Source organism: Agelaius phoeniceus, chromosome 1 (assembly GCF_051311805.1).
Source record: "Agelaius phoeniceus isolate bAgePho1 chromosome 1, bAgePho1.hap1, whole genome shotgun sequence".
Taxonomy (NCBI): domain Eukaryota; kingdom Metazoa; phylum Chordata; class Aves; order Passeriformes; family Icteridae; genus Agelaius; species Agelaius phoeniceus.
In genome coordinates this window covers 144,728,417-145,016,774 of record NC_135265.1, presented here as the reverse complement: position 1 = coordinate 145,016,774, position 288,358 = coordinate 144,728,417, and the positions used below count along the sequence as shown (strand labels likewise).

Sequence of the window (288,358 nt, the reverse complement as noted above, 5' to 3'; positions counted from 1 at the left end):
TGGAGACATGCATCTTACCCCTGTCCACCCAGGCCCTGCAGCTCTCTCTCTCCTGGTTCTCTCTCAGCTACACACTGCAGTTCCCTGCTCAGCTTACAGCCTGCTTTGAGCCCCACCCTAAGCACATAATCTCCCTGTAAGCTGTGTCCTGAGCTGCAGTGTTCACCTTATGGTACAACACTGGACAGACAAAGTGGCCACTGGGCCTTACCTGGCCACTGGGCCTTACCAGGCCACTGAAAGTGGTCTCTCATGACAAAGCAAATTGAGCTGGGTCCCAAGAGGTCCAGAGCTTGAACCACTGGCCTCTACATGTGCACACACATTCATATTTTTATGAGACAAAATCTTTTTATTTTAACTCTTCTTCAGCACATGCCTCTAGGTAAAAGTGAGCATTCCCACCAAATGCTGACCTAATAAAAGATGTGGTCCCTGATTGAGTAACTTTGCAGAAAGAAGAAATTCATAAAATCACATAGTGCTCACTTTGGCCCAAATTTTTTGTGTTTTGTCAGTCATTTACTATTCAGTTCTCCCACTGAAGCCAGTGAACTAGAAAAGAACATGCTCTCCATGAGTACCTAGGCTACATTTAACCAAGGACAGACAAAATAGAAGAGGGGGGAATATACATATTTTCCAAATGGTTTGAATGAACATAGACCTGAAAAGGCTGGGATGGATGCATTTATGTGGATACTGATCCACCAGGCTTATCCACACTATATTGATTGCCAGAATTTTGAGCCAGCAGAGGAGAAATGCATTGATCTGCTGAAAAGTGGCTGGAGCCTGTGTATCATGCTGAATATCTGCACACGGAATCATAACCTAATTTGGGTCTGAGCCCAGCTCCAGGATGCTTTTCAGGTGCATTTCATCCAAGAAGGGCTTGTACAAATATACACCTGGTAGGATACTCTATTTTTGTCTGTGCCTTTGCTTAGCTGTACAGAACGTGCTTGGCTGATGCAAAACCTGCTGAAAACTCTGCCCAGGGTAAAGTAATGATCCTGCAGCAGACGTTTCCCTTTTTCCCTTTGTTTTCTGTATCCTCTCCACTTTTTATTTGGGCTATGCCCATCCCCCCTTTCTCCTCAATGAGGTAATGTTTATCTGAATTTGTTTGCACTTTAGTATCAGATGATGACCCTCTCTCCTTCACATCATCAGCTGACTCTGCCTGTGATGCCAAGTGACACAATGGGTGACAGCAGAGCAGTTACCAACAGTTGCATCAGAAAAGGCATGTGACACCTGCTCTCAGGAATTAAAAAAAGAGTGAGCTCACACTGAAGGTGACTCAGCAACGCTTATTTGCTGCTTGTTATAAAACAGACAGGCACATTTTGATCAGCCCTACAGCCCTTTACTGTAAGAGGATTTGAAGAATCTTTACATGAGCCAAATGACAGAAGCAACCTCAGCTTATACAGACTCAGGGTATTTCTGTCTGCACATTTTTATAACCTTATGCTAGATGAGACTTGCAGTTGCACTCCCTGATGAGTAAGAATCTGAAAGAGCATGAAACAGCTGAATCATTATTCATCTTCCCACTTAAAGAATATAGAGAACAGGTGGGAAGGAGGAGGCTGCTGAAGGCCAGCTACACATTTCTATTCCAAATAGAACACTGTTATCCAGTTGCTTGAGACTTGAGAAGTAAACATAGGCAATGGATTTTTTTTTTTTTTACATTTTTTCTTATCTTGATACAACCAAATGAAGAAATCATGTCAGTGATTGCTTCATGTACAGCATATACACTCCTGCACTTCACAAAGTTTGCATAAATAAAAATTATATGAGCTGACACTGTACTTTATCCAAGCTAGACCTTTACATTATATAAATTCAGCCCTGAAGAGAAGAACTCAGGGATATTGGTGGATGAAAAATTGGACATGAGCCAGCAATGTGCACCTGCAGCCCAGGAAGACAATCCTATCCTGGGCTGCCTCTTCAGCAGTGTGGGCAGCAGATCGAGGGAGGTGACTCTGCCCCCTGCTCTGCTGAGACTCCACCTGCAGTGTCACATCCAGCTCTGGGGCTCCCAACACAAGAAGGACATGGACCTGCTGGAGCAAGAGCAGAGGAGGACCATGAAGGTGATCAAAGAGCTGGAGCACCTCTCCTATGAAGACAGGCTGAGAAGGTTTGGGTTCAGTCTGGAGAAGTGCAGGTTCTGGGGAAACCTCAGAGCACTTTCCAGTACCTAAAGGCAGCTTCTAAGAAAGACAGGGGCAGACTTTTTAGTGGGGCCTACAAAACAAGGGGCAACAATTTTAAACTGAGAGACTAGATTTAGATTTCATATAAGGAAGAAATATTTTACAATGAGGGTGGTCAGACACTGGAAAAAGTTGCCCAAAGAAGCAGTGGATGCCCTACCCCAGGAAGGCTGCATGGAGCTTTGGGCAGCCTACTGTAACAGAAGGTGTCACTGTCCATGGCAAGAGAATAGAACCAGATGATCTTTAAAGATCTCTTCCAACACAAACCTTTTCTTTTGATTCATAGTTTCTATGATTGTTATCCTTTATATTAATCCTTTATCTGATCTCACTGGGGACTGTTCTACCATTGGTGCAACACAGAGTCCAGATTGAAGTGTCTCTTCTGATCACAGGGGTTGTCACCCTCATTCCTGCCTCTCACAGAATGGGGAAGACCATGGCACGTTGCTTAATCACAATAGTTGAAGGCTGACATCTTAACTGGATCAAAAGTGTGGGAAGACTGCCTCATACACTGTCTCCAAGTACTATCCACCTTCTTAAGGATGAGACAGCACTAAATTTGTCTCATTTTAGTCTTAATACAGAAGAAATGCATATTACCCTCCTACCTTATTCTTTACTATGACTTACACCTTTTTATGCTTCATTGTCCAAATTAAAAAAAAACAAGCATGAATTAGAACTAATTGAAGTCTCAACTTCTGCTGCTGTAGCCTAGTGCTATAGGTTAATAATAGCTGAGCTCTCAGAAAAGCCCTTAAAGCTTCTAAAATACCCCTACCCTTACACATTAACCAGACAAAAATGAAATGACAAGGCAAGACAAAAAATTTCCAAGGCTCCTCATATCTCCATGACTAATGTCACTGCTGTTGTAGAAAGATCAGGGGGAAAGTGAATAAAAAATATAAATTATATTTATGCCTTTCATCCATGTCTTGTTTGTTTTCTCTTTATCGTGCATTGTATTAATGAGGAGGATAATCGTTATTTAATATCCTCTTCCAAAAAAGGCACTCAACCAAAGCATATGAGGGCTTGAAATAATTAGGATGATATAATTGGGTACATTATAGAGGGCATGAAATTAACTGTAGTTAAATTAACTCTTCTTTCTCACATGAGCATAAAGGAGAATTGCCGAGGACACATCTTTTTCATACTAATTGGAAGCAGAGTCATGTAGTATTTTATCTGCCTGAGTTTTAACTCTGAATCACAGGTGTGCTTGTACATTCTTCTGTTGAACACTACCTCTAATTGTGGTCAGCCTTTGTTTAAATCTCCTGGACTCTCTTCTGCCTATAGGCAATACTGAAATTAAAGCTTGCTGCATAGTGGTATAATCCCATTTAGGTCAACAACTAAATCAGAATCTTTCAAGAACATTTAAATGTGTCAATGATTCATTAGGCCAGGACTAGAGCAACATTCCTGTTTCATGAGATGGAGCATTAGTGACCTTTTTCACAGTAGAAACACTGGTATTTGATCTCCTGTTAATTCTCTCCCCATGGACCTGCTGGGCCACCCTGGGGTGTGTCTGAGCCTGGTTCCCCTCGATGGGCCTGATTCTGGCCCCAGTTCCAGGCTGGTGCTCTGGTGGGCTCAGCCTGTCTCCAGCCCCTTGGACATGCCCAGTGCCTGGGGCTGCCCTTGCCTGCCCTGCTCCCTGGCCAGCCCTGCAGGTACCACAGCCCCTGCTGCACCTTGACAACTCCCATCTGCCCAAGCACAAATCTTCCTTGAAAGCCAAAGCCATGCAAATATGCTTATGACAGTACAGTTCTGTTCCTTCCAGAAGCCACATTTTAATATCTTGCTGTTAAGAGGCTCATTCCAGCCAAGGAATAGAAATGCAGCTGCTGCAAAAAAATTACAAATTTAAGTTGAATTATTTTCAGCCGAAAAAGAAAATGGAATAACAGGGAAAATAGTTGAAGGCTCCTGTCAAATTTTCAGAATTAAATGTTTTGGTTTTTTTATTTCAAAGAGACATTTCTCACTAAAACTTTTTTTTATCATTATTTTTTTATTTTTAAAACTTTTCCTTTCAAGACTTGACTAATTGATGACTCTTCTCCCTAAAAGTAACAGGGATAATTCTCAGAGATGCCTGTGCCAGGATCCATGTGTAGGTGTAGCTTTACAACTTTTTTTTGGATGGGAAAGCAGAGATAGGCTAAGCTCATAACAATCCCACAGAGGCCTGAAAGAGCTCTAGGAGTTTGGGAAAGCCCTGCTTATGGAACTAATACTCACAAAATGACAACTTCAACTGTTCTTTTGTACTTTTTTACCCTGTGAAATTTCAAACCATTGAAACATTATTTTTATTAGTGTAAAGGGATACAGCTGGTCTAAACATAGGTTAACATCAGAAGTGAAAATTTAAAATGTAAAAGTGAAGACTTATTTGCTGTGCAGATAGGGAGCTGGAAACAGCTGTTTTGTATGAAAGCACTCATTACCTCACTTGTAATTAGTATCATTGAGAACAACATGCTGTGGTTGTCCAGGAAGACTCAAAACATAAGCCAGAGTGAGTACTTGAAATCCATCCACCCTGGACCCATCCCTTTCCCAAGAGGAATTTAACACTAAGAAATAGAGTGGTGGTTTGTAAACAAGCAGAAATGCCTTCAGTGAGGAAACAGTCAATGTGGGGGAAGCCCAGAGTGTTCCACCCTGATGTGATGCCAATTTTCACCCTATTAAGTGAAACGGTGTTGTTGTTGGATATGAGGATGAGAACCAGGTGACCTAGTCTTGTGCTCTTCACCAACCCAGATGATTGTTTCATTCATACACATATTTCAGAAAAGAAAGGTAGAGGTGCCATTGACTCTCTCCACCCTCTGCTACCCTCCTTCCTCCTGGATAGCACCAGCATCCTACAAGATATGGTAATGTGCAGCCTTTCTTCCTCTCCCTCTCTCATTTAAAGTCAAATTGTTTTCTCATTCTCTGAACTTCTGTTCCTCCTTTTCCTTCTTATTGAAGATGTATGTTCCTGGTGATCTTAGTCAGCCATGGTACTGCAGAGGTGTCTGAAAACTCTATTCAAGGTCCTTTCTCCCCAGTCTCACTTCTAAAAATGGTCTGAAACCAACCAACATATTAGCCAAATAATCAACCAATATTAGTGAAAATAACTCAGATGAGAAGAAAAAATTAAAGAAATCTGGACCAGATGTTCAAATAACAAAGTCTAGATTACAAGAGAAGGGTACACACAGAAAGTAAAAGACAACAGTAAAACACATTCATTTCCAAAGGTGAAACTTCACTGAGTCAATCTGCATTCTAAGTCATTTGAATGTCGAGGGTTTTACTGTAATTTTTTTTTCCAATGAATAATGCAGGATGTAACAACAGATTTTCAGATGGTGTAAATTGGTGTCAGTCTCCCCAAGACAATGGAGAAACCAATGGCTGTCATCAACTCAAAACCTGCTGCTCATTTTGAAAGGGGCTGCAACTGTGTGTGCCTGGAGCTCACTGAGGGTTTCAGTCAGGCTGGCTCAAGTCAGCCTCCTATGCTCAGGTTTTGGGATGTGGAAAAAGCAGCTGACTTAAAAGTGCTTGGCAAAGTCAGAAAAGAGGCAAATGAGAAGTAGAATGAATGGGAAGCATTAGGAAAAGGGAGCAGGGGCAGGAGTTAAAGGTGGAGCATGGCAATTGTTGGAGTTAACACAAGAATTTGAAGAAACACAGAGGAAATCCTTTAAGGAGAAGAAATGAAAGGACAAAATTAGAAACCTGGGCATCCATCAAAAGTAGCAGCACTGAATGCATGAGGAGGGGAGAAAGGGGGGAGGGAAACTTGAGCAATTCGTCAGCTTCCAGCTGTTTTTCAAAATTGTAGTTTTGCAAAGGTGTATTAGTATGCAGCACTGCAAAGGGATGACAACAGGTAATGTTTGGCCCATCTGCTACTTTTCTTCCCTGCCTTTTAAGAAGATACACTGTAACTTACCTGACACAGATGACATGAAACGTGCTTCCTTTTTTGTTGGGTTTGTTGCTTTTTTTTAAAAGGGTAAATTAGAGGAAAAGGGGGTATATTATTATAACTCAGCCTCAGATGCTGAGGAAGATGATATCAAGCATCTCCCACCAGTCCTTGTTAGCTGCCTGCAGTAGCAGTGTGAATGCTATAAATATTTCAGGTTTTCTCCCCTCTGGAATGAAGCTCTGATTCCTTTACATCTTGAAGGTATTCCCCATTTCCTTTTTCTAAGCCAAAACCTTCAACATGCATGGAAGTGTCTGGCAGTGGTAGATCTGAGACATATATGGCAGCATTATGGTTTGTTGTCAACTGGGGACACAGAAATCAAAATAAAATTTCAGTATTTCAGTCCCTCCCAAGACATAAGACTGGGGATATGTTAGGCAGCTGAAAATAACCTACATCATCACAAATACACATGCACAAATCTATTTTACAATGTCTGAGCACAAAATCACTTGAAAGCTTTTAACATCTCCCCCAAGACTATACAATGTTAGATTTGATGATCCATAGGTTATCTAAATATAATAATATCTTCTAAAAGTCAGAGATCTACACTATGCAAACAGAAAGCTGCAGAGTGTCTCCAACAATAAGATTGATGCCATGCTGACTTTTCTTTTTGCACAACCCTGGCCTGGGTATGAAGATCATCACCTCTTGTGACTCTCTTTGCATTCACTTGATTTAGGCAAGAGCCCCTGAAAATCAAAAGGTATTTGAGTCTATAGATCAAAATGTTTTCCTCTTTAATGTGCTTGAACATTTTTTAGGATCATTTTTATCATGCTCACAGATGGCAGAAAAGATTTTTCTTTATTCTGCACAGTGACCCTTTAGAATGAATCCAAATGAAAGGCAAAATGATGAATTGCAATGTGAAGAGGTAAGTAATCCCAGTATATGGCTTTAACATGTTTCATTTGTCTGTAAGAAAAGTACCCATCAGTCCTAGTAGATCTAAATTCTTCTGCAGAACTGTCCTTCTTTTCATATTTAAATCTCAGAATGTGTTAGAGCCATCATCATCATTTTCCAGGAAGAGAACATAAAGCACAGGACTATGAAAGGAGAAAAGTAAAGTTATCTGGAGAAGACAGAACCACCGAAAAAGAGATACTTGAATCTTGGTTCAGCACCTGTAACATTTAGCATCGTGGAAAGAGTCTACAGGTAACATGATATAATATATTGATTATAATCACTCATATTCCAACACCAAACCTGAAAATGAAATTATGTTTTGCTGGAAAGCTATCACTGTTGACAAACAAAACTATTATGAGTCACAAATAATTTGATTGCTGGAAGATGAATGGACACCAACTGTTCATGGGCTAGAGAAGCTCCATGACTTTGCAATGACGTAGGGGGAAAAGCACTGGCAGATTGGAGTCCCCACCTCACCCGTACTGAGCAGGTACATTGATGTCTGATTGAAAGGCAGATTGAAACCCTTCTCTTTTCTCCCAAGAATGGTTGTTAAAATAGTCATTTACAAGTTGTAGTAGTTTTTTGCAATTGAAACAGCACCACCAATTTTCTGGTCTTGAAAGTTTATAGAGCTGATGCAGAGCTCCACAGGCAGTTTCTTGCCCTTTCCAACATGCACTAACACACCTCGTGTTTATGTGTTATCCTGTTTCAGGACAGTGTTGATGTTTGCAGCAGCCAGGAAGGGCATGGCCAGGGCCTGGAGGTTATTCCACACCACCTCACCTCATTTTCCAGGAGTGGGGGAAGGGTCCCTTCCAGGTCAGGCCAGGGTAGTGTGCTGGTAATCAGGTATTATTGGGCTTCTTTGGCAAAGTGGTGAGCATATCAATCCCTTACCTCTCTTGTATGCATTTGTTTTTAATATTGTTGCTGTCAGATTAATATTGTTGCTACCAGAAAACTGTTTGTTTTCTTATCTTATTGATGTTTCCAGTAAATTGTTCTTATCACAACCTGTGGTCCTTAACTTTTGTGCCTCCAATTCTGTTCTCCACCCCACCACAGGAGAGGGGGAGGAGGGAGTGAGCAAGCAGTGCATGGTTTGGAGTGGTTTCAGGAGGAACACTAAATTGGAGAACACCATTCCCAAACTACAGCACCTATAAAGGTATCTAAAAGTTTTTTGCTGAGTCCATGGGCTGAACTCATCCACTCTGGAAAAACCAGGCCAGTTCTCAAGATTAAAAACCACACAATGCACACAATCCAGTACATAGGCACTAAGTCACCAAGAACTACCAAAACACAAAACAACACATAATAATTATAATATAATCCTGGGGGAAAACCCTGTTAATTTATAGTAATCCTATTAAATTCACTATTAACTAACTGTATAAGACATAATAGGACATACATATCTTAAGTACCTTTTATGTCCCTGAAATGGATCAATTAATTTTCAGACCCTTACCACAGACATCAAGAGAAGGCATCCCAAACTCAAAGTCCAAATAAAAGATCCAAGAGAGAAGGAAAGAAACTCAAATACTTTGATTTGTATTTTGAAAATTGTTTGAGGTTCCCAGGCTTCATGACAATTTAAGAGGAAGTCACATTCCCATAGAACTAAAAGCATCCATGGACAGCTTTCCATAGATGGTGAAGTGATGTGTTACATATACATTTATTTTTCATGGAAGTTGAAAGCACATTCATCTAAGTAATTTCTGTTATATTCTCTGACAGCTTTTGAAAATTGCCAGGCTAGTTTTTTGTATTTGATCTCTCAACATTATTGGAGGTTGTATAAACAGGAAGCAATGTATAGCTTCAGCATCAATTAAGATAATTCTAAACAAACACACTGTCACAGTGCTGTCAGCTCCCTGTGGTGGGCATGTTCATGGACTAGGATCACATTGCAAATCCACTTCCAGTGGAAATGGCAGTCCTGGTGTTCCCCTACTTATCTGCAGCTCTGGCTACATTAGTAGCCCAGGCACATCCACACCATGGAGTTAAATACAGCACAGTGTGGTTCATGAAGATTAATCGTTGTTACATTACCTGGGGATGGTGGGAAGAGGAGTTGAGCCATGTGGATGCTGTTCTGCTTGCCCTTAGGGCCAGAGAACAGGACTTGACCTGCTTTATTTAACAGTAGCCTGCAGCTCTTATTCTGCTACCAATCACCACAGGATGGACCACATAAAGCAGATGGGCAGAGGCCAAACCATGCTGAGCTTCAGGAACTCTCTGGGCCTACCTGGGTTTATCAGTGTGTGTTCAATAATGAACAGGAAAGGGAAATCAGGTTGGGATGGAAGTTGGTGGTCATTAATCCAACATCATAAAGTGGCACATTTATTAAAAATGCATGGTTTTTAATTCCCTTCAAGAAGTAAGTTGCATGGACACTCTGAGGATTGATCTCCCAAACAAAAATGTATAAATTGAGTATCAAAAGACATGGGGAGGCAGACTCCATTACATTACTGTACAGAGACTACAAACCCTTCTCTAGACATTAATTCCTTCCATTGTTTCAGACAAGAAATAACTTCAATATTTCAACTCTGAAACTGGTAGGAAGTTTCTCACAGCATTCAATGAGCTTTTGATGAGACAATTCTTCTAGCTGTTCAGGTCCTGTACATTTACTATGTCTGCAAGTGTGTAACATTGGCTTCTCATACATCTCTGGAGGAGAAGTATCTTTCCTGGCATTAATTCTAAATGTCAGACTAAGGCTCTTTATGCCTTCCCCCACTAGGCCCTTACAAATTGGTTGTATATGATTATATCAATAATTTCCACAGCACAGGTCTCAACAACATTCTGCAGGGGGACTTCATAAGTGATTGCTTTCCAAGAAAATCATGAGGCCTTCCAATCTAAATAGATGACTGGAAAAGAGCTCCACTTACTCTATGTGGGTGCTTCCCAAAAGACTTGGGTGGACAGGAAGAGACAGAGTGTGATTTCTCCCAGTCATAAATCTTGTGCAGACAGGATTTTTCTTTCATACCTCCTGCAATGAGCAGTCTGGAAAGGCACAAAGGACTGTCTTGTAAGCAAGAAACTGCAGAGATGCTCCAACTGCCCAGATTTGCACTCCTGCCTTCTGTGATGAGGGCCAGCTCACTAGGGTGCAGATGTGTTATATGTGTTCATTGCACACAGGCACATGAGTAAAGACATTTCCTGAAATGCTTTTATCCAGGGAGGCAAAGGTAATACTTCAGCCTACCTTAGAATAGAAACTTCAAAGCAGGAAGATTTCTAAGCAGTTTCTATTGTCTGTTTTCCCTCAACCTACTGAGTCAACCTCCACTACAAGAGAGGAACAAAGTGTGCAACCATGTCACAGTGAAAGAGAGCTTGAAAATACTCTCCAGAAGGAAATATTTTCTTTCCTTCCCTAGAAGTACTTTTATAGATTCATGGTACTTGATGATTAAAAATGATGCAACATGTCAGATGTGGATATGTCTGTATAGTGTATTACCCAAGAGACACACAAAAGGTATTCCTACACTCTGAGCCTACCAGAAGCCATTCAAACCTGGTTATCCAAGCTCTGGGCCTTGCCTAATCCACTTTTCCAGGAGTGGAAATATCCAGGAGAATAAACCAGCTCAGGTCCAGCACTGATATAATTGTGTGTATCCAGCTTTTGGTTGCTCTACTTAGAGCACAGGCAAAACTAACTTAACTCTGCTCACTGTGTACCATGTATCCCTGCCCACAACAGGGCCATTTGTTGAATACAGAAAATGTTTAGACCAGGGTAAAGAATGTTTTCACTTATAGGAGATATAAAAAAAGACTGTTTCAAAGTTTAGTTGAATTTTTTTTCTAGTAGTGACACATCCTTCAGGAAAAACAATACAGTGACAAAACCCTATTTTTTTTCTGTTCTGTGTTCCTTACACCATAAAATGTGTCACTAATTGAAAATGGAAATTAAAAAAGGTGATTAAATTTCTAATGTCTTTAACCTAGCTTTGGGAAAAGTCAGGATTTCAAGAGCAATTGCTTTGAAGATTGCCCTTAGAGTGTGGTTTAAGACTTCTTGAATAAGTGTGTGTGGGCATGCATGAGCAGCTTTCTGAGTAACTGTTTAGCAGGATGTAGAATACAGATATGTTGGGAGTTAATTTGGCAAGTAGAGACTGTGCACTAAGTGTCCCAATGGGTGAAGAGTGGAATAGAGAGTTAACACTCCATTGCAGCCTCATATTTTCCTTCCAAAAGCCACGTACATCATCTGGAAAGAGTCTGTATACACCTGTGGTCAAACATAAGCTTGTTGCAGCTTGAAACTTATGTGGAATTCAGAGCTCATCTGCTCAGTCTAATATCTCATCTCTAGTTCTTTCTTAAGTGTTTCATGATAATCTCATAGTATAAGTATATATTACTGGACTTGAAGAGTGCTTCAGAACAAATACCGATTTCATTTAAATTTGATGTTTCTGTTTATTTTTTAGCTGCTTGAAAACAACATCAAAAATGTAGGACAGTTAGAAACTGAAGGAAAAAGGCTCTGGTATGAATAGCCTAGATATAAAATAGTAGATTGATAAATCCAGCCAGGGATAAGAGAGTTCACCTCTGAAGCACTGGACTAAATACCGGGCAATCTGTGTTTGTTTTTCCTGGCTTCCAGTGAAAACTTAAGCAGCAGTCACTTGAATCAAGAACTTACCAACACAAACATGTCTGCATGCATGCTTACATGATTACTATCTTTGAATTCAGTAGACAGGCATGGGAATTAACTGTTTGCTGGATCAGCACCTTCACTACTGTGGTTTACACCTTACCCACGTTTCACTACTACTGTAGAAATAAAGGCAGCATATTGCCCTACAGACACAAAATAAAAATATGTCATCTGTGACAAAGGCATTAAGCACAGACTGTAGTTAAATTGCTGATTTGCTAGTTTCTGCCATTTAAATTAAGATGCAAAATTTTCCCAACTTTTCTCCCTGATTATATGCTATCTCTGTTTTGCTCTGTGTGAAGAACAGAAACCCACACTGTTTACCTTGTGCAGCTTCTTCATGAACACATGATCTTGGTTTTGTAGGCAGTATCACAGCAGTTCCCAAGGGAATGTTTGTACGCATAATAGTATTTATCTATAATCCCCATAGCATTTTTTTATCAGATCAATGCTGAGCATTTCCATAAGATCTCTAGTATAACATGATCAATATCATTACATAGTTCTATGTAAGGAAGACTTTTTTTTCTTTAGATTAAATGAAAAAGCATTTTTGCATTCTGAACCATGTAATCGTGTTACAATGAGAAGAAATTTATGCATCAAAATCCCATTACTGTGACTGAGAGGAACACAAATAAATGCTCATGTATCAATCATTACTGTAATTGTTATTATTATTCAGGCTGATTTATAGAGGACTATTTCTTTTATGTAGGAACTTAATAATCAATCAGATTTGCCAGCCAAATAAAAGGACTCCAGGCTCAGTGAGTGTAGAGGTTAGTAGACAAATTCTCCTACCATGGAAATGAAAAGATATGGTACTGGAATGTTTTCTTACAAGTGGTTGACATAGTGTTTTAACCATGGACTGAATCCTATGGTGTCTGTTTATTATTTATAAATATCTTAAAGCTCCCAAACCCATACAGATTTGGGCTGCCAGAGACAAGAGTGTAAGACTGCTTAGCATTTGAGATATGAAAAGCTTCAATGGAAATATATAGATCACGACAAAAATAATTCTTTATCTCTTTTAGCAAATGGTAAAAAACCCAAGGTTTTTGAGGTAGGACAAGAAATTCAACCTACTTCAATCACTACCTTAACTACTTCCCAATTCTGATTTCTGTAAAAAGGAGATTAACAAAATTTGGTCTTGTATATTAAAATATGCTGAAGATTAAGAGAATTATCAGATATGAAGGTATATTCCCACAAAGAATAGAAGTGAATGCATGATGCTGTCTGTATTCACCAGCATCATTGTAATTATTGCAATGAACTTGACACAAAATGGACTTCTGTGAATACACAGGATAAAAAAAAAGTACTATGATATATAACCAGAAAAAAAAAAATTAAATAGCATCTGCTCCAAATCTTGGTATTGATTTTCTAGTAGTTCCATTAACATGATACTTCACATAAACACTCTACCACTCTGAACATTTTGGGAGTGTAAATAATTTTACCACTGTAATCCTGGTTGACAAATCTCACATGTTTCTTGTATGGCCATGAGTCAGTACATCTCAATCAAAGTCGTTGTGTATTTTGACAAGGGAGGCTCTTAGACACAGCACATCTTCCTTGTGTTTACTGCCACCACATTCTGAAACATGATAATAGCCATTTGAATCAATCCTGGTTGCAGGCGTGGGGCATGAACCACAGCATTCCTTCATGGTGCCACACAGTTCCTGATATACATCAACAATCCATATCTGAACATGGGCACAGCTGTTTTGAAGAAGGACATAATTGATTGCCTTGTTCTATCGTAGCTGTGAAACCTTGAAATTCTTTTTTACACTCTAGATTTCTTTCACCTGGTGGCACAATAAAATTGATACAATCTGCGTTTGAGAGTTATAAAGGCCTAGAGAATATGAATATGAAGAGCAAAAGGAAAGACGAATCTCAGGACCGGGAATCAGATAAGACATGTTTTCTTAACACTACCAGTGACTTCATGCCTGACTGCAAAGAAAGCTTGGTCTAGTGAAATGAGAACAGAAACAGTCTGCTCCACCTGCATGTCAGAGATTTTCAGGTGAAGACAATCTCAGCACCACTGAAGGCAGCAGGTAGTCTGAAAAGTCATTTTGTCTACTAAATAAATCTCAAGAATTATCTGAACAAAAAACATTCTTCTAAAGCAGCAAAATTCCTTGCTTTAAACCAATTAAAGTCCATAGGATTATTCCAAGTGAAATAGGCTCTGGCCTTTGTCTTCAGATAGGTAGTTGTAAATAAATGGTAGGTAATTTCTGAATGAACAAAAACCAGAAAACCTTGGAGACTAAGGCCTGGACTTATAGACAAACTTGTTCCCTGCCAAGAGCTAAGGCATGACTCCCAGCAGCCAGTGCTGTCCCATAACAGGCTGCCCACAGAAGCTGTGGCTGCCCCATCCCTGGAAGTGTTCAGGGCCAGGTTGGATGGGGCACTGAGCAACCTGGTCTAGTGGAAGATGTCCCTGCCCATGGCAGGAGGCTGGAACTGGATGATCTTTAAGATCTCTCCCAACCCACCCATTCTGTGATTCTCTGGTAACATCATGAAACATGACTTTCACCATTCCTAGGCATCAGTCCTTTTGGGTGAAGTGATACAAATTTGAAGCTGCCTTTCATGTTTACACATTTACTGCGATTATTTTCTCACTACCACAGTCACTGAATCTGCTCAGTTTTATGTAAAATGCATGAATCTTTCTCTTCCAAAGCTGAACGAGAAATGTCTGTTTATCCTGGTGGTTAGGACAGGCATAGAAAATTTCAGATAGTTCAAACTGAGCACAGGAAGGATTTTAAAATGGAGCCTATATCTCAGACAGGCAGTCTTACAACTGGACACTGGAATATGACCTGGGCTATAATTCCAATGCCACTTATCAAATCAATGAGCTTGGGAAAATGAGGGATCATGATTCAGGACTCCTTTACCAACAGGTTCCCCTTCTGTAGCTCCATCCTTTTTTGCAGAGCTCTAACAGGAGGGATCCAAAATGACCTTATTCCAATGCTCCCCTGGCAAGTCAATACAACCAGCTTGAGCCCTGGCAAGGTGATCCTGCCCACACCATCTGCCACAACCTGGATGGATTTCCCACGAGGAAAATAGGCAAAGGGCAGAGGACAACAGCATCCCTGCCCCTCCATTCCCTCTTCTCAAAGGGGCACAACAGCTGCTGGGATTCCCACTGCTGCTGCAGGTGGGTGACAGCTGTCAGAGGAGCCCCTGATGGGTTACTCATCTCCAGGGACTGGGAAGGAGTCTGAGTTTCAGTCTTCACAACTCTGAATTGACAGCTGAGTTCAGGGAGGAATAGGAAACTCCACTGTTCAGCCCATGATGCTGCCAGTGAACTGAGGTTTTGGCAGCTGGGGAACTAAGACCAAAAAAATGGAAACACTGATTGATTTTAGGTGTTTCAGAGGTTAGGTAGTACTGGAAAGAAGGCTGTCAGAATTGTTCTCCTGGATTTAAGCATTTAATCTTGCAATGTGAATCTCAGTCTGTAACCTCCTTTTTGTTTCTTTTTTTCTTTTATAATACAAAAATTCACAAAATTACTGGTTACAAGGAAAGTAACACCACATTAGATTTTTGGTTTTAGTTGTCAGAAAATCTTTACCTGAAATACAGTTGAATCCACTTAAATCAATACATGTGAAGAGAATACACCTATTAAAATCAGAAGGTAATTACAAGTATAACTCAACTTTACAAAAGGAACAAAATCTCTAGAAGAATTTTAGTTTAAGTCAATAATAATGATGATGATAATAGCCATAATAAACTCTTCTGAGCTAATAATTCTTAATAGCAAAAAAAAATTAAAATATACTTTCAGTGAACAAAGGTTAAGCACTCAGCCAATTTTAAATGTGTTCTCAATGGTTCGAAATCAATGTGTACCTTCAGGCAGATATTGTATATAAACATACATAAAAGCAATGACTAACACATTATAACTTGAAAGTGCCCAGTAGGTGTGTCTTATCTACAATGTTATCCTACTGCAAAATAACAGGCATAATTTGTTGACTAGGCATTGACTGTTGAGCAGCAGAATTTCTCAACAGAGAGGTGTCAAACAAGGTTCAAACCCTGAAGGCTCTGAACAAAAAAATTGCCACCGAAGTCAGCATGAAAAGATGCTGGAGGGGGATGGTTCTATCTCCAACCTCTGTGTACACATGAAAATACTGAACTTCCTCCACTGCCTCCCAGTAACACTGGACTCGATGACATTTCTCCTTCCCTGCTTTCAAAGCTTTCCACAGTATTACTGTCCTTTTCATCAGTACACAGAGTCAGCTTCCTGAGAGGGAAAGTCTCTGAAGGACAAGAAAGGTAAATTTTCTCTCAGGAACAAGAGAAAGGCAGGAGAACTGCTTAGACACTGGGAGATCCCAGGACTTCTCCTCAAATGCAGTCCAGACTTGCAGCTCTCTCTGAATAACATGAATAAAATCTTAGGGGAACTGTCCTGAGTTATTTCAACTATATAGTCTGAATGAGAACCATCCTAGGAAGGAGGGATATCAGATGTTTGCATCTCTTCTGTCTAACAGCTTCCTATTCCTGCCATGAATAGAAAGAAAAATTTCCCTCCTTGTCTTCAGAGAGATTACAAACTGTCTGGTTTAATTGCTGCAGACACACTCATTTGCAGTTGAAGCTGCAGGAGCCCACAGATGGCTGTGGACCTGCTAAGTTGAACTGGGTTGTAGTGGTGGGACAAATGGTTTCAGAACAGGAAGGGCAGGCAGGGGAGAAACACAATGTCTGAAAATAAGGAGAAATTCCCATCTTACTTAAGAAAGTAGGATTTTTCTGTGAGGGAAATGGAGGCTTGAGAGTAGCAGTACTGTTTCTGAAGTGGAGGAAATGTTAGTGGTGCTTTAACAGCTCTCTCACTTGACTGACTCATGATCATGGGTCATTTCTTACATCAGTGAATAAATTGGACTCTAAAGCTCATAGTGCCTCTGGAAAAAGAATTATCATGGGAGCTCCTGCTACTACTCCTGAGGCCACATCTAACAAGTTTTTTAAATGGTGATGGCTCTTTCCTACAGAAAATGGATTTAAGTGTTAATCTTCTTGTTTTCTTGTCCTTTAAAATCATTCTTTACAAATCACCAAAAAAAAAAAAAAAACCACAAAAAATTTCCCCAAATACCTCTTCTGGCCTTAATTTTCCATCATTAAATCCAATTTTATAGGCAACAAGATGTTATTCAACTAAGTACTTAAAATACTTAGGCAATCAAATAAGGCAAGTTCTTCATTAGTAGCACTGAGACCAGTTATAAAATTTTATTCTATATCTGCAGTTGCTGGCATGTGATGTTATAAAAATTCAACGAAGACATCTTCAAGACTACTGCTGAAGCAGTTAAGTGAGTAAAGAAGTTGCAACCACTAAAAAATATCAGAGTAGTGAAATATACCTATCACTAGAGCATATGAAGAAGCCTGCCTAAGTAGATAGGAAGTAAAGAAGTAAATGCCCATTATACTGGCATCTGCTAGTCAGGTAGGTCCATGAGATACAGAAAATATAAAAGACATGGTGGCTGACAGCAATACTCCCAGTCAGACACAGCTGGACAGAAATTCTCTCCAAGAGTGGTGCCTTATGTGGCTTTCAATGGGATAAGCTAGCAAGAACATCTGACTAACTTGTCAGGTGCCAAATTCACAACTGGTGTGAAAGTGGAGAAAATTACATTCCCTTCTTCTGCCTTGTACCTTTGTATCACCAGTCAATCTCCTGTGGGCCTGCTGACACCTACTCCATCACTGCACAAGGCAGCATAAATGGGTGCAATTTAAATATCAAGGCTTCAAGAAGGGGTGTAGGCAGAAGCAGGCTGGAAACATCTCTGTCATCTGTGGTCTCACAAATTATCTGCTGTCTTCTCAAGATAGAAGTCATGTTTATTTTGCACTTCCCTGTGCAGCAATAGAGTAGGGGTGAGGGAATTTTAAGAGCTAGACCATTAGGAAGTCAGAAGTCAGATGAAATTCATCAAACTTACACTCACCTCTCTTTCTTTGCTGGGAGAGGATCTAACTTTCCACACTTTCAGCACTGGGAACTTGGAAAGCATACAGCTAACTAGGCACTGGGGAGAGCAAAGGTATTTTGATTTGTTTATAAAAACTGTCAAGCACCACCCACACTCTGTCCTCAAGTGACCCAAATATATTCTTCTGCCTGAAGATGAAGCGTTGAGATATCTACCAGCACACAGAGTGCAAAGTGTGTTTTATGCTCTAGCAGGATAGATGAGCAACCAGCACGGAATAACAATAATAAACACACTAGCCATAATAAAACTCTTGAAGTCCTTTTCTCCTGAATAGGAATAAGCCTTGTTTAACATTCTAAAATATTTGCACCATGGGGCTTGGGTTTCCATTTTTTTGATTTTTTTTTTCCCAGGCTTATTTTGGCTAAGATTCAAAGCAGAAGAGCCAAAATTATACAATACACAAATACAAAAGTGTAGCAGTGAGCTAAATATAGATAAAAACATTAAACAAACAGATGGGCTGGTCTTTAGGCATTTCTAGATATGTAGATATTTCTATTCAGTGTATTTGTAGCACAACTTTGCACAAGGCTGTGTGCCTATTGTAGAGAAAATATTCAAAGCATTGGTTCTACTTCATTGTTTCAAAAAAAACATGTAGTGGAAATTCTAATTCTTTTGTTGTTTTTTGCATCTCTGATCTGTACCTTTTTTTTCCTCATTGTTCCACGAGAGCAACCTTGTCTTCTGTCTGACTGAAAACAGTACAAGAGTTAAATGAGCCTCCTGAGAACCAAAAGATATATAGTAGGAAACAAAAAAAACCCAAAGAAGCAGGAGCTGGAAACCATGTTCAGGCCTGTGTGACAGTATTTTCCATTCTACAGTCACAACAGAGGCAAGGTGAGACCAGGTGATAACAGCATTAAAAGAGCTGCCTGAAACAGCGAACAAGGGAAAACATATGCGGGCATCAAATTCCATGAAAAAAAAAAAAGTCTACTGCCTTTGCTGGCCAAAAGTCAATTGGGAACAATTGGGAACATTTTGTTGGAGCTTGCCAAAATGCTGAGCAAATGCTGCACCAGAAAAGTAAACAGTTTACAGAGCACTGGCAGACCAGAACTGAGGAAGGGAACTTAGTAAGTACAGAGAAAAGCAGGTCACAGAGCAGTGATTAATGGGTGCAGGAATTTCAAATACAATCATACACCTGCACAGCACAGCCTGGAAAGATGGATTGCCAAATGGCCTGTGAAAAATTAGAGCAGGGGAAATATGTTTCAATGTGAAGCATATATTATAATGGAGGAGAAAGTGAATTCTGAATTTTACACAATCTTAACTTCAGAGGGTGCAAAGAAAGGGGACTGCTCTTCAAGGGGACAAAAGAGTTATCAGCAACTTACAAACACTCTCATTGGTCACTGGGATCCTGGCTTGGCTTTTACTTCTCTTCCAATGGTCTCTACTTCCCAACTGCCTACTTTGTGAATGATGAAAAATCCCTAACTTAAATTCTTGGTAACAATAATTTAATAACAAGAATGGGTAAAGGTTAAGTTGCACATGGAAGATTGATGGATTTTTCTTCTGATTTGGCTGGAAAACTAATTTTTAAAGCTACTCAAGGCATGGGTTGCATGTCACCCTATAAATAGCTTTGCCCTTATTTAAATTCTAAGGCAACTTAAGCTAATAAACCTTACTGTTAATTAGAACTCTACAATGATAGACACGACATTTCAGATGGGCCTCTAACCAAATTTAACAGCTTATTCCATGGCACGGGTAAAGAGATTTGAAAGAGGATATCCACATGGTAGTCTTATTTTTCCAAGAGAACTAAGACAATTAGAAATAGTCCACAAGGCTTTGAGAAAATGCAGTACTACCTGTATTTTTTGGTGATAAAGAAGTTCTGCGGTCTTGGACAACAGTACACACCATGCTCATCCTATTCAAAGGCAATTGGACTAAAGCCAGAGCACATCAAACCTGACTCTTGATGTCAAGCATTAAATTCAGAATCTCAGCTTTTTTTTTTTTTTTGCCTAATGAAAACCTCTCCGTCATTTATTTGTAGCCATTATAGTCACAAAGAAAATTAATGAAGCTGTAATTGAAAAAAATATGCCTGCAAAGATCAGGAGGCATCTAAAATTACACTCCTGGGAGGTGTGAACATCTGCTTTTAATTCTGCAACCTGTTGATGTTGTGAGCAGCAATAATACAAAAGCACCTTGTGTTTCTATGTGTGTGCACGTAAGAAGGTAAAGGAAAGGTAAAGGCTGAAATCTTTTATCACTAAAGGAAGCCCTTACCTCTGCAGACAAAGTAGAATGGAAAAACATCTCAGTGGCTAAGGGAAGATAATTAGACCTCCTTTCACACAAGGCAAAGTAGAGTGCATAAGAAACATTTGGGCTTGAGCAAGAAGCAGCCAGCTGTGGACTTACCCAGAGCCCTGACTTGCCTTAGTGTGAGTCTGTGTGTGCAAACTATTTGGTCTATATTTGAAAGGGGTTTAAGTAATTTATAAGCCTCTATGAGCTCCCTCCACCTGCCTAGATGTCTCGTGATGAGAACACAGAAAAATCCCAGATTTTTTTTCTCATCTAGACATCTTAAACATGTTGTCTCAGATAGCTGACAAGTGTATGGACCACATTTTCCCAACAAGACCACCAGTGTGACACCAGTTGCTTTTCCTGTTCCCCTAAAAGCCATCAGAAAAGGGATGTGAGCCAACTCTTCTTCTTGGTCCCAGAGCCATGGCAGGCAAGACCCTGATGGTGCTTTCTTGGCTGTTGCTTCCCCTTGTCAGGTACCTGCTCATGGCAGCCTTGGAGACTCCTGATCCCTTTCTGCCACTAGCCAGGAGCAGCATGACTCATTATTGACAGCACCACTCATGTTCCTTCCTTCCCAACAAGCTCAATTAATAAGGCACCAACTTTCAGCTTTCTTTCCTGAGCAGGGATCCAGACCAAAGACCTGTGAAGTTTGTAGCCCCTGAAGGCCAAAGGCATTCCCATGCTCTGTGTTTAGGGAGAACAGATACTGCATAGAAGAAGGGTAAGGCGAACAGAGAAATGGAGCCAAAGGAGCTCAACAACTCAGAAAATTTAATTTCCCTACACATTTAAATTGGTAAATGTGGGCAGCCAAGACTGAAAAGTTTGCTTTGTGCATTTAGAAGAATTTAATGTTCCATTTTGCCGGTTGTGCAGACAGAGACACATGCAATATTTCCTACAGGGTTTGTTTGGCTTTTTTTCTTTTTTTCATTCTTTAACAATCCATTTTACAGGGCAATTTCAAGAGATGGCTGTGAGCATGCCAGAGAGGTGCTATATCAAAACAAAGTACACCTGATTAATTATCTAACAAGGGAGATGTTTGCACAGCCAGTACCATTCATTTTTCATGTGACAACGCAGGCTTTAAGTGCTAGCAACCACTAAACCAACACTGCCAGAAGGATGTAGTTGCCATCCACACAATCTTTCCTTTCTGTCTCACACACATGAGTGTTCTGCCAGGGATGTCCCAAGTTCCACCCCTAATATCTCCTTTGTATCTGTTTCAGTGACTTGTGAGCCATTTCAAATAAAGATGTAGATTTTAAAAATGTCATTAAATTGTGGTTCAAGAAGATTTAGTAAAAACATTTTAAAATATTGCTAAATTATTACATTAGGGAACAAATTCCCCTTTCTCTCATCTTCATCAGATTCACTCTCCACTAATGAATACAAAGAATGAATCTCTAAGGAATTTATATTTGAGTTTTAAAGGAGGTTCAACATTTGGATTTGGCTATAACTTCAATTTCCTTTCATGAATATTTTATTTAAATCCTGTATTAATCACAGAGTCACAAAGATAGCCTGCCTTCTGCTTCTGCTTGCTCTCATTGTCTGTCACAGAAGCACTTTCTCTCAACCTTAAATATCACTAATTAAAAATTTCCCTGAAGCCAACTGATACCTGTGTGATTAATGGGCTGGCTAATAAATAAAATGCACCATGCTACTTTAAGACCATTGTACCATAAAAGCATAGAAAGTGTGCCAGTGGCCTCATCATCTTGAAATATGTTTATTAAAGCAACAACACAGAAGTCCTAAGGGTCCTGAATTGCTCCACATCATTAATAACCAGATAAAGCATACACTGAGAAACCTACTTCAGTTCATTATTCCAAGCAAGGAAACTATGAAAACAAGGGGGAAAGAAATCAGAAGAGTGAAGAGAAGCACAGGGCTTGTTTCTCAGATGAATAAACCGCCATCTCATCCTTGGTGTAAGTGTGAACAACAGTGAAGGACTGGATGTTGCTGGGATAAAGCCTTTCACTCCCAGATTTCAGTTTCAAATGCACTCCAGGTTGCTGAACACAGTGCCCATCTGATGGGTCTTGTTTGTGTTAAACAGTCTAGGCAGCAGTTTGAGACAGCTTGAGGCTCATATCCAAAACCAGGGCAGCTTCTGTAGAGAGGGTCATGGGGCCTCAGCTACAGCTTCATCTGTGCTTAGGGAAAATCTCTTTCAGTGAAAGGAGCTCAGAGCAGGTGACTGCACCAATATCAGTTTAGTCTGAAGTGGTGCACAGATGCTTCCCCCAACAGAGGTAATATCCACCTTATGGTAATAAATAGGGCAACATTGACAGATCAGCTTGGGTTAGTCTACAACATGTCAATAAGATCTACTCAGGAGCAGCTCAGAGAGAAGAGATGCAGCCCTTAACACTCCCTCTGCCACCCTGATGTGCTAAGCCCAGTGTAATGTAACTCTCAGGCAGGCTGACCCAACCACCTTACAGGGCAGGCAGAGGTGGCAGAACCAGGTCACATCTCCTGTCTAGAATTTTCTGTGCATTTCAGTACAGAGAGAAGCAGTGGGTGAAGCCAGATGGAAACACACACTCTCTGAAAGAGAGGAGAGCTCTGTTATGAACTAAAGCTCGATATAGCTGACCCATACTGCAACAGTGGAAGGTCGAGAGTCTGTGAGAAATAATGGGCATCAACCCTTGCATCTCACCAGCCTCCAAGGCAAGCAGCCAGGCCTTGTTCTATCACATTCAAGAGCACTTTCCCTGGTCAATCTGATATCAGTTTGCCTCCATAACCCCAGTGCTTAGCACTCTGGATCCAATGCTGAAATTACATTTATTCATGCACAGTGTTCCTTTCCTCTCTGCCATTTCTTTCACAATAAGCACTGATTAATTAGTAGGTTCCTCTCTCTTTGTTTAGCCTAGGCCTCTCCCAAGAGCTGCTAAACTCACTAATATACACCACAAAAACACACCTTATTACAGATCCATCGGAAAGCCACCAAAATCCTCTATGCCTTTCTCACCAAGGATACATTCAGCTTTTTTCCTTCACTCAGGGTTAGGAAGCGAGTTAGGCAAGGAATGGTCTGAGTGTCACATTCTGCTCTGTGGTTTGGCACTGATTAGTCAACAAAAAGAAGAGAATCTGGAGCCGACTCTGCTCTTTAAATAGAATTCTCTCCCTCTGCCATGGTTTCAACTGAGCACAACAGCCAGCTAAGTATGTATTGAAATAATTCAGCATTTCAGAATCCAAAAAAGCAGTTTCCATCATAACTGCCATTTTTAACCAAAAAAATCCTTGTGGACATCAACAGTAGCAAGACAGGTATCAGGTAGTATCAGCAGTCATTCCTGGTTGTCTGTAGCCATTGAAGTGAAGGTCACTTTCTTCACAACAGCAAAATCAGGGTCATCAATCCATACACACACATATGACATGCCAGCCTAATATCAGCACCAAAACCAGACATTCTCCCTGCTTGTGTCAATGAAATGGACCCCATGACCACTCTTCATTGAATACAATTCACTGTCTTACCCCTGGTTTCCTCTGATCCCTTGAAATATTTTTGTTTTCAAATATTAAGTCTGTTAGTGAGGTCAAAGTGAGTAGCCAAATTCATCCATGACTACTTAAACTCACAGTGAGCTGGCTTAAGTACTACACAAATAAAATTGGCAAATAAAATTGGCCTTAAATTAGGTTTAGACACCCAAGGCCTGGGATATCTCTCCAAGGTCCCTGTCATGTAATCATCTGTATCTGAGGCAGCTCTCTGGGTGCCTCCTGTAGCCAGTGGAGACCAAACCAGCAGACCCACTGGTCTTGGGGAGAAATACTTCTCACTGAATGGAAATGACATCTTTTGGCTAAAACAAACACAGTTCTCCACTGGCTGACTCAGACTCTGCTCTGAGATGACTGAAGTGAGCTGTTCAGTTGTAGATACCTGTGTTCTCAAAACAAACATCAACAAATCCTGCCCCAGAGTATTTACTTATTTAATTTATATAGCTGTTCCACTGAAATGACCAGCAATAATCACAGTCAAGCTCATAGATCAACAAGTTATTTAGAATCTAGCATGTTTACTCCATCTAAAGCTGATCAAAACCATAGTAAAAATAACTCCCACCTGTTTGCACTTGTGTAGGAGGCCTCTGGTTGCATATAAACCACATGCATCTTTACTGACCTCATCTTGGATACGTCACCAAGACTTCCAACATCAGCCACATACACACATAATTCACCAGCCTGACACACATAATTGCATGAGACGCATCTGTAAATACAAGTCATTTATTCTGCATAAACATAAGTTTCAGCTGAAGCCCACTTGATATTCATGCAGCAGATTTACATCCTCCCAGTGGTTCGTGTGGAGCTAATAATATAATGATATAATACACCTGCATGTTGGGACAGCTGTAGTTAAATGAGGCAGAGGTTTTCCTCAGCTCCTCAGAGTGGTTTAGGTGATATTAGCTTCACAAGAGGGAAAAGAGGAAATGTTATATATGTGTTGCCATAATCTGGGCCCTCCTCAGAGGATTTTGAGTTTGCAGTGGAAAAAATATGTTTTAAAAATTGCACAGTAAAAAAAGCAATAAGAATTTATTTGTACCTGCTTTGAAAATAAATTTTAAAACAGCTGTATGAAACTAAGAGTGTCAAATCAGAAAAGACTTTGGCAAAAACTGAAGTTGTGAAAGGAGTCATAGGATGCTTAAGAGTCCCTTTAGCATTTTCATTGGAAATATAGAAAGCAATCTGGAGCAGCAACAGAGCACATTTCGGAAATGCTTTATATCATCCTCACAAAAATAGTTTACTACATATCTGCCTGTTTTCTTCTACATGATAGCAACATAAACTTCCAGCTACCGAAAAGGCTTGCATAAAAAAGGAATACAGTAGCCAAGGTAAAATCATGCAGTCTAAATTATTTTGTCTTCTTACTGATGCACTTTAGGGTGCAAAATATTAGGAAACATTCTTAAACTTATATGTTCTAAGACTATTTAAAATCAAACAACAACAAAAAAAAACCTAGAGCAACAACTTCAGGGACCAAGTTGCAGAAAATACTGACTGTTAGAGGAATGTATGCCTGTGGCATTACATCAATTTTAAGCTTCACCTTTGCCAAAAATTTAGTTCCAGGACAACTGAAATACTGCAGGAAATCTCATCAACTTTTGATGTTTAGTTTGCAGAACAGGAAAAAAATTTAATAAAACAAGCTTTGTGATGCTTGAAAATAATATTTTAATGTCATAATTAATATTATACATTTTTAATAAGCTAAAACCCAAATAAATTATTTTGGTATTTTTTTAACCCATCTCAGTACAGCTGGAATTTGACAGGAGTTACCTCCGGAGACAATGCTGATTTTATTCTGGTCTCCAAATCAAAATGTAACCAGAGCTCACCACCTCAGACATATTTCTGCTCTTTTCTCATCTCAGTTCCCAATACTCAAATATCAGAATCTGTTCCACTTTGCAGAATATAATGGCATACACTTTGATCTTCACTGTTGCACAAGACAACTGCTACTACCTTGCCTGTGTTTTAACTTAAAAATCCTCTAGAAGGTGAAAATCATCAGAGTCATCACTGATACATCTATGCAATAACAGAAGCCTCAATGCTGTGTGGTTTCAGAATGTGCCTTAGTCCATCCAGATGATAGAATTAGAATAGGTATGAGATATGAGTAAAATTTACATGTTTAAGATTTATTCTGAGAATCATTGTTGCCAAATCCCACTCTTTATGTTGCTGCTCCATTGCTTATAGGAATTACAGGGGGGAAATGCATTTTTGATGCTGCCAAGAGAAGTGATCCCTTCACTTTCTGACATACAATGGTTGCACAAAATACCTCAGATTGCATTTAACCAACAAATGACATCATAAACTTGAATCAGACACTGCTGGGAGCACAGCATTTTTTTCTTATGATCCCTCAATATGAGTTGCTAAACAGAAACATTTGTGTTGGAGTCACATTGTGGCTTTTGTAATACTCAAGACTTTGGAGCAAGTCAGTGAAAAGCTATTCATGCACATTGTGTCTGGCTCACTATTCCACAAAGTATTTTAGCCCTAATCCACAGACTAATATTCCTGCAGTTTCTGAAATAGAAATCTCCCAATCCTGGCATCTGAGGAACTACTGCATTCAGATGACAAAACTGAGTTTGTTTTCATTTTTTTGTGTAAAGTGTAAATTTCTTTGTGAATTTCTCAAGATATTTGTTGTAGATCATGGAGGAAATAAATTTTCTGCAAAAATATTAGTTAGTTTAATTCTTTATCTTTTTTCTCTCTCCAAGCTTTTAGTTCAGATGAAATAAAGACCTTTTAAGGGTACTATATATAAGTCCAAAGGAACCACCCTCAGACATGACTATGAGCAGAAACAAGAATTTTAACACCATTTTTACTCATTATAAAACACTTCTGGATGAGCTTGGTTCAGTCTTCGCTGTTGAAAGTGGGAGAATTCATTCAAATAATTGCAATAGTACAATTGCAATAATTAAATCAGGTTTCTAGATTTGTGCTGATCTCCTCTCATGGAGCAGTGGGATTCTCCAGCACAGAGGTGATACAAACAGCTGGCACAGAGGAGAAAAGGAAATAACATGTCTTAGTAGTGGATTGTCTCTATAATCCAGGGGATCTAGTGCAACCACGAATAAGGTAAACCCTAGTTAAAATCCTTAATCTAATAAATAAGGGTTTTACACAAAAGGGAAACAATTTTAATTGAAAAGACAGAAAGACCAAATCCAGAGAAGCTAGAATTGGAAATCTGAGTGCCAACAACCTACACCCCTGAAGAACATGTACTGGACTAATGATTTTTCATGGCAAGATCATCCTTCAGCCTATATCTCCCACTTGCCTTTCTTTAACTCCTGGAATATTATCATGAACCTGAGAGGCTTTCTCTAACAAATTGATATTATGACATTTCCCAGTAGAAGCCTAATTTGTCAGATAATATTGAGCAAACTCTAGTTAGCTGAAAATGTGTCACATGTGGCTGGATTCAGCAGCTGCCATTTATGACGTGGTGCCAACAGCACTCAAACAATGAGTAGAGGATTGCAGGTCTGACTGATCATTTCTCTGGCCAGCATCATAAGCCCCTTTGCTCACTGCACAGCTACTCAGACATGAGACAAGTGGCCAGAGTTGACTTCTAACCACCCCTGCTACTTTTTCCATCCCTGTGCAGCATATTGTGGTGCAAGGGAAGAGCCTTGAACAGGAAGATTGTAAAACAATGACGTTGTGGATAATTCCTGAGTCTTCTCCACATCCAGACAATCCATAGATGAATGCAGAGCAGATGACCAAGTGACCTACATTTATTGCTCTTTCCAGTTGAAGTTAATTGAAGGTTTTCAATCAGATATCTGTATCTGGAAATTCTTTACATTCCTGTATAGAACATTAGCCCTCCCCTGAACAGCAGAGGAGGATTCTGTGTCTGGTCTCTGGAGTACATGTAGGCTCCACATTTTCCCCTGGATATTCCCACTGAGGAGCTGACTGGACTTTACCACAGCTGCTTTCTGACCTGCAAAGTCACACTCATTCACATCATATCCAGGGTACAAATTGAGGAGAAATACACACATACATCTCTGTGCACTTGTGTCTTGTTCTAATCAGGCATCAAACCCACTATATATATAAAATATTTCAATATGGCTATTTCTTCTGTCACTGCCAGCACTTATATTGCTATTTGGATGTAATTGCCAGTACAATTGCCTGTGCTCTTCAGCCTGATTTACAGCAGCCAATAAGAAAGCTGAGAAGAGAGGAGATGCTGAGATACTACAGCAGGATGTCAGAGCAGAGAACTATCAATGCTATCTCTCAGACATAAAGCTAAAGGAATCAGCTGGTACTGGAATACTCTTGCATTGTGTTGCATTTTGAAAACAAAAGTTTAAAAAAATAGAATAAAAGATTTTTTTTTCTTCCCTAGAGGGTTTATAATCTATAGAGACAAACTGATGTTATCCAAATTTATGGATCAGGAAACTTGAGTTATAATTGTCATGAAACTAATTCACTAGCTTTAGCAAAGGAAGGAGAGAAAAGAGAAAACTAAAAGCAATGTATTTCAAGAGGGCAGACTTCAATAAACACTGTAAATTGGTGGGTGAGATCTCCTCGGAAACAAGTTGAAGTGACAAAAGAGTCCAGAAGAGTTGGCAATTCTTTAAAGAAATGACAGTGAGAGCACAATCAGAAGCCATGCCAACATGAAGGAAGGATAGGAAGTGTAATCAGAAAACAATTTGGCTAAACCATGAGTTCTTCAATGACCTGGAGCTAAATAAAATGTACAGGAAGTGAAAACTACACTGAAATACTAAAGACAAATGTGAATGAATGACATAAATATGTGGGGGAAAATTCAGAAAGGCAAAGGTACAAAAAGAGAGGAAATCTGCAAAGGAAGCAAAAAGCTTTCTGTAAGCACATTTGCAGTAAAAAGAACTCTGAGGGAAAACAGTGGCTTACTGCTCAAAGGAGAGAACAAACTCTTGCCAGATGAGTCCCAGAAAAGTGAAATATTTGGCACCTTTTCTATTTCAGCCCTCGCTGGAAAGGTTAACTATGACTAGACAGTTGATAAAACCAAAGGGCAGCAACTCAGGTTGCAGCAGAGGAAGATCAGATTAAAGAATTCTTAGGGTTCCAATTGCCAGTTCAGTGGGGCATTAGGACATTTATGCCAAGATACTTAAAGAACTTAAGAACTTGAAGAACAGGCAGAAACAATCTCACAGGCATTAGCAAATCTCTTGGAGCATTCATGCAAGATCTGTAGGGTCAGAAAAGTGAAGAAGTGCCAGCAGATCACCTATCTGTAGGAAGGAATAAGGGAGGAGACAGGGAATTACCAGACTGACAGTCTAACTTGATTCCTGGAAAAGTACTGGAACAAATAATCCAGTTTTTTCTAAGTACTTAGGCAGTAACAAGGAGAGAAGTAGCAGCCAACATGTATTTGTCAAGAAGAAATAATGTCAAACCCACCTAATTCCACTCTAAAACAGAGTAACAATCCTCGTGGGTAGAGGAGGAAAAGAAAATGTCATACATCTTGGCTTTACTGTGGCTTTTGACACTGTTTCACATAATATTCTCACAGGTAAGCTAAGAAAACCTGGTCAAGATTAAGCTACAGAGAAAAGGCATGCTAAGACAGCTGGAAATCTGAATTTTAAGAGTACTTTATTGATGATTTGGTGTCAAAATGGTAGGATTATACCAGGTGAAAATCTCAGTGTTCTGTCCTATGTCTGGAAAAGTTCAGTATTTTTATGAATAATTAAGAAAAAGGGATAATAATGTGTTTAGTACATTTACAGATAAAATCAAGCTCAGGCAGACAGCCTGTAAACACACTAAATGATAGAACAGGAATCAGAAAAATTGTGGCAGGTTAGAGAGGTAGTGAGGAAAAATGAGGCCCAATTCAACAGGAACAAATGAAATGTATTCACATAGGTGAGAACAACAATTGATTCAAATACAGGACAAAGAACTGTTGTAGAGATAAAGTAATTAGGGAATCACAAACAATATAAATCAACAATGTTCCATTGTTTTGGAAAAGACAAACATGACACTGGTGTGTACAAGTAAAAATGAGACCTGAAAGATCCTCCTGCCCTACTCAGCCCTGCAAGGCTTCATCCAGCTTCAGGAAGGACTGGCCAGGCAGCAAGAATGCAATGTGGAGAAAAATGTGACCCAGGAGGAAAGAACTGGGATTCCCTCGGAATAGGGCAAGTTGGAGAGGAGACATGGAAACATTCATTAAGTGCTTGAGAAGAAAAAGGAATAAGCTCTTCTTATATGCTGAGGCCAGGATGAAACACATGGATTTTAATCGTTGCAAGAAATCCAACATTAAAAAATTAATTTGACAGACATTTGCCAGAAGTTGTTTAGGTAGAGATGATCATAACATTGAATAGACAGATAGCCTAAAAGGCTTCAAAATGTTCCTTTTATCCATCTATTCTTTTCATGGCACACTGTAGATTTTAGGGACACAGGTCACGGATGATTAACCAAAGTTCACAAGGGCATCTAAAATCAAGCAGAAAATTGAAAGCTGACCTTAACAACACCAGTTCAACAGTCTTTACCTCAGAATATCTTTCCTCTCACTTCCTCTGCCTCAATAAATAGATTGTACATCTAAAGTGTGCAATAAATGGCACATTAAAATTTTTTTCACTTAGCAAAGAAAATAGCATCCGCGTTGATTTTTTCATTTCTAGTTTTGCTGCGTCTCTTATGATAATATGAGTAAAAGAAAGGTGATATCAAAGCACAGTTGTCTGGTGGAAAATATATTGCAGATACACAAATATGCCATTAGACTTCTGCATATTTAATCTGCTGATTAAAGGTCACCAATAAAAAGCCTTTTGACACAGCCCCCAAAAAAGCTCAGCTCCCTCATATAGCACATGTCAGTGCAGAACAGAGAAATGACACATCCAGTTTATTATATCACATTTACAATTTAGAATGGATTATTAGTGACAATATTTCTTTTACAGAAATAGCAGATGCCATCTTTTTTTATTAGAAATGCTGTGAATAATAATTAATAGCCTCCTTTGCTGTTAATAATATACTCATACCCAGTAAATATTGGCTAAATAATTAAGTAAAGAGGTTTTTTTTCTTTCCAATCCCCAAGCAATTTGCTTAATTTGATAAATTTTAATTGGAACAGTGAAGACTTGGTTAATATTTAAAAAACAAACAGTTAATCATGTTCTTTGCACTGCCTGTATCAGCTCCATCAGAAGCACCATGCTGTTCTAGAGGGACAGGCAAACCAGAATTGAGGCACCAGAGATACCAAATGCTATCTTTGAAAAATGGACTCTTTTAAAACACATAAGTGCTTTCCTCTTTCTGGAATGCACTGGGACCTAAAATACTCTCAAATCCCAGCCCATTTCTTGAGTGTATTCTTGGCATATATATTCTCTGAAAGTTGTGGGAATTGAATATCCAACTGTTTAGATGCCTTTGTCAGTTCCACTGTGTATTAAAATAACTGTAATAACTGCTGATTAGGCCTCAAGTGGATAAAGGAAATCACATACAGAATGCCATACATATACATAATATCCTTACGTGCTTCCTGCACAGTTTAGTATTCTCCTACACTTTTAATCTAAAGTACTTCAGTTTTAATCTGGAATAGGAGTTATCAGTAGCACACATAAATCATTTTCTACAAACAATGGTGGCAGGGAAAGGTGTTTTCAGTCCTCTGCAGGTCTGTCAAAATATTTGTAGAAGTAATTCACACTTGCAGTAATCAAACCTATGAACATTTTGCAATTCACTTCAAATAAAATCTCTATAAATGAAAGACCAATTTCTACCCTCATTTATTTTTTTCCCTTGATCAAGGTGATTTCAGGCAGTAGGTTGTATGAAACACTAAGACTAAACCTAGTTCATTGTTATGAACTCCATGGGTTTTAACGATTACCTGAGCTTTGAACACTTTGGTCCCATTAAAGGTAAGAAAAACTCACTGCTTAAAATCCTGGATGACTTTGAAATTTGTAGCCAGCTCGTCTGAATTCTGCTGAGGACCTGGCTCCGTGTATGTTCATGCAAATCCTATTAAAGTCGGTGAAAGTCGCAAGCATGTCTCTGGGGCAGAGTGGGACCCCCTGCTATCTAGTCAGTGCAAATTAACAGCTGGGAGTGGAAGGAATGTAAAAAAGCAAAATCTCTTCACAGGGCCACATTGATATGCAAGGGATTTGCTTGTCAGGACGAGATGCGTGATATGAAGTGAATGTTTATTGCACGCTGCAGGGAGCATCCAATAGTAGCCAAAAGGAGATATCTACAGTAGATCTGGATCGGAAGCTGTCTTAAAGCCAAGGCAGAGTGAAAAGCCTTTTGATAGAGAATACCTTTGTGATCCTACTTATTCCTTGTTAGAGGAAAAAACAATTGCCAGAATTTGCAAATTGAGGAAATAGTGAATCCTGATATTTTGCCATCGCTTGTAACAACTATTTTGCAGTAATTTAAAGCATGCTTATCTATAGGTGTGGGTGGATGCAAAAAACTCCATAAATTCCAGCAATGTTCCCATAGGAACTCTGGGAGAGGGGAAAAAATTTTCAGAAGTGATGTGGACTTAAATCTGATAAGTCAGGTAAACTGTCATGGCCCCTGGCCACAAACACCAGTTTGACTGATACAGACATTCCCCTCCTCTTACAGAGGGACTAAAATTCCTTTGTTCACCTGATTCCTGGAAGAACACAGTAAGGACTTTTTATCTGTGCTGTGTTTAGAGGGGCCTATTAGAGTCTTTCTCCTAGAAATAGGGAGCAGGACATTATTTCCTCTTCCAACAAGAACCACAGGTGTCTACCCAACCCCTGCTTCCTTCTGTTCTGCTGCTGATCTGCATCCACGTGTGGTACAAAAACAAAGCTGCTGCTTGCTGCTGTGAATGCTACTGAACCCCCTCCCTCTGAGGGGGACCACTCCAAGGGCACCAGGTGCTTGCTCAGGGATGAAGACACCAATTACAGATTAGCTAAGGATCCTTTGCCACAGTTCCTTTCTTCACAGCACGCAACCATTCCGATGACCAACACTGCTCCAAAAGCTTTTTCTGGAGTCATCTATAGTACTTGGTTGGAATTCAAATGCTTTGAGTCATTAAGTTAGTTACATATTTTGGTAAGTTACACACGTTACTGCACAAATCACGTCTGCAATACTAACACGAATGATAATTTGAATGATCCCCTGCAGATCAAGAGTTACTTTCCAAAAGAAATTTGCAAATTACATTTTCTAATGGCCACATCAGGGAATTTTGAACTATGTTCATGAACCATTTGTGAATAGAAAATGGGGAGCTTCATCAAACAAATCACTCCTTTTGAGTTATTGCCATGCTCTTGCTGGTAGCAGTACTACATCGAAAAGCAGCACCCACACACTTCCCAGCTTGCCCAGTAGATAGCACAAACAAAAGCCTGTGGGAAAAGTGCAAATAAACACAACTGAGACAAAATAAACTGTCACACGCAGCACAGGTGATGGACATAGAAGCTGAGGATTCTGAAGCTCTTTCTCCAGAGCTGGTCCAGGATGAGGTTGACTGTCAGGTCCTGCTGTGCTGCAGGACCCCCAGCTCCAACTGACAAGTGGGAATGGCTCCACACTGTCCAGCAGCAGAGGTGACACAGCCAGCTGTTCTCACTGCCCAGATGGCTGGGAGGTGGCAGCTGATTATCAACCAGCATGTAACCACCCGTTTCTAACATGGCATTTTGAAGTGAGATGTCACACTTTGTTTCAGGACCTCCCCTATGCAGCAGACCAGCCATGAGGAGATGGTGCTGCTGAGCACTGTGGCCTCACTGGTCATCTGGTTTGCCAGCACTAGTCAGAAATCACAGTGCTCTGATGCAGAACAATTTCAGTGGATCCAGATTTGTGGCCTTAAAGAGTGAGATGTGCATCATCACATATGCTACACAGTATCAAATGAAGGCAGGGCTTGATTAGAAACCAATTAGAAAACTCATAAGGTCACTAAAAAATGTCTGCAAAACCATTCAGAAATGAATGCATGGGCAGATGTGAAGTGCTGTGTGTGGGCAGCCCAGAATCAGATGCTTTGTGCTTGCCAGCCCTGCAGCCCTGAGTCCTGTTGGCTGAAGCCTACCTGTTCAAGTGCAATTGTCTGCTAACACCAACAGGAATTAAAGGAAATACCTACCCAAATGCCACTAAGGATCAGGACATACAGGCTGTGGTTTGCTCCCAACTCCAGTAAGGAAAACAGAGGATTTGTCTCCTCTAAGTGCTCTTTCTCTTCTTCCAGACTGAAAATTCAATTTTTTCCAGAAAATGCTGGGGTTATACCAGTATATATTATCAACCCAGATTTAATACTAATTATTTCTTTGCAACTGAGCACCTGCATTTGGGCTTCTTCCTTCCAATAATGCTGGCACTAATGCTGGCTAACCTGTCTTTGCAGTCCACCTCAGTTTGGATGTGTGTTTGCAAAGGTAGAGCAGGGTGATAGAAACCTCAAGCATCAGCATGACTTTTTCCCCTGATCTCAATAGCAGGTTTGACTTGGAAAGCAGAACTTGCCAGAAGATGCTGACCACCAGCACCATCTTTTTTCCACTTTCCTTTGGCACTAAGTTCAAAGTGAAACTTAGCAAGAAATTGCAGCTGTGTCCTTTGAGCCCTGTGACTCAGCACCAGCACGACAGCCTCACACATGAGGAAATATGTATGCAAAAAATACTTTCTAGGAGGCTTCTGCCTAATGCTGGGAAGCACTGATGCACTCTGGCTCCAGGGAGAGGTAAAAGGTTGATTGCCACCCACTCAATAACCATTTCCTTCTGCGTGATCGATGGAGCAGCACCAGAGCCCTGTCTGGTGACAGGTGCCCGTTAGCGATTGGAGCCAGAGGATGGGAATGGCTCTGTGATAGATGCTCATGGAGAGGGAAGCAGTAAAGAGCATGGCAGCAGTAAAAGGGATGCAATAGGCTTCCTGCTCAATGGGAAGCAGGCAGTAGGATAACGGGAGGAACATTGATTGAATCGGAACACTTCTTTACACTTGGAGCCCTGACTGCAGCACTCTCATCACACCGTGTAAAGTTTCTTCCAGTGCATGCTTGGTGACATCTTGACACACTGATTTTAGCAATGCTTGCTCTGTAATCCCCAGGGGAAGATATCTGAGCCCTGAACAGTGTTTTTGAGTAATATCTTCCAACTAAACCCATTTTCCACTTCCCTCCCTGCCAAGGTCATTGAGTTTCTGATATCAAAAGCAAAAGCTTTACAGGAAAGGTGAGTGGAAATAGAAATGAAGGCTTGGGCTGCTCCTTTGGGGCAGCAGCTGGCACAGCTCAGCCTGTGCAGTTTGCAGGCAGCATCAGCTAACATCAGGCTAAAGCTTTCCCATGTCGGCAGAGCAGGGGCACGGCAGGGAGCCAGGCTTTCCTGAGAGACACAGCCTGCCTTTGTTTGCTCTGGGGATTGCACAGCGAGACAATATTCACACAGGGCTGCAAGCTAAAGCCCTGCTGCTCCTAGATCTACAGGGGAGACTGGGGCAGCAGCCCTAATGAGATGGAGTTATTGGTGGCAGGGCAAGGGGCTGGGTGTGGGACGTGCCTGTCCCCACCCTGGCTGCCACCCACTGGAGTGGGACAGTGAGGAAAGCTCTCCTCTTGTCCTGGGTGAAGGACCTGCCTCTCCTCCCACCACTGAGGAGTTAGAAGGTGACAGAGCTCCTCAAGCAAGAATATTCAGGTGCTTATAAGATCTTTCCTTTCCCTGCATCAATTAAGATATTTTCTTGAAGTAGCTCTTTAAATATCATAGAATGATTCAGGGTCAAAAGGACCTTAAAGGCCACCAAGTTACAACCCCTGTTCTGTGAGCAGGGACAGCACAATATCCCCCCCATCCCAGCCTGTGATGCTGTTCCACAAACCTACGTGTCCCCAGAGGCACAGCCAGGCTGCCTGCAGGAACAGAGCCCCACACACATACCTACATGCAGGTCCATGGGCACGGGGTGACTGCAGAAGTTAATCAGCTTCAAAGCATGCGACACCGTAATCAGAGGTTCACATCAGGACAAGGAAAGAACAGCGGGGCCTTGCATGCACAAATAAATGACCTTTGAGTCCTGTGTTCTCTGTGCATTCAGACACAGACCAGACTCTGTTCCCAACACCTCGGTGCAGGCACGTTCCCCTGGAGGAACACTCAGGGTGAGGGCACCTGGGCCCCTCTGGCATCAAAGCCAGCCAACTTCAGCTCCTTCCAGGGCAGCGGGTGCAATTTTATGGCTCATCTCTTATTATGTCACGCCCTCCACAAAGTGTGAAGAGCTGGGTTTTGGTGCTTATCCGTAGCATGTTCACAGGGGAAGGAAACACCGCAATAGTTTGCTTTTACACATATTTCATCAAGCCATCAGACAGCAGAAACAGCTAGGAAAGAGGAAACCACCTGAATTTTGTATAGGACCACACCATGAAGATCTCGAGGTAATAAACTGTTCCACAAGCATGCAGAAAATCAGAAACAATTGTGAAACAACCAAATAAAATAAACTACCCCTCCATCTGTAAATATCTGGGGAGATTTTGTCCAAACTAAGGCACAAATTTCCTCCATGCAAAAATATGATAAAATACATGCACAGATTAATCCCCATCACTCACATATAATAATATAAATGTGATAATGTAAAGGATGGGATAATGTGAAGGCACTGACTAATGCACATGTAAAACACAAAAAATATATGCCTTATTGCACTCATAAGTTGAATTTTTCACATGAACTGCTCAAATATTTTTGTACATCTGCTAAACTGCTTTGGGAGTAACATGAGAGTACACTATGCCTAATAACTGAAGGAAAACTTTGAAGCTTCATCTTCCAGATTTTTACTCAAGGAAGTATTACTCATTAAACTTGGGCATTTTTTACCTTTTCCAGAGAAGCTGTTACAATACTTCCCATTTTAATCAATCCAAAAGGAAAAAAATCCTAACCTCTCTGAAAAGAACATCTTTGCATCAATCACAAAAAACTTTGTTTAAACTGAAATTTTTTTTTTGCATTATCTCCCCCCTTTCAGAGTTCTTTTCAGGGTTAATTTCTAAACAGAAACTCCACATTCAACTGAAAAGTCAAAATGTTTGCAATAGATAACTCCTAGAAAAAAAATGTTGCACTACTTAAAGGAAATCCTTTCTGCTTGATTTCATAAATTTGACTCAAGTTGTTAAACTGTTTTATTCTGAACAATTTTTCTCCTGTTTCCATGAAGGAAAATTGTTCATGGACATTTACCAATGACCATCTTTCATAACTGTAAAACTTAGCAGTATATGGAAGTAAAGGAATGGACCCAACCCAAACACACTAAATAATTGGATGTGTTGTCTAACTCTGCAGTGATTCAGGATCTCATCAAAACGGATTTCTGAGCACAGTTTGCAACAACTACCTTCACTGCCAGTGCCAAATCCTTCCAGCGAGGAATATATATAAAAATAAATTTTAATTATACATACTTGCATACTTGCAGGTGCATTTTTTTGTGGGATTTTAAATAATTACTTTGTTTCCTTTAAAATACATTTGAAAGAAAACTGTATTTTGATTACCAATGTAATATGTACTCCCCCAGGCTTATAGAATATATCTAAATATATCATGTTTTACTGCATGTCTTAAATAAACTGAATCTGCTGTAAGCAGATAGTTTTGAAGATTTTTTTTAATTATTATTGATACTTTTGAAAAATTCAGAAGACATTGAGATATTAAGGGAATATCAGAAAGTTTAACTGCATAGATTTTTTTTCCTACTTAAGGGGTTTTCTTCAAAAGCCTGGGACATGTTACATTGCCTGGCTGAACTGAGAGCATATTTTCCTGATCTTCACACACTATCACCCAAACCTGGGAGTGGAGGACTGCAAAGGACACAACAGCTTCAGCTAGGAGCTTTGGGACTGGTGGGCTGTAGTGGGATACAACCAGCAGCCCTATTGTGGGAGCCCTGGGCCAGCCTGGACATTGCAAACCAAGGCACAGAGCCAAACAGCCCAGTGACTGTCTTGTTTCTGTCTAACACAGAGAGCTGAGGCAAGGAGAAAGGAGGGGGAAAAAAAGAGAAAAAAATGTTAGAAATATTTATTTGAAGTTACATTATCATTCTTCTTTATGAACAGAATCCACTAAAATTGCAGAAGAAAAAGGAAAATATTTTTTTTCTGCAGAATAACCTTAAGCCCAGAGGCCAGGCCATTGGCTGGTATAAAGATCCACATCAGCTTTGCTGGAGCCCAGGTGATTTATTTCAGGGTCCTGCTCCTCACTGGGTACACTGAGACCACAACAACCCAGGGCTGTACCTGCACCCTCCACCCTCCCAGCCTGTCTTCCATCATGTCACAAAAGCCCCATAAAACCTGGGTTTTGCAAACACCACCACCCTGGGCCAGTCACGGGCAGGAGATAGGGCACTCCTTTCCCCCAGGGTCACGGCCTTCGAGATCCTGCCTCTCACTTCTAAAAAGTCATAAAATGAAGACATTCATTGAAGTATCCCAGGCCCTGCCTGGGAAGGAAGATTCAGAGCCTGCCTCTGGGATGCATCCACCCCCAAAATTAGCTCTTGGAAACAGCTCAGGCACATTGGCAACCTGTGCTTAAAGGACTTTGTCAGAAGAGGGCAATGGGAAAGTGCACAGCCCTGGAAAAACTCTTCCTGTGTGATTCTGGCCATCTCTTTGCAAGAAAGCTGAATTTACAAGGGAAATAGATGCAGAGGAAGCTACTGAACTGACTGGAGAGATAGAGAGACCATTTAATCAGAGGAGACAAGGTGTACAAGCTTTGTTTAGCTTCACTGGACAGAGGCTGACCCATAATATGTTTGCTGTATCTAAATATCCCACACTGATAAGCTCCATGGAAGAATTACTCAAGCAATGGGATGATTGTTGGCTTAATAAAAGAAGCAAGCTGCCTGTGAATACCCTTAAGGGAGAATAGGGGTTCTCTAACCATCAAGTTTTTGGCAACTTTACAAAAGCTATGAGATTTTTCCTAGTAAGTTGTGGAAATTTGTTACTTGAGCAGAGAGAGAGAAATATTTATTTGAAGTTACAATATCACTCAGCGACCTTCCCATCCACCCCCTCTAGACCTACATCATACAAAAACCAAACCAAATTCTGTCACAGATTTAATAGGGCTCTCTCTGAAATGCCAATCCTATGAACATGTACATGTGGACTGATCATGTTGGGTCTTTAAATGATTTACCACAATTTTACAGACCAGATATGGCCTTAAAGTAAATGAATGTGTAAATTGTTTCTTCAGGAGCAGGACTCCAGACCTGGGCACGCAGATCTCTGTGTGCAGAATAAACTGTGGTGGCTGCAGATACAGTTTATTAATCAATTATCTCTGTTTATTGGAGAGCAGGATCTTCCTGCAGCTGCTAAACCAAATGACATGCAATGACAATTATGTAAACTTTCATGGAACTCCAAAAAAGCTATCAGCAGTTTCCTGGCTGTTATTTTTGAGCTGATCTAATCTGACATATGGTGATTGCTTGAGTCATTTGATAGTGTAGAGAGCTAAGTAAACCCCTCTGCAAACACCCATAAAAAGTGGCCCTGCAGTTTTTGCTCCTTTTGGAAACCCAGAAGCACATTGCTACAAAGAGTCAAACACGAGGAAGGATGAAATCTTATAGCAGACCTTGACCTTGGGTGCATCAAACCTTTTTAAAACAAAAATACTTTTTCAGGTAAACAGCCTACTTTTATAAAAGGAATCAGCCTTTGGCAGAAGAGCATGACCCTTCATCAGAAAGTGCAAAATCTAACAGACAAAAAGTTTCCATCCTAACATAGGAATTTTGTCAACAGTACACTTGTTAAAAAAGCTCAGTTTTTAGCTGTTGAAGATCAAAACATTTCAGCTGACTTTTCAGTGAAAAAGTGACCCTTCTTCACTAGTGACCCTTCTTCAAGTGCTGGAAATTTATTCTTCAAATAAATTTCATCCAGACATCTTCCAGGGCCATATTTTTATTTCTGTCTTAACTGGACTTCCGTTTCTTACTTTAGGTTATGCCATTTAATCCTCTAAGAACTGTTTAATCCCATAAATCAGCCATCTATTCATGTAAAACCCCTAACTTCTACATTTCAGAAAAGGATTGCATATCCAGATCTGTTTCTTAAATATCCTGGAAACACAAACCAAGAGAAAACCTGTCCCAGAACATCAGTTCTGCAGCTGATACCTACAGAATGAAACTGAGATTAGCCTAAAAAATTTGTATTAGCTAATGCTGAACTGCATATATTGCTTACTGGTAATGCTACATCTAAGTTTAGTAGAAAGAATATGCTTTTAGAAATCTGAAGTACACAGAAATGTTGTGCCACAGTGATGCAGCAGCTCCTGGACAGACCTGAACTCATCCTGCTTCACTTCCTTCAGCATCTTAAAAATTCTCTGTGTTTAGATGCAATTCCTTGCACACACAAAAGCAATACTGGTTAAATTTTCTGTTATTGGCTTACAAGCCATTGAGCCCACTCAGAATTATAAGGGAAGGTGCTGAGATGTGAAGGCATTTGGTTCCACCAGCAGCTGTAGCTGCTGACTGTGTCCTGTAGCAGTTGGCACATGGTAAAAAGTGAGGAGAAGGAAATGGCCAAACCAAAGAGCAGAGAAATGGACACTGCTGTGAAGCTGATTTCGTGCCTGCAGCTCAAGCAGCAGAGAATATCAAATGTCAGAAGGAAGCTTATCCTCTAAAGCTTTTCAGCCCCATTTTGCACAACAAAGAGATCTGGCTAGTTCAGATAAGGGGTGGATGAACATCCCAACTTTCAGTTGCTTATTTATCTGCAGCACTCCACCCTTCACGAAACATCTCCTTTCCTAGAATGATTCAAGTCCCTTGATTAAAATATTGTGGCACATTACCAGAACACCTCTCAGTCCACTGTGCTTTGTCTGTCCCACCCCCAGAGAACGATCACAAAACCTGGTTCTGTCCTCCCAAGTTAGCAAAACTCCCACCAGCCTCAGTGGCACCAGGACTAGGCCTGGGTACATATTTTCTATCCATGCACAGGTTGTCTTATCCAGTCATTCTCAACATGGGAGGATATTCACACACACACACACACACACACACACACACACACACACACACCTTTCTTAAATGAAGTTTTTGTTTGCACAGCTGTGCTAACACCTTACATAGAAGATACTTTTATTCTGGAACAGCCACTTGTCACAGTAATTGAGAAGAGTGTGTATCAATGGGCCCCATGAAGGAAAGAAAGGACAATCTTGTCAAGGCACAGATCTTCCCTTCCGTTTGAAAGTCCTCAGTCAAGTTCTTGCTTCTCTCCTCCTGTGTGTTCAACCAGTTTTAATTTGCTGATTTAGGAGACCCTGCTTGATCAAAGAGCAAATCCCTGTATAGCCAGTGTGAGTCCCTAAAGAGCAAGCTCATTCTTCTTAGGTGTCTTCTACTAATCCACTGGAAGTGCTTCCTAGGCTTTCCTCAATGATCCACATGAAAAATCTTTTCTGCTCACTAGCCTTGAAGAGACCTTCCCAAAAAACAACCCTGACTTAGTGACATGTTATTTATCCATCCTCTCCACCACAGATGAAGCTGCTCTCAGGAGGGCCAAGCTGCCAAACTGTTGCTCAAGTCTCAGTACACTAATATTACTGTTCTGTACATGGCTAAAAATACAGAGAGGGCACAAGTTCAAATGCATATCCAAATGTGGTTGTGTTTTCTCTACTAAACTACAAATTAGTATCCTTAGGTGAAAAATTCTTCCCAGATTTACCCCATCATCTGTCACCCTGACGGTGGCAGACCCTTACTAACTCACCTTCTCTTCTCATCTGGATCTGGCTCCTGCCAGGTCCCAACACTGTTAAAGAGCTCTCATTTATTTTCACTTCTAAGTGAATTAGTTAATAGTTTCTTACCACATTTTCACATCTTTGGACATTTCACATTAACATACCATTTTAGAGTCTATTTCTATGTTTTTCACTTGGCTGTTATCCAACCAATTTAGCTTAAATAATAATTTAGTTTTATTTTTCCACATGCAAATCAATTTATTGTATTACTTGTTTGTAAGATGCTACACATTACTAAGTTTCATTCTATGACATCAGCACAGTTAAACTTCTCACCTAGTTTGTCTCTCTCACAATTCCAATTAATCTTCTAATGAACTAAGATTTAACCAGATAGATAAGCATGATTAGAAATGTGTATTCATTTTTTAGCAAGGCCAGATTGCACAGCTGCAATAGAACACATTGTTCTGTACACTGCAGTAGAAAACTACATGACTCCAGGAATTTCAGACATTAACTGGCATTTTCCTAAGACTGATAATTATCACAGCATGCAACATAGAGAATTCCCCTAGACATTGTCTGCAGATAATCTACCACTGTGGATCTTTGCACAACCTTAAACCTGACCTGAATATGATTCCCTGTTTTCTCTACATTCACATATACAAACCTGTCATTTCAGCAGTTTGCAACTGATCAATTAATAGGTCACTCAGACTGTGATGTAGTCAAATATTAACATGAGATCAGAGTTACCTCCTCCTGTCACAGCAAAACCTTTGCAGCAGTGACTTAAATGGGTGACAAAAAATTAACCAGCCCTGCTGGCATCTCTATGAGTGAACATCCCACTCTCAAATGGTAAAAATTCACTCACCCTCTGGCATAACACAGCATCAATCTGTCACATATTAGGGCTTTCCCCTCCATGCTATTAACATACCTCAGACTCATAAAAACACCAGTAATTAACAGGCTTGTTGTGGAAAGAGAAACAGCTTACTCAGCCCTTGTCTGTATATGGAATTATTTCTATACAATGAGAACAATCCTTTTCTTGAACCTGTGTTCATTCTAAGCTTACTTTGCACAAAGAGGCAGAACTGTGAATGTAGATTCTTTCCCTCAGAGACTGGACTTTGAGAAGATTTGCTCTGATTTCTTCCCCTCAAGCCAGATTGATTTAAGCTCCAATATTGCTGGTTTTCAGGAAGCCAAACTGTTCTGAGTCTGGACCTAGTCCAATTAAAAAAAATAATAATTGAAGCTGTAGGTCATGGTTTATGCTGCAAAACTGGTGCCAGTGATTTCGTGGCAGATAGTCACACATCTGAGTCAGATCTAAACAAATGTGGCTAGATCATGGCAGAAGGGCTCAGAACCACCAGAAGTGCTGTCTTTTAGATTAATCATAAAAGCAAAGTTCAATCCTTGCCTCTGCAGGTACATTAAAGCTAGTCCCTCTGTGTGCTCTTTGTTGGTTACTAACTGTAATGCTCTTCATAAATCTCAGCCTGGTGAAAAATGCTGGATTCCCCAAAAGCCATTGGAAGGATAAAGGTATTTTTTGTTTCCTAGGAACCTGCAGCCCAGCTGTTCTCTGCTTTTTGTGGGCCTTTTTTCCCCAAAGAAAGAGAGATTTCTTTTTATTATAGAGTAAAATTTCCTCTCAAAAAATTTCTCAGGTTTTTCATCTCTCTTTATCACTTGTTTCTTGTGGAAAAACTTAGCATACCACTGTCTGGAAAAAAAGCCACCAACTTTCTTGCTCATGAAAGCTCGGTATCTAAAAGTCTATGAATCATTTTAATAAAAAGAAAAAGTACTTTCCAAAGAAGTCACCAGGAAAAGAAAAAAATCAACTACTTGTGTCTGTGGAGGGACTAAGGCCACCTTTCACCTCACAGACTTTCCAGAACTACTCCAAGTTTCTTCCTCAGTTCACCATTTTCATTGCAGATGCAGCTGTGGGACATCAGACCTGGTGTTTCAAATCCTTTTGAACTGATATAGATACCATTTCCTGCTGATATAGATATCTTTTTTAAGCTGATGCAGGCAAAATGGGCTTCAAAATGCCCATTGGAGCTTACCGACCCTCCTGCAGTCCTCTTGTTCATTGTGAAATTATTGCTTTTCGTGGAAGTGGTGGAAATTTAGAGACAAAAAGCCAAAAAAGGTAGAAAGAATGTGGCAATGCTGCTGGATGAGAATGGGGAGTACTTACTTTCTCTGGAGGCTACAACATCTTTACAACCAGACCTGTGAACACAAAGGGCAGCTTGGTTCAGTCATTCTTTCAATGCGAGTTGATAAACCCAAGTCCACAACAACATGCCTCCCCAGAGAAACCCCAAAGTCATCTTCCCAAAGCCTTCTAGCTTCCAGGGCCATGTACAAAGTCAGTAATCATGGCTGTGACAGACAGAGCATGTAATGAATGATAGAAATTAGCCAGAATGCATAAAGGACACAACAACACCCTCCCAGCTCAGCATTTGCCCAGTGAGTGCGGCCATCAGGAGGCAAGAGCAAAGACAGCAAACCAAGTTGTACAGCTCCCTTCCCTATTCCCCACTCCATGGTATCAATGGAAGGCAAACTGGGCACAAGGGCCAGAAGGGAGTTGCAAACAGATTCTTCTAACTCATTTCCAGCCCCATCCAGGAGTGCATGAACACAAATGAAGAGCCTTGTGTAACATCTCGATGGCTGTGGAAGATGGCAGAAAGGAGCAAGGCTTGGTGACCACTAATTTTTCATGTTGCAGGCAGGGAATGCAGAGTGCAGCTCAGATAATCATGGTAAAAACTACTTTAAGAAACTTTGAGAAAGTCATGATGCCAGATTTCAACCTAGGAAGTAAACAGGTATATAAGAACAAAGAGAAGATGCCATGATTTAGTACATGGTAAGGAAAGACATCCTGGGTTCTCTGTGGAGACATGCCTGTGGAGATAATCTCCAGCCATCCTGAATGATAATAAACCACATGCAGAAGTGGTCTCTGCACATCATTAATTACTGAGGAGAGTTTGCAAAAGATGCTGCACTTGGGTACTCAGGCCAGTCTCCATTCATGGTGGAAATAAAAAACTACTTGCTCTGTTACAGTATTCAGCTGGGTGGCAGCTGGCCTTGGGGTAATGATGAAAACCTCTCTCACCCTGGCAACAAATTCACTTTCTTAAAGTGACTATGCAGCTCTAAAACAGCAAGGTTGGAAAAGAAATTTTTTTAAAGTAAGGAAAGGTCAAAACCCTTTCAGGATTATTCACTTTTTTGAATTACAACATTCTTATTCCCATAATCCCAGTCCAACAATTGTCCAATCCTCTCCTCTTTGTAAATTAAATCCCATGAAGAAAACTTTTTCCTTTTCATCATAAAAACATAGGTATGTAAAAGTCCTGACCCTATGAATTAGGGGTCAATTATTATTTCTAAATGTGTGCTTACAGACAGGCAAGTAGACGCTGGACAGACCCCAAAAGGCTGTGGATTGTGTTCTGGCTGCCTATTACAGTGATTAAGTAGGTGATTCATTGCCTAGCATTTAGTACTGCCAGACTGTGCCTTTCTATGCAATAAAGAGGGAGAAAGAGCTTCAACATCAAAGTCAGGCACTCACAGTCAGCCATCTGCCTAACACTTTGACTTATGTCCCTTTATTGTGCATGGATCAGGGTCTGTGGTGCTGTAGTCTGATCTCCTACCAAACACCAACACTGTTCTAGGTGCTTGGGTTCATACTATGGGCCCTGCATGACAATAAAATCACCCTTATCTAAGCTTGGCCAAGCATAGAAAGTCATTTCAAAATATGTGAAGGAAAGATGGCAATGCTTCATTGGGATTTTTAGGTTTCATGGCACAGGCAGTGGGCTGCCAGCCCTGCCAGCCCACAGCAATGTGTGGCACTCCTCATTCTCCCACATGGACTGACCTCAAGGTGCTTTGCTTCAGTGAGTGAATGTTATTGACCCCTTTTTTGGAGAAAACAGAAATGTCGTAATGTCACCAAGATTTTGCAGTGAGAGTCAAACCCAAATGGTTGCTCCCCAGAGTCCTGCCTAACACCATGAGGAAGAATTGTAAACTGGCCTGCTACCAGCCTCTGAAGCAACATTTGGAGCCAAGACTACACCTCCAACCTCCACCCAGCTCAGTGCAGTAGCAGCAGCAGTTAACACATCCCCTGCCATGTAAGCAGGGCTGTCAGAGGCACAGGTCTTCTGTGATCCTCTGGGTTCAGACAAGGCATTAACCCTGGAACAGAAGCAGCAGGTGGAGGTGCTTGCCAGAGCCAAGGTGTTTGGCAAAGCCACTCATCCCTTGGGAGTTGGAGTGCATTGTTTCCTGAACAAGCCCGGCCGTGTTTGCTCACTCAATTGTACAGCTGCAGGTTTGCTTCCAGCTCTCTCTGCTGTCACAGACTGCGTAAGACCTGCCAGGCTTCACAAACCAGACATGAGACCTGCGTGCTTGGCTCCTGTCTCTGCCCTGGTACGTCAGGCAGGGATGGGGCAGTGCTACAGGTGACACCAGCAGAGCCACTGTGGTGCAAAAAAAGCTTTCATGCATCACTGGGGACGTAAGTGGCACAGCCAAATAGTGGCAACACACTGTGTGTGTGTCTCAGGATCATTCCTGCACACTTGATTCAGATTTCCTATTGCTAAGATCCAGATGAGGCCATGCTCTGGCAGTAGGAAGGGATGTAGCTGTCAGGAACAGTTACAGAAAATAGGGGTAGGCTCTGGGGATGAGGGGGCCATGGTGGCTTGACTCACTCTTGTGCAGCAGAGCCTCTGCATAAGACATCCCTGCATGCAGCCACTCCTGCCAGTGTGAAATGACAACTCTGTGCAATGTCTGGGCAACTCATTGAGCAGCTACTTGTGAAGTCCTTTCAAAGAACCAGTCGTTTTCAAGTGACTTGATCAGCTTCATACCTGAAGCTGAAATATTCACATAGCTGAATACTCCACTCAGCTGAGTATCTAGTTTGTGGCTTGCTTGTGTGGACAATATCTAGGAAATATTGTTACAACAATAATTTATTTATTCCTATTTTCTGATTTGGAAACTTTGAGCCAGACCTGGCTTTATTTTCTTTTTTCTCTTGTGAAAACACACAGCCAGTCAAATAATTGGTCATGTTCACACAACTCTGTGTTCTGCTGCTGTGTTTATTTGAGAATCACACATGCACACATACTTGAGGGAGATAAAATCACTCTGGCTGAGAGGCTTTATCTTGCCTATCTGTTCCTCAAATAGGTCCATTTGACTTGGAAAGGAAGAGGATAATTTGATTCCTAACAGAAAATGTCCTCCTTTGATCTGATGTTTTTGCAGTTAGCCATTCCCCAATAGATCTTTTCTGTGTGATGTTTTCCTTTTGTTTTCTTTCATTCCTGTCTTATTTTACAATAACATATTTGAGAGAACCCACCCTTCTCCCAGGGAAACATCATATCTAACCCCCTCACAGTCAAGCATAACTAAAATTCACAGCACTGCCTCCTACACCACCCTGCATCTTTAGAAGGTAAAACACTATCTGCCTGTGCTTGCATTTAAGCCAGCAGATGTTAGCATTACTACATTTCAAAGGACCCAAATCAATCCACTTCCTTCATTGTCCCCCTCTCGCAAAAACCTAGACAGAGAAGCCTGAGGCTTTGTAGTTTTTGAAGTGCTCTAATCTGGACAGATCTTACCATTGCTGTCATAATTGATTAAGCTGTTGCCAGCTTTCCCTGCATCTCCAGAGAGCTGTCATGGTTCACATTCATCAGGGCATGCTCCAAAGTTCACACACTTCCACAAGGCACAGCTCAGTGAGAGTCGGACATCATTGGAATAATAATACTTTGCACTTGCATCTCACCTTTCATCACAGGCACAGCACAAACACTGGGAGTCCATTTCTGCTACCCTTTGTCACACCCTGTGATACTCTATAGCAACCCTCTCTCCATCTCTAAAAATGATCCATGGAGCTGTTTGCAGAGCAAGATGCACCAAGGACAAGTGAATATTTACCAAAGTTTCATGATGCTTTTTGAGAGAACAGTGTTAGTCCTGTTCTAAACTAATGGAAAAACTGCATGGCTTGCACTGGTCTCCAAAGGGAGAGCTGTCCCTCAGACCAGGCTTGCTGGTCTCCCAAACTGGGTACCGCAAAGGTTGCCTCTGGCAGGATCAGAGTATTCCCACATGGGATTTTGTGAGTCATAAACGTAGGCTTTTTCTGCTTGCAGACAGACAGTGGAGGAGCCATGCAGATGGGTGTGGATGTACTTGGGAACACACTAATGCTAAAAACATTTACAGGTGAGTTGGAGCATCTTCTTTCAGTCCTCCATGAGCTTTACCAAAGAGGCTGCAGATGACTCATTGTGGAAGTTAAAGCACAGTGTTCCCAAATTCCTGCTCAGTGTCTAGTCACTACAAATTCTCATTTTTTGCAAGCCCATGGAATTCATTAGCTATTTATTTATTTATTTATTTCCTTACTTACTGACTTCAACAAAAGCACATATTAAATGTAGTTTAATAATATCCTAAAATGTTAATTATCTATGTTCCAAACAAATAGGATATTCATCCAATCTGTCTGCACAATCACAGATTAGTGGATACATAATTTTTATAAGTATATTTAATGTATCTCTTCCAATTTCTGGTATGCTTCTTTACATGTTAACTTTACACTCCTACTTATCTGTTCCTTCCTTTTCTTCGGACCAGACTTAAACAGTGAGAAGACACTACATTACTAAAATAAAATAGCTCACTAAAGAAAGGGCAAGCTCACTTGGAAAACCAGGAGCCATCTCTACTCCAACCAGCTGGAGTTTCTCCCACATCTACAGCCATTAAAGTTATGAAATGTTTGGATGTTTTACTAATTCCATTAAGAACCAGAAAGGCTGTTCCCACCATGACCAGAAAATGAAACAGCAGCAATCACACGGGAAAATTCTCAACTTTTCAGACTCAGCAGTTTTATTAGTGCAAATACCCTCCACACAACCAGACATTTGCCACTTCCTTACTCTGGACCCTAACTCACCTGGGGTGGCTAAGCTGGTGCTACCAACCTTCTTCTCCAGCCCATTTCACCTGCAAGAAGGAATGGCCCACTGATGAGGATTTTGACCAAGGATTCTAACACGTTTGTTGGTTTTTTCCTCTCTTTCTTTTGTGGTTTTCCTGAGCAACTTTGGGCAAGTTGTTAATTCTATCTGTGTCTCAGTTCCCAGATATGAAATGGAAATAATAGCACTTGAATACTGCAAAATGGCATTAAGAAAGTTAATTTTGATGCATCTGGTATATGATGCTAATAAAAATCTTGGAAACACCATTTCCCAGGTTCCATCGCTAGCCTTGGTCTAATTCTTTCCTAGGACTTGTCTAACAGCAGCAAATGCTGATGTGACAAGCATGGGATATATTTGTGGTGTTGTGTATGCTTTTTTCTTAATCACTCAGCTCCTGGATTCATGTGATTCTTCATAATCTCAGTCCCCATTAAAATAAAGCCTAAAGGTTCATAGTCAGGAAATTGGAGCGTAAGGGGGTGGGAAAGAAAAGAAATGAATGCCAAAAAGCATGAATGCAAAAGGGGAGCACCTGGAACAGCCCAATATTAATTATTTTAAAAGTATCAAGATTTCTAAGCTGATAGAGGTTTAATTAAGGATTAAAAAGAAAAAAAAAAATTGTAAGTGCAGAGCTGACAATACCAAGGTTTGTTCTTCCTGTTTCTTCCCCTTCAGGTGCTGTTGCAGTAAAGATCAGATCAGCACAATTCGCTCCAATTCACCAGCACAGGCACCTAAATTACAACCCCAGCACCACCCGAGCCTTTGAGAAAGTGAGACAGAGCTCCTGCTGTTTTGAAGCCAGCTCACACGGCGGCTGTCTCGCTGGCTGGGCAGCAATGTGATGAGTGTATTAGCATTTAGCAAAGGTGTGTAAAGTCCTGGTCCCTGCCTCGAGGAGCTGACAGCATTGCAATACAGAGGGACAAGAACAGGAAGCCACATAAAAAGAAAAAATAATTAAGCAGACATGTTAGTTATGTATTCTTGCAACCACATCAAGCCTGGTCACTAGGGAGGAAAGGATTGTGCCCTTGGATGCAATTCCCACTGCTGAAGCCGGGCCCTGGCAGTCACAAGCAGCTCGGCACAGACGGGCACGGCTTCCCGGCAGCCAGTCCAGGGCCAGCCCACCTTCCCACACCGGGCTGCAGGAATGCAGCACTCTGCCCCAGCCAGGGTTAGCTGGGAGCCACACATGTAATTAAAGCACTGGCTGGCTCAGCCAGTGAAAGCAGGCATGAGCTACACCATCTGCTAACATCTCCAAACCTTGTCATTAAAAATTCCTCACTGCAGCCGGTGCCAAATGGGATGGGTAAAGCCTGTGGGTCCCAGGCAGCAGGGGACCCAGGGCAGCACCAGGGCCCTGGTGCTCCCATCACAAACCTCCTTCTTCCTACAGCAGCCTTATTCCTGGCACAGCTGCACAGACCTCAGCCTGTCCTAGACCCCTGCACCCCAGAAGTGCTGAGGTCCCCCTGTCCCACCCAAGGCTGGGGTGACCTGTGTGTAGTCCCAGCCCAAAAGAAGGGACAGCTGTGCCTGGCCTGGGCCTCATCAGAGAAGGGTTGCTTTTTATTCCTAGAAAGCTGTAACATTCCCAGGCAATCACACAAAGGAAAGAAAATCTTCTTAAGAGCCGAGGAGGAAAGTCAGACATGCCAGATTGTTGAGGGACTTGCTCAAGGTCACACTGCAAGTCACTGCTGGAGCTGGACTGAGACATGAGCACCCCCAGTCCCCTGGCTGTACTGTGACCTCCCTTAGAACAACTCAGACCAAGGCAAGTCAGGATAAGAAAATGATCCGACTAAGGAAATTTTCTCTAATATTAGGAATACCAGCACCTCCAGACAATGATTCTGGTTGTGAGAACCTGTTCCTAAAACTGTACAGAAAGCAATTTTTCCTTGATTGCTTGGTGGAGTTGATAATTAACAGCACTCCAGCTTCTTTGGGCATTTCAAGTCCAAAATAGCAAATTTCACAGTTTAAGTCTATTCATAGAGGCACAAGGGCAATATAACCTGATCTTATGTATCAGAATTGGTCTCTGTCTCTCAGGTATTTAGCATTCCTCTGCAGAATCCCATCATGATGCCTTGTGGAGCACTGCACATCCTGCTCTCCCTCTGTATACTTTATTCCTTTCCTAAAGAGAAAAAGTAAATGGGCCAGATCTGCAGCTGACGTAAATCAGCATCTCCCTCCTGAAGTCAATGGAGCTACACCAGCGGGCACTAGCTAAAGATCTGGCCCAGTGAGTTTAGTGCCACGAGGTTATGAATCATTGTTATTATGTGGCGCTGCATGTAATTGCCTGATCCCTTCTCCCCATCTCCCCAAGGGGTCCGGAGCAGCTCTCCCTCTAATGCTGCCAGCAGCAGGGGGAGAAGAGAGTGTAATGTTCAATTATCTTTTGCATGTTTTTCCAATAGTAAATCACAGCAGGGGATGTGACCCCCTGCTAATTGGAAGTCATGTCCTGTGGGGTTCTCTTCTTCCCTTTTGCTCCAATGTGTATCTATTTGTATTAAATACTGATAAATGGCACAAGTGCAGAGAGGTGGTAGATTTTTGTGTAGTTGTGGGTCTAATGACGATTTTTCTCACAGGCCTGGGTTTTTCTCTAGTTTCAAAAATGTTCAATCATGTTTATGCCAGGTTTTAGTGTACAAGGCTAAAGCTGATGGAAATTCCTTCAGCCAAACCTGACTTAAGTCAACTGAGTGCTCCCTGTGTTACAGGAGGATAGTGTTTCTTTCACTACCGTCTACCACAAGGTCTGAAATCCCTCCATGGATGCTTTGTGTTTCAGAAAGGGCAAAATTCAGAGATGGTAATGCAGGAGACAGGAAGTGTTTCTGTGTAGCTCATCAGCAAGCCAGTTTAAGTTTTCAAAGGGATTTAATCCGGGCGAAATTCAACCCCTGGTCAATGAAGCACTTACATTCCTTCCAAAGCTCAGCAATAAGGCGTAGGCACCAAGGGGTGAGATGGACAGGCAGAGATTTCCTGGGGGGAGTGTGCAGGCTGTGACACCCCTCCAGCAGTGCAGGGTGATGTGTGTGCTCTCTGTGTCACCCCAGCCTGGCACAGCACACCCCCCTCTGTTTCAGAGCAGGGTCTCCAGAACTCCTGGTGCTGTGGGGCTGCTGCTTCAGGCACTGAGCACTGCCCTCCCTGTGCTCCCCTCATGCCTTGGCTCTGTTACTCAGGCTTTTATAGCCTGGTCAGCCCATGGGACACAAGTACCTGACCAACCTGTTCTGCATCATGTCCCCAGCGCTGGGCTGGCTGCTCTGGAAAGAGCACTGGACCATAACCCTGCATGACCTGCCAGCAGCATTACCACCAACCTCTTCCTCCACCCAGCTCCAACATATCAGATATGCTCTCATCCCATAAACCAACCCAGCCCTGTCTCATGCATGGAAGGATGATACCTGAGAAGCCTGTTACATCACAATACTCTGAGACACAATTACACACCTTTGAAATGTACCCAGCACCTATTGCATCATGAGAGATGTACCAAGAATATGATTAGAGAAGGATAAAAGGTGTTTCTTTAATAACGCATTAGCCAACATGTTTAATGAATGTATTTTAAATGCCAGCTATAGACAGAACAAGGTGTATTTCAACACGCATTTGCTGATCAAGGGAAATGTCAGGAGGAAGTCTAAAGGGAGCAAATGAACTTAGCAAACTGGGGAATCTAGCCCACAGAGAATTCAGTGGGAATTAGGGCCCTAATTCAGCAAAGTATTTAAAGACAGATTTTTAAAGATACCTAAGGTGTTAAACATTCAAACACTTTTAAAAATCTCATCCACTAATATGTAATGATCTCTAAATCTGTGTTCAGATCCATCCCTATTCATTCAGCAAAGTAAGCAGTACTAAAATGCTCTGCTGAATCAGGACCTAAATCAAATTCAACAGGCTAATCCAGAAATTATCTAAATCCTATACAAGCTACTAAAGGACAATTCACACCCCCCCCCCACCCCCCACCCCCATTTTCTGTTTCTGGAACCCTCTTGTGAAACCACTTCTCAATATTTTGTTAAATTCAGTGGGTTAGATGGACAAAAAATCCATAGTTAAGTAATCATTTTGTGTCAAATTCTGTCAGGCCTTCTAAGAAGACTAGAGGTTTGAATTTCAAAGAGCAGAATCAATAATCAACCACTGTACAACAATTTGGGATTTACAACACAGAAGCATACACATGACACATAAAAATTATGCTCTATAAGCATCTCTTCTCCCATTTCATATCTGATTAGGAATACAAGTTGCTGCTGCTTCTCAAAACTAACCCAAAGGGAATCTTAGAGGAAAAGGAAGTGAGAGGAAGATCAAGTACCACAGGGATGGCACTGTGTAAGAGTACAAATCAAATCTAGTGAGTCGTACCCTGGCAGGGAATTGGGGAAAGTCAGGGGCTTGAATATTTGTCTTATTTGGCTGGGCAGAGAGTGAAGAAGTCTCAGCATCAGAATTCCCCCACTGCAACTGGCTGGTCATAAGAAAAGTTTAAAAACACATTTTAAGAGGGAGCAGAAGGGATTGATAAGGTGAAGAGACCTTTGACACTCTTTAGTTCTTCACCCCTGCAGTGAAAGCAAAAGCAATCTTGGTGATATCTTGAGAGAGTGAGATGATCAGATACTGGTGATACTATTTTAAAATATCTCCAGAGAAGTAGCTGACGACCCACACTGCAGTGCAAATCTGATAAGCAATGAGTACTGAGCAAAGCTTCAAATACCAGAGTTTGAAGTGTAATGAGCTTCTTTTCACCCCAAGGATTCTCTGCCCACATCTGCAGAGCATGAAATGCCCTGACTGCTGGTCATGCTCCACGAGGACGGTGGCTTTGTCAGGTCCTCAATCCGCTCTCGTCTGAAGGCATGCACATGTAGGCAGCTGCTGCAGCAGGAAGGTGCGATGGTGTGATGGCATCCTGTCCCCCTGACACCTCTGCAGCATCAAGGAGTGACAAGCTCCACCACTGCCCTGCTTCCCCTCCTTGCAGCTCCCACCCTGCACTGGCAAGTGTTACCCTCAAAGCTGAGAACATTTATTTCAACATGGGCAGTACAGGAAATGTTTTAGTCTGCTCTGCAAAAATAACCACTTGGCAAGTAGGAGCCCCCTCATGTTTGTCAATAGCCCCAGAGGTGCTACTCTCAGTATGCACAAGTGTAAGAAATGAGGCTACACATCTTTTACTCACGTTACTGTGATGGGGAAGGTTTGAGGAGTAATGGGGTTTTTGGTGAAAATAGTAGCTCTTTCACAAAGGCATTTTAAGCTACATTTTTACTTCAAATCATCATATGCTTTGGGCCCATCCTGAGATACAAAGATCAAGCACAGCTATTCGATTACATGTGTGAAAGCACCATCTTCCCGAACAAAATTGCGCTGCTAAATCTAACCTGCAGTGCTGTGAATTATGCTGACCAATCCACTCACCAGGCAGCAGAGAGTTGTTGATGTGATTGTGTTTTTGCTGCTGCTGGCTTCACAGTGAATGAGAGTGAGTGATATTGGTGGTACAACTGATATTACAAAACATTTTAGGCTGAGGCTCACTAAGCAGCAGCAACACCATGAGATACTGTTGAAATGTCATTGCTTTTACCAAAAAACAATGTTTCTGTCCAGAAGTTCTGGTTATTTCCCTTCACGAAAAGTCACCCACAGTCAGCCCTGCAATGGGCTGGAGTGGGGAGCAGGGAAAGTTGGACATGCTGTAGGATCAGTAACCTGCTGATGGGCAGGGCTTCAGTCCACTCAAATGCACCAGGAAAAAGGTTATTATTTACAACTTCTTTGAGAGTATATCTTAGACCAGAAAACTTCACCCTTGCTCTCTAGCTTTTCTCAACAGCCAGGCAAAATCAGGCAGGCATCACCTGAGATTTTCATCACACTTCTCATCAGATTCCCAGCCACCACAGCAAAGGTCCAGAGTGTTTTTGTGGCCTCATTCTATATTCATATGTGGAATTCTGTGGATGCCAGTACAAAATTCTAATTTTTAATGTAAATTTTACTGTGCAGGCAGCAAAGTGTGATTTTTGTCCACACTCATGCTCAAGAAATCTCTTATGGCTTAACTGCCATGCAGTGACAAGAAACCCAAAGAAGTGGAGACTGCCAGTGACCTTCCTACCATCTCCAGACATGCTGTGTGCAGCTTGATCTGGACTGTCTATGATAGTCCTTCATCTGGATCTGGCTCTGCTGATTGCCTGTGCTCAAGAACTGCAGGTGACCATCCCTCAGCGCCACTGCTGCTGCAGAACATGTTGGTTCTTTCTCCTCTCCTCCAATTCAGGACCATCATCAGACCTATTTCAAAACAAGTACTTATACTTTTTTGAATAACCTGACACAAACTAGGCAATGTCTTTCCTACAGACCCCTCCATGGGCAGCCTTTGCTGGAGACTGTCTTTGGCAGAGGGTTAGTGGCAGACACTCATGAGTTAAACCACAGATTTGCAGCCATCTGTGGCTGGAAGGATGCTGGCAGCTTGTTTCTGTGCTTAGCAGCAACTTAGAAACTCTTGTGGAAACCCATCAAAGGAAGCTTTCCCTGGTCTTCAGTGATCAGCATCAGAAGCCTCTCCTGCTGGTCTGCCCACTGGGACTTGTTCCAAATGGGTATATGTAAAATAACAGTGAGAGCAGGACTGTTAGCAGCTTGTCAGAGTCCAGTGGTACAGTTACAACAGGCTAAGACCCAATAAACATCCAGGGAAATCTCAAAGTTTAGGGGAAAAAATTAAAATGTTCTATTTCTGATGAGAAGCAGAAATGCAGAAAAGAATCTGTGGGGCATGGAAATGGTGGGGAGAAAAAGAGGAAACCATGAAATAAGCAAATGTTTGAATACTACCTACTTAGAGAGGGTTCTAATGCTTCTTCATATCAAAATTTGAAGGCCTGTCCAAATGCAGATTTTCAGAGTCTGAGTTGGAGAACAGCATCTGCTGACTTTTGAGAGCCTGGAAGAAAACCCTGGCACTGTCAGAACCCCAGTTTAAACTGAGATGTTTGAATTTGCCAAGCTACCAAGAGCACAGAAGCTCCACAACCCGGTGTCACACCAGTTCCATTTCACTCCATCTGTGGTGGCATGGTGTCAAAGACTCTATAATCTCTAGAAAGCACAGCCCTCCAGCCTGCCTGAATGAGAGAAGTGCTCTAGGTCTGGAACTTCTGGAAGCCCTTGCTCCCTGATAAAATTCAGGAAGCAAAGAAACACACAGGTCTTCACAGAAGTCTCGATTGCCAAAGGCAGTGAAGTGAATCTGCAGCTGGCCATTTTTCCTGTGTTTCTTCCTGAGAAGCCTGGAGGAAGCAAGGAGTCCCCTATTGTAAAACTCCATGCACTTGGTGAGCCAAAGGAAAACCCAGAGGGAATGGGAATGCCAGGATCAAACCCTGCCTCTACTATTGACTATGGCCTTGGGAGGTAATGCCACTGTTTGCTTAAGTTTCTGCAAAACACTGCAACGTCTGAGTTACCATTTCTGAAGCACCTGGGCAATAAAAAGTACCATGTAAATAGTTATTCCCACAAGTTGAGCATTGCAAAGCTGGACTTAAAGGTAATTGGTTGCTGCCAGCTTTGGTTTTTAAGCGTGTTTCATGTTTGTTTTCCTACAGAAATGTTTCTTTTAGTGGCTGTGTGTGACTAGAAACTGTCAGGTTTGATTTCATGTCTTGAGCAGAAATTAGGAGTAGGTTGTATGTGTGCTGTGAATCTTACAAGAAATCTAAACTGCCATGAGACACTACATGAAACTGCATATATTGGAGTGGGCATTTCCCTTGGAAAAGTGGGAGGAAAATACCTGTTGTACTCTGGTGGCGTTTAATTTTTGTGCAAATGTTCTTTGGGCTTCCTGTGAATGGGAAATCAAGCATGATGATGTGAAAAAGAAAAAAGAAAAACACCAAAACCACCAAAAAAGAAAAACCTGCCACTCCCCCCCCAAAAAACCCACCAAAAATACACCAAAAAAAACCCCAACCTAAACATGCACAACCTGAACATAAAAGAAAGAACTTTGGTTTTAGTCAAAGCACTTTACATTTCTGGTGCTTTCTTGCAGCACATATTTGATGAATAACTCAGCAAATGGGAATGAAGAGGCAAATTTAATAATGCAAACAGATCACAAAAATACATTGCAAATGAAACAGGCCTGCAGGAAGGATTAAGAAACAGAGTCACTAGTATGGGCCTTAAGGTTTGTAGGTAACTACTAATTTCAGATCATTAAGAAGAGATGCCTGAAAAGGCCTTCTCTTCCTGAAAGCAGTAAGTTGCAAAGGATTTCTGTAAGATGAGCCACTTTCAAAGGTAGGCATGCAGGAGCTCAAAAGGTAAATTAAAACCCATGAGAATTCTTTTAAAGTAAATAATTTTAGGATTTACATATTATTTGCTCCAGATCTCAGTGTCCCAATATTTTGAGATAAAACACAGAACCTGCTTCCCACAGAAAAGTCTTCTGGAAATATGGCCAGGGGGCTCTGAATACATCCTGACGCTCCTGCCTCTGGAACAGGTACCTGGGAGTACAGGGATGTCCTCTTCAATACCAACACTATTTAAAAACCAATCCAAGCTCTGCAGCAGTGAATAAAAATGCCAGGTTAAAGAATCTCAGCAGATATTTGTTATCTTTTCAGCATCTTGAGTTGATGATTTCTTTGCAAGATGGTGACTTTAACAGCTATGAATTGCATTTTTCTATCAATTTCTCATACAGCCTCAGCCATGCCTTTCACTTGCATTCACCATGAATAAAGAAACAAGACACAAGTATTCTCAATCCTTCTGTGTTTAAAATTTTTAGCAACCCTAAAACACTTTTTTCTCACCAATCCTCCTTTTGGTTAAAGATTTTATTAGGCTTAATACATAATATCTGTGTTGTACGTACCAGAGCTACGTGTGTCAAACATATTTTCTACCCTAACGTTGACTAAAGGTAGTGGAAAGGCTGGTCATGGTCCCACACTGGCCCTTCCTGTTGGTGAGCAGCAATCCTGGAGTCCAGTCAGTGGAAGGAGTAATCTGTGTGTAAGTTTCAAGTTTTTATATCTAATTTCTTCATCTAGCATCCCCTACTTATCACTGTGGTTGAAAAAGGGGCAGGCTTTCTTGCAACTTCTACCACAGATGTGTATGAAAGACAGAGAATGCTTGCTCCCCTTCATTTAGTATTTTGTCATCATTTCCAGGCTTTTGTCCCTTTTGACATGCTTTGTGCCTCATATCATGTTGCAGGCACAAGGAAGCAGCAACTCTGGGAGGTGGGGATGCTGGAAGAGTTAAACAGACAGAGAGGCAGAGACCAAACATCACATTACACTCACCCCAGAGCAAGAGAAGACAGCCAGATCTTGCCCTTTCCCACCCAGCAGCACTCCTCACATCAGGTCTACCATCACCTTGAACAAATGGGTCTGTTTGCTAAACCAGCAGAAAACAAATATTATTTTTTTTCTTGCATGGGGTTAATTTTCACATCAACTCACTGCACATTCACATGACCTGCAGACACTGTGAGGGAGGGGCAGGAATATGTGAGTGGGGAAAAAGTAGGCTGTATCAGGTTAAATTGAGGATAAAACTGCACCCCAAATCCCCAGTGACACATCTAAATTTATCAGGGCAATCATCAGAAGTCTTAATGGGATGCTGAATTACTGAAGAATCCATAAGGCTTTTCAACCTAAAAAGAGAAACCTGAATGTTTGAGGAATTTTGGAAAAATTTTTAGACTCTATATCACATCAGAATATTCTACAGTGAAATTAGTGTTTAGTAGTTTATTTTAATATAATAAAGATAATTTAATTTCAAGCATAATAATGATCAACCTGCAGTATATTAATATTTAAAGACTGAAATGGTATTTAAATGGAGAGCAAGGATGTGTTAGAAGAAATAGTACTAGTAAGTTAACCCTATCATTAGGATTTGGTTTTTATTAACCTTTTAATGTTTGATAAGTCTATGATACTGTAATAAAATAAGTACTACTAATACCAGTTACAGGAAATGTACCACATGTTACCTAGGGTATCTATGGGCCTACTTCCTGCAACACACATAATTTGGATGATTTATGGATTTTAAAGAAAACGAAGATTTATGTCTGAGTTAGAAGAAAATGTTAAAAGAAATCTCTAAATACTGTTATTCGAGATATTGGTTTTTATTATGTGACAACAAACTGTTAAAATCTCCATGTATGAAGCTTGTAATGAAGAGTAATGAAGAGTGTTTATCTTGTAACTTGTATTTTGTGCTGTATAAGCAAATAATATTTTTGCCATCCTCTGAATATCTTTCATACAATTGTAGAAAGCTGAACCTTACTAAAGGATATGCATTTGAATATCCTAGATTTGTCTCCATATTTGCTAAAAATGTGTAATATAAAGTAGAACTTGAAAAGTACTTTAATAATATATACAGCATTACTGATAACTTTGCCAGAATATAAGTTCCAGTCATCGTATACATTTTCAAGAAGTATGTTGATAATGTAAGTTCAGAAAAGAGCTAAGAGGATAATGTGTTTTATCAGCTAGATCAGTCAGAAACAGGGGTTGTAATACACATAGAAAGTTTGAATTAATTTTAGAAATTAGTTCATGTATTGATATTGAAAGTTATGCTGAAACATGCACATTTCTGCTTGTGCCTATGTTAGCCCTATTAAAGACAGCTCAAGTATCTCTGTAGATGCCCACACCTGCACTCTAGACTAAGCCAGAGTGACTTTTGAAGCTAAGGTTAGGAAGAGCTCCAAAATATAACCTCAGCTCAACAGTAAGCTCTGCAAATATTGAATTCAATGAGACAGGAGCATTAGTGCAAAAGTGAAGATTTTTGTGCTTTTCAGAATCACAGCCAACAAGAACTAGAACTATTAAATACTCCAGAAGACCATCAATAACTTGAGAACTAAGCCATTGAGGGTCTGATTGCTTTTATGGCTCTGTGGCCAAAGAACATGCAGTTTGAAGTTCTGAATCTGCCAGAAGGGAAGCATATTGCCCCAAATGTTTGTGTTGCAAAACATATCCTTTCCCAGACACACACAATAATGTGAGACATAAATTCACCATACTTATGCCATTAGTCAGATAGGACCTTGAGGTCTGAACCAAACGTTCCTTACTGAAAACTAGGCCAGTATTGCTAAATCTGATAGAGAAAATATTTATGAAAGGTGTGAGGAGCCCATTTGTTAAGATATGACTGGTGTTAGCAGAGCTGCTCTGACTGACATGAGTAATTAATTAAAAATACACTGAACTGTCTCACACAGGCAGAATACAGATCTGAGAGGGGAGGTCCAGGCTACATCCATGTTTCTCCTACCAGCAGATGGTACTGGAATCCTGTTAAGGGAAGACCACATCCCCTCCCCTCTAATTTTCACCTTTGTGGCTCTGTTGGGAAAAACCCATAATTGCCACGGTAGGGAAAAAAAAAAAAAGCATTTTTCCTTTGGCAATAAACTGATGACAAAGTGTTGGTTCAGCAGAGCAGGAGAAGGAGTGGGGGACCTGAGTGCAGATGCACAGTACTCCCTTCTGGGTTTGCAGTAATAGTTTGACAATAGAAACCAGTTTCCACATTGACCACTTGTTTCATTTAGCAGAATTATGCATGTTCAAAAGATAAAACATTTACCAAGGCTTCTAAAAGTTAGGGAAGTCCAGTGAGAATAAAAAGCTGTCTAGAAACCATGTATTTGTTGGAATAAAGGGTCCACTGTGTTTAAAATGAGGATGAGGTCCATTGCCATCCATGTCACAGTTGCATCTGCAGTTCTTAGCAGTTCTATAACCTTTATTGAATGAGTGAACCAGATGAATGAAAACATGAAGAAATTTGGCTGGGGGAAATAAGAATTTGGAGCAATGCTGACGTGTAGGTGAAGTCTACATGAGACATCTGTGCTGCTCCTGCTAACAGCAGCAATTCTTTGTTACCAGCCTCATGTTCCCAGCATGAACACCTTTCTCCTGCTTTAGCCTCACCTTTCCCTTTCCCTCCCCTTCTCTTCCCTAGAGGAGAAACAGTACATGGAATGGCTGGAGGCTCTGGGTTTGTTCAGCCTGGAGAAGAGAGACTGGGGGAGGACTTCATCGAGGTCCACAACTTCCTCATGAGGGGAAGCAGAGGGGCAGGCACTGATCTCCTCTCTGGTGACCAGTGACAGGACCCAAGGGAAGGGCCCAAAGTTGTGTCAAGGGAGGTTTGGGTTGGATATTAGGAAAAGGTTCTTCACCCAGAGGATGGCTGGACACTGGAACAGGCTCCCCAGGGATGTGGTCACAGCCCCAAGCCTGACACAGCAAGAAGCACTTGGACACCGATCTCAGGCACATGCTGTGAGTCTTGGGGATGGTCCTGTACAGGGATGGGAGCTGGACTCAATTACCATTTTGGTTACTTTCCAGCTCAGAACATTCTATGATTCTATGATTATTTCTTTGGAGAGGGCAAAAGCACATTTTGAAACCTGTTAACTGTACCTCCAGTAGGAGAAGCAACTCTGCATCCAGTCCAAAAGTCTACATTATAGGGTTTTCTTGGTGTGAATCTCAATAGGCATTTATAGTCTTGCCTGCTTATAGGCATAACTCCCAGCAAGTTCTGAGGATTTAGCCCCATGGGCTTTAGCTTTTTGACATGTAAAACTGAAATTATAATCTTTTTCTTCTTCACTTTAACACTATGATTTATTCCTTAGTGTGATATTATAAATTACGTGGCACCAAGGACTAACTGGGAAGTTTTTAGACAACATCTATTCTAATGAGTTAAATAGTGCCAGGGTAATTTCCAGACAAGAGAGCTTGGTTGTCACCACTGTTGATGGTCCCTAGAACAATTAGGTTCTGTGACAGGTAGTATTCCCTGAAAAAATCTCAAAGCCCAACTTAGAAGCTTGCATGGACTAAAGACCATTTCCAGTAGGCTTTTTGGATTCAGCCAACCCATCTGGGATGACAAAAGAGATTATTTGTAGGAGATGGGGCAGTTGGGCCCAGTGCCAGAGAATGGGTACACTGCATACAATTTCCTGTCTGAGTGTCTATCCATGAGTGAGGGAAGAACAAAGAAATGTGTTAGTGGCTCTAAAACCATATTTATCACTGTCATAGGCAGACACGGAAATAGATGCACAAGATGCTGCTATCCTTAAGTATCCTGATGCCATATCTCTGTGACTATGTTTGCACTAAGTGAGAAAAGGCCAGGACCTGCGCCTGGATGGATGGCTGATGCCCAGACAGCTGGACTGCCCCTTCCCTCCCAGACCAGTGTCCCAGGGGTTGAGCCATCAGCCCAGACTGCCCCCAAACCATGCCAAAAACCACCCAGGGGATTGTGGGAGTGAGCTTTGTCCCATGATCTGACTCTTCATGTTAGCTGCTGCTAAGTAGCTCTGTGTTCTGAGCCACTTCGCAAATGTAGACATTGCAGCAGGGTGAACACTTTTACTGAACACCTGTAACACTATTTTACATTCCATATTTTCTTTAAGACATACATCAGTTCAGTGAGATGCCATGAGGTCCTTGCATCTTCACCTCATTATGAAACTCCCCAGCCAGTGAATGATGCAGGTGGAAAGAGTCCAGAGCTCCACAAGAAAAATCTCTTGTGGGAAGCAGGAGGCAGAGGTCCCCAGCCACAGACTGTATTTTTGTTGATTCAGCACTAAGAAAACTCTTTCTGTCCTCATTCAAGAGATGCAGAATTTTTTTTTAACATGTTTAAGTGCAGAGCTGGAAAATAGGTCAGGTAGAATAAGTGTGACAAGACAGGCCACTCACAGGGAGGTGGAAAGTTCAGCTATTATAAGTACAGTTGTGACAAGTTTAGATTTGGCATTTGCTGATCAGGATCTCTCAAACCTCTAATAACTTCAACCTTCTCCTGAAAGGACGATGTGCTTGTGTTTGTCCTTAAAACATTTTGTGAAGTTAATGGTAGAAAGTAAAGGATTTATTTCAGGGGATGAATATTCCATTAAATAAGCAATTCTAAGGTACTTATAACAGCATAATATGGTAGTTTCAGAAATTACATTTAACATTACACAGTCAGTTTTAGGGCACTTCATTCTTAACTACAGTGTGTTAATGAGAAAGATCTGATTAACAATAAAGCTAACAACTGTGTGTGATGATCCATGCCTATTAAGACTTATTAACATAATGTAATGGAACATTTTAAAATCATAACATTATTTATTATGTACAAACTTCTTAAACTTAATTTGGTACAGAATTGAGCAATACTAGTGTTGGTTATTTTATTTATAAAACAGTCCTTAGCTTTTAGAGAGATGTCAAAAAATAATTAGAGTTAAGTCCATACTTTTAAATGCGTCTCCTTAATATTCATCCCAGTAAAGCTGTAAATCTTGTATAATTTATATACCTGCGAAAGCCAATTAAAACTGAAAATTTCAACCACAGCAGTTACAAGCCTGATCACTTACAAACTAATAGATGGTAACATAGAATTAATGTATTTCTGCAGTCCTTGTATCAGACCCTACCACACATCCACAGAGCCACACTCATCCAGCTCAGCTCATGCTCATCTCATAGATGACCTTCAACAAGACAGACCAGGTATGATTTGCCATTGCCTGACAGAAGTTTGGCAAAACTTTGTCACCAAGTCTGACAAAAGGAACAGGACACTAACACAGGATTTTGAAGATGTCAGTTCTAGTCCCTCCTGGGTCTCGTGAATCATAGACCATTTATGTTTAAGGACCCCAGAAGGATTATTGCTCCTTTTCCTGCTGGAGTGTGCAGGAACAAGTGATGCTCCAGGGTGCTCAGGTACGCCAGTGATGAGGGTCACAAAGCACCCTCAGTGCTATAGTATTTTTCATTGTCAGCACCCCAAGTCCCCGTTCAACATTCGTACACTTAAGATTTATCCTAATGCTAACAAAGGTGTTCACCTTGAAAGGTGGAGAGGGACTTTTTACAATGATATGTAGTGGTAGGACAAAGGGGAATGGCTTTGAACTGCAAAAAACATTAATTCAGATTACATGTTAGGAAGAAATTCTTTACCATGAGTGTTCCAGACACTGGAAGAGGTTGCCTGGAGGCAAGGTGGATGCTCCATCCCTGGAAGTGTTCAGGGCAGATTGGATGGGGCTCTGAGGAACCTGCTGTAGTATAAGGTGTCCTTGCCCAATGCAGGGTGGGTGGAACTAGATTATTTAAGGTCCTTTCCAAAGCAAACTATTCCATAATTCCATGATCTAGGAGATTTGGGTGGCCTCAAAGTAATCTGAGAATTCATTCCAAATGCAGCAATTTACATGCTTTATGTACTAAAGTGTACTAACTCCTGGCAAGAATTTTTTTCCTCTTTCCCAAAAATGCCAAAAACCTGCCCATTTAAAGAAGAGCCACTCCACATGCTCTGAGATTTTCATCATAAACATGTGGATGGCCTGCTAGTGCCCCCATACTGTAGAAAACCCTACTCCAACCTAGAATAGGATCATAGAATTATCAAGGTTGGAAGTGACATTTAAGATCATCCAGTCCAACCATCAGAGCAGCACCAGTACAACTCTTAAACCACTAAACCACATTGACCAACTCCAGATTCAGACACCTCTTAAACACCTCCAGAAGTGGTGACTCCACCACATCCCTGAGCAAACTCTTCCAATGCCTGACCATCCTAGCAGTGAAAAAAAAAAATCTATTATGTAATCTGAATCTCCCCTGTCTCAGCCTAAGGCCATTTCCTCCGGTTCTCTCACTTTTGGTATGGTCAAAAGAGTGACCCCTACCTCACCACACCCTCCTGTCAGGTGGTTGTAGAGAGCAGTGAGGCTCCCCTGAGCCTGCTCAAGACTAAACAAACCCATCTGCCTCTGCCACTCCTCATAAGAAATGTTCTCATGAGCCTTGTTGCCCTTCTCTGGACACACCCCAGCCCCTCAATGTCCTTTTTAAAGTAAGGAGCCCAGAACTGAGCGCAGCACTCGGGGTGCAGCCTCACCAGTGCAGGGTACAGAGGGGCAACCACTCCCCTGGTCCTGCTGGCCACTCTATCCCTGATACAAGCCAAGATGCCATTGGCCTTCTTGGCCACCTGGGCACACCACTGGCTCATCCTACCTCTAGCTCCAGTTTGCATACTACCATCTGCTTCTCTGAAGCACCAAAGTATCCTAGGACTAGCAGCATTTTTTGTGTGGTCATGCTCAAACCAGGCAAAGCTTCAGATATCAAAACGAACTTTCAATCTCACTTAAACATCTAGAGGTGTCTTGCTGTGATGCTCAGAGCCCTGAGACTCTCTTGGGAATAAACTTTTGGTAAAAAATTTCACCGTATGTCTGTTGTTTACACAGGAAACAATAGGTATGACAAATAGTGCAGTTAATAAAATTAATAAGGGTTTTTAGAGTTACTTGAGCATTGCTTTGCAGGGTTTTGTATCTAGGGAAATAACAGATAGCAGAGTAAAGTGGGTGTAAAACATTTGTAGAAAGGCTACATTTTGCACTTCAAAATCACTCTGCTGCACTTGGTATTCTTTGCATTTTTAGTGTACATTAATAATAAATTAATATTTAATTTCTTCAATATAAAAATTAGATATACTGAGTTCCAAGGAAAATTTGATGCATCTCTCCTACAGACATGAAAAATTTTGTAAGATACCATAGATTTTAGTGGTTCCTGGCTTTTCAATGCTTCATCTCACATGCATCAGACTGTGAAAATGCTGGGGGATTTTAAGGGTGACAGGAGATGAGGGGATTCTGGTTTTGTTTTGACCTCTTCTTTTGATGTGGAGATTTTTTCATTCTTGTTTTGCATATAATTTCTTAGGTATTTTTAAGCACAAAATAAGGAAACAAGAAAATCTAGTTCAGTGTCTAAGTTTTACTTGTTCTCACACTTTTCAAAATCTTTATTCCATACAAACCCTGTGGGTAAGTTTCTCCCTGTGGATGTCCTCAACTCTTGCCTGATATCCATCATGCATGGAGAGTTTTACCTTCCCTTACATCTATTTGAACTCTTATTGAACCTTCCCAGAGTGTGATTGATTCCTCTTTGAGATGACCAGCACACCCGTAGGTTGTGCGCAGAAGTCACTGTGTGTGCACTGCAGGTTCAGTAGAGCTCTCATATGAAACCCTGGTAAAGCCCACATGGTATCAGTGTGCACCACACCATAATCCAGTGGGGCATCACATGCATGAGCACGTATTTATCCATTAATGCATGTGTTTAAGGACTGTGCAGTATCTGGTCCTTAACCAGCAAAATGGAAATGCTGCTTCTTTCTGTGCACCATCTCTTAGTGGCCACTCAGTCACCCATCATTTCCTGAGGGAGCAGTTGTCAAATGGGCCATGTTTGGACAAGAGTAAAATTAAGGCAAAGGGAAGGTCCATAACAAGACCTCAGAAATGTCAGGGTTAACACCCTGTCTAACACCATTTGGTGTCTAATGGTTGCAGTGATTTTTAATAAGCCCACCATTCTTCACCATGTCCACAGCATGAGATAAAAAACCATGCAGAGACACCTTAAAGGATGCAGACACAATACAGCATTTACCGGGGTGTAGAAAAAATCTGTTCCCAAGACATTTTAGGTTTGGTACAGAAGACATTTGCAACCAGATCCAGAAATATTAAGGCGTTTATGTTTAACTCATTCCTGCGTTGCTGAGGCTGCCACAGAGTTGTGCCACACCAAGTGGATATGCTGGCTCAGTCTTTACACATTCCTTTCTCACCCAGGGGCAAATGCATCCAGAGCCATATGACTGCAGCTTTCCAAAGTAAGAGTACTACTGTGGAACATGAACCACTTTGATGTGCACTGGAACCTGGCCCAGGATGAGGAGACCTCACAGGATGTGTCAGGTACACTCGGCAGCAGAAGTTTGGAAAACTCTGGCTTATAAATACTGGCATTAATATCAACTCCTGGGCAAGATCATTTCCCATCTCAGGAAGTCTGATGCCTATAGAGGAATGTCCTAGATGGCTGCATGCTTATGAACAAAAGTGAGCCCTTCTGAAGGGTCTCTCAATAGGGTCTTCTCCTGGGCAGCTGTTTGTATGTCTTCTTTCAAGCAAGGCCGTGGGGTTGTGAGGTTTGTTTGGTTTTTTGGTTGGGTTTTTGGTTTGGTTGTTGGGGTTTGGCTTTTTGTTTTAGATTGGTTGGTTTTTCTATTTTTTGGCCATTGACAGCATGTAATTTCATTAGACGTGAGTAAAATTGTGAGCTTTGTGTCTTCCTCCTGTGAACTCCCCTCCCACTTACCCCATTGCTTCCGAGAAAAAGAACCTGAAACAGGCTGTTTGAGATTTTTCTTTCTGTCGAACTGAAAGTGAGAGAGAAGCTGAGAATTTCTGAGCACAGCTGTACTTTCCCAATCAATAAGAGCTGATTGAGAGCCCAAAATGCTCTGCACACAGCTACAGCCCTGCATTTCCTGTCACTGCTGGAGGTTAAACCTTCCATCGCCTGCTGCGATGATTCATTTCCAAAACTTCAGTTAAATTATCACAACGGCAGGTGACCTCTGATTTTCACCCATGTCTTTTCCCCATCTTTGGGTTCTTTTATTGTTTTTCAATTAAAATGTGACTCACTTTGGTGGAATTTTGTCAGAGTCCATCAACCCCAATCCTCTTCCTCTCCAAACCTTGCTCCTAATGCATCTGTCACAAATTTTATTTTAAGCCTCAGTATTTGGTGCTGTCATTTTGTTGGATGTGTCTGCAGCTCCAAAAACTGAATTCAGAAGGGCTCTGTTGTGCCAGGTGCTGCACAAACATAATGAGACCTGTCCCCAGGAGCTACTTTAAAAAGTCCTTTCTGTCCTTTAATGATAGGCTTGCTCTCTGTCTGTTTTCTTCTGTTTCTCTTGATGGTTCTCTGTTGAAAGCAGAAGCCTGGCTGCAAACTTATCTTTTGCTACCATTGCAGCAAACCAAATTGTCTTACTGGAGATGGCAGAACTGCTCCATATTTCTGCTTTGAGTATCAGACATCAGGACATGCTCCCATCTTTCACTCTTTAAAAATTAGTCATGATAAAATGGCATGATAGGTACAATAGAAAAATCTTTTAAGGTTAGAGATCCAATAAACCTTCCTTCTTTTTTTGATTCAGTGCAATCCTACCTGTTTTAAGAGACTTTAATTACTAATTAACTATGCTGTTCATTTGCTTCATTATATTCATCCCTGCTTTCTTCAGGGATTTCAGCATCTGTTGGGGAGGAAACCTTGGAAGAAAGCCAAAAAACCATGGCTAGAGGTGTTAGTGATGCTCTTTTCAAGTTAGAACTGGAACCAGGGACACCATTTGATGGTTAGTTACCCCACTGTGTTACTGTCTTGGATCACATCCTGGAGATGTGACACACCATGTGCTCATCAGAGCCTAGAAGTCCTAACAACAAACTGCAGCACATTAAGTAAAATTCAACAGACTAAATGAAAATTATTTTTTTTCTTTTAAGCACTATCTTATAAATTTCCCACTCTGATTAAGAGACTACAGAGGAGCCCCCTTAAACTGAGCACCCTTGGGTAAACTCATCCTCATAAGGAAAAGCCTCCCATTTTCTGTATGAAAAATTATCTCCACTTCAAGAGATAATAGGCAACAGCCTGGCCTACAGGCAGCCACATGCTGGTGGTGGAGTTAATTGATGCAAATGGCTCCAGGGTGTTTTGCAGAGGATCTCCAGAGGATCTTCATTCTCTTTACCATGCACATTGCAGCACAGCTTTCTTAAAGAAATAGGTTACTTTCACAAGACCTTCCCCAAGAAGGAGAGTCTAAACAAGGGTGAGAAAGTCATCACCAAACTCTAGTACTCAGAATTTGAGACATGAAGTTAGGTGTCATTATTGTTAGTCTCCTACACATTTCAGTCAAGCTCTAATAATATGTTTTCCCACATAAAAGTGCAAACTCTCCTGTGTGTCAGAGCTTATGTTTTTGCTTCAGAATTAACTCAGGTGAAGCTGTTCTGTCTTCCTCCTTCATAGAGAAACCCCAAATCTGGGGGCGTATTTTTCATTTAGAGCAGGATTACCAATTGATGCTCAGGATCCCTTAGCGAGGGCTGGCACTCTTAGTGCTGAAAATGCAGTCACAGCATTTGAATGCTGAGTTCCTCAGTGTTTTCCCACACCTCTCTGTCCCCAGAAAATCACTCCAATTTACATACACTTACCTGGGCGGGGGTATGTCTACACCATCATCTCACTTCCCACAGTACTCCTGTTCTGGATTCACTGATCTTCCATATTGCACAAACATTAATTAATTCTCAGCCTATTTTTGGAAAGTACTAGGTAGGTCTTTTGAAAGAAAAATCAAAGTATTTTGTCTTATCTATTCTGCTCTGGGAATATCTCCCAGCAGGAAATATGGATGAGGATGTTCCAGGCTGTCGTTCTGCTCTGCAGAATCCTCCAACAACTCCGTACAGGCTTTGCAAACTCAAAAGCTCCAGACTTGGCATGTCATACATACAAGAACAAAATGTATAATCTCAGCTTCATTCCATGAGCACACCAAGCATCAAGACTGCAGCACAGCTCAGAATTTGAACTGAGAAGGGACCCAAAATGACAGCTATGTCTTAGAGGAGGAAGGACCAGAGGAAGGACATAAGGCCAAGTGCAGTAAGGAAAGGACTTAAGGACAAGAGCTAACCTGCTGTCAAGGAGGCCAGCCAGCCTAGTGGGGTTGTAACCACTAGTGGATGTGTTCAGCAGGGTAGATGTATCCAGAGAACATCACTCAATGCAGTAAAAACAATTATGGGATATTACTTTGATGGGTTCAGGGATGCACACTGGTGTATGCAATCCCTTTGTGAAAATAACAAATTCAGGATATGGCCAAGGTTTGCTAAATGGAGTCTAGTTTAATCACATTTCTGTAATAAATAACTTAATGTGTGATAGATAGTGGTTCTTTTAATGAATTCCCAAACTGGAATCTTGTCAAATAAAAATATGATATATTCCTTAGATGATGATTGTTTGAAGGGGAAATGCCATTGGTACTGCCTCACAATTCAGAGATCTTTGTGATACTGTTCTTCAGCTGAGATTTTTTTTCTGGTGCATTATACAGACCATCAGTTTTGGAACAGCAGAAGCCAGAGAGCTCTCTAACATGGATAACTGCCTCCAGTGTTATTTTGAATGTGGATTTCCTTCTTACAATCAGAAATGATTATATGCACTGCAGGTCCACTAATGTTGCAATTGGAAACCTCCTACTGTATTGAAAACACAACCTGTAACAATTGTCAATCCACCTTTTGAGAAATGATCTGCAAGTGTGTGCCATTCCATAACCAGCTTTCATGCCCAGGAGTTCCCCAGCTGGTGCTGAGAACCTGACTCAAGAAGAACCATGAAATTCAAATCTGGGGAAAACATCTTTAGTTTGATGTTGGTCATGATAGAGGGCAAACTCTCTGCTGCAACCTAAGATGAAGAGGTTACAGTAATTACTCTACTAAGACTGCAGAGTAGTCTTTTGTACATCTACAGAGGTGGGAAGGAGTGGAAAATCCTCTCCTAACCCTGTCAGCGTTCGGAAACATATAACCACGAAAATGATCATATGTCGGTGCTTTTATTGAGCTGTGGGTGTCAGGAGTATTCAACTCAAATCTGACTCTGACCATACATCTGAGATGAAAATGTTTTTATATTCTATCATTATATAACTTTCATGTCAATTATTAAACTTATATTGTTCTATTCTATACATAGATTTCAGTCAAGCATGGCTTCTCATGGTTCCCCCTTAAATTTCTAACATAGTTGCTCATGATTCTTCTTATGATTATACAATAATTATATTTAGTTACTAAACAATCATCACATCTAACAATTATATCATTTATCATACTGCTTATGCAGGTGCAACACAAAGCCTAACATTTCAGAGTCTATTTTAACATTTTCCCAGGTCCCCACTATCAACCCTAGCCCTAACCCTCCCAGCTGAGGATTGTGTAGGCAAAAGTGGGTACCTTCAATGCAAGACACAGTGGCCACACTATTTCTGAGGACTTTCTGCAGTCTGGATTTTGTCGGAGGACACACTTAAGGGTTAAGGTGAGGAATTTTCTCAGAAACTCACTGTACTTTATGTACTCACTGTCTGCTTTATCTAAACCCCTTATATCTGCATATTTGCCTTGGATGTCTCAGAAGGACAAATATTTGCATGAGATTTCTTCCGATTTTTACTTCCAGAAAAGTCAGAAATAGTATAAGAATTTCAAGAATGGCCTCTTTACTTCTGCTTTGGGTTCTCTGTAGAAGGAGGAAGTACAAATCTCCTAATATGTTCAATTCAACATCATTTTTTTCCAGGTCTTTTTGTCAAAGTAGCTTGTTCATGTTTAACTGTGGAGAAGTTACAAAACCCACAAGAGGACAGCACAGGCATCAGAAGTGTTGGGTGGAAGGGCAATAATTCAACTATCCTACCATTATGCAGAGGAAGTGTGATATTGGTGGAAGACTCTGGACATTCTTATACTCTGGGATCACTACATTGCACTGACATAGATATTTACTGTGTGGTAGGTATTGCTGGAGACAGAAGAGAAATGAAAAAATGTCTTCCTAAGTCTGCTCAGAGTCCTGTTCAGTGGCAGAATGTTGATCCATGCAATCATCTTGTTTAAGTAAAAGTTCTCCCAGACCATTTCAAGCCATGTGGAGCAAAATATCACTGCAGTTGGCAGCTCTGTACCTCGAGTGTGCCTGACCCACCATCGTGGCCCCTGACTGAGCACACACCAGAGGGGCCAGGAGCTTTGTTTAGGACAAAGAACCATTTACAGCTGCTTTCCTCAGTGGTGTATCTCTGCCTTCTGCTGTCAGTGGCATTTTTTTCCCCTTTCTTTCCTTTCACCAGAAAAGCAGTTAAATCTGCATCAGGGACAGCATTACGGGAATGTAACTTATTAGTGCCAGAGGTATTGTAACACATCGTCTGCACTGCAAATAGGATGGCAGATAAGGATTCTTCACATCTGGGGTGGGCTGCATATCTCCTTCACACTGGCAGAGAAAGCAAACAGCTTTGCGAAATGACAGTTGTTGGATCCAACAAACCGTTGGCTCTGTCCCTTTTCACATGCTGTAAATATCCATACCAGAAAGCCCACAGCTAACCCATACGGAATCCTTGGCAGATAAAAATCAAAGGAGAGATACTGAAGTCTGATGTCTTCATCCAAAGCTGACTGAAGTCAATCTCCTAAAAGATTTGGCATTTAAAGCAATCCCTAAATAATCTTTTCATCCTGGGGATGTTAGCTGGGGCAGAAATCTCCCCAAAGAAAGTTTGAGGAGCAAGAGCATGACACTATATGAAATTGATGTTGTCTTTCTCAGATTGTGCCCACAGAATCTGCAAGACAAGCTGAAACCTACACATCTATTGTCAGCCACATAAATCCAGGCTTATTATAAAATAAATAAATAAAATTAAAAGCCTCCCTAGTTAAACTGCCCCTTTCAAATTCTCATTGGCAACAGAAAAGTCATTACCAATCACGCACTGATGGGAGCACTGCAGATCATTTCTAACATGAGTTACTGGCCACTTTCAATGGCTTGTGCAATCAGTGGGTTTTCTAATTGCTTTGGGGATTAATAACACAATAGGAGGCCATTTCACATTGGTTGACGATTATCCAACTGTATAAAGAACAGGTGATAAATTAATAAATTATAATCAGCCAGTTATTAAAGCTTAATGGCAGATGGCTATAACAAGAATAAAGAGAGACTGAGCCTCACAAAATGGTATTTTGATAGTATTTTTCAATGCATTTTTAATGAGAGGCATATAAAATGCATAAAACTTATAAATCATTTATAGAAGAACAAACTACAGAGTTGAATGGTCCAGTTATAATGCTATCATTATATTATTAATATCACAAGATCACACAGCATCCAACAAATCTGACTGGCAGCTTATTGTGTCGGGTGCTGCTCAAACAGAGAGGGCTGCCCCAGTGCTGAGGAGCTGCATGGCCACAGCTGGTGCTGGAGGGCTGCCAATGGCATGGGCAGGTCCCAGGACCAAAGCTCACTCACCAGCACAAGTTCTGCACTTAAGTCCTTTGTGGCTGTTGAGCCCAGTCTAGGGCTCTGGAATGTTAATCCAGACGTGTTTGTATTTTTAAGGCATTTTGGTGTGTAGAGAGCACTGTGAGACCAGGAAACATCCTGCATGCGGGTGGGGAAATGAATGTGCAAGACTTTGTTTGCCTATTTGTTTGCAGGGATATGACATTTCACAGCACAAGTGACTGTGCATGTAAGTATTTCTTGAATGCTTTTTTTTTGGTGTGCTAGTCTCAAAATACAGTTAATCAAATCAGTCTAGGACATCCCTTGTTTTCCTGTCTCCTTTTGCTTCCTCTGGGGCACTGAATAGCCTATTGTTTGTATTTTATAATCCCTGTATACTCTGATGAAATTCTCAACCTTTTTAGATCAGTAGTAAAACACTTATTGAGTACAGTTGAGATATAATTTCAAAACTTGTCTTTATGTGCTGGGTTACAGGTCTGCAGAATACAATTTCTTCCCTTGTACTCATACAGCACTCAGCTAAGTAACACCTTGGAATCCTGGTCCAAATCCTATTAAGAACAGATAATAGTCTCAGAAGCCTGGCTGGTTAGTGACTGGCTCAAATTCACCCCAGTCAATTGCAAGTTAGGGTTTTCCTCACAGAAAATTTGGTGCTAGAAGGACACTGCTTATGGGACATGGATACACATCTGTGCACACAAAAATTCAAGCTCCTCCACCTCAAAACTCACCTCAAACAAAGTCTTCCTTTATTCCTCCCTGCTGAATGTTAGCCAGTGGTTTAGTTAGATGTATTGAATATTCCAGCTCCCTAGAACCAGATGCATTGCTCACAAAAGAGTCATCATGGGTAATATCCTCCCTGGCTGTATTAAACCAGGGATCAAGAGCTGAATAACCTCTGGAGCACAAGTTATGCTTCTTATCCTGAACATAAATGCTTTGTCAGTGCGAGACTTTAAAAATGCAGTTGACAGCTGAGGAGTCAGCCCCAGACATGGTCTGCCAGTGCAACTGACCCTGTCTCTTGGTATCCCACAGCTGCCCTCCCTCCCCTCTCTCACTAACATCATTGGCTGCTTGTTTCTATCTCCATCCTATACCTGAGGCTCTGCAGAAGGAGGATCTCTTTGGTTTTGGTGCTTGTACAGCCCTTAGAGTCATGAGGATTGGCTGGTCCTTGAAAAGGAGCCCTTCCCACAGAACAAATCAGAAAATAAGGACAAATACTCAAGAAATGTCTTGGGAGAATCTTCCCTGCATTGAGTTTGCTGGAACCAGCCTTCAGCTGAACTCAGGAACACCAGACTGACACCTTTTCCCAGCAATGACACTCACACTGTTTTTTCCTCAGGCAAGCAAAAGAAAGAGTGGCTCCTCTGCACAGACACTGGCAGAGGCCTTTGGGGAGTAGCAGACAAGAGAGAGACTCTTAGGAGTTCTTAAGGGGCAGGGACAGTCCAGAGGCATGGCCTAGGCCCTGGCTGTGAGCAGACCCTAGGGGGGTGTGGAAAGAGGTGATGCTCAAGGTACATTTGACCCTGAGTGATCTCCCTCCAGCAGAGCTTCTTCTCATGCCTGCTGTGTGGTGCTTCCCTCAGGCAGGCACTCATTGCACTCCTGACCTCCACTTCCACATGTCCATCCTGACCCTCCACCTCTACGTGCCCTTCCTCTTTCATCAAAGTGGAAATTGATGTGTGCTCAGCCTCATACTAAATTGAAAAAGAGCCTCATCAACAGAGATATATAGGCAAGAATCTTTCAAAACACTTAAAATTTCATGGTTATTAAAAGAAACACAAGGATTTCCCCATTTCCTTCCCTTCTAACACCTGTTTTCCATCTTCTAATAATGGTCCCTTTGCTCAGCAAGAAATAAACTTCCACTGAGTCACAGGACTGTTTCTCAGCCCCTTCAATGAGCTCTCAGGGTCCAGCTCTTGCAAACACAAGAAAGTACCTGGCTCTTCCAAGAACTCAAGGTGTTCCCAAGAACTGCTTATGTAGAAAATGGGTCAAGGGGCTGTCCCTGAGTGAAGGTGCTACAGCTGGGTTGGGAACCAGCCCCCCATCCCTACAGTCTGGGGGATGAACAGCCCTGATGAGACCTGGGGGTGCTGGTGGATGAGAGGCTGGGCACCACCCAGCAAGGGGCACTTGCAGCCCAGAGAGCGAGAGCTGCCCTGGGCTGAATCCAAAGCACTGTGAGCAGAAGGGTGAGGGAGGGGATTGTGTCTCTCTACCACGCTCTTGAGAGACCCTTGGCTACTACATCCAGCTCTAGGGTCCCCACAATACAGGAAGGACATTCACCTTCTGGAGTGAGCCCACCAAGGTGATTCAAGGGATGAAGCACCTTTTCTATTGGGAAAGGCTAAGACAACTGGGATTGTGCAGCCATGGGGTGACCAAATTGTACCAGTACCTGAAGGGAACCTTCAAGAAAGAGGGAGAGGTACATTTTACAAGGGTGTGTAGTGACAGAACAAAGGGGAATGGCTTTAAACTTTGAGAGGGTAGGTTTAGATTAGATATTACAAAATATTAGGAGCAAATTCTTTCCTGTGAGGATGGTGATGCACTGGAAGATATTGACCAGAGAAGTGGTGGATGCTCCATGCCTGGGAGTGTTCATAGCCAGGCTGAATGGGGCTTTGAGCAACCTGGTCTGGTGGAAGATGTTCCTGTCCATGGCAGGGGGACTGAACTAGATGATGTTTAAGGTCCTTTCCAAAGCAAGCCATTCTGTGATTCTATGAAAAGAAAAGCAATTGGTCTTCTGCAAGCTCGGAGGAGCACAATGGGATCAAAACCATGCAGTTTCCATGGCTCTGAAGGAATTTCCAGGTGGTGGAGAGCTTATGAGGATAGCACCCTTACTCCCAGCATACAGATATGCAACAGGGCTCTGAAGGCTTAGAAGTGAACAGCACTGCACTCAGCTGCTCCTGGAGCCTGTGGGATGGCCAGGAAACCAGGTGAGTGGCCAAACTGGCCCCATGCCACCCTCAGGTATGAAGAGTTCAAATGGCTTCTCTGCTTCCACATCCCCAGTGACCTCAGCCCCACGCCCCAATCCACCCTCCCTCCACCCTGAGCTGTCCCTCAGCTGCAAGCCCTGCAGCACTCAGCAGATTCATGCAAAACTCTACTTTTCCTCAGTCAAAATGTGCATTTATGAGTAATTTCACTCTCCCAAGTATAATTTTAAGCATTTTTAGATTCTGTTTCTGCGAAGATGTGGGAAAACTGCATCTCCTGCCATTCCCACATTAAAGCTGTCAACCCACAAAGAAACCTCCATCCACCCCACCTTTTCCCTCTCCTGATTCTAGGCTCTTTGACTTATTATCATGATGCTACATTTATCTGACCTTTATTGAATATGCCATCTGCCATGCTAGAAACTTTAAAGAGCATTTAACTCTTGCTGTATCTAATTGCAATTTTCCTCACTGTTCTCCAAATTTAGCACAAGATCATTTGGAAACACTGCACCTTTCATTTCAGCTGAATCACAAATTACAATTAGGTCAATAATAACAATAACAATAATAACAACAATGATTTTACTTTTTGAAGAAGTAAAATATTAAAAGACATAATACACCCAGGATTTCAAGAACTAAGAGTTACACTCCCTGCAGGTTTAAATACCAGGTAATTCTGTGTTATATTTTTACCCACTCTGTAAATGCAAGTATCAACCCCAGGCCTTCCTAAATGTGTTTTATTCTCTCCCAGACCACCGAGATACACAATGGTCACAGTGAGTTGCCTTTTTTTGGTCTCCCTGAGCAGCAATATCCTCAAAGAATTCCAGCCAGTTAATGAGGCATGCCCTTCCCTTCCTGAAACCATATTAGATATCCTTAATTAGGCCATGCTTTTCTAACTGTTCCTCCCTTAGTATCTCAAAAGAGGAGCTGAAGACTTTCAACTGCACAGATCTGCAGCTTCCTGGTGCATCCCCAGGCCCTTTATAAAAATAGAAAAAGAGATCACATTACCTCCCCCTCAACCCTAAGATACCTCTCCCCTGAAGGAAGCAAACTTGTAAAAATAGTAACTACAGCTTCTCCAGTTTCCTAACCAGAGCAATAGTAGCCTGAATAGATGTGTATTTTTCTTTCCTCAGCAAGGATGAGCCTTGGATAGGTTGGAAATGTGTTTCAGATGAGCTTGAGAAAGCAAGGGAGCACATTCCTCTGCTCATCCAGAGCTCATCTTTCTATTGTTTATTCTGTTCACCTGAAACTTGACAAGATAATTTTATGGTTTTCTAAGATAGAAGTTTCTTCTGTTTTTCTTGGTAAGGATTCTCAGTGGTAACCAGAACTGAAACATACCTTTTCAGATCATGCAAAATTTGGCCTTGAACTGGAAATACCAGAAGCTTCTGGAATTTCTCGTTTTCATTTTTTTAAAGATTGACCCAATACAGATGCTTGAAAGCCTCATGATTTGAACTAGCTGAGTTTAGAATTGAGGTTTGCAAACCATGGCCTAGCTGATAAATTCTACCAAAACAAAGTGATCACATTTTACTCTTCCAATCCTGCCCTGGAATAAGCCCAAATCTGGCCCTTCTCTGCCTGCAGTGACAGTACTGGCCATGCCTTCCCCGTCACTCTTGAAAGAAAAATCTGATTTTCAAGCAGAACAATTTCCTCTATAAAGATCACTTTCTTGCCTCACCTCACCACTACACATTTTAGGGTAGCAGCATTTTATTCTATAGCTCTCTCCTCTTTATTTTCTTGATGCAGGTATATATTTTTTTCTCTTGGTGTAACTAAAGATGAACATAACATTAATTCTATACAGGCCAGCTCAAAAAGGAGAAAAAAAAACTGAAGTCCAACATCAAGCAACTGTGAAAGGTGTGTGCAGGACACAAATGGAGCCCAAGTCTTTCACAGTGGTCAGATATGGACTGAGCTCAATCTCCCTCCAAAGTGTGGAAGCTGTTACATCTGACTGCAAAACTTTACAGGCTCCACAGCAGCTGCAGAAATGAACATCTGGCACACAGAGATGGCCACACAGATCTGTGGGACTGGGGATTAGGGGGTGTGAAAGTCTGTGCTAGTGGCCTGAACAAGATGCTGCAGGGAAGCTGAGTTCAACACTGAGAATGTGGCACTCAGAGGAGGGGTGGAAGCAAGACAGCTGCTTCAGGGGCAGGGCAGGGTTTCTGCCAAAATCAGCTTCCTGTTTACTGATGACTATCAATATTTTATTCAAATTACACCAATAGGACCGAAAGAGTCATTTCAGTGCCCAATACCTGCAACATAAAAATTATTGCCCCGGAGGGCTCCAGATTTTGCCAATGGGTGACAAAATTGACCTGGAGATAATCTTGGATGTGTCTCAGCTCAGCAAATATTTGACTTCAGGGACAGCAACTACTTCCAGTATTATGAAAAATATAAGAATTTGTTTACTCTTCAAAAAGCCTTGCAAATAGCCTTGATCTCCTGTAACACTGGTGATTGTCCTAATTCAAGTGGCAGGTGAAATGGGAAATACCCAGAGATTGCAGCCTTTCAACATTTTTACACATCTCTGAAATTCAAGTATATCTCTAGAGTCCCATAGAATAAGAAAATATTCTTTTTAATTATTTTCATAATGATGGTCCAGTGACAAAGACATAATTTGTGACCTTTGAGAAATAATCAGTGTGTCTGAAGCCACTGCATATATACCAGAATTAAAGGCAGACAAAAAGGTGTGACTATTTCCATGGGAGACATTCACATCTGCCCCTATTTCTTACAATCACTGCCATCAAAAATATCTTTTGATTATGTTTGCACATAAAGAATAATGCTTGCCCCCTTGTCATTTCTTCAGATCAGTGTGAGAGAAATTTTAAAACTTTCTGCAAACAAAACACATCTCTTATCTCTGGTTGCTTCTTTGTTTCTTTGTTTCTTCTTTTGCTGAGAACTATCTCCATGGCTAGTAACAAGTCATGCTTTCCTTTAGGAAAACATAGACAAGACATCATAATGTAAAAACACAGCACAGTCAAAGCATTCCAGTTTTACCTCAAGGTAAATTCATAAAGGTCAAAGTCAAATGTGGGTACAAACCTGTCCCTGAGTAAGGTGAAGAGCCTTTTATGTGCACACATGCTGGGTGTCTGAGGTGCAGGGTGTCCATCTCTGTGAGACTGCCTGCCCTCCTGCTTGCCATTCAACCCAGTGGACTGCAGCCCTTTGCAGAGGAATTTCCCTGAGTTTCATGTCAGAGAAAGGCTCCTGCCAAAATCTGGAGGTTTCGAGTATGCGTGCACAGCTGGGGCTAATCCTTGGTCTCTGCAGCTGTACCCCCACATCTCTTGCTGCCATTTCAGGATGGTTGGGTGCAGACAATCTCCTCTTCACTGCTTGGGTTTTGGCTGTGGCCTGAGGAGAGCTTTCCCACTCACATTTTGTGTGTTACACTTTAACTTTTGTCATTGTTCATTCTCCTTTTATTGCCACAGAGGGATGTTTCTTTCACTTCAGCATTTGCTCTCATCAGAAGCAGATAACACCCCGGGAGGCAATGGGAGGCAGAGCTTGTCCCCAGAGGTCACCCCTCTTTGCAGGGAGGGGGCATTATTGTCTCACCTTCCTCCTTGAACTCAGCATCCCTGCTGTGCCAAGTAGTGCTGGGTGTCGGTTCCACCTGCGCTCCCGCTCCCTCTCTGCCATCAGTGCTCCTGCTCCCTGCTTTTCTTCTCCCAGGGAGAGCAGCAGAGGTCAAAGGGACCTCCAACACCAAATCCAAAGCAGGTCTTACTTTGGTGAAGCACTGGTGGGCCAGCTGGCCACCCTGTGCTTGCCACAGACATGAAGCCTCAGAGCCCTGTCCATTCACACATCAGATCTAAACAGCCCTCCTGTCCTTGGTACCTGTGGATTTATCATCACAAGACTTCATAATATTAAGGAAAGGCTATTCCCCCTTTATCACAAATAAAAACTGAGAATCATAGTTCAAACACCTTAGAAATGTTGGGTTCACTATATCATACTGATTTTACTACATCATTGTTAAGTGGGAAAACCCAAAGACAAATAGAGAATCAACACTCTCTGAATACAGCCCAGGCCAAATTTTCTGAATTATGAATTAATTGTTAGAAGGGCACAATAGGAGTCAGGTCTCCACACCACTTCCTTCCCATCCCACTTCCTTCTCACCTCAACTGTTATAATTTTTGCAAGAGCAGGAGCAGTAAAACTTAACCAACTTAGAGGAGTCACTGTGGCACATAGCAGGCATTCTCTGCTGGAGCCCTGAAAATCCCATAAGCCATTCATTAAGTGGGAGTGAAGCTATTCCAGTGATAAGCATTTATGAAAAGCCCACCCTCAAAATCAAGTTGGAAAAAGCATTATGCTTCCCTTCCTGCTCTGCTCTGGAAATACAAATGCCTCCTTTGATATGTCACAGGCATTTCCTTGGAAAAATTTAAGTGGGAGTGAGGAATTCCCAGCAATACTTAACTTCAGACCAAAAATGTATCAGAATAAATAGCTTTTTAAAGGCAATTTACATCATGAAACACACTTGAATTTCTAGACCACAGAGCTGTATGAATATTGGATCAAACATGGCTCTATTCCCTAAGTTTACCCTTAAAAAGAGTTTGTTTAAAAACAAAAAAGAGAGACATTCCTTACATACAGTATTATTAATATTATAATTACAAGCTGATGCAGAATATTAAAAGCAAGATGCATCATTCTAAGAAATTATCCAACTGAAGTAATTCTATAGGAATTCAATTACCAAGCATTGGAATTGAGGTTGGGGCTGAGGTGAAGGTTGCTCATTCTCATTTTTGTTAAGCCTTTTATGTAGTGAACACATCAGTTTGAGATGTCTGAGCATGAAAAGACATCACAGGAGTTTAATCTGTCACATCCAGCCCCAGTACAGCCCCACTGTACAGATGTGAGTGTGTCAGATGCTTGAGCAATGCTCTGACTGCAGACAGGAGTCTTCACAGTTTGTGTCACACCAGGGCTTACTGTGTCACTGCTGCTGCTGCCCCACTGACCCTTATACCTGTAGGAGACAACCTTCTGGGGAAGAAGCCACAAGAAATAAAACAAGCACACCAAAGCAGCCAGCTTGCCCCACAAAAAGCAAAGCTTGTGCCTGAAAAGACAGCAGCTGAAGCTTAAAGTGTGGCTGAAGATTACTCCTCTTCACAGCAGAGCCCTTTTTCCCTTGCTCAGCTCCCATTTGGGTCACATTTACTTTTACAGCCTGAGCCCTCACTGGTTTTTAGACTGTGGTTGTTGAGACTGAAAACAAGAGTCGCTGAAGGAAATGGCAACTCCCTCCCCTATGATTTTACAGCATTGTGCTTTATAGAAATTCCCTAGCTAAAGAGACTATCTAAAGTATTTTTTCTGCAGTTGGAATCACAAAGGTGAAAAATTAGAATGTTAAGATCGTACCCTGTGGCTTTATAGTTTCTTATAAAATTATTTGACTAATGTAAGAAATGGGCCAAATATCTCTCTCTTTCTATGGAGAAAGTTGAAATTCCTGGGAATCCTCATGAAGAAATAACACAAGCAGATAATTCTTTGCATTAGTTTAAAATAGACTTTCTGAATTTTTCCTGTTTTCCTTTTAGCTTAACAACTTTCCATACAGATGATATCCAGCTACCATATAGCTAATCTAATGATGCTATTTTAATTACAAAAGCAAAACAACAGCAGTTACCCTCTGTCTCCCTTGGTATGAAATCCAAAGAGCAAAAGAAACAAGCCATTGAAGTAACCCTTTTTCCTGTTTTGTGTTTGAAACATCCTCCAGTTACACTCACAATGACCAAAGGAATTGCTTCTCATTTACACTTTTTCTCTCTGTAAACCATAAACTGCCTTTTAATGGATGCAAAAGGTGGGTAGGGATTAGCAGAATCAAAGTCACATAGGAGGAGGAGATGTTTTTAAAGACTTCCAGTCTGAAATACAGAGAAAGGGGTATGCAAACACAATTAAACTCTTGATGCAAAGGAAGCAAATGCTCACATTGTGACTTGCAAGAGAATGAGTCAAGAAATTAAGACAATCAAGCTATGTCATGTTTTAGCTCACAGTCACTGTAAAGTCTGGGGTTATAAACTCCTTCCTTTCAGACAGGCAAACAGTGAGAGCTCTGTTCTGTTTTCAAGGGATGGATGCTATCACTTAGACAAGATCCTAAGTCCCAGTGGGTGATAAAAGCTTATCACCCCTGTGAACAACACAGCCCAGTAACTGGTGGGTGCCTCTATCTTGCAGACCCAGCTGCTGACTTCCTCTGCCTTGAAGTAAGGGAAACATAAATAAAATAATCACCATATGGATACTGCATTATATAAATGGCAGTGGTTGTAAGAAATGCAGTTTCATACAGTATTGGCAAAGAACTGAATTCATCACCAGCATTTCGAGGTTGATTGAACAGAGAAAAATGTTTCTCGGGCATATTCCTCCAGCAGCAAGGGACAAGTGAGCATTATCTTCAGGACACAGCCTTCCTGGCTAGCTGACATAGGGACCATGTTGGAAATGAATAGTTGGTAGCTGAGAACAGATGGCTCAAACAAACTGACTGAAATGAGCAAGACTTTGTACCAGCAGAAGAATGTGCTGCCCCTTTTTTCTAGCTGCATTACATGTAACACCACCTTCCAGCTTGCTCATGCAGCAAAGGGTGGTTGGGGACAAAGAGCTCCAGGAAGCATCATACTGGGCCTAATTCTCTTGCCTAGTTAAAATCAGCAATGGTAGCACTGAAAGATGAAACACAATGATGCATTGTGACTCCTGGATTGCAGTGGGAGGGACTTTTATGTTTTGCTTTAGCATGAGAAAAGGCCTTTCCAAGCCTTCCTCCATCTCAGCAGGGCTGTGCTGTGCTGGGGCTGATTTGCTGCTCCCGTCCATTTCTAGCTAAAGTCTGTTATTCTGTTAAACCAATGCAAATCAGGAGCAGCCCCAGATGGAGCTAATGAGGTATCCTCTGTCTAGTTGGGGTGTATCTGCCAGCAGATTTCAGCCCTCTGTGGTCAGTTTATTACTGTAAGCATGGAGTTGCTCAGCTCTGGATGGAGAGCCAGGACCAGGCTGATTTACAAGTTAGTCACCAAAATACACCATGAGCAAATCCCCTGAAGGACAGCCAAGGACATAAGTTAAGACCTCAGACAATTTTAATGGTTTCAGCATTGGCCTTGAATCATTGCTGGCCACCTAGAAATAGTTCAGGATTTAGGAATCAAACTGATTCTGATTGAAGCTGAATATTAGTGCCAAATTCCCAGACTGAGACCAGTCGACCCATGCTCTCCTCTCGTTACCTTTTTTTGAAATATCTGTGGCACACAGGAGTTTACTTTTCTGCAGGCACCCAGTCCCAGGCTGGATTCATGCTCTGCAGAATCAGGGCTGTGCCCAGCCCAGGGGTCTGGTCCATGGAACATGTTCAGAGGGTTCTCTCAATATCCTCAGAGGTAAATAGCTGATCAATTTTAAAATCTAATCCATGACCTAAAACCAAGGAATCCTGTGCCTGTTATCAGACCCAGCCATTCATCTCTGTGCCAGGCTCTTAGTCCAGGTGTGATTTTCAGCCTTAAACAGCTTGAGAGACTTCATTTAAATAAGCCATCAGCCTGAGTTCTCTTTAATCTCTGAGACTGGGGATTTTTTTTCTTGTATGTTCTGTGGTTGTAAGAATGAAAAATGAGTGGTCAGACCGGTAGTTTGCAGTTATATTGGCTGTTTCCTTTTCCAAAGATAATTTTTTTTTTTTTTTTTTTTACTCAATGAGTTGGTTTTCTTAATGACTTGCAGTAAGGTGTTTTTTTCTGCTTTTTTTGTTTGGTTTTTTTTTTTAACTTTCATTGTTAATAATAACTCCGGAGTAGTCTTAAAGCAGAGCACAGTTTTACAGAAGTGTGAATGCTCTGCTGTGAACCCCATGCAAACAGATCACAAGCGCTAGGAGAGACACACAAGCCTTAAAACCAACAGAGTAAAACGAGTAAACCTGCTTACACAAACCTCCACATAGTCTAAGAGACAACAATTGTTCATTATCCTTTTATTATATTTAAGCAGAGGAATCTTCAACAAAGCAATAGGCTCATAAAAATTCCCACCAGTTCAGAGCCTCTCAGAAAACCACCCCTGCCATTCAGTGCAGGGAAACTCTCTTCTGATAATGTTAGGAATACACAGAAATAGTGGCAACCATTCAGGGATTTTGGGAATAAATAGATTTCTGGGGTCCTTCTCATGAGTTACAAGCCAGGGTTACTGAAAATACTTTTTCATTTATGTAGTTTTGCCCATTATGAGCCACTTACGAACATTCACTTTTCTCTCTCCTCCAGCAAAGTCAGATACTGACAAGCTTGAGATCAGTGGAAAAAGCAGGGCCTCAGCTATCAGCACAATCCTAATGCCTTTTGTTCTTTGTAGTGCATATGTTGTCCTGAAGACTGGGGATACAAGCAAAAAAAAAAAAAAATCCTGTAATCCTCAGGATACTCCAAACACTGGTAACACAGTGATTCCTTTAACAAATCCACAGAAGACAAGGGGCCTTCAACCATCCAGGTACCTACGGGCTGCCTCCACACAGGGCATAGAGACAAGCCTCTGAGATCCGTTTATTGAATTGCACCTGTCCAAGGGTGCTTGAGAAGGAACTTCTATAAATGAAAATGTGAACCCAGAAAAACATTTCACACCTGAAAGTATTTTCTGATTGTTGGGGCTGATTGTTCCAGTGTTCGCAGTTCATATTTTCGACATCCCCTTCTTGTCAATAGAAGACAGAAACAACTTTTGCAGATGAGATTGAACCTTTCTGCTCAACAAATTTTGACTGAGTCTGCATGCCTGCAGCTGACTATGCTTATGGGGTCACCTAAGTATGAAAACAGATCACTTTTTTCAATGTTATTACATCCTTGTCTGTCCCATGGATCATCTCTAGCTTTAACTCTATCAGACCAAGATTTTCTTTACCTCCAGTCCTTACACAGGTCATTATCTTAGAACATCACCCTGCCCTTTGGATTAAAATTTGCAAGATGCATATAGCTTGGATAATTTTCTGCAGTACCCATAGGCCCTTTGAAGTGATGCCTATCCAGGGATTTAACAATTTACCATTTGTTGATACACCCACAGGAAGACCTGCCTCCTTCCTACACAGGCTACTTTTTTCTCTTGCCAACGCTTGCACTTTCTCTTCCATGGGCAGGAACATGGTTCCTGGATTACTCACGAGTATGTCTCAGCTGCAGTCATTACCTGTCACAGAGACACACAGCACAGCACAGAATTAATTTCAGGGTTCAGACTGGCCTAAGCAGAATAAACACCCATGTTACAATATCTATGGCACTTAAGTGTGTGAACCAGCCTTACTCAAGAGAGTAGGAAGTTTGCTAAAACACACATTCTAAATTCTGATTTACTAGAAAGATCCACAGGGTTTGGATGCTCTTGGGTTTGACACAATAGGGCAAACATATTTTTAGTCCTGATCTTTGCAGCAAGTGGAACAATACCATGGTCACAACAGAGACTAGAGTTCACCACCATGGGTACAAGAAGGACCCATAATTCCCTATATTGATGTTTAGCACTGTTTCAATTTTTGAACTCTATAGCAGTTGCAGTGTTTCCCTTTCAACATCAGGAAGAACTTCCAGAAAACTTCATAAGTTTTCTGTCCTCAGTTATTGCCACAGGCTGCTGAGCATACAAAACCTCACAATTACTCTTTCATTCATTGTCAGAAGGATGAATTTAAACAACCATTGAATTTCTTCCCATATACGTCTCAAAGCTGACTGAATAATTTTTATTCTTTGTATATTTAGGACAGTGCATGAAACCTTGAGTGGCAAGCAGCAGACAATTAGGGAACAATTATTTATTCTTTCCGCTAAAACAAGAACTAGAAAGCAAGCAATGAGTTATCAGTAGAGGATTTAATCCAAAAGGAAGTAACTTTCATGTGATGTATACCTAAACAAATGGAGCCCATTGCTACAGGATATTGTAGGTGCCAGAAATTTAGATGTATTTAAAAAGCCATTAAAAAAGTGCATTGAATGAAAATCCATTAGCAACTATGAAAAATAAATATACACCTCCTTTACCATATGTTGCTGGAAGGAGATGCTGGGGGAAATGAAACTGGAGGCTTGATTCATTTTTATAACTTGTCTTTAAACACTTACAGCAAATTGGTGTCAGAGATGGAAATCCTGGAATATCTGGATCTTGGCTGTGGAGCTGCTCTTGCATTTCTGTATTTAAAAAGCATTACATTTCCTCAACTGCTGTCAATACCCATTTCTTCTTGGGACAATTCTTCTGCCACCTATCATTAAAAAAAGGAACGACCCATTTACCGGGCAATAGTTTCCATTTGTTTCTTCTGTGATATAACCTCAGTTGCTAGCAGTCCCCTCTTTGCCAGAAGTGGCTGCCATTTTTATTTAGATATTATTAGAACATTTACAGAGTTGTTGGGCATGCTTGCCCTCTACCATTTCTCATTTTTATATTTTCAGCTACCATAAATTGAAAGATTGAATGAAAATGTGTCATCATGCCTTGTGTGGCATATCTGTGGAACAGTTAGTTATACACAGTATTTCTAAAGTTACCAGGCTTCATCCTTCCATTGAATCATAGAATGGTTTGGATTGGAAAGGACTGCTAAAGGTCATCAAGTCCAACCCTACTGCAATGAGCAGGGACGTCTTCAACCCAGTCAGGTTGCTCAGAACCCTATCCAACCTGGCTTGGAATATTTTCCAGGGATGGGGCACCTATTACCTCTCTGGGGGAACCAGTTCCAGTTTTTATATACCTTTACCAATGTCCTTGTGCTGTTAAAAGCTATTTTCCACTACCCGCAGAATACTGGGGTGTTGACTCTTGCAGTTTCTCCTAATTGGTCTCATGTGAGCGCCTCATGAAATCACTCTGTAAGAGACCAACAGACAATTACTTCCTGGCAGCCTTGTGTGTTTTAGCATTTCTTGTTGCTTTGGACCATTGCCTAAAAGTAAAAGCTATTCATGACCTGAAACATCTACACTTGAAATCTCTCCTCATAGATGGGAGATTTTTCCCTTTATCTTCTGAATCCATTTCAGCAGTAGCTGGAAGAGATGGAAAGATGTGCTGGCAAACAGAAATATGTGATAATTGTGGCCACAAACTCCCACTGCCCAGACCCTGGTAAAAATAAAGTTCACTTTCTTTTAATATGTCCTCAGAAACATTGGTATTTATTTAAGGAGCCCTCCTGGATAAATCAGTTAAAGATTAGACCAAGTGGGGATTAACTACATAGATACAGAAGACAGCTGCTAATTGGCTGTCAGTGAAAATAATTTTGTTCTTAAGGGAGAAAATATTAAGCACAGAAGTTCTACACAGCATTTTAGATTGAGGGCCTCAGCCTGCAGCCACATCCATTTTCCAGGCAGTGTAATCTTCCTGAGGGATATTCTCTGGAGAGCTGGGTACGAGTCAGCAGTGCCCAAAGTCACTGGGCAGCCCACAAATGCTGATTTAACTCTGGAGCTGGCTGTTCTGCACAGGTGCAAATTTTGCCCTTGGCAAATATAAGCAACGTAAGTGACACAGAAGCAATGACTTCTGTGACCTCTCTTAGATGATTTGCATCTGAAAAGAGACGGTTTTGGAAATACAACAGTTTTGTCTCAATGTCTCCAAAATAAAATTATTTGACTCTTTGATTCAAATTGACTTTTAATTCTGAAACTTCCCTCAGTGCTCAGCTATTAAAGTTTTACCTTTTTTTTTTTTTTAAAGGCTAGACTCCAGAAGGATTTTTTCTTTTGATTTTGACCCAGGTCTGACTTAAGAGCACATTGCCAGAAGGGAATCCATCAAACTGAGTTATTAACAGTTGTGTCAAAGTGAAACAAGGGGGAGCTTATTGCAAAAGGTGTTGCCCACAAAATTTCCAGAGCTTTGCTCAAAACATGGGGGTCTTTTTTGCTCTTTTAGAGCTATTCTTTAAATGTGTGGACAGCAACACTGACATATAAAGAATTAGCAGCTCAGGCTACAAAGAGATCTGTGTGCCTACAGAATTTTGTTCCAGGGACCTCACTGTAGTAGTGGGCTTTTGATATCCATGGAAATGTGGATTCTCAGGAATTGTAAGTAACCCTGTGGGCAAATTTATCTTATAACACTTGGGAAAAATAAAAGGCATCCAGCATGAGGTCATCAGTTCCTACTGGGGGGAACAATTGACAAAATGTGGTTTAAAGAGGCAGAATTCTCTTGAAATCTCTCTACATCTGGAGCTTACTTCTCGTGTTACAGGAGTCCCAAATGTTCAAAGTAGCAAACCATTAGTGACTGAAGGAGCAGCAAAACATCTGTATAATGCATGAAATGTCTGGAAGTGTCTGACTCTCTGGGAATCAGCTGAAGCTTTCAATTGATGCTTTAATGGTGGTAATTGAAGTTTGCAGCACTGGCACATCCTAGCTCAGTAATTAGATGGATTACAATCTTTCTTGTTTGGCAGCATTCTTTAAACAAGCTTCAGCTTTTCATATAGTCAACACTCTAGCAGAGATAAATGTCACATCAGTTCAGAGTGAAAAGTAATTTAAGGAAAGACTCAAATTTATCTTCACTGAGTACCAAACAGGAGATATTTCAAAGACAGGACAATGACCCTTTCTATCTTAAAAGAATGGCCCATTTCTCCCATATAAAGGCTATCTTGTGAAGGGGAATCTATGGGTGTGCCTTCCCTGAAATCACTGAAGCTAAACCTGCTTATAATATTTCAGTACTCAGTGTATGTATTAATGAATTGATGAAATTCTGGCAAATAGAATTCTGTAAGGGAGAGAAAAAAGGGAGAATTCCAAGGGAGAAAAATATATCACCTATCACTTAGCAAGATAGAATTTGTCACGGTGATTGGTAACCAAATGGCCAGTGGGGAAAAAAAAAGTTTTAAATGAAAGCGTGACAAAAAGCTCTATGCTGGGATTATTTGAAGTGAAATTAAATAAAAGCAGTTGAGATCAAGAAACAGCCTCCATCCATAGTGGAATGGGTGACATGCTTTTCAGTCACTTACAACCAAACATTGCTTCTGTAAATCATTTTCACTCTTAGCTAGAAAATGGCAGCATCTACCTGGTGCTTGTTTTAAAACTCCTGAAAAATGTGCTACATTTACCTATCTTATTTTACTGGCAGCCTTTGCAATTTCAGAAGCAATATTTTGAAAGAGGCTCTGTTCCCTAGAGGTCATGTTTAGATTTTCTCCTACCTGGATATTTTAGTTGAGTGAAATGAAAATTTCTAAATATCAGTGAATTGGTTCACCTAAAGAACTGAACAGACTGAGGATTTCACATCCTCATCTCTATGTCCTGGGAAATGGATTGCATGGTTGTGTCACCACTGTGATGGAGCAGACCTCCAAAGCAGAGCAGATAGAGATGACCTTGTGGTCGCACTATTGCCTCACTTTCCTCTACAGCATCACACATCCCTTCATCTCCTTCATCCCTCCTTAGCACTATCCTACCATAGACAGAATCAAAATATTTCATGTCTGGGGCAAATCAGGCTGCCATCATTCCGAAAGAACAAAAGGGGGTTGAGAAAGGAACTCTAAATCCTCTCCTAGTGTTATTCATGGCCTTCCAGTCATGTGCACTACATTTGGAGGAAATTTAGTATCTTGCCACCATCATTATTCCCTTATTAAAGATTTTGCATCATGTTTGGTTCTCCCATGACTGAACAGAGTTTTGCAGTAAAACTTCTCCCCACACTTTTCTTTTACTACCTTGAAACAAAAAGTGTCTGTGACCTCACTGTGTGAGCTAGTGTGTCCCATTTTGGTAAAATTTATGAAGGATATAAGTATGGAAATCTGAATCACCAAGGCATTGACCTAGTACCCATTGCCATCAGTGAAGGATCCTGGGAACAGTAGCACCAGGATCCCATTCACTCTTCAGCAAAGCTTTCCAAGAAAAAAACATCATACAGGACATGCTTCATTTTCTCTACGATTTTCAAGGTGCACAGGTACTTAAGTGGTCAGAATAAATAAGCAGAATGATTGACATAGACAAATGACTGATAGTGACTTTTTCTGATTGCAGCAAATCACTCAGTCCAGGCTGCTTTGTGAGGGTGACAACTTACTTAGCAGATCTACTTTCTTGAATAGTCATAGTGCCCTCATTTCATTTCAAAAAGGTAAAAATGGAAGGGCTGTTGGTGTTTTTTTGTTTTTCAAAGATCTGAGCTCAGCTATAGGCTGCCTTCTGCTTACTCAACAGAAAAACAATAGTCATGTCCCTGCAACCTCAATGTTACAGGCCGTTCAAGCAAGGTCCCTGTGGACTTGCTGGTTTGCACAATGCCCAGTGCAAAATCTGCTTGTGTTTCAAGAATGAATGAGTGTAAACTGATTTTGATGAAAGACTGCAGAACCTCTAAACATCAGGGCAGTAGTTTACTAGAAAAAGCTTCATGTGAGAACATTTGGGCATAAGACATATTAACCACTTTTAAGTCTGAGTTTAATCAGTTCATAAAAGGGATTATATAATGTGATTGCCTACACACAAGAGACCCCTTTCAGGCCTGCACTCCTTAACTGCACAATACATCTTAAGGCTAAGAGATCGATCGATGGTAAGGACCCTTCAGAGATTTGATCATGTACAAGAGGCATAGAATAAATGGAAGTGTACATGCCTTCCTGTCCTACAACACATTCAGTAATGTAGCACATAGGAGGATTATGAGAAATTGGTAGTGTAATCATAAGGCAGGGAAATTCTGGTTGAAAGAAAAGCCTGGGTAATGATGGTGGCAGGAGTGGTTCAAATGTCACGATCCTTACACATTGTGGAGGCCTCCAATCCAACATGGTGCAAAAGAAGAGCTTCAGTGGAGGTACAACATGAAGCACTGAACCATAATAAGCTGCTTTTTGAGAAGCAAACTCTGGGGGTGATGGACAAAGCCTCCCATGATGGCCCTGTGGGACCACCTCCACATTCAGCAAAGGGCACATAAAACCTCTGAATGTCACAGGGTGCTTTCCACACACCTCTGCTGCTTATGAACCAGTGCTGATAGGGACCTCAAAATCTAATTTAAAGCAACGGGACTTATCAACTGGCTCACATAAACTGGAAGTATAGCAACACCAGCACTGGCTCTGAGAGCAGCATAGGCACATGCACGGGGCACTGTGCCTGCAATAGTAAATGATGGCTTGGGTTCAGGTCTGGATCTCTCAACACCTACTGCATGGCTTATAGGCAAAATCCACCCATGGATAATGGTGAATTGACTGTACAGCTAAATAACTTCCTCTCCCATATGCACTGCATCAAACCAGTGGCCACACACAAATACAGAAAGTGAAATCTCCATGGGAAGCCAAGATAGGATTGCAGGGGATGCAGGAATTACTACTATCTGATGTAGAGGAATTCCCAGCAGCTGTCATTCACATATCCATAGTCACCTGTTGCTGAGCTTTACAAAGCCCTTATCAACAGCTCAACTCTATCGTTCACAAGCACATTTTCCCTCCTTCTCCAGGATGGATCTTTGAGGAATATAATTTGAAAAAGACCATTTCAAAATTCCTTCACAAAACCTAGCATCTCATCACTCAGGAACATGGCTAGGAATTCTTTAAGGTGACAGTGAATACCTGCAGCATACACTAGGTACCAGGTATAAAGACCTGGATCAACTGCATCAAGTGTGGAGCATAAACTGGATGTTGAATTGTTATCATTGCCATCTGATTTAGGGGATTTGGCACAGGTGACATACAGAGGTTGATAATCCTGTTTTGCTGAACTTTTCTATGGAAATACATTAATAAAGCATGTTCTCCAAAACACTAAGCTTCCAATGACTCAGGTGGCATAAAGACTGCATAGATTGTGTGCACCTTGGAGATCAGACCTGCAGCTTTTGGGAGGTCTGCAAATGGCATGGAATTGATATGGCATGACTGCAGTCAAAGAGATGATACTTGCTGTGGAACCATGGCCAACTGGCTCTACTTTTCTGCTGAAGGGTGGCCAGAGGTCAGACTGCTACTGTCACCCCAGTGCAGCTTCATACTTCCTTTATATTAAAGAGAAGTGTGCCCTAGCAGTTCCTTTTTTGCTTCAGACCTTGCTTCATACCATCTCATGAGTAGCTTGCAAGTTGCATATACAGACATATAGGAGTTGGTCTTCCATGATCCTTGTGGGTCCCTTCCAGCTCAGGATATTTTATGATCCTTAATACGTATAATTTTGGATGGGGCTGTAGCATTTCTTCATGAATAAGATAATATCCATAGACCTCATTCATGCACAGGTTTGGGTGTGATCAAAGTAGGACAGAATGATAGTCTTAGCTTTAGCTCAAATAAATTCAAGAAAAGAAAAAAAATAAAGAAAAAAAATATTGTATTTTCAACCAGACACAATTTTATTCATTGCTGTTTGTGGAATTCAAGTGAAGAAGGTCATTCACACAGGAAGAAACTAATCATGGTGGGCAGAATTCATTTTACCTGAGACCAACCATCCTGAGGCCACCATCCAACAAACTTGAGGCAGTTTCTAGGCTCTGTACTCAATGGAAAGAGAAGGCAACACTCCTAGGCAGGACCAGTGACCCTCTGAGGACCACTCCTTCTGCTGCCTAGAGAGGGACATTGAATTAATTACTACTGTATTTAAAATGCTTGACTTTTATGAGATTGAGGTTGCAAGGGAAAAAAATCCTTCCAAATATTTTGCACTTGCAATATTCAAGAGTCATGTGTAGCATGCCATTTTGCCTGGGCTCCCCTCCCATTTCTGATAATGGCTTTTTTGCTGAGATTAGAATATACCAGCTCATAAAGGAGTAAAGAGCATCACCTCAGTGGTTCTCTGAATAACACACAGAGGCTGGGTGTCCTTTCCCTTCATCTGTAAGAAACTTGGGTCATTATTGGATTCAAGAAGGGAAACCAGTCCTGAATTTCAACAGGATATTCGTAAGTACCTGGTACTGCAATGGCTGAGAAACATCTCTTGTTGGATCTAAGTGCTGCTTAACAGAGTAGGGATGAGAGCCATAAAGCAAGAGGACACTCGTGGATTCTTGTATCCTCCTCAGAAGTGTGTTTGAAAAGCAGTGACTGGTTCACTGCACTATTGTTCAAAGATTAAGACAAGCAGAACAAAAAAGCAGCAAGGTCATCCAGTCCATCACAGAAAACTCACTTTCCACACTGTGTTTCTGAGTGTTTTGTCTGATCTTCTTTTAAAATTCTCATGCAGTGGGGGCTACAGCAGCTCTTTGGGGAGTTTGTACTAGTCCAATAATAGATTTTGATGTTTGTCCTGTAGTTGCCCTGTTATTCTTTGAATGGCATTACTACATTGCTACATTTAGCTCTTGGATATTTCCAATAAGTATTCCTGCAAATCTGTGATTTTCATATGCCTATACACAAGCTTCACTTCATCATCTTATGGATGATACTTCAAAACTTTGCTGCTAGATACAGCAAAGGTAAAAAAGTTTAGATGCAAGGCTCAAGATGTGAGTTCAAGCTCATGTAAATACAATAAATACATGGATTTCTGTTCTGGTCAGTATCAAAGGCTTTTCCCATCCATGTAGCTACACATAAATGTGAGCTGGAGGAGTAAAAGGCACTTTCTCAGGTGCCTCCAGCTATGGAAATATCATATGATTTATGTGACAATTCTAGTTCCCAGCACTCAGGATGTTTTTTCTGAATTTGGCCTCACACTTTCTTGATGGAATTTCTGTTTGCCAGCACTGTTTTGACATAACCAGTGTCCAGCACTGAATATTTTGTCATAGGTATGGCTATGGAAAACCAAAGATTCAGTTTCTGTGAGCATCACTGATGTTTCTGTAGCACCTAGAGGCTTTGATGCCATCATACGTGTTGCAAATGAAAAACATGTTCTCTGTCTTACAATTAAATGGTTCATTTCTGCAAGGGGGCCTAAAACAGTGTAACACACTCATTTTCATTAACCTACTGATGACTTCCTCAGTGTGGTTGAATGCTCTGATAAGACATCAATTATCTCATTATTTTCAATGGAGAAACTCCCAGTGTTTGATTCATTTTTCAGTACTAATTTAAAGGAAATGGTGTCAATACATTTGCTATTTCCCAAAAAACCAAATATTTAATGACAGTGAATGGGTTTGTTAAAATGCAACTGCAGTTAAAAGCAGAGATGATATTCAAGATGGAGAAAAAAAAATAAACCGGTTTTCACAAACAAAATCAAATTAACTCTCAGTGAAAGTGAGCAAAAGCAAGCCTGAGGAAGAGGGCTACTAAATGTCAGAGCACAATGAAAAAGACACAGAAATGCAAATGGAGAAATAAAAACATAACATTTTTAATTTGGTGCTACTCTCAATGTATTTAGCATAAATCCTACCACCATGGAAGTTCTAACTTATGAAAAAGTTGCCACTTGTAGGGAAAATAATCATAGGAGGAAGTATATGGTAGATTTAGAAATTCACATACCCACATATCCTTCTTCTGTCCCTCCACCCCAATTGTGTCTGTCATTTTTATCATAGAACTTAGTTTATTTTGCTTTCTTGATCAGTATCTGGTCATGGTCTTGGCTGGAGCAAATTTCATGTTTCAGTTTCACAGCCCCTGCATTGAGAGCAGAGGTGTCCCACTCAGTAGCTCAGTAGGATAAAATTGTCCCGTGCTTAACTTACCCTAAATCCATTGACTATTCTTATGAGTAGATTTTTTGTCCTGCAATGCACCACAACTTGCTTTTCCATTTCCACCACATGAACATTTTTTACTCTTTCTTATTCTTCTAACTCTGAACAGGCTTTCATGCAGGCAAAGCATAGTGCCTTCCTTTTATACTGCTTTTATTGACAATTGAGCCTGGCGCACTCTTCCGTGACATGGGGGGAGATAAGGCTCTTGATGCCAATCAGTCACTCCACACAGGAGATACAGCATTCCTCTGACAAATATTTGACTAACCTTTCTCCCAGCCATATATATCTGAGTGAAACTCAATAAAATTCTGTGATCTACCAGATCCATGTGATTCTTCAGGGAGAGGACTTACTGGAAGTTTTAAGGTGGGAGGAGTAGGGTGAAGAAAAAAATCAAATTAATGACCTAAAATTTCAGCTGGTATGAATTAACAAAGCTTCACTGAAATTAGGAGCTATGTCATTTTACTTTGGATAAGAATTAGATTACAGAAGTTTATATTCCCAGAACCTCTCCTGCTATAAATCTTAGAATTGAAAATTGCTTCAGTCAGGCAATGATTTGGCACTGAGTTTAGCCATTTAATGGGTTCAGTATAGAAAAAGTCATATATAAAAGGCCAGATGAAGTCAATTCACACTGACGTTTTCAGTGGTTTTAGTGTAACTCTTTGATCTTTGGAGAAGACCTGACTTTCAAAAGATCACCTCTTTACTGACTTCATATGAATGTCTTACTCTCAGCTTGACTGCCAATCTTTTGTAAGAGGATCACTCTTGGAGGGTGAAAACAAAGGAAAAATTTCTTCAGAAGCCAAAAGAGGTGGGCAGGAAGTCAGCTGGTGGGAAAGTCTGAGAAAATAAATGGATGTTGCCTGAATGGGACCATGGAGCAGCCCATGGTGATCAGTGCATAAGTGACACACCAGCTAGGGCTACTAAATTCCATATAAACCAGTTAAAATTCTGACAGGGATGAAGATCTCTTTCACATTCCTAGACTATTAATGTTGGAATAGGAAGCAGGACTTGAGATTTAGGCAGTTTTGTTCCTAAGTCTGAAACATGCGTGCAGAGCTTGCTACCAAGGAGTGGCCAAAAGGTATCAAACACATATGGATCTGCTTCAGGATCCAGCTGCCCTCATCACACTTTGGCTGTGACATGTTCCACTGTCTGGGATGTGGTGACAATGCAAATTTAAAACGTGAGGCACTATTCAAAATTGGAGAGAAGGAACTGACTAATGGGGAGATGACAGTGGCCTGTGCGTAAAGTGGAACTTTTGGGTTAGAGAGAATATTTTTGGAGTTCCTCAAGGACTGGTCTCAAGACTGATGTGACAATAATTTCATTAATAGCATTACTAAAAAAAAAAAAAAACCAAAGCCAGTTGTAAATGGAATTTGCTGATAAGAAGTTTAAAATATTCAGCATTATCAATAAAGTAACAAAAGTATGAAGAAATCATACAGAAAGCAGCAGATAATGTCAGTGATGGGCATAAGAGAAAGAGAATGACTTTCAAGAGGCAGAACAAATTTGGCATTTCCCTTACAAGTTAATGCAAAAAGGATATGTGGATCAATGGTGTGGGTATATTAATGCAAATCTGAAGCAATAGGGATGGATCCTTCTACGTTTCCCACTCACCAGTCTGAAGGAAGAAATGAATCAATCAGATAAGTTGGCCTCAGCACAAGCACCTCAGTTAAGGGCTGACCTGACTTGCAAAGCCACCAATATTGAAAATAATTGGGGACATTGGTGCCCTATGTGCAGCCAAACATTTCTGAACTTTCTCCATTTTCTATGGAGAGGTGCCTTCGGTGACATGAAGCTCAAATCATTACCATGTAGAGCCTGCAGTGCAACTCATCAAGGACTGGGACTCCTCTTTGTGCTGATGACTTTTTGGCCTTAGTGTCTTTGTGCAATATTTCCTTCCTTTTTCACTATCCCCTCAGTGAGAAGGAAGCAAAAGGCACGGGGCAGGGTTTGTCTGCTGGGCACTTTGCAGGGACAAAGGGACATTGCAGCCAGTGGCCTGCACCCCTCACTCAGTCTGGGACAGGCTGGGGGGTATGGGGGAAGGAACAGGGCAGACAGAGCAGCATCCCTGACTTAGGCTGCCTGGTGGTCCCAGCAGGGTGTCAGAGCACAGCCAGGGAGTCAGAGAGGAGAAAATGATGCTCCAGAGCCTGTGAGGGTGGGTCCCAAAGCCATTGCCAGTGCTGCCAAAAGGCTGAATGCAGAAACCCCACCCAGGTGTCCATCACTAATCCCTGCTGTCTGAGCTACTGGCAGTCTCATAGGGGGCAAAAATCAAAAATCTGGCCTAGAAGACAGCAAATCCCAAGGTACCCACTTGACCAGTTTATCCTGCAAGCCTGGCACACACATGCTGCAGGGCTGGGCAGCTTGGAAATGCTTGCTAATATCACCCAACATATTCATTTGGGATGCAGGAGACACACACACAGATGAATGCTCTATCTGGGAGAAACACAGCTCTGACAGGTGTACAGAAGCCTCTGCCCTGGGACAGAAACACAAAGCCACACCTGCAGGCTTCCATCAGGCAGAATAAATTGAAGTTTTGGATCATAGCCCTTGGACATTAGTGCAAGCCAGCAGATCCAACCCTGAAGTGTTTCCCCTTAAGGTATAAAACACAGAGGGGTTGAATTTTGTCCTACAAACTGGTTTATTTAGCATTAGTATTGGTTCTGGTTTTAAGCAAATAATTTTAAATGTGATTTTTTTTTGGGTGGGGGGATGGAGGGTGATTCACACCAGGCTTTTCAGCTGTGTCAATAATGTAAGAAATTGCAGGCACCAAGATCTACAGCCTGAATATTGTAGAAGCAAAGGAAGAAAAAACAAACCACTATCATTTCAACTCCAGGGAAATTAAGTCAAGGTCCATAGATTTCCCACTCTCCACTGCTTCTTGCAAACAAGACAAATATGCCTGAGCAGTTAACAACTCACTACTCCAGTAAGTGAAATTGCCCCTTATCAGCCTAAAGCTTCCACTGAAAAAGAACATCTAAAACTGCTGCTGAACATAACAGCTAAGACTCATTTGGCTCAGAATTCTCAGTCAATCCATTAAACCAACAGTGACACACTTGCAAGTTCCTATTTAGCCACATCCCCCCAATCCTAAGTTATTCAAACATAAAAGTTTGGTTCAGGCCCATTCCCAGTGAAGATGTTATCAAAACTAAAGATCACTTACAACTGCTGGTAAATCTATTACTCAGAAAGTCTACTTGTCTGGTTTCTTGTCAGCCTACAGAGGGTTTTTGTTGTACCTTTTTTTTTTTGACAGCATAGTAACATTTTCTTTCTTCAATGCTTCATTAGCTTGTCTTACTCATGCAATTTTCCCCATTTTACTTCATGTAAATCAAACTACTCATCAGCTCTGTAATGCCATTAGTGTACAAAGAGTCCTCTACTTAAAAATAATCACATAGTAAAAATAGTAGAAAAAGAAAGAAAAACTTAACTTATGCAGGCAATATAAGTTGTTGGAGAACTATTCATAAGAGGTGTATAAAGCTAGAGGCTCTTATGAGGCTAGAAGGACATGGGAAGAATTTTAACAGGATTAGATTCTCTACTGTGTGGCTGTAGGATGGTCAGGAAATATTTTACATAATGCAGGATTTTTGCCTTTCTATACCTGTTTTTTCTTTCTTTCAGCAAGTGTGGCTAATGGTGCTCACACTTCAGTGCCTTAATCCTCCTGCTAAATATTTCCCTCTTAAAAGGATGTGTCATAAGCAGAATATTCTGGTTTTTTCACCAGCTTAGACAGGTGAACTGCAAGCAGTTTACAGCTTTGCATGTGAGTATTTTCTCATCTCCTGGAAGATCCACAATGACAGCAGAACCGAGCAGTGGGGCTGTCAGTGCAGAGCTGAGTTTGGCTGTGAGAGAGGGGGTTTGATGTGAGGCCTGGACTCCCACAGCCATGGAAAATGGAGATGCACAGGCAGGTGAAAGAGGGGGTGAAAGCAGGGTGTGTGCTAGGACAGGACATGAGATCCCTCTCCTGCCTGGGTATCTCCCTGCTGAGGACAAGCTCCTCCTTACATGTGAAGGATGCAGGGCAGGGAAGTAGAGAGCAGAGGGAGGGATTGTGAGGATCAGTGCCCTAAACACCCTTGTAAATCACAGAGTCTGAGAAAAGCAGCTCAACTAGAAAAACAAAAAAAACCAGTTTTTCATTTATTAATCCTGTTATACATCTGATGACTGATATTCAGATGCATAGATATGTGTGCATGTGCACACAATTCAGTATTTTTGTCCCATTTTACCCCTGCTTTCTATCCTAACATTAAGATAGAGTCAAATACTAAGCAAAAATCACACCCTTAAAGCAATAAGAAAGCAAATGGCTGAAGGCTGAGTGAGCACATTAGAAAACCATGTAAATCATACCTAGCAAACCCTTGAGGGTCTTTCCCAAGCATGATCAATACCAAGTCAGTCTTCTGAGCAGAAGGAATTTCTTCTAGGACAGACAGGCAACAGCACCTGACATTGTTTTTTCATAAACAGTGTATGTAGGAAAAAATTTACAGATATCACTATTTGGAATACAGGAGACACAAGCAAAACTGGTGACTGGTGGGATTGTCTCATTTATACTGAAAGTGGGGAGAGAGAGTTCCAGCAATGTGCAGGTTAACCCAGAGAGCAAACACTGAAGAGGTGTCAGTATGATGAGACAAAAGAAGGAACACCTGTAAGAATTTCTTTTTTTAAATTAAAATATAGAATAAACAGCTGTTCAAAATCTCAGGGAGAAACTTGGTGTCAATTTCATTAAAAAGAAATTTTCACTTGTAACTAAAGCCCTTGCTTGCAAAAACCTTTTGGTTTTAACAGAAAAAGAAAGCTGGACTTTGAAAAGCTCACTGCTCATGGCAGGAGAGCACTAATTAGATGGTGGGGACCCTGGGGAGTCCATCTAGTGCACAGTTGTGAGGCTCAACATTTCTGGCTAAATTTCCTGTCATTCTGCAGTGAGGCAGGATGCACAGCCAGCAGCAGTCTTTTCTGACAGTACCACTGCTTTCAGCTCTGTCTGAGGCTGGGATGTGTACCAGTTTGTCAGAGGTAAAAAAATATCAGCCAGTTTTTCACCACAGATTTTGGTTTTCCCTCTCATTCTGGATTGCATTTCCAACAATTTAGCCAGTAATGAAAACAGCTGCAGATAACATACCAGCTGGGGCTTGTGAGCCTTCAGTGTGGCTTGCACTCCAGCTTCCATTCCCAAGGACTTCTCTGGGTCAATTCAAGGAAAGAAATGATAGGGAGATTTCAACATCTACCCCAGTTCTTGCCTGGCAATTGTCCCTGAAATGCAGACAGTAGCATAACAGCAATCCAGAGCCAGCACCTGACACATCTCTAATTAGCATTGTTCTTGCAGTTTTATTTTGGATTTTTCCCCTGTGAATTTTTTTTTTTTTATTTTTCAGTCAGGACACTCACTGCAATTTAAAGCTCTTTCTGCTGCATTTGTTTGAGATTACTTTTTCCTACCTGATCACATCTAAGTATTCTTGGAATGGATGGCTGTAGCTATCTTTTCAAGTCAGAGGAAATCCTCAGATAACCAAGAATTTAGTGCAAAAATGTTGTCCTTCATTCCATTTACTCATTCTTTTACATGACTGCAGCTGACTGGGGTGGAAATTTGCAGAAGGTAAATTTGCAGAAGGTAAATGCTGAGCAAGGCTGTCTCCTTGCACTAACCTCATTTTCACAAGAGAAATCTTTCTGAACTTTTCACAGATTTACTCTATGAATTTTTCATTCTTCATACCCAAACAGGTCAACTCCTTACCTCTACAAACTTCATCCTGTGTCACTCTCAACTATTGGGAATCACATCCAACCCAGATGCCCCATTTTTGGTGGGGATGGGACATAACAGAGATGTTGTTTCCAACAGCTGGGTGAAATAAAAGTGCTTTATCAGCGTGGGGCATGGATTACCCCATGAATAGTTGCTTGGTTTGGGTTTGTTTTTTTTTTTTGACCTCTGACAGCTCCAAGGTCTTCACATGCAGGAAGCCCTGGAGAAAGGGCTAAAGGACAGAGAGGTTGAGGTGGTCTTGCTGGCCCAGTGTCAGCATCACCACCAGGCTGGGAGGAAAGTGGAGATACAGGAAGGGAGGACATGGCCAACCTGCTCAAAAGAGGCTTGGCTGTTAAAGGTTCAGGAGCTGCCAATACTGATACACCGCTGCCAGGTCCTGCTCCACTCCTGGAACAGAGATAAAAGTCAATTTGTGTTGAACAACACAATACAACAAATTTGTACTTATTCACCCCCAATTAAAGGAAGAATTTTTAGCTGTTCTACTTCTATTTGTCCAAAGTTGAGAGGATGGAGAGTGTAAGAGCTCTTGTTGAGCAATGGAGTTTGTATCAGGGCTTGAGAGAGCCTCATTAAGGCCTTGCTGCTGAGTGATGCTCAAATCCTGCTTTATAGCTGGGACGGAGGGAACTTGCAGAGCAGGATGCTCCCTGCATGTGTGATGGTGGCTGGGTTGCAATCCTGGGGAAGTTGGGGTCCTACAAGGACCATATGGAGTCCATAAAAGTAGCCAAAGGAAAGCAAGCCAATTTTCCCTAGGATATAACATCCTTCATGGGGATCCCCTCTTGCCAAAATAAGAGCATTCATTACATGCAAAGGAACTGAAACCTGCAGAGACACATGGCAGCAGGAAATGTAGGACAGGGAACTTTTTGCATTTTCTGTACATGCTCTACTGAAAGGACACAGTATTTTCACAGCACCTTACAGAGTCTCAGTTAAAGTTTCACTCTTGCCTTCCACTTGTGATGCCTTTCCACCCCCCTTGACATCACCTCCAGCTGTGTCTGCTGCATTTCCCTTGCCACTGCTGCACAGATAGCAGCCAGACAAAGGAAGCCAAAGGCAGCATCTCTCTGAATACAGATTACACAGCTGAAATCACAGGGGGGAGCTTGCACAGGCAATCCTCCTGCATCAGGAAAAGCAGGCACTTGCACTGGCCTCGGGTAGCTCAGGAGGCTACATCAGGATGCTGGTGCATGTCCCAAGATAATTTTAATTTGACCTTGTGCAAGAGTGGATTATAAAATTTTGGGAAAATAGTGCAGGGTTATTTCAAAAGGGCTCTCAGTCCCTTCTTATCAGAGGAGAGCCACATCTTTCCTTCTGCCCCTTCATATTCCTCTGGGTTGCTTAGCTATGAACAGAGGTAAGACCCGAGAATATCACAGCCCAAATTTGTTGCTGTGCTTTGAAACTGCTGTGGGGCAGCCTTTGTGAGAACTCCCAATGGCAGGAGGACACCCAGTATTGCAGCATTCCAAATAATCCTTAACTCCAGGACTGCATTGGGAGTGCACATGTCACAGCTTCATGAGGTTCACTGAACTAAGAGTGCTCTGATTTGTTGCATTGAATCAGAATATCCATCTGGAGCAGGGATCTGGAAAACATGGGCATGTGAGCTTCACTAAGCTACTCACTCTTCATAAATATTGCCAAAGTGAGCTTTCTGAATCCTCAGGTCCTATAGGTGTTGTAAAGAATATTTCAAACACCCAAACACCCTTTGAACTCACTACAGGAGTATGTTTTGAGAAGGAAGATGTTGAGATTTTCTCCCTCTTTCTTGGAGGCCTGTAGATTGTCTGTGGAGGGCAGGAAAACTCCCCTGTCTCTCAAAGAACTGGGAAACCAGAGGTGATGCTGTTGTTCCCAACCTCCCTTACCTGCCTGCCCTGACATCAAATTTCTGTGCTGCACCTTCAGCAGAGGTGTGCCCCCAGGTTTGCCCTCACTGGCAGCTGCTTCATTCTTAATCCTCCCAAGAGGTTTCTCCAGCAAGTTTCAGGCTCCTCATAATAATTCAATGACACTCATTAATGGTGCTCAGGAGAGAGGACACACTTCTTCCTCTACTCAGCACCAGTGGCCTCTGGAGCAACCTACACAGAAACTGCACCTCTAAGGCAAAGGAGACACAACTTCCCCAGTCTACAGAAAGTAAAAGTATTTGATTTCCATAATACACCAAATATAAGCAAGATACAAGCTGTTTCATGCCTCTTATATTTTCTTATATAAAGTCTGAAGTAATAACAGAATAGTAATTTCCTTCTTTCACACAACTACATCATCTCCAAAGCACTGGCAAGAGGTGCAAGGGGTTCTCTGAGCAAGTGCAGTGCAGTTGTAAACAAAATTAAATGCACCTGGAACTGAAAATATCACAGGCAGCTACAGGACTACAACTCTGGCTGCTTGCTTCAGCAGATGGTGGAAGAAAGGCTGATTTAGGTCCTTTGTGATACAAGCACCAAAGATGAGCTGTGACACCAGTTACTGCTCTTTTTTCCCCTGACAGTCTCCTGTGCCCATGGTGGGAGTGTGCAGTCATTCTAAAACCAGTGGTCCTTGGGCTTCATGAAGACTTGATGTTTAAGATGTCATCCATGATACAGAAATTAAAACCAGATAAGAAGGACTAGATCAGTCTGTACTTTCTCTTTCTATGGCAGGGGCCTTCCCTACTGTGCATCACATAGTGGTCTTCTCATTTGATTTTTAAAGGTCAATGAAACATGGATCTCTCAATTTGTAGGTGGCTTTGGCATTTTCACTGCATTTGTCACCTTTCTGATATATCCAACCCTCCCTTCACTTACCCATACTTAATATGTGGGTAAGATATCCTACTTAACATCTCCACCTGTAGCAGGGGCCCCTTGGTTTTATAACTTAAAAGTGATGAAGTGATTGTGGGCAGAACTAACTTCACCATCCACATAGTGCACAACAGTCAGCTCTGATAGGAATTTGAATTATTCACATAATTCAGTTTCCCTGACTCAGATAACACATTTTTGGCACCACAAGTCTCAGAACAGCATGATGCCTGCAAGGCTGAGGCCCACCTTTGCCAGGCAGAGGTGGCAAAGGCTGTCAAGTCTGTAACCTCTGCCGAAGTGGCCGCCGAGTCACAAGGTCGTTAGCGTGAGTTTGCCACACAGTGAGTCAGACTTAATAGCCCATCTGCTGTCACACTTCATAAAATATTTTCCTATTATTCCTCCTTCCTGTTCTATTCCTAAGGAGCAAATCAATCCTCAGCGGATGTGTAACGGCCAGAACCTATTTTTGCAAATAAAAGAGAAGAAACAGTTGTTGCCTTACCCACTACCCCCAAATATCTGATACTTCTTATCATCCCTGCTGACATTTTAACAGTGGTGACTGCTGTTTGGGATGAGTACTAGGATTCCTAGTCACAAGACAGTGACCCATTTTACTGTGGACTGTAAAGACAGCACAAAAGCTGCACCACAAACAGCTCCAGACTAAAGACATTCAGAGGACAATTCCCCTCTCTCTCAGCATGGATTCCCCTTTGGGAGCAGCCTCCTCATTCTTGATGCTGACTTTAACCAGTCTTTATGGGGACTCTTTCTGAATACCTAATTCCTCATTCTTTTCCTTTATTTGCATGCTCAAATCTAAGTTAACGGAACAACATTTCAGTAGGTGTGGTATTTTAAAAAGAAACTTGCCGATATTTATAAAATTATCTGAGTAGCAACAACTTTCACTGAAACTGTGTCTTCATCTTGCCATTTTATACTATATAAGTCCCATTAGTCATCCTGCGTTTTAGTGGCTCCATTTTGCTGTCTGTTGGGGTTTTTTTTCCTAGAGGATCTGAAGAGGGCAAGCAGAAGAGATTATTGTGAATGAACTGATCATTTTCTGAACTCATTAAATATGCCATCAATTATCAATAATTAATGACAACAGGGGTACATTCCCCTCCTTACCATGAAGCCAAGAATGCTCCTTAATAGCTGTACAGCAATCCTTTGAACAAAAAAGACAATGTATCTGCTCCTTAGGGGTACCAGTAAATGATCTGGATTGATGCTTTCCATTCCTCTTCCACTGCACTTTGCATTTAACATGAACTTTAAAGAGAAAGGATTTGCTTTCTAGTCCGATAATATTATGTTTATTTCACCTCTGCAAATGCCTCGAAGTCTAAGCACAGCAGATGTCACAGAGCAGCCTCTGGAAACCTTTTTACTACTTCAGCTCAGTGATGGAGCTGCACTCTGCAAATGCCAAAAGCTTTCTGCTGAAGAAGCCTTCAGAGACATCAGCTCCCGAAACCCTGCAGCAAGCAAGGCACCCTTCCCCTGCCATGGAGGAGAGTGGTGAAGCAGAAAGAAGTGACTTTCAGCAGCCTCAAAGCCAGGGGACAAGAAGGAAAATGAGGGTGAGCAGGTTCCTGAGCCTGGCAGCTGGGCTGTCCCTGATCCTGGTGGCAATGGTCACGAGCTCCACACCTCCTCCTGCCAGTCTGCACCAAACCATGGGATGCTGCTGGGAGAAGCACATGCAATTCTGTTCACCAGTGGGTGATACAGCTATGACAAAGGAGGAATCTGAAGGGGAAGATGAAGCCATCTCACTCTGGATGCATGAGGCTCAGAAGATCTGCTTGTACTTTTATTGCAATGAATATTGTTTGTTTCGATCTTATACAACTTAGCTGCTGTTTACCCACAGGGAAAGGGCTGATGTGTTCCGGTCGTGAAAATAAAAGTAAAACAACTGAGAGAAGAAAACAAAAGGAAAAATTAGCTAATGATCAGCATATTTTTACAGAAATGCAGAGATTTATGTAAGGGTTAGTTTGTCTTTATGTCAAAGAGAGGAATGAGATTGCAAGTTAATAACACTAGTGAAAAATGACTGATTTTTAATGTAACACAGGCAGACCCTCTCCATCCTTCCAGTTCTAGTAACAGAGGATGCACTTATGCAAAAATTTAAGGACATGGAGCAGAAACACAGTAACCTGTGAGTGGACCAATCATGCATAAACCAGTTCTACTGTCCTTTGCATCTTGCACTGCATTTTACACCTTTTAAAAATAAACACATAAATTAGAGTTGTCTTTCCTTATTCCTGTGTAAAACAAACGTAAAACTGGAGCATTACAGAAATGCAGAGGGGAAAAAAAAACAAACCAAAACAAACAAAACAAAATTAAAAACTATTTAAAGACAAAACAGTATTTCAGAGATTTGTTTGGCAGGAAAAGGTTTCACCTGTAAATAAAGAGGAAGAACAGGCTGATTTGCTTTAACTGAAAATAAGGAGACTTATACTTTCAATATTTCCGTCTAAAACACAGGTTCATTTCCAGTGGCTGATGAAAAACGGGGCACTTTTTTTTCCTAATTACTTTATTTTTAGGAGATAGGATAGTGAGGTTGCCTGTATGGGTCTGTCAAAGGATGTGTTACTGATCCTGACAGCAATTTTACTCTATGGCATAAACTGACAAAGAGGAAGGAAATGTTTATCTAAAAAAGTAATAGCAATGAAAAATTGAGATTCTTCCTAGCATGGAGAAATAAAAAGTGTGAAGGCCGTTGTGATCCTATGTAGTGAGGCAAATTATACTTGAAAGTTGGAGTCATGAACAAATTAGGGAAAAGTCTCAGGTTACTACTTTGTAAGTGGTCCTGAAGTCTGGGAGAAAGCCAGGCTGGACAGGGCCCTGAGCAGCCTGGGCTGGTGGAAGGAGCTCCTGCCCATGGCAGGGGGATTGTGACCAGATGATCTTGAAGGTCCCTTCCAACCCAAACCATTCTGTGAGAAGGCTGAAATTAGCAGCCAACCAGCCCAGTCCTCACATTGTGATGACCTCTGCACAGCTGAGGATGTGAGCCCTGTGGCAGCTCTGTGAGAATTAGTTTTCCCAAACCACTTCCACTTCTGAGATTTCTCTCATTTCACACCAGGACATTTGTGCAACATCTAGAAGATTTTTCTTGGACCTCTGAGAGGTTCCCATCTCAGCTGGGTCAGAAATGTCATGGGCAGGGCCCTCATTCTGGCAGAGATGACCAAAGCCCAAGTCCCTTGTTTTTCCCAATCATGGGCTGGAGCTGAGATTTTTCATGTGCCAAGCAAGTTCCATAAACACCTGTCCTGTGCAAGGCAAGGTTAGTTAACTAAAAGAATACAATCTCATATCAAGATTCCCTATGAAAAGCACAGATTAAAACCTTAGAGAACTATCAGGAAAATTAGTGCAGCTAGGAAAGATTTCAGCCTGGGGAGACTTTCTTTCATGGGCTGAAACAATTTGCACTTATACAGCCCACATGAGCTTCAGGGGGAAGAAACAGTTCTGTGTGAACAAAAAAAAACCATTAAATTGACTGTGAGAAAAGAAAGACATCGACTTCAGTAGTAAGCAGCCCAGGAAAATGTAAAGACAGGAAAAGAATATGAGCTATACACTGGAAAACTCCAGGGTGAAGGGAAATAGTAGGAGAGAAACCAAAGGAAATATTAAGCTTTAAAATTAAAAATTATGAAAGAAGTCTCCACAGGAAAACAAGCAGAGGTGGTGGTTTAGGGGAAGTTCAGAAGGTTTATCTATAAACAAATGTAAGAGATTTCAGAAGAAAAAATAAGGAACTAATAGTAGCAGGAGGAGGTACACAGAGGAGAGTGTTTCAACATCATGGGCATAACCAAATCAGAGTGAGGAAGTGAAAGTCTGAGAGGATGGGTCTGAGATTAGGGAGGGGAGTGATGTAGCAGGTAATGACCCAAAAGCTTTCAGATTTTAGCCTAGAAAAATTGAGATATTTTGTCCTGCAGTGGCTTTTGAGATCATCTGCATGTCAGAGCTGCACTTCAGTCAGCTTCATGCTCTTTGTTAGCAAAAAACTGCCCTCAAGATGCCAGAGATTGTGTATACATGCCCTACCTGGGAAAATTACTGTCAATTTAAAGGATCAAGTTACCACTGAAATCAAGAGTTGGAAGGCACCTTAGCAGGTTTCCTAAGATGGTTTTATCTCCGTGCTGAAGACAGAGTTATCTGAGCCTTCTTCAATCCTGACAGATGTTTCTCAAACATATTTGCATCCAAATTAAGTCATTGATGTGTTAAAACTGCATCAACTTTTAATAAATAAATCTGTTTAAAACTTGAATCTACTTCTGCTCAGAAAGTTGTCATCTCTACAGACTGAGTGAGAAGCCAGGTCTGTCATGGGGCTGCAGGAGCTTGACCCTCTTTCTTTGTGAATGGGAATGAAGTTGTATAAATGGAATAATTCTATGTGCTATGTACAGTCTTGTTCCTTGAAGCACATATCTAATTCACTCACACACACTCAGCATACAAAGAATAATCTGAAAAAGAGATCTTTTTTTCAAAAACAAACAAACAAAAAAGGTAAACATTGCTTTAAAGTGCTCCACTTTAATCTGAATGTGAAAGTGGATGATGTCATGTTGCTCAGTGCTGGAGAACAACCAGCAGCCACAGACCAGTCTTGGATAAAGCAAACAGCCATGGCACCATGCAGCTTCTCCTCCAGCCTTCACCAGACGTATACAGTTCACACCCCACCTGCTTTGTACCACTGGCATTTTTAAGCCACTCCAAATCCTCTGTTTCCAACTTGTAGGGACTGCAAGACAGATTCCTACAGGATGCCACAGCTGAAAAGGGTCTGGATGGTTGGTGTGGAGTCAGGCAAGGCTGATGGCATGAGTCAGCCTAGCTGGTGTGGCCACCCCAATCACTCCACTTCCACCAGCACTGTCCCCCAGCAGCAGCCACTCAGCTGGCCCAGCCTTGGTCTTGTGTAAGCAACCGGAGCACAAAAAGTTCACACTGAGCAACACCACACTGCCAGTTGCCAAATATTTACTGTACAAGCCTGGCTAACCATAATAGGAACTTAGCTTGACCGAAACCAAAAGAAAAAGATGCTTTTCTTGGGTTGGAAGCCAAGTCAATTATTTTGTAAACAAGCTTGGTGCTCTTCCTAAGGATGGAGGTCAGATCCTCATTTGATGTGAGTATGGCTTAAACTGGTCTCAAAGAGGAAGCCAGGAGAAGCAGCAAGGCACTAAAAGTCACCTTATATGCCTGTCCTGCTTCAAAAGGTCAATCACAACCTCCCCTGCTCTCCTCTTGACTCTCCTGCACAGGACACCTGCAGTGCCATCCCTGCTGATGGCTGGAACACGAAGCTATCAGTGGAAGTGTATCAGCAGCTGAGTGGCAAAGTGCTCTAAAAGGTTCTGGACCTCTGCTATGGCAGGAATGCCTCAGAAGGGGATCAATAGCTCTCTGTGTAGTTTGCTGTTTTACCCACAGCAGTAGAAAATCAATTTTAGGGGATCATCTCCATGGGATGAGATGACCCTCCCTCAATTTACTCCTGAAGGCCACCAGGGAAGTGGCAGAAGATGGACAGAACCTTGGATGCCTGGTAAGGTGGCAGGCAGGGGACAGAGAGAGTAGAAGCAGAGCCAAGCTGTTCTGCTGTGACTCATTGATTTTCTACTTGAGTTTGTGCCTGTTCTTGTGAGGGAAAAAATACCAAGGATGCTTTGGAGTCTTATTTTAAATCTTTCTGAGACAAACAGAGCTCTTCTGCATCTTTTTTGTTTTTCACCTGGCATTTTATTTCTTAGTATGGGAAAGATTGTGTTATTTTTCTGTGTTACCCCATTTGATAGCTACAGATGATGTGGTAACATTTGTTGACATTTATAAAAAACACATAATTTTTTTTCTTATTATGCAACAAATTTGGAATTTGGGCTAAATCTGATTCTGAATGGAAGACTATCTCAATGACTTGTTTTTCTAATTCATATTTAGGGGATCTGAATACATTTAATAGCATTCAAATAGTTTGTCTTAAGCCCTCTATTCTTTTCTTTTCCTGACTAAAGATTTATATGTGTTTTACTGCATCCATACAACATAACCCTTTATATATGGTTTTTTCAAACACATGGTGAGATATTTTTCTCTAAAGGGGCATCTGAATCTCTGTGAAACGAAAAATAGCAAAGAATCACTCCCCTGCACATGTATACACACACACACACACACACACACACACACATAACCAATGGATTCATTTCAGCAAGAGCAGAGGGAAAACCTGGCAGATGAAGTTTTCCATCCTCTGAGGCATTTTGGCTAATTTACATCCTCATTTCAGAGCTAAAGGCTCCCACTGAAAGGCAACCATGTGTTCCTTTTAAACAGGTAGATTTGATTAAAGGCTGGACTTCTGGAGCATGATCCTGCAGCCTCTGTGCAACCAGTCCTACCAAGGATAATGAGATTACTCACAGGAGTAAAACACTGCAGAGCAGAACCCTGGAGTCTCACCAATTAATAGGAGAATTTTCTTCTCTTTTTCCATCCTCCCCTTTCTTTATTGCCCTTAAAATGCCAGGGGAACTTCAGAGTTATAGCAATTATTGTTATGGAGAACAGGGCATAAAATGAAGTGTTATTGCCTTTAAAAGAGCTGGAATATCTTTACCTTTCAAGAGTAGGGTACAAAAATCTGTATGCAAATGAATAAATATAAATGCAAATATAATCTACACCAGGAAAAGCTGTTTTTCCCTGAGCTAAAGAAGCACGACGATAATCAGGCTCCCAACTGTAAACGGCACTCAGTGTTTTGTAAGAGCTGTGGAAAAACGAGGCAAGGGCTTAATCCACTTTCTCCTCTGGTTGGAGGAAACAGGTGTGGCTCCATTTGCAGGTAGCTTATTATTTCTCATGAATATATTAGAGACACTCTGCATATTTCAGGTGGTAGAAAATTTTGCTGCTCCTGCTCAGGAGCACTCACTGGAGACAGAACAACATGGACTGAGAGGTTTAACTGTGCTGCTTTGCTCAACTTTGATGGTTTATGAGGATTTGAAGAGACAGTAAAACATCCTTTGGCAAATAAAGGCTTCCAAGTGGATTGCATATCATGCTTTGTTTATCAATGAACAAACAAGAGTGGAATGAAACAGCAGAATTTCTTCTCAAACACCCCACCTTGCAACATATAACCCATGTGGGAATCTTCCAGGAGATGCCTTCCCCCAGCCCATGTGGGGCAACTGGGATCACGTGGCTGAAATCTTGCTGCCAGCAGAGCTCCCTGAAGAAATATTTGCATCAATTCCTAATTAAACACCTAGACAAATGGTGAAAAAACAAGGAGAGCAGAGAATATGTATCTGGGCTGAGGCACACAGGTGAAAACACAGACACCTGAGTGAGTGCTGAACCAATGAGAGCTATATTATTCTAGCATAACTGGAGGAAGAGTGTTGGTGTGAGCACTTCAATTCTCTATGCTTATGGGTCCCATGGCCCAGAGAAACTGTGTTGAAACAAACCCACTCAATACCACTAATCACTGTGGTTTCAGCACTGGAAGGAAAAAAAAATGAGGAACAGCGTGCTCTGGTCTCAGTCAGAAGGATTTGGAGCACTTTGGAGGAAACTTGATAGTGCCAAGGAAGGGGAAGGAAGCACTAAGTGACCCCCAAGTGTGTGTTGTGTCCCAAAATTTAGCTTGGTGCCTGTGACAAGTTGGTGGGAATGGAGTCCATTTAATGAGGAAGACACTGAAGAAAGCAAGAAATGTGAAAAATAAGGAAAGAAACCAAAATGACTCAAAGAATACCTTTTCAAAGGAAAACTTCTTAAAATGCTAAATGAAAAGACCAGTAAAATTCAGATGCAGACAACAGTCTGGGAGAAACTAAGAGTTCAGCAAAGGAGACAGGTTTAAATCCTCACAGGATGTGACACAATTTATTGGCAAAACAGAGACGATGTTGAAAAGTCCCCAGTGAAACGAAAATTAAAGGGCACTATTTTGTTGCAACACTCACAAAAAGACAACAGCAAAACAAAACAAACACATTTTCCACGAGGTGTGAAGGTCAGAGCAGACGGAAAAGAAATCTAAACTGCTAGAGATTCGATTGTAGTGATAGGATTGTTGCCAGCACTGGGAAGAATTACAAACTTCTAAAGAGAATTTGGCAATAAACTAATGAGTCAGGAGACAGCAATGTAAGTAGGACACAATGATGACCTTAACTTCTATATTAGTGGAGAAGAAAAGCAAGGCAAAATATGTTTTTATCTGGTATAGGATAATGTAGCATTGAGACAATAGGTAATGCAGGAAGAAAAGGAAATAATAAGCAAAATTAGGAGCCAGGAAGAAAACGCCAGTTAGTTTCCTCAGATTTGATGGAAACTTTAGCAGAGATATATTATGACAGAATCATGGAATAGTTTGGGTTGGAAGCAACCTTAAAGGTCATCCAGTTCCAAACCCCCTGTGCAATCAGTCCTACCAAGGGACACCTAGTAGGTTATAGGGACATATATCATAGGCAGGGACACCTTCCACTAGACCAGGTTGGTCAGAGCTCCAGCAAATCTGGCCTTGAGCACTTCGGGAGAAGGGACATCCACTACTGCCCTGGGCAACCCCTTTCACCCTCATAGTAAAGAATTTCTAATGTCCAATATAAATTACCCTCTTTTTGTTTAAAACTTTCACCCTTTATCCTGTCACTGCAGGCCCTGTTAAAACGTTTTTGTTCATATTTCTTATAAAAAAAGAGAGGAAGGGAAGTTGGTGCTGAATGAAGGCAAATACTCCTGATGCCGACTGGCTCTACTGCATCCCAGCTGGAAGGGTGGCAGGGAACCAGCAGGGTGACAGCCAGGAAAAAATCATGGTATCAGGGAGAAGGGTGCCCAGGAAAACCATGCATGGGTGGGAGGCACACCACTGGCCTGAAAAGAGCATCTGTAAAAGAAAGGTTGGAGAGAATGCACAATGGGGAAATGTCCAGGGAGCCAAAGTGTCTCAGTATGGCACTCTGCACACATTGATAAGTCTCTCGTGTCCAGAGCAGGTGGGGAACAGTGTATGGCCACAGCAAGGGAACCAGATGGGACACAACAGGCAGGGTGCATTGGCAAGGGGAGCCATTTCAAGGCACAGAGTAAACCCTTACGAAAACACACACGTCAGGCAAACAGCTCTTGTGTGAAACTGGACACAAACAGCCTGCAAGAAACAAATAACTAATGAGGTCAAGTCCAAGAAGATCATTATTAAGTGCATGATAGAAAAAGGGGCCCTAATATTGTGAGTCGTTCTGCTGGGTCAAAATGGTACTTGCTCAAAATGGTACTGATTTCAATGACTCTCATATCTCTGCTGGCATCGGTCAGAAAAAAGCACCAGGATGAGCTGAAAAGTGCTTACACAATTCTGTACCTCATTTTTCCTTGCAGCAGGCCAAGACCCAAAACAAGAGCAGCTTCTCCATGGGCCTTCATTCGAAAACATGGCCAGGGTAGAGATGAATCATTGGGAATGGAGGAAATCATAGTGAAAGCCCCAAAATGATCAGCAGAGTTTTCAAGAGCAGTTGGAGAATTACTCATTGGTGATTCACATATTCTATGCTCAGAAGGGGCTGGTGATCCTACCCTCTGGTCTCCTGCACAACAGGCCACTAAACTGCACTTTCCTTCAGGCTCTTGATCACTGGCTGGTCTGGAGAATGTAATTTAGGCTGAGTTCTTCAGAGACAGAAATAACCCACCTGCATCTAGGTGTCTGTCATGTCACCTGGTTGTCCTTCTGCATCTGGTGGGGATAAGGTCAATATACCCACTGGAGCCTTGGAACTTTCTTTGTTTCATCCTAAATTAAGTGACTGTCTTTAGTTGGTTGAATCACACCCTGGTGCTGACTGGACCCTCACCCAAAAAAAACAAGACACAAAGTTCTGAGAAGTGGATATAGATGCATCATAGGCATCCAGAATTGGGTGAGATATGTCCCAGGCCAAGAATCCCAAGGTCCACAGCATCCTTACATTTATTATGATTGTTAATCTCATTTATTCTGAGTGTGTAGATAAATCACACTAGAAATTAGGTATAATTTTTCTGCCTTCAGCTTCCAACCACTGACTTTTTAATATCATTTTCTACTTAACTGAAGAGCTGTTCACAATTAAATTACTCTGCTATTATACTCTCATTTTCTCTGCATCAACAGAGTTCATTATGGTCTAGATCTGCTATCACTGAAGACTAGATAATGACATTGGATCAGATCAAATACTTCCATTAACCAGAAAATAAGGATCTAAAAGAATTTGTGAACCAAATGCTCTATAAATGGGATTTGGTTTGCCACTACTTCACCTTTTCCTGATGAAAAAGAAAACCAGCAATAGCTACTCCCACATATTCCACCAAACTCTTTTATTTCCAAAGCAATTATCCACATAGACAAGTGTGGATATTGATAGATAAAATAGAAGTTCCTTTCATGAGGAAAAAATATATAAATATGCTAGCAGCAAAAAACATGGCAAAGTAATTTCCCCTACTTGTTTGCCCTAGTGGGTTTCCTCTTGGATTGCACAACAGGTACTCACAAGGTGAAGGCTTTGCCCACAAGAATACAGCAACCAAAGTGAAGAGTCATCAGGTTCTATTTTTCTCTCAATCTCAAAACACAGTTTCTTCCTAAAGGCCAAAGAGGAGGTTTCAATGAGCAAAACCCACTGCATGTGGATCACAGAAGAAATTCTGAAATCTGCCTGTAAAGCTGACAATCAGTTATTGAAAACTACTGAATGTTTGAGTAGAAAGCTGCCACTCTGAATGTTGTATTCATGCATAACTTATCTGGAAAGGTGAAGCTTTCTTTTTTATTCATGAATTCTTTTTTCACTAAAACTATTTTAATTCCAAAAATAATTTTTCTTTTCTTTTTGTTTCACAAGCAGAGCCCCAAGCCAGAGGGGAAAAATAAAAAACCAAACAACATATGCTGCCAGAAAAGTGATACATCGTATTTTACACTGCTAAAGGATAAAAGGAGCAGCTCAGAAAGCACCAGGTTAGATTTGGAGCATCTGCACTGTTTGCTTAATAAAAACTGATGCCTGCTTTGCTGTTTCTCTTCCCCCATTCCAGTTAGCTGGAGTGCAGATCAGCCTTTCTCAGAGCAGGATCCCATTGTTAATGATAACTACTGAAATACAGTGTTGGCAAAGACTTCAAGAGACATCCAGCTCTGTCCCTGGCAGGATCAGGAGCACCTAAACCATCTCTGACAAATTCTGATAGCAGATGAGTCAAAGGTGTTTTCATACTGCCTGGAGGCTGTGGGAGATCTGTGCACACACTGACAGCCCAGCTCAGACAGCAGGGACTGGGTCACACATGCATTTGGAAGATGCTCTTCCCACCAGCCCTGAGGACCCTGGGAATTGTGTAACAACACCCACAGCCCAAGGGCTTACCTTACCTTCAACAGCTTATCTGCTCCAAGAGTTCAAAAGGAAAGAGAAGCCAGCCACAGCCTCCCAGAGGGGTTTCCCAGCATATACCAGGTCCACAGATAGAGAGGAACCCCAGCAACCCTGACAACCCTTGCAGCCCCAGAGCTGGAGGAACGTGAGGATGGAGTCCTCAGTAATTTCACAGAGGACACCAAGTTGGGTGGGAGTGTTGATCTACCAGAGGGCAGGAGGACTCTGGGCAGGGGGATCTGGGCAGGCTGGGTTGATGGGCCAAGGTCAATTGTGTCATGTTCAACAAGGCCAGATGCCAAGTTCTGCACTCACAATAGTTAGTGAGTGCCAGGTCCTGCACTTGGGTCATAACAACCTCCTGCAGTGATACAGGGTGGGGGCAGGAAAGCTGCTTGAAAGAAAAGAATCTGGGGGTCTTGACTGATAGCAGCTGAACATGAGCCTGTGTGTGCCCAGGTGGCCAAGAAGGCCAAGGGCATCCTGAACTGTGTCAGCAATAGTGTCACCAGCAGGACCAGGGCAGTGATTGTCTCTCTGTACTCGGCACTGGTGAGCTCACATCTCAAATCCTGGGTTCAATTTTAAGTCTCTCACAACCAGAAGGACACTGAGGGGGAGGAGTGTGTCCAGAGAAGGGCAGTGGAGCTGGGGAAGAGTCTGGAGAGTGAGTCACATTAGGAGTGATTGAGGGAGATAGAGATGTTTACCCTGGAGAAAAGGAGGCTCAGGGAGACCTCTACAATTCCTTGAAAGGAGATAACAAGGTGGGGTTGGTCTCTTCTCCCAGGGAGGAAGTGACAGGACAAGAGTGGCTTCTATTTGCACCAGGGGAGTTTTGGGTTGGACATCAGGAAGAATTTCTTCACTGGTTAAGCTCTGAAATGGGCTGCCCAGGGAATTGGTGGAATCACCATTCATGGAAGTGTTCAACAAAGGACTGAACGTGGCCCTCGGTGCTCTGGTCTAATTGGCATGGTGGTGTTTGGTCAAAGGTTGGACTCGATGATCTTGGAGGTCTTTCCCAGCTATAATGAATGATACCATGAATGATTCTGTGAGGGAAGGGTGTATAGGGCTGACAGATACTTCTTTTGAGTTCTTTTGATCTATTTCCACAGCTTTTGCTGTTACTCCTTTACTGCCTGAGGTCCTGGGAGAAACTCAATCATTATAGCAACAAGGCAAGACTCCAGCACCTTCAAGACCTGTGCCCCAGAGGGCTGAAGTCATAACAACCTGATGCCACCTTGCTCCTCTCCCTTCTACATAAAATACCTGTTCTCAGGTATGCCAGGATGTCCATGTGACACTACCAGGCAACAGCAGGTTCCAGCTTCCTTCTAACTTAACACCCCCATCTCTTTCTCAACTGGGTCTCTAGAAAAAGACTACAAAGAACTTCCCAAGCTTTAGGCACTTAATGAGTTAAAAATTCAATGCTCTTCAAATTCAAATCAGATGGTAGTACTCTGCAGACAGACATCTGATGCTTGTAGAAAAAAAAGAATAGATAGAAAACAGTAGCACAGAGGTGAAGACTGGAACTCAAAGTCATCAGGGAAACAAATAAAAACTACAAAAAGTCAGAGACAAAACCTCTCTGTTAATAATAATAATAATAATAATAATAATAATAATAATAATAATAATAATATAGGATGGTTTCATTTCATGATAACATCATCGAAATTGCTCCAAAAAGAAAAAAAACCCCAACATATTTTCACACCTCAGGCCTGGGTTGCACAAGCCCTATTAAACAGGATCAAAAAAAATAAATCCAAAAGCTCCTCCCCCATCCCTGTCAGAAAACCCTAACAAACAAAAATTCTCACAAAATTAACTCCACAACTCTAAGGAAAAAAAAAAGGGCTAAAATCTGACAAAAATAGTTTCTAATTAATGACTATTGACAATTTGGTTGGATTTATATGCATAACAACAGTGAGCAAAGTCTTCCAATAATATTTTTTATATATATATATATATATATATATAACCATCAGTGCAGGGAGATGAGCTCTTTTCATCTTTGCACATATCAGTTCTGTTCTCTTGGAAGAGCAAGAGCAATGTCTGACATTCTCCAAAAGCTGCTCTCACCTACTCTTCCTCCCAGTTCTTTCTCAAAACCAAACTGGTTTCTTGAACATCATTAAGACATCATTTCTGCAGCGGGATCCCACTAAAGCATCTCCCAGATACCACTAGATACCATCTTTCCAGCCCTTCTTTCTTTTCAATAATTCAAACAGATTCAGATGGCCCCTACTCAAGCTGGGGCATTCTGTGAGTAATTCTTGTCTCTGAAAAATGCTCTTACCCATTTAGAGTTCCTTCTTGCCCCAAATCCTATTATAATTGTTGCCATCACCTCCCTTTAGCCACCCGTGAGGCTCACCAGGAGAAGTGATCTGGCAGATATGTGAGTGTGGAAGCTGGTTTGGGAAGCAGACAGGCACCCAATTTACATGAGAGCTGGCAGAATTACCTTTCTGCTTAGTGATATCTCAAGCTTCCTAAGCAACACAGGGCCTTCCTCTGATTAAAAGCCGAAGTTATTTTAATTCAGTTATTTGTATTCAGCTATGGCCTTTGTTCTGGGAACACAGCCAAGTGAAGTACTGAATACTTAGTGAGTATAATTAGAAAGGTAAGCAGCTCCAAAAGGAATGAAATCAACACACACACACACAGTCATTATACAGGATGCATGGGGAGAAAGCTGAAGAGTGGAGGGCAAAGACTTGGACACATACACACAATAAAACTCCCCACACCCTAAGTGATCTGTCTCTACCAAACTGACATCTCTGTCAAATGAACTCCATTCCCCTGATAATTTGGAGAAATGTTTGTTTGTGGAGTGGGTGGGTTGGACTCCTGACCTGTTTGCTGAGGCAACAAAAGCTCTTGAAAAAGAACCTTCCTAAGATCTGACAGGCTTTGGCCTTCAGCAAACAACGTGTTCAAAATAAGCAAATAATGAGCAACCTTCATCGATGAACTGCCAGCACAGAATGCCTTCAGATCTCCTGGAGCAGTTCCTCCCTGCCTGTCCTTCAGGCCTTTTGTCATGGCCCCATGCAATCACGTGTCTCTTCTGCTCTTCAGCTTTGTTTCCAGCATTTGAGTCATTGCTGTGTTTAACACCCAGTGCAGCTTCATAAAGAAACCAGCTTATCTCTATCCAGATTGTTACAGGTATTTACATGCTACCTTGATCATGAGAAAATCAATAGGAATCAAGTACCTAAATATCCTTGAGAATACAGGCTGCACTGGCTAAAACTGGGAAAATATGATCAAAACAGCAAGTGGCTGCAATCACTTAATTGCTCCTGGATTTATGGACATGCATTTGTTCAGATGAATCTTTTAGCCTCTGCCTGAGCACACAGTGCCATCCCTAAAACATCAGACTGTCATCCACAGAGCTACCTAGCAATTACTAAGAATCCAAGTTCAAACCTGATAGAGAAACTACTGGAAGATCAGCAAAGATTTCCACTAGCTTACAATTCTCATTAGTTCCTAACTAGTTGCCCACCTTAGTGGGGAAGTCAAGCAGCAGCTATGCAGGGTGTGTAAAAAGAAGTCCCTCTCCTATGAAAAATAATGGTTGAAACCTGCAGGATAAGGACTACAATATGAGGATGCTCTTTAGACCTCAAGGTGTATCAGTGCAAGACACACACCCCCATGAGCTTCTGCAACCTGCTCAGGTCTGCTCTGGTATCCAGAGCAGGGAGAAGCTGTTTCACAGAGCCCACCATAAACCATCTTCTCCCAGCAGTGAAACATGCAAATTCTGATCCAGCCCATGGTCTCATCTGAAATCTCACATTTGGCTTTACAACCAGGAGGCTTCAGCATCCAAGAGAGTAAAGAGGATGAGAGGATGTAATCTGAGGTCAGGCTAAGGCTGCTACATTTTGCCATCCCAACTTTGCCATATTTGCACTGGCATAGCTGTGCAAACTCCAGAAGCATGAAAGAAGCTCCAGTGCTCTAGCTTGCAGAATTTGTTTTGCTGATGATCAGGTGATGGAAATGAGAGGCCTAAATCACAAGGCAAAGCTGACCCTCACCAGGATAAACTGTGTTCCCAGTAGGAGATTTGGTCTGAGTATTTCAGACAAATTCTGGTGTTGTTTTAACTTGTAATGTGGGTTTATTTTCTCCACATCAGAGCTCATTCTGCTCTGCTCTTAAACCACTGCCTGTATCATGGCATCACAATTGCTTTTCTTGCTTGCTTTTACCTCCACCCATAAACAGCATTTCCCAAACTGAAATTCCCCTACTCCAAACCTAGTTTTAGCTTTTATTTTAACTGATTCCCATGGCAGACCATTGACTCAAGCCTGGAATGAAGAACTAAAGTTGGGTCAAACTCCAACAAACCCAAGGAAGCCTCATTCCGTGTGGTGAGATACCACAGCTAGCTAAGGATCAGACTCAGGAACAACTTCTTCAGCTTCACAAGCATTGCTACAGGCAAGCTGTCCCCCAGTCAATATCCCTGCCTTTACTTCAGCCTTCCTTTCAAACCCAGTGTTTTGAAAGGGGGATGTGTTTCACCTCCCTCAGTGCCTATAGGATAGGTATAACATGTGTGACCAGCACACTCAGGATAAACATTCCCATGCAAGCACATAATCAATATAAATGTAGCATTTTAGGCCCCACGGAGTCAATTTTCACACTCTGAATTTCCATTTTGCCAGTCTGGACCAGGGGCTAATCTCATAGTCAGTCTCACTGCTGTTATCACATTGTGCCAGAATATTCAAAGTAAAATCAACAAAATATCCAACACTAAGGAAGATTTCATGCACCACAGACTTGGATCAGATATTTTCAATTTCCTACGGTGTTCATCTCTATTACAAGAGACTGGAAAATGCAGTTTTGTTATGTCAGTCTTCTGGCTAATATTTTAATCATTTAACCATCCCTCTGCTCTTCAATGGGAAGGGGAAGTCTTCACTTCCTGTCCTGGTATTTCTGCACATTTCTACTTTTTGCTTCATTTTTATTCCAGAGAGGGCTGGTTTTCAGCTGTGGACAAAATGACCTTTGAATATATATCTACAAAGAGATTTGAGATCTTTTGGCTGATGGTGACAGTGTCTATCTGCCATCACTACCAATGCCTCGATTTAAGTCAGGATTTGACTTTATTACTAAGATTAAAAAAAAAAAAAAAAGATTTCTACAGCACTCACACTGCATACAGAAATCATGTCCAGATTATACAGAGCAGTACATCTGAGCTCACTGTGCCTTTGCTATGCTGTGGCATTACCACTATTCATTGCCACTCTCTGTGAGCCTGTAATCATGTCTTCCTGGTTAATTGCAATTTTTACTGGTACTTTTCTGCTTATGAAGATGCTTTTTCTTGAACTAGGGTCAAGTTTTCAGTAAATAGGTTTTGACCAAAGAGCACAGTTTGTGCTGGCTTCCTTATGTGGCCAACATTTCCCTGATGAAAAGCACGTCACAAAGATGCAGCTCCCAATAACTTGCTCACAGTTTTGGCCTTGTCTGTGTTGCTGACAAAGTATGTTTTTCACACAGGGATTAATTAAGGCACATTAGTCATCTCCTGAAAGCTAACAACAGGGCAATACAGGGCTAACACAATAGGTCTTCTCAACTGCTTGGCAGCGCTGGACTTAAAAATGTGACTGACCTGAACCTTGCTTCCTATGAGACCCTGTGGGCTCTTGCTGCACATTTCATTTCTGCCTCAGAAAAACTCCTTTTCTGAGCAATGAAGAGGCAACCATAACTTTTAGGTTTTTTTCCAGTAAGTGGGTGTGAAGGTGACAGAACATGAATGTTAGGGGCAGGCACCATAGCATTCTACAGCATTAGCTTTGTGTGTGATATGAGTTGATGTTAAGGCACAAATCCAACCACAGATGATGCAGCAGCCCTACTGACAGGCAGGCAGGTTCTGATCTGAGCCATTGTGATTGCCCCATCTCAAACCCACCTCTGGTTGTGCCCCTAGTTAACAACTGACAGTGACAACCCATGAAACTGGAGTGCAACAACTGCTACTGCATTTTCAGCACGGCAACCTTAATAAATAAAAGCACATCAAAAGCACTTTCTCCTTGCTGGGAGGAATGACCAGAGAAGAATTGAGACTGCTGCTTGGCTACCAGGGAAATCCAAGAGCCATCAGGATTCAGGTCACTGATGCTCAATTTGACACTGAGCACTCTGTACAGAGTTCGAGTGTGGGTAAGTAGGTGCATACAAACCAGCTTCATCAGCCAGCTTGGGATTTCTGACTGTGGTGGTATGTTAAATGGCACTAAAATTGAAATGCAGAATTTTGGGGAAAACCCACTGTCTGTCAGACCTCCAGCACACACTGTCTTCTGTCCAGAAGGAACACAAAGCAAAGGGGAAGTAATTTCTTTATGACAGTGCTCTTCCTGAAGGGCAGGAAAGAAAAACAAGTACATGAACAGGGAAAGGCACCCAGTACAGACTGTCCAAAAGAAGGAAGGGCTAAAAAAGAGGAAAAGTCCCCAGTCATAAAAAAACAGACTTTAATTTGTGAAAGAACAGTACTCAGCACCTAGGGAAGTTTGAGGTAGAGATGAGCCAGATGACTCAGTTACTTAGTGGAAGACAGACTGTGAGACCAGACACAAAGAAAAAAGTCTGCATGGTAAAGAGAGATGATTTGTGATCATAGTCCAAACATAGGAAAGGAGGAAAAAATTAAAATAAATATGTACAGAACACTGACAAATGTGAAGAGTTCATGCTAATTTTCTCATAGTCTTTGGGAAATATATCCCACAGCTTGATGCAAGCCATTTTATTACTCAAAGTTTCTTCAAAGGGCTGGCTTCATTATCCATTGCCATCTTAGGTGCTCCTTCAAGTATTAACTATTGGATGAAGACCTGAGGAATGAAGAACAGAAGTTTTCAGGTAGGCAAGAAAAGAAATAGCATAGGAAAGAGACAAAACAGCTAGTTTAAAGAAAATAAAAGCAAATCCAGTCATTTAAAAGAGGAAGGGCCCTGGCTTTAGCTCTTTGAAAAGTATGTTTCCAGCTTCAGCCTCCAGCTTCCGCTAAAAAAAAAACAAATAAAATTTTGTGGATTTTTGAAAGTGACTGTTTGTCTTAGAAAGAGCCCTTGGAAGCTGAGCAATGACTTGCCCAGTCAAACATGTAACACTTACCAGCTCATAAATATCCAAAACTAATATAGCATAGGCATGGTGCTCTGTTGCCATCTGAAAACTCTGCCCTACTCAAGGGCCATTCAATCTGCATTCATTGCAATCCCTTTGTTGGATGTTTTCCATGTTCATGATAACCTCTGAGAAGCTCCAAATGAATTGCCATCGAGCAGAGGTGACTTCTCAGGATGGCTTGCCAGTTTATCTGTAATCATATGAGCAAAACAGAATCCTTGACCCTCCAAGAATCAATACAGCTATGCTAGTGCAAAAATATTTACAGTAGTTGTCTTTAAAGCATGTCTGCAATACAGATTTGGGACAGAATCAGTGATGGGGTGCCAGGCTGTGATGTGTGACAGACACTGAGTACCCAGCCCACATGGATTTCCAAATGGCTGTGCCTTAACCCAGGCAGAGCATTCCACTAAGCCACACAGGCAAGAGAGGAGTTCTGCCCATGTAACCTGTACCACATTTTTCCATGCCAGAAATATCTTCATTGGAGAAAACCAACATTGTTTGGGTGTGAACCAGGTTTTTTACCAGTATGGTCTCATTTGGACTAATAAAATTTTTTAAGATACAGCATTGGAGAGGCAAGTCCTTTTAGATTTCCCAAGTGCAGGGCAATGAGTCTTTAGTTCTTTGTGTCTTCAGTTCCCTCTCTGCACCCCCTCAGGTTACCTAGAGTAAGTACCAAGTAGGGCATCCCTCAAAAACATCTGCTGATACTACACTGGTACTTCTGCTTTAAGAAATGTCCACCAGGGTAGGTGAGACAGCCTCAACTCTGTGTCTAGATTAACACAGCTGATTTTATAAGAAACTATTTTGTCTGAGGGATCAATAAATACCAGGAGGGAAATATGGCAAATACCTCAGAAAAGAAACCTCTTCTGCAGACACAACTGCTCTGGAATGACATAGGTCCCATCATCACATGCTTTTCCTCCCTCTTTCCACGTAAGACCAATAAATTATCATTGCTGGCATTTTAGCCTCCTCTCACAAGAATATCAGGCCTGTGTAATTACTCTGTGTAAGACTGGGTGTACCTGTATACTAATCCTTTCCAGAAATAATTTTTAAACTCATTATCAGGTTTAAAAATTGATTAAATACATTGACAGAGAGGTGAAAGACTGAAAAACACTAAAGCTATGCAAATAGGAGGATGAGGAAGAAGAGAAATATCACATAGCAAAATAAACCCCTGTATTCTATCTTCCTTTGGGACCATCACCCAAGAGTCAGAAGAGTCAGAAAAACTTGAAGGCATCCAAGTGAAGAGCACTAGGATGGAGGGGACCCTGAAGTTCATAATGAGGAAGGAGAGACTGGGATGGCTGGCTTTGTTCAACCAGGAGAGGAGAAAACTGTGGGCAGGGGATCAGGTTCCTTTCTTTTTACTGCCTGATGGAAGGAAAATGGGAGAAATGGAGACAGCTCTTCTGGAAGAGGCACAGTGAAAGGACAAGCTGAAGCAATTGCAACCAATGTTGGAGGCTATTCCAGCTGGACAGAAGAAAATTATTTCATCTTCAGAGGAGTTCAGTGCTCGAACAAGACCCCTGAGAGGGTGGGCATTGTCCAGCCTTGATGATTTCCAAATCTTGCTGAATGAGACCCCAGGAAATCTGATCTACCTCCAGAATCAGACCTTCTCTAACCATGATGCTGGATTAGACACCTCAAGGTGTGTAAGGGCATGAGTTGGACTCAATGATCTTAAAGGTCTCGTCCAACCTTGTGATTCTGTGATTCTGTGATTCTGTGAAGGGGACCCTTCCCTCCTAAATCATAGTGTGTGACTCATCAGAGAGTCACCAGAGACACCACATAAAAATACAATCTTAAGATACAAATCTGTAGGAAATGAAACTTCCTTGGCTTTGCTACTTATGGAACTATTGGAGCTTTTTAGTAGTGGTTTGCCTTTATTAAGAGAAAGTTGTATTAAAGCAGTACTGTGGAAAATAAAGAATGGAAATACATGCTAGCTTTCCCTTCACTAGGCACAAAAATAAAATGCAACTTAATTCATAGTGAAAATCTGCTGCTTAAAACATGAAAGTAACTTTGCTGTGCAGCTTCAAGTCCTGGAGACAAGTCCTATGGAAAGTTAGGGGTGTGTGCCTTCATTTCCAGTGCAGGAAAGGAAATACCATAACAGAAAGGTGCAGACATCATTAGTGCCCCATGCCCAGGTTCTTCTCTCTGTCTCATCAGATGTGCCTATTGTCTGAGTTTCACCTATGAAATCAGTGCCCTTAGCTTTGGGTGATCTGAAATGGGATGCTGTACCCGGCTTTGGATGAGCTGTATGATGCTGCTTTTGCCCCAGGAAAAAGTTGTTGAACAGAAACAGTAAATAAAAACCCCCGACTTTACTCTCCCCAAGGAATGTAGACTTCTACATACAGTAGAGTGTCAGACTCCAACCCCTGGGCAGAGAACAGAAAGGGAGCAACTCCACAGCCCTCTCTTGGCACACAAAGGGGAACACAATTGCATTCAGCACCTCATGGGCTCCCACAGAGTATCCAAAACCTCAGGGGTAAAGCCCTGGGCAGCCCAATCTCAGCACTGCCCCTGCTTTGAGGAAGTCTGGACCAGAGACCTCCTGAGGTCCCTTCCAAGCCAATTCATCTTATGATCATGCAAATATTTACTCAAGAGCTTTAACAATCACCTGATGCCAATATAGTTGTCTTGCACATCTCCATTCACCAGCCCCAGAGGAAAAAAGATAAGTAAAAATTTCAACCAAATGTGGTTTTGAGGTGGTGGTTGGTATTTTTAACCAGAAAAAATATAAACTGGGGTTGGCAGCTCCTTTTTTCACAAGTTTCTCTCTAACCCACTGAATTGCTTTAGATTAAAAAATTACACTACACTCTGGAGCCATCTCACTTAGAGTTTTTGGGGTTTTGTGCGTTTTTTTGAAAAAGACCCATAATCTTTAGACTGGATTTTTAACAGCCTTTAATTATTTTTAATTGTGAATGATTCAAAATTGCTTTGTTTCATTTGTTTGTTCCTAACAAGATGTTTTATCTCTCTCACAGTTTGTTTATATAGAGACAAGGATTCCAGTCTAGCTTTTTCAAGGTGTGTGTTGGGGCTGCTCATTGGCTCAGCAAAAGTATATTCTAACATAGTTTTGTCAGTGTAAAACAAATATTGATTGCAGACTTTGAAAGAGCAGCTCAACCAAGCAGTGGTTCCTCCTGTGCCCTGAGAGGCTTTTGCTTTCCTCTGTCTCCTGACCTTTTCCAGCTCACCATGGCTCCTTCTCTCCACCTTGGCTGCTACACCAGAGCACTGCTCCTGGAGCTCTGTGTCTTCCCACTTTTCTGACAAAGTTTGCCCTGAAAAATTATCTGGAGCAACCAAACAGTCTCTGCTATGGCTGCAGATTTGCTGTCCCAGGAAACCTCTTGGTGGGGAAAAGAAGGGTGTTGCTATTGCCCCACGCCCCAGCTCCTGCACTAACAGCAGGACCAGTCAAGCTGGACCTGTTACTCCTCTGGAAGGGACCAAAGCCTGACACAATCCCAGGAGGATGGCTAAGTAGGGGTGATGGGGCCAGTCGTGAACAAGCAGCCCACTAGGACACTGCATGTACCTACAGCCTCCCCAGAGGATGTAGAGTTTGCCAGCCTGGGAGAGGTCCCTAAGACAGGAAGACCAAAGAAAGTGACTGGAACTCACTCAAAGACAGTCCCTCATGTCAATTCTCATGCACTGAGTGAGATGTTTACATTAGGTGAGAGACTGACCATAGCTATGCAGCTTGGAAGGGACAACTCCTAGGCAAGACATCTGACTCCTTAAAATTTTGCTGAAATAGCCACACATTGAAACCCAGTCAGCTGGTGTGCCTTCCCACCTAGAAAATAAACGTGAGCAATCTTGTATAATTATAATAATTAACATTTGTAGTATGGTGATGCTTTGATGCAACCTATTTTATGTGGCTTTTTATCATTGTTCTTTAATTAAAAAGATCTCCAGCTATTGAGATCAGCACGAGTGTGTCACACCTAAATGAGTGAGAAAGCAACTTTACCCCAGATCCTAAAAATAAGGATTATTCAGAATTTGGATACTCCTGAATCTGGCAGTGCTTGAAGCTGGGGTTTGGTTTGTACTTGTGCCTTTAGGTACCAGCCTATGCTTGGTGGATAAGGAAAAGAAGCAGACCCAGTAAGTTTCTTAAAGCCACAGCTGGAGGTGGAATCTGCTATGCTGGGTCTCAGTGCTCTGCCAGATCCAACAAACTCTACACCTTTCCTACTGTAAAAGTCACAGATGTAAAAAACAGGCTATGAAACAAGCCAGAATTCCTTTTGTTTCCCCTTAACCTTTTTAACAAAGAGAATCCACTAAAGGAATGTGGCATATTCCAAATTGTATGGATTTTACAGCAGCTTGTGAAGTACAGTCATAGAACTGCAGCATACACCAAGTGTTTGAAGGTCCTTAACATTCATTCCATCTTTGTTCTCATTTAATTAGTAAACTTCTTCAAAGGGAACTGCCTGACTGCTCAGGCAAAGGGCACAAGCAGTCCAGCACTGCAACAGGCAAATAAATGTTTCAAGGAAGAAATTTGGAACATACAAGAGGCTGGGTTTTTTCATGCAGAAAGGAGAAACAAAACCTTTCTGTGACTCACAATCCTAGTTAAAGACAAGGCAAAACTGTTCCTGTTCTGAAGGCTGCTGTGGCACTAGGGCATTCATTTACAAAGAACTGTGTCTATATGCAGATTTGTGCTGAAATGCACAGGGTATTTGCAACTACATTAGCTACATCAGTACTGTTTTCCATGTAAACAGGTTTTTTTGTCACTGGTTATCATAACAATCTCAGAAGTATTGACCTGTTGGAAAATAGTGCCCCTTGACTCACAGTGAGCTGTTTTCAGGCTTCTGCAGAGTATTTCTGTGCACATCCTAGCATTAAACTGGCTCCAGAAAGGACTGGAGAAAGCCCAGGTTGTGTAAACCAAAAGGTTTCTACATAGACAGGAATAGCTCCTACAGGCAGACAGGGTCAAGCTTTGATCTTTAAAGTTAAATAACAGTCTGCTCTCTTTCACAGTGTCTAAGTGTCTCTGAGAAGTCTGTTTTGCAGCCTTGGTGACCAGGTCCCTGATGCTCATGGAGATAGGTGGGAGTCAGGCACAGAAGCATCCCTGTGGTCCCTGCTGCTGCCTTCCCTGGCAGAAACACACAGTACATGTCCTGCTCTGAGCTGGAGTGGGACACTGGAGAAGAATCTCTTGTGGGGCTGGGATGGAGAAGGCTGGGATGGAGTCTAGGGTAGGATGGCACGTGTCTACTCCCCTCACTGTTCTGACAGGACTAGAGAGGAACTGGTGACAATTCAGTCAATTTCTTGAACAATGCCAGAAACCTTCAGGAGAGGTCTTTCCATCACCACACTGAAAGAGCTCAAAGGCACTGCCAAGGAATCATGGGTAAAATGAGTTAAAAACCCCTCCACCAAAAGCAATAATTCAAGAAAATATATGAAGAAAAAATATTGGAGACAAAAAGGAGAGCTGTTATTATGTCATCTGACTGTCATGTAAATTCAGTTCTGGATGACCACAAATTTTCCCTAGGCTTTTAAACCCTTTCAGTGCAATCTGGATTCACTCTGCAATTCATATTCTATAATTCTTCCTCTTTGCCATCTGTCAATCACCTGCAGTTTGAATGTGAGTTCTTTTTGCCAAAGATATTTTTATGGCATAGAAAAGTTCAGACTGGCACCACAGAGATACTTCTCCATGCTGGAACATCTGTAGACCCTTGAAACACCATTTTAAAAATCAGTGAATTTGTAAATCCTGTAAAAAGAATATTTAAGCACCCACAAGGCATTTTAGGACTCTTAGATACTGATGACTCAAAAATTAATCATTGCTGATTAAGAGAATTTTATGAGACAAAATAATGGAGTAATAAATATCCAAAGCTTCTTTAAAATTATTATCATGCAACCTTTTTTTGCAATCATAAATCATAAAACTTAGAGCATATGCATAAAGTACATAACCCACATAGAATTTGAGAGTAGGGCTTATGTCTGTAATTAAATAATGTGAGCAAATCTAGTCAGGAGATTGTCTTAAGATGAAAACCCACAAATAGTTGTAAGGGATTTTCAATACCTTCTTTCCCGAGATAGACCCATAGCAAAAGTAAAAATTTCAAATATTAAAAATGTGAAAAAAAACGTATGTGTATTTGGGGATTGGTTTTGCTTGCTTTTTTTTGCTTTTTTTTTTTTTTTTTCTTTTGGTAGGCTTTGTTCTTTTAATGGAATTTTCCCATGATTGAAGGAAAAACAGAACTGTTGCAAAAGTTTCCATAGGAAGTACTTATCATTTCCCAAACAGCTCTCATCTTCTTTCTCTTGATTCATACTGTAGATTGAAGTTGTCTAAACCCTGAGTCCCAAAATGGAACTTAAGCACTATGAAAAAAAAGGGAATAATAAAATGTTTGGTGGACTCTATATAACACTACGTGACTTATGGGCTAATACCTGTCCTGTTATTATTTCTCTGCTACTGGTAAGCAGATGACCTCAGGACAGCAGGGAATTCACTATAATAATTCTTTCCTCTCCAAGAGTTAAAACCCCACTTCTCAAACATACGAACCAGAAATGAAATTAACTTTTGCAGCCTTCTCTTTGCCATAAAAGGACTCCTCTCTCAGCAGCCACCAGAGTCCATTAGCTGGGAAAGCAGGCAGGTGTAAAAGAAGTTCATGTTTAACCTCACTGGGTTTGAAAGCCAGCACTGAAGTTTATCAGCTCACAAGCCCGTGAAGGGAGGAAAGGCAGAGAATGGGATTTAGTCAAAGACTTACTCAGAGTTAACACAGGCCACTGGCGCTAATAAACAAACATTGCCAGACATCAAAAGGAAGTAAGTAAATCTGGGAAGGTTTAGTCCAAACAATGGAAGGGCAAGCTAAGCCTGTTGCAGGGTGGGCAGTGGAGCGGGTGACTTGGAGATGTTAACCCTTGCCTGGGCCACAGAGGCATCACAAAGAGAGGACTGAACCCCAAATTTGTTCCAGAGAAGCAAGAAATTTTTAGCCCAAAAGTCAGAAAACCCCAACCTTCTGAATCTCAAATTTCTTTGGTTCTCCACCTTAAATTAATCATGTCACGTAAGACTGGGAGTCAGCCCAGTGCGAAGATTAATGAACAAAACCTGATTTCAAGAGTTGAAATCTGTCCATTTTCACACAGTGCCCAGGCAATCAGTGGCTGATGGCCTTACAGCAGAGGCTGTGGCTGCTTGGCACACTAGAGCATGGACTTTTCTGTGTTTGGGAGACAATTTCCACTGCAACCAAGCAGTGCCACTGCAGCCCATGGAGCTTGGTGATGGGGAAGCTGTGAAGATGTAGCAGCACTGCCCTTTGCAAGAATGTCCCTGAGGTCTCCAACAGCTTTTTAAGAAGTACACAGTTCCCACATCTTCCTTGTTTAAAGGGCATCTCCTCATCTTAGGTCTCTGCCCAAGGTAGGGTTGATTGACTACAACCAAATTGTGTCAACAACTTATCTCAAGTTTCATTTCCAGGTTGGGAAAAAGGCAACATACTTAACAGACACAATTCATCAGAGGGGCAAAAGTGTCATTCACTCATCCAAGGCTTGCTGATCTGTGTAACTCCCTTTGTCTTTTTAGTTCTTCCAGTTTGAAATACCAGTTTTGCTCCACCCATAACATAGTGCCTTGTGAGCACAGTTCCAACAATGACTCCATGGAGGACATATGTACACCTCTGCTCTGAAAAAGGCTCTTCCTGAAGGGAAAGGCTTTGAGGATGCAGCCAGAAGCTGGAAGAAAGGAAATCTCTTCAGGTGACAGGGCTCAGTGTTTCATGAGTCTCAGAACTATGGGTGGCCATCCAGGCTCGGAGGGGTCATTGGAACCAGCAGAGTTCAGATGGACTCCACCACGCTCAGCCAAGGGTCTCCTTCTGAGCCCAAGGAGCAGGAGCTGCCACCTTGCACTGGATGCTCTAACACTCACCTTCCTTCTGCAGAGCCAAACCTTCTCCTGAGCACTTGGAAAAGCTGGGTCATGCTTCCTCTCACTGAGGCACAATCTCATTTTTTGGAGGCTGAGGTGGAACCAGAGGCACTGGGATGAGCAGAGCATTGCTTGCAGGGGTCAGAGCCCCCTCTCTGTGCTCATCAGGGGCAGATCCCTCATGGGCTCCTGCTGCGCATCACCCAAAGGTTTTTGTGTCACCTTCTTCCTGAAAGGAAGAACCACATGGCAACAACTGTAAGGAATGGAAAGTTGCCCCTCAGTTCTGTAATTCAAGTGGGAAGATAAATAGATGGACAGGAGGCATTACAAAGGCTCTTTCCCCTTTGCCCAGGAAGAGGAAAGAAAAGGGAAAACGCACAGCTCCTTCCTTAGCAGCTGGATGCCTTTGATGCCTGCTCACCCCCCTGAAGGTTGTTCCTCTGGTTGGAAGCACAGGCACTGCCTCCAGTAGGCTGCCTGCAACTTATCCCCCAGGAAGGGGCACGTGTGTGAAAGGGAGACCAGAGAAGAGAGACTGAAGGATGCAGAGAGCACAGAGGCCCCAAGCAGGACAGACAGGTGTGATCAGGTAGGTTTTTGCTGATCACCATGGTATTGGTATTGTCTCTGCAGGGCTTAGGGATCCTCTCATGTTGCTCCCTCTGACATTTCACAGCAAGGACAGCCAAGCCAGAAGTGTCTTACTCCAAAGGCAGGTGATACATTTAAAAAGAACAACATCAAAAAAAGGACCCCCATAGAAACCACAATCAACATAGAGGTTTAAATAACATCATGCATAATACATTGCAAACTTCCACCTCCAAGAGAGGGAGAGATGGCTGAAAAGGAATGTAAACTGAGCCAAAAAGAAAGCAAGGCTTTTTCCAAAAGGCAAAGGCTGGGAAATCTGTAAGGGCTTGCAATCTGCTGTGGCACAGGTTGTTTAAAGGCTGGGGTGAAAAATAGCTACCCAAAAAGGCCCCAGAGTCTGAGGATTATTCATTTTTTTTTCTCCTCAGTTTTTCCTTTCTGTTATTTCTGCTTAGTCAAGGCTCATTTTGGCACCTCAGGAACTCACATCTGTCACTGGGAGTGCAGGCACAGACCACCCAACACAAAGGGACCAGCAAGTGCTGAGCCACAGCTCCAGGTGGTTTCAGCCTGGCTTCCTTGCCACCCTCCCTGCCTCCCAGCTCCCTTTCCATCAGCCAGGATGTCTTGTCAGGTGCCGTGTCACCTCAGATCTCTCTCAGATCACGGTGTGGTGCCTTCCTTTGTCAGGCAAGGTAACGCAATGACAGGATGATGTGCAACGGGTCCATGTTTCTTTTATTAGGATCGTGTACCTGCTGTCACTTTGGATAAGGACTATCTATTTCAAGTGGTTTCCTGCAAAGTCAACAGGGCTGAGTTTCTCTGAGAGGTCAGAAGAATTATCTGGAACTCCCAAGTGTGTCTATTCAAACCTGCATCCTCTATCACAGCACGGCCAGCGTTGTTACTTCAAGATCCCATCAGGTACATAAGCCCTAAAGCAACCACCAGAAGCCCAAAGAACATAAGCACATATTTAACTTTCAGCTAAAGGATTCCTTTAGACGTCAGTTTTATTACCCCTGTGCTTAGAGCTAGGCACATGTCTTTTGTGGATCCTAACAGCATCAATAATTTACATTGTGGAAGCAGCTAGAGGCCCCATTTATGTTGAGATTGTTGTACAAACAAAATAATTGACAGCCTCTGCCCTAAAAATCTTTCAGACTGGAAAGTGAATCTGCAATTCCCTTTGTAGCTTGCTCTTTCCAGATTTATTTTTTTCTCATATTTAATCCAACTTAAACACTTCCATGCAGCAACATCAGCATGTTATTTTTAAATTCAGCTTTTAGTGACTAATGAGGAGAAGTGACCCCCATCTTTATTGTTGAAAAGAGCAGAGGCAGCTGGGCCCAAATGCTGAAAGATTTATTGTCGAGCAATGTGGAGGCACAAACTGAGATATGAGCCTTGAATTAAGATGCTTCTGAAATACTTTTGTGAGCTTTCATCACTACCACAGGCTTCTCATCAGATCAGCTGTTTGCCAGTAAAGACAATAAAAATGCACCCTTCAGATTAATTCTTCCCCAAGAATTTGGGCTTAAACCACACAGGATGCTTTGCTGACTGTATTTGGCTACATAGGAATTGGTATCAGCCTTCTTGCAATGTGGAACAGATGCAAAAACAACAGAACAAAGCAGCTGGGTCTCCATTTTCACATTGAGATGGTCTCATGCTATTCTATTTGCTGTTTCTTCGCAGTTCTAATCCCATACAGAGCAGGGTCCTGGAGACAGAGCATCTCTGATGATCAGGTGTCTTGCTGCAGAGTCTGAGTGTTTATGTGTGTAATTGTCATGAGGTGTCCTCATTCCCTTCTCTTCCCGTCAGGGAAACACCCTCTTCTGCAAAAATACTGATTCTCATTTTCCACAACTGCTGTGGTCTCAGCTCTGGACTGTCACTTGTCCAATTCTACAACATGAAGCCCTAAACTGTATCCTGTGGCCCAGTCAGTGCTGAAGAAAGTGGAAAATTGAGTGTCTGGCTAGTTTTTATTTAGTTTTTGAAGTACACACCACATTATCTGCAGTACAGTAGAGCAGATTCCTTTAGCACACAATGTTGCCCCACTGACTCATAGTCAATTTATCATCCTCTAAAATCCCCCAATCCTATTTCATGATAGGAAAATACTGGTTAGAAAACACCAAGTTTCCTCTTTTTCAGGAGACTGACAGAACTATTTAAGGGTTTTTACATTATCTGCTGTTCTCATCACATCCTTAGTGTGCACAAAATTGACCACATTCAGTATTCTTCTTAATTAAATCTCTGTAGCTGTAATATAATAAGATCTGAAAGCAAGCCAAAATAAAACAATAAATAAACATTTTTATTAGATTTCAGGTTTTCTGTGTAAAACGACTGGAGTATCCACACATTTGTGACCAGTTTCCAACCATTTCCCTGTGTTAAATCTAGTGCTCTCCCAGGCAGACACAGCTGCCATCTCCAAAAGAGAACACCCCACTCAGCACAAGGAGATGAAGAGAAGCCCTTGCTGTTGCTATTAAATGTAAGCATTTCAGTGGCATCCAGAGGCTCCAGGAAGGCCTTCAAAACCAAGACACAACTCACCTGTAACATCTCTGCTGAGCCTCAAAGGGTCAGATTTAGCCTCTAAAGGTCTCTGTTGAAGAGCAGCAGTAAAATCAGCTCAAGTCCCAGCCCAGATGCAGAGGAGAACAGCTGGGCTTGCCTCTGACACAGGCAAGATTCATTTTATAAAGTACCAAATTAAAGACGTGAAACCCTTTCCTTAGGGAAAGGAGGGGAACACCAAGCCACACTCCCTATCACACTGCCTTCTACCCCTCAAACCTGCCACCCACCCCATACAGTTGCTGTCTTTGAATTTTATTTTTTTTTCAGCCCAAGCAGAGGCTGACTCTACAGTGCTGCAGCTGACTCTTTCTCAGCTTGCCCTCTTCCACTGAAGGCTCCTGAGTGCTGGTGGAAAGCCCCATCTGATCCGAGGACCAGAACCCCTCTGTGCAGGAGGCCCAGCCAGCACCAAGAGCTACAGCTCAGATGGAGAACAGCTGGGGTTCTAGAGATCCCCATCTCCAGCTCAGGTGCTCCCTCAGCAGCTGATCCCATCCACCTGGAGTGACTGTGGCAGCTGCCCCTTTTTCCAGACACTGGCCCTTTTTTGGCCAGGAGCTCTCACACACTGTCCTTTTCAGTGATGCTTTGCTCCAGAGTTGGGGTACAATGGCACTGTGACCCAGACACAAACCCTAGCATGGAGGAGGCACCATGGAGCTGCTCCTTGGGGACTCTCTCTGTGCTTTTCCTGTTTCTCCATGAAGCCACCACCAAAGACCCTTTGCCCTTGTGCTCTTCCATCCCTTTGAGACTTCTGAAAATCAGCTGCTCTTTTAATTTAGACCTCAGCCCAGTAGGCCAGAAATAAGCAATATTTCTATTTCCATAAAAGACTCCTCCTCAGTACAAGGGTAATAATAATAATAATAATAATAATAATAATAATAATACAAAGCCAAAACAAACAAAAATCAAAATTCCAAAACAAAAATCCACATTAATTGCTGATTCTGGGGTAAGGGTTTGAAGCCTATTTCCTTAGTTCCTACAGATATTTGACAGTACTGATTTAGATTTTTGGTCCATTTCACCCTGTTGGCATATATTAAAAGGTGAGATCTGACTACATTTTTAGGTCTTTTATTATAGCAAGTAGGGGTGTAAGTAATTGATCCTGTAATTTGTCTGTGAGGCAGAGGAAGCAAGCTGCACAAAAAGATTTCTTTCTCTTTTATATTTTCCATTGGATTGTATTTAATAGAAAATATTATAAAACATACTATATTCAGGAGAAAATCCTTCCTTTGTTATCTCCTTCTTTGAGGTGAGCAACCCTCTGGCAGATCTGTTTCAAGCAGGGCATTGAGGTGTTACACTGGAATTATTTGATTTCCACCTTCCTGAGATCAGCTTTCTAAGAAGCCAAACGTGTGCCTCTGATTTACTAAAGAGCAGTGCAAGCGATGGAGAAGATCCAAAGACAGCCAACAGCATTAGGAAGACTTCCCTCAAACTGGCTGGGGTCTGGATCAGACCCAAAGACAGTTGGTCTGAAGAAAAAGAAAAGAAGAGAGGAATTTGAGTATTCCTTAAAGTGTCAGAGACATAAGCAAGGCTGCATGTAGCAGAAATAAGGAAAGGCTGACTGATAGAGATAGTGCAGCGGTTTCCTTACAAGCTTTTCTTTGTTCCTATGATTTAGGACAAGCCAATTTCTGACAGATTAGCCAAGGACCCATTTTCCTGTCAGGAGAAGCCGTGGTGAGCATCAGTAAATGCTGAATATACCACAGTGCAGAACAACCCTGCTGCTTGAGGTAAGAGGCTTCAGCAAGGAGCCCGAGGCAGCTGCTCTGAGCAGGGACAGGCACACAGGCAGTGCTGCCAGACACGCAGCTGTATTTGCAGTGCACAGGCACCTGCAGTACCAGACAAGGCTACAATGAAATTTCTCTCACCCAAATGCTAATCAAAGAGCACTGAGATATTCCAGGCCAAGGTAATGATAATCCAGCAATGTGTTACCACTCTTGGCACAGCAGCACTAACTCCAAAACAATCAAAACTAGAAATAGGACATTGGGAAATGACTCAAAGTTGCACTACAGGAAGGTCAGGTTGGATATTAGGAAAAATTTCTTCACTGAAAGAATGGTCAAGCATAGGAAGGCTCCTCAGGGAAGTGGTGGAGTTACCATCCCACCACTGGGCATGGTGGTGTTCTGTCAAATGTTGGACTTGATGATCTTGGGGGTCTTCTCCAACCTTAATAATGCTATAATTCTACGATTACTGCTGGTGCTCTACAGACCAACGGGTACAGACCCCTAAAAAATCCCATAGCTCTTTTAGAAGCATGAATATAAAGTTATTATAAAATTCAGGTGTTTTTAAGATTTCATGCTGCCTACATACATCTTTGCCATTGATATACCCTACAAAAACCCACAACATTCCTCATGCTTGGTGGTGGCTGCATATGTGTAGAAGGAAAGCATGAACCAATTACTGTTTATAAAATGTTTTTCACTCCTAAAAGACTGTAACTCCCTCTATAAACATACCACATGACTAAACTTTTTGGCTGGACTCAAATGATTGATGAATTTTCATGTAAAAAAACCCACCATTTTGAATCAACTAAGTCAAAACTGGGCACAAGAGAGGCCAGAGAATTTCCTGCAGCAGGTCTCATAATCAGATTAAAACCTGTGGTTGCATCTTAAAATCATAGGATTCTTTAGGGTGGAAAAGAGCTCTAAGATCATTGAGTCCAATCGTTAACTCAGCACGTCCAAGTCCGCCACTAAACCATGTTCCTAAAGTGCAACATCTACATGTCTTTTAAATCTCTCTAGGGATTGTGACTTCACCAATTCCCTGGGCAGCCTTTTCTAATGCTTGAACACACTTTCAGTAAAAAAAATTAATAAACTATTCCTAATATTCAATTTAATATTGGCACAACACAAGGCCATTTTCTCCTGTCCTATTACTTGTTACTTAGGAGAGGAGACTGACCCCCACCTGGCTACAGCTTCCTTTCACAGAGTTGTAGAGAGTGACAAGGTCTCTCCTGAGCCTCCTTTTCTCCAGGTTTAACACCCCCAGCTCCCTCAGCTGCTCCTCAGCCTTGTGCTCCAGCCCCTTTCCCAGCTCCGTTGCTCTTCTCTGGACACACTCCAGCCTCTCAGTGTCTTTCTTGCAGTGAGGGGCCCAAAACTGAATATGGGATTGAGGTGTGACCTCACCAGTGCCCAGCACAGGGGAACAGTCACTGCCCTGGTCCTGCTGGCCACACTCTTTTGGATGCAGACCAGGCACCATTGGCCTTCTTGGCCACCTGGGCACACTCTGGCTCCCGTTCAGCCACTGCTGATCAGAGATCCTTTTCCTCTGGGCAGCTTTCCAGCCATTCTGCCCCTACCCTCTGTCACTGCATGGGGTTGTTGTGACCCAAGTGCAGGATCTGGCACCTGGCCTTGTTGAACCTCACACAACTGGCCTCAGCCCATCAACCCAGCCTGCTCAGATCCCTCTGCAGAGCCCTCCCACCCTCTGGCAGATCAACAGTCCCATCCAGCCTCATGTTATCCACAACTTACTGGGTGCCCTCCATGCCCTCATCAATATCATTGATAAAGAGGTTAAGCAGAACTGGCCCCAGTACTGAACCCTGGGGAGTACCACTGGTGACTGACTGGCTGCCAAATGAATTTAACTAAATTTGCTTGTGACAACAGAGGTAGCAAACAAAAAAAGGAGTGTTTCTTTTTTTCCCAGAGAAATAAGAGCTGACACCTGAAAGAGTTTTAGCACAAATCTCTCAGTGATTTTAATAATGAGAAACATTTTAAGACCTCTTTACTAAGTTTTCATTTAGGGAACATAGATCTGTTCTGCCTGTCCTATCTGTTACTGTTTAGGATAGAAGGTTTTTTCCTCCTCCTCCTTCTTCTTCCCTGGCCCAAGAACCACAACATGGCTTTTTCCTGGAATGTTCAATTGCATGTAACTATAAATTAAAGATGAGCTATCTCTATACTGAAGCCCTGTTCAAGACCCACATCAAAACATGTCTGTCCCACATTTATAAAATGTATATTTGCTTCATGCTAAGAAAACTGACATTTGCAAGTGGCTGTGTGCTTTGTGCTTCAGTGAAAAAACAAGCTCTAGCTGTGGTTTGTGGAAGGTGGGCTTCTCTCACCAGAGGCACATACTTTCCCAGGAAAGGAAGCACTGGTCTCATTAAGATCCAGCAGAGGATGAATTGCCCTGCTAAGAGGAATGTTTTGCAAGTTTGGTATCTAAATAATAAAGAAAAACAGAGAACACTCAAAATAATAAGACCTGCCATTCATACACAAGTTTAACCTGGAAGGCTGAAGCATGGCAGGTAGGAAAAAATTAAAAGCATTTAAAAGTGACAGGCAAAACTCTGAATGTATCTTCCCACAGTTACCATAATGGAAAGTGTGTCTCAATCATATCATTATTTTCCCCCTGACCTCTATGCCTACATATCAAACATTATAGGAAAAAAAGTAATGCAAATAAACATACTGAAAATGAAATTCAGAACTCTTAAAATCAATGGCAGTTTTGCCACTAGTTTCAGCAGAGCCAGATTTCACATACAGATAACAAAGTAGGTCATCAATGTCCATGTCAGATCACTTCCTGACTCTATGAATGGAAGTTCCTCTTGGCAAAGGGAGCTTGGATTTTACCTTTCTAAAGTCCTAATTCAAGGTAGTACTTAAAGCCCTTGAACGAGGGAATATTCAATGTTACACTAAGTAAGCACCTACCCAACTGCAACCTGAGTTTGTAGCTTCAGGGAAAACACACAAGTGAAAAGGAAGGGACATATCCTTGCTGGGAGGATGGCAAGACTGAGCTCCCCCCAATCCTTGCTCTCTCTCCAATGCATTGTTTTCTGGTATTTGAGTGACTGAAGTAAACATTTTCCCAGTTTGGGGAAAAGTGGCATTTCTGCATCCTAGACAACAAGGGACTAAAGGAGGAAATATCTCCAGGCTCTTGCTGAGCATCACATTTCTGTCAGTGATGGCACCCTCAAAGCTCAGCAGCAGCCCTCCTGCTTTGGGAATCTCAAAGACCAGGAAAATCCTCTGAAACCCAAGGCTTGCAAGGTACCACCAGAGGCCAGATGAGGTTCAGAGTGGCATTATCCAGTCTTGACCATTCTTCCCATGCTGAAGCACCATCAGCTATTCAGTCTCTGAGAATACCTGAACTAAGTCTCCACAACAGCCTTAAACCTGATCTCTCCATAATCCCCATCCACCTGGTAAAAAGGAAATAAAAGTCCATAAAAACACATTTCTGGTTGAAAGCACCTTCCTGCATAAGACAGCACATATTCTACCTTTTGAGGGCAGGAGGTATAGAAAGTGTTAACCAACATTCAACAAACGGGCAAACTGTTCTTCTTCAGTGTTTCCAGTTTTAGAAAGTCCCAGTCAGTTCTCTGGATAGAGCACATTTTTAAAGAAAATGGGCCAGAAAGTCCTCTACAGATGAGTCACACTGACAATATCAGAGCAGAACAACAGAATTTTTGTCCTATCAGGGCTAAGCCAAAAATAGTTGTTTTCATAAGCCTTCACCTGATTCTCATTTCTCATTTGCACTGAGGTCCAGAGGGGATGGGAGAACCAGTTTAACACTTAACTTTTTCAGGATGTATAGCAGAAGTACATCACTGAAAAGTATCTAGCAAATGAGATTGGTGGCAAATTACTCCAATATTGGCAGAAGAGGTGACTGTGACCTTAGAAGGTAGTGGGCAGGTTATGGCATCATTCTGGGTTTCTGCCTCTCTAATAAAATCTTTCTTTGTGCATTGTAAGTATTCCTCTTTTCATGTAATACTCCAATACTCGTTTATGAGTGCATGTGAAAGGTAGGCCTACTCTGGTTTTTATTACTGACCCTAGGAGTCACATTGCTCTTGAAATAGAAGTCCATAATGACTGCAAAATCATTCCCAACCATCTTTTTATTTACAACATTTAATGCTTATACAGGCTTTTCATAAAGAGCACAATTCACATCCCCTGTCTTGGAGGGACATAAGAGTATGCTACAAGTAATGTACATAGGACAAAATTTTGTTACATCCTTGCAGCCTAGGTATCTTTTTATCACACTAACGTCCGAACTCATCTTTGCTGAGTTAAGTTGTGTGCCCAACCAAGAGAAAACCGTGTCATGTCATGGCAGGGCTGTCTGGCCTAAATTCAAAGTGGGCCATAGTTTTAGATGCCTGAATTAAGACATGATAAAAGGAGTAAATTTTCAAAAGTATTAAATATCTGCCCATAAAGAGAGACATAAATAGAGACAGAAATAATATAAAATTCTTTAAAAGCCAACAATTCTTTTTCAATTAGAACACTAGCAAAAAAATCAGAACACTAAAGCCTATATTAAGTCTCTGACATGAAACCCTTCAGTAAGCCACATGAAACTCAAAGAGGTCAGATAAATAGTACAGTAACTGGCTGGCATAGAGAAATCAAACAAAGTCTTCAAAACTGCTGTGGAGAAGATGGCAGAGCTCAGAAGTTGAATATTTCAAGTGGTTACACATATCCCTCCCTGGAAGCTGGCAGCTAACCCTGTACACATTTTTTAAAAACCATTATGGAAGTTGTCACGTTCTGTGACATGTTGATCAAGGTTCCCCACCAAGGAAGGGGCTTTACCTAACCTCAGACCTGCTTTTGAGTTGTGCACACATCCCAGCACAAACATACAAACACAAGTCAACAGACCTGCAGTGTCATGGAGCCAACGATATTCTTTCAAAGCATCAGGCTGGCAGAGGGGGCCAGAAGCTTTTGGCAGTGCTCAGACCTCCCAGCCTGAGAGGAGAGGCACTCGGGTTGCTCAGTTGCACATTTGGGAACAGGACAAGAGCTTTGTAATTCCCCCTGTAAGGATCCCCTTCACCCACCCTGGTGAGCATAATGAAAGGATGGGGGCTGAGAGGATGCAAGGCAAGGAGAGGGGGGATTTTTCCCCCAGCCCCTCAATCCATCACAGAGCTTTCATTTTCAGCAGTTTAGGGCTACTCATTTATTCACCTGGTTCTTCACTTTACCATCCTGCAAACATTTTGCAAACACTTTTGCAGCTCTGCTAACCAGAGCGGTTCAGCCACAGCACAGCACCTCAGTCAAGTTACATGTCACTTCAGGTCTGGTTTTATTAAAAAGCAGGAGATTCAAAAAACTGAATGAACACAGAAATAGGTTGAAAGAACATTCAGGAAAGAACCATTCTGTACCCTAAGCCCTCTGAGATACCAAAATAATCCCTGTTGCCTCCTTCTTTGTTTAGACCATGTGTCTTATGCTCATGGGACTCCATTTCATCAGGACACGAAGATACATCAGTGTGGTACAAACAGGCAGGACCAAGGTCCACCTTCTACTTTTCAAGCCAGGCACATTTCTTAGCTTAGTGCCTTAGCCAAAGACATGCCAGCTCCTCTGGAGATAACCCATCATGTCGGTGTAGACGAGCAGAGTGCTGTTGATCTCTTGGCTGACCAACCAGGCTACTTTCTATGGTGAGACAACTGTGTAAGTTAAAGAAGTTTTAATTCCCATTTGTCTGACATTTGTGAGATTGCATCTGGAGCATTGTGTTCAATTTTGGGTTTCCCAGCACAGGCAATGAATTGACATAATGGGCAAAAATACATTTCATCTATAATTCATCTGTGTTGGATTCCAGGACTACTGGTTTATGAAGGATGAGCTTTACAGCATTGAATCAGATCAATTTCAGCTGGAATTTTAGGGGCAGAAAAATAGTAATTTTTTCAACAACAAGCATGACCAGTTTGACTACAGTGGATGCCTTTTATTATTCCCAATAATAAAACAGACACTAGTACAGATGTGTACAGACATAGCACAGACACTACTACGTGACAAGCAAGACACTGCACATCAGGTTGCATACTATTTTTGTTTAATGTTCTCATAGTTTTGACCTGTCTTTCCTCCTGTTCCTTCTTCCTCTTCTCACAAATAGGAAGATACACCACACTTTCTAATTGTATCATCAGCGATCCATGAATCTCCTATAGTTTGTCTGTGGACCAGAACAAAACTCCTCCCTTCATTTAACATTTCTTCCACATTATTTTATGTCTGCTATCTGAAGTCCAAGGTTTTCTTCCCTTCCTTGCCACGTGAGAGCAGTAATAGAAATTTAGCAAGCACAGGATTTTCAAGAGAGACAGTATCTGAAAGCAGTACTTCAAAGTTTAATAGAAATTGCAAAATTCACATCTGTTCTACCTCACCACTGAGTCTGCTATATTCCAAAACCTTCATCTTGTCCATACATGTAAATAAGACAAGTTGGTTCCATCCCTTGGCACCAGAACCAACTACCCAACTGCTTATATCCAGACAGCCAAGCCCTTTCACATCCCCAGAACAAGGTGCCTGCTGCCTAATTACTACTGGTGATGGCCTCTGGCCAGTGTGCATCCACAGATGGTGCCCAGGCACTGTCTGGAGAAGCTCTAGCTGGGGCTGGAGCTGTGCTAACAGCTTACAGAATGGACAGGTATACACCAGTGTCCAGGGTTATGCCTTGTCCCTGTTTAACCTGCTGGGATAAACCTGGCCATAACCTCCTACAGCTCTTGCATTTGCAGACTTTTCCTCTCTCTCTCTTGGTCATCACAGAAGAATAGCATCTGCTAAGGCAAAGCTCAACTGCACTTCAAGAATGTTGTCAGCAGGGGCTGGAAAACAGCTGGTCAGTATATAAACTTTTCAAATTGTAATTATTTATCACACCTGGCGGTTTAAGGTGTCTTTAAGGGGCTACAGCAACTGTTGTTTTTTCAGGAAGCAAACATGGGGAGGAACAGGGGGTAAAACTTGAAGTATGTGTCAAGTTCTGGAAATAAAATGTTAGACAAGAGGTGACAGATCAAATACTGCATGTCTGTCACTCATAATCTGGTCTCTAAAGCTCCAAAAGACACAGCTCTTATTTTAAGGTCATGTTTCCACACCCTTCTACAGTATCTCTGCACAACTTGATTGAGACACATGCCTGAGGGGCCACCTTGTATGCACTGGCCCTGCCTGCCATTTATCATCGTGCTGGAAGTTCTCATGAATTACTCTCCACATACACTGGTTTATTTAGAGATAATTTGGGCTGCTGCATGTGTGAACAGGACCTTTCATTGAAAACCTGCAAGCAGCCAGACATAGGGAAGGAGGGCTTGTGGGAGGGCATGACAAAGTGCTTCAGGCAAATGACACCCCAATGTTCCACCTCTGCAAAGCCAGCAGGTAGCCCACAGCATAGGGGAAACACCAGTGCAAACAGCTGCCACTTCTTGCTTGGTCAAAACCAGACATTCTGCATGTTTATTTAGACTCAGATGTCTATTAATGAACACTCACATAGCACTGACCATGGGTGCTGCAATGACATGTCTCAATGTTCCAATGGAATCTTGTTTTCTATTGACCCTTTCCAGACAGACCAGAAACAGGTAATTCTAGTGAGGAGGGAAAAAAAAAAAAAAAAAAAAAAAAAAGAAAATAGAACGGAAAAAATACTAATAAAAGAACACTTTCCTTCTTAGCATCTTGAAATAACTTGGGGTTGGTATTAACAGAGTCTGGGTGGATGCTGGGCTTCCACCCTCCTAAAGGGAAGACACTTAGCTACCTGCTCTGTGAATATGAACAACAGTGCTAAGCAATGTCATGTCAATTGCCTTACAATTGTAATTACAATTACACCTTAAAATTTGAATCCATTGGTGCAGAAGAAGGACACCCATGTGCAGCTGAATGTTAACAAATCACTGCCTGGGAGGATAGTCCCATTCAGAGGCCTCACATGAACCTTCCTGGTCTTTCAACAATTTCCCATTCAGCCCTTGCTATCCTCCTCTTGCTCTTCTCAGAAGCCAGACTGTGAGCCACCAACAGCTGATATATGAAGGATTTGGGCACTTGTTGAGCTGAAGCAGAAATACCCATCCTTTGGCATTGGTGAGAAGGTATTTCCTATTTAATGTGGTGATTATTAAAATGCACACAAGAGTGTGCATGTTGCTGTATTTTGGGGTAATCGTGCCAAATAACTGCATTGACTAAAACAATGTATATGTGGATATATATAATTATTGATATCAATATATTAGTCCAAAGCTAGACCACTTATTGCTCTGGTCTCTGCAAGCTTTACACATACCTTTCACCTAAAAGAACTCTAGCTGCATCTCACAAGGTGACAACTCCATCTCAGGACCTCATCATGATGGTACCAATCAGCTGCATGCAATATCACAACAGTGCCTGAAACCGAGCTCACTCCTTGGAGAGAGCTGGCTTACAGCTACTGGCAGAGAGGCCAAAATCCTGACTGCTGAATGCATGCAAGACCAAAGACCAGTCCCTGCTAAATGAAACTTGGAGGACTAGTATTGAAGTTAGCTCAAGCTACAGAGAACTGCACTTTAATTCACCTAGATCTGCAGACAGGATTATTTCACCACCAACAAGAGCACCTTTAGAATTTAGGTGATGACCCAATGTCACCATAAACTCTTGTCCTTTCCAGGCCAGATTTTGTTCTGTTTGACTAATTTGCACTGGTATCAACACACACAAGGATCTTCTGTTTGATGCATCCATAGTGCTTTAAGCCATTTTTCTGGGGTCAAACACATTATTTCCCCATGATGGGGAAGTGAAAAACAAAAGAGTAAACAGGTTTGTGGAGAGATATCTTCCAGTCTGGAAACTATGTCTACCTACAGAAAGAGCCCGAAGGAAGATCCAGGAAACTGCAGACCAGTCAGCCTTGTTTCAGTTCCTGAGAGAACCATGGAACAGGTCCTTAAAAAAGCTATTTCCATGCAAACACATTTCAAGAACCTGAACGTGAAACGCCAGCATGGACAAACTGAAGGGTCAATCCTGTTTGATCAAAAATCGTGCTCAGTGGATGAAAGGAAAGTAGTGGATATCATCATCAACTTGCTTTTCACAAAGTGTTTGACACAATCTCCTTCAAAATCCTTCTTGACAAGTCAGAAAGATACGGTCTGGGCAGATGAAACACAAATGGCTGAGGAACTGACTAAACTGTTGAGTTCAGAGGCTCAAAAGTTAAAAGGCTCAAAGTCATGCTGGCAGCTGGGCACAAATTAATTTCTTCTGAAGTCAATGCAATTCATCTTTTAAGTGGTCTGGAAGGTAGGCCTAAATGCACTGTCACCAAATTTGAGGATGAGCCTAAGTTGGGTGAGAGGTAGCAGCGCTGGAAGGAAAAATCACCATATAGAGACCTCAATGAACTGTCAAGGTTTGCCAACAAGAATGAAGTTTAACATGAGATTCAGCAGAGATAAATGTCAAGTCCTGAACCTGGGATGGAATAATCCCAAGCAGGAGCACCAGCTGGGCACTGGCTGGCTGGACAGTTGCTCTGCTGAAAAGGCACAAGGTGTCTTGGCAGGCAGCAAGAGGAACACGAGCCAGCCAAGTATCCTGGCAGCAATGATGGCCAACAGCATCCTGGGCTGAGTTAGTGATACTATTGCTGGTAAATTAAGAGATGTGATCTTTCTACTCAGCTCAGCACCTGTTAGGCCATACCTGGAACACACTGTTCAGTTTCTTTCTTCCCAGTTCAAGGGACATTGAAAGCCTGGAGATGGTCCAGAGGGGACCAAAAAGATTAGGGGAGTGGAGAACTTTACAAATAAATGAACTTTGCTTGCTCAGACTTCAGCAGGGAAGGCTTAGTGTGAAGAAATCAAATCACTGCCTTTCAATACCTAAAAAGTAGTTCTGGAGGAGACACATCTCTTCACAAGGATGCCCTATTATAGGAGAAAAAGCAATGGGCAAAACTGGCTTCTAGGGAAGTTCTAGGGAAGATCCATGTGAATATCAAAAAACTTTTTTCTGTGAGAGCAACATCAGGGTCAGTTGCCTGAAGAGAGCAGAATCTTTCTCACTAGAAATAAGAAAAGTGTAAATTGATTTGGCCTCAGCTAACCTAATCTAAGACCCTGTTTTTAATGGAAAGTTGGATCAGATGGTGTCAGAAGGTCCCTTCTAACCTAGTCTTGTCTCTGTTTCTGTGATTCCTTCCCATAACTTCTCAACTTTCCTAACTTTCCATAAACACATACTTTGCTATGTGTTTATGTCATGGGGAAAAAATTGTCACGAGCTTTTCAATTTGGAATAGAGAGCAATAAGGATCCAACAGCTATTTCTTTCCGTGGATGTCCAACATACAAAGATCTTTAAGATCTCTAACTAATTCAAGCAGCTCCAGCTCTCACACACCCAGACTTTAAATGCCCTGGGTTGCACCCTAACCTGGACACCTGGCAGACACTCTCTCTGCCAGGTGTCTGCCCAGTCTAACCCTGCCCAGAGGGGCTGTGAGTCTCATGCTTCTTGCTGGCCATGCCTCCCCAACTACAGTTTTGTTTTATGCTGCACGTCATGCCAGCCTGAAGCATGAGCCCTGCCCTTCACCTCATGAGCATGGTCAGGCATGCATGGCCCAGCCTCTTACTGGGAGCAGCAACTCCCAGTAAGAAACTGCTACCAATAAAGGCAAAACTGGCTGCAACCAAAGGTCTCACCTAACAGAAACACCTGTCATGGCTTGAGCCATGGGCCCAAGAGATGAACAGAGCCTCACAGATACCCTCCTCCAGGGCCAGCAGCCAAAGGGTTAACTGTGGTAGCAATAACAAGGCAAATGATTGAGCTGTCTAACTTTTTGGCCAGCCACCTTTGAACTCATCATCCCACCCACTGCCTCCCTGCTAGGATCCATACCAAGATGAACGTGATAAGGAGGATGGGTTTATCAGTCACGCCAACTTTTCTTGTCTTGCATGTGGCAGGCAGGCAAGGCAGCAGGTAGGCTGGCAATGAGCTGGAGCAGTGCCAGGGGCCTGTGGCTGGGGAAGTGTCGGGGCCACCAAGTGCTGTCACACACCCCTGGGATGGCTTCCGCCAGTGTGAAACTGTCTCCAGAATGGAAGCCACACATGAAATACCTTTCCAAAATTGCTTCTGATAAGCAGCAATTCCTACCCGAAGGAGTTGGAGTCGTGTCTAACCCCAAACTCCTCCCTTTCATGGCCCCAGTCACTAGCTTGCTGTAATGAGGGTGACACAGACACCTCCATTGCTATTAAGTACAATGAGATGTCTGAGACAATGGGAACCTACTCGGTGCAGCAGTACTTTGAGGTACTTGGGATGATGCCCAGCTGTGTTTTACTTGGCCCATCCACGGGCTTCCAGGAGACCCTGCGTCACTGCTCCCAGTCCCAGCAACATGCCAGGGCAGCCACACAAGCTGGGGAGGAAAACAGGAACATTAGCAGGAGGGCAGGCAGCAGCCAAGCAGCTACCATGGAGCCACCTGGAAATTGGAAAACAAGCAGAGTAGGCACCTATTTTTATGAAAATGATCTGCAATTAGATATTAACTGATTCAGACCGTGCACAGGAAGACAACACAGGCTTGAAAGCAGGTATGAAGCACAACTTCACAAAGGCAGGAAACTGATGTATACTCATATTTATACCAACTTCCCACATAAAAATATCCAGGAATTCACTGTCTGTCCATCCTCCCTCTGCTGAATACATTGGCTGGAAGGAATCAAACATGTCAGAGAACTGACATGGTAAGCTAACATGGTAAGATTTCAATGCATTTTGTGAAAACAGCTGAGCAGAGGAGAAATCCCAAGGCCGCCAGCCCAGCCTGGGGTGAGTTCATGTGCTATTGTAGAGCAGAGGCTCTGTATGGGGACCAGCTGTGGTCCCAGGCCTATGAGCACAGGGAAGGCACAGATAATCTCTGGATATGTGAAATGGTGGTGGGAAGGTGCCTGGCCAGGTGACTCTGCAGGCAATTGACTTAAGTGAACATGGGACATGGGCCTCCCATGTCAAAGAAGTGTCAATGCTGCTCTCTGCAAGCTCTTGTGCGTGGCAAAACATGGAAAACATAGACATACCCAAAGAAACTGAAGTTTGGTTAAAAAAGTGATAGAATTTCCTCCTTACACTGACCTACATCCCCAGTGGGCACCAGTTTTCATCCACTGGTTTCTCAGCTCCTGAACACTTCCAGTATCTCGAAAATTTTCCCATGTTTTGTAAAATCAGGAGTCTGCAGCACAAACACAAGCAAAGAGAAATGTGGGATGGCCAGAATGCTCGGGGCTCAGGCAGGGCTTTCAGAGGTGGCCAGCACAGAGCTGGCCAAGAGCACCAGGGATGTCCTTGGGTAGCCTGAGGAGGGGGCAGCCCCAGCTCCTGTCTCCTCCCTTCCCTGAACAAAAGCAGCTGCAGCTGCTGAACCACCTGGGTTTACAGTAGAAGAATTCTGAGGTAAGTTGCTATGGCTCTCCTAAAACAGAGAGCAGAAAGTGATTTGGGAATGGCTTAATGCCCTTGGGTGTGGACACCCACAATTCAGCTCTGTGGTACACCCAGACATTCTTGAGTCTTCACTCCTAATTTTCCAGAGCTCTTTTGAGTGACCATGCATCACCTGCCAACAGGTTATGCTTGATTTTTATTGAAATCTCATCCTGATATACACAAATCACACAAAAAAGGACACCACCCCATAAGGATCAAGTGTGGATAGACAGGTGTGACAGTGAGCATGAAAAACAATGCAGTCCTGGCTGTAAAGAAAATGTAGTGGGCAATGCAGCCATGTTCGTGTCCCCAGCTGGTTCAAGATTCAACCTCAGAACCCAAAGCATGAAGGACACACAAAATAATGAAAACAAAATGTGTGCTGGTATGGGAATGGTAAGAAATGTTGGGGAATCTACCTCTTACTCAAGCAAATCTTCCTGTGTCTTGTCATAGGAAATTATTTCAAGTATTTCACCTATGATAAAAGGGAGGTATTCTAATTGAAGGTTAATAATGGGAATTCCTATGGCTGAAAGAAGGAACATCCATCACAAGGAGATGCCACCTGCACACTGAGAGAAATAACTGTTTCACAAGAGCTGAGACTACTCAGAAAGTGCTTTATTCTAAAGCTTTTCTTGGACTTGGGATGTTGTCTTCTTAACTTAGCAGACCCTGAGGTCCTTATCAGTGCTGGAAGTTCAGATGACTTGGCAATCTTCCTGAACATTTTCTTTAAAATGAATAAACCTGACAAGCACAATATGAGTAACAAACTGCCTTGACTTCCAGGAATAAGAGGATGGTTCAAAGAATGCAAGCCTGGAGCCCCATGGAAAAAGAGCATATCTTACAGCAGAGCCTTCCCATCCCCACCCGCATTTTTTCAGTCCATTTTTGTACCCCCTGCACTTTTGTTACCAGGCAGTTGGGATGTCTCCGTGCAGCAAGACTCATTCCAACTGGCAGCTCTGGATCAAAGAGCACTGGAAGCATTAATCAGTGTGCCTAATCATTTCCAATCACCAGAAACTTTTCTCTGTGACCTGGCATATAAACACCGAGTCATTTCACTCACTGGTTGACGCACCAGAAACCAAACAATGCTTATCGTGCCTAATTCATCTTACTCCTGCGGGTTAGAGATGGATCAGCCTGCAATCGTCCAGCACCAGTGGCAAACTTTAGGTGCTTTACTTAATCAAACTGATTAGCAACCTGTCTGTAGTGCCTTTTATCTGTTGGTGGCAAAGTAGTTTAGCAGCATTAAGTGCACCTAATTTTGCGATAGCAAAGCAAGACATGGTGACTATATTTAAAAGCACCTCCAGTGATGTGGGGGAGCTCTTGTTTTAAGGGGGTGGGGAGGTTCAAGGCAGCGAGTTTTGCTGATGCATGAAAACCGCTTTGAAAATTAAAGGAGCGAATGGCGGAGTCAGGGAGGGAGCCCAGGAATTTTGATTGCCAGATATCTGTGCTGCCCACAGTACCATATGGTTTGTTGCAAAAGGAAAGGAATAATCAAACTGGACATCTGTGCCTAGAGCCTTATCTATTTGGGCACCATCCTCTGGACAGCCACACTCTGAGCACAAACAAAGAGTAATGAGATCTCCTCTACCCTTGGCAGATCCGCGGGGGGACGTGGTGCCTCCTGCACTGGTTCAGGTTAATATGTGTGTGATCGCCACCTGTTTGGGAGTTTGCTCCCATGGTAACACTGATTTCTTACCTAATGCCAAGAGCAGAACAACAGCCCTGTCACTGTTGCAAGGAAAGCTGACAAAAAGCTGAGGTTGCTTTAGCTTTCCTCAGCTTTTACTCAGGTGCCCCTGACTTGGGGGAAAAAAAAGCAGAAATAATTATGCCGAAGGTCAGCCTGTTCCAGGGCTGTTTGTTCCTGCTTTGAAGGAGAGAGATGTGAGGAGTGGCAGAGAAACCTGCTGCTACACCTGACAGGCTCTCATGGATAAGAGCTGGTGAGGGAGCCCTGCAGAAACCCTTTGCAAACTTGCATGACCTGCCTTGAACCTTGTCCAAAACTATTCCATTCTTTTCTTCAGTGCATGGTGCCAGAGGCAATCCAGCTCCCTTTCTGCTCTCTCCTGGACACCAAACAGTATTTCCTTACCCTGAGAGAAGATGCCTTCAGGGAGAAGTGTGAGGAGGTGAAGAAGGACAGGAAGAAATGCACAACCACATGGCGACTTCCCTCCTACATTGATGCAAGCCCATCTGCTGCGGTGGAAAGTTAAATGAAGGATTTCCTGGTGCAAACGCTGCCAACTCAAAGCTTGGGAGAGCTGGTTTTCAACACCTGCTCAGCCACAAGCTTGCTGCCTGGCCTTGCACAAGTCACTCAAGACCCACATGTATAATGGTACTGACATATCTGGCTCCTGGAAGGAAGTCCTCGACACCGAGCTGGTTGGCTGCAGAGGATTAGCATCTATGAATAAGTTTGGCATGAGGCAATACATCCAATGGTGGCTGCCAACCAGGGCAAGAGGAGGTGCCACAAGTCAGGAGCAAATCCCCCCCAGGTCTCTGCTGCTTGAATTGCACATCTCTGCAGGAGCCTGCTGGTGGGAGGGCAGCAAGGGGCTGCTTCACCCTCTGTTGATCCAGCACCTGCAGTGACTTAGCACATTATCACTCCTTGCTCCCATCTCCCCAGCCCAGATTTCTGCAACCATTCACAGACCCCAAACTGTGCTATATCCCTTTGATTCCCAATCCCAATATGCTGCAGAGGTTTAATAAACATGACTGGACATGCAGGGGACAGGCAGGACATCTGGAAGCAGTGATACTTCCACAAGCTTCAGGGAGCAATGCCAGGGCTGGTCCCTGGGTAACTCCTCTCTCTGCAGATGGCTGGGGACAGGGATTTTGTACCTCTGCTTGTCACCTGGTGGTCAGGCACCAGGAAAAGGGAGGCTTTGGATATGGAATTGTGCACAAACTCTAGGCAGCTCTCAAGAAGCCAAGCAGAGCCATATCTCCCTCCAGTTATGAGCAGAGAGTGCTATTTCTTTGTTGACCAGGCTGAGACAGTTAACAGTTTAACTGAGATAGTTAAATTTTGGTAGTAACTCATACCCTGGGGCTACAAGGTCCCAGGCAGGCAGGAGAGAGCCACTCCAAGGGTGTCACTGCCATGCTCACCTGAGGCTGGGCACCCCCAGCAGCATCACTCCAAACACTGGGGAGCTGTATCAGCGTCCCACATCTCTTGGGTTTGTTACCTTTTCTGAAGCTGCTCAGCCAGCCATTCACCAAAATGGGAATAAGGACAGAAGACAGACGTGATGCCTCAATCTCACAGTGAGAAAAGCAGATAGGCAGAGACTGGAATATTCCCCCACATAAATCACTCAGATACAATTCTTTTTCATAGATAACCAGCTCATCTTTCCTAGGCACTGGCTGAGGATAACAGTGAGGAAGGTCTCAGGAGATGCAACACCAAGATCACCCTTCCCTACACCTGACAAGTGCCAGAAAAAAATCAGGGACTCACAGAAGAAAAAGCACTGCTGCTTCTGCTGTAAGGCCAAAGTTATGCTGAAGTTATCACACAGTGAACTGTTTTGATAGTGATTAAGAAATGCCACTGAGCTCTCCTGAACCAAAACCAAACCACACAGCCTAGATCCATCAAGGCCAATGCAGCAGCACTAATTTCCTAAGGTAAATCAAATGTGCTTCTCCAGGAAGAGAGTAACTGTGGAGCTGACTTTTCCAAACCCAGAGGAGGCTGCTGCCATGCTTTCCCTGCAAAGGCAGACCTGATGTGGAGAAGAGCAGCTTAGCAAAATCTTGGATAAATCACAGCCAAAGGTCCATCCTCCCACAAGCCAGGAGAGATGTGAGCCAGCTCAGTGGGCCCTGGGAGTATTGCAACCAAGCTCCCCACAGCTACCTGAAGATGATGTGCCCTCTGTCTGGGTGAGGCTTTTGTGCTCAGCCTTGGCACTAATGGCAGGCTCCAGAGCTCAGGAACCAGAGCGAGCACTTACCTGCACTGATGTGTTCTACACAAGAACAAAGTGCCTGATGCAGCTGCAGTGACTGTGAGATTGAGATGCACACTGCTGACACCTGAAAGGGAGCCAAGGAAAATGGGGAAAGGAGTGCTGGGGGCTCCTTTTTCCTTATCCCCTTCCAATTACTGGAAATTTGTTATTTGTGACACAAAAAATGTTGTAGGATACACTAAAACACCCCAGTCTGGGTAGATGGTCAGAGCAGGATTGCTGCTGTTCTCTCCTGTCCTGACCTGATGCATTTTTGAAGTTCATGTGATTGTCCTTCCCATTCTGTATTCATTTGCTAATGTGATTTGGAAGTGGGTCAAAATGAAACAATTGCCATTTTGCTGAAGCTTAAAAGGAAAAAATTGGAGATAACTAAAACCCAATGTCTGGCCTCTCCTCATCCTCACTTTTCTTTTGGCATTAACTTGTTTATGGGAAACCATTTAACTTGTGTAGTAGATACTTTGATTATAAAAAAAAAACCCTAAACAACAACAACCCTCCCAAAAAACCCCAAAACAAAAAACAACAACAAAAAAGCCCAACACTGAAGGAAGAAAAGGGGAAAATCACAGCTTTCTCAGTCCCACAAAATACATCTCATTCATTCAAGACTTAGAATAAAATTCAGGCAAAATGTTTATTCCACAGCCCCACCACTCTCACATTTTCTGTAAAAAGTCACACTTTTCATATGGTTCAAAGATACATAATGGATGTGAGGTTTATAACTGCATCATCACTTTTTCAGCTAAAAACCAAACATGAAACCTTCTGCCATCCATTAGTGAATTAATGTCAAATAGGTGAAAGAGGTTTGTACTTAGTTATTCAGACAGCCGAAAGAAAATTTAAAAAAAATAAAAACAAAAAAACCAAACAAACAAACAAAAAAACCCCACCAAAAAACCCAAAAACAAAAACCAAGAAAAAACACCTGCAAATCATTGTGGTTTGTGTCCAGGGAGGAGACAGTTTTCCCTCACTATTCTGGACAGCCATTCAAAGAGCCAGAGCCTTGCATCCTCCCAGGGTGCAGCAAGGGCTGCAGCCAGCAGGATGGGTACACACAGGAAGGGGAAAGCTTGGTGCTCATCTGGCAGCTCTGCAGCCCTTCTGAGGAGCACAGGGGAATCATCTTCTCAGCAGCATCCACCTGGAAAGGGGATGTGGGTTATAGTTTGCTACTAATAGTCCACTGCTATCATCCTCTCTATGCCCAGAAGTTTTGGATTTGATTTTTACCCACTGCAGTTTATCCATTCAGATGTCCAAATCTGAAGCCATGGCAAAGTGGTAACATCTCTGAGGATCTTAGAGATGGGAGGCTGGGCTCATGATGAGCCATCATGGGAGACCATCCTGACAGCAAACTGGGACAACTGGCAAAGGAATCATGCTGCTCCTTGCCAGTGCCAAGAGTCCTCCCTCCATCCCTGCAAAGCAGTCAACCCTAGCACAGTTACCATGTTAGAACTCAGCCCTGAGGATGAGCTCGCAGCTGCTTCCCAACATGGCATGGCTGGAAAGACTGGGATGGGATGAGCTGGAGTGCAGGGAGAGAACTGGGAAAACATTCAATCAGTTTGGAAACAAACCTCTGCCAACACCTCCCTCCTTTCTGAGCACCTCACAAAGAGAAATGCTGCAGAAGGTGGGTTTGCTTTTAATAGCAAACAAAATACCCCAGCTCTTTCTTAGTAAAGACTTACCACGGATTGCTGTCCCGTGTACTTGTCTCTTTTCATACTGCTGTCCTTTCATTCTTCTGAAGGCAGGCAGAGGAGTGCCCAGTGCTGCACTGCTGGGGTTCAGCAAGTGGGTCAGGTTTGGTACAGGACCTCCAGGGACTGCTCAGCTGCAGAGAGCTGATTAAAATTTCCATCTTATTTTCATCTCAGGTGGTGTCAGATGGTTCTTTGTTAAGTTCTTTATTCCACTAACTCCTCATCATGCACACAGGCAGTGAGAGGGGCGTTCCCCTCACGCAGCTTCAGACATCCAAAGCACAGGAGTTCACATCTCAGCCAGATTTCTGGTCTCCCACATAGCTGCTGCAGGACAACAGGCATTACCAGAGGGAAAGCCAGTTACCTTAGACACCTGTCATAAGATGAGATGGCTCCAAAGCACTGTGTCCTGACAGTTTACACTATTCCCAGTGTTGTGGCAGAACTTCCCTACCCCAGGGAGGGGTAGAAGGTGCTTCCCTTCTTTGAGGGAAGAATGTGCTGGGGAGTAACAGAGTTCTGAGCATAAAGGCAGGAAGATCAAAATAATCCATCCTGCCTTCACTACACTGCATATCAGTCCCTCTCACCCAAGACCTCCACATAACAATCCCAATGTTTTAAACTAATCCTGCAATGCTAGAGAAACATTTCCTCTAAAATCTGGAAAAGGACATAGAAATTCTAAGGGTTCCTCCTTACCCCAAACCTGCTGATCAAAACTTTCTTCCTCTAGATGTGGCAGTCAAGTCACCCCCTTGCCAGCCTTCATCTCAATTAACCAAATTGCACTCCTCACACCTAGAGTCAACACAAACCCAAGTCATCTGTGGCTTTCCGTGAATTCTTCCTTGCACCCTCCCTTTTCAAGTACAGACACCAGGCAGTGTGCCCCCCTTTAAAAGGACAAAGCCAGGAGTCACATCCCTGCTCCTACTTGCTCTCCAGAGTTGCAGGGTTCTTTTCTGTCTCACAGCTCCATCACGAGCTCACTCTCACATGATCACACACAAGGATCCCATGGACTCTCTCCCTGACACTGCTCCCCAGATGGGCTCACACAACTTCAGACAGAACCTCAATTCTTTCCTCCCAACTACACACGTCCATCTGCCATTAATGAGTGTGGGTTTGGTTTTTTTCCACACTGTGCAATTTAATCAGATACCAGCCTACAAGGGCTGATTACATCCTTACTACTAAAAAGTATGAGGAGATATTCCCAGACACTGCCTTGCTGCAGGTTCCCATGGCACACAATTCCCATGGGCTATGCTGCAGTGCTGAGTCGGTCCTCAGGTGTTTGTTAAATCAGGGCTGGCAAAAGGCACCATCCATTCCTGTGGTCACAGGAGGCCCATAATAACCAAGGTAGAGTTGCTTTGGCCACCCATACTGAAATTTAAATAACAAGCCCAATTTCATCCTCCTTCTGGAACAATTCGAAAGCAACACAGCATGATGAAAGGGCAAGAGAACAGATGGGTTTTGTTGTCTGCATGCTGCCACAGCAAACTTTTCATGGAAACTCAAACCCCCTCCAGAACACCCTGACTATGTGATTCATAAATTCTAAGAGCTGAGAGAAACCAGCAAAATTATTTTGTCTGTCCGCCTGCCTAATAAAGACCACAGAATTTCATACAGTGATTTCTGCCCAAAGCCCAGCAATTTGTGGTACAAACAGAGTATCTCAAGAGCCCACTGTCCAGCTTTGATGTGAGGATGTCCAATGAGGCGCTAACCACTTCCCATGCTGTCAAAATCTGGCTCTTCTACAGGTTGCCTGCATCTCTTCACCACTGCATAACTTTCGTAGCCTTCCCAAGGACATTAATACTTTTAAGCACTTTTGTCATCTGTATCAGAACTCTCAAACCATCAAAAAGAAGGAAAACAGAGATTCTAAGGCACAAAACACTAAGCAAATACACAGAAAAAGAAGAAAAAGAGAGAATCTCTATGTCTGCTTCTGCTGTGATAAAATGGATGAAATCTATGTTAAATGCAAGGTCCACTCATCTTCCCACTCCAAATAACACAGTGGAAAAATTGTTTTGGTACAAAACAAAACAAAAAACTTCCAAATGTACACCTGTGTGATTTGTAGGGAAAGCACATTTGTTTGGTTAAAAAAGTAGTTTTTCCTGCCACTTAAAAAGCTTGCAACAGTTTCACAGCAATAAATATTTCCACAGCAGAGACCTTGAGTGGACAGAACAAAATCCACTTCAAAACCAATTCCTGAAAGATTGGCCTAGTAAAAAGACAGCTCACCACTGAACACCCCATTCTGACTTTTTGTTTCCAAAATTCTGTGGTTGGTAGCACTGATGGAGAAAGAAAAAAAGGTTTTTTTCCAAACTCAAAATGGCAGGAGTCCAGAAGGCTGGAAGACCAGACTTGTCCAAGATGAAAAATACGTATGTTGAGCTCAGAATTAACACAAGCACTTCTTCCTTGAATCATGTAAGTGCAGCATTTGATGGCAGCCCTGGTGATTAAGTTCCTCCACCCACAGACCCAAAACAGCCCAGGCCTTGAGACTTCCCTGTAACATCAGCCTGTGTTAGAGAATGGGAGGGGGCTTCAGGAACCATCCCCTAAATCCACTCCAGTTCCTGTTCACCATGAAGTAACCATATTCACATTTAATAAAACCAGGCCAGAAGATTCACTCCAACAGTGTCTCTTTTATTTGCACTTTCAAAGAAATGCTTTCTCACCTTCTGTCTGCATTTGTGCCCCAGTCAAACCTGGGCTGAAAACAAATTCTCAGAATGGATATCTATGGTTCTATGGTCCAGACTCTGCTGGGATGAGCCTGGCTCCATTTTCTGCTCCCCCCCCAGAAGGATTAGTGTCACCTGCAGAGCAGGTAAAGGTGCAGCTCCAGCTCATAAGGGTGCTGAGCTGGCTGTGGTCAGTGTATGCTGCTAATAAAGGTACTGAGTGTTTGTGTAGGGTGTCTCAGGGGGGCTGAGGCACACACTTAATGGCACATTGTTACAGCCATACCTTTTGTGAAACATCTCTGGCTATGGCTTTTCCAGCTGTCCATGAGGTCCTGCTACTACAGGAGACACAGGACTGTGGCAACAGGAGCAGTATCCATGTGGAGAAGAACAGGACATGCAGGCTTATGAATTAGACCCTCATCTAACAGGGCAGGTCTACACAAACCATCTAGAGTTTTATTGCATGTGAAACTTCAGACTGTTTTAAGGCAGAGTAAAGGTGCTCTCCTTTAGGATTTCAGGCACCACAACTTTGTGCATTGTAACTCTTACATCAATTAAAATTCTGTGTTAATGTGTACGGGTGCAATCCAAGCCTGCATAACCTCTGTGAAACAAAAGTGAACCTGAAGCAGAACAGCTGGGCCCCATTTCTGTCCACACAGACCTTAGAAATCATCACATAAAGATGTTGTATTGGCCACATAACTGCTCTGACATTGAAAGAATTCAGACTTAACAATGGTTCAGCTGAAAAGGTTCTGAAAAATCCAAAGCAGTGTTTTTTGAGGTCCTGAGTAACCAACAGTTAAAGCTCTGCTTTCAAATCATCCACCCTGAAGTGGTCATAGCAGGTAAAAGTAGTAATCCTCACAGTGCAACAGTGCAGAAGATGGAGTGAAACCCCACAGCCAATTTAAGTATAAGCCTCACAGTTTCCATTACTGCTACTGTAATGATTTTGCAACTCTTATTTATTTTTCACCATTTCAGCTGCTAGTTTGTGGCAAATATTTGGGGAAAAAGAAAATAAAAAGAAACCCAAAACCCCAGAGACTGCCCATCCTTGACAGGAACAGTCCTGGCATGCCTGGAATGTGTAAAACCACAAAAGAGCCATTTCTGTTCATATTACTCCTTATGAAATCCCCTTTTAAAGACAACTCAGCACTGGAGCTTTAGGTACTCAGCAGAGCCCCTATAGGATTGCCTTTTACTTTGAAATGTGACTTATCAGCCAAAGCCCAGGCGGGTTGGGGTATCTGACTGTTGTGCCCTTTGCTTTGAACTCCGGGACCGTTACGTGCACGGCTGCCAAACTGGCCAAGCCATTTTCCTCCCCTCCTTTGTTCTGAGGTTCAGGATAGATAAAAGCTGTACCAGGCTTGCTGCCTCACCAATGCTAATTTGACTGTTAATTTTACATTTAAGGGGAAAAAAAAGAAGTAACAAAACCCAACACCACACACAGTGATTATCACTGTTACCCACACAAAGGCCAGAACAACCACAGCATGATTCAACAGGACCTGGGCTGCAGTGGCTATCTCTGGACATGCACGAGAATGTTCTTTGGCACTGTTGTTCTGCAGCTCTCTGACACATCCTTTTCTGTTTCTGAGACTTTTTTTCACCTTCACAGCCTGCTGTAACATCAGCAGGGTGGCAGCCTGGTGAGAGCAAGGCTTTGATCAGCCCCATCCACTTATAGGGACACCTGTAGGGCACAGGCTCAGCAGATGCCCAGGGAAGTTGTGGATGCCCAACCCCTGGAAGTGTTGAAGGCCAGGTTGGAAGGGGCCCTGAGTAACCTGGTCTGATAGAAGATCTCCCTGCTCATGGCAAGGGAGTTCAACTAGATGATCTTAACAGTCCCTTCCCACCCACATCAGTCTGTGATTCTAAGTGAGTTTGCTCTGCTGAAGAACTGAGGTGATCAACTCATGTTACTGCATTAGTGCAGTGCTGCCCACACCATCTCTTGAGGTGCCTCAAGTCAAATCCTGCTCCTGTTTAAGTTACTAGGTGAACTTTTTGCTGTTTCTTTTTGCTTTTTATCTCCCTTTTTTTTTCCATTCCTGAGGTTTCTGGGATCACCTTTCCAGCTGATCATCACTACAGGCACGTGGCAATCTGTAGTGTGAGGCTCATGTCTGTCTTGAATTTAAGAAAGCACCAGATCAATGCAAGATCAAACTGAAACACAGGGACTGTTAACCCCAATTTCCAGCACTTACTGCCTTTTGTTTGTGCAGACTGACATGGAGCCTTGCAAAATGCAAGCACTGTAGTTCACAAGCAAGAGGTCTGGCAGGACAAACATTAAAGACTGTAAGAAAGCACAGGCAAAGAAGTATCTTGTACAGAACTGAAAAAACAAAAGATAAATGATAAGCAGGAATTCCCCAGTGGGCTGAGTTTATCAGTGTGATTGCTTTCAGGACTTTTTTCTTGTTGTATCACCTTGATTTGCATACAAAGCATCTCTAACAGGAAATAGCATCTGTCCTGGAAAAAAAAAAAAAAAAAAAAAAAGAAGGATAAGGATTTTTGCTGCCAAGAGTAAAATGTCTTTTGGCACCATATGACATGCCAAAAAGCCCCTCTGCCCACAAAAGCAGTGGCACATCGCAGCCCTTCTTCACTCCTTGCTCTGCATCCCATCCCAGGGGCTGCAGCACATAATGCAGCTCCTCAGGAGAGCTTCCATACTTAGAAAATCTGAAAATGAAAGAAAAAACAAGCAGGTGAGTTGATTTGCATTCCAGATTCACAATTAACACTGCACTAAATTAGTTTGTAGGAAGTGGAAGAGCAAAAAGGAAAACCGCCAACTTCAAAATGCAAATCTTCACCCTACTACAATCACAAGCCGCAGCCAGGATTCCTACAGGCAAAGAAGGCACCAGTAAGAACCCATTTTTCACTACTTTTTCAATGTGGTCACTTCATGAACTTGACAGTGGCTTGTGATATGTGGTTTCAATCCTATACCATATATAGCCAGTTTCATTTCCTGAAAAGAACATGAACGGAAAAGCAGAAAATCTTTAAAATTATTGTACAGGTCTTTCTGTCTTTTCTTTCTCCTTTTTGTCTTTTATTGCTGCCTTCCTACACTAAAAAAAGACATTTATTAAATTAGTATAGCATTAAAAAATGGATCTTTTCCCAAGGCTCTTGGATCGTCAAGAATATAGGTTGCTGCTTTGAAACTCACACACTAACTTGGCAGCACAGCACAGAATTGCAGCATTTTGTTTGAGTATGGTATACATACATGGATACACATTATTCCTCTGCTCATGGCTCCAGGGATGGTGGTTCAAGCCCAGCAGTGAGCACAGTGAGGTATGTTCCACAGCCCAGTGTACTGGTATTGCAGGACCTCAGCTGTCCATGGCCATCAACAGTCACAGCCCCACAGGAAGCAGAGCAGAGAGTAAAATCTTGCTTTCCAGATGAGTAAGTGAGACAGTGGTAGTTACAACACTAGACCTCTTTGCTTTTTACTGCAGAATTCAGGTCATTGCCTCCTCTGTCTGGGCTCTGTGTCTCTCCCTACAGGACCCTACATCATCAGCAGCGAGAAGAAGCCTTGTCAACCCAGGGCTCCTCTGTGCTCCTCTTCTTCCAGGTTGTGGACAAACACTCAGGCTTTCCAAGCACAGTTACAGGCGTCCTATTTAACTATCAGCTGGGCACAGCCCCATGTCCCAGCAGCTCTGCCACTCCTCAAGGGCTGGGACAGTTGTTGGGGCCACAGGCTAACTTGGACCTTAGGAAAGAAACTGCAGCAAAGACCAAGAGCCTACTGGGCTGCAGGAGCAGAAACAGCCAGGAGATCTCAGCACTCATTAGACCCCATCCAGATACTGCATCTTGTTTTGATACAAGAAACACATGGACAAACTAGAGCAAGTGCAGTGGGGGAGCACTGGTAACTTGCCAAAGAGAAGAGGGTGTGGGAGCTGGGCTTTGTTCAACCAGAGCAAGAGTTGGCTTTGAGGGATGCAGCAGCAGCCCCAGCGCCTGCAGGGGGGTCACTGGGAACACAGCTGAGTTCACTGAAAGCAGGACTTGACCAAACAAAGTCATGAACAACCTGGTCTGATCTCACAGCTGACCCACCCAAGATCCCTTTCAGCCTGCATTATCTTACAGGCCGTCTCCAAACTGCCACCAGTGCAAAGGCTTTGGAGGAAAGGGTGGGAATCACTCAGTGCTCAGGGACTGCGATATCCCCCAAGTGAAAGAGTTAGAGAAACAACCACATCCAAGGCCATGAAGGCCCAGAAGGCACCCCTGGGCACGGTGCCTATGTTCCTCTCAGGACATGACAAGCCCCAGTCCTGCATGCAGTCCCACAGTGGCCCACATGCAGCTGTTCATCTCAGCTGGGGTGCCAGTGGCCAAGGAACCTTTGTCCATGTCCTCTCTGCAGCACACACACATCCATCTTCCTCCCCTGTGTATGTGCATAAATACACACACATAGTTACAGAATAATTAGGATTCCCTAAGGCCCATGGCTAAGCCAATCAAAAAAGGGCTCTCCATATACTGCCCAAGGCTGCAGCCTCTATTCCACAGCATGGAGATGCCTCAAGAAACCTTCCCTCTGCCCCACAAACTGCACAGCTCTGGTGCAGGATGACCCAGCTACACTGTCAACATGGCCACATCATCCTCTCCAACCCTTGTGTCAAAAAAAGTGTTGGAAAAATGTCTTCCTTTCAGTCAAAATAGCTTATGTTGCTAACAGACAGGAAATGTTCACAACTGAGAAGATGAAAAGGGACTTCACAGATAGGACTACCAAGTTCCAGCTTTTTAGAAGGACCTATACAAACTACAAGGTGATTGCCATGTGTGCTGGGTGGGTAGAAGAGGAGGAGGTAGAAAAGGAGAGGTTTGTCTTCTCACCCCAGGTCACTAAGAAAGTCAGTGGCAGAGCCATAAACCAACTTCCTCCCTACTATCCTTGAGTTTGGATGCTCCCCATCCTCTTAATGCATCTGTTTGATAGCCAAGCTGTGCTAGGAGGTAAAGCTGCCCTCCTCATGTTGCAAATAACCACACTTCTTTTTGGAGACCATTGCTTAAGGGATGCCAGCTCCGCACCAGAAGTCAGTCCTGACCAAAGTATCATCTTTCAAAAATGCAAACTTGCATCTGCATCAAGAAACCCACCCTGTTTCGATACTATGCTCACCAAAGTGTTCTGAGATGTGGTCTCGTCTCACAGGAACTTAGGCCCTAAGGGTTTATCCACATGTGAGATTTTTTGCACTTGGAAGTGAGACCAGCAAGCATTTTTACACCTACCTATTCAAAGAGTTTTATTTTCAGTACAAAGAGGGTATCAGACTACTCAGTTTCAACTTCTACTGAAATTCCTGTGTGACCCAGGACAGCTCATTTCAAGCAGTTCTGAGTCCTCATGGTGACTTGTACTAAACTAAATTTCTGTAATTGCACCCATACTAATGTCTGCATAAATCAGCAGGAAAACCACAGCTTCAGTCAAAACTAGTATTTTTGTACAGAAATAAAGACTGAAAAACCCCATCTCCAGCACCTCATTGATAGGTAAGCTCTTGAAGCCAGATATACCTTCAAAAGCAGCTTCCCTCTCCTCTTTCCACCCTCCCATTCCTCCAATCTTTGAGCTAGGCCTCAGGGCAATACTTTACAACTTTGTTTGCCAAAGGAGAAGGATGCTTTCTGTCTGGGAAGCCGGGAAGACTGTGCTGGAGCAGAGCAGACCCCGGGCATGCAATTACCCAGGCAGCAGCAACAATATGTTAATTCACTGGATCACTCTGAAATGAAGCACAGTGCAAGTCCCTGAAAAAAGTGAAAAGGAGCCTGTTAAGGAAACTGTGTGAAGGCCTTGTGCACAGCAGCCCCTTGGAGTCCAGACAAGGATGGACTTTGCACAGACATCAGTTTTAGACCTGAACTGGCAGCCAGCACGCCTGCTCTTCCCACCGCAGGGCATCCAGCAGGAATGACGGGAACTCTGCTCAAGGCTGACAGGGGACATTGGGAAACATCCTTATTTTTAAGAGCTGCAGACATGCCTTAGCCCCTGCAAGGAGCATCTGTGGAGCACTCATCCAGGGCAAATCACAGTCATAATGCCATGCATGTTCCGTCCATGTCCAGAGATTTCTCGCACTTTCAGGAGAGCAGTCAGCAGTCTCCTCCTTGGTGTCTGCAGCTGCCAAGTTCACATCCCAAGCTCAGCTCCTCTATTCAGTTGCCCAGAGCTCCTTAGGTAACTCCTGTCCTCCAACAACAAACAACAAAGCCAACCTAGCAAGGAGAGGAGAAACAGACTGAAATGGACCTTCAGTGAATTTGTTATGAGAAGTCAAAGCCCTCAGAATGTCTGCACTGACTGGCTACCTCCTGGGGCATCATCCTTCTCCTGCTGACTAGGAGTGTTCTCCTCTAACACTCAGACAGAAACCCTGGCCTTGTCACGGCATCATGACAGAAGTAGTCTTGCACTCCTAAATCAGATGGGGTGCCTTGCTGCAGGCAGGAACACTGGCTTCTCTCCTAGGGAAAAGGGACAGAGGAAGAGTCACAAAATCTCCACTACATCCCTGTGTTGGACAGACTGCCCACCCATACACTATGAATGCAGATTCCAGATATCACAAATCTCCTTGAGGAGCAAGCAATGATTTCATCAAAGGCAAAGGCAGCCTTAAACCTGAATGGCCTCTTGAAGAGAACTTTCTGTTGTAATCCATACACAGATACAATTCACCAAGTGGAAGAGTTGCACACCAAAGCTCTTTCTGAATAAGGCTGTTGACCACTGAGCTGATACATTCAGGTCAGAGGCTCATCTGTGCTGACACACTTCTTGAGGAATGAGAGTGTGGCTTTCATGCATAAATACAGCTGTTACCCTGAGGAGCAGGGGACGACCAGTTTAATGCCAAGAAGTTTAAATTCAGTACTTACATTGTACCAAAACTCCTGGGCTGCTGCAGAAATAGGATGAATAGCAGAAAACATCCGGAGAAAGTCTTCTGGTAGCTTCTGCTATGTACTGGCTTTTTTTGGAGACAGTTTGAGTGTAAGATTAAGAAAAAATTTGTTTTAAAATGCATCTGTTTTGCACAGATTGAGCTTTGCTCTCCAAGGAGTGGGAAAAGTAAAACACAAAACTGAGCTGCAAAGACAACAGTGCCTAGCCATGAGCCCTGGCCTTTGCAGCACTCTTGATGGCTGTCCCTAAATGGGAGCACTTTGCTGCCAGATGACATGTCCCAGACGAGATGACTTTCCTGAAAAGCACCTACAACACGCAGTTAAAAGCTCAGTTCAGACAAGCAGTGAAACAAGACTGTTTTCTGGGTTTTGAGCTGAATATTCAACACTTTCCATGTTTGCTCTCTCACAGGTTATCTGGGCTGCACAATCAGCAAAACTGCAAAAACACTTGCTGGGGCTCAGCTACCAGGCAGTCTGTAATGGAGCTGTTCTGGAGGAAAACAGAAGTGTTGTGCTCACGGCTGTCCCAGTAAAATTAGTCATATGTGATGGAGAGATACGCATCCTCACAGAGCTCTTACTGCCTTGTCAACAGATGAAGTCAAAATGAAAACATCCCAACTATCAACAACCAACCTGAAAGCCGAATCACGAACCCTGAAAGAAGCCTCAATGGCTACAAAGAGATTTCTTCTCTGCAGAAGAAGACAGCTGAATTCCTTCCATCCATCCTCTTTTCCTTCTTCCCATACAATTTCTTGACACTGCTCAATGAAAATAACATTTCTTCTTTCATCTCCCCACCCAAGCAACCCTTCTCCCCTTAAGCTGAGCGATGCTGGCCAGGAGAAGAAGGCACACTTGAGGCAAGAAGAGGAGAAGCCCTAAGCTTGGGTGGTGGGAAACAACATCCCAGCTGTCTTCTCTGCGTGACCTCAGACAACTTCCCCAATGGTGCTGTCTCATTTCCCCACTGAAATAGCAAGTTCCCCACCATATTCCCTACCACTACCTGGCCTGGTTTTTCCAATCCAGGATTAATACTGACAAAAATCAGAGGAGGCTGATGGCGTGCCAAAGCTTCCCTTACTTGTCAGCATCTCATTTGGTCACACAGTTATATTCAGCACAACCCAGACCATGGTTTCGTGCAGCACTTCTATACTTGGGCACCTCACAAATATCTCTGTCAGTGTCTTTGTGCTCCAAAGATCTTGGCAAACACTCCCTATCACAACAGCACCACTTCTGTGCTGGAAGCTTAGGAAATCCACATTCTCTCTTCTCCACTTAACAGACATGGTTTAACAGGACATATTCTTGCATCTACACTAATGAGAGATGGAGAAGACTGTCAAACAAATGTGTGGAGTTTGGCTCATGGCTGGTACCAGGGGAAGAACATCAGAATGCCACTTAGTTGTTGGGACTTCTTTTGTGGATACCCTGGGGGGACATTCCCTGGTCTAGGGAGGCACAAGAAGCTTCCCTCAAAAAGCTGTTAGACCCCATTGGCTCCTTCCCCTGTTCCTATGTTCCTGAGCCACACCTTCCCTATTCCCTGATTGGCCCTCATCTTTGTACTGCCCCGAGACCAGGGTCAGCCCCCAGGCCCTGGTAGAGAGAAAAAGCGAGTCCCTCTGTGTGTAGGTGCTGCGACCTGAACATCTCACCCCACGGCTGAATAAAACATCTGTGGATATTATGCAAAGGTTTTGTTTCCTGACCCTGGACTATGCTAACAGCAATTCAGACTGCCACATTCTTTAGCTGGAATGTTACCTGTCCAGGACATTCCAATCTCAAAGGGATCCTATGGTCACTGCACAAGGACTCTGGATCTACACATGCATTGCACGAGGGCAGACCTGGGAGCAGATACCCAGCAATTCCTCATGATAACCATTACAGAATTCATTTCGAAACAAATTTCTCTTTTGGAAGCCTCTTTCCTGGCACGGACAAATCTTTTGAGATGCAATTTGTACTGCCAGGGCTCCAGCAAGGTACAAGGGGAAGCATGCTCTGCTCCACGCTGAGGGTGGCCAGCAAGACAAGGAGCTGTTCAGTGGCTCCACATCCATGTCAGAGCTCGTAACAGGAAACAAATCCTCCAGATTCAGGTGATTCCCAGGCTGAGTCTCAAACAAACCCACACATCCGTGCTCACACCAAAGAGCAGACACACATCAAGACTGAAGAGCCGTAGGTTGCCATGGCAGTGTGCATGGGTGATTTTATCACCCTTATCAGCTGCAACAGCATTTAGGCCCATTATCAGAGAACACTGGTATTTTTGTAAGGGTGCACTAGGGGGGAGAAGCTGAAAACCAGTGTCAGCCAGAAGACAGAAGTCAGCACACAAAGCAGGAGTCCTTGCTTTGAGCGATTTGCCTCCCAAGGGCACACGGAGATTTACCCAGCCCCGGGCTCGTGCTGGAGATGATGGGCAGTGCTGGGCTGGTGAGCTCTCCCCTGCACAGAGGGATGCACAGCCCTCCAGGGAGCACAGCAACAGCAAGTGGAGGGCAGTCGCCTGTGCTCTCCATGGAGCCCAGGGAAGTAGGTCAATCCTTCTGCTTTGCTGAGCCTTTTGGCAGGTCGGTGCCGCGCTGCCGTCGCCGCTCGCAGCTCGTCACTTGTGCTGCGTGACAGCCACATCATTCAGAAGTTAACAAATTCAATACATCTAATTAAATCAACCTTGGCATCCATTCAAAACTCATCTTGTGGCTTTTTTTTTTTCTGCTGTTTTATTCCCCACTGTTCGTCGTAAAGAGACCCAGTGAGGTGAGATGCAAGAGAAGGTTGCTAAGGAGCAAGGCAGATTTTATCTCTTTTTTTCTCTCAGTTTTTTATTTCTTCCTTATCTCAGTTTTTATTTCCATAATAAAATGCTGCTCTCCTGTCACAGAATCACAGAATCATTAGGTTGAAAAAGATCTCCAGGATCCTCAAGTTGTTGCAGAGATGCTTTGTTTTCCTCAAGAGAATGAAACAAATCCACATGGCATCATTCCTTATGCCTCTTTCCTCCTCTCCTGCCCCAGACAAGATGACCTTTTCCATCTCCTTGCAGGCTTTGCTAAGAGAATCCAACACACCCTGGGAATCCTTTGGCTCTGCTGCTGACACTTTCCATGCTGAACGTGGACTTGGCAAGTGAGCCAAGCTGGCACAGCTGGCAAAGGGTGGGCCCATCAAAGTGTGACCTGCAATCTCTGGGCTGGGCTGGACACACTGCAAGGTGGGAGCACATCTCCCACCACCAGAAAGCAGCAGGGAGACCACTGGAAATGGCTCATGCCAGCCAGGGTCACCTCTGGTTGCTCTCCCATGCAGTTCCTGACATACACCATATGCCAGCACTGCTTGGTAGATGTGGCCATGAACATGGGATCACGCTGGAGAAGCCATCCAAGACAGGCTAGTGGGTGGCTACAGAGCTCTAGACAAAGACCACAGCATGAGGAGCTGCCATTTGCACGCCATCCTCAGTGACATCAGGACACACTGGCGAGCTGCCCACACCAGTCCTCTTCCACAGACTGACATGGACACTGGGATCATCCTTTCCAGTCTCTCATGTCTCTTCACTACCGCAGATCCTTCCTCTTCCACCAAATGTTCTGCTTCTGCCATGGCCTCCCAGCCCTGTGACCATTACCTGGAAGTCAGGATGGTGACACAACCTGCTGCCTTTCTGTGCTGTGACTAACAGATGCCAACAAAACTGCCATTCTCAGTTGCAGAGTTTAGTTAAAGACATTTGGATCATCCCAGAAGAACAATCTTCTGGCTTGGATCCAAGGAGAAAGTTTATTGGTTTTCCATATTCTTCATGTTTTCTACAGCCTTGCTGGCCTGGGGAACCAGGACTAGGGAATATGTCAGGTGCCACCAGACCAAGCCTATGCAGTTTCTTTCAACCAAGCATTGTTTCCTCCATAGATTGATATGAAAGAGGGAAGTGTTTTGTATCTGTATGGTGGCATTATGCACAGAAATTAATCTGCAGTCTGTTCCCTGGTATCACCTCAAAGCCATACTTGTCCTGCCTGCTCAAAATGCAGCTGTTTACCTTCCACGTCTGCACCATTTCCTATCCTTTAGTCCATTCTCCTTCAAAATAGCTCCTAAAATACTCAAAACAATTCTGAGTAGCTATTCCTCCAGACTCCTGAAATGACACTGTGCTGAGGTGCTGCTTTGCTGGCAAGCAGTATGTTGGAAAAGCTCTGGCTTCTAGCATTGCAGCTGCACAGTTGGGTGCTGTTCTCCTGGCAGGAAGGGGCATTTCATGCAAAACCTACTGCTCATCCCTTCCTCAGGACTATAAAAATAGTCTTAAAAGCACTTTGAACTCCTCTAGTATGAAAGGCACCAGAAGAGCATAAAATATCTCTCCCCCCCCTGGCAGAGGAAGTCACACGAGTCTCTTCATGAGCGCAGGAAGTCTTTCTCCACAAAAAAGCTGTCCCTCCTCACACAGGAAAGATAATGTGTGGTGCTCTGCCAGGTTCAGGATCAACATTCCCCTCTCACCCCTTCCTTGCCTTTTGCATGTTGGCCATGCATGCCCCAGGCTGTACACCAGCATAGGAGTACTCCTGGGCTGGAGGAAAGTAGTGACAGCAGAGGATACCAATGCAGGGCAATTGCCTTGGCTGCTGTGAAACAGCACATCTGCCCCAACAGCTTCCCTCCCATCTTCCCTCACTGTCTGTGAGAGTCTCTCCCATGTGCTCACTACTTGTTCTGTGAAAAATACACTTACATTTCTATTTACATTTCCTTCAAACTGATCAGATTTGAGCAGGGCAGTTATGTGACCTCATACAACAGATGCCTTCCCAGCCATGCCAGTCACACTGGGAGCTGCATGAATGCAGAGGAAGAGGCAGCCTTGGAGGAGATCCAGGTGACCCCAAGAGAAGCCAGGAAGAGTAAAAGCCAACAATTTCAAGCAGTGGTTGCTCATGCTGCCCAATTAAGCAGTAACTCACCTTTGCAGAGTAAAAGTTAGTGAGAGATTCTGGCGGGTTTAAGAGGCGTGGGTGATGGGAGCTGCTCTTTCAAACACAGAATGAAATGGGGTAACCACTAAGTGCAGAGCAAGCACCACAGTCTGTGGGGTTCTGGGCTCTTTGCAGTGGGTTTTGCAACTGGCTTTCTTCAAAGGATGAAGAAGCACAAGAAAGTCCCATCTCTGTGCCGCACATTACTGCTCTGATCAGTAAGGATACAGTTTACAATGATGTGGTTTGGACTGCTGAAACACATCAGGTTCTACAACACACCTAGGAGCTGTTGGAGCACAGATAGGAGAGCAGTGATTTGCACTTCCAGAGTGAGAATGAAACCAGAAGCTGCCTTTGATACTCATACACGCAGAGCATGTTAGTAAGTGCAAGTGGAACAGTGTCCTTAGAGGAAGAGCCATCAGCTCAGCATCATCTTTGCACTCAATTTTTCATGTTTTCTCTTAAATGAACTTCTGATGCAAGAAGTCCAAAAAGATAAATTAATTATAATGCATTTGCTCTTTTACAACATTTAGTACACAAGGGACCAAACAATAGGACAGGTGAACAACCCACATGCCCTTGGAACAAACAGCATCAGCTTGGGAGCTTCATCATCCCTTTAGCAGCAATTTCTCTTTCTTGCATCGTCTTCTCTCCCAGTCCTAAATGGTGAGAAAGAATTACTGAAAATTACTGGCAAAGATAGGAGAAAAAGATCCAGAGGACCAGTGTTCCCAAATCCAGTGCTCTCTTTCATGTCTTCCAAGGTAACACAAAATAACTAACATCAGCCTGCTTCAGCGCTGGCCTGGTTCTCACTACTTGGCTGCTTCCAACTCCATCTCAGCCAGGACCAGCCTGCATGGACTCCCTACCCTTCCCCCCTTCCTAAAAAGGATCCTCATCATCCCCTTGAGCTCAGCCAAACCAGCATCCACAAAGCACTGAGACAAGCAAGCAGCACAGGGCAGTGCAAGTGCTCAGCCAGCCCAAGGCAGAAGGCTGAGACATTTCACACCACTGCTGCCAATGTCTCCACTGCCGGCAGGAACACTGTGGGGCCACGACAGGAAATTGGGTTTTAATCACCAGCTCACTTTTCATTCCCCACTTCAGTTCTGCTATTTTAGCAGCTGCTGCGAGCTGGCTCCGCACTTTCAGATGAACAGCCGTTGGGGCACAGGGTTTAGCTTGAGTGTTTTCACTCAACTGAGGCTGCAACTCCAAATGCAAAGAGAAAAATGAGGCTGGGGGAGGCTCGGGGTAGTGATTTGATACCAATCAAGGCTTTAAGACACAACAGAACAAGCACCAGTCTCTTGTACACGCTGACACTGCCTGGGACAGGCAGCCAGGCTGGTGAGGCCACACGGGCAGGACACTGGCACTGTGCAGACCTACTGACTGGGCTTGCTGCCCACTTAGGACAGCTGTGTGACATGGTCCAATGCAGATGTGTCTCCAGGTGCTTCCCCTCCTCCTTGCTCATAGTACATCTACGGATCTGCTGCAACAGCAGGGTCAGCTGGCACAGCTCCCTGCTCAAGCTTTGCAGCAGCCAGGGAGAACCCCTTTGCAGGGGGGAAATCTGCTGCCACCATAACCAGTGCAGATGGCAGAGCCAGCCCCATACACCTGCACCAGGAACCATCTAAAAGGGAGATGGTGCTAGGAGCTGGAAAGAGACACAGCCAGAGCTCAATGGAACAACCATCCCTGTGCACCAGAGTAAGGATGCTCACCAAGTGCTCATCAGCCTGTGCTCCCCATGCTCATGTGGCCTGTGGACCTCCAGAAGGCAAGTGTTAAAATTATTAAATCCTTGAGCCAAGACAGAAAGCAACCTTTGCCACAAAACTAATTGAATCTTTGAGGAAAAGGACAGTATTTATTGTCTGTACTGCCTCAAACAACACTATTCCTGAAAAGATTCTGCACTGTTCTTGTGCCATGCCCTCACGTCCTACTTTGCCTCCCCATCACATCCACAGGTCACGGATGCAGTGGGTGCACAGACTGTGGCTGACTCAGCCACTGCCAAATTGCAAGTGACCTACAGGAGTTTTCCCTTCTCCAAGCTGGCCTTGATCTGACCACCATCTTCTTCAGAAAAGGATGGGAAGTCAGACTTACTGCAAGAAGGACCCACTAAACTTGCTTTAACACCCCCCTCTCTCCCCAGACAGCCCAGGGCATGAGCACTGCTGCTACAGCAGGTGTAGGATTCATCTCACCCACCCAAAAGCCATCTCAAATATTGTATCTAGTCAGAGTGAGCTGGCTGGGGCACGCCACATCTCATCAAAGAAAGGTGTTTGCAGCCTTGGCATCTGCATCCAAACAAGTCGGCACAGGGTGCTTCTGCAGGTGATGAAGAATCTACCACACAGCCAAGGAAGGTGAAGGTGCAATTTGTCCCATTCATCAGGGGCCCATCACACCTGAAAACCTATGGACAGTGTTGACTACATTGCCCCTGGCTGCAGCAGAAACCAAAAGCTGCGCTGCTGACCTACATGGTGGGGGGATGACTCCCACCTTACCACCAATCAAGTTCAAAAAAGCAGACACTTCCAGAGGGCAAAGCTGCTCTCAAAGCCTAACTTCAGCACCTGACATGTCACTGCCTCCACCTCAGTGCACTTGCAGCCCTTAATCCACCACTGCCCCAGCAAGGAGAGGCAGAATAGATATGTCACATTTCAGCTTCCCACCTGGTGCTCCAGTTCTCTCAGTAAGCAAAGATGGGTTTGTGCTCATACAGAACAAGGGGTAAGGTGCAGCTGCACATTAGCTCATCCTTAGGCCTGCCTCTGTGGGTAGCAGCTTTTGGCAACCAGGTAGGCTGGGAACTAGGAGCAGCAAGATCTCAAACAGCTCCACAGGGATTCATTTCACATGAGGATGGTTATCAGAGCGTGCAGATGAGTAGTACCTTCAGCACAGCTGTATTAACACATCTCAATAAAACTCCCTGAGACTCCAAGACAGAAAATGCCACATGGGCAGCTAATTTCCACCTAATAGCACATTTTCCTTTGGCAGAAGTTATAGACTGCAAGTGCTTCATGAGCCATTTGCAGGAACATTTGTAGGCACTACTGAGGAACTCAGAAACTTAATTATCTCTTTTAAAATGACCTGTGTAATTTAAAAACCTATTTGGACTTCAGATGCCCTGGGATCTGTAATCCCTGATCTAGTTGCTTAGCTGGCACAATCTTGAAGTTACCATACAGGCTATTCACGTTGCTATAAATTGTTCTACCTACTCACCAAACCCTCAAACATGTCCCCAAATCTACCACCCCAAACTGACACAAAGAGAAGCAAAACCCCAACAATCACCTCCTTATCCACTACCTGCCTGAGCTTCCCAAATGATGGCAAGAGCACAGAACCCCTCTACTGGGGTCAGCAAACTTTCAGCACACACAAATGCCCAAACATCTTTAGACATAAAAAATATATAGATTTAGGGAAGTTATTATGCTTCTCGGAAACTTTTTGCAATGCTATTACCAAGGCTCACCAGCAGTTTTTAGAGCCCAGGGCAGTTCACAGCTTGAACCAAAAGACACACCACAGACAAACTCTCTTACTAATAATGGCCTGCAGGGCTGGAAAGCCCCTGTGCCTCTCTCAGTTCATGCTGCATTGAGGTGACATGCCTGGGTGCTCAATTTGAATGTGTAGAGCTGAGACCACCCACGGGGGAAGCACAGATCCTGCCTCTGAGCTGCCATCCTGACCCCAGTGATGCAAGGTGAATGGGGCAGGGACAAGTGCTCTCATTTCTCTACCCCAAAAATATTTCCACCAAGTGATGGTTAAGAGCATTCATCAGAATTTTGGGGCTTTTTTAGACATGCCAGTGCGGGAAGACATGGCCAAAGTGGAACAACCTGCTGATAAAATTCCTGAAGCCCTGGCCCTTGCATTCACTGACTGATGCTACATGATCCCCAAATGCTGAACTCCCATCCTTTCTACCAAGAGAAACATCAGATTATCACTCAAAAAAATTTAGTCCTGAGGTAGTTTCATAGCATGTGAATATCTCTGCAGAGCCTAAACAGAGGAGGCCTTAAAGGCATTTTCTACTCTATGAGGCAGGGACCAAACTGAGACTATGTTACAAGCCATCATGCAGGGATTTCTGCTGGAGCCAGATGCAATAAGTTTTTTTTTTTTATATTACACATGACCAGAACCCAGTTCTTTACTCCAAAGTGCTGTTACAGCCTGAAGAACACAAGCTCCAATGAATGTAGCAAAGTATCAAAAACACAGAACCATAGAATGGGTTGGGATGTAAAGGTCCTTCGAGGATGATCTAGTCCAACCCCCCTGCTATGGGCAGGGACATCTCTCACTAGATCAGTTGCTTAGAGCTCTGTCCAGCTGTCCGGTCCGGCTGTCTGTCTCTGCCCAGACACGGGTAGAGTGGTTCTTGGGCGGCCCGCACTTCAAAGGACGAGTCTGGACTCTTCAGTTTTTCGATCTTCAGATTGTTTATTATTTCTTATCTACAGAATTTTCTTTCTGCCCAACAGAGGTCTGACCTGCAAGGCAGCCAAGGGCACTCTGACCACCCAAGGGGTGGTCGTGTCTTTTTATACTAAAAACTACGTACATGATATTTACCTTTATTTCCCAATACCTTTCACCCATATTAGCAAGTGCACCTTCACCATGAACCAATCCCCAAGTGCCAACATCATCACAGAAAATGGATGACAAGAAGAAGAAAGAAGAAGGATGAGACACGCCCTGATCCCTCCATCTTGTCTCCATTACCCCCCTGTACCAAAAACCCTAAAATCTATATTTCACCCTATAAATGTGTCTTTCCTGCACTACTCACTCCCAAGTGACTCTCACGTCCTCAAACAGGTGTCACTTCCTTAGAAGGATCGAAATCAAGCCACCAGACACTCCTGGCAACATTCCAGGATTTCCGAGCCCCCCAAGGGTTCTCTTGGTAACTCTGGACATCCAGAGTGATGTGCTGAGTTCCCACATCCAGCCTAACTTTGAAAACTTCCAGGGATGAAGTGTTCCACCAGAAGCATCCACAGTTTCTCTAGGTAACCTGCTCTAGTGTCTCATCACTCTCACAGTAAATGCTGAGACCCAAATCATGCTGCTGGGACACAGCACAGATCCTCAAGCCACATGTTGCTTCCAGGCTCTGGTTCATGTTTGCTGAGAAATCAGGTGCAGCACCTGACACGCCTCCACTGCCCCACTGGAAGGTCCTGTCCCAGGCTCCTGCTGGTGAAAGGGACACACTGCTCAAGCCACAGCCTCTCAGTCATGGCCCAGCACCTTCATGGAAACCAAACATCCTCAGCAGTTTAAAGATGGTGTGAACCACAGGTGATGCCCAAGAGTGTGGTACAGGTGGGGTCCCAGCCATCCCCAGTGACACCACCCACACACAGGTAGGTACATCAGGCAGAGCCACATGTGCTGCCATCACTGGCATGGCCTTCACTGTGATGCTCCCTTGAAAAATTTCTCCTTTTAACTCCAAATTTCCCTCATTGCTGTATGGCCCTTTGTACCCATCCAAGCTAAAGTCACCTCAGTCCCCTGCCATCCCATGTGGGTTAACACCTCGCCAGGAGCTCCTGCCATCCAGGACATATCCCCCACCTTCACACCTCAGCTCCTTTTGCATCTCCCCCAAGGGCAAGCTCCTTTCTATTGCTCATCACTTCTTAAATCTCATCACCTATTGCTCACACAGCCTTGAGGCCAGTGGTTTTGGAGGCAGAAGGAGGTTCAGACAGGTGCTCTCAGGTATCCTGCAAGTTTGTCCCTGAATGTAGCAATTCCAGGGCCTCTCATGGAGCTGAGTACATTGGATACAACTCTCACTTGCCATTGAGTCAATGGGTTTTTTTTTTTGCACTTTACTGCAGCCAGTATTTTTCCCTTAATGATTCAAAAGTAACATGCTGCAACAGCAGCTGCCTTACCTGTTTCTACACCTCCTGGTTTGTTCTGCTGAAGAAGGGGTATAATGGCTCTGAAAAAAACACAAACAAAACAAAAAAACCCCAAAGAATCGAGGAAAGTCACTAATGGCATCTATTAAAAAGACAAATATTGCATGTCCTGGGAAACAGCTATAAAAGCTGCAGCCTTTCAACACTAGCTTTCATTTCAAGGTGACATGAGCTGCCCCATACCCTGTACCCCACTGAGGGAAGCAAAACCTTCCCTCCCTCTGAACCCTTTAGATGGACAAACCAAGGAGAAAAGGTGCCAGAGACCCAAAGCATATTCATGGAAAAGCATGGACAGTGAAATTAAGGTTTCTGGCTCTTGGCATCACACTACAGCTGTTATAAAACAGGATATCCATCTCAGCAGCAGCTATCAATACTCCAGCATGAGTCATCTGCAATACTTATCTAATGGTGAGTAAGCTGCTCCTGTCAGTCACACTTTCCAGATAAATCTGTGAAGAAAACAAGAAGGAAGAAAAAAACCTATCAGAACATGTTATCAGAGAAATAAAATGTAGGGCATGGTATCTGGCCAGCAAGACAGCACACAAAGTGGCAGAGGAAAAGGTGGTTTGGGGGTCATCAGATGAAAAATGCACACCAGGAGCTCCAAGACAAACATTAGGGTCCATATGAGTGAGTACCACTAAATCAACCACAATGTGACCCTTCCTGCTGGTGGATGCCTCAGCCAGCACCCATGGCAGGGGCTGTGCACGACACAGCTTATGGGACTGGGACTCCAACATACAGATGTGTCAGCCTGGGGGTTTGTGCTCATCTCTTCCCTGCCTGGCAGTGAGTGATTGTCCAGGTGAGGACACAGTGCTCAGAAAGAGTTGCTTGGGGTCAGGGTCTTTAACATCCCCAACAGCAGGGAAACCCCAACCCAGCCATGCACTTAGGTGCAAAACAATCCTAAACACGGGGGATGCTTCCCCACCACCCCCAGTTTTGACTAAAGGACAGCAACTAAATTGCAAATAACTTAGTGGTGAAAATAATGACAGGAAAAGACAAAGACACCTTCTTTCAAGTCTGTTTGAGGAAAGCAACTCTGAATGACCACACAGGCTCATTTGCACCCAGCCATATGCGACCTTTGTGTTCGCTGCCTGCCTGCACTTTGTAGACTCTGGTGAGCCACAGGAGGCGAGGCCAAGCCTCAGAAAACTTTCTCACAGAGAAATTGCTGCTGGGGACGTGGAGGAAATACCCCAAGGGTCTCCCAGGGGGGTACGGGTGCCTCACAGAAACTTCAGAGGGGAGCTGGGGAGCGAGGGCTGTGAGGGGAGAAAATTCCAAACACCTCCCCATCCTCACGTGCCAGAAAGTGAGAGAAAACCCCATGTATGAATCACCCTGTGCTGATATCTCAGAGCCACTAAAGTGTTTCACACAGGCTGCTGTGCAGCCTCCTGCCAGAACAGAGGAGCCCATTTGCTGTTCTTGCAGCCCAGCTGTGAGGCTTTGTGGGCAAGGGGTCCCAGGGTGGGCACAATGCTTCTGTCAGCTTGCCTGCAAGTGGGGAGAGGCACAAGGGCATGGCTGTGGGAACCAACACACATCCACCAGACCCCAAGACCTCCACACCCAATACTGAAGCCTGAGATGGCCACCTGAATCTCCTCCTAACTGGAAGGGACTGGAACATAAGAGCTCTTGTCATGGCTAGCATTTCATAGAATCACAGAATGGTTTGGGTTGGAAGTTGACCTTAAAGATCATCCTGTCCAAATCAACTGCCATGGGCAGGGACAGTTTCCAGGTTGCTTAAAGCCTCATTCCGGTCTTGAACACTTCCAGGCATGGGCATCTACAAATTCTGTGGGCAAACTGTTACAGCATCTCATCACCCTCATCATAAAAAAATTTCTTCCTCATTTCCAAACCAAACCTGGCCCCTTTCAATATGAAGCCACTCCCCCTTGTTCTATCACTCCATGTCTTTGTCAGAAGTCCTTCTTCAGACCTCTTGTAGCCCCTTAAGGTGTTCTAAGGTCTCCCCAGAGCCTTCGCTTCTCCAGGCTGAACAACCCCAGCTCTCTCAGCCTTTCCTCACAGGTGAGATGCTCCAGCCCTCTGATCATCTCCATGGCCTCCTTGGACCTGCTAAAACAGGTCCACGTTCCTCTCAGACTGGGGACCCACTGCTGGGCATTTCACACTGCAGCCCCAGCACTGCTTAGGGTGATCTCTGTTTTCCCTTCCTGCCCTGGGGACAAAGGCTCTTGTCAGACAAGTGCAGGAACTGACACAATCAAGAACAAGCTAGACTGTGATTTGGCTCTGGGTTAGATTTTGTTCAAGTCAGTGTTGCAAAATCATGTACACCCAGGCACCACCAGCAGGGATGGGAGCAGTTTGAAGGAGTAAAGACAGTGGGACCAACCCTTGTGGCATGGGCCACATCACCACACCCTCACACGTCATTCTCAGCACTAAATTTTATCAGTCTTGGAATAAAAGTGATTCCTTCACTGGAGCACAAGCTCTGTATGGGGACAGCCACTTAGAAATAAAACCAGGCCAACTTAGTCTCTGCTGAAACCTCAGACTTATTTTCATATACATAATTTTCTTCCTTTTTTTTTTTAATGGGATTGAGAAAGGCCTCACTGGAGCATGAATTCCATAAGCACCCACCTCACACAAATACATAATCCTGCCCAGAAACAAACCAAACACCTTAATCTTTTATTTTATTTATATTAAAAAAGCTTCCCTCAAAATTAGAAACTTTCTTTTTATGTTCAGCCTAATTACCACCATAACAGGTGAGACCCATTTGCTCCTGAAGCATCAGCATCCTTCTGCCTCAGCAGGTCATCCATCTCCTGCCTGATACACCTGCACTGGGCTGAACAAGCAACCTGCTGCTCCAGGCTTTCCCGTTCCAGGTCTTCCTGTCCACCTCCTCCCATGTGAATTCACATGAAGAACATGAGAACTGGACCCAGTAAGCACTCTTGGGAAGGCCACTTGCCTCTGAGAAACCCTCCTGTTTTTTCTAGGTTCTCCTCTGAGACCCTCCTAACAGCGTTTTTAAATTTTGGGTTTGGGGCTTGTTTTGGTGTTTTTTGTTTCAGTAATGCTGTATGATCAAAATTGCCTTTAAAATGGCTAAACATGCATTACATATGAAATTAGTATGCAGGGAAGAGGAGTGGAAACTGTCATATCTTCTTGCCAAGATGCAAATAAGGTGCTGAGTAGGAACTGAACTGGCCACAGATGTAATCTAGCCCTGTCAGTGCTTTGGAGCACATGTGATACAATATTAGACCCAAATTAGGAGATTCTTTCAAATGAAAAGACCACTTTGCCAGCTCAATTTTTGGTGAAAAAAGAAAAAGATAAAAAAGTAAGAGAGGTCTATTTGGTCTAACACAGCATTTAGCCTAGCCACTTTTGCAGGAATAAAAAGAACAAAATCAATAATAACCTATGTAGCAACCTATCACAGTTCTGCACATTTCTATCAGTAAATAAATTTAGCTGTATTACAAGGATTGCCCATCTGTATTACGATACAAAGGCAAACAAATGTGCACTGCCAGCTTTGGACTGAGGCTCTGGAATTTACAGAAGCAAGGAAAAATCAACAGGGGATTTGCCTGAATAAAGACCGCTGGTTTAAGCACACAAGGCTTGTGCCAGTGTTCAGTGAACCAGCTTGGCCTGCATGTGTGTGTGCACAGTTAAAGATAACCATCTCAATATATTTATATCAAAGAGGGAGAGCAAAAAAAAACCTCACATGCAAAACATCGTGACGTTCTCTGAGATCTTGCAGATCTGGAGGCAAGCGAGCTGCGCTCTCACAAGAGGTCACAGCTCTGGAGTTAATAACCCTCTGACGTGGGCTTTCTGAAAGGGGACCTCATTTGGCTGCCCCTACAACTGCTGTTGTACACAAAGCTGGTGCAAAAGTCACATAGCAAGCACGCGGTGAGGTGATGCAGCACTGCAGTCATTCAGGTCCTCATTTTCTGAATGCTGGAGAACATTTTTGGATTCCTTATTTTGGGCTTGAAAGTTTGGAGATTGGATTCTTAAAAGCAAATGTGTGAAAACAGTTTGTTCCTCCTAACCACTTATGTGTCTGTTTGCTCAGGTAGCTTTGTGCTGTACTGGTGAAGCAATTGTGTTTTTAATGGAGCAAAATTGCAGACACTGGTGGAATTCAAGAGAAGTGCAGCTCAGCATCATCTCCTCTGCAGTCATCTGCTGGATTTGCATCTGGTTTGGTCACTCAGCTCCATGCAGCTGCTCCAAGTGCACCTCCCAATCCCTACAGTAACTAGCAATTCTCTGGGGGTGTAAATATAGCTGTCACCTGAGATGTCTGCAGCCATTAATTAAATTTCCTGCTCTAGGTACTGCGTACCTCTCTTCGAAAGCAGCAGCCTTGACTCAGCACACGCCGGAGAGAGGGAGAGACCGTGCTGCTTCGCTTTCTTGAAAGGTCAGCAGGGGAACGCCCCGGAAACCCTGAGTAGCAACACCTTGTCCTTAACCCAAGTACAGGAGCTGTATTTAGGCAGCTGACTGATCACAAGAGCTGCAAGGACACGTGTCTGCTCAGCAGCAACCAACTGGAAATGCGGATGCCTTTTATTAGCCGCCCTTGTATTTAGCTTGGCTCGGAAAAGCGTGCTGCTCCGCTGGTGGGTCCTGCAGCGTATGGAAGAGCAGTTATTAGTGAAGCTAATTACAAACAATATGGCTACTTAGAGGGCTAAAAATAGCGTGGTGTATTAATAGATGGAGTGAAAACTGGGACACAGAAGATGACGGTTTTGATCTTGAGTGCAGCAGCATCCTACGTGATCCTGGGTAATTCTCTTCATCTGTGTGTTTTGTTTTCACAGTTTACAAAGCAGGCAGGAAAACCTCTTCTCAGAAAGGCTGAGAGGCTGAATTCCTCAGCATCCTGGAGCACTGAGAGGTCCTCTCTTGTATCTCCACACAAGTGGAAAACATTCCTGTGTCAGCCAAACTGGCTCCATGACAATAATTTCACACCATTTATTGGCAACTCAGGCGACAGTTCCCAGAAAGCTGTAACATTCACCTTAAATACCTGAGTTCACTAGTCACTGATCAAAGGAATGCAGCCTTTGGAAACAGTTTCCAGTTGACCTGGGGCTGCTGGAGCAGAGCAGCAAGTGAAGCCCTCGGTGCCCACCACCGATCTGCAGACAGGAAAACCATTGCAGTGGGGGAAGCATCTGACTCACTTATTCCATGCCAACTTTAGATAATTAAAAAATCATATGATTTGCATCTTCCTAGTGACCAGAGGCACAAAGATTTGCAATGACACCATAAACACCCCTGCCTCCCCACCAGACAAGCTCAGTCTCAGCCCAGCACCTGAGAGCACACACATGAGAAATCAAGCTTTTCCTTCCCCCAGTCGGCAGCCTCTCAGCCCATCTAATAACAAAAGCAAACAAGACCCTGACTACCCTTCCAAGCTGGACAAATACCACTGCTGTGCTGGAGAACATCTCCTGAACATCAGGGGACCACACCAGCCATCAGAAAGAAAGGACGTGAGGAGCCACAGCTCGTGTCCCAAATCCCTCATGTCCCAGAGAAGTTCCAATGCCAAACTGGGCCAGGCTTGCAGGCACCATGCAGGCTCCATCTCCCCAGCTCCCAGGCTTCCTTTGAAACTTCACAGTGCTTGGCTTGCATGCAGGGTAGAGATGTGTGCAACCCCTGGTCCATACATGCAAAGCTGCATTTGAGTGGATCAATGCACTGCTCCAGGATGCCAAATTAACCCCTCTACATCTATCCCTCTATCCCTCTGGTACAGCTGTTTCTATGAAGAATAAAAACAAAAGGTCTTGAATAATGATCCAACTGGTGGGTTATAGGAGGTCTGCGTGACTCCTAGTAATTATAATGCAACATACCTTAATGAGTAAGAAAGGGGAGTGGAAAATTAATGTGCATTTGCAGAGGGATTCATCGTTGTATTTAAAACAGAGGGCATGTCTCTGAAAGAAGACAATGCAATCCCACAGTCAGTGACAGTTCTACCTTTGCACTGATGTAGAAGAGATAGGACTCTGCCCTTATGTGTTTGTTACCTTCTGCTCAAGAGTTCAAGATGATTAAAAAAAAAAACAAACAACAAAACAAAACAAAAAACCCTGCAAGAAAACATAAAAGCCACAAACCGTACCAGTTTCAATACAAACAAACAGGAATGTTTTCTTAAGCCTTTTCTACCATGGAAGGAGTGAGATAAGTGGACCTTTCATATGAGTGTTGTGAAAACAGCTGCAGGAAGATAACAAAAATTGAAATATATGTCAGATGCAACTGTAAGCTACTGGCATCTCAGGCTGCAACTGTTCGCACACTTAATCTCCAAGATGAACAAACAAAAACATCTAACAGTGCTTCCAAAAATCAGCATCCCTCAGCTGCACAAATGGCTTCCTGACCAGGAGGGGTGGTGGCATCCCCTTAAGTGGAGGTTGAGTCCCAGAGGAGAGTGCCAATCAGGAAGAGGAAGGATGGAGAGGGGACGGAAGAGACACAGGAAGGAAGAGCAGTCTCCTTCCTCCTTGCTCTCGTGATACAAAATCTCTCAAGGCTTCTGCCACCTGTTGTGTTTTCTAGTGGACATAAATTCCTTTACCACCCTCAAGAGCAGAAGCTCAATGGAACTCAAAGATGCTTCAAGAGCCAAGCATGGCCCAATGCAGCCAGAGTTCCCCACTGAGCACTAACAGCCCTGGGAGAAGACCTACCCCAAGGCTGAGGTGCTGGAACTTCAGCAGGGCTTTGAGCTCCAGCTCTACCATGCCAAAACCCTCCCTGGATTTGGGTGAGGTGTTTTACATTCCACAGAACTCCACAGAAGAAGGAGGGATGATGCACTCTTCTGCATTTTGCTCCTCACAGGAACTCATCTGCAGGCCTGCTGCAGCCCTGGCAGGACCTGGGCAGACACACGAGGACTGCACAGCACTGAGGGTCTCTGCTGCTGATGGGTGCTCAGGGGTGGAACTCCACAAATCACCAATGGAAACATGAAAAGAAAGCAGCACCAAATTATGACTGTGGGAAAAAAGAACAGACATGCCTGGTGCATCCTTCTTTTCCGAGCACACTTGTTTTTTTTCTAACCTATGACCTAAGTTTTTTCTAAAATATCTCTTTACATTGGGATAAAGCAATTTGTGGAGATGGAGATGCTCTCTAAAGCCAATATCCCTGCACCTGTGACAGACCAAAGGATTTTTATCTACTTAAAAGTAGACTAAGATGTTTCAAACTGAAAAAAATATATAAACTGTCAAAAAAAGGGATTTTTTTCCTTTTCTTAAATCATCACCTAAATCAAACTAAGCTAAGTGAAATTGAATTAGGAAAGGGGAAACTTCAGCCAGACATTGGGAAGTATTTAACAACCTCATGCATCTTCCTGTTAGGAAAAGCTTCCCAGGAGGAGGTCAGTGGCAGGGGAGTGAAGTCACCCCCGGCTCCCGAGCTCGGGGCTCCCCTGGCTGATCCGGCGTTGGCAGCCCCGAGCCGGGATGGGGGGTCCTGCCCAGCTCCGCCCCAGCACGGAGCCCACGGAGCCCGGCTGACTTCATCGGAAGTGAATCCCCCTTCCCCTGCTCCCCCTCCGGCCCCCATTCATGTTGGGAAGGAGCCTGGCAAGCCCTGGGGGGATTACAAGGCAGGGGAAGCAGGAGGTTAAAACTCTCTGAGGCCCCTTTCAGTCTGAAAGACAAAGTAATGGCGAAGCTAAAACAGATGCTTTGCTGAAAATAAAGAGTGGTTTGCACAATTCTCAAAGAGAAGCCAAAAAATGAAAATACTGTGTACAGTCCCAGGAAACTGAGAGCATCCTGTTCTTATAAATAGCTACAATAGTTGCGTCTACAATAGCATTATTGCAGCATTTTGAAATTATGCTAAAAAATTACGTGTGTTATTTGAAGGAGAAATTTGAGATGGTACAAAAAGGAGACCATGCTGCTGAATGTGATGTAATGAAAGCCCTGAGTTTAAAAATATATATATTTACAATTTATTTCCATGACTGATATGAGGAGGACTGACAAGACCAGCCACCCAGGCACAGGGACAAGCATCTACCCATTTGAATGAGCTCTCCACAAACAGAGCAAGAGATACCAAGACAAAGCCATTAAGTCAGCAAATGCCCCTTATAAATGTAATTATTGTTGACTGCTGTTGCATTTGGTAGACTGACCTGTTTCCCTGGACAATCAGTGAGAAGTGATATTCTGAGAAAATATTTCTGTAGGTTCACTAACATTTGATCAGAGTATTTTATGGTGCTTTGATCCAGCTCACCTGTGTAGGTGAAGGGATGCTATACTCAGGCACTGGGCTCAGCCATTCCTCCACCTTTCTACTGAAACTGCCACCTCAGCGGTTGCCAGCAGTGTCTTGGCACTAGCATGTCTCTGCTGCTTGGAGAATGGACTGAAAATGTCATGTTTTCCCTCTCAATTAATGCAAATGGATCAACTGAAATAGGAGATCACAACTTGCAAGATATCAAGAATCACAAAGTGGTTTGGGTAGGGAGAGAGCTTCAAAGCTTCATTTAGTTCCAATCCCCCCTGCCATGGGCAGGGACACCTTCCACTAGACCAGGTTGCTCAAAGCCCCATCCAGCCTGCCTGTGAACACTTCCAGCCATGAGGCATCAGTAACTTCTCTGGGCAGTGTCCCACCACCTCAGAGTAAAAAGCTGCTTCCTTATGTCCAACCTAAACCTGCCGTCTTTCAGTCTGAAGCCATTCCCCCTTGTCCTGTCACTCCATGCCCTTCTAAAAAGTCCCTTTCCAGCTTTCTTGTAGCCTCCTTTAAGTACTGGAAGGTGCTCTAAGACCTTTCTAGAACCTTCTCTTCTCCATGCTGAACATCCCAAGCTGTCTCTGTTTTACCTCACATGAGAGGTGCTCCATTGGGACACCAGAGTGGATAAGGCAGCTCTCCTGGAAGTGAGCCCATCTCTGGAGTTTGGGCTCTATTTATTTATATATTTGATCAACACCTCTGGATGCTGCTTCAGAATGGCTAATGGACTCTGATTTATCTTCAGCCTCTGGAGCTCTAGGCAAGGAGCAAGTCTGCCAAGTGAGGGAGCAACACAATCAGCAAGATTTGTCTCTACATTGTGTTGCTTTCCAGAAAGTTTAAAACACCTGTGCAGCTGTCCTGGGACCTGCCAGTGAAACTGTGCTGCAGTTGCTCTGAAGCTACTCACAGCCACCAGAGCCTGCCTTACAGGTTTGACTGACATTCACTGGCTACTTAGGCTGAATTCAAGGGTCTTGAACTTGGGCACTTCAAGTCGTCTCTCAGACCACTACCAGCATAGCTTTCCACAGACTTTCACTGTCAGTCCACAGGTGATTTTTCATCCCCAGGTTGAAGCCAGACTAGTACAGAAGTGAGACCCCTCTGTTTAGTTCTTATGTGGTCAGAATAACCACAGCTCAATTACAGCCAAAAACTACTACCTAGAAAAGAGAGATGCTGACTTTTCATATATAGAATAGGGGAAAACAGCAGAGAAAAGGGGAAAAAACAGAAGAGAAAAAAAAGGAAGGAGGAATAAAAAAAAAAGACAAGAAAAAGGAAAATAAGGGCAGGGGGGAGGGAAGGAGACATGGAAAAAGGGGTGGAAAGAACAAAAGGACTGGGTGGGATGACTCTGGTATGGTTCAGGCACTAATCCAGCACTTGTTCACCTGGCATCCTGCCCATGGAGAACAGACACTGCATTAGGTAGCAGGTCTCCTGCACACTGCTGGCCCCAGGCTTTAATCTTCCTCCTGCACAGACGGCCCCATGATCACATTTCGAGCCTTATAAATTATTTACATCAGATATGAGGAAGCAGAGACATTAGAGATGGAAAAGATGCACCAGCTCATCCCCTGGGGAAGAGAGCTGGATCCTTCCCCGTGTCACACGAGCAAAGCAGTGATGCTCTGTCTGTCCTTAAGAAGGTGTTTTGCTGCTCCATGCCCTCATCAGGCTGAATTTCTTCATGAAGCCTTTGCATAAATTGCATTTATTTTGACTTCTAATCCCTTCCTTCTGGCATTACCACCTGCCTGCATCCTCTGCAGCCTTCTGGAGTTGCACAGAATCACTAAGATACCTCCTTCTTGAAAGTTTGCCAAAGACATGAAATATTCTGCAAGGCCCAGTTGAAGATACCTCCAAGAATAACCCAGCAATCGAGTACTTAAAAAAATAAAAATCAGACTAATTTTGAAAAAGGAGGACTTTCAGCTAGAACTTTGCTCTTCCTGCCTTCACTCCCAGAGTGGGAGAGCAGTTGCTAGCTAGGGATGTGGTCAGCAGAAAAATATTTCCTGAGCTATGGACTGACTGCTTTGTAAAGTTTCTCCTGTAGTACCAAAGTAAATAAAGGACTCCAGAGCAGCTTCATCCTTCCTCCCACAATGCTCAGCCAGTTGGAGTTTGTGGGATGGGGGAGCACCCATCCACCTGAATGCTTGGCAAAGTCCAAAACACAAAAGCACAAAAGCAAGCACAAAATAACTCAGTCCCCATCCCCAGCACCACATTTTAAGAGCTAACTCCCTCCTAACAACTGAGATAGAGTACATAAAGGAGCGTGTCATGCTTTGAACTCCACGGTAATTCACCTCCTTGCCAGGATTTACACATTCTTTCTGTTGGCTCCAAGAGTTGCCAACACTTCCTTCACTTACAGGGCTTCATGCAGATGAAAGACTCCTGCTGAGAGTCGTCAAGATTTACTGCAGTTTTGGTTCAGATCAGGAAAGCACTTACACGTGCTCCTAAGCACTGCCCAAGTCAAGGGCACCCGGCTGCACGCTCCGTACTCAAAAGCAATCAAGAGGAACCCCTTTTTTCATTGGAATAAAAAGGCATGTAGAATCTTAATTAGAGCTAGATGGAAATTACCTAAATGAGCTGCTTGTTACTGTGACAAATCAGATGGGAAGATAATCAAGTACAAGACATGAGAACTGGATGGGGAAAAGCTGGCACTGAGGGTTTGTTTGAGCAAGCATAAGGTGCAGGACACAGGGCTTGCTCACAGCATCTCTGAAAACAGGCTGTTTTCAAGACACCAAAGTCAGAAAGGAGAGGTTCCCAGGTACTTTTACTGAAGACTCCCCTTCTAAAAGATGTATTCTGGCTAGCTTAAAATGGTAGGAAACAAGCCAGTCTGCTTTTCCCCCATGTGTAATATATTTCTGCTGGCTTGTCCTGCTCTGCTTGCATAGGCCTGTGCTGGTACTGGGAAACCCTGAGCATGGAGCAGAAGTTTTGGAGGCTCTCTTACACTCCACAACTCATACCTGGCTGGCAGTATCTATGATGAACAGATTTATGGATATGAGTATTTGGGAATATTTGGAAATTCAGCCTGTTCAGTCCCCATTCCCATACTCCCAGAGCTACACATGGAACACCTGACAGTCACCATCAACTGCAAGAGAGCTGTAGCTGCTCCTCAGGCCACTACATCACCCATGGCTGCACCACAGCAGGACCAGCACTGGGCACTAACAATGTTGCAGCCATGTGTTAGGGCCAATTCAACCTTCCCATTATGTGTGTCAGTCTAACCCAGATAATGGTTTCTAGTAAGATCCTGCGGGTTCCAGGATGACTGTACCTCAGCAGCTTCTAGAAAAAAAATTACCTCAGCTGACAAATAAATGACAGGTTTTGCTTTTTCTTTTTCCAACTGCAAACTCGGTCTGAGAACTGAAAGCAAAGATGTGAGCTCTCATCACCTCAAGCACTGCGACCCAGCACGTCACCTAGCCAAGCCTGCAGTGTGCATGGAACCGCGCATGCCGGGCGTGTGGGGCACAGGCCATGAGTGCACGGGCTGCATGTCCTGGGTGTGCAGCATGCTCAGTGTCAGTGTGTAGGGTGCATGCTGTGCACATGCAGGGTGCACCCCATCTGGGGTGAACTCTGGTGGGTATGCTGCCAGAGCCCAACTTACTGAGGTTATCTCAACAATTCAGAGTCACAGTGCCTGAGACAATGGTCAGACAGTGCATGCACTTGGCAGCTGGAGGAAACCCCCTCTGCTCTTTCTTTTAACAAATCAACCATGATCCTGTGCATTTATTAAAGGCAGGCACCCAGCTGGACAGGCCAGGCTGAAGAGTGGGAGTTACCAGCTGGTCACCTCAGATGGTCACTAGCCCTAAACACTGCTCTTCCCCATAACCTCCCCAATCCCCCACCAAGTCCCAGTTCCCACAGGATGGGAGAGCACTGCATCCAGGGCAAAAAGGCAACAAACAGCCACCTCAGCAGGAGCCAGGTAACAGGGAAAAGCATGACTGTGGTGCAATGGCATGCAGACATTGCTGGGGAGCAAAGCCCAAGGGCCAGCTGGTCATCCAGTGCCCTGGAGACCTCCACTCCAGCATGACCTCAGGGCACTGGTTGCTCAACTGCTGGTGCAGGGCCAGAGGCCAATGGGCAGGCCTGAGGTTGCTCCACTGAGGTCAGGGTGACTCAGCATGATTCAGGGGGAAAATGGTGAAGAGAAAAGGTCTGAAGGAAGCAAGACCCAGCCCACATGTGACAGCATTTGCAGGTGCCTGGGACCCCCATGTTGCAAGCTGTGATGGATGCTGGGCTGCACCTTCAGAATGCAGGAGGAAGGACAGAGAAATACCTGAAAATCGGGCTGTGGATCCTGTTTCAAGAGGAAGAAGATGGCTGCACATGCCCAGAGGTGCCATCCATGAGAAGGGTGGCACTGTCCTGCTCTCTGACCCCTGCCCTACCTTGGAGATGGGGCACCCTGGGGATGCTGCACTCATCAGCCCCAGCATTTCTTGACAGCTGCCACAGATGGCAGAGGAGCCTCCCCAAGGAGCCACTCAGAGCACAGCCTTGGCCCACAGCCACACCACAGAGGGTTGCTATCTCTGGGCATCTCATGGGGCACTGAAGAAAGCAGTGCAGGTGGTTTGGCTGTGAAATAAAGTGGTCTTCTGTGGGCAGCATCACTCAAAGATGGGTCCCATGCTTCCAAGAGCATGCCAGGATTGAGCCAGGAAGGGTGCAAAGAGTGGGACTTTGAGCCACCATGTCCTCACTGTACTGAGCATAGCCACCACTCTTGTACTGACCTAAAGAATGGCTTCTGCTGGACCCTGGGGCTTCACCTCCTGCTGTGCATTACAGGGCTGCCACAGGCCAGCTGGAAGATACATGTAATTAAAGGGGAAGTGAAGTACCTTGCCACAGTCACAGATAAACTGAAAAACTCCTTTGGGACCACCTGGGCAGAAGAAATTGATGTTGCACATTAAGTCTCTCTCCATCAAAGATGACATTTTACCAGATTTATTCTGATCTGTGAAGATGCCCTTAGTACAACACTACAAGAGTACTGTTGTGTGGAAGACACTCTCCTGTGAGGAAAACCACATGCTAATTCAGAGTGCCTTTCCTAGGAACCTCTAACAGGAAGTTTGACCACGCTTGGGTGGCTGGGTGGGTAGCTAGTCTTGCTTCCTGCCCAAGAGGACTCCAACTTGCCTTTGTGGACAGTGCTCAGTTAGGGGAGTTCACCAAGGCTACTCTACATCAAGAGCTTTGCCCAGATGCACTGCAGAAGCTGAACATCCCATGCTGTCAGTTCTGCTCTAAGAGGTAAAGACAAGGCACAAAGAAGGTGCTTGAGCTTGGTGTGAGAAGCTTCTCTGTCTTTCTCCTACCTGATAAACACCCAGACAACCCCTTGACTCATCAGCAGCTACCAGGTTAACCTCCAAAGACAGAAATGGAAAGAGAGGAAGGAAAAGAACTGTCCTTAAAGAGGTGGGAGGATGGAGAGATGCAAGCTCAAAGTCTGGAGAAAAGCTCTTGCTGTCAGCAGGAGGGGATGTCTTTTCACACCACAGATCTGGAAGCAAAGCTTTTGTCCAGTGGGAGAAAAGAGTCCCTGGATGAGAAGCCTAAAGTTATCAGCTGTGCACAGAAGGACTTCTAAGTGAAGATGCATTTGCACAGCTCTAAGATGCCCTGTTTTAGACACAAGAAGAGTCTCCCTTCCCCTCCTCAATCCCACATCCTCCCAGGCACATGGAAAATCCTCAGAGCTTCGATCTGCAACAAAACCTTGACACAAGCACCTCTGACCTACAGACACAAATCCATTTATTGCTGAGCTGGGAGGCTGGACAAAGAGGAGTGGTGTCTCAGAGCTGGGTGCCAGGGCCACTCTCTGATTCAGCAAAGCCCCTGATAAGAAATGTCATCCGCCATTCAGTAATTTTAGCCCATGAGATAAGAATCTCTATCAGCCTCAAACATATGGCTGGCTGCAGTGCATGCAGCAAAATGAGATGGGTAATTTATTTGCTTGAGCTAAGAGCACTCCCAGGCCTAGAAAAGCTGATGCAATGAAATAGTAAGTGCCAAATTACACTCTCTTCTTCTTTGGAGACCTGGAAGAGGCTCCAGTGAGATACAAGGGGTTGTATCTCTCTCCTTTAAGCTTCAAGCCACCAAGAAGACACCAGTCCTACATGACTAATTGAAGACTGAGCTGCACAGCATTTTCTAAGGTCTGTTCTTCTCATTAAATCCTATTTGTTACATGGGACTTCACAGCCACAGATATGACTGATGGTCTCTGTGAAGTGCCACTAGATGCTTCCCAGAGGAAGAAGTGGAGGGGTTAAATGACAGAATTACACAAGACTGAGGGTGAATTCCAGTCTCCTGGTCATTGGAGCAAGACCATCAGCCCACCAGGTGCTGTGATGTGCCCTGGCTGAATCCAACTTAGCACCTCTGATTTAGGTGACCTTGGCTAATCCATATAAACACAATACTGGGCCAGAGACTGCATGGCTTGGGTCGCTCAGAGTAATGAGCTCAGTAACCTGAGCACAACAGGAGCATCTGATCCATGGGGACAAATGGACATGAAGGACACTCCCAAGAAACACTTAGCACATTTAACCACTGGATTCTGCAAGGATCTCCTGAGAAAAGCTCATTCCCAAGGCACTCTTTCTTATACTCTTTCCTCTCTTAGCTATCACCAAGAGAGATACCAAACTAGATGGTCCTGCTCTGTACAGCCACTTCTACTCCCTTTCATCTTTACCAGTGGCTGCTGTTCAATGTGGATCACACATTTTGTCACCCCATCTTTAAATGGGGGAATTTCAATGCAAGATTAACATCTAAACATCCACTCTGAAACAGAAACTTTGGCTTAACGAACAAATACTTAAATTTGGTTCTTCCAAGGAACTGGGCCAGAGCCAGACTTTGTAAGAGTCCTTCATCTCTCTGATTCAAATCTGCTTTAGAAATGTAGCAGCTACATGTTTAGTCATAGATAGTCTCTTCATAGATGTGAAACCATTGTTGCTTCCCAGACAGTGGTACCTTCCCACCACCACATCTACCCATGTCATTAGCATTCTCGCTGGAAAAATCAGCAGTTAAACCAACAGTTGAATGAGTCACAGAGGTTAAAAATTTTTGATACAAAGTGATGGTCCTTCCAGCTCAGTGCTGAGACACGAGGGTGAGGGACAGCCAGGAAATCTCTGATCTGAAGAGAAGGGGGGGGATTTTCACCTCAGTGGAGTTCAGTTCAGCATTTTTCATCATTGCCAATTTTATTAGGGCATATTGCCATGACAGTATAGGTCCCCATGCACACACTGGCATGGCCTTCATGGCAACATCACACACACCACACATACTCAGAGGGAGAGTCTGATGAACCCTTTCCACCCTCACCACCACGCAGCCTTCATAGTGCATGAAGTGCAGCAGAGGAAAGCTGTATGACCCCCATGCCCATGGAGCTGTATTGCTAGAACAGACCAAGCCTGGCACCCCTCTGTCATCCTGGCCAGCCTTCTCCTCCAAGGAATGCTTCCAGCACTCCAGAGCCCAGGGTCCAACATGGGAGGAGCCATGCACATTTATGAGGAAAAACATTTGCAGCAGGAAAGAAGCTAAAAACTAAATCAAGCTTCAACTTTCTTTTCCACAACCCTTTTTTTCAGTTCTCTGAAGGTAGTAAACTGGAAACAGGTAATTTCACTCTATTTTCTGCCTTTCTCCTCTTGTGGCTTTGGACAAAGCAATGTGAAAGCCCAGACATTTCAGTTCCCTCTGTATCTCATCAGTTTGGAAAAGGCATCACTGTCCTGCTCTGGAGCTACAAGGAGTGCAGTGCAAACAGTGTGAGGGACTTGTCATCCTCACTGCCAACAACAGAGCAGCAAGATCCTCAGGCATAAAGGCACAGATGTCTAGTGTCCTCCAGAAACAGCACATTTAATGTGTGTGTGTGCATGTGTGTGTGTGTGTGTTTGTGTGTGAGCACAGATGCTTGAAAAATCAAGTCTTAGATATGTGGACAACTAAGGCAGTCGAGATTTGCTGATGATTTTTACATGAAGCCTGCTCAAGGCATGGGTGATGCAGAACATAGGAAGTGACCAGGGAATAGGACAGAGACTGGGGACAGTAGGAGAAACTACTCAATGCATGGACTCATTACTCTCCACACTTCTTGTCTGATGGATATTTCAGTGAGGTATGAAGGAAAGAAAATGTTTTGCATTTGTTTGTTGGTTTTTTTACCTTGTTAAAAAGCTTCAGTCCCACTCTGGAGGTCAGGAAGCTGGCTTGTAGCATCACCTCTTCTCCTTCTTCTTGTATCTTCCCCTGGGCACACTCTTCCCAGATAAAATCTGTCTCTAAACCAAGATGTGTATGCCACGCTTTTCTCCTTTCGAGCACTCCTTCCAAGAGCAACACAGCATTGATTTTCATTACTTGTGTAAAGCAGCCAACTCCATTCTATCTCCTTGTGTGACACTGGAAATATAAATTTAAGCTCCTCTGTCCCCAAAGTCTAGGGGAAGGACTGCTTGGCAAGTTCATAAAGTCTTCTGAAATACTGTAATCCAAGCTGAATTGCAGGTCATCAAGTTCCATCATCCGAACAGTGGATAGACCTATAAAGAAAACATAGTTTTAATATCTGGATCAGGACAGATTGACAAACCTTAGGGTTTTATACAAGATTTCTATTAGTATCAATAGAGTGATGTCTGGTTCACTCATCAAAGGACACCCTGACCTTGCAGTACTGACAAAAGACTATCTTATTGTTGCCTCAAGATGCAGCCAATGGAAGGTACTTGTCCAACTGAGATGAATAAGAGATGGCAAAGAAAAATACAGTTCTATCATCCTTGTGGGACTTAAAGATCTTGATTTTTTTTCCTACCATTCTGAGTAAGTGGAAAGAAATATAAAAAACTTGAAATTTTGAAAGTTGCTGAATTGAAACTCATTTTGACTTAAAGCACTTTGTTTCAACAGTTGGAAAATTTCCCTTTGGAGTCACAAACTTTTACGTTTTGTATTATAACTTCCATTAGAAACAAAGACTCCTTTCAAATACAAACCAAAATGCAGATGGAGTCAGAAAGTTTAGATGTACTGTCAGTAGCCAACCCTCTCCAAATTTTTACTACACTTTTCCCAAAAAGGAGGATTTACTGAAGCTGACTGTCTCCTGGGGGTGCGTTCAACTGCAACATCGCAGGGGATTAGTGACAAAGTTACAGTCAGCTCGAATGCTGACAAAGGAAACATTGAGGTAATCAAATTAAGTGGATTTTAATACACAATACAACACAGTTAGCTTTACAAGTAAATTCTACCCTAAGACAATGTAAGTGTTCCACTGCAGACTGTCACAAACCAGCAAAATGACTACGCTGTGTGTTGATTAGTACTAATGCAGACATTGCTCTGCTGGGTATAACACACTGCTCCACTGAGGAGGCAGGAACAACTCCAGAAATCAAATCTAGATTAAATTCTAAGTTCTATCAAAAATAGCCACTTTTTTGTGTGTGTGCAGAGAGAAATGGAAACACAGCATTTAGGTACTTTATCTAAACTAAAGAGTTTTATGATGTCCAGGAGCTCCTCCACTGGACACTGGCCAGACACAAACAACCCAACATAATGGACCCAAGAAAGAAAGAAGCAGCCTTCATCTGTGTTCAGGGGACATTTGAAAGAGATGGGAAATAAACACAATGGAGATGTCTACAAGGTTTCTTTGGGTGGGGAGAGCTGCAGAAGAAGAGGCCAGCAGCCCTATCCCATTAGGGAGGACCTGCAAACTAACTCCAACCCAGCAAAGAGAGAAGGATTGCCAGGGTGGGCCAGTGACATAGAAACTCAGGTTTAGGAGGCAGCTGGGAATAACTTGTAATTTAGCCTCATAAAAGAAGAGCTCTCTTATATGAATGAAGAAGCTTGGTCCTACCCAAATTTAATGTTCCTAGCTACAGAGACCAACAGTGAAGTGAAGTGAGGCTCCATGGTAGAGGGGTTGGAATAGATGATCTCTACAGCCTCTTCCAGGCCTTTCTATGATATCATTCTATCAGAAGCAGGAAAGCTGGTCTATGTTGCAAAAGAAACCTCTTCCTTGGGTGCAGGATGTGGCACAGGAGGTGCAAAGCCACTGATGCTCAAACGCACCTTAGCTAGGGAAGCCAAGCAGCATGGCTCATTGCCTTAAGAAAACAAGATCATAGCTTGGTGTGGAGGAAGCAAATGGCTCTGGCACTGCCTGGGAGCATGGGGAGCACAGCTAACAAGGTGGAAACTGGAAACAAGGTGGGCCCCAAGCCATGAGGGTGGTAATGCCATCCACAGCTCCAGAAATGTGTCTCTGACCATCTCTTGCTGCTTTCTGTGTTCACATGACAAACATTTAGAAGCTGCCTCTCCTGTTCCAAGATCTGCAGTGCTGTTTCAGCATCTTTACTCTCTGAAGGACCACACACACAAACCAAGGTGCTGCAGGCTCATCTGAGGCTGTACAATGTCCACCTCCAGCCTGTGAATCACCCAGCTGCGCTGCTCTCTGACACGTAACCAAGAGCACTGGATGGCCCATCCTTGGCCAGCTCACGGTGCTGTGTCACTCATTAGAGAGAAAGAGGCAGAAATAGAATGAGATCTATGCCTTTGGGCCATTCATCTCACAGGCACCTACCACACCAACATCTCCTCCTCACAGAAGGGCTTTGCCACACCCCAACCACATGTTTCCACCCTCTTCCCCCATTTTAACCTGCATAACCTCCAATGTCACCCCACCATCCCTGGAGGGAGGTGACAAACTAGCCTTCATATGGGGAGATGAGATTATTTTCTTCTTCAAAGACCTTGTGGATGCCTGGTCTTGAAAGGTGATGGCAGCCACATCAGTAGTTTGCAGTGAGCACCACAAACTGGTCTGCTCTGAAGACATGTTCTCTGTGACACAGAAAATGAGCCACCTGCAGAAGTCATTGGGGAAGAGGGAGGAACAGCAGCGTGGTGCAAGGAGCTGCTCACCAGATCTGAGTCCATATCGGAAGGGCTGTGACCCAGGGCTTGGAGTGTGCAGCCTAGAAAGACACTGCACAGCTCAGGGCACTGGGAATTATGGAATGTTATCCTCAGGCTGCTGGCAATGTTCCCTTGGGCAGGGCACAACGTTGACACAGTGACATTAAAAGCACAGCTCCCAGAAGTATCCTGGCTGCCCAAAGGCCTGGCATGAGGCAGCTGAGCTGCCCCAAAGCTGACCCTCCCTGGAGGAACAGCACATGCTGACAATCCTGGCACAGGGATTAGCAAGGCAGTGTTGAAGTGCTGAACAGATACAACCAGGAGAGAAACAGCTTCCCACTAATGAGGGGACAGGCAGGAGTATCTCCTCACACAAGGAGAGCTTGTGTGAGCCCTGCTCTCAGCTGAAGTCAGTGTTCAGACAGACAAATGTCTTAGCCACATGGCTGAGTTGCAACAGCACAGATACACAGTGACCTGTAACCAGGCAAACCTGGGGCACAGTACTTAAAATTACATGCAAGATTACTTCCAAACACCCTACATGAATGGTAAAAGCAAGAATAATTTGGGTTACAGTCTGGATTGCCTTCCTTTCCCACGCTTCCTCCGCAGCTGGTTGTCCTTGCTTCTGCTGCTAAACTTCCCCCTCCTCCATTTCTGCATTACTCATAAATTAGCATCACACACAGCAGCAGGCAGTAAAACACACCAGCAGCACTGCTGAAGGCATTGACTTCAACAGTGGCTTAAGCAGATGTGCTAAGGAAATATCTGGATGATATTACCAAAAAGCTTTCTAGGTTCCCCATCAGATCAACACCTCTGTTTCCTCTGAATCATTACACATAAGAAACAACATAGAACCAATAATAAAAACATCTCAGTTGGAAAGACACTTAACTCTCTGTGTCTAGTATTTAGAAATTCACCAGCACTGACCCAAACCCCAGTGGGAGCAGCCAGACCCCCAGGCAAGAAGCTTGGTGCTACAATCCATAGCCAGCAATGACAGGTTTGACTGGCACAGTGCTTGCAGGTTAACCATCTTCACGAGAGAAAACAATCCATGAAGATCCAAAGAGGTCAAAAAAGCCTGCAGAACTTCGGAGCCAGTGGTATGACTCGGTTCTGTCCCACCATCCACTGAGATCTCAGAGTTATTCCCTATTGTGAACTACTTTCCTTCTCCCAGCTCTGTAAAACACATTCCTAGCAGCTCTCAGTTTTGTAAAGATTTTTGACATGTGGCCGGTACAGGGAGAAAGGCTGGACTAAAACTCCTTTCAGAATAAAAAAAAAAATACATCAAAAAGATTAAAGAGACACTTGGCATATTAAAGAAACAGGTGTGTGGAAAGTTTTTAAACATACAAGACCTACAGGACTGGCTGAGCTAAGAGGCATAATTAGCCCAAGGTGAGCTCACAAGGCAGCTCCATGGTGCCTGGCTCCACAGACGAGGGATGTCACGTACCAGCAGAGGCCCTGTTATCTTCAGGCCTTGGGCTGGCACAGCTGATGGGAGTGTGAGGTTTCATACCTGTACCCACACTTCAAGAATACTGCTGGAAAAACTGGAGAGAGTTCAGAGGACAACCACAAGAACAAACCCGGGCTTGTAGCATGGAGCTCAAGGAAGTCAATCAAAGAGAAAGTTAAAAGGCACCTTGCTGCCTGTAGGTACCTGTCAGAAGAGTGTTCTCAGCCTGCCAGACAAAGGCATAACGAGACCAAAGGTTGAAAGTTGAAGTTCAACAGAAAACAAACCAGAAGCAATGATACCATTTTTCTACACTTCAAGTAATTAACAGAGAGAAAAGTCCTCCAATTGGCATGGCCAAGGATCCAGCACTGGCAATTTTCAAAATAAGATGGGATGCTTCCACCTTGCTTCTCTTGCTCCCCCAAAAATGTATGCTTGGTTGCATTCACAACTGCTGACTGCAGAGTAGAAATTAATTCAAGGAATCTCTGTTATACAGCAGGTCAGACTAAACAAGCACAATGTCCTTAAAGCCTAGAAATCCATGAGGTACTAATAACAAGAGGCTCAATTACTGGTGGTAAAAAGAACAAGATGCCCCCCTATCAGTGGTTGGGCTTGTAGAGCCCCAGACATCCCTGCCCCATCCAAAGGTCCTCTGCATCCTATCGCTACCCAGATGTGGATTCTGAAGAGCAGCAAAAGTGCCAGATCCATACCACAAGCAGCAAAACAAAATGCTGTTAAAGCAAGAAACCCACTCTGATGTTTTTTTTCCCAGCTAAAAAACAAGAAAAAATCATATCCAGACAAAAGTGAATTAAAAAAAAAAATACAGTCACTGGTCAGAAACAAAGCATAATGTAAGAAATAAACATTTTACAGTGAGAATGATCACTCACTGGAATAACCTGCCCAGGAAGATGGCAGAGTCTCCATCACTGGAGGTCTCAAAGACACAACTGGACAAGGTTGCTGCAATCACCTTGGCTCCCTTTCCCACAAAGACTGAACCAGACAATCCCTTCCAGTCTGGGCCGATCCGTGGCTCTACAAAAGGCACACAAAACTTTCCTGACTACAAGCACTTGAGCCAAAGGAATGAAGCTCCCAGTTCTGACACTCTGAAACCACCCATTAATGTTTATCATAATTATGCTTGCAGGTTCCCTTTGTGCTTCTTGATTCCAGGATCTTCACATCTGCTGGGTTTCTCTAAGCCTCAAAGGCATATCCCAGGACATAGTCCTTGAATGCATTCTCTCTCAAAGAGCTGGAAAGCCCTCCCTGCAACAGAAAGCAAATTTCAGCTCCTGCCTGGTTTGTTTAAAGTTTTCATCATCATGGTATTGGTTCATGGTTGTACATTTGCAATACGTTCCCTTACTCCTGCTCCTTCTTCCTTTAGGGCTTAAAGTGTGGGGGGCTCACTGTGACAGCCACAGGGTTAAAAGGGTAACTAACCTGTGGCACAAAAATCAAGGAGCTGCTACTGCTCTCTAGGAAACCTGGAGGCTGCAGTCAGAATCCATCAACCTACACCAATCCTAAACCTGCACTTGGTAGCTGGAAAACACAGGGGTAGCCAGGGATGGAGATGAATTTTTGGGGCTGCAAAGCACAGCAACCACTCCCAAAGACTTTAGGACCATTGGGTCACCCAGTCTGTATCTTGCAAAAGGGAGGTCACAAGCTCCATTCCTACCTTTGATTTGAGCAGTACTGCTAGTGTTTGCCTAAGCCCCACCTTCGAGGGAGGCATGCAGGCTCCATGCAAAGAGCTCAAGATATGGAGATGGTAAGTGACCTTTTTGATGGCTGGCTCAATACTTAAAAGCCTTTGGTATTTAAAAAGGGCACTTTAACTCTGATTTATCTGCACTGCATTTGTGGCCAGGGGTGCCTGTGATATAGCTGCTGGCTGAGGGAGATGCTTTGCCTGATTTTCTCAGCTGTTCACAAATCCATCTCCAGGAGAAACCCTGGGGCCTCTCTGCTCTCTTCCCCTGCAGACAGCCTGTCTTCTGCTCCACCCTTTTCTCTGAATTTATATTAGCCAAAGGAGAAGAGGAGCTTTCAAAGGATTTAGCACAAGTGCCTGGCAGGGAATTGCTTCTGAGGATGGCTGGTAAGAAGAAGAGAGGAGGAAAGGAAAGGCAGAGCAAACACTTTCATCCCCATTGTTTCCATTCCAAGGTGAAGCCACACGTTTCTCCACACCCATTTCCCCCCACCCCCAAACATCTCCTGCTCTCTTACCAGCTTTTCAATATACTCACATATATAAGGCTGCCCTTCCCCAAATATCCTCCTCAGATGCCTCACAACCACAAACTCCTGTGACCCTGTGCCACTCTCCCACAGTCTGGTTAACAATAATTATTACCCAAGTTACTAAACCTGCTCCTCAGTGCTCACCTGTCAAAGGACAATTTTAACCTGGCTGGCTAAGCAGCACTCACCACCAGGCAGGGAAACCTGGGCTAAAGAAGATACTCACAGCAAATACATCCGATAGAAACAGGGATCACATTCCACTACCCAGAGCTGCATCTGCACAGAGAGCTCCTCTTGCCTACCCTAGCTGCCATCTGCAGCTCATCCCATTTGCATGGGCACAGGTTTCATGAGCCTTGTACTGAAACTACAGCAGTTCCACAGAGTCTTTGGTATTCAAAAGGTTTATTTTAAAATTGGGTTTGTTTATCTCTAAGCACAGATTAATTTCCAATTTATGTCAGCAAAAGAAAGACCAAAATGCAAAACAAAAATGAAAAAAAAGCTCGCCTGACTTGGAAGCCTAAAAATAGACCTGTGTATTGCAAAGAGTGAACTGTCAAGTAAAGGCTGTGGATTGAAGGTTCAAATGAATAATGTGTTTGTTTTTCCTGCTTCAATACTTTCCTGCTGTTATCACTGTACAAATAAGTCAGCACATGCTAATTACTCTGATGGCAATTTCCTGGGAACTGGTACTTAAGTATCAGGCCAAATTTATTGCCAAGCATCACAGACTAGTTCTCCCCCTGTACTCCCAAACAAACAAACAAGCCCAGCTGCCAAATCCCCCTGTCCTTTCCTTCATCACTGCAGACCCACCACTGCCAGCATGGTCCCACTCCTGACTCCAGCCTAAGCTGTAGGATCTGCCCTGAGGAACAAGTGTTTCCCAACAAGCCTGGTTAAACCTAAGGTGCTCATGTAGAACATGGATCTGGCAGTGCCAGAACTTGGACTTATATCCTTCAAGGCATCCAACATATGAGCAAATTGTGGATCCCAAACAGTGTTTGTGCAGTAAAAGAGGTAAAATCTTGGGAGCTGAGAGTACAAGCACCTTTTTGCAAGGCACACACATCAAGAGAGAAAGGATGGGAAGTGAAATGTCTGTGAAGTGTTTTTATAAGGCACCCAACAAACCAGTCTTAAGCCCCTTTTAGCCCAAAACCATCCCACAAGGCTAACAGTTTATATTCATGGATGAAATACATCAAAGAACCACCTAAACAATGCCTGTGGTTTCTGCTGCATTTTTTCTCCCCCACTTGGTATTTATACAGCCATGGATTTGCACTGTAATTCAGTCAAATGCATTAGAGCAAAGATGAAGGAGGAGAGAGAAGAGGGGGGAAAATGCTATTACCTGTGTTACATCCCAAATGGCACTGAATTTCTGTATAAACCTTCACTGCAACCTCAACCCAGATGCAGGCTGTTTGCTGAACAAGCAATATAAACCCAGCATCCTCCTTTGTGGGCTTTTTCAGCTTTCAGACTTTTTTTTTGAAGGATGGTTGGATTGCTTTGGATTTCTTGTATTATCATTTCTGTTCTGCTTTCACCGTGAGGCAAAGGGTTAAGCGACCTTTCAGATCCTCCCTGGATGCAACTCCATGCATAACAAGAAAGCTTCCAGCCCAGTGAAAACAACTTGAAAGAGGGGCAGTGACCCAGCTACAGGCTTAAGTTTCAGGTCACAACACCCCTGCTCAAAACCATCCATCTTCCTCTGGCCACAAGTTTGCAGCCAGTCACCTCCCATTAGTGTGATTTGTCTCCAGGATTTGCAGGAAAACACCTTTTGGGGACTCAGCTGTTGTTAGCATCCTCTCTTGCACATGAGATGAGAGCTAACAAGGGATGCTGCAGGTACACACTGATGCAGCATCCCCTTCCATCCAGTAATAAGTGCTAAAAACACATGGACCATTAGGAAAAGTAAATAAATAAATATATAAATAAACCAAAATACAATTGTGAGCTTTGGTTTAATTTACTCTCAACTTCTGAAAGGAAATGGGTGTTTACAGCCCCTGTCAACCTGGACACATGCACACCACATTGCATGGCAGAATCAAAGCTGTTTGGATAGCACAGGAGCTTCATGCTGCTCTTTTAAAAGCCCTGGATCAAAGGAAAGAGAGGGTTTGGTGTTACTGCACACTGAGTTGGGGAAATAGCAAATCTATCTCAGGACAGCAAATCTCTGCTGGAAGAAGGCTGCAGAGAGGAAGGATGTGCCTGTTCTCCCCTTCTCCAAAAGAGGTTCCCCCAGGCCTGTTAGAAATATTCACCTGCTTGACCATAGAGTTGGGGGTCAGAGAATCACAGAATGGTTTGGGTTGAAAGGGACCTTTAAAAGTCACATAGTTCAAGGCCCCTGCGATGAGCATGGACATCAATTCTTCCATCCTCATGCTGCAGCAAGGATGCTGGTAAGCAACCCACTGCTGAGATTAGTCAGCAGAAGGCTCAAAACCCAGCTCCACATAAGCCAAACAGAAACATGGCTCCTGGGAGGGGGATCTTGGCTTATCTGGGGCAAGAAGGACAAAAAAACATACATGTGGCATCCAGCCCCAAGCCTGGCACTCAGCCCAGCTCCTCCCAACCCCACATCTACCAGGGGTGGCCTTGCTCGGAACCAATGCTAACAGAGAGCATCAGGATGAGAAGCAAATCTAGAAAAAGATGAGAATGTGAAAAGATACATCAAACAATCTCCCAACCTCTACCATTTTGTGCTGATAAGTTTAAAAGCAAGAGCACAAAGGAACAACCTGTGTGTGCAGGGAACTGGGCACTGAGACATTGCCATTTATCACCATCAACCAAACTGCCCTGGGAAGTAGGGCAGGCACAAAGCCCAAGGAGGTTCCCAGTTCAGCAGCAACTCCCAAGGTTTCAATGTGATTAGGCTGGTGAGTCTCCCCCACAAGCTTTCTGGCACTGGGACCAACCCATGATACTGTTCCCATTGGTTTCTCCCTCTCAGCCATGCCAGTGCATGCCAGTTTGCCATGCAAGACTGCAAACCGGACTGGAGAACCAAATCTACAGAGTAACAACCCAAGGGAGAGAAAAAATGTCAGTTGGATGGGTTCCCTGCTGTGAGTGTGTCCAGCAACATCGTTTGTTGTTGGCAGCCTGAGATTGTTTTTGGGTGTAGCAGTGCAGAAGGACAGACAGATATTGCAGTAACACTGCTCAGCTGCCGAAGGAATGAACGACCGAATGCCACCTTGGGCTTTTTGTGTTTTAGTGACTAGCTGTATTTACATGTGCTATCAAAAAACTGGACTGAATTTGCTGAAGTGCTCCCATTTCTCAGCTGACTGGCTTACTGTGTGATCCTGCAGCACCAGAGGAACCAGCTAGAAACATCGACTGCAAATGCAAGGCAAGCTGTTTCTGACTAGGTGCTGAAGAGAGAAGCCACAGCTGAAGCTTGGTATGCACCAGGGACAATACAGGTATGAGCTGAAACACTGTCAAAGGACATGACAAATTCCCTGACCAACAGGCTCTGCAGGAGTAACAAGATGCTGAGCCCTTCAAGGGCAGTTATCTTCTACTGCCTTGTATATACTCATGTGGGATGGATATGTGTATTTATTTTAGTATTTGCCGAAAGTATTCACACTATGTCCCAAAAAATGCAAATATGTCCTTCAGTGCTCAGAAAGGCATGTCTTGTGGGAAGATTTAAAAAACCCCAAACTTGTTTTGCCTCTCAAGCCTGCTTTCAGACTGACATATCCTGCTGTTGAAGAGCAAGCACAGGTAGGGTCTGTATTAATTAGCAATAGCCTTTAAAAAGGTCCTAAGATACCCATTTAGGGAGGAATTTGTAGCTGAGCAATGTGAGTGCTGAGATCTCCCCTCAATGCATGCAACTATCCCTTTGTTGCTGGGTCAGCCTCTGTCCTCCACTCCTGCAGCTCTGCAACAAGTTCGGGGGATGCCCTGAACCTGACCTGCCCCTCTGGGTTAGCCAGGCTGGGGATTGCCCTCATCAAATCATTTGGGTTGTGAGGGAACCTTTAAAGACCATCTGCTCCAAACTCAAGTGAGCAGGGACATCAACTCGAGCAGGTTGCTCAAAGCCCAGTCCCACCTGACCTTTAATGTTTCCAGGGATGGCACATCTACCACCTCTCTGGGCAAGCTATTCCTTCCTGCCCTCATCCTCCTCCTCCTCCTCCTCCAAGGAGATCAGTGAGCATCAAAGCAGCATCAGTTGCTGCATCCTGATAAAGCCAAAGTATAAATGATGATGACACAGTCAGTGGGAAGATGTGGGGATGACAAGATCACGGTGTTTTACCCAGTAACTGCAGTAACACTGGGTAGTGCCATAGAGGAGCCACTTCTGGGAAGATTCTGAAGCTCAGCTCTCTTCACTTGGTTTGGAGAGGGCACAACTCACTCCTTGTCTCTGGCACACATTACTGCCCCTCTTTCACTAGCAAAATACTCAGTTTGGGTTTTTGAGCTACACTAGGGCCACCAGCTCTAGAAGAACCCTGGGGAACAGCAGCACAGATCTGGGGACTTTTCCATGAAGATGCCTTTTACCACCACAGAGTCCATGGGGAAACTCAGGGCATGGGGATGAGATCCCCACCCCAAAATAGGGCATGGCTCCAATGGGGCACCAGCCCAAGGTCCAGAAGAACAGCCCAGCACATGCAGGAAGGGCTCGGCCACCCAGGCACTGCCACTGTGCCAGCAGCGTTAATCGCCATGCCACGACTGATAGGGCTGCCAGCCACAGCCAGCACCAGTGAGAACAAGCCCTGGGGAAGAAACACAGCTCTGTGTCCTGGCTTTGCAGCCCAGCTCCTACGTGGAGAAACAAAATGAGAGGCACAGCTCACCCTCTCCAAGGAATACGCCCTTCCTAATGAGAGTCGACCCAGGAGCTATGTGGGAGTGGCGCCCATTCCCAGGCAGGCTTCAATGCCACTGAAAGCCAGCGATGGAGACAGGCAGCCTCTGAGAAAAGAGACACCAATGGGAAATTTTGCTTTGATGCTGGCTCGTCAGCGAGCTCCGGCACCAGGGAGGAGGAGGAGGAAGGACTGCCGGCTCTCGCGATGCTCCCCTGCATGTGCATACTTGCAGAGCTGAGCTCAGCCAGAGATCCTGGGAGAGGGTTGCAGCAACCGCAGAGCAAGTCACCAGCTGTGCCCTGCCTGACTGGGCAGCACATGGCTGGCACAGCCTGAGCCCCACAGTGGCAGCCAACCACCCGCCATCGGACAAGACAGACCGCGGAGAAGAGCTGGCACTGCAAGGATGCCATGAAAGGACCGTGTCGTACAACCGTCCATCGTCCCAAGATGTCGGTAGGAAAAACTCCATTATCTGTAGCTAAATCTGGGCAGAGTGCAGTGCCAGGACCTCTTCTCATCCCAAAGAGGTTATGTTCCAGGAGACACAAATATTTTTTATCGGCCTTGCCGCTGCTGTTAGCACAGTAATGATGTCAAGCATAACCCGGCAGCAACAGCAAGGCTCAGGGTCTTGGATTCACCGCAGTCTTGACCTAGCTCTAGAAAGCCAACAGTAGCAGTGGGATCAGAATAAATACAAAGGTGATACAATGAAAAGGATTTCCCAATTAAATTCCTGACACTTGTATTCTCTCCCCCACCTCTTCTCCTTATCTTTTGATTTGCTACCGCAGATCCCAAAGCACTTAACAACTACTTAAGTGCTGTTAGCACCCATCATCCCGATGGAGAAACTTCCACTGGGTTGAGCAATCCTGAAGTTGCCCAACAACCCGTTGGGCGAGGAGAAAGCAGGACTGGTTGAGCACAAGTCTATCCATCCCTCTGCGCTGTCTTGCTGCAGGGTATGAGTTACCGGCAGGAGGGCAGGGCTGTTATATGGCACTGCCATTTCCCAGGATAGGGTGTGCCCCACCTTTACAAGTACTGGAAAGCACTGGGCACTGTCCCTGCTAAGGGGCTAATCGGAAATACATCACTTTTTTCTTGGTTTCGCGTTTGTTTGTTGCTTTCCTCTTTATAAATTTCCTGTGTTTAAAGCTCAGGAGTCCAGACTTCCTGCAGGGAGCAAGGGCTGTCAGGGCAGGTAGCATATGCAGCTCAGTTTCTCCATTAATGAATAAGATAGATACTTGCAAGTGTTTACAAGCAAAACAAAACACCAAAAAATCACCAAGGATTTTTGTTCTGTGCTTACCATCCCGAACCCTCTGTGTCCAAGGTCTGAGTTATACAACTACACATTGAGGTGACTGGGAGAGGGCATTTCAGTGAATCAGGAGCCACCAGTGTGTGGACCTTACCATACAGAGTCCCTATTAAAGCAAACATGACCTTAAGAGTTGCCCAAAGGTTGCAAAGTTGGATCCCTCCAGCAGCAGCAGCAGCAGCCACACTGCCAGGGGCTATGGCTCTGATGGTGCCTGACTTCTTGAATCACTTGTACAGGTGACCATGGAGGACACACCATTGTCAGCAGGTCCACTCTGACTGGAGGACCACTAAGACAGAAGATGATGCAAAGTATTTCTATTTTCTATATATATTCTCCAGTGTACTAGCAAGGAGCTGCTTCTTCTCAGCTCAGGGCAGTGAATCTGTTAGGTGGAGAATGCAGACAGAAAAGTCTCTCACCTTGCCACAGACTTATTTGCTCTTCTTTAATTCCTTCACTTGCTCCAGTGGACCCATCTTGTCCATCCCATCCTCTCATCTTCCTCAGATTAATTCATTTGGCCTTCTTGTAAATGCTAAAATTACTGTACAAACGACCAACTAAGGGATTATCATTGTAGCAACTGAGGATAATGTGTCCAAGAGTCACACCTTCAGAGAGGTCCAACTTAACCAAGAGGAAACTGGACAAGACCTGTCCAGTTCAGTATATCAGTATATCTACTGATGATACCCAAAACTGAGTTTCAAAACTGAGGCTGTACAGAGCATGGAAGACCACCTCTGCCCTAGCTCTTGCTGTACAACTGTGGACCATGGGCATGAAGCAGTTTAGTGACTTAACCAATATCCAGGAGTTGGGTATCAAAGCACTGCACCTGAGGATCCCAAACATGGGAACCAGGGCACTTAAAAAAACCTCTTTACCACTTAACTTTCCATCGCTCAGTCCTGCCGAGAGGGTTTAATTAACATTTCAAGCACAAGTGCAATAATAGACTCTGTCCAAATTCATCCCAGCTGCTGAAACACAATTAGTTTCATCTCAGCATCTAGGAACAGGCTGTCTCCTCTTCAGCCCTGCGCAGCAGGTGAAACCTTGGGGTGCCCAGCTGATGGCTGGCCCCCAGCTAATTAACTGAATTAGGCTGGTTCCATTCTCATTACAGACCCTTCAAAACAGTGTCCTTTAAATAGAGACCTTGAAGCTACTTTCAATAAAACCTTCTCCATGTCTCTGTGCCTCAAATTCAACTGTACCAGTTTCTAAGACATAGACAGAGCTATTATAGCCATGGTGCTCACTTCTGCTGACTAATTCTCCAGCTGCCCAGCCTGTGCATCCACAGCTCACACACAGTACTTGTCTTCTCATTAGGGATCCAGCACTACCAGTTCCCTCAGCTTCCCAGGCCCTTTATGTGAAACTGCAGTGACAGCAGCAGCTGCTGCAAGCAGCCAGGTTATGCAGAGCACCACATTCCTCCTCAGGGAACGGGCAGCACGAATAAACCCAAAATCCGATTTTATTGCATCTTTCAAATTCTTAACAAGCCGACAAAAATCACTGCTGCCTTTTTTTTTGGTATTATTATTTCCCATTTTTAAAGTGACAAGGCTTTTAAAATCAATAGGTAAATTTTAGATGCTAGGATACTGTTAGATGTGTTTGGGGATGGTTAATCAGAGTCACTAAAGAAATAATAATAATAATAGTAGTAGTAGTAGTAATAATAATAATAATAATAATAATAATAATAATAATAATAATAATGACGACAACAACATGAATTCCCCAGCAGGATATGTAAGAGTGGGGGAGTGACTGTTGCTCTCTTCCCTGCCTAGAGTCAAGAGCAAAAGCACATCCATGAGTCTCTCTGTCCATGCTGGCACTGGGGCAGTCCCAGAAAGGCAAGGTGGCCTAGGACATGCAGAACAGGCTCTTTGGAAAGGCAGGACCATTCAAACCTCAGCCTAGGTCATTTGCAGGGCTTAGGGCTTGTCAGAGAGAAAGCAAAGCCTTTTTTTGAATCAGGCAGCTGCCCACGGCAGAGGAGTCCAGGAAGAGGTGTGAGTAGGATGGGATGCAAGCTGAGATGCAGGGCAGGATGCACAGCAGTGGTGGAGCGCATCCCAGCGGGAAGGGAAGCACAGCCCTGCTCCAAAGCATCCATCTGAGCTTTCCCAAAGGCTCCAGCCTTCCTTCCCAGCACTGTGCCACACACATCTGTGTGGGGAGGGCCCTGTGGCAGAGAGCCAACTCAACAACTCAAGAGGTGCAATTATCATTAAAGCCAAGCAGGCTGGAGCAGGGGAGAGGAGATGCCTCCCTGCCAAATGACTAGGTTTAATGCTGCTCACATTCCTGCATTCCTCTGCTGAAGTGTAATGAATAAACCCTCACAAACTGCTAAAAATGAGGTGGTTTTGGTTAAGCTTTTCGAGTGTGTGTTTTGTAATCTTACACCTTTGCAGACAGAGAGCCCTGCTATGCTGGTAATCTAGGAGCTGAGGTTTTCCAGAGCTGGCTTGTGTAGCCAGGCAGAGACATCAGCACATGCCTGTTTTATGGGAATAGCATCCCCATCACAAGTGGGGAGATGGGACAGAAAGCACTGGAGCCAGGCAGACCCCTTCCCAGGCAGGAGTGCAGCAGGGGTCCCTGACCAAAGCACACACACAGAGCCACTTCTGATGACAGAGCAGGGTAGGATAGCATAGCACTGGACAGGATAGGATTAGAATGGAATTGAATGGAATAGAATAAAATAGAATAAGCCATTTCAGTTGGAAGGGACCTGCAACAACCATGTAATCCAAATGCCTGACTGTTTCAGGAGTGATCAACAGTTAAAGAATATAATCAAAGGCACTGTCCAAATGCCTCTTAAACACTGGCAGGCTCAGAGCATTGACCACCTCTTTAGGAAGCCTGTTCCAGTGTCTGACCACCCTACTGGCAAAAAAATGATTCATGATGTCTAGTCTGAGCCTTCCTTGATGCAGCTTTGGACCATTCCCACACATCCTGCTACTGGATCCCAGGGAGAGGAGCTCAGCACTGCCTTCTCCCCTTCCCCTCCTCAAGAAGCTGTTAGAGAGCAATGAAGTCACCCCTCAACCTTCTCTTCTCCAAACCAGACAAGTCCACAGCCCTCAGACACTCCTCACATAACATGACTTTCAGCAATTCCACCAACTTTGCTGCCCTCATTGGGACACATTCAAGGACCTTCACAACCTTCTTAACTGATGGGGCCTAGAACTGCACACAGAGCTCCAGGTGAAGCCACACCAACGCTGGCCAGAGTAGGATAATCACCTCTTTTGCCCATCTGGTTCTGCTATCTAGTTTTGCCCATGTGTGTTTGATGCACCCCAGAATGATGTTACATGCAAAGCTTTTCCCTGTCTGCACTGGTTTATCTGCAGAGGATCCTGTCTGGGTCTGGAAGCAATAATATTACTTATTCATGATTCTACTGAAAAAAGTAGTGGCTCCTTAGCCAAAGGTCAAAATCCATATGTCCCTCTGCTTGGCCTTGGCTTCTCCAACCTGCCTCTGTCAGCACGATCTCTCATCTCTCCCTTCCTGCCTCTTCATCATCCTCCAGTTCAACTTCAGATTTCCCTCCCCATGGGCCCTGTGGTTCAACCCATGCTCCCATCCTTCTCTACCTCCCTTTCACCTATACCAGGAATTTGTATTGCTATGATGGTCTGTGCCCTCCTCCATGCAGACTCTCTACTCCAGACTGGTCTCCTTATGTTTGAAATTAGGTCTCAGGACATCTTTTGAATGCTCTTTCATCTAGCATCCAAATCTGCCACTGTCATTGAAGCTCTTGCTTTCTCACATCACAGCCAACACCCTTCCCTGAGACACCTAACTTCTCCTGAGCAGCAAGAGTACTACCACATGGGCCATGGCTTCTATCCCACCTCATCTTCTCAAGGATAGCCCCTTTCCCTATCTCATCACACAAGAGCTCTGTAACTCTCAATGCCTACCCCACGCCCTACAGTACCCACTATCTGCTGCTGACTCTTATATTGTTGACTGTTACTCAGGAACTTGGTCTCCTGGACCAGTCAATGGAAAATGCTTTTGATATTGAATGACATTTTTTCCCTTCCTGCCCCTTGTCTGGTAGAAATTCATCTCAAATGTCTGCCAAACTACCTCAGTGACTTCATCAAAACTCTCCTTTGCGTGACATTTACAAGAACACTCAATAACTGTGAGGCTGTTGGTGTTCTGAGACAAGTCTGTCAAGATGATCAATAGTGTCCTGGCATTTTTATTTTATATATATGCATGTACCAATCAAAACCTCCTGTCATTGATCCAGACCATGAGCTCCCTGGGGGGTGGACAGCTTTTGATTCAACATTTGTACTAAGGACAATAGACTGAGGGGCATGGTTAGTGCTCCTACTGTCACAATGAGGAAAATAACACTTTTAAAGACCCATCAAGGTCAAGAGATACCTGCTTGCACTAGGTATGATCCCCAGGCTAACAGCAGACAACATGACCAAGAAGTCCACTTGCATAATGTTGTCAGGGAGGCACAAGTTACCTGAGGACACTTCACAGTGCACCAAGACCCAGTGTCCTGTTGTTGCATCTACTTACAACAACCTTGGGATTGGGCATCTACTCCATCTACTCTGGATCTCTAATCAACCTGTTCCATCATTTCACCACACACATCGTAAAAAATTGTCTTCCTTTTATTTAGTCTGAATTTACCCTCTTTAGTTTAAAGCCATTACCCTTTATCATTACAGGCCCTGCTAAAAAGTCTGTCCCCATCGTTTTTATAAACTCCCTTTAAATACTGAAAGGCCACAAAAAGGTTTCTCAAGAGCCTTCTCTTCTCTATGCTGAACACCCCAGCTCTCTCAGTCTGTTCTTGTCAGGGTCACTTGGAGACTGGATGAGCTGGTCTGGATCCCTAAATCTTTGCCATCCTTCCGTGTTTGTCATCTAGAGGTGACCAACACCAGCATCCTTTGCTACTGTTTGGCCCCAGGAGCAGGAGCAGCCTTGAGCAAGACCTCAGAGTGTTCTGGTCCAAATTCTGCCAGTAGCTCCAACCTCCACATGTGCACTGGCATCTCTGCTATCCAATCAAGGAGACGCCCAACTGGCCAGGAAGACAACCTGTGAAGATCACATTTCACACCCTGGGCAGCTCTGACACAGAGCTTCTACCGAACTGGAAGACACAGAGGGGAAAAAAGCAAGCCCACATGGAGGTGACTTTGCTTCTACTGCCCAGGAGAGACTTGCAGGGCAAGTTCTTCCACCAGGCTCCAGGGCTGGCCATGCTGTGGGCAGGGCTGAGCCTGCCTTGCTCAGCCACCAGTGTCAGCAGCTCCAAGCAGGACCCAGCAGCCCCAAGCAGGATCCAGAAGCACCAAGCAGGACCCAGCAGCCCCAAGCAGGACCCAGCAGGCCCAAGCAGGACACTCTGACTGATGAGAATCCAGCAGCCACATGGGACCTGCAGCCCAAAATGGAGATGCACACACAGCAGGGATGGGTTTGCTCTCATCTACTAGATGAATCTGACCTGAACTAATGCTGCAGTGACAGAAGCCAGGCATAAATCACAGACCTTAGAGACTTCAGACACACAGGGAGAGCTCCCCTACTTCCTTCAGTGCCTCTTGCTGGGGCTGGGCTGCATCTCTTGGGCTGCATCTCTGTAGATTTGGGATTGATTCACCCCATACATAGGGACACCACAGCATCTGCACTGTGCAACACAGGCCCTGGCTTCCCTGCTGGGAAGCACTTCCCATGCTCACATCAGACATTTTGCACATGTGCACATGAAAAAGTTTCTTGGGCAAGATCTTGTGCCTGCCACCTTGTAATCACCTGTGCTGGAGGTCAGCAACAGCACTCTTGATCAGGGTTTCTCCAAGGACTGCAAGGCTGGAAACACTGTTCTCTGAGAAACAGGCAAGACTAAGCTTGGTTGAACACAAACAATTCCTTTGTTTTCATTAATGTTACAATTTCACATCACAGGCATTTTCAGGCTCCCTGTGATTATTTTGTATATCCAGTGCTACACAGTTCACAGGCACAGCCAAGGGCGAGAAGGTCCCTCCAAGGCTCTGATGAGTAGGGATTTCACATGACCCAAGTGGGATGTGTCCACCCAGACATGTGCAGACAGACCTGGGCTTGCTCTGCTTGTGCCTAAAGCTGACTGGGACTCAATCCAGCTTAAGACAAAAGCCACAGAGCCACTTTAGTACAGCACTCTGCCCAAGCTCATATGACCAAAGTAGGTGCCCTGGGCAAACACCAACAAGACCTTTGATTTTGCTGTCCACAACAGTTATATGAGAATGGAAGGGTTATAAATCACCAACAGCATAGAAAATTCCTAATAACCGTAACTGGTAACTATTAAAAAGAACAGACTTAAGAGAACAAGTGTGCTACTCTACCCTGGTTGAATGATGGATTTCAAGCCATCTGGTCCTTGGGGAACAATGTTCCATATTGTATGGGTCTGTGGAAAATAACATAAAAAATGCAATTCTATTGTCAGAAGGCTTCAATTTATTTGAAAGGATCCTACATCTCCATTAAAACAAAAACAAACAAAAAAACAACAACACATTTAGAAACTCACAAGGTGAGAAAGGCTTGGAAAACCAGTTAGAGGGTGCATAACAAAAGGAAATCCACACTTGGGTGGAAAGAGCTGTTAAAAACCCAATCACCCAAACCCCTCACAACATCAGAGACCTCGCTAGTATGGATTGTGAGGAACAGTTTACTCAACAAAAATGAAAGTGTTCAGACAGAAGAAAGTGAATTGAAATTTATCCAATGCAAAGATAAATGTGAATGTACAAAGAAATGCTTTAACATTCTGAATGATCATTAAAAGCCACAGTGAGAATACAACCATTCCCTGCATCACCAGTGCTCTCATGTACAAATGGCACCTGGAGACACCCTATAACCCATTCAAGCAACCACCAGGCTCAATCACATTTAGCTTGAATACAACAGTGAACAGGAGAACAAAGCATATTTCTACATGTGCAAGGGTGACAAGACAACACTACACTGAAATGAAAGGAGCTGATGGTCTACCAAGCTCTCCCCTTCTGTTGAAATAAAATTTTACCATATGCCAGGATTATCTGCAGAGGACTTGGGTTACTTTCAACATGGAGGGGAAAAAAATCAATGACCATCTATCTATACCTTGGTGCTTTCGGGACTCTCAAAGCAGTTGGAGAGAGGAAAAAACGATTTGGAGAGGGGGAAAAAATACACAAAACCTTTTCATCTCTCTAAGTGATGTGTATGCAACCTTGATGGGTGAGGTGGACTGGGTTGAAAGCTTCACAATGTGTGCAAGTCTAACACTTCATCACTGAAAAAGACCAAGTAACCTTTCCTCACTTCCTGAAGCCACTGCTGGCCCTAGTGCTCACCAAACCTCTCCAGCTGCTGATGCACTTCACTGACCAGCAGGAAGCTCACTCAGTACAGACACATGCTGAATTTCTACCAGCACAGTGAGCTGTGGGTGGATCAGTGCTGCAGCAGGTGCAAGGGCTGAGGAGAGCTGGAGAAAAGAGCAGTGCCATCCCCATGGTGGCAGGAATGGTGACAGCCCAGCAAAGCCCAGCACAGCTGAGCACACAGCCAACAGCAGCAGAAGGGAGGAGTGGACAAGGAAGAGGAGGAAGAAAGGAAGATGGTAACAAATAAAACATTTTGTTTTGGGGAACTGCCTCTAATTAAAACCCCAAAGCAAATACAAACTTGGCAGCTGGAGAGAACAGTGCTGTGTTCTGTTTTGGACTTGCCTGGCATTTATCAGCTTGGTTGGCAGGACACTTGTTAAGCAGCTCATCTTAAGGGAAATTCCTCTGATTTTCCTTAAAATTCCAAGCTGCTTCAAACAAACAAAAACTTTCCTCGGGTATTGCCCATACCTGGGTTTCCTGATCAGAAAAACACATTCATTTTATCTCTGAACAAATATTTTGCCACTCCCTACCTCTGTGTGAAGAAACCAACTAAGGGAAAGAAGGACACCTGTTTAGTCCAGGAGAAAAGAATCTGGATATGCACACAATGTTTTAAAAATTGCACAAAACACCCAGGTGGCAAAGAAAAGTAAGTGAACAGACAGGAATGTTGCTCTTGGCCTGGGTACTGGCTATGGTACCATGAAGCTCTGGTTGCTCCTGGAGGTACCTGCAGCTGGTAACTCCTGCCTTGCAACCTGTCTGTGCCCAGTGCTGGGCTTTCTCTTTACCCTTTTTGAAGTGATTTGTCAGAAAAGGCTCTGACAGATTTGAGCTGTGGCTCCAACACTGCTCTGTCAATCTGAATTAGGGATGCTGCCTCCTGATTCATACCCAAAAGAGGTTCCACCTGTACAAAGTGATGCTTAGGTTTCAGAGGACTCTTCTGGCTGTCTTCATGCAGGGTGGGAAAGACACCCCATACAGAAAGATTGCACTGAGAGGGGTATTTCTGGGTGAGAGCAGGTACCTATCACCACTACTGTCCCTATCCCTTGGGATATCACTGAGGGAAGTCAGCATGGCAGAACAAGGCTGATGTGTTGCACAGAAGCCCATGATGCTCCTACCCAGATGTGTCAGCTGCAGTGCTGGGAAATGGAAAGCAATCTAGGAGGAGGAGAGGGGAGAGCTTGCACAGAGGAAAGGTACAGCAAGTGGGAAATTTGGACCTATTGCCAGTTTCCAAAGGAGAAGGTTCAGTCACATGAAGTACATGCTGCCCCTGCAAAGCTTCACCAAACTCCCAGCCTCTGCTGCTGATGGCCTCAAGGGGCTGCCACTCCAATGCTCAGCACTGCAGTGCCCTGACAGGCAGCAATACTTTGGGGCTCACGTGGATGCCCCCAAGTCCCTGCACCCATCACCAAATAGTCTGCTGGACATCCCACTGCAAAAGTATCAGTGACATATGTGCCATAAAAATAGCTGAAATCAGTACTCCTACCCCTTTAATCAGCTTTTAATTGCCAAGTGCATCCAGTACAGATGCTCAACAGGAGTCATGCTTGAATGCATCAGAGGTGTGAGAGGTTTTTTTGTGGAAATCTTCCTTTTTTCAACAAGTATCTTTGAAACCAAAAGCAGCCTGTGGGAAGACTTGGGAAAACCCGAAATAACAGCAGTGATACAACCGGCATGCACTGCTCACCACAGCAAAGGCAAAAGCACTAAAACTCAGCAAAGTTACCAGCACACCTTGGAGGTTTGTAAGCAAACAAAAAGTGAAATAAGCACAATGCAGAAAGACTCAAAATTATCAAAAGAGATGGGCAGGAAACAGAAGGAGAAATGGAGAGAAGGTAAATCTTCCCTGATTGTACCACCTTTTTGTATGGGGCCATGGGTACCATTTCAGTAACTTCCTTCAAACAACAACCCTATTTCATTAATATATCCAAGCATACTGGCACAGCCCTGCCGCCTCTAAAAGGTTTTATAAACCCCTGTTTTACCACACTAAATACCAGAAGTTTATGGGCAAACCTCCTGGCAGGCTCCTGCCCAGAGAGCAGCAGACTCAGCACTTTGTCCAGGGAGCTCTGGCAGATGCTCCAGCTGTGGGTCACTATCTTGATTTCAGACTCTTGGAAAGACATCAACTGGTGTAAATGGAGTGTTGTAAAAAAAGCTGAGCTCATCCAGGGAAGATTAAGTCCTTTTCAGTCTGGGAAGTCTCCGACTACATATTTTTAAATCACAGTCATGCATGGGGAGGAACCCAGGCAGAACTCAGTCCCTGTGTGTACGCTCTGTGGCTGAGCATCGTGGGGAATGAGCAACAGCCCAGCAGCCTTACACAGCACCAGGTTGTTTATGTTTTTAACTAAAATGGTAAAAACAGAAGTGGGGGCAAGGGTGGATTCACTGCAAACTAGGGGTATTAAGCAGGGAGAAAGAAGGTACACTGTAGCTGCCTCCTCCACACCATACAGTACCCCAATATCATGCCAAACTCACATAGTTGGATTAGTGATGAACTCCCTGTGGAGGTCAGTGAAGGAGCAGGAGGAGGTGCTTCAGGCACCTGCATCCTGTGGTGCAGCCCAAGGTGAGGCAGCTGTGCCCCTGCAGCCCATGGAGGACTACAGGGGAGCAGAGATCCACCTGCAGCCTGTGGAGAAGACCCTCACCAGTGCTGGTAGATGAGAGAATCTCCTGCTACTTCTCTCAACAACTTTATTCACCAACTGCAATAAAGCTCAGAAGAATTGTCAGCACTGATTCAGAGGCCTGTGAGGTATTTCCACATGATTTTATTTTTTACTGGCTGCATATTTCTGGCTAAGTCAACAAATCCAGTCATTGCTGTTACACATTGTCCTCAGTCTGACATTTATTTTTGCTCATGGTAAAAGAAACTGCAGTTCTTTCTGATTAACTCCACAGAAATGCCTCTTACTCAGACAGGAGTCTCAAAGTTGGCTTGAACTAATCAGCAAATTGGTTTAAAACAATTAGGTTTTGAGGATGAGCATCTTCTAGCACCCAAAATGCAATTCTGAGGCATTTATTTGCTTTGAATGTTATTTTTTCTTTTACTGTCCCTATCAGGTTAATCCCAGACAGGACAGAAATGTCACCAAACCCAGCCAGCCCATCGTGGTATAACCCAAAATAGCACAGTTCATTTCCACATTGGGCTTCTCTACCAAAGCAACATATCCTGTTGCAGTCTTGGCTCTCTACATGCCTTGTGATTCAATTTTGAGGGGAAGAAGTTCACAAAGAAGCTGCAGGAGTTAGTGTAAATCCCAGAAGTGCATCTTGCAAAAGGCAGTAGCGAGGACCCTAAAGGTGACTGCACAGGTCAATGCTTTGCCATGGAAATACAGAATCATGAACTGTCCTGAGCTGAGGGTACCCACAGGGATCATTGAGTCCAACTCCTGACCCTGCACAGCACAAATCCAGGAGTCCCTCCATATGCCTGAGAGCATTCTCCAAACACTTCCTGAACTTTGGTAGGCTTGGTGCTGTGACCACATCCTGGGGGAGCCTATTCCAGTACCAAAACACCCTCTGTGTGAAGAACTTTTTCCTAATAACCAACTTATACCCCTCCTGCCCCAACTCAGCTACATGCCATTCTCTCAAGTCCTATCACTGCTCACCAGAGAGAAGAGATCAATGCCTGCCCCTCTGCTTCCTCAGACCTGCAGCAGGCTTTTCCAGCTGGCCAGGCACAGCTGTTTGCTGGTGGTCCAGTACAGGACAATTCATCCCTTAAAACAAGATGAATGAGTTTCAGCAAGTAAGCACAGACTCCCTGACAGAGGGACACAAAAATGCCTAAGAAAGACTTACAGCACATAAAGAAAGCCAAGGCTGTCAGAGTTGCACAGTGCCCTTTCATACACCATTCCCCCAAGTCTGACAACAGAAGAACGTGAGGCTGCAGCTGAGCTTTCATGGGAGCACAGTGCCTGTGCTGATGGTTTCGAGTTGGCTCGGGGTCAGTGCAGCTTCTCAGTGGGAAAACAGCCCTGAAGGACTCAACACAAAGCACAGTGACTCTCTTCTCCTCTCTCTTTGTCAAAGCATCACTTGAAGCAAAAGCCTGAAAATGTGTTACCTGGGAAAGCAAAGCAACCACATTAGGGAGCGAGAGCACAAAGCACACTGTGACATTTACAAGTGAGCTTGAGCTCACTCATTTGTATTTCAAAGGCCAGGTTGACACAAGATATTTTTCTTGTTCTAGTTTTGGCTGTGAAGGGAATAATACACAATTTTGAGTGCTACTGCCACTGTGTCAGCTTTCCTGCAGAGTCAGATACAACAACATTCAGCCTGCCTCGCTTGGAGAACCTAAGGACCAATCTTGGAAAATCCCCCTTTGGCTGACATAAAGAAAACCAATTCAGGAGGCTTGCTCACGTCCATACAGTCACCAACCCATCCTCAACTTCCTAAGGCTCAAGTGAATGAAGCTAATCATGTTGAATGTCTCCCCTCCTTCAGTAACTTCACCCTATGAAAGTTTTCCATCTTCAGAGCTCTATCTGACTGATGCTGTCACATTTAGTGACAAAACAGGCTCAACAGTTTAACACCTTTCTGACCTCTATCACACTGTAAGATGTCCTCCTTTGTAGGAAAGGATCAGTATTTCTGATACCACCACCAATGGCAGCTCCATCAGCACTAATCAGGCACAGCCCTTTTGGTGACAAGCCACAGTGCTCCTTAGACCAAGAGCGTCTCTTCAGCCCAGAAACCTGGTGTAATACTGAGTAGAAATCCAGTTTACAGCCTTCCCTGTTATGCCAGAACCATTGAGACCCTTGCTGGAGGTGGCAATATCCTGCTCTGGCATAACACCTGCCTCAGATGACAACCTTGAAACTGGCAGCCAAGGTACACAGTGCACTTACCTGTAATCACTTCAGCCTCACATCCTCCTCTAATAAACACCCAAGTGTCTCAAAGGAACAACCCATTCTCCCACTTTTCACCTCATATATTTTATGCCTCTGTTTTCAGATCATCAGTCCAGGAACTCCAGAGATTCTTGGAAACCTTTATCTTCCTACAATAAAGCCCATCACAATTCAGCTGGGCAAATATGTAAAACTGACAAAGCCACAATGAGCCAGGTCTCCATCCCCTTGGTAGACACCATCATGACAATGTGGAGGCCTTAAAGGCCGTCATATAAAAAAGACCATGAATGTCCAAGCAATAGAGATCACCCTCTTCTAAGCAGGATCAAAAGACATGAACATTAAGTGGTCATGTTGCTCCACTGGTTCCCTCAAGTCAGAGCTGACCACAAAGTTTCATTCTTCCTCCATGACCAGATGCCACAGTTAACTCTGGCTCCTTTCCTATCACCAAACATATTGGCACTGTCACAGTCCTTCTACCCAGTTTTTGGGTCCATGCATGTGATCCAAGCAGGTACACTAGGAAAGCAAAATAGCAAAGTAAGGTAGGGTTCAAGAAACTACAGGGGAATCAATTTGCCCAATTAATGATCTTCCTATCTAAATCAGAATTTTCCTTTTAAGTTTGACATCCGGTGCAGTTTCTCTCACTGATCCTCTCCACCCACACACACGTTACACCTCTGCCGTGGCTACTGTCCCCAGCTTTCATCCACACCTGTGATACTCTAGTCATGGTCCAATACATCTCCCCCTCTATTTCAGGGCAGTTTTATCCCCATTTTTAAAGCCATTTTCTCCATATACACCTTGACCACATTTGTGGACCAGTGCTCATTGCACACACACACGTGTGTAACTCAGGGATCTGGAGACTTCCACCCAGCAGTTCCAAAGCCCCCACATCCCTCACCTGCAGTCACCTGCAATGGTGCTCCATAGTTTGTGTCTTGGGTTCTTCCCTTGCCTGGCTGGAGCAATGGCCTTGCTTGGGAATGAAGGGAAGCAAGACAAAAAGACCTGGCAATGGACTGGTTATACACAGCAGATCCAAGCCAAGATCCCACCACAAAAGTGAGAGTTATTTCCTTGTGACAGCAGAGACAAGCTTTATATAAATCATATACAGTAATGCACACTCACACAGAGCTATACGTAAGACATATATACAGTACACACCAAAATAACACCAAGGAGTATGGATGCCAAAGAAGGGGTAAAATTAGTATATTAGAGAAGTGGCACAATCTTATAAGAGAATGGAAAAAAGGCCTATTTTAAACAGTAATGAACACATTTCAAAAATATTGGATATTCTTGGCTTGGAGCCCTACATACCACAACATACGACAATCACATCAGATTGAAGAATGAGAAAAATCAGCCAGAAGGTCCATGGGAGATATCCCAAGAAAAACAAGGATTGCATGTGGTAGGGCGCTGCAGCAAATTATTTCCTTGGCATCACAGAGTGCACCAGTGTTCTGTCTAGTCCAGCCTGCTGCTGAAATGCAACTTTCTGAGAGTCACACAGCCCTTACATGGCAAAAATTAGCAAAACCTCAGAAATATTTTTTTTAAATCTATTCCTTGAAGGTTAGTCCAACATTAACGAGACAAAAAGCAATGTTGGCAGGGAATACCAGGATGCCATTTAACCCAGAGAAAGCTGAAATGTCAATAATGTAAATTGGAACCAAATAATACTGTTGTTAGCTCGATGACTTCATAACAATCAAGTTAAGGAGGAAAAAGGAGATGGAAAATAAATTAAAATGGGCTGCACAGTTTTTACCACAAATGGATAATGTGTCCAAGGGCATTTGAAGGGGTCAGGAGCATCCTCAGGTTAGGAATCAACCCTGGGAAGACTTAACAGATCCTCAAGAATGGAAAAACTAATAAATGCAAGGTAGTACTTATCTGTAATAAAGCCTACTATAATATTAAACAAGAACTAATTAAATTCAAATGAAGGCACTACATATATTGATCAATAATAAGTGCAAAATGTAATCAGAATCACAGCACTCAAAAATTAAGACCTACTACCAAGATGGGGGCAAGCATGGTGATTTGAAGACACATCCATTCTGCTCCACACTTTATGGACATCAGGACTTCAATGCAATACCTTGGGTAAAATACCCCCCCAGCACTTTCTGAGGAGAAATCTGTGCCCAAGACACCAACACAACTCTGAGCATCATTTGCCCAGCTCAACTTACAGCAAAAAGTTTTCCTAACTTTCCCATCCTTTTTGACGCCGTTTTACTGGATTATTTGATTATAGGCATGAGGGATGAATTGCAGGCAGAGGGTAACTCAATCCCTCTCTCCCTGGAGGAGTCCTACTGGCAGCTTGAAGTGAGGTGCTGACCTTGGTTACTTTACTCTGGTTTTTTTCTCCTGCAAGCAACCACAAGAGAAACCTCAAGCAAAATTGTCCGAAACTCTGCTGGAGATTTGGAATTCAGTCCAACATGGGTGCTATTTGAACTTCGTGAAATGAACACCTTGAATAAAAAGGTTTGCGGTGGTGTGCAGCTGTAAAATTGATTTCAAAGCTTTAACACGCCAGCTCATCAAGAGAAATACAAGCCCATTCATTAACTCTCAGCATGCTGGCAGTTTCAAAGATGCTACCCATGGCCAAGATCAGCCTGTTATCCCAAACACTGGCATTCATTTGCTGCTGTAGCCAGGAAACAGCTCCAAGTTTTATATTTATTCTCTGTTTCAGGGAAACAAGGACTTAATACTAAACTCATTTTACACACAAGCAACAGAAATATCAAGAAACTACAACTACTACTGCTCTCTCCCTAATTTTAGCTGTCTGGAAATTGGGCATCTAACATAAGCCAAATGTTCAGAAAATTTACATGATCCATAGAGGATCCTAGTCCAAAGCATTATTTGTTCCCACTCTTCCCACAGAATTAAGTGGTGTTTACACTGAAAAAACATTTTTTTTTAATTTCACACCCAACCTCACCTGACTCCAAACCAGAGTGATTCAAGAGCCCTGAAGTCCACCAAAGAGCAGTTTAGACTGACACAGTAATGCTGGTACAACATGTCCAAGTGGGTCAGCATTCTGGATGCCCAGTCACACTTTTGGACATTTCTAGTCCAGCTATCTGACCTGCCCAAGGTCACTTGGGAAGTATGCTGCAGGGCATTTCACACTCAGGCTTGAGCTCTTCTCCCTTTTGGAAAATGAAACTGCTTTTATACCCTTTATCTGTGCTCTCAGAAAACACACAAAGATTTATCCCAAGAAGTATCAAGCTTTTCGGAGGGCCCAACTGTTAAAGAAACATGAAAATTCAATTCAACAAGATGCTCCATTTTCCTCCATCACCACAACATCTCTCCATGGATAACCTCCATAGTATGGGATTTGCCAGAAATCAAACACAAGGAATGCCCTTTCTGCCACTTCCCACTTGGTTCTGCCCAACTGCCCAGCAACCCTGCCCACACGAGTGGGACCATCACAGCAGAGCATGTGGAAAGGGCTGCAGCCTCAGATGTTCATCCAAAACACCACGGCATTGGGAATAACATAAAAAAGTCAGAACCATCCAATTCATGCTCTTCGGGACTATGCCCAGTTAGGAAAACTTCCCAGGAAAAGATATTTGCAAAGCACTATCTATACAGTAAGGTCTAATCCCCATCACAATGTATAGCTGATGCCTTCCCACAGAAGAATGCAATCCAGCAAGGATGTATTCCTGGCATGTCACTACACATTCCCAATTAGAACGAGCATCAGCTCTCCCTGTCATGACCACGCAGAAAGACAACATGGAAAACCACCACCCATCTCATCCCAAGTCAGCAGCTCCCAGACTGTCTGCTTGGTGCAATAAGGGTAACCCTTTCCTCCTCAGATGAGCTCCCTTTATTGCTGTTAGAGACCTCTCAGGTCCTCTTTTTGGGAGGAATCCAAATCCAGGCAAACAGACAAACAAAAGAGAAAGAAAAAAAAAGGAAACATACACATGCAGCCATTTGGCAGCTTGGACCCTGTGTTTTCTTGCCCAGTTTTTAATCCCCCTTTCCACAGGGGTATATCAGCATCATCTACCCAGCAGCCCCATCACTGTGGACCCCTCAAGCCTCTAGGCTCCAGTTTCCATGCCAGCTTCTCTAATGTGACACTGCCTCGGTTGGAAGTTGCACTGGGGCGGGCAGTTATGACTCAGGGTTACAGCTCAGCAGCATTACCCCTGGGGCACTGAGATGTTAGCAGAATACACCCCAGTTTTCATAACTAACCCTTCTTGACCTCAGCCCCCTTTACTCCATATTGGTTTACAATACACAACTTCATAATTCAGAAAATGAACACAGTTTTCTTCAAATGGGCCAAATTTATTAGGGAAAAGCATCCAAACACTGGCAACATCTCCCCAAAGGAGCCATCTCTGCAGGACATGCTGCAGATCAGACATTCAAGATAAAAATACAGACAATACAAACCACCTTTGAGAGCAGCTTTTTCATGCATGTGAGTAAACCATCCATAGACACTGTTAACTTATGTGAGTAAGGCACATGAACTTAGGAGTAAACAGCAGAACCAAACAAACCACTGATGCAAAACCTAAAAAAAAAAAAAGGCCAGAAAACACCTGGTTCAAGTACATATATGCAGGCTGCAACTGGATGGCCTCTATGAACACAGAGAAAGGCACAGAATGACAGAATGGGTAAGGCTGGAAGGGGCCACAGGGCCCATACACACCATGCAGTCTGCAGAGGAGCCTGTACAGATCACAGTGATGCTGTGCTCTCTCCAGACACAGACGTGTCACCACTGAACGTGGCAGGCTGCCGGCTGGCCCAGACAGCCCCGGGAGCTGCTGATGGAAAGCAGCTGGATCCTGAATAGAAGTCTGCAAGGAGCTGAAGGGAGAGCAGACTGAACAATGTCACATTTTTTTTTCCCCCAGATTTATAACAGTGGCTCTGTGAGGATAGAACACCTCAAAACCTTTGTTCAAGCACCTGGGTACAAGGATGGAGTGTGCAGAGAGCACAGGGCTCAGCCTGCTGCTCCCTCTCCATCTTCCTATCCAAGCACCCCTGTACACACTTATTGTCCCATGAAGGTACTTTAAAGAAGCCAAAATGTCTGAAACAGGAGACAGCTCAAACAGATTTTTATCACCACATCCTGCACATATCAAGTGAAATCAGAAAGAGGGAGGTGCAGTCCACAAAATAAATAAGCAATTAACCCTCACAGTGAAAGAGTCAACGTCTTGGCTTTGGGGAAGGGGGGAATGGTAGCTGAGGAAAAACTCATTAACACTGGGAAAATTAATGAAACTGTCAATGAAATGAAGAGGTCACCTGCAGGACAGGAGAGCACAGGTGAGAGGTGGGGAGAGACCAGCCATCTGCAGCTACAGCTGAGCCAACAATACCCAAGAGACACATGTGCAGGTCCAAATCACAGCAAGGAACTAACTCTGCTAAAAGTTCATTTAGGATAGGGTGCAAATGCAGGCTAGGTATAGAACTCGACTGAGGAGGATGAGCAGAGCAACAGCTGAGCACTGCTCCACCCAGGAGGATGCACTCAGCATCTCCAGGCTGGCCAAGGAGGGTCCTAAATCCACACCAGTTTTGAGCTAAGGCATTGTCCCTACTTGAGCAGCCAGCCTTTGAGCTGCAGCAATCCCTTGGATTCGTGCATTGCTACTGCATCAAAGATGAGGCAAAGCTCGGCCTAGAAGCCGTTCCAGGTGGGTTTAAACCAGCCAGTCTCATGTGGTGCCTGTTTGGGCAGGAGCTCGGTGGGCTCTGCTCACCCCATGTTCCTCATACTGCCCTCATCAAGGTGGGCTGAAGCTGCAATCACAGACCCGTTCTGGGATCAGCATTGACTCAGGTGGGTTACTGTGAAAGCTGGAGGAAGCAGGGACCCCACAAGTGCCAACCAGGGCCCCATCTCCCCACCAAGACAGCAGAGCCACAGCCCACACTTTTCTTTCTGTATCCTGGCCTCTGGGCTTTGCTTTTTTCGCCTCTTTGCAAGGTCGTTAGGTTTGACAAAGTTATCTTCTCCAGTTGGACAGAACTGCTTTTTCTCAGGGTTGATCAACTTGTGTCATGCAAACTACCCAGGGTGGAGGTAAACCAAGAAAAGGGGCATTCAGATGGTTCCTTTTATGTTTCACAGATCATTTGCATCCTTATTCTCTGCCTTTAGGGCAACTCTCAGTTGACTGAACACCTGCTTTTAGCTGCCGGGAAGCACACAAGAAACCTCCTTCTCCACCCACCCCCAATTCACACCCCTTCCGAGTATTTAACTGGTGTCACTGAGGCTTGCAAAACCCTCCTCACTTCAGGCAGGCTGCTCATTTCATATTGGTCAAGATGGAGATGACAACATCCTCTTGCTTACCATGTCCCAGAATCCCAAAGCATCCCAGCTCAAGGAAATCCCAAACTCAAAGAAAGCAGAGAAAAACAGAGAACGCTTTGTGGCTTTGCATTCCATATGCCCTGAATATCCTTGCTGATATCCACGGTGTCAACCGAGCACAAAAATGCTTTAAAAAAGCGGAGTGACAGAGAAAGAAAGCCAGATGGAATGAACTTAATTGTGAAAAACCCAGAGAGATGTCCAGCAGCCAAGTAAAAATGAGGCTGTTTCCTCGAATCACTGATACTGCAAAAAGCATCCCCCCTCTTAGACACAGCCCTTGCATCTCCTGTTAAATTGCTCATCCTTAACATCAATTCTCACAACTCCAAAGAATCAGTTTATTCCTGCTCTTTGGATGGAGAATCAAGGCACAGTTCAAAGCAAAGAGACCAGTGGGAGAAGCAAGCATCAAATACAAGGGCACCATGAGTCCCTGCAACATCTTCTGGTCCCCAAGGCAGACAGAAGGCAGGAGAGGTATGTGTCAGGCTCAGGCAAAGGGCAGCAGTAACCACACAGTAACCACTCCATCATTTCACTGTGACAGTTTCCCTTGCTATAAAAAGGAGAGATTCCTCTCTCCAGGGTGGCAATGAAAACACTCCAATTATCAGCAATACAGAAAAGCTAACAGTAAATTGCAGAGAAAACATTAAATAAATGAAGAATAACACATACACACACACACACACACACACATTTCCTTTGCCCAATTACAACTAAACAAGAGTGACCTACTACAGCAAATTATATTTGTTCTTTGACTTAAAGGCGACAATCTTGACAATCTCGACAATGGACCATCATCATCAATCCTTATTTCTGAACAGACTGCCCTCAGAGAACAAGCATGTTGAGGGCATCAGCAGAAGCATAAGCACACCAAAAATCTTCCAGTTACCTCTGCTTAGGTACAACACCTTGTACATCTAGATTTCAACCAGTGTCAATATTTATCCTCACTGCAGTAGGGATGAGCCAGCCCAGGCTGAGCACTCTGCAAACACAAACAGAACACATCTCCATCTCCAAGAACTAGGAGGGGAAGCAAAGGGGGTGGCCTAGCAAAGTCAGGCAGATGTCTGTGCAGGATTTCCCCTGGCTGAGAGATGCAGGAATGTGCACAAAAGTTCTGGATGGAGATTCTAATCAACAGAGAGCTGACATGCAGGCCCCAGTTCTTCACAGAACCACACCTGGGGGATTCTGCACCTTAGCCAAGGTACAGGATTGTGGATGCTCCCTCTACAGGTGTCAGGTTCCCATGGGGAGATGGCAAGCATTGTTCCAAACCTTCCTGTGGCTGAAAAGCCACAAGCCACATCACTCAGAAAGCCAAAGAGCAGAGCAGCTCCAGGGCTGGTTCCCAGGAGGTTACAGTGCAGCCCAAGCAGCCTCACTAGGGCTTCGTGCAGCGGCTCCTGGGGCTGGAATAAACTCCTGAGGCTGGAATCTCTTGCTGATTCTCACTGGGGCTGCAACAGCCAATGTGAGATGACCCAGTTGGACTGAAACCTCCTCAGCAATCATACCCTATCCTTCAGGAATGTACATATGCTGCCAGTCAGGGTGTATAACTGCCGAGAGCAGGCTCAGACAAGTGGCTCACAGATTTAAGCTGTGTCCAAACATTGAAGAAAATTTAAGGGCAGCTTAGGAGAGTCCAAGCTTTCATGCAGTGTCTTTGGACACCCCAAGCCACAAGCAAGCACCCTGAACTCCAGTCCTCCTACACAGGGTACAGACATTACACATGCCTTGCAGACCCTACAACCAAACAAGCTGCCCCAGCTGTGCTGACAGTGCACAGAAACAGGTATTGTAGGGAATGATTCAATCCATTCAGATGCCTACAGCAGGTCAGGGTCAGGCACTTCCTAAAAATACCCATTTCCCTCCAGTGACTGTAAAAGGAGGCTGGGGGAGGGCTGGATCAGTAGCGGGTAATTGCAGCAGAGTTCTCTAAACCCAGATGAGTCAAGTTCCCTGCTGTGAAGCCCAAATACAGCCAGAAACAAGACCTGTGTGATGCACAAACCCCAACATATTCCAGAGAGTCTCCAGCCCTTCTGAGACTCCCAAGCACAACAGCAGTCTACAATCCTCCCATCAGGCCTGAAGAGGCAAACACAGTGAAACCTGTACCAAAAGGAAATCTGGAGGATCAACAGGAGAGGTCTCACACAAAGGGTGCAGGGGAAGACCTGGAGGGCTTCTATCTCCAGGCTTATGAGTGCTGAAAGACATCACCACTCACCTCATTTGCCAGGAAACCCTGGCAGGATCTGACCTCCCATTGACACACTCCTCCCTTCTCCTTTCTGCAGTCAATCGAGACCTGTATAACATTACAACAAAAGAAATGTCAGCAAGCTCAATCTTGTCCCCTCCCTCCGACCAAAAACCTTCAATTGCCTTAATTTTTCAACATAAGGCTGCAATGGAAAGCAGTTATATATAAATTACAGCTTATATAAATAGCAGCTTATGTATACATTTAAATATTTGTAATATTTCTATATCTATTTAATACATATTACTTATTTAAATATATACATCTATACATACATATGTATAAATATATGAATTAGTGAAGGGGCGTGGCTGAAGCAGCAGCACATTCCTCTGCAGCCACCAAAGTTCAGGGATCAGTGATGGAGCCCTACAGCCTGTCCCATGCTGGACTCCCACAACAACCCAGTGGCATGAAAATGCCTGTCAAGGTCCTCCTGAGATGTTCACTGCCAGCTTTAGAGCAATCCCCCAAACACTCCTAAGGAGTAATGGGAGGAAATACAGACAGGAGTGACAGGGAGCCTGGGTGGCCCAGAGCTGTGAGGAAAAGGAATGGAGGCAGCAGACTCCTGCTCCATGACCCAGAGCATCCCAGTGTCACCATGGAGAGGATGTTGGGTTTTCCTCATGGTGACCTCTGGACATTGCTGAGCCCTCTCATTACTGCCCAAGGGTCACACAGGACAGCCAGGTGGACATCAGGCTGCTGTCCAGGCTCTCAGTGCTCTGCTGGGTGGTGGTCCTCATAGACTGTTTTTCCCACCATCCAGGTCCCCATCCTCTCCATCCAGGTCCCCATCCTCTCCATCTCAGGCCACAGAGCCCTCGTTGGCACAACCAAGAATTCACACAGCCATATATCAAACAGCTTTCCACCACACAGGCTGCTGGCAGTGTAAGTGTGAGGCAGAGGAGGGAAGGGGACCTTTATCACCATCAAAATCTCCTCATCTCTCAGCCTATTTAAACCCAGCCACATTTGCTCTGCTAAATTTGGGAGAGTATGAGAAGCATTCCATCCTAATGGGAGGTGGGGGAGGGACAAGGCAGCTTCTGGCCTTCTTTAACTCCTGCCAAGTGCTCTGTAATTCAAAGTCCATGTCAGGGAAGCCACCCTGGCTGCACAGCAATGGCCTAGACCCAGCAAACCTGGAGATCAGTGCCTTAACCCCTTCCAGTCAGCATCTGAGCTTGCCTGTTTTAAGAAAATGATTGAGTCAGGCAGGCTTTAGGAAACAGCTCCCACTGAAATATCAGGTATCCAGGAGATATGAGGAAGGAATTCTGGACAACTCCACATATCAGCTTCAGACAGTGAGTTTGAAGACCCTGCCCTGAAGGGATGCAGTGCTCAGCCTGGTACCAGCTAGCAGCAATCCTCACCTTCAAACTCATTTAAGAAGCTGTGAATGATTATTTTTGGGTGCAAAACAGATGAACTACTCAGGAAGGACAGCATCAATACCTCAGCAGGAAGGGGTCACTATTCCAGAGAAGCAATACCCTGACCTGCAGCACAGGCACCTATAAAGTTACCATCAGGCTTTGCTTTTGACATCACAGGAACAATTAAACCTCTCCTTGTTGCTGGCAGGTACAGGAAGGAAACAAAGGTTACAGTAACCTTTCTGGACCTGTTCTCTATAAACACCATCAGCACCTGCAGCCTTCTGCAGATGCCCAGAGAAATCTGCCCCTGGAAATACAATCCATGGAACATCTGGGGGGGCAAATGTGTTGCTGCCCACACCCAACAAATAAACATTTTAATTAATCCCAGAGGGTGCCAAGTCCGGCGGTGTACATGGTGAGCCAGAAATTTTCCTCAGCATCCACTGAGACATTCGAGGGAGCTTTTGAGGAATCCAGGCATGAGCCTGGGCAAGCGGCCGGAGACATTTCCCAAGCAATTCACAAGCAGGCCAAAAAAAAAAAAAAAAAGAATTAAATAAAAAAAAACCACACCAACCTAGGCTTGTTCTCGGCAGAAGTGGGCATCAAACGTTCTGACATCAAGAAGGATGATTAAAGACAGCTGAGGTGCAGGAAAGATTAAAAGAACTAAATATGCCCAACCTGGCTAAGCAATGAGTAAGAGGAGACGTGATAAAAGACTCCAGGCATCTGAATGAAGGGAGTGGCGTGGCATTAAAGGACTGAATAAAATATCTTTCTGAGAAATGGATCCATCAACGATCTCTCAAGAGATAAGGTACAAGCCTCATTTTTTAGGCATTTATAAAACCGGTCGCCAGAACTGAGGTTTTTGAGGAGAAATCCACATTGCCCTGAAGGGAATATACACCAAAGCTTTTTATCTCTTCCATGGGGTGCTGCAAACAAGGACCTCCGGGCCACCAGGGAACACATGAAACTTGGGATGGGGCAAGCATTTCATACCACCTCACCCAAGAAACAGAGATATGCCTTTTCACTGTAAAATTAAAATTTATAAACATACTTGATTTTTCCCTTGTATTTTTATTCAGCAGCCCTAATCCATAATGCCTCGGAGTTAGGGGGAGAAAAAAACAAAAAAAGAAGGAAATAACCACCAACCTATTCAAAATGAACAGGTCTGGGGACCTAACAAGCACTAGATTTTTTTTTTCACCACAAGAAAGATACATGGCATGGTACCAAGGAAGCAAGAGCCTGGACTGAGCTGGGCAGTGGTGCTCCTGGCAACTGCCAGCCCAGCAGCTCTCTAGACACAGCCAGACACAGAACACACATGGGCAAAGTGACAAAATCCTGGGAAGTTTTTCAATACTTGGCTCTGATGAGATCATACCCTTCAGTCAAAGTATCCTCTGACCCTCTGAAACCCAGGGGCCTGATACACCTTATAAAGATCAGAAATGAGCCCTAAGGCCTAAGTAAACCACCCAGGAGGAGAGATAAACCTGTTATGCTGGCTTTGCCCCAAGAAGTCATGTAATGCACACCTCACTATCAACTCTGTGAAGCCAAACCAGTGGATTCTGTGTAATTTCACATGATGTCCATATGAGCCATACGAGGGTCTTCTGGACATTCCCCCCAGCACACAGTGGTGCACCCTAGGGAAGGAGCTTGACCAGGCCAAAACTATTTACTGAATGCAGATATATGCACGGTGAGGTTTTTACCAACACCAGCTTATCAGTTCATGTGATGTGCCAGGGGACTGCAATTGACCCCAGAATGTTCTTTCAGGTGCTTCTGCCCCGATATTGCTGATGCAACTCAGCCACCAGGGGTAGGACTTACAGGGCTCAGTGGTATCCCAGATTTGGGTACTTAAAGACTTCTTCCCCAGTTGGGAAAAGCCAGAAGACATTTGTCAGTGGTGTAATTTTAATCACTGTTAAATTCACACAATGGCCAAGTATCCTGTCCCAGCTGCCCCTGACCCCCTGACCTAGTGAGCTAAGGCAGGGTAGTTGAATCTAAGAGGAAACTAGATAGGAAAAAACACAAAAGGTGAGTAATTTTCTTCTAATTAATTCCCTAAACCAGTTCAGTGAGGCTCAGGCAAGTACTAGAAATCTTTCCCCTTTTGGCATGAGCAAGATCAGCTGAACTGCAACATGTGACTGCAATCCAAGGCAACCTTTGTTTGCAAGACCAAGACTGGATCTTTTTAATTTTATTTTTTCCCCCTTTCCCACAGCAACCTCTTAAGTCTGCAACTGCCTTTCTCCATGGGAACAGGAGATCCACCATTAATTGACCAGTGAGTTTTATTGCAGAGTTGAAACAGGATGCTCAAAGAGGATTTTATTGCGGATTTTTTAATAAGTAGGACATTTTAGTAGGCAGTGTATCTTCTTGCTTTATGCTTGCTTGTTTCTTTGGGAGGCTGAAGTACAAAACCAGGCTGCCAGATTCATTTTATATACTGAAGAAACATGATTTTGTTCTACCCAACTGTAAAAAGAGAACATAAAAAGACTCGTTCAAAGTGGAGGAAATTCTGCTCCTTATGTTTGGGATGAAAAGGGAAAATTAAAACATCTAAGATAGATTATTATACCTTCCATCAAACCTTCATCTTCCCACAGAATCAGCTGCTTCCATTACTGCAGCAACACTGATGCTGGAGATTACCTGGCTCGGGGTATCACTGTCACACAGAATTAAAGGTTTGCAGGCTGTATTTGGACAACTCCCTCCTTTCCTTTTGATGTTAATTTTGGGTATCCCTGCTCAGGCCATGACTGCAGTTTTACTCTGCTCTCATCATGCATTCAGACTGACAGTCAGACCTGGCAGCTCTCACAGCAGGTGTAGCAGGAGAGCACAGCCCCTCTCTGACCCACAACTCATCCTTCCAGGAATGACTTTGGAGTTTGGAGATGGGAATGTAAAATTTTGACTTGTGCAATTCCCACTACAGGGAGCGGAGGTTATTTTTTCCCCATTCAGAGAGTTAATAAGAAACAACACACTCTCAAAACACAGATTAATTTCTACTCAGAAGAGTGGGCTGGGGAGATAGTCCATGTGTTAAAAAAAAAAAAGAAATGCACAGAGCTCTCACAGGAAGAGCCCCAGGAGGAGCTGTGTGCTGGGAAGCAGCCAGTTCTCCATGTCCTTCCCAAGAAATACATTTCTCATCCTGACACATACATTTTGGTACACCCACTCCCACTCAGCAGAGCCTTTGCCGGCATCCATTTCCCCTGGATATTTTACAAATGCTTATCCAGAGCCTCCCATTCTCACTCTCTCATATGGCAGTAACTGCTATTCTATTTTTGCTCCAGTTTTGAAAAGGTGTGAGAGAGAAATGAGTGTTTTTCATGTTTCAGAAAGATGGGAACCTCTGTCTGAGCTGGCAGCAGCTCCTCAGCTGAGGGAGAGGGGATGGATGCACTTGCCCTATGTACAAAGCCCTTGGAGAGGGAATGGAGCAGGATGTAAGTGCCTGGACTGCTGCTGGTAGTCTGGAAAGAGTTACTGCTGGGCTGGGGTGAAGAATGCAAGTGACGCAGCAGCATCCTGCAGGGAGAGAAGGGAAAACATTAAAAAAAAAAAAAAAGCCTTACAAAACCTCCAGCTCTTTGGCTGAGGTTCAGGATGACTACACTTTTACTGTAAGTGTTTAGTAACTCAGTCTCACATAACCCTCTCTGCCCACTTGGGGCCACGAGATGCAGCTTAGAAGCTACAAGAAATGCTTCACACACACACACACACACACACACACACTCACACACATCCAGCCAATCCCTGTCCAAGGGAGGACAAAAAGCCTTTAACAAATTAAGCTGCATTTCCCATTTAAGCAGATCTCCATCACTATTTATTTAACAATTTTAAAGTGTTATTTTAGCCTTCCTGGTTTTTGTGTTGAGAGACTGTTCCTGGGACAGGAGCCAAAGTTGCTTAGAGCAACCCGGCAGCTGGAGAGGGAGGGAGAGGCAGGATAGAAGAGAGGAAGAGGAAGATGCCAGCACGAGGCTTCACTGTGGTCACAGCAGCCCCCAGCCACAGAGCTGGAGGGAGGTGAACAGAAAACTGGGGACAATGATGGGGAAAGAGAGCTGGGGTGAAGAGCTGTGTGTGCTCCATCACCATTCGGTGGCTGTTGAGGCTCCCTGCTTTCAGCATCCTGAGCAAGCGTGTGGGGAGATGAGCAGGTGAAAGCAAAGCTCTGGCAGTCCTGCACACACCAGCATCCACCCCAGGAAGGTGCCACAGCTCTCTGTGGGTACCATCCAGGAGAGGTGCTGATCCTGCCTGAGAGATGCTCTTACAGGAAAACTGACCAGAGGATGGATGACCCACCTGCTCACAAATGCTGTTTGGTATCCACCTGCTCAGAATGCCCTGCAGTACCAACAGCCTTAGAACAAATGCATCAAGGTAAAAACAATATTAAACATTTCCTGTGGCTGTCAGATAAGTCCCACTCAGCCCTACATCCTCTTGCCATGACTATACTTCCAGATTGGCTTCCAAGAACATCTCATTGCATGAAACACTAGTCCTGTGAAGTCACCAAAGCCAAGATTTCAACCTTACACATAATTATATTCGCCACTGTCATTAACATAATAGATCTGTTCCTTGAAAATGTACTTCTAAAGAGAAAGTTAGTTATCAGTTTGTCTTCCTTAAAAACATTTTAAAAATCCTTTGTGCCAATGTCTTTGCAGTCCCACCTTTTACCCTGTCCTCTGAAGTCCAGCAGTTGCTAGACTCTGCACTTCCTCATGTAGAGCTGATGCTGTTGAGTCACCTGTAGAGCACCCTGGGTTTCAGGAATGCAGTTTGGAGCCTTCAGCATCACCCAAACCACCAAAGATGGGTTTTCTGTGTGTCCAAAGACACATCCCTGAGATGCCACTACAACTTTGCTGACCATACTGAAGAGCTCTGCAGCTCCACTATCAGCAGTCCTGCCACACCAGCCCTGCCATCAGTCAGCTTCATGTGGTGGTCACCCCTTCATCTGGTGATATTATATGGAACTCTCTGGGGATTTGACTTCTCCCCAGAGTAAGCCCCAGCCTACCAGTCTGGAAAAGGCAATGATAAGTAAACTACTTATTCTCTTCTTCAGTGACAAAATGTCAAACATGTCACAAGCAAACATGGTAATCTGCCTTTTTTCTTTTTTTTTCTTTTTTTTTTTTCCCTAGGGGAATTTTAGCATTAACAAGACTGGAACTGAAGCCTAGATCTTCCTAGCAAGGCTCACATCTATATCCTCCAAGATCCTGGACAAAGATGCTGTGCTTTGAGCTGTACAGAGATGCAGCAAGGCAAGGGAACCCTGAAAACCACAGGGGAAAGCTCTGCAGCCTACAAAAAATCAGCCAGGCATATCCTGTAGGTCTGCCTATCTATGATCTTCCTCTTCAAGGCACTTCTATATCCTCCAGTGGTTTCAAAACCCAGCACATACTGTTTAAGTTTTGATGCTCTGTGTTCTCATTATCAACCAACCAATACCATAATATCCTTTCTTCTTGCAGTAAAGCCCCTTTTTTTCCCTAGGGGTAGAGCTGGTTGGACAGAACAGACCAGGCATTTAGCATTTCATCATAAACCTAAGTATCAGCTTGAATCACTAAGGCTTGCACAGCTCCAGCACATTCCCATCAGCTGCAAACACCAGCCTGGTAACATCCCAGCAGTTGCAAGGATATTTGGTTTAGCATCCACAGCAGAGGAGATCATCAGCTTACATCACAGCAGAGAGTGACCAATTTGTGGTCAACCAAACTACTTCCAAGAGCCAAAAAGCCAAGTGCAAAGCAGCAATGACAGAAATTTGGATTTAGAACATCAGGAGGCGTTGAGACACTCAGCCTCAGCAGGACTGACAGGGGCAGAAGCCATGCCAAAATCTGGATGCAAGGAGTGCAGAAATGCTGGGCCAGGAGGGAAGTCAAACAGCCACCAAGCCGTGAACCCTCTCTTGGCTTGTCTTTGAGCTGCTCTCCAAGGCAACACCAGCACAGCCCTGCCAAGAGCAAGCAGGACTCGGCTGCAGTTCCCAGCGATGAGTATCACTTGCCCCACCACCCAGGAAGGGCTGCTGTGCTGCTAACAAAGAGGTTTCTAATGCTTTTTGGGTCAGCTCCAGCCTCACTCATTCTCCTTCACCACCACCACCAGGAGCTGGAACCCACACTCTGAGAAATGCCAGCCTACCCCGCTGCTACCAGGCATGACAGAGACGATGCATGGGAAGACCGTGCCCAGAAGAGGAATTCCCTGTATGCAATTTTTGTCTAGTCCTGTCTTCAGACAATGGAGAGACATTGTGTGCTGCACTCTTCACATCACCTTCCTGGATGTCTCAAATCTGCTGTGTTCCCTTCAAGGCTCAGCTCTACCAGGTGCTCACAATATCCAGTTTCTCTCCTTGCCCTCCTCCTTCCTCCTGCACAACTTCTGCTGTCTGCGTGGCCATACTTTGAAATAAATTTGGAGACACTTCAGCTTTTTCTATCCTGAATGAAATTCCTTGTCCCAGCTCACAGTGTGGACACAAGTTGTGACTACACAACTGCCCACACAATGAGCTGCAGCACAGTCAATACCAGGAGAGAATACTTAGCCCCAAAACTACTGCTGAAGACAGCATACCATCAAACTACAGCCTGACACCTGTGGGCTGTTGGTTTTGGGCTTTTCTCCCTAGGTTTAACATATGCAAATCTTCCAGCTATTCCTTGTAAGTAAATTTTCCCAAACAGAAGTTTCATCTTCCCGAGCAGCCTGCTTTCATATTTAAAATAGAGGGGCTGAGACTGGATGCTGTGTTTCAAACAGGGTTTTTACAGGACAAATTATTACCTTTGCCATTTTTGTCTGGGCTATTCAAGATCTACCTGTCTTCTAACAGCATCTGACTGCAATTCACAACAAGCCTGTGATTCACTGCAGCTCACAGATTCCTTTCTGCAGTTAACCTGCTCATTTTGAGAGTTTCTGCTCATTTTGGGTACGTGCATCCGTTTTCTAAGAGTTCTGTTTTGCACTTGTCTTTATTGAATTTATTTTTTGTATCTTTTAACTACCCTTGCAGCTCATTAAGGCAACTGTAAGAGAAGATGTTTAACCTGAAGTACCTGCAATGTCCCTGGTTGCATTTCACCTCCTGTATCATCTGCAATCTACCATCTGATCTGCTACTGACCCTGCAAATGACTTCCGATCCAACAGAGAACTATTTCTTTTACCTTCTTAAATACCAGCTTACAATGATTTCATCTTCAGCATATTTCCCAAGTTTGTTTACTGAGCTGTTGGGATTTCCTCAAGAACTACTCTACAGGTTTCTGAACTTTTTTGGTAAAGTCACTAAAATACCAGACCTGGTAGGAGACTGCCTAGCAGTCCTGCAGGCTCTCCATCCTTCAGGAGAACTTGGAGGTATCACAGCTAAGGGCTGGCAACTCAAGACAATATGAGTTCTAAAGTTTCTTGAAATTTTCTTTTAAGTCAGCTCAAGCAAATCATCCATTCCCCATTTAGGATCAGCATCACAGTTTTTCAAGTCTTACCTACCCAGCTCTCTGTTGCTATTTCCTGCAGCTGCACTAAGTTTTCAGGGCTGCAGGCACTTACAAAGAAAAGCTCATGCCCAACAGGTTAAGAGTTGTTATTTTCATTAACTTTAAATCATAAATATGATTTCCACTCGAAAAGGGAACACTTCATTTAACAGACACAGTGGCTCTGATGGGTAATGAAGGGTTTTGAAGGAAATTAAAAAATGGGAAGCAAGGGGGAAAAGAAAAATAACACTTCCAGAAAGTTTTCCGAAGGAAATGAGTAACCACTTGTTATTAAATGATAAATCACAGTCCTTAGGAAGTGCCATTGTCTGTGGTCTATTTTTAATGAGAAAATACCCGTCACTGGCACAAGGACTATATGGGACATGTCTGTGGACAGTGGGAGTGTGCACTGGGAGGTATCATCTCACTGCTGCTATTCCCATCACTTATCAGCAACGAAAACAGGATGAAAAGAACATGGGTTAGAGGAAGAGAAAAATGCATCCAGGGCAACAAACAAGGCCTACTGTTCTCCATGGATGGAAGACAGGAGGAAACACTAGAGACCAAGGTGAGGCTGAGTGTAGTCTTAGGCTTTGCTTATTTTCCATGTGTGAGGGATGCACATGAAGCCACCAGGAAGCAAATCTGTGCTGACCCAAATGTCTCTATGGGGGCTTAGGTGACCTCCCACATGCACTAGCATCCTCTTTGTCCCCAAGATGGGGACACATTAGGCATACAGCCACAAGAAGCCTCTGGGCCTCTTTTCCCCAAGGTTTGCCACTAACACAGAGTTTTCCGGGGAAGCATCTGATGCTGCAGCACCACTGATGCTGAACACTTCAAAGGTGTAATTAGCCTGATTTTATGCTGATAAATGAGTCCCAGATTCCTGTGGCAAAGTGACTCCCAGCTGGGAATAGGCACACTGTCAAGTGAAGGGAAGCAAAAGACAGCACAGTTGGCTGAAGGCTCAGGTATAAGCACAGCCTCAAAACCAATCAGAGTGGCCTAGACCCAGCCACCAGGCAGCAAGACTCCCTGCACACTGCTGAAGAGATCATTTTTGGCATCTTATGCCAAGCCCACCTCTCCCAAGTCCCAGCCAAGCACTGCCAAGCCTGAGCCACAGGGTTCAGCTGCAGCCCAGGTTCCTCATGCACTCAACACATTCTGTCCCAACACCACACACCCCCACAAACTTCCCAGACTGCAACAGAAACAAGCAGAAACCTGTGGCCAGTGTGCTGAAATACCATGCGCTATGTCTCATTTTACTGTGAGGGTGACCAAGCTTGCTCAGGAAGATTGTGGAGTCCCCATCTGTGGAGATACACAAAAGCCATCTGGACATGGTCCTGGGCAACTGGCTGTAGCTACTTGCCACCTGCACAGGTCCCTTCCAGCTTCAACCATCCTGTGACTTTTTAATAGCAAAGCCAACTGCATAGCAATCCTTTGCTTTCACTGACCCACAAAAAGACTGTAATTATTCAGTTTCTCAACTATTTCTGACATTCTTTCCATAGATGAGGTTTAAGCCTTTTTTCCCCTTTTCTTTTTAATAGGAACGTTACCCCACAGTTCACAGCAGATTATAAAACATGCACACACACATCACTCTTCCAAAACAGCATTTAGAAGTGTTTGTTTGATTTCTTTTTCCTGCCACCCATAAACCACCACCCTGCTGGTCTCATTCATTGTGTGACATTTTGCAACGAAGCGTAAAAATGGTATTAATCATAGCTCTGAAAAAACACAAACTTCTTCTCTGAGGTTTGAAATAACCATTTGGAAGAAAAACTTGCAGGAGCCAGAAGGACTGACAGGGCTGGAGACTGAAGTCCTTGTTTGCAAAGGCCAAGTGTATCCCAATATATCCCTTGGACAGTTGCCCCAAGCCAGAGTTATAATACTTTATTCCTCAGTTCAAGTAGCAAGAAGGAGATTTGGTACAAAATCAGTACAAATACCTAAAGGGAATAGGGAGGAAAATGTGTGGTAACTCTAATGGGAGGCCTGAGCTCAAGCTACAGCTTTGGTGAAAGTGTCTGAAGCCCCAGCTGCCTCTCATCTCCAGGATGTTGCAGCCAGAAAGACCAGATAAGGGTACCCACCTCTCACAGGCAGCACCTGAGCATCATGGACAGTGTGCTGGCACTCACCCACGGCACAGTGCTGCTTCAGCCACAGGCAAAAGCACAGAGATCTGCAAAGGCTATGCCAAAAAATAAAAATCATTATCATCTTTATGTTTTCTGGCCAAACACCACTGCAGAAAATTACCTTCTACATAAATCAAGTTCTTTGTCCACCTCTGGATTCAGTGCTTCTCACAGAAGGGGAGCTTCTGTCAAAGATGGTGTCAGAAAAAAACATGAAGCTCTTTTTTAAGATAGATGCTTTAGCAGATATTTGCCAAAGGCTTTGGAATCCCTCTGCTTCACTGCTAAAACATTAATAATTTAAACACCTTCTTTTAAATTAGGAAGGGCACTAAAAGAAACTATTGAAAGAGAAAAACCATCAAGCTTGCCACCACCTCCAACTCAAATACTGACATTTTCTCTCAAACCTCAAAAGTAATTTCAACAACCTGACAAATGAGAAATTTACATTTTTCTTACCTGTCCTTCCCTCACATTTTCTCCTCTGCCATTAATCTTCCAGGCAAAGCAGCTGACCACAAGGACAGGGCACTCCAACCATCCTGGTACAAAAAGACCCAGGATGCTGTAAATCAGGCGCAGGGGTGGTGTAAACAGTCATAAAATGTTTCACGGGGCATGGCAAATATTTAGGTTTACTGTTTTATTAGTGGGATAGGATGGGATGGGATGGGATAGGATAGGATAGTTGGAAGAGACCTACAACCATCATCTAGTTCAACTGCAAGTACTTTTTGTTAGAAGAGCAAGACAGAGACAGGAATACAGAGTGAGAGAGAAAATAATCAATTATTTTCTCTTCTTTTCAATCAGTAATCCCAGACTCCTGTGCATGGTGAAGTTCCCTGCTTATTCAAAGCCTGTATGCCCCTGCCTGTCTCACCAATGCCTTCCTTATCAGCACATTTCATTCTTTCCTATTCTTTAAAGAGCTCTGCAAATTGAAAAAAGTGTATTATCTCCATATTTAAGAGAAAAAAAAAAGGCTGGCAGAGAAAGGTCTACCTCACTATCAAGGTTTTTGCAAGAGCATGAAAAACGTGGCAGCCCAAGATCCATGCTGTCAACATAAACCCCATCAGGGACCCCACCTCCTTCAGCAGCAGCTGGCCCAGGCACAACCCTCTGTCCTGCTATCAAGGTGGCCAGACAAAAGCACACACTTGGAGACACATCCCCCCCTCCCATGCAGATGTATGAACTTCAGATGGATTTGGACCAGTCCAAATTTGAAAAGATGTGTACAGCCAGGGTACACCATCCATTTACTCCATACCAAGTCTTCTCTTGAAGAAAGCCTCTTTGATTTGAGTCCCCAGTGCAGCCATGTAAGCACTGGAAAAATGCAACCTTATGCCTCTCCAAAGGATGCTTAACACATCCTCTTCCTCAGGGAAAAAAAAAAAAGAGGATTAGCTATTCAAAACCTACATGCCAGGCAATCTGCTGACCAAGTGCCTCCCTTCGATAGCTTTTCCAGACAGTCATGAACTTTAAACCATTTTTTGTCTCCAACTCCCAGCAGCTCCTAAACAGTGTGAGCTAAATATTTATAGAAGAATCACTGTTTGTTTAAGTTTCAATCCATACTCCCTGAAGTCCAATATGCCCAGATCCTGAAATGACAGCTGATTACAGAAGAGCCTGAAAACACCACAGAGGGGACACTGAGACTTACCAGATCTTTCATCTGGACACTTTCTCCACTGGTTGTTTTGGGGAGCCTTTCCCAGCTTCTTTCAAAAGAAGAGGAACTGCAGCTCTTGCCAGCCAATGTTTCATCAGACACTTTGGCACAGACCTGCTCAATGACACAGAGGTTTTGGGGGGCCCCACTGTGCTCTAGAGCATATGGACTGCTGCTGGAAATGCAATGGGAGCACCCAACCTGCTGAGCAGCAGGCACCAAAGCATGGTGAGAACACCCCAACACCAATGCCACAGCTGGGGCACAGACAGCGTCTGTCACTTCAGCTGAACAAGTTCTACCCTGACTCATCTCTTCTGGACTCAGCAGCAGCTTTTCCAATTTACCGTGGTGTCCACTCCAGTTGAACAAAACAGTCCTCCCATGCCTTACAAAAGAACTAAGGATAGCCACACTTTCTGCCTAACTGAACAGCCTGTCAGAAGTTGAAAAGACACCTGTATGAGCTGACACACTACTGCTATAAGCTAGCCAAGTCCAACTAGTCAGCTGCTCACCTATGGTGTTACACAGTTTCATGGGTGAGGCAAGAAGAAAATAAAACTGTGCTTCATGCCCTGTAATTGTGTGTGACCAGAGCTGTCCTTTTGGAATGTAACTTGGGACTCATCACCACAAAGGAGCACACGAGATGCAAGACTACTGAGCAGGCACAGCTCTACAACACATCCCAAATGAACATCCCACCCTGTAGGCCTCAGTGTCCAGCTTGGCAATCTTCTAGAGAGACAGCAGAGGCTGGGAGACAACACCCAAGCAAACACACTTCCAATGACCACCCAAGGCTGGTAATTCCCTTTTTGTATGGTTTCACATACAAGCTCCTGCATGAAGAACAGAGCAGAAAGTGCTTACTCCCCTCATCTGAGAGCTGGAATGTGTTTGCTAAAGTCCAGCTACTTCAAACCAGCACCTGCTTTGAACAGCCCCTTGGATGACTGGATCTTGCTGAAGAACTCAAAAACCCCACTGACAGCTGCTACTGTGTCTATCCCATCAAGATGAATTCTTCCACTGCAGCAAGATGGGATTCAGCAAAGTTGCTCCATTCTGGAGTTCTCCAAGGGATAGGAGGACTCTCTTGCATAGGTTGTTTCAAGGCATTTAGCCCCAATAAAATACAAAATGTAGTGTTCCAAGCAGAGCATAACTTTTGTCATCAGGTGGATCTCAAGGACAGGTTTGCACTCTCATTACTCACCTTCCAGCACGAAGGCCCATGAATGGATGATGGACCAATCATGGAAATGTCCATGACAATGCCATGCATGCACTCACAGCCCACACCCACCCTCACATGTATTTTCTATGCACACACAGATGGAAAGTGCCATGAAGCCTCCTGGTGTGTTACATGCATGGGAATCTGCAGGAGTACAGGGGCCCACCACAAGCCAGCCATGCTGGCAGACAGGACTAAAGAGGAGACTGCAACAAGAAAGCTGGAATTAATGACAAGCACTTTCATCAGTAAAACTGCAATTACCCAGCCAGCACACAGCCTTGCATCTCTCTGGGGCAAGCAAATTTACTTATTAGAGAGATGCTTCTACTGTGATCTGACTTTTAGAGAAAGGGGAGAAACTGCCCCAGCTTTTCCATGTTCTATTTCTCTGACTCTCATTCCCCATTATTGGGGAATCACCACACACATCACCATGGCTGCTGGGTCCACTGGAGCCAGCCACGGCTGAGAGGTTGAAGGCACAAGCCTGCAAAAAAGGAGCCTGCAAATCTGCAGCTGGTCTCCTCCAGCATCACCCACACATTCAACACCATGGAGTTTGCTTTACTGATGCTTCATGGAAGAAAATTTTACTAGGGCATGGAAGAGAGACACTTTTCTATTTTAATTTACCTGGCCCTAAAAAAGAAAAATAAAGGAGAAAATAAAGAAGAAATACATCCCCCCTCTTTCCCTTTTTACATAAATATTGGATCTGAGCACTTTATGCTCCTAAGAAGTTAAAAATAGGAAATAACATCAAGTCTGTGTGCTGCATCTTTTATCAAAGCCCTTTATAAACATCAAAACCAGCTCCTCTGCACTCTTTTATACTTTTCCTGCTGTCACTCACAATTCATAAAAGAGGTCTACAGAGATACAAAGGGTAAGGCACTTTCCAGTACTGTCACTGAGAGTCTGGGACAAAAAACCAGCTTTTCCTCAAAGCTCTGAAATCTAAGAGCAATTTTATGACATAATGTCACTTTTAGCACAAGAGATGAATAATAGATATTCAAAACATAATAACACTTTCATAAGTAAACAATGCTTTGCAGTGTCAAAGCTTTTCAGCAGCAGTGTCAAGCCTTTGCAGAAAGATCAACAGTGCAATCACTGAGCACCACCGGGAAGCAAACACTGCAAGAACACACACATGTTTAACCAAAAGGCAGAGCCTCTCTGGCCAAACTCCATCTGCCTTCTCTAGAGACACACATCCAGATCTCCTCTACAAAAAAAGGGAGGTAGGGAGATTAACAAGGTGACCCAGAAACCCCTTATACATAAACTTGACTTTGACCCTGCCATCTCTGAGAGACAAGTGATAAATCCAAACCTCCTCCCCACCTGAAAGATGAGCAGGCTTACACTCACCTATATTCAAGAGATATGAACATTAATTAACTCTAACATTAAAAAAACACATTTGAAAGATGATAGCTGCTAGAATATTCATGACTCTCACCCAGCCTGTTTATATAACTGGATATGAAGCAAATCCTCCATGTAAACCATGGCAAACCTGACAGCATCATTTACCTGTTCAGCATCTTTTCCACAGAAGGCAAATTCCATAACTTGTGGTCACCACTATTTTTTTTCCTGCCCTGCACATAAGAATTTGCAGGGAGGAAGTGATAAAGCCATGATAAAAAAAATTCCAGTGAACTGTCAGCATTATCCTAACCAAAAAAGAATTTCCTCCTTAGTCATCCACAGGCAGGGTAAGCCAGCTCCCCCATGAACTACAGAAGAACAGGGGAAAAGTGCTTATCTGGGAAATTACTTCTCTCCCTAGTACCTTGGTACTTAATTTTTAAGCAAGGCAAAGGTCAAACGAAAACCACCTGATGGGGATGCAAATGGAGCCCTGGATAAAACTGCACAGGGGCCACCACAAAGAGCTGCTCTGTGCAAAAAGCTTAATGAAAGCCAAGAGATAGTGCCAGTGGGAAGGATGATGGCAATCCCACATCCCTGTGCCACAAGAATGCTGCCAGTGGCAGGAGGGCACATCCAAGTTGTGGAGGGGGCCAAGCCAGGGCAGTGTGGGGTCTCCAGACCACTCAGCTCCCCAGGGAATGCCCCCAGCCAGGCAAACTGGGCTGCTGAGCCTGGGCTGAGGATACACTTCTAATCAGGATGGTAAGAGATCCACCTTCCAGAGGCACCAGGGCTGGAATGCAGCTGTGCCTCATCCCCCAAGCTGTCTACAATAATTGTTATAAATATAGGCTGGTTGGTTTGCTTGGTTGCACACACTCAGGCCCTGTTTCTGCTGCTGGAGCCCCAGGTCTCTAATCTGACCTCCTGATTTTGACACTGCAAAGATAAAGAGGAGGCAGCACACTGATGGTACCCTGCAAAAATAGAGCCAGCAAAATCACAGGATACCCAAAACACTGCCAGGGTAGGAGGCTGGGTTTGATTCCAGCTCAGGAAACACCCGGAGAATAAAATATTGCCCAAAATGGCATTTTGTGTTTCTGAACTGGGCTCCACACTGCAGGACAGGAAGATTAGGTTAATGCCCTCCCATGGTGGCAGACTGACCCCATAGCAGCCATTCCTGCTCAGCAGTTTTTGTCTGCTGCCCTATGTAAGCAACCAAACCAGCTTGGAAATGATTAAAGATTAATCAGAAACTCTTCAGATCATGTCCCATTTACAGAGGGAACAGTGCAAATCCTGCCACCTTCACCAAGAGCCCCTCCAAGGGCCTCTCACAGCCCTGGGATGCCAGCCAGCTTTGGAGGCTTTACATTTTCGTGGCATGAGACAAATTTTGTTCAGAGTTCCTCAATGCTAATACTCATAACACTGCCCAGCAGCTGGGAGCACCAGAAAACAGCCTGTCAGCACCTCCAGCTCTGCACAGAGCCCCTCAAAGCAACACAAAGGATTCAGAAGCCAAGCAGACACCTCTTGCTTTCTTGCTGGCATTAACAGTATGTCTTGTGTTAGGTCACTGCTGCTAACCTGAAGAGCACAGTTAGTCAGCAGATAGCTCAGTATTTACTGTGCACAGTAAGTCAGTACCTGCAGATGCAGGTGCTTGTGGAAAAGCAAAGATCATCCATAAAGAAAGATTTTTATTCTGAAAGTAATGATTGGGATGCTTTTGTTAATACAACATTCCAAGCAAGGTCTTAAAGTAATCAATAGAGGATCATTAAAGACATACTAGGAGGGTTATTCCAGATCTTTAAAAATATATGAATATTTATTTACTTATATGAATAAACAGAAATATGGCCTAATGTATCCCCAATTACCTGCCCTGCAGTAAGAGCACAAAGTTTGGGCACAAATGGCATTCATCAATAGGTGCCCCAAAGGAGGGACAGCCCTTAAGGAGAGAAAATGCACACTTCAAAAGTGGTTGATGTTTTTAGCATAAACTAAGGACTGACATCCACCTTTAATTTGCTTTGCTCATGTTGACTTTCACTGCTGCACGATGAGCAAAAGTCAGCCTGTGCAGGATGAGCACAGGAGCATCAACATCCTTCACCCTGGGTATGCTCTCCTCCAAACTCCCCATGCAAGACAGGGGAAGAAAGATCAAAGCAACACTTCAGCATTGCCAGCTTCAGCATTTTCCTCGAGCAAAAGAAGATGTGAATCCAAAGATTCAGCTGTAAATATTTTGAAAGTGGCAAATGGACTTTTGGCAGCCAAAATAAGAATCTTTAAAAGCACTAGCATTTGCTGTCCCCACCCCTCACAAATCCAGCCTGCTGAAGTTGTAAGCAAGGTTGTCCACAAACTGAAACCTGAAACTAGCTTCAGACCCAATTCCAAAAAACCTGGAAGTAATTTTAGAAGCAGGAAACCATCAAGCAAGAGACAGCACCTGTAGATTAAAACCTCTTCCTCTGTCAGGCTTTGACACATTTGACTCACAAAACCATAAAGAAAGTAAGACTCCCTTAAAAAAGCCTCATTGTCAAAATTTTTTATAGCTGTTGATGTTATATTTTATCCTTAAACCAATAAATACTTGCAATTCCTTAATTTGCTGCCAGCTGGGGAGAGATTTAAAAACTTCTGCAAACCTGCAATTTCAGTGCTGGTCTGTGCTGGGCACTGAAAAATTCCACAGGGGTGAGAGTGAGAGGGGTTAGTCATGACAAGAACATCCCTGCAATGTGCCAGAGCTGCTTTTCACTGTCATCCAACCATCCTTAATACTGACTTAGACCATCAATGATTTTTATAATCAGTTATGTGCTTTTGAAACACACACCCACATACACAACCCTCTCAGGCAGCCAAATAGAAGCTTTCTGTATTTTTTCTATTCTTATTAATAACATGCATCTGTGTACAGACCAGCCCCCTAAAGGACATTTTGATCCAAGGATCTGCAACCTGACTCAAAGCAAATCTTTGCTACTTTACCACTTTACCAGCAAATATCTTGAATGCTAATGTAGTTCATCTTTTAATTAGCACCTAGGGATGCAGCCAGCAGCCCTCTGCCTGGATGCTCAAGCTGACCAACAGCAAAGCCCTTAAACTGCTTACCCTCTGAAGCTGCCCCACATCTATGCAGGGTGAGACCTGCTCTGAAGAAAACCTGAGATGATTTTTCCTCCCTGTAAAGAACAGCTGCACATTTGCAACTGAAACATCATTCCTGGCCAAGCTCTAATTCCTGGGCCACTCCCAGGTGGCCCAGATGTGCCAGGTGCCTGCCAGACTGTGTGTGACTGGGGAGTCTCATTGCAAGGGGCCATGCAGAACATAAAATTCAGGGTACATCCACCATGGCTTTTCTCCCTGCTCACTGTCAGTGCTGACCCTACAACGCAGAGGTCAAGCACACTGGGGCTGCTCTGGGTTATGCAGGTTACAGGCACGTTTTGTTTGGTGTCCAGAAGCACCAAAGGGCCTGGCAGCACCAGAGCAGAGCAAATGATGCCCCATCCGCTCCCAGTTACTTACAAAAGATAAAGCTCATTCCACTGCAATGTGCTGCTGACAAAGCACCTTTTCACATCTTACAGCAACAAGGGGAGATCTGGTTTGCAATGTCTTTATCAAACAGCTGACCACAAAAAAAAAAAAAAAAGGATTTTAAATATCAGTGGTGCTTGCTTTAATTGTAGATAAAAAGAACAACTGCAAGTGATCTGTCTTTCTCAGGTGCTTTAGAAGTTGTTAGGAGCTAGTTAATAAAACACTAAGGACTTCAGTGATGGGAAAACTCTTAATTCAGGTTAAGTAAGGAAAACTATCTGCAAATGAAGAGCTGGTTCCAGGAGATGTCTCTGCAGCAGAGCACAGAGTCCATACAAGCACACAGAAGGGTTTGGCCCTGCTGAGCTGAGCTCCAGGCAGTGCTGCTGGAGAGGGCTCTGCCCTGGCACATGACCACACTGCAGGGATGAGCACGGACCATCCCCACCAGCCTGGCAGGATGCTGCTTCCACCTCCAAATCCCTGCTGTCAGCTCCGGCCTCTGTTACAAGCACAACAAGCACTTGACTTTACTCATTGATAAAGCAAAGAACATCTGTATCCCCAATCTCTGTCTACCATCTCCATCCGGCCTACAGGTCACAGTCAAACTGACAGTGAGGCAACTGATTATGTTTCCCACTGAACATGATCTATCCACCCTACCCCTCTCATTTCCTCCCTTTAATGCAAAATTGTGCTTACAATGCAAGAAGATGAAACTTTTAATGCCTCACAAATGCTGAGGGGAATGCAGAATAAATGTACATCAAAGCATTTTCAGCCCATTTCCTTCAGCACTTCCTCCTTGTATGGTGAAAATAACATTTAGAGACAAAGAGCTAATTTTTTGTCTACCCCGTAAGAAGGAGAGACCTGTTCAACACACCAGCACACCTGAGCATTTGACCAAACCAGCACAAGTGCCAAAAAGAATGATTTTCACAGCAAATTGATACCCACAGAAACCAAAACAATAATTCTCTGCTAGAAAGAATGGGAAAAAAAACTTGTCACCTCCACAAAAACATCTAATTCATTGTAAATGACTCTAACAATGCAAATTTGGTTGTTATCACTAGTGCTGTTGAGTTATACACATCTATATGGAATAGGAATAGTTTAATTTTAGAGCTAAAGGCATCTCATTTTTTATGGGATAAATCATCCTCAAAATTACATTCTTCAGCAGAAATTCTCTTGAACCAAGAAGAGAAAAACCACTTGTGTCATCCTTTTTGAAATGAGACCATGAAGCCTGATAAGATGATCCACACATGGCTGATGGCAGCTGTGGGTTACAAACACAGCTGCCCAAGAGTCCTGGAGGATCCAGGTGGAGGAATGCAGAGATCCATCCATCAGATCCATCCTTTCCCTCATGTATGAGGCTGTGGTTGGTCATCAGAACCTTCAGCAGCTGACACTACTGCTCCATGAGAACCTACATCTCAAACTGGGTCTGTCCCAACAAAGAAAAGTCACCCTGAGAGTACAGCACCAGGGCCTTGGTAGATCTTACCTTTAGCAGAAGCTAGTAAGGACAAAAAAAAAAAAGACTGAACTGAAGATCAAGAAAGCAAACTGGGCAGTCATTGAGAAAACCATTTACATACCTGCTGGACAGAAGTGCTGCTGCTGCACTGGAAAAGCTCTGGGGGAAAATATCTTCCAGCTGGGTAAAGCAGTGGGTCCATTTCAAGAAGATGCATGGGGAGGTATTCCAGTAAGTGACTGTATGCTATAATCCTCAGGACAGGGCCACAAATGACACAGGGTGACCCAGGAAAAAACAGGGTAAAAAGATGGTAGAAACTTCCAGATGCTTTTATCCACAGCCAACATTCTCCAGAGGGTTTTGTTGGGTCCACAGGTCCATGCATCCCATGCTCCCCATGCTCCTAAAAATCCTCTGGATCTATGAAAAGGACCAGACTGCCAGACTTCAAATGTTCTTCCAGACAAGTGGGACACATGGGCTTGGGACCTTCAGAGAGAAGAAAGGGACAGGCCATTACACAACAGCTCTTACCACTTTGGACAAGATTTATTCCCACTCCAATATCCTGATTTATTTTTGCACAGAAGGAAGGTTTTAGGGTTTTTTTTTTGTTGGTTTTTTTTTTTTTATTTGCATGATTTATTTAAATTAATGTAACAGTGACCATAGACACAGCATGGAGCACCACCTCCAGCTGCCTCATAGGTTCTAGGGAATGTGAAAGGAGGAGGAGAAGTCAGCAACTGAAAGTAGTTCTCATCTAACCAACAGATCTTTCCAAAACTATTCTTTTTCTTTTTGTCAGATGAAAGAACAGAGTTTTCCCCCCCTCTCCTTTTTGCCACACCTCCTAAACCTAATGAGGTATTTTCACTACCAGGGAAGAGAAGGATGGAAAGGGCTGTAGGGCAGCAGCACCATCTGCCTTCCTGACCTCAGTGGAAAATGTCTCTCCACCATCAGGAGAATACACCTTCAGCAACCCACAGCAAAGTCTGGCACAACCCACCAGTGACACAACAGAAACACTCTGCTCTTCAGCACAACAACCCAGTGTGACCTCCGACCAGACAGAGCCACACTTCCCACCTCTGCTTTCAGAGAAAATAAACACATCCCAGCAAAGTGGCTCAAAATACCCGAGGAATTAGTCATAAAAATTCTAGTATTTGACGTTTATAAACCCATCATGATCTAGGGGGTTTTGGTTGTTTGTTTTTTCAATTCTTTTAATCTGATCTTACTAATTGTGCTGGGAGTAGAGTTGCTGGGATTTTTGTTTGTTATTTTAAAATATGAAAGCTGTCGCATAAACACAGGCAAGTGCCAGGCCCGGATATAATGCCCAGCAAGTGCTGAAAGGAAACTCAAATAACTCTTTGCCTGACATTGCTTTCTAGTTCATCTGTAAAAAGAAAACAGCAGAGAGCAGCTGAGAGCCAAAATGGTTTTTTTACTTTGTTTTAGCTACAGAAGCACAGGAAGGTGATAACATTGTGTGTAATGTAACCAAGCACAGGAGCAAAGAAAGTGCAAGCAAATAGATCAAATAGGACAGGGCTAAGGAAAAGGTGTGATAATCATTTGTTTTGCTAATTGTGTCAATAAAGTCCTATCTAACCTCAAACAGCGGAAACGTCATCAGATATTTAAAAGGGAAAAATCAAGTGAATAATTAAATGTACAAAACCCTGACATTTTTTCCCCAGATGTTCTCTTTAAAGGGTTGATTAGGAGAATCACATGTTTATTTGAAATAAAATTCCACTGACTTTGATCATGTTTAAGTCACCTCATGTACAAAATCTACTTTGAACCAAAACTACTTCTTCCCTTGGGAAAATAATCAAAATTGCCTTCTTTGCAGGAAAGATCCACCATTACCTTAGCATAACTCGGGCAAAGCTGGCTTGTGGGGACAACACCATAACCCACAAAAATCTGGCGTGCCTGCAATGTGTTTTTGTTGTTACAAAACCCAGCAAGCAGGTCGGTACAAGGCAACTGGAAGTCTGCAGACTTGAAGTCTGCTAATTTGTGGAAAAAGAAATCTGAATTGCCTTGTCCTTGCTTCTAGTGTGTTTCCCAGTGATGGGGAGGGTGAGGAAATGAAATATTCCCAAACTTCCCCCCAGTTAAAGGAACTGAAGCTGAGGAAGGTCTGACCCAAGTCCCTGAGCTGATGAAAACATTTTGGAAAAGGATTTGAATCTCCCAAAGTAACTCCCATTCCACTAATTACACAGCCAATCTCAGCCACTCTTGGTAACTTTATGACATGGAATATGCCTGTAAAACCCATTTCTCTACAGCAAGAACGCCTGCCCAAAATCCTCGAGCTAACTGTTTTCTCCATAAACCAATTACCTGTAAAATATGAGCATGCAAACTGAGATAAATCTCTGTTTCCAGAGAAATGAGGCTTGTCCCACCAACCCAGCCCCTCGCTGTGTTGTGCCTGATGCACCAGCAGGGCTTTTTCTCCAGGCTCCAACATGGATGTGTCAATATGTACTTTGCTCAGCTCTCCTGGGAGACGAGCCCAGCAGTTCTCACTGCCCAACGAGAGAAAACGTAATTTTTTTTTGTTTTTTATCTTTTATATCTCCCCCCATCTTGCATATACCACACCTCTCACAGCACTCCCATCATCTGCCTTCAAGGCCAGCTGGATGGCAGCAGGACTCACGGGCTATGCAAGAGCCCAGTGGCCAGCATCTTGCACAAGTTATGTTTTTACATAAACATTTGGGCTTTTCTAGTCAGACTGTAACAGATAAAACAATAGCAGATGATTAATGTTCATTTTAAGCATCTTCCTTTGTGGTATGGAGGAACTTCACCCCCTGATATAAGGAGAAGACACTGTCTCATTGCTACCCTGTTTGAGAGGCAGATGAAGTTCAAACCCTTGTGCCCAGCACATGCCTGAAAAGACAATTTTCCAGTTCTCTGGACTCTACCCTTAAAATGTGCCGGATGTTTAAGACTGAGCACACTGCCTGCTGGAAAGAACATCACTCCAGCTCACTCCACTGCTGCTTCCCCCTCAGAGTGGAGGGAGGGTCTTCCTTGCAGACTGTCCATGAGTGCTCTCCAAGCCCAACAGGAGAGGGCTTACCCTTAACAACTCACTGAAGGTCATGCAGTAGGTTGGCAGCAGAGCTCTGAAACGCATCCAGGTTTTTCAAGTCATGGGCCAGCACTTGAAAAACACATTCATCTTCTCCATCCCTTGACAAGAACTGCTCACTTGCAGACAACAAGGGTTGAATCACTCACACACAGAAACACCACGGGCTGGGCACGTGGCAGCTCTGAGCAAACAAAGCATCACCCTCAACACAAGAGCAGCACCCTGAGCCACGGCTCCTCTCCAAGGGCAGCAAGAACTTGTCAACATGAGCTGTAGGGAACCAGCAATGAGCACAGTGTGCCCTGCAATAGAGAGACCCCAAATGATTAATAAACACACAAAAAGAGTGAAAAGACTTGTTCCTCATTAGCTGAAAAATATGTGAGGAAGAGAGGAGGAGTCCCACCTGTTAAACTTTGAATGTTAAAGAGTCCCAAGTGCAATGGCTCATTTTAAAAAACAAGAGATGTTTTCTGTGTCTGTGTTTTATTTGAAGGAAAAGGCTGGGTTTTTTACACTCTAACATGTTCATTACAACCCAGCCATGTGAGTTAAATGCAGTAAGGGACCTGTTAAACCTCAGGATCACTGCAGTAAGCTTCAGCAGTGACTTTATTGTGGGCAAGAATGCAATTGGGGCATTCATGTCTGCTGCTCCTGCCACCAGGCACTGTGAGCAGTATGTGCTCAGTCTGCCAATACCAAAATCACTAAACACAAGTTGAGCGTCCCAAAATGGCTTTGTTACATCTCCATGCAGAAGAACATCTCCAGATACTGAGATGGCTTATCAAGGTCAATGTTACCCAACAGAGAATAGAAAGGGGAAAAAAAGAAAACAATTCAACCTGTTTTTTTACAAATTCTCCAGAAAATGACTGCAGGTGTATTTCCTGAAAGGCAGCAGTTTGCTCTCAGCTGCCACAAGGGATTGCATTTCTCCTGATTTAGTGAGCAGGCTCAGCATCATCACTGGAGGAAGGAAGAGGATCAAGCCCAGACTGTCCTCTGCAATAACATCCAGCTGATGAATCAGCTCAAGCCACCTCCAAAACCTCTCCCTGACTTCCTGTTCTTAGCCATGAAATTTGAGAACAGCTATAGACTGAATCTGACATAGAAGTGAGAGTGGCAAAATCACAGAGTTCTGGGTCAATGGGACTTGTGTTTTGTATCAGTGAGGAAACATGAACTTGTTTGCTTTATGGAATTATGGCAGATACCAGTTAAAAATCTCTTATATCATGTGCCCATAATATTTAAGTCCTTATAAAAGATAAATAAACAAAACCAATTATTTCCCAAAGAAACACAAAAGAAAAAAACTGTAAAGGCCACTGTGCCTTTTACTCTTCACTCAGCAACACAAAGTTTTTGGAGCAACCTGGCTGCTTTTGAGGGCTTTACAAGCTTGGCCAATATCTCAGGCAGTCCCTGGAGCTGGGGCTTTTGCTCCCAGATGAAGAAAAAGCAGCTATGGCTGGAACATGATTAATGAGGGGAGGGCACTGCAGATGCTCCACCAGTCTGTGACCAGGCAAAGACACGTCCATGTCCAAAACCTGAGCATTTGGGGAAAACAAGATGGAGGCAAGAACCACTCATCTTGCCTCACCCTACAGTTTTTCATCCTAAAAATCAAATCCTTTCTGGAAACTCCAATAAAAAGGAGAGGGTTGAAAAAAGACAAGCACAGAAGCATTGCCTGGTAGATTGGGAATTCCAACCTACACTCAGCCCAAAGATGCATTGTTTGGTAAGGCATGAAGTGCAACATAAAAATGTTTCCAAGAACTCTTGTAATAGTTTCACAATAAAGTGTAATTTTAAAATGTAAGTCTAGCTATTCCATTGAAGGTATCGTCACACAAATTTGTGTCCCTCATCCACCCAGGACTCCTCACCCACACTTGGGATGGGTCTGCCCACCAACCTGAACCAACAGCCAAGTGACCAGCAGGCTGTATACTCACAGCTGGAGTTCTCACACAAAATGCAGGTCATGACTATGCTCTTCTGACTTCACAAAGTGACTCTACATGAGCATGGATCACAAGCTGGGGTGCTACAATTTGAAGCACTGATGAGATGCTTTACAATTAACCCCCTTCTTTTAACCATTTTTGAAGACAAAAAGCAAAATCTTAAGAAAATGTCACACAATCTGACATTTTAAGCATCTAATGTCACCTTGGACCATTTTCAAAGCAAAAATTCATAACCTTATTCTCAATCTGCACTAACTGGCACAGATACAGTAAGAGAAAAACTCTTGAAAACCTTCCCCAAGGAGAAGTGGGGGGAGATATTCTCCTGATAAATGGTAGACTGTTACATAAAAAGACTAAAGGAACAAACTGTAAGATAAATATTAACTTGCCTTTTTATAGCATTCAAGACATGAATGTTTTCCAACTTGGGTGATAGTACCGAAAAAAAATTCTATTTCATGGTATCAAAATCACTTCTAATATGGAACACAGCATTCCACACATCCTTCTCTTGGAAAAAGATGTTTTACAATGAACTGAAGAGTGTGATTTTTAAGAGATACTGGATTGCCTCACCCAGAAAAACTGAAAGGTCACTGAGAAACAAAGTCCACAAAGAAGGATCATTTCAGCCTTGAACCACTTGCAGCTCAAGCCAATGACCACAGTCCTTCTGAGATGCAATCAGGTTCCTTGGGTAGGAGAACATCCATCTGGACCACTCATTGATCCAAGAGTGTGGGATACTCAGTAATAGACAGGCAAAAAGACCAGTCTGATGTCAGCTGCTGAACACTTACGGCACGAGATCCACAGATCCACTGAAGTGGATGCAGGAAGGTAAGGGACAGCACTTCAGGATAGCACTTCAGGCCTCCTGCTCTCACAGAACACTCTGCATTCTGGCTTAAAAGGTGTTTTTTAGAAATGCTGGTCCCAAGGCTAATCTTGCAGAGATAAGTTGTAACCCTTCAAGTGCATTAGGAAATGGATTTTTGCCCTTTTTTTGTTTGTTGGCATTTTTAAAATAGTCTCTCAATTATATCTATTGTATCACCAGCTTCAACTACTACAGGAAGTCAAGACCTGTGCATCAAAATGAAAGTCAGGTTCCCACACCTGGCTGAAGGAAGAGCCCTTCCATCCTACTGTTCACAGCCAGGTGAGCACCATTCCACCTCTTTCTTTTCCCTGGCCCCTAATGCAGGCACACAGCAGCTCTGCCCCCAGTGGCTCTCCCACCATCCCATGTCCAGCACCAAAGTGCTCTCACACAAATGACAGGAGCTGCTGCTCCATTTCCAGAGCTGCTCCACTGCATATCAACCCACAACCCAGTGCCAGGTTCCCTTGTTGGGCACTGCTGCAGTTCACAGAAAAGTGGGAAAATTCACTGCAAACTTGCTTTGTGCCTTGGCCAAAATGACCCACAGCTCCCACACCTGGCTTGGTCACCATGAACCATCCTGGCTTCCCAGAGCAGGGCTCAGTCTGAACCCTGCAGCCTCTTTTTGCTACCTTTTGTTTATGATTTTCAGTGCACAGCATTAGTTACCAGCTTACAATGAAAGGAAAGAAAAATCACTATGCCAGCTGCAAAAATAATCCTCCTGCTCATTACATTTTCAGTTCTTTATCTTAGACCTATTCTTTAAGCCTTCAGGATCTAGGCTGTCACCATGCAGGCTAACAACATGCTTTGTAGTCAAATAAATGCTGAAATTCTCACAAGACTACATCGCTCCAGGAGCAAAGGAGTTGTGCTAAAATTATAAAAGTGGCTAACAGAGAGATTAATTGGATGGTATTAAAAAACAAAAAAAAAAACAAAAAAAAAACAAAACAACTCAAAAAACCACAGAACAGAAGACACCAGCCCCTTACTTTTCAAAGATGAAACCAACCAACTCCAGGCACGTTGGTTGCAGTTGACATCTGCTTTCATCAACCCCCCACCAGTGGAGCCTCCTGAAATCCCTCCATTAAAATGGATTCACAATTGTCCCCATTTATGCCATCATTGTCCTTATGCCATCCATGCTGCCCCTGCTTCAGCTCCAAAAAGGCAGAGTTGGGATGATGGGCTTGGTCCTCTGAAGGCACTGGTGGGACCAAAACTCAGCCAATGGCTCCAGTGCTGGTGAAGTTTTATCCCTGTGGCACTGGATCAACACAGTGCCAGCCCCACGAACACCAAATTGATTTGCTGGCCAAAAGGGGACATTCCTGAGCCCTTCTCTGCATCCCTCTGGAGCTCAACTCCTCAACCCAAAGGAAACCACGCTCTGCTCTTGCTGGAAGTATTTACTGTGGGCAAAGCAAATCAGCACAAAGCTGCTGAGAAGCAGCGAGGGGATAGAGGCCAAGAAGGAAAAAGACATTTTTTAATGAGCTTAAGTCACCCCTTGCAGGACTGACACATTTCCAGCTTAATATCTGGCTCCTTTAAAAGCTGAATCCTTGGTGGCTGCCTCCTCATGCAAGAACAGGACAGAAGCCCAGTGGTAATGACTTTCCCTGGGCACTGTCACACTTGGCTTGAGGTCCAAGCAGCCCCGTGGAGCCCAGGAGAAGCCCCACGTGCTCCGGGCTTGGCACCAGGCTCTGCAAAGGCAACTGAGGTGAAGATTTCAAAACAGCACTGGGAATACCAGCACAGAAACATTTTGGCACACTGGGCTCTGTTTTCCTGTTACTTTTTTGAAAGGTCCTTCTTACTAAGGGCACATGTTCAATATTCAGCAAATAATAACAAAGCCCATGGAATGATTTTGACTCATTATGACCTGTCAGATCCAAATAAATGCCTGTCCTGCTGTTGCAGGCAGTTTTAACATTCAGCTCAGTGATCAGGACCTTCATGAAGTGAAAAAAAAATACTATTATTAGAAAAGATTTTGTAACAGTGTAGGACTTGGCTTCATCTAAGCATAGAGGTTGCATTGGTTTAATTAAATCAGCATGGAAAGGTTCTATTTATTGCATCACACAGTTACACTATTAAGTTACAGGCCAGGACTTATTTTTCTGCTGATATCCAAGAGTAAATCCTTTTTCTGCTGATGCAAGGATTCCTGTCAGGGACTGCACTCCAGCTCTACCTGTCCCATCCCATGTGTTTGTGAACAGATGTTTTGCTCACTGTCTTATACTCACAGAGACTCCTGACCATGCACCAATTTAGTTTTAATTCTGCTAAACAAAAACAATTCAGTCCTAGCAAGTCTCTTTTCCTACCACTCTGCTTTCACCTCCATCCTTAGTGAATATTACTGCAGCCACCTCAAGAGGAAGAAAATAGAAACACAAAAAACAAGACATCTGAAAATGTCTGGCTTCTGTACAACCCTCTCCAGGTTTGCAAAACAAGCACAGATTTGCAGGGAATTAGCTGTTTGCTCCTCACCCTGGAGCTGCCTCCCACCAACTCTGCACCTCACACAAACAAGGCATCAGCCAAGGTCCAGCTCAGCTGCATGGATGGATAACCTCCCCAGGATGGAGGTTATATATTATTATATAAAATAATTTATATATCATTGCATAAAATAATCCCCATTATTTTGATTCCTGAATGTGCTCACGAATTAACTTACCTTCCTGTATTCCGAATATTTCTAAATTTTTATTCCAAGACTGACAAAGTATTGCACCTCTTCTCACTCATTTATTGCTAACAATATTTTTATTTTAATCACTTCTAGGCTCTTAAATCCTTAATGACATGATTTTCTGAAGAGCTTACAAGCTGTGAGAAAAACAAGGGAAAAAGAAGGGATTGTTTTATCACCACATTAGCATCTAAAGGCATCAAAGGAATTCCTAGCCACATACCATTTGCTATAGGGAATGCAGTTAAATAGTGTATTTACATACAAAGCCTGTGAGACTCAGGAGAACTTCCAGAGAATCAGAGGTTCTTTAAAGGTTCTTTAAGGGATCTTTAAAGGTCACCTAGTGTGACCCCCTCAATGGGCAGGGACATCTTCAACTCCATCAAGTTGCTAAGAGTCACATTCACCAATGTTTTAAGCCCAAAAGGCCTCTTCTCTTTTGCAGGGATGATGCTGCCCTGGAGGGTGCAGGGTGCAGTGCCACACACCCCACAGTTTGGCCTTCTGCCCTCTCTGCTCTGTCACAGCCCCACTGATGGCAGCACTGCCACCCCTCCAAAGGCAGCAATGCAGATGAGTGCTCTTAGACTGCTCCAAAAAAAATTTTAAAAACCCTAGGTTATGATGAAGCTGTTTAAACATCAACTTGAACTCACTAAATAGGGAGGAAAAACCTGGAGTCTGTACAACTGGTCCTGCAGCAGTGACTGTACACCAATTCCATGGCTCCACTGCCAAGACTCAGCCAAAGCCTCCACACAGCCTCCCTGCAGAAGGAAGGCCCACCAAAAAGTCCACCAAACCCAGGGGTGAAGCCAGGGATGTCTCTTCCCTGTGTAAATCCTTAACAGCAACAGCAGATCCACCTGTCACTGCACCCATGTGAAAAGCTGCTGCCTGAGCTTTTGTCTCTCCTTCCCAAGAGCTGCTTGGGAGAAGCCCAGCCTTCCTTAAGCATCTGACTTATCCTTGCTGGGAGCAAACAGTCCCACTTCTGCCTCTCCCTCCAATGGAGTCAGGACTTCTCTGTCACGGGCATAATCCGCTCCAGAGACAGAAGATCTGTTTTCATGTCAATCTTTTATCACAAAGAATGGAGAGAGATCATTGAGAGTGACACCATCTTTGCATAAGTGAAGATACTGTTCGCCCCAGTTTGGAAGTCCTCAGAGCTATTTGGCTGAAATACCTGAAATAACTTCTTTCTGAAGACTGCTCATTAAGATACCCTTTTCACCAGTCTGCTTCCTAGACTGAATTCAATTCTCCAGGGGATGATGCTGCAGCAGAAATCAGTGGCCTTTCCAGACCCCTTTCCCATTTACTTAGGATGGCAAGTGCAGAACTGGTACTCACAGCAGATAACTAGAATGCAGAATATAGTTAGTAAAGAAGCTCCAAGGTTAAAGAAAAAGAAAAGGTGGAAGGAGAGGACACTGAAACACATCAAAAGTATCATAAGAAACACATCATATAATAGGAAGCGGCATGCTGACAAGTAAACTTCATGATTCAGAGCTAAAAATCAGCAACAATATTAAAATTTTATAGGAGATTAAATTTAATATTTTTATTTTTTTTTCTCAAGCAGATGACACTCCTGCCCTCCTCTGACCCAGCACTGGTTGTTTGGGAGTCAGGCTATCAGGTCAGACACGTCTGTGGCTGATGCAAGCCTGCAGTAACACTGCGGTGTGTGGCAGTGCTCCTGGAGCTGGCACAGTGCTCAGATCCCCTGCCCAGTCAGTGATCCTCAGCACAGGCAGGAGGGTGGCAGCTGCACTGTGATGCAGCAGGGATATAAAAAGCTGAGGACTCAGCCTGGAGAGTGGCAGCCAACCTGGGCAGTGCCAGCATCACCTTTCACCTACATCTGCCGAGCCGTTCCCGATAGGAGATTATCTTGGGAAAACAAGCCCTGCCATGGCTGCTCACTCCAGCTGCTCCAGGATCAGGGTTGTGTCCTTCTAGGACAGTAGGCCAAGGAGAGGGGGACCCCATGCCCAAAGCCATCCCCAGTGATAGGGGATCAGAACAGGTTCTCCCAGGAAAAGAGAATTTCTTCCCATCCCTGGTGGCTCCTGAAGGGCTCAGCCCCTCCACCCCTCCAGAGGCTGGCTCCATGCTGGGGGAAGCAATAGCCCAGCTCTCTCAGGTAGGGGACTGATGCTCCCTTCCCAAAAAGGGGCACCAGAGAACAGCATCAGCATATCAGAAAGCTCCAGTGGTTTTCTCAGCTCCAATTTCCTGGCTCTCCAGCCTGGGAACAAATCGTGACAGACTTGGGACCTGAGAGCCAGCAACAAAATACTGGGAAATTCAGAGAGGAATCATCAGCCTGAGAGGCACTCACCAGAAGGCACCACCAAGAGAATGTTTAGAGCCAAATCCGATCTTGGTTCCATCAAAATGCTCTCACTGCCTCCTGTGCTGGATCAGGATGTGCAGGCCTAGTCAGAACTGGGGTTTTTGTCTCCTCTACATCCTCCCCAGGGCCAAGGTGGCTCCAGCTGATGTGCTCACTGCAGCTCTGCCATCCAGCAGGATGGAATTCCAAGCTATCAGAAGTGCTGGAGCTAGCCATTAAGATGTCAGAAAACCCAGGAAGAAATTATTCCAACTATTTATTTGCTACGTTTTTTTTTTCTGCCTATCTGGGGTCACATTAATGGCAATTTGTAATTTCTTTATTTATTTTGCTATCTATCTTTTAAAGTCCTCCTACAACCCTTTAAACTCAATCACATACTGTCATTATATATATGTCACCACACCAAAACAATGTCACAAGGCTCTTGATTACACAAAAAGCCCCAAAAACTATTTTTTTCCCAATGAATAAACTGGTATATCAAAGCAGACTGGTGTATCTGGCAGAAAAGTCAGAATACCTTATGAGCATTTTTTCAGGAAGAAAGTGGCAAGATCCTTCTAGATATTACATTTTTTCCTACCTCATAAGTAGCATGAATTAACAAAGCCAATAAAAATGTCCTGAAATGCCTTGGCCTTGATTTTGATCTTGAAACCACCTGGCCCAAGATCAAGAATAATTCTTAATATTTATTTTTAGAACACATTACCTTCAAACCTCCAGACTTTTCTATTTTTTCCATGAGGCTGAAAACAGGATCTGTGAAGTCACGTTTATCATGAGAGACTTGTCCATCACCGTTATCTCAGTAAATACTTTTCCAAGGAAAGAGTGTTCTTTGCACAGCACACGTGAGCTTTCCCAGCACCTACCACCAGGAAATGCATCATGTTGATATCCAAACCTGCCAAAGCCAGCCTGCTCTTTCCAGAGCCACACCAAAGTTCTAGCCTTGAGTTAACAAAACCCATTTAACTGGTAGCTGTTGCTCTCACTGACACAGGGCAAATCTGTAAGAATTCACCCTGTCAGGGCTGCATTTCCTCACAGCTGCCAACCTCAGTCCTCCTGGCTACTCAAGTTGGATGCAAACAGCTTCTTGCAAGTAAAAGCTAAGTATCTGCATCAACTCTGAGAACACTTTATTTGAGGAGGTCTAACTACTCTCAGCTACATTTGGAAACATGGACAGCTGCCACATGCTGAGCCATGCAGTTCATGTACCAGAAACACCACTAGTAAGGACCTGAAACCAAGGGAAATTGATGGTTTTCCTTGAACTGAAGCAGTTCCATTTGTAGAGATGTGCATCAATGCACCCAAGATGATATGAGGTCATCCAATCTCCCTGTCTTCTCATGAACACTCATAACAGTGTAAAATCATTGAAGGCCACACAGGGATTGGGAAGGATGAAAGGAGTCTGTTCTCTCCCGACCCTAACACAGCGTAATGAAGGGCTACAAACAGCCCCATTTGTGGGGTACTGGGGGATGAGAGAGTCTGTGATCCTGAAATGCCTTAATGTCACCATTTCCTGCCACCCTTCTTCTCCACATGCCCTAAGAAAGGGACCTCTGTGAAATTGCCTTCTAAATCTGAGCCCTCAAGCAGGAAGCCCAGAAGCCTGTGATAGTTTATTGTACACGATTTTAAGCGGTTCCTTTGCACTAATGTAGTCCTCTTCATCAGGATGGCCTGAGGCACATCAGGCACAATACCTAAAGATCACAGCTCTGCCTATCAAAAGGCACCAGGAATAACTCTGAAGAATGTGAACCCTTCAAAGACCATGTGATGAGCCTCCCAGTGAAAGGGATGTTTTTTTAAACATGATGACACAAAAATCACCAGAGGGGATCAAACCCAACCACCACCCTTAGTCAGCATCCGGTTCTCAGATGTTCTGAAGAGCAGAGTTGGCAGGAGTGAGAGGACACTCCTGCTGGCACCCATTACTGGCATGCACAAACTATTTGCTGTGTTCTCCAGCTTAATTAAATCAACAGTTTAAACTAATTCCTCAGCTTTGACTGGTAGCAGCTGAGAAGCTGACACAGCTCCCCTTCTGCCACCCATGGCAAGCACAGCAGACTCCAGGATGCAGGGCAAGCAGCTGACAGAGATGACATCATCTACCACGGGGCTTGCATCACTGGGAGATCACCTGCTACGACCTCCAGAGGTCCACAGCACCACAAGGCCAGTGCTTAAACCAGCCATTTACTTCCAGATAGATATATAAACATTTTTTTTTAATCTCAGATATCTCTATTCTTGTGGTTTTGCCCCCTCACTTTAGCTAATGGGGGATGGGATGTCTGGATTCAGGACAAGGCATCAGGTCTTGACAGTGGACCTTCCCACCTCCAAGAGTGATAATAAAAGTTGGATGAGGAAATGAGAGGGAAAATTAAACAAACACCTGCAACATCACATCATGGTTCATTCATTGATTCAAACAGCTGCAGCATAAATTCTGCTTTTGTTTTTGCTGGCTTTTCCCTTTTTGTTTCCCGTTTCCTTCCACACAGATGAAATGAAGCATAGAAAGCAAGGCCCCCTGTCAGCATCTGCTTTGCACTGACAGTTCAATCCTCAGGGCCAGCCAGTGTGATGGGCCTCACACTACAGTCACCACAAGTACAACTGGACAGATAAACCCCTTATCTATGGCAGAGTAATGCCTACTGCAAACTGCACCACTGCAAAAAGCTTCTCTGACCTTCCACAGCAGGGTCTAGTCCTGACTTGAGTGCATTAGAGCTGGAGCTGCAATAAACCCACAGCACTGAGGAGCACCCTGGAAAGCCAAATGAACCATGACACTGCCTAAAAGCTTTGGTGTTTCACTCCAGCCCCTGTGACCCCTATTTAAGAAGACACACCTAGTTTAAACAAAGAACTGAAGCACTCAAAATCTGCAGAAAATTTGTAGTAAAAATTTCAGCTTAGGAGCAGAAAGTCTATTACGAACAACACCATCACAGAATTACAACTGCATCTTCTTAGACATCACTGACAAGAGTTCCACCATAAATAAATAAGCTATTGTATTATTACATGTACTTTGTATAACATATATTGGGGCTTTTATATTGCTTATGATTCCTTTTGGGGACAACCTTTTTTGCAGGGCCTGTTGTGATAGGACAAAGGGCAATGGTTTTAACCTGAAAGAAGGTTGACATAGATTAAAGAAGTTTTCTTAGAATGAAGATGCTTAATGCTGGAGCAGCTTCCCCAGAAAGTGTTGAAGCACTAGAAAAGATTGCCCAGAGAAATTGTGGATTCCCATCCCCAGAAACATTCAAGGCCAGGCTGGATGGGGCTTTCAGCAACTTGACAGAGTTGAAGATGTCCCTGCCCACAGCAAGGGGGATGGACTTCAGAGGATGACCTTTACAGGTCCCTTCCAGCCCAAACCATTCTAGGATTCTATCACATTGATGAACAATCCTGCTATAGACAAAACCATGAAAATTAAACAGTTTTCATTGTTGGTCCTTTTAAGTACTGCCTTTCCCACAACCACCAAGCTTGGGGCTTAGTACCAGAGCTGGGTGAAGGTTGATTTTAGCTAAGGCTAGTCTCACTAGAAATTCCACATCTCTCTGCAGGTGAGTGCAGGTGAACAGGTACGTCAGCACACAGGGTTTCAAGGGCAATGAGGCTCTGCTGGCAGCTGGAGGACAAAGTATTTCTGGGAGACCTAAAGATGTCAGGCTGCCCCAGCAGCAGCAGGAGACCTTGGCTCTGAGGTGCCACATCCCCCCTGGGAGCTCATGTCCAAGCAGGATGTGTTTGAACAGAGCCTGGTAGAGGACCCAGCTGTGAGAAGCAGGAGGGGAATGACAAACCCTTCGCAGAGGAGAGGACAGAGTGAGTGAGCTGCCTGTGTCAGACCTGTGCAGCTGACGGGGTTTGTAAAGGTATGAGCCATGCTGTCTGCATCATGGAAACAGGGATTTAACCTAAGGACAGCACTGACACAAGAACAAATCAGCATCAGCTGGCTGTGAATGACTTCAGGCTGCAGCACCAAGGTCCCTGGCCTTCCAAGCTCTGGATGCCTTTCAGCAGTCACAGGGCAGGCAGCCCAATCAGTCTTAAGATGCAGCTTGATAAATTTGCTAATGAGATTATATGCCTTGGCTGCTCATGAGGCTAAGGAAGAGACCTTCATGATTCATGCAGCATTACAACCCCACTCCTCCAAGGACAAGAACTCCCAGAGCTTTCCACTGATTTTTGTTATCTTGGTCACCACAAGCAAGGCTCCACTGCACCTGCCCACTCCTGAACACCCTTCAGACGCATGCTGCAATAAATCCAGTATCTCCTCAATGTATAGAGAGATGTTGTCCCTACCACCTCCCAGTGCATCTCCATCCCACTGCTCTGAAGTCCCTCTGCTATATCAGACACTCTAGTTTCCTATTCCCTAAATACTTCCAGCAGTTGTTTGAGCTGTCTTTGGAGATTACTGCACAGTGTTCTCCTAAGCCATTTGTTTTCAAAGGTACTCAGATACTTTGCCTGTACCTTTGATAGTTTTCCAGCTTTCAAATCCCTGTGTTTAGATAAAAATTACTTTCAAGTCCAAGATTCATAGTTCAGCCTTTCAGCAGCAGATTTTAAATGACCAGATCTCAGCTAAGCCAGCAAATGCAGCTGCTGCCTTGCCAACATGTGACACCATTTCCTCCTGGACACCCCAGTGGCTCTGATACAGCTACCAGGATACACAAATGGATTCATTTCTTGTATTCCAGTGCCTTCTAACGTAAGGCTTGACTGGGAGCTGCAAGGCTGTTCATGACACCAGCGGGTTTGTATCAGCCAGGGCACCCCCAGCTCCCTCCAAGGCAGGGAGGTCTCTCCATGCACATCTTCTGAGGGGTCCCATAGGCTCCCCAGAAAATTTGGGACTCCAGTTTTGCCTTCCTACTCTCAGCCAAGCGAATGGAAAAGCCAGTCTGTACACGGGCACAGCTGCAGCCCTGCCTCCACCTAAGCTGAAATGTCTCATTAGCACTGAGGACATAGGGGAAAACCTGAGCACAGTGCTCCAGCCTGCAGGAAGCTCAGGGGCAACCAGCTGGAGAAAAACTTCAAGCCACCCCATTACAATAAACCACAGGATACCATCCCCTAAAATGCTCCAGCTGCAGCTGGTCAGGAATAACCAGGAGTTCTGCTTTTAATCCAGATTCAGATAGCACCCAAATTTACTCTGGAGTCTGCATTTAGACAGGACTTGCTGTGCATGGCTGGGCTGTCCCAGGTGGAGGTTGTCCAATCTCTTGGAGAAGCTCCACCTTCAACAAAACCTCATCTACCAGGAGGCCTTCAGACCCCCTTCAATACAAGAAACTACAGCCAGTGACAGCTCCACAGTGCTGAGGATTACTCAGTGCTTGGATAACTGCTTGCAAGCGAGGAGCCCTGTGAAAGCACAGGAAATGTGCAAATATAAGACAAAGCAGAAACATCAGCATCTTAGAGAGGTTTGCCCTCATTCTATCAAAGCCTAGCAGCAGTGATGTGTTCCCTCCTCCAGCAAAGCTGTTGGGATTGTGTCACCTGCTTTAACACACTGTCTTTGCCCTTAGACATGCCAGGAGGGCATGAATTTAATTAGTATCCCCATTTCATTTAGATTTTCTATAAAGGATGGGGATGTTTGCAAAGGGAATCCACTTCCCATTTCAGACCCCTGACCAGGCTCAGCTGGAGGAATATTTATTTAAAACATTATCACCCTCCCTGCCTGCTCACAAGGCAGGGGTTGCTACCATCACAGCATCACAGGTCACAGCAGGCATGGCGTGCTGAGGCTGCAACCCAAGGCACCAACCAGACAGGCTGGGGGTGTGATCCTGTGTTAAAGTGCTGAATTTGCTTTGGAAAATGTCTGTCTGCATTCCAGGCCAGCACAGCAGTGTAAGAGCACTTACTCCAACATCTGCATTGCTAGATGTAATGTGGCTAAGAAAGATAAAGAATCAAATATCAAGTCAGTGAAGACTTTGCATATACAGAAATGCTGTAGTATTTAAAAAAATAAAAATTTCATTTGAATATACAAAGACTTCCTTTCCACCTTAAAATTCATAAGCACAACAGAAGAAAAAAAAATAATCCATATCCAGAGACTTGCAAATTCCCTATCCTCACACCCAAAGGCATACCAGGTCCTTTCTACAGACAGGCAACCAAAGCATCTCATGTTTGCCTTGGCTTGACCCATACTTAAGATGTCCCAGGACCCTGTGAAATGATGAAAAATAAATTACAATAAAGTTCAGAATACACCCACAGCCACAACCTTCTGCTGAGGAAATGCAATCCATTTGGAAGGAGTACTAAGGAGGCAGTGGGGAAGAAAAAACAGACAAAAGGGTTTTTTCTGCTGAAGAATTTTTTTTTCCTGCTTTGGGCTGCACAGCAGAAGGGTGGTACCCAGCAACAGGGGAGTGGATAATATAACCTCCCAAAAGTGATATCTGCATCACCTGATTGTGCACTGCCCTCCAAAATGCTGCCTCCTCTTTTCCGGCAGAGAGGCTGCAAATACAATCAGGAAAACAAAATATAACATTACAGAGGAGGAATAAAAACCAAACAAAACAATGTAGGAACCGCACAGTGCAGACTGTCACTCTATCTGAGCAGTTTAAGGTGTACAAAACCCAAGGAAGTGGAACTCAGATCCATCACTAGGAGCTCTCAGCTGCCACTCCTGGATGAGGCTCCTATCAGCTCTTCTCTGGGGAGGAGCATTTACCCTACCCTACCTGTGATAATGAAAAATAGATTAAGGACATTGTAAGGAAAAAGAACAGCCTCATATTCCAACAGACAACTTTGCTCACTGAAATTACAATCTCTCACACTTTTCTGTGTGTGAGCAAGCACATCTGTGCATCCAGTTTTCAATTCTACACTCATTAAGCAAAGAAAATATTAAAAAATATTTTTAAAATTATACAGAGGCTAAACCATCAGTTTCTATCAGTAATATAACATTAAAAATGCCAATCAGTTTCCACATCTAGGAATTTGACTTAATCAGTTAAAATAACAAGACAGCCAAAACTTGGCTCCCAAGTAGGAAGCTGCCCTTTCTTGGGGAACCCACTCTGTCACCCATAACCTGATCCCCTCTCAACCACATTTTTGGGGATATGTGATGCCTCTTTATGCTGCTGCCACTGCTGACAAGACCAGTCCCAGGGAGTCTGTTTAGTACTCTATCCCTGGCCCCAGTATAGTGCAGAAAAGGGCTAGGGGCAGATATATTTTATTAAATGAATATTGATTTTATACATGTCTTTTGGGGAGATCTAATCAAAATTAAGACAGGAGGAATTGTGGTGCCATCTGAATCCAAAAGTACAGTGAGAGCTGGCTGGCAGAATAAAAAGGCAAAATTGACATGTCCTCTAAAAATACATCAATTTCAAATTTCTTGGGGTGTTAGACTCAGGCAGGCTGCAGGAATATCTCCAGGGAGATGGCAGCTAGTTCACTTCACTTCAGTGTATTTTCATCACTCAGCTGTAGGTGCTGGGTGGCTGCCACCACGCTGAATCCCCTTCATAAATCACTTTGAGATTTTTTAAGAGCAGGTGCCCTTTGCAAGATGGGCACTTAAAGGTTGTGCCCCTGCTGCCAGTGGTGGCAGAGCTGCAGGGGCACAAACAGGTGCTGGCACATGGTCCTGCCCTGGCATGTCCCCTCAGCTGGGCAAGTACCAGAGCCCACCCTGCTGCCACTGGAATTTGGGGGGCTTTGAGGAGGGAGAGTCCTGCTCAGCTGTCTGGGAAGCAGTGGGACTCCAGGCTTGGGTAAGTCATGGAGGCAAGGAGGGGGACACTGGGCTGCATTCTTCATGGGTGAAGGATCAGAGAAAGGGCTCTCACTGCTTCTCTGCACATTAGTCAGCACATAGGAACACGAAAACAACTCAGAGCAAATCTGCTCTGTAGTATTAGGGATTATGACTCAGAGATTTTTTATTCCTCTCCCCGTGACTCATCTGGTGCAGCCTCATGGCCCAGATTCAGAACAGCCTAACCTTTTTGGGCTCCCTCTGCCCAAAATCCCATTAAACAATTGCCCTTTGCAGTCAGTGGTGAAGAATTCAGGGGATTTTTCCCTTCCTTCCCCATCAGAGCAGGGGCTAGAGGGAGGGACCACGTGCCTGTGACAATGCTCAGCACTGGCAAAGCCAGCACAGCCCCGTGACCAGCTGCAGCACAGGCACAGCCCAAGGGGGTTATAATAAATAAATGTGATGATATCCATGGCACAGGGGACAGCTGGCTGCCAGGTGCTTCCCGGGAGGAGCGGGGCTGTGACTTTAGAGAGGTGGCAGTCATTTGTCTGTCACAAGAAGGTAACAAGATTACAAGAAGAGTCTGGAAATGACCCAGTTTAGCTCCTGGGATGGGTTAGAGTTTTGCTAACTCTAACCCTGGGAAGGAATCCAGAAGCAAGGTGGGGCTGCGTGTGAGGTTTCTGGCTAGGAAAACTTTATCTCCTCTGCACTTTCTGCATCACTGGTGATGAAAGATTCCTCAGGTAACAAGGCCCCCAAAAGCAACCTGTGCACCCTCCCACCTTACTCACAATTTTTAGAGAACAGGCTCTGTAGCTGCAGAATAAGCGGAAAAACATTATTTTGCAGAGGATGTAGCCAGGGCAGCCTCATCCCACAGCCCTGAGCCCCAGCACAAAGTGATCAGGGCTAGGCTGGACCAGAAGGGTTTTGTGGCCCCTCTGTGTTGGGATAATAATAGGAGCAGATGAATTCCACATTTCAAACAAGGGTAAGATATTAAACAGAGCCTCTGTACAGAGATTAGGTGGAATAAGAAAAACAATAAATCCTTATGTTCTTGGACTTGAAGGGATTGGCAGGGAAAGCCAGGGAGTGGGGCCCCAGCACTACCACAGTGCCCTGCATAACCAAGTGCTTTGGGGTTCAGCTGCCTGTCCAAAGGATGAGGACTACAAAACACAGAGTACAGAAAAAGCTGAGATACCTTCATGCAGGTGCTCTCCAAAATCACTGCATTGCCAGGCTGCCACATCCCTGTGAGGTCCCTGCTTGTGCTGCCTGTACTCACACCAGAAAGGCACTGTAAGGGCACTCAAGCTCGAGATGTCAGGTGAGAAGCACCTCTTACCTCCTCTCGCCTCTCACATGAATGAAACACAGGGAAAAAGCAGCAAAGAAATTGTTTTCCCTTACAGAGCTGTATGGGGAGAAGTTACAAAAGCATGAACCCTTTTCCAGGCTCCTACAGGAATGATTTTAAGTCTGAAAACCAGAAATAAAGATTAGTAAACACAGGAAGAAGCATAAAGAAGAAGTGGAACCTCTTACCTAGTTTTTTTCTTCTTTTTTGCTTAAGGCTATTTCTGTTCTGCTTGCTCTAGAGGAAGGCACTGACTCCCAGAGTAGTTTTCAACCTTTCCACAAACCCCTTCGAAGCTGAGCTTCCCACCTCCCTAGCCTGGAGGCACCTCACATTGCTCCCTCCTGTCCACTTCACCTCTTAGGACCACTCTGCATGAGGCAGACGCAGTTTCAGCCAAAAGACTGAATATCAACAATTGAGATTCCATCTAAATACCCTCTTCCTTAAAAAATAGCTTTAAGATTAATAACTGAAGACAACTACCTTTGAAGACTGAATTTACTATATGGAGGTCAGCCCAAGCGTCACTGATGGATGTTGATGTCCTGTGGGACAGCAAGTAAGCTAAAAACTTCACTTTCATGTTTAAAATCATACCCTGTAAACAGTATTTCTGCTGTGTGCAAAGGATCTAGTAAAACTAATTGGTGCAAAGGGACTCCCACATTCTGCAGAGGGAAATCTACCCTGACACAGCCACGTTATCTGTTAACAATGCCTCATTTTGCAATAAACCCCAGCTATAATACTGCATCATATTGCAGGGAGATAAGCATAACTAATGCCAGGGTTGTTCATGCTTCCAGTTATCCTTGACAGTAATTTATAAATTTATAAAGTTCTTTATAGGACACGACTATGAATAACATTTGCTAGAAAGAGCACTTAAATGTGCTTTAGAGTTTCTAAACCTTATTTCCTTATCCAGATTATTATATCCCTTATGTAAGCCCTGGTGACACTGGAAATTAAGTCACCTGTCTAGAATAAAAGTCACTTCACCCTTATGCAACCACGAGTCACCTTTATCAAGGGGGAAGGCAGCAGGAGGTACTGACAGAAGGACAAACATTGACTCCAAAATGTCAAACAAGAGCTGGGAGAAGACAGGCAGCAAGTGACAAAAGGAGGAGAGAAGATATTTACAGCTCCAAATCACACATTTCCCCAGACATCTTTCATTAATGATGAATATCATAATTTCCCTAAATAATGCAAGGAAAATTAGTTTAATCATTTAAAGACATCATCAATAATAAATGCCTCAGCTCCAGATGCTAACCTCCCCATTCCTCCATCCTCAGGGACTGTTTTAGGGAAAACAGTAAGACTGCTGTCACATTTTAATTTTGGAAAGATGCTTCAGTATCAGGGTCAGGAGAACAAAAGAAGTGCCTGGGACTGAGGCCTGTCAATCTGAGCCCCTGCTGGGTGTAAAAGCTCTTTGCACCAGGCTGCCAGGCCCGGGTGATAAAGCAGCAATCCAAGTGCTGTTCTTGTTTGCTCAGGTGAAGTGCTTACAGCAGAGGTATGCACCGAGATAGCTGGGGGCAGATAAGAGGAGAGAGCCCTTCCCACCTGCCAGGAGAGGGTTCCAGCAAGGACCTGCAAGGATAAGGAAGAGGCTGCTCTGGAGGCAGCACATCCATCACCTGCAGCACAGCAGGTGCAAGGGTGATGCCACAGCTGAGTGTATCCAGCTGCTGCATCAGCACCAGCATCAGCATCTGGATGAGAAGGGGAAGCAGAAAATGATGCATGGCCACCATTCAGTACCAGACTGCTCAGGAATGAAGAGCAAAAGAAGATTTAAGAGCTTTGAGCTCCATTGCTGCAATGCTGCTGGCAAAACCCACCTTGTGCCCAGGAGCATTCTCTAGAGCACAGGAAAATCCAGAGATTTCCCAGCTCACCTTGACCTGGGTACTGTCCCCTCTGAGCCATCTGCCACCTCATCAACACACAAGTCACACCTTCCCTGAGGTGTGGACCCCTTTGCTCTGCCATGACAAAATCATTATCCCAAGGGCTGCTGCTGCCATGGCAACCCCAGCCACTGAAAACAAAGGCAACGAATTGGTTGTGCAGGACTAGTGAGAGGAACTGGGCTCATTTGGGGATGTCCTACTCACAGTAGAAGGGAAAGGAAAAGGGGTCAAAACCCAAAATCATGGGGACAATATGTTTCCAAAATGCACATTTGTCAGAAAAGCCTTTTGCCTGCAAATACAAGAGGGATGCAAGAAGCAGGAGAATAAATCTGCATAGAACTGGCACAGTTTTGACTTCCAAAGCCATATTATGACACCCTCAAAATGAAAGCAGGGTGACCACCAGCAGAGACAGAAACCCAAAGCAACCACCAGCATGTGATTCAGTGTCTCATGGCAAGGAAACCCAGCCTGCTGCCTCTGCCAAATTTCTATCAGGGGCTGGGGTGGGGCGAGGTTTGTGCCACCAGACCATGATTTCTATTGTTTCAACTTTTCTCTCTTCCCTTGGATTCAGAATCTGTGCTATTTTAAGCAACTATGCTAAAAAAATACCCAGAATGTAATGCCTGTTTGTGCTGCCCATAAAAATCTTTTCCACTGGAACAAAGATTTAAACCTCTGACTCAAAATGACTTTACAATGGGGGGCTGATTATCAAGAGGGCCAGAATATCCTCTTATTAGAAAAATGTTCACTAGGTTTCCTGAATTCTACATGGTGGTGTTAACTCAGTGGCTTGTTTGATTGGATGGAGGCAATACCAGCTGGCTCTGACACAGGGGAAAAAGCAGCTATGCATTTTATAATACAGAAAAAGAGCTTAAGGTAAGTGTGTGGATGTGTGGCATGTGTAGTCATACAAGGACATATGTGCATGGACATGTGTCCTTCTGATCATTGTTAAAAAAGATACAGGAAAGAAAAACTCAAGATCACAACAAACAAAGGATGGGAAGGATCAAAGGATGCACTCCATCTGCTTGTCTCAAGTAAAACAAACCTAACTAAGGCATTATTTTAAAATTATTATTCCTACTTGTCTATTACAGTAGCAAGCATAATGGGAGAAGATTCAAGCCCTATGCAAGTCTGATGCAAACACTTAAGGCAGTCTGGAAGATTCATCTGGCTTCCCTTAGATGGACATAATCTATTCATTTTAGCCAAAATGAAGTCTCTTTTGTTTAGAGACTTGTCTCTATTGGTACAATATTTATGTGCAGACAGATTATGTTACAAAAAGGGAGGGTGCATAGGCTGGGCAGCACCCAGGCAGGGGTCCCTCCACAGATCAGGTGTCTGGCTATGTCTGTCCTTCCATCCTTAGGAAGTATCTTCCAAGCCTTGCTGGTTTTTTTGGGCTAGATCAGTTCCAACAGCCCCTGATGCTGGGCCTACCTTTGGGGTGAGCTCTACCCCAAAGCTTTGCACCAATGATGGCCCATGGCAACCATGTGTACCCTGTGCCACCTCCCAATCTGCTCTGTGCCAGCAGCTCCAGCAGCAGCTGCCCCAGAGAAACTCTGCCCTTGCTGACCAAGCATAGAGGGAAAGCTCTGTGTAAAATGCTCTGCTCACTCTTAGGCAGCAGGACAGATTAGATTTTAAGGCAACAAGTCACCAGCTATGACCCAAAAACTTGCCTGCATACAAGTCAGAGCAGATTCCTATAATAGAGACATCTTTCTCCATCCCACTGACCAGGATCTGAACAAGAACCCATGAAGGAGAAGTTCTGGAAGGGTTCCTAGGCTATTTTTTAGGCTACAGAGCCAACAGATAGTCAAAGTTTGGCCTCCCAGCAAGCAAAGAAATCATATCCAATAATTGCATCCAAATTAAAAAAAAAAAATTACCCCAGGGAGCCTAGCACACTGTAAAACTCTTATTTACAAGTTTTTTGGCTGTTCTTTCATCACCAGAATTTACTGGAAAAACTCAAAAGCAATCATCATTTTACAAACATGTTTTGCTCTGCACAGTTCCTGCACCCAGCTTCACAGGGAGAACATCAACAGGAAGACAGGAGTCCACTGCCGCCCCAGGAAGCTGCAGTGTGCACTCCTCTTGCCTTGTCAAAACCCCACCTCTCAATTTATATACTCTGCAATAATTATTTTGCTAATCACAGGCTGTTCTGTGCTTCTCAACACTAATTATTATTATTAGAGCTGGCTCAGCTACAAACGCGCTCGCTTTCCAAACACAGCACGCTGGGCTGGAGGAGAGGGGTGGGGGTTAATCCTTTACTGGATGCAGCTTAAGGCAGTGAATGGTATTCTGGCCTGTAATTTCTTTAAAAAGGAAAAATAACATCTTTCAGGAGATTTTCCATTTTGAGTTAGCACAGAATCACCACAAAAAGAAAAAAAAATACTGGGTAAGGCAACATAACACATACTATGGTCTTCTTTCAACTCATCAGCTATATTTATCTCTGAACTGCAGCATAGAAACATATTTCACTTAGGAAAACTTTTAAGCTGCTTAAAAGAGACACTGAAGTAGCAAAGGCCACACACTTGGATACTGGAGGGGAAGAAAGGAAAGATTTATATGTTCAGACGCTGTAAACTAGCTGGAATCTGCCACCTACAACTCATGGCCAAACCCTCTGGTGAGCAGGCATGACTCGGGCACAAGCCAACAAGAGCTTGAAATGTTTTGGTAGAAAGCTTCTCATATGACCTGGCTACTTTTTAGCCATCTATTTCACTTTCACACACAGTTTTTTTGCTTGTTTGTTTATTTTGTTTTGTTTTGAAGCACCTGCCTTTGACCAGGGCCAGAGAGAGCATGCTGGCTAAGAACATCAGCATCTCTGCTGGTACAGCAAGTCTACCCCACTTGAGCCCAAAAATTTAGGACCAGCAGCATTGCAAGCCTCAGCATTGAATCTGAGAGGACTTGCACAGTGATAGCTCAGCATTAAGTAGACCTGGCTGTAGAAACAAATTTTCTGAGCTGTAGGCCAGGTTACCTTGGCCATGATCTGCTCCTTATGCTTTCCAAGGCAAGGTCCTTGGCATCCCCCAAGTCAACCAGTGTCACTCAGTGACCTCCCACCCTGAGGCTGAAGCTATCAGAGAAGTTCAGGTGCCACCACTGCTGTGTCCAGTGGACTGACAGCAACAAACTCATGAGGAGATAAACAGCCCATTCCTGAGCCAAACTAAACAGGAAAAAAAAAAAAAAAAAAAAAAAAAAAAGAAGCAACTATTTGGGCAAGCAAGGGAAATGGATTTGGGCCTGAGTGTCTTGAAAATAGCACATCACACCAATTCTCACTAAATGATCCTTGGGTGCAAGAGGCATCAGCAGGATCAGGTTATAAGCATGGCCTGAAATAGCCCCTCATACAAGGGGGCTGAGGGGTGGACGTGAGAGGCACAGGACACTTGCATGACTTGACTTGTGAAAGTCTGCATTGCAGAGGGGGAAAAAAAGAAAAAAAAATGAAGTGTCATCCTGGCTGAAACATGACACTGAGTGTTCACATTTCACATAAGGAGCCTCACTCATTATCATCAGCCACATGCAGGGAACAGCCTGGAGTAAGATTTCTGTTTATTCACCTTGATGACATCCCTTGAAATATTCTGCTTGGGTTACATCTTTCCAAGAAACAAGAAAAACCCTCTTTCCATCTATTGGAAGGAAAGCCCCTCCACAGGTCTGCATGCCTGAACCACACTTAGCAGAGCTCACCCAACCTGACCCCCTGGGAGGGCTGGCTGGGCACGTTCAGGAGTTGCCAGGCACAGAAAATAACCAATGCCACAAACTGGGGCTTAGAAGCACTTCAGGATGGGAAATGCAGTGCTGAGTCCTGGGATTTTCGGTGGGGGGGAGGAAAACCAAAACAGCTGTGCAAGCAAAGTCGCCCAACCAATGTGCTTGTTGCAAGGCTGATGTAGCTGAGAATAAAATGCCTGCTGTCAAACGATATTGAGCATATTCTGCAGTTCACCAACATCAAAGCCTTTCCCATTTCAGAGCTCTCTGTTTCTATAATCAAAAGCAGTCAAAATGCTGTTCTACTGTCTACAAGTCAACCCCTAAAAGAGGCAGTTTGGCAGCACTCACTGCTTGCACGGACTGGGAAGTGCTGCACAGGACACATCCCCAGCTCCCAGTGCTGCCTCCTTGCTCCTCCCATGTGGCATCTTCTTAGGGGGATGGGGATTACTCAAATCGAGCATCACCAATGCACACACAAACCCACCAAGAGCTCAACTCTTCCCACAGCCACAAGCTCTGCCAGCAGGGCATGGCAGCCCTTGCAGAACCACCACAAACGAGGCCCCCAGTCCCCCGCAGGGCACAAACACAGCTGGAAAGAGGTGGAAAAGCCCTGGGCTTGCAGCATGACAGAGAAGGCTACTAAAATTAGCGGCAGAAAGATAAGAGGTAACAGAAGGAATGCAGAGTCTGGGCTTGGAGTGCAGACTGCACCCAGCAAGGAAGGAAACCACTGATCCTGAGGTGCAGGGAAACTGTGGCCATTAATCTCAATTTTATTGTTAACCATCAGATCTGAGAAATATCTACTCAGCCACAGCAGCTGTAATCCAGAGCAGGCAAGGGAAAACAAAACATTCAGGCTGAGAATGATTTAGAAGGAAGGGAAATGAGAGCAGTTCCAACTCTCTAATTCCTTTTTTCCAAGAATTAAGGGCCCAGCTACTGTCATTCTCAGGTCATCAACTCTTGGGGTGTGCTGAGAGGTTAACAGGGTGCTTGGCCAACCTGCCCTGGTGAGAGAAAGAAGCCATGCAAAACAGAAATTATAAACCAACCTGGAGGAGAAATATGTGGACAAGAAGGTGAAGAATGAACAGCCAGAATAGAAAAGAAAGGGGAAAGAAGGTAAGAAAAAACAAGGGAAATAGGCCTATGAAAATCACCAAAGGCATAACACTCCAACACAAAGTGGAACAGAAACAAAGAAGTGGAGAGAAACTATGAGGAAGAAGCAAAGTTAGAGATACACAGGCAATAATGCTTTCATACATATGTTTGTATGCATATAAAATACAAGAAATGTTACTTGCATATAGATATATTCATACAAACACAAGTAGAAAAACTCTGCCATGCTTTATCTACACTGCCCTGGACAAAAGTAAATTCTCTCCTGTGAGTGTGGTGAGACACTGGCACTTGTTGCCCAGAGAGGCTGTGGACTCCCCATTCCTGGAAGTGTTCAAGATCATGTAGGATGGGCCTTCAAGCAACCTGTCCTAGTGGAAGGTACCCTGAACATGGCAAGGGAGTTGGAACTACATAATCTTTAAGGTCTTTCCAACCCAAACCATTTTACATTTTCTATATCTATATACAGTGATTCTTTATCTTCACCACCAGCCAAGTCAGCACTGACAGTTTTCAGTGGCATGGAAATGCTTTCTGTACACCTCTTGTTCCAAGCTGGCTGCCAGTTTTACTGCTATTCAGAGCTGAAACAACACAGGAGCTATTAAACAAAACTCACTCTACAGCAGCGTGTTTATGGTCATCGTGTGCACAAACAGCCACAGATGCCCAGGAGGAATATCAGCACTGTTAGTTATTGGCATTACATACAGCACCACCAAGAGCTTGAGATACCAAACGTGTCTGTGCTGGATGTTACGTAAAAATAGAACAGAAAGGTCAGACCCTGTCCCAGAGACCCAATGACCTAGGGTAAAACCAAGATAAAGATAGAAGCAGAAACAAATAAGGCAGGCTGACCAGAATGGAGCCATGCCAAAGGAGACACTGTCAACTCACCATACATGGCAATCCTGGATGGGCACATCTAAGAATCCTGCTTTAGACAGGAAGCTGGGAAGGGATCAACCACAACACACTGAGAGCGAAGACCCAGCTATTCCCTGTTCTCTGAACTCCTGCTTAAACCACTAATGGGTATGGTGTAAAGATCCCCCATTACTGAAACAACCAGCAGCAAGCAGTAGCCCACATCAGAACCACCACATCCATCAAACCACACAGAAACAACCCCTAACTAAAGTGGCCACAATGTCCATCATGATCTTGACTTCAAGATTCCTCTTCTAACTGCTAGTTTGTTTAAATACCACATTTTGAGACACATAAAACAGATGAGAACTAAGAATCCTGTATCAATTTACTTGGAATCTGTGAGACCATCCCCCGGTGATAAATGAGGCAACATAGTTTAAAAAAAAAAAAAGTTTAACATGTAACACATCTGCAAAATAGTAGAGCTTGCTCGAACCTGTTCATGCAACAAGGTGCTACAAACCAGTCTTCTGAATGCAAAAAAATTCTAATAATTAATCCTAGTTTGAAATGGGTGAAGAAAGGGAGGGCAGAGTTAAGGACATCCCTACCTTATTCTTGCAATTTCCTAACTTTTTTTTATATTCCTGAAAGTCTCAAACCACTGCAGGCAACTGGAACAGCAGTCAGAGGCATTTTTCTCAATGCTGGTTAAACACTGCAGTCATTACCATATTATCTTCTGGGCACTGTATTAGCTGATGAACTAACATCTGATACACATTCTTTCTCTTCCTTCCTCCAACCCAGCAGTGGAGGGTCTTGGTCTGCTTGTGTGCTCCTTAACTGTCTTTAAACGTCATACAAAACATTGCTATATATTTAGGAGAAGGACCTTCAGTTGAACATAACTTGGAGCAGAATATTATGAGGTTTGTGGTGATCCTTATTTCTTGAGGTTGCACAATTTATGCAAAACTGGACCCTCAGAGAGCTTCATATCCTTGCAGAAAGTTCCCGTGGCCTTTGGCACAAAGTTTTAAGCATTCTTCCTGCTACCTGAGGCAATTCAGGGAGCACACTAACAGGAGATCAAAAGACCTCAAAACTTTATCTGTATTTCCAACAGAAGCCAGCAAAGAAAGACACACAGCCGAAACAGGCTGCAGCTTCCTGGATGGGCTGATGCTCCCTTCACTCACAGGCCCCCTACACAAGTATGTCACTGCTGCTGTCAAGCCAGGACACAGCAAATGTCAAGGACAAGACCAGGACTCTTCCCATGAAGAGGTGCTGGATCTGCCAAACAACTAGAGATTAAAGAAACACCAGAAGAAGAAAGTTTATCACCAGGAGAAAGTCAAGGGCACTCCTAACCCTCCCACTCAACAGACCACCTGTGGTCAGCAGGGCAGCAGCAGGGCCTTCACCCCCTTCCCCATGCTCTTGGGCACTGCTGGAGCTCAGAGAGTTCTTCCTCATCAATGAGCCAACAGCATTCAGAACTTGGCTCCCTGGCAGCAGCTGGATAAAAAAAGCTCAAACAGATGATCTTCACACTGTGGCCACCTGGGCCTGGGCTGCCAGGTCACCTCCTGCAGGGCAGTGTGGGGCTCCACGTACCAAGACTGGTGGGAGGAGGAAATCTCATCATTTTTCCTGTGGTACTAGACACTTCAAAGAACTTATAGGTGACTTCAAGCTCCTTTTCCTGGTGCCACTGTGCCCTGCCACTGTGGAAGGACATCAGGAGTCTCTGTGCAGAACTGCTCTGCTGGCCAAGCCTCTGGTGAAGCTGCAGCCACAGGAGTTCAGCCTTAATGCCTGGCAGCTTCTAATGGGCATTGAAATCCCTGAATATCTTCAAATAAAATATTACTGATATAAGCAGTATTTCATGGGTCTACAGGTTTTGTCACACTTCAGGGAAACCTTAAAGGGATTTAGTCCTGGTTTTCTAGAGAACATGGATCCCATGTCAGCCCATCCCTGATGGTATCTTGCACCTTCACAGCCTGAGCTGTCTTTCTGCTGCCACAGAAAGACAGAAATGGAGACAACATTTTTACCTGCTCAGCATCCAGATTTGCTAAGCAGAACAAGATACAGGTATTTATCACCTGAACATAAACACTCCTAATATTATTACAAGAAGATGAAATGCATTATCAAGAACAACTGTAAGCTCTATCTTAGTGGATCAGGAAAAGTGACTGAAGGTTGTTGGATTCCTGCCATCCATTCCCCTACCCTGCTGCTGTGATCCATGAGGTGGTGTTAATTAACAGAGGGATGTACAGAATTTAAATCCTATTTATTGTAATTTGTCTCATAAAAGCAGCCAAGAAAAATAATCATTAAAAGTTATTAAAAATATCCTGCAAAATAAGATATTTGGTAAAAATCTCTCAGGTCATCAGGATCTTTAAGGAAAGCAGGAGCAGTGGGTACCCACAGAGGGGTACAGGCTGAACCCCCAGGAAATGTAATGTTGTGCTATATGCCTGATGCTATTAGCAACCTCTTGAGCCCTGAAGAGGCTACAACCTATCTCAAAGATAGTCACACCCAAACTAGTACCTAGTAACCTGTAGATTGTACTTGATACACTTAAAATTAAAATTACAAAATCACTGCTAATTTCCCTTCCCTTTTCTTCTCCAAATGAAGAATGGCCATTGACTGTGTTATGAAAGATGAAAAACCAGTACTCACTCTCACCTGCCACAGTAAAATAGCAGCTAGGGAAGGTCTTATTTCCAGACCTTCAACATTTGCACTTGAAACATGCAGCTGCTTAGGAAGAAGTTTTCAAAAGCTTTTTTTCTGTCTGGTTGTGTTGGTTGCAGCCACCAGACCTGCCCCTTAAAGAACACCTACACAAGTCACCACCGCAATTTCTGATCATGTTGACCACAGGAGCTCAACCATTTCCATGAGGCTCTGAGGTCCACCTGACATTAGAAATCTGCTACTTTATGCTGTGAACAGCCATATAGGAGAGAGTGGCTGTCCTGACACATGTGCAAATGAAAGAGTCAAGCAGAAGCATAGAAGCTGGGAGGAGAAAGATGGTTTGTTGAACTACCAAACTCTCCCCATAACCGATCACCGGGAACCCCATCATGTTTTCAAGATGCTTGTATCAAGCAGAACTGGTGGGTCTTTGTACTAACAACTCAAGATAAAGAAAACTTTACAAGAAAAATTTCCCCTCTGAACCTGTTTATCTTAATCATATTTATTCACTCTTCTTGTGTATTCAGGAAAGCTGGGCCTCCTTCCACCTTTTCCACAAATGGAGACCCAAAGCTCAGCTTTTCAGTTTTGCCTCAGTTACCAAAAAAACAGAGACATGCTGGTGGGAAGAACCCTCTGGGTTCTCCAGTCCAGCCTCCCAGCTGATAAACAAGGCTGATTATTTTCCTCTGTAACACCAAACATATGTATATTTTTATTAGCATTTTTAAATAATCTAACAGCAGCTTTTTAGCAGTTAAGAAATGTATAAAGCTTTGCTCACCCCCAAAATCTAACTAAGAACCAAAACCAGATATGAGATACCTGTAAATCCAAGGATTCAGCAAACATCATCTTCTAAAACCCCTGAGCAGTATTCCAGTTGCCTGTGCCACAGCATGAAGCTCTTGGCTTGCTCCCCCGACAAGAACTTCTGGGAAAATGTATTTCAGACTTTCCTACTCTTATGAAGGAGGATCAAAACTAAAAAAACCCATTATTATCATTCAAATAGGACTGGAAAGATTGCTAAATATTTCCAAAAGGATGGAAAGATTTCCAGAAGGATGGTAGCCTTCTGCTCTGTGTGTTAAATTAGTCACTGATAGCTGTGACTACCTATTTACAACCCCAGCTGAAGCATAAATGGGTTTTGGTACATCACTTCTAGAAACTGCTATAGCATGACTACATAATTGTACAATAAACATTATCTTTACAACACAGCTTATAAAACAGTAATGATAGTTACACTGATGAGGATAATAATAATAATAATAATAATAATAATAATAATAATAATAATACCAAACATCAATATCATCAAAGAGGGACCTGTGCCTTATCCAGTCAGGGAGATGTCAAGGGTTCAAGCACAGTCTGGGCTTTTGTGATTGCTCCACATCCCACAGGCTCAGCCAGGAGCCCAGGACTGCTGTTTCCACCATGTAAAGGAGCACACACAGCACCACAGGAACCCAGAGCTGCACCACAGGCAGGGACAGTGATACCTGATCTGACACTAAGCTGCAACAACACAGCACCTCGCTGAAACACACCTAGAAAAAGCCACTTTTCCTAAAGCTACAGAGGCTGTAGGAGTCTCCAGCCTCCTGCACAGCCAGCATGCCCCTTCCACTTGTGCATTCAGGGCTCACTCCCTGCCTGGGCAGGGAACTGTGCAAAGCAATGCAATTTATTTTCCTTTGGCTGGAACTTTGCTCAGCCAACATGTTCAAGATGAGATGGTTGCAGTACAATCAAATCTAGGCCTCAAAATACAAAGTGCTAATCAAGAGTTGCAGGTTGCTGCTTTTTAAAAAAAATTATACTCCTCAGTGGGATGTTTCTTCTCCTTCTAAGTTGCTGGCAACAGCTCCCCAGCCAGCTGAGATCTACACAGGACCTCACAGATCACCACTCCTGCAGCTCTGGTGAAAAAATCCAAAGTTTTTGTTCTCCTGACAGGGAGGGAAAAAATGAGGCAAACAACCTCTTAAATCCAGCTGTTGGGAATTCAGGAAAGGTACAAAATTACCCAAGACAACAGGAATACTGCACTTCAGCAGGCAGCACACAACCTGTCCCTTGCCTGCTTGGGAATAACTTCAAACCTGTTACAGAAGTCCCCTAGAGCAAGAGAACTTACAGCAGTACCAACCTGATGGCTTCAACGAATTCCAAGTAAAAAATCAGGATTCTGCATCCACACCAAAGGTGTTACTGGGCTGACATACCCCTTACCCAGCCCCATTCCTGCAGTAAAGCTAAACACAGATGAGGCAGGCAGCCAGCAGGCACTCATGGAAGCCAGGCAGCACGGAATAGCTGGGAAAAGCAGACTGGACCATCCAGCTGGACAAATGGAAGATGATGATGATGGGTGGTTAGGAAACCTGAGTTTTCCACCTTAAAATCCATGCACTAGACACCTTCAAAGTCTGGGGGCTCCCAACATAACCCACACTGGGCGGAGGGTCTCTACAAGCTGCTTACAAATCCACATGAGGAGATGTAGTCTTGCCAATCAGCTCTGTTGTGTACCTGCCTCTAAGGAAACAGCCTACAGCTCCAGGTACTGCTCTTGCAGTAGGGACCTCCACTCCCCAAAACAGTAGAGCTTTTCAGGCTTTCTTTAGGCTTCTCTGCCATTCACTCTTACCTCCAGAAGAGGAGCTGGGTCCTGTGCCTGAAAAAGCCCCTACCTTATAGATGATAACCCCAGTGATGTAAACCTCACCCCTCAAAAGTTCCCAAAATCCTGCAGCTCTTGGTCAGATGCATGATCTGGCATTGGGTATTCCTGCCTGAGACAATAAAAGAGGTGACAAAAGGCTGATTTCCAAAATATCTCATGCCAAAGACACTCTGCTGTGCAATGACACCTTTGCATGCAAACACACAGTCCTTCCAAGGCTTTGGGCTGCTCTTCCTTGTCCCAGTGCCCCACGCAGCAGCTCAGCTCGGCTCAGCCCACTCCCCAGCAGCACAGGTGGGCTCCCAACACCTGCACAACCCAACCTCACAGTGTGGGGGCATGGTCAAACCTCCCCTCCACCAGCCAGGGACTTTGTAATGAGCAGATTTGCAGGAACCTACCCAGTAATTTTTATACAAACCTGCTTCTACTGCTCCTTCCGACTCAGGTTTTAAGGCGGAAATGACTGAAAGACAGAATTTGCCCCTTGTCTTGGCAATTTGTTCTAGCAGCTAATCACTCTTGCTTTTAATTTCTAATTCACCATAAATTCTGATTTGAATCATTTACCAGGCACTGATTCTAGCTCTGCTTGTCACTGCTGCATTTGAGATCTCCTTCCTGCATGATGCACTGTATCAGCAGGAATTCATGGACCATTTTTCCTTTGAGGTGATTGGAGATTCAACTGTAGTATCTGCTGACAAATGTAAGATACCAATAGCAATGAAGATGTGACAGCACAGGCATCAGAAGGGGTGGGACAAACCTGACAGGAAAACCTGGGTGATACTCAACCAGTATACAACCCCCAGTGCTTAGGGTATCCTTCCCTGATTTGCAGGATAGAGCTCCATGCTGATGTTCACATCCATACCTTGAATTCACATAATGAATGAGACCATCCAGGCAGGCATTAAAAGGCATTCAGATCATACACATCTGGATGTTTTAGATCACACACATCCAGACCACTCCAAATGCCTGGCCAGCCCCAGTGTTTGTCACAGCAGGCTGCTGTGCTCAGCTGAGGAGAGTTGATGCTCCAGGTAACCACCTCAGTGCTTTTATCTGTCACCCTTGAAGCAACAGGGAAAAAACCACCACCAGCAAGCCCTGTTTTAAACAATCTCTGGCACTTGCCAGAGAGAGAACTGAGAACACTCCTTAACTGCAACACTGGTAGCCCAAAAAAATGCTCTCCTCCACAGAACTGTACCCACAAGGTGAGCAAATGGCAGGCACTGCACCCCCAGGTACAATGATGCCATAAGCAGGCACACAGCAGCACTGCTCCCCAGAGCACTGAGCACTTTGCTATATAAGAAGATGGACAATTTCAGGAGCAGATGCAGCTGTGACGAGGGAAAACATGCCTAGAGGCAGTGATACTGAGTCCAAGAAACAGACTATGTTTTTATTCCCTCCTCACTCTTCATAAATCTCACTAGGAGCCTGCAGGTGTTCAGAATTAAAGCTACTAAAGCTACCAGCCATGAAGGAGACAGAAAACAACATGCTGTCCTTCAAAATAAGATCAGTATCACCTTGTTGCAGAAAGGCAAAAGCTTCCTGACCAGGGATGCATCTTCCTCTCTGCCAGCTCAGTTTGCAGCTCTGCATCCCTCTTGGATCACAAAGCAGGACATCACACCACCCCTGGCCAGCACTGAGAGGTCAGGGTGTCGTGCCCACCATCCCAGCATCTCCATCCCAGCAGCAATGCACTGAGAGCAGCACAGAGACTCCACTGAGGCTCTGAAGGACCCATTTGCACTGCTGAACTGCTCGGCACACAGCTGCAGTGCACTGCACCACGAGTTCCTGACACCAGACTTCACTAAATTGATCTGCTGGGAGCCAAAGACAACCCCCAGTAATCCAGCAAGCAGCAGAAATGCCTCCCATGTCACAGGAAAAAACACCATTTTCCCATGGTTTGCCAGCACTATTGTCTGCATAGACCAATGGGGAAAAAATTTTATTTAAGCTGTCACACTTGTAAGCACGACCTTGCAATTCTGAGTAGAGCTGCACCAGCATAATTACTGAAAAAGCGTGTAGAAAGAGGCCTGTAGAAAATGTGATACTGCAATAATGCACTGAACACATTCAGCTGAAAGGTGCTAAACCAACACAAGATGCACCAATAGCCTGAAAATACCGGGTATTTTCTTTCCCCTAGCCTTGCTCCACATCAGCTTCCCCTGACAGCAATTTCTCATACAAAAAAGTGAATGAAATATATACAGCCAGGAAGCACAGGCTGCCTTTGTAAAGCATTCTGATTAAAAACAGGAAGATATGGTTCAAATCTTGCAAAGAGTTAAGCATAAGATCCAATCTTAGAACACCAAAGTCCTTAATGAAACAAAAAGCTGGGCTCTGGTTGTGCAGGGCACAGAGAGAGAGCACACCATAACACAGAGCTGCAGAACCGCGCTGCCATCCGGACACACAACTCACCCTCACCCCTTAAATCCGTCAGCTCAGGCCAAAGTTATATTCCAAACGTACACTTTCACCCGGGAAGGAAATATTTCAGTTTACAAACTACCTGAACACACGATTCCTCTCTGCAGCAGACAGGCCCTTCGACAGAGGCAGGCCTGAGCCCTTCCTTATTCCTGTGCCTGCAGACGGCTCTGACGCCGCCGGACATCAGCGAGCCGAAGCCAACGATGCCAGATCCTCCAGGCCATCAGCGAGCCGAGGCCAACGATGCCAGATCCTCCAGGCCATCAGCGAGCCGAGGCCAACGATGCCAGATCCTCCAGGCCATCAGCGAGCCGAGGCAAACGATGCCAGATCCTCCAGGCCATCAGCGAGCCGAGGCAAACGATGCCAGATCCTCCAGGCCGAGCACAGGCAGGGGCTGGCACTGCTCCTGCTGCCCCTGTGCACGCAGCCCCTCTCCCAGGGATGCGAGACACACATGGATATTTCACTCCAAACAGGCACAGAGGCGTTCTCACTGCCTGACAAACTGCACCTGTACCACTAATTACCTTAATATAACTTCAAATGCACAGAGGCACAGTCAGACCAATCCGAATTACCCAAGGTAGCTCTAAGCCATACTCCTGACTTAATGCTATGAGACAGAAGAGTGAGGGGGAAAGAATAAAGTTAGAGGTGCATTCCTAAAATGATGCTTAGTGAATATAAAATGACCTGAACCCCTGAGGCTGCAAGCTGGCATTTATCGAGATATGCAGCCCCTAGCACAAAAGAGCATCTTACTGCCTCGTGCTTGGAAAACACATATTTGTTAAATAATTTTAAAAATCACATTTGAAAGGAAACTGGATGTTTATGACACAATATTAAGTGTAACAGTTTATGCTTATTTATTAGTGATGTCCACACTTCAGAGCTGCATTTTTTAATACCCACCTAATTTGCCACGATGTATTTAAGTACTCTTAAAATAATCCACAGCAGTGGACTGCAGTTGGTGCAAAGTGGTCTCGTGAAGAAATAAACACTCTCATCTCATGCAGCTGTAACATGTATGGTAACATGATTGTATTCTTCACATTTTGCAATGGTTAACATATTCTAATACACCCTCAGAAAAGCTCTTTTGATCCAAATCAATGACTTAAATAACACAATTTTTTTAACATATTGATAAAGAGGAACTAGTGTAGGGCTCATGACTCAGTGTGTCTGACCAGATATGTGGCCAGGAGAACATGTCTAAACTTGCCAACAAGGATGCGATTAAAAAGATCTCACTGAAGGCCTGCAGCATCGCTCAGATTCAATCCTCAGTTCGGCTGGGATTTCTCTGCACGATATTTTAAGATGCAGCAACCAACAGTTTAATAGACTGACATCCAAGTCCTAAAGCACCCATCCTCTCAATGGAAACACATCAGTATTATTTAGGTATAAAAATAAAATGAGGCCTATTAAAATACTCCAAAGCCCCAAACAACTTTTTGAGGAAAAGACGGCCTAAAAAATCGTTTGTAGAAACGGTCCATGGAACATGCAAAGAATCTTCCCAATCCATTCCTCTGGCCCTCCTGACACCCAGCTCTGGACCAGGCCTAACACACTAACGGAGACCAGGCCAAGCGCTGCGGGTTAAAGATGAATTGAGGCAGCAGCAGGCAGAGAGGGCAGGGAGCAGGGCACGCAGCAGGGCAGGCAGGAGGGCAGGGTAGCAGGGCAGGGAGCAAGGCAGGGAGCAGGGCAGGCAGCAGGACAGGCAGAGAGGGCAGGCAGCAGGGTAGGCAGAGGGCAGGCAGGAGGGCAGAGAGAGAGGGCAGGCAGGAGGGCCGGCTGCAGGATAGGCTGCAGGACAGGCTGCAGGGCAGGCAGCAGGGCAAGCAGAGAGGGCAGGCTGCAGGATAGGCTGCAGGACAGGCAGCAGGGCAGGCTGGAGGGCCGGCTGCAGGATAGGCTGCAGGACAGGCAGCAGGGCAGGCTGGAGGGCCGGCTGCAGGATAGGCTGCGGGACAGGCAGCAGGGCAGGCTGCAGGCCGGCTCCGCGCCCCGGCCTGCGCGCTGCGCGCATTTTCCGCGCAGTCACCGAGAGCTCGTCCGGCCCCGCACTGCGGGGACCCCCCGTCACCTCCCTGCACCGCGGGTCTCCCCACACCGCGGGACGCACCCATTTCTCCGTCCCCGCTCCCTCCCTCCCCGGGTCCGGCAGCCCGGGGTGGGGGAGCTGCGGGGGATGGGCGCATCGCTGCGGGTCACTCCGAGCCGCGCCGGCCCCATCGCGGCCGTGTTTGCCGTCGGACGGTGCCCCGGTCCCGTCTCCTCCCCATCCGCACGGGTCGCGGCGTGCAGTTGGTATTTTTAGGCCACGGGCGACCCAGCGCATTAACAAAGATAAATAAATAACACGAAATGCACCCTCCCCTCCCCCATCCGCGCTGCCCCCGCGCCCGGGCTCCGCGACCCGCACGCCCCGCCGGGGACTCGGATAACAACGCGGGGGGGGGCTGGGGGGGGGCTGGGCAAAGTAAAGGCAAAAGCAGAATAAACAAATAAATACCCCCTGTCCCCGCGCCCCGCCGCCTCGCTGCGGCCCCGGTACTCACCGCGGCCCCGCTGCGGGCAGGGGTCGGCCGGGCCGGGCCGGGCCGGGCCGGGCCGGGCGGAGCGGCGGGCGCGGAGCGGAGCGGGCCCCGCTGCCCATGTGCTCGCCCGAGCACGCGCTCGCCTCAATGGAACGTTGTGCTGGCGAGCCGCTCTGTGACGTCACCGCCCCCCGCCGCCCGCGGCCGCAGCCCGGGGCAGCGACAGCAGCGAGAGAGCAGCGACAGCAGCGGGAGCAGCCAGCTCCGCCGCATCCCACCCCATCCACCGCATCCACCGCATCCACCGCATCCACCGCATCCACCGCATCCCCCCGCCCGCCCCGCGCTCCTGCCCGCATCCCACCGCATCCCACCGCATCCCAACGCCCCGCATCCCACTGCATCCCACCGCTTCGCATCCACCGCCAGTCCCGCGCTCCTGCCCCGCATCCCACTGCATCCCACGTCCTCTCCACCGCATCCCACCGCCCGCTCAGCGCTCCTGCCCCGCATCCCCCCACCGCCCCGCATCCCACCGCCGGCACCGCTCCGCATTGCACCGCCGGCACCGCACAGAACAGAGCTGCCGGCACCGCACCGCATGGCATCGCTCCGCACCGCCCGCATCGCACCGCAATGCCAGTACGGCCGAGCCTCGGCGTACCTTGAAATTTAATTATTTAAGTAAAAGACCAGATTTTTTCCGGGGAAGCCGGCGCGGAGGCGCGCAGCGTGCACAGGGAGGTTACGGAACCCTGTCCCGCTCCCTCGGACAGGCAGGTGCCGCGGAAGAGCGGAATCAGCTTCAGCATCTGCGGATGGGCAGCACGGGAGCCTTCACTGCCCGTCCTCTTCACACCAAGAGAAGCCTTTGGCCACGTTTCTCCCAAACACTGCGAATTTGCTTCTTATAGAACTCTTTTTTTTTTTTTTCTTTTCAATACCATTCTCCCAAGTACTTATCATGTCTGTCTCCAAATTATCACAGGAGAGAAGAATATAAGCATTCCACATACAAATGTAGAAAGTATCTTTGCAGCCCTCCAGAACTTGAAGAGAGAACATTGAGAATACAGAACAGGCTGCAGACTGTTGAAACAGGAAAAGAGCAAATCTCCAGTATATGGATGGAACAAGTTTTCTTTGCATTTTTTACTTTTTTTTAACAAACTAAGAAAAAAAATGAAATGTATCCTCTTGATTCCAGGCTGAACCCAAAATGAAGTAGAAGCTGCAATGCTATGTGAGATTTTTCTCCATACTGCTATTGCTCTTTCGAGGAGGGAACCTAGAATCCTGCTGTGGCAGCACCTTTGCAGCGAGGTGGGAGCTGCAATGTCACTTCTGCAGTGTCTACAACCTGAGAGGGTGCTGGCATCTGTGTGGGTTGTGGTGCCCAGCCTGGGAGCTGCCACTGCCACACCAGCCTGATCAGCCTCTGCACTGAGCCTGTCTCTATCTACCCAGCATAGTGACATCTCCATGTGGGTAACACATGCTGCTCCATTCAATTAGTAAATATGTTCCCAGCTCCCCTACAATGCTTTGACTATTTCAAGAAAGAGCTGATCTGCAAAAACTACCCTGTGACAGGAGAAGTGAGTGCTTGTGCAAAAGGCACAAAATTAGGGTATAAATCCAAGCTGCAACTCTGTGGTCCTGCAATTTAACAAGATACTCCATTGGCCTGAAAAAAGAGGCTTTCCATGCTCATGGTAAGAGGGGTGGGAGCCCTGCTGAGCAGGTAGATTAAAGGTTTTGTGCTGTCCCTTTCAGCAAACTGCTGCAGAGGAAGAGAGGCGGAGAAGATCACTTTGGGCCATACTCCTACAACTGGCTGGAGACCAAGTCCTAAATAAATGACTTCCCAAGGTCAGTGAACTCAAGAGAAAGATCAAAATCTAAGGTTACTCATGAGACCAAAGGTTCATTTTATCAGCTGAAAAGAGCCAGGTGTTGGAGCACCCTGACACATTTTATTGTGGAGCACACTGACACAATTTTTTCTGGAGCAGTCTCACACACTTTTTTCTCCAAGCCCATTCCCACTCCAGAGTTTGGGAGAAGCAGTGGCATAAAACTATTATTTTGCTTTCACATGTGCATTGCCCTTAAATGGGGCCCTGATGGTTCTTTCACAGCTCCCGGTGGCCAGAGCAGAAGAGAAATATGAATCAAGTAGCTCTGAAAATTGAGTTTTCATTCCTCTCTCCCTAGAACTCCCTTACTTCCTTGGCAAAAAACATAGAGAATCTCCTGTTAAAATATCAGCTCAAATTAATAGAGGTTTTCCTGATGCCACAGACTTGCCCAGGTATTTACGAGCACCAGCAGCATGGCTGTGAACACAACTCTGAGTGCCACGACAAGAGATAGGTACTTCATGTCCAATTCCTGGCATGACAAAACCAGGAAAATATCATGAAGAGGGGTGAAAATGTTTGCCTGCCTGTTGACACACAGAGAAGTCAGATGATGGTCACACGAGGTTACCCAGATGTGGCTCCTCTGTGACCTGTGGCACAAGGACATGCTGTTCCCCTCCCCTGCAAGGCAGTCCTGGGGTTTGGAAGTCAGACCCCACATCCCATAAAAATTCACAGACCACCCTTATACCTTTGCAGGGAGGCTGGCAGGGGGAGGGCAGTGACCACCAAGCATTTCCCCTGTGATGGCAGAGTTGGGGCCTCAGTAACCAGGGGAGACTCGCAGTTTCCATCCCACCCAGGGTGTCTCAGTGCAGGAAAAATAAAAAGACCCATTTCCACAGGCATGTAGAATATGCCTTGTGCTCTTATCACTCAGCCCTGCAGGCTATCTAGTGTTTGTACTATAAAAATCCTCTCGTAATGTGATCTGAATAGTCTCATATCAATAAAGCACTCAAGTGTAATCATTCTTACGACAGCTTAGCGCACTTACACAAGGCAATTGCATTGCTCTAAGTTCACCTCTGCAAATTAAACAGAGCAAAGTCAAGGCCAACTGATGCAACATGCTCTTTCGAGGCCAAGAGAAGATCTGAGGCAAAGATCAGGGGTCAGGCTGCAATGAGCCTGTGGCAGCTGAAGCATTCCACCCTCCAGCACTCTGCTTCGGCTTCCCCGCCTGTGACCCCGCAAGCTTTGCTGGCAGCAGGCATCACATGCGTGCTTCTTAATCTGTGCCAGTGGAGCCAAGGGGAGCTGTGATGTGTTCTTTGAGGTTACTAGAGTGTGGAGGTGACAGCTCCCATCTGGTCACCACAGGCAGCTGGAAAGTGAAGTGTCATCAGCCAGGACAGGTAGGTGCAGCAGAGGCTGGAGCAAACCAGCAGACATTCCCTGCACACATGGGCCATGGAGAGACACAGCAGAAAAAACAGCTGAGTGTGTAATCATAGCAGTAATTATACCTTCCCTCATCCAGGGATTAAACTTGTTCCAGGTTAATTCCAGAGCTCTCCAAAAAACCCTCAGTCATCTCAGACACTCAGGAGGAAAGGTTAGGTCATTGCATCTGCTCCTCTCCCAGTAGAAACCAGCATTTTGCACCAGCCTGCCCACAAAGACATTAACTTGAACATCAGTG

At 43.9% G+C, this 288,358-nt stretch overlaps 1 long non-coding RNA gene across 1 annotated transcript; it reads right to left on the bottom strand.

The window, feature by feature from the left end:
- Positions 1-153,141: 153,141 nt before the first annotated feature.
- On the bottom strand, positions 153,142-284,942 carry LOC143695565 (uncharacterized). The gene is made up of 7 exons (XR_013184911.1): positions 284,810-284,942; positions 246,356-246,726; positions 225,622-225,702; positions 191,691-192,067; positions 174,981-175,465; positions 154,194-159,670; positions 153,142-153,637 (listed from the first exon to the last, which is right to left on the bottom strand). It is a non-coding gene; the product is annotated as an uncharacterized LOC143695565 (long non-coding RNA).
- Between the last annotated feature and the right edge of the window lie 3,416 nt (positions 284,943-288,358).